We start from the raw sequence: 288,358 nt of genomic DNA, 5'->3' as shown, positions 1-288,358 counted from the left end.
GGAACATTTTCCTAAGCATATTTCTTCTTCTGAAAAATTCTGAAATTTTTTAGTAACTTCAAAATAAAAGTAAACCAAACTCAATAATATTGATAGCAACTACTCCTACAAGTGCCTAGAGCCTATATCATGCATCAAAACTACTTTTGACCATATAAATTTGACATGCAAGCTCAAGAACAGGGTCACCTAAGCAACAAAAATTTGCAATGAATAAAGCACTAGAACAAAAACAAATTGGACCAATGGAGGAGTCACATACCAAGGAACAATCTCCCCAAGAAGTTTTGTGAGAGGTGCTTTGAGCAAGGAGATCGAAAATGGCAGCAATGTGAGCTAGAACTCGTGCTTGAGCTGGACATTCGTGTTTGGGGAGGAAGAAGGAGTGTATGAGTGAAAGGATAAGTGGAGGAGGGCCACCGTGGGCCCACGAGGCAGGGGGTGCGCCCAGGGGGTAGGGCGCGCCCTCCACCCTCATGGGCAGGTGGTTGACCCCCCTGCTGTGTTCTCGGTGCCAAATATTCTCAAATATTCTGGAAAAAATCATATTTAAATTTTAGGGCATTTGGAGAACTTTTATTTTTGAGGTATTTTTATATTGCATGGATAATCAGATAACAGACAGAAAAATATTTTTTTTTATTTTATTTAATATAAATAACAGAAAGTAAAAGTGGGGTACAGAAGGTTGTGCCTTCTAGTTTCTTCCATCTCATAGTCATCAAAAGGAATCCACTAACAAGGTTGATCAAGTCTTGTTAACGAACTCATTCCGAATAACATGGAACCGGAGAAATTTTGAATAACACTATGTTACCTCAATGGGGATATGCACATCCCCAATAATAAGAATATCATATTTCTTCTTGACAGTAGGAAGAGGAAATTCAAAACCTCCAAATATAACCGATGGAATTTTTCCAATAGAGTTGATACTATGAACTTGAGGTTGTTTCCTCGGAAAGTGTACCGTATGCTCGTTACCATTAACATGAAAAGTGACATTGCCTTTAGTGCAATCAATAATATCCCCTGCAGTATTCAAAAAGGGTCTTCCAATAATAATAGACATACTATCATCCTCGGGAAATATCAAGAATAACAAAGTCCGTTAAAATAGGAACGTTTGCAACTACAATAGGCACATCCTCACAAATACCGATAGGTATAGCAGTTGATTTATCAGCCATTTGCAAAGATATTTCAGTAGGTGTCAACTTATTCAAATCAAGTCTATGATATAAAGAGAGAGGCATAACACAAACACCGGCTCCAAGATCACATAAAGCAGTTTTAACATAGTTTCTTTTAATGGAGCATGGTATAGTTGGTACACCGGGATCTCCAAGTTTCTTTGGTATTCCACCCTTAAAAGTATAATTAGCAAGCATGGTGGAAATTTCAGCTTCTGTTATCTTTCTTTTATTTGTAATAATATCTTTCATGTACTTAGCATAAGGATTGGTTTTGAGCATATCAGTTAATCGCATACGCAAAAAGATAGGTCTAATCATTTCAGCAAAACACTCAAAATCCTCATCATCTTTTTTCTTGGATGGTTTGGGAGGAAAAGGCATGGGTTTCTGAACCCAAGGCTCTCTTTCTTTACCATGTTTCCTAGCAAGAAAGTCTTTTTTAACATAACGTTGATTCTTTGATTGTGGGTTATCAAGATCAACAGCAGGTTCAATTTCTATGTCATTATCATTACTAGGTTGAGCATCATTATGAACATTATCATTAACATTATCACTAGTTTCAGGTTCATTACCAGATTGAGTTTCAGCATCAGAAATAGAAATATCATTTGGATTCTCAGGTGTTTCAGCAATAGGTTCACTAGAAGCATGCAAAGTCCTATCATTTTTCTTTTTCTTCTTTTTAGACGAACTAGGTGCATCTATATTATTTCTCTGAGAATCTTGCTCAATTATCTTAGGATGGCCTTCAGGATACAAAGGTTCTTGAGTCATTTTACCACCTCTAGTCATAACTCTTACATCATTATCATTATCCTTACTGTTCAATTCATTGAGCAAATCCTTTTGAGCTTTATGTACTTGTTCTACATGAGTGGTAACCATAGAAGCATGTTTACTAATAAGTTTAAGTTCACCTTTAACATAAGCCATATAATCACCCAAGTTTTCAAGCATATTTGAATTGTATTTCAATTGTCTACCAAAATAAGCATTAAAATCTTCTTGCTTAGCCATATATTTATCAAACTCATCTAAGCATGGGCTAGCAAACTTAGTAAATGGGATTTCAGCTTTATCATATATATATCGAGAGAGAGAATTTACCTTTACTACCTGTGTCGGGTTATCAAGACCATGATTTTCTTCATTAGGTAAGGGATTAAGATCATATGTTTCTTCAACAGGCGGTACATTAAGACCATGTATTTCTTCAATGGGGGGTAAATTCTTAACATCTTCAGCTTTAATACCTTTTTATTTCATAGATTTCTTTGCCTCTTGCATATCTTCAGGACTGAGAAATAGAATACCCCTCTTCTTCGGATATGGTTTAGGAATAGGTTCAGGAATTGGCTCCGGAGGTGTCCAATTATTTTCATTTGTCAACATATTATTTAATAGAATTTCAGCTTCATCCAGTGTTCTGTCCCTGAAAACGGAACCAACACAACTATCCAGGTAATCTCTGGAGGCATCAGTTAGTCCATTATAAATGATATCAAGTATTTCATTTTTCTTAAGAGGATGATCAGGAAAAGCATTAAGTAATTGGAGAAGCCTCCCCCAAGCTTGTGGGAGACTCTCTTCTTCAATTTGCAAAAAATTATATATATCCCTTAAAGCACTTGTTTCTTATGACCAAGGAAATATTTAGCAGAGAAATAATAAATCATATCTTGGGGACTACGCACAAAACCAGGATCAAGAGAATTAAACCATATCTTAGCATCACCCTTTAATGAGAACGGAAATATTTTAAGGATGTAAAAGTAATGAGTTCTCTCATCTTTAGTGAACAGGGTGGCTATATCATTCAATTTAGTAAGATGTGCCACAACAGTTTCAGATTCATAACCATGAAAAGGATCAGATTCAACTAAAGTAATTATATCAGGATCAATAGAGAATTCATAATCCTTATCAGTAACAAAGATAGGTGAAGTAGCAAAAGCAGGGTCAGGTTTCATTCTAGCATTTAGAGATTGCTTACTCCATTTAGCTAATAACCTTTTGAGTTCATTTCTATTTTTGCAAGCTAAAATAGCTAAAGAAGCTTCTTGATCAAAAACATAACCCTTAGGAATAACAAGTGATTCTTCATCATAACTTTCATCAGTATCATCAGATTCAATATTTTCAATTTCTCTAGCTCTAGCAAGTTGTTCATCAAGAAATTTACTAAGTGGCACAGTAGTATCAAGCATAGAAGTAGTTTCATCATAAGTATCATGCATAGGAAAAGTGGCATCATCAATAACATGCGACATATCAGAACGAATAGTAGAAGCAGGTGTAGGTGTCGCAAGATTACTCAAAACAGAAGGCGAATCAAGTGCAGAGCTAGATGGCAGTTCCTTACCTCCCCTCGTAGTTGAGGGATAGATCTTGGTTTTTGGATCTCTCAAGTTCTTCATAATGATAAGCAGGTATATATCCCAAGTGACTCAAAGAATAGAGCTATGCTCCCCGGCAACGGCGCCAGAAAATAGTCTTGATAACCCACAAGTATAGGGGACCGCAACAGTTCTTGAGGGTTGAGTATTCAACCCAAATTTGTTGATTCGACACAAGGGGAGCCAAAGAATATTCTCAAGTATTAGTAGTTGAGTTGTCAATTCAACCACACATGGAAACTTAATATCTGCAGCAAAGTGTTTAGTAGCAAAGTAATATGATAGTAGTGATAACGGTAACAAAAGGTAACACTAGTAAAAGTAATGTTTTTGGTATTTTGTAGTGATGATAGCAATAGCAACGGAAGAGTAAATAAGTGGAGAACAATATATGGAAAGCTCGTAGGCAATGGATCGGCGATGGAGAATTATGCCGGATGCGGTTCATCATGTAACAGTCATAACCTAGGGTGACACAGAACTAGCTCCAGTTCATTGATATAATGTAGGCATGTATTCTGAATATAGTCATACATGCTTATGAAAAAGAACTTGCATGACATCTTTTGTCCTACCCTCCCGTGGCAGCGGGGTCCTTACGGAAACTAAGGGATATTAAGGCCTCCTTTTAATAGAGAATGGGAACAAAGCATTAACACATAGTGAATACATGAACTCCTCAAACTACGGTCATCACCGCTAAGTATCCCAATTATTGTCACTTCAGGGTTAACGGATCATAACACATAATAGGTGACTATAGACTTGCAAGATAGGATCAAGAACACTCATATATTGATGAAAACATAGTAGGTTCAGATCTGAAATCATGGCACTCGGGCCCTAGTGACAAGCATTAAGCATAGCAAAGTCATAGCAACATCAATCTCAGAACATAGTGGACACTAGGGATCAAACCCTAACAAAACTAGCTAACTCGGTTACATGATAGATCGCATCCAACCCATCACCGTCCTGCAAGCCTACGATGGAATTACTCACGCACGGCAGTGAGCATCATGAAATTGGTGATGGAGGATGGTTGAATATGACGATGGCGACAGGTTCCCCTCTATGGAGCCCCGAACGGACTCCAGATCAGCCCTCCTGAGAGGTTTTAGGGCTTGGCAGTGGCTCCGTATCATAAAACGCGATGATTTCTTCTCTCTGATTTTTTTCTCCCCGAAACACAATATATGGAGTTGGAGTCGGAGAGTCAACAGGGGGCCCACGAGGTAGGGGGTGCGCCCTAGGGGGGCAGGCGCGCCACCACCCTCGTGGAGAGGTGGTGGGACCCTGGCGTTCATCTTTTGCAGGTATTTTTCATATTTTCTGAAAAGTTGCTCCGTGAAGTTTCAGGTCATTCCGAGAACATTTGTTTCTGCACATAAATAACATCATGGTAATTCTGCTGAAAACAACGTCAGTCCGGGTTAGTTCCATTCAAATCATGCAAGTTAGAGTCCAAAACAAGGGCAAAAGTGTTTGGAAAAGTAGATACGACGGAGATCTATTAGTGGCCGGCTGGTCGGTCTCCGCTTGACCGCCTTCAGCAGCAGTCGGCTTGCTCGGGTGTGGCTCGTTGCTGGAGGCGTGGTCAAGTTGAGGCTGGCCGTCCGCCCCGACCTCTGGCGCCTCCTCTTCACCTTCCTCCTCTTCATCTTCTCCTTCGTCGCTGGAGTCGATCACCTTGGCCGAGTCCTCGCCATCCTTCGGGTTCAGCCCAAACCACTCTGGTGGCACCTCGGCACCGTTCTCGGCCAGCTCCGGGATGAAGTTGCTGGTGTTGGTCTACTCGGTGATTGCCGGCCGCTCGCTTAACAAGATCACCCTCCACCGCCCGCCAACTCCTCCTGGGCTTCCTGTAGAAACGTGATCAACTGGGCTAGATTTAGCCCAGGGTACCACACCTTGACGAACTCCAAGGCCCGGCGTCCTCCGGCCCGGGCCGAGGAGCCCTTCCAGGCATCAAGGCAGCCGGCCGCCACCTCCAGCCAGTCGGTAGTCCGGCTGGGTGTGCGTGGAGCCGGCATGTCTGGCCACAGGGCGGCGATCGCTTGGGCGCCGACATGCTAAAGGCGGCACAACATCCAATGAGTCGGCCGAAGACGAGCCTGGATGCTGAGAAGATGCTCGCTAAGAGTGCGGGGGGGCGTCGGCAGCGATCTGCTTGCCTTTTGCCCTCCGTTCTTCGCGATCGGCCTAAATAGCCTGGTTGGCAGCACCAGAGTGACCTGGGAAGAAGTCTGCTCAGACCAAAAAGCAAAGAGTCAGATCAGAAACAAGAAGTCAGCTTGATCAGAAGCCGGCGGCTTGAACAAAGAGTAAACAAGGCAGCTTACCGTCGACCATGTCTTCAATATCGCCGAAGCCGACAGTCAGCATTGCCTCCTTGTCGGTCCAGGAAGAGCGCTCGGTCTCGAACTCAGCAAGGAGACCTACCTCCTTGTCCTCTGCCTCCCTCTGGGCCTTCTTGAGAAGCTCCGCCAGTTGTGTGACCAGCCGGTCACGCTCCTTGGCCAGAGTGTTGCAGTCCGCCTCCTTGGCATGCAGCGCGGTGTTGGCTTCGCCCAGCTGCAGCTGCAGGGTGGCGTTGGCCTCTGCAAAGTAGAAGAATAAAAGGACATCAACAATCAACAAAGAGGAATGTAGTTTTCGGGAAGATCCGGCTCGACTGCTTAGCAGTCGGCCCGAATCTCGGGGACTACAGCCGGCGGGTGCGCCAGCATGCCCCCGCGGAGAAAGAAGTTATCAAATATCAACAGAGAAGAAGAGGAGTTTCCAGGAAGATCCGGCCCGACTGCTCAACAGTCGGCCCGAATCTCGGGGACTACAGCCCCCATGTGCGCCAGCGCACCCCCGCAGAGAAAGTAAAAGACTTAGTCTGGCTCTCCGACAAGTCGACAGCCCATTGATCCAACTCCTGGACTTTGGAGTTGAAGGCGGCTGCACGGAGGTTATGATAATCTTGCAGCAAAGATATCAGACAGTATTAGTACTCGGAGCTTTCCAAAGTTCCAAACCGCCTGCTCAGCAGCCGGCCCGAAACTCGGTGACTATACCCAGTGGGTGCGCTGGCGCGCCCCCATGAAGCAATACAAGAATTAAAAACAAAGAAGAAAGAAGCATACCCGGATGGCTGCTCACGACTCCAGGAATGCATTGTTGCAGCGCTTGAGTGCGTCGGCTTCAGCACGGAGCTTGTCCTAGACGTCCAGGATTGCCTTGTTCAAAGGGCCCATCCCGCCTCCCCACACCCACTTAATGGGCGCGGTGCTGGTCGCCTCGGCGTCCGGGATTGAAGAGCTCGCGGCACCGGTCTCCAGTGGGCGTGGTGCCGAGGCCGCTTTTCCTAAATAGCCTGGTGGCGTCGGTGGGTCGGCCGGCTGTTTGTCTCGCGCCTCCTCAGAGGGTGGTGGCGGGGGCACGATTACGTCCGGCATGACGATGTCGCCGCCGTCCCTCTCCACGATCGGGTGCTCGTTGCCAGCTCCCCCACTCAGCGCCACGAACTCTGGTGGTGGCGGCATGGAGTTCAGGGGGGTGACGAATATCACCGACTGACGGTGCACGGCTTCCTCGGCCTGCTTTCTCGCTACGGCGGTAGCCTCGGCCACCGCCAGCTTCTTCAAAGCGGCGGCCTCCGCCTTGTCCGCCTCCGCCTTCTCCAGGCGGGCGTCTTCCTGCTCCTCGCGCGTCTCCCGCGCGTTTTGCTCCGTCGCCTCCCGGAGGTCAGCGGCCGGATCGATTCGCCGGGTGGTGGTGGAAGTCTCTGCCGACCCCACGATGGAGGCGTCAGCCGACTTCTCGAAAGAGAGCTGAGCCCTAAAGTCAAGAAAATAAAACAAAGGAAGTTCAAAAAGAATCAACGAGAAAGAAGAACACAAGGGAAAGATACCTACGCCGACACCATAGGAGGCGCCTTTGGGAGCTTCTGGTACTTGGTCGCCTTCGCTGCGGCCTCTTTCCGCCTGGTCGCGGCAGTTGGATTCTTGGCCTTCTTCGGCCCACTGCCGAACAAGAGGGTGCCTTGCTTACGCTTACGCGTGCCGCCTCGAGCAGTCGGCTTGACAGGGGGGTCCACGTCCGCCCTGCCGGTGCCCCGCGCAGGGCGCGACTCTTCTCCCTCTTCATCATCATCTGGCTAGGTCTCGATGCCGCATTCTTTGGAACCGCCTGCTTCGTAGACGCCGCCTCTCGTGGTGTCCTCCAAGGTGGCCGCCCCCAAGTCGGGGTCGTCCACGTCGCTCACTGCCCGGTCCGGTTGGTAGTCGCCACCCGCCCCTACGATGGCGGCCGTCATGTCCGACATATAGATCTGTTTCGGATGATGAGAGGCCGGCTGATCAAGACCAAGATCAAGACAAAGACGAGTATCAAAAAGAAAGAATTGGAAAAATGACCGCAGGAAGCGGGTCGGCGCGAGAATATGGCCGCTTGCTGAAGCTCCAAGACTCCTCTAGCTTGAGGCCAGAGATCTTGTTCACAAAGTTTGTGACCTAGGCAGCCGGCATATCCTTGGTGCTCAGCCGGCACGGGTCGCGATGCCCGCTCATCCAGCTGATCAGGTGCGGCCGGCCTTGGAGCGGGAGAACCCGACGCTAGACGAAGGCGACTAGCAAGTCGGACGCCTTGAGGCCTTCGGTCTCGGTCAGCTCCTAGAGCCGTTGGATGGCGGCGGCGCCGTCTACTGATAGCGGCTTCGGCTTGTAGCCCCAGCTGGCCCGAGGCTCAGCAGGCGGGCCGGCTACATAAGCCGGCAGATTGATGAAGTCGACGGCCGGGTCCACGTTCTCCACATAGAAGTAGGATTGCTGCAACATCTTGACCGACTGTGGTAGCTTGATGGTGGGGAAGGTGTTCTTCGGTGACGGTCGGCGAACCGTGACAAAGGGGCCGCACTGGGCAGGCACCTCCCGGACGGAGGTGCCCATCTTGGTGTAGAAGAAAGCTCCCCACAGCTTGATGGTTGGGAGGATGCCAAGGTAGCCTTCGCACACCGTGACGAAGGCGGCTGGGAGCATCACGGTGTTGGTCATGATGTGATGGGGCTGAAGGTGATAGAATTCGAGAAACAAACGGAGGAAGCCGCTTGCCGGCAGGCCGAAGTCGTGGATGAAGTGCGAGCGGAAGACGACCCGCTCACCCTCCCCCGACGCCGGCGAGATCTCCCCCTCCGGCGGCACGCGTTCCTTCACGTAGCTCGCGCCGGGAAGACGCCGCATCTCGCGGGGGAAAGTGATGTGGTCCTCATTGACGTTGGACCCGTCCCAGTCTCCTCCTCGCTCGCACGCCATAAAGAGCTCGACGAAGAAAGGGCGCAGTGGGGGAGATGAGGATGGAGCGGAGCAAAGAGGGCTCGAGCGGACAAGCCCGACGGAGATGAACTATGGTAGCGCTCCGGCGTGGCTTGGCGGAGCTGCGGCAAGAGGAAGAAGATGGAGGCAAGAACGGGGTGGAGGGGCACGCGTACTCCGCCGCTCCCCCTCCTCCCCCTACTTATAGCCTACGGGCTATGAACCTGAGGAGGCGGGCGTGGGATCATGGAATTAACTGTGCCCATGACCCCACGTCCCCACCTTTATCGCGTGAGTTACTGCGTGCAGTAACTCCGCGGGGAAACGCAATTGCCCGCCTCAGCCACAGCGGATCTGCTCGCGCGTCGAGGCCCGGTGGTGGCGAGCCCATCCTGCAGGCGCATACCATCGCGCACGTGGGCGTGCAGGCTGACCCGGCTGGCTGGCGCCACATGGCGCACCCACAACGGGCGGCGGGCCGAGAAGCTTAGCTAGCACGCCACCTGGTTCCCCCTGTTGCACTCGAAATTCTAGAAAGATCCGACTGGACGTATCCGACTCCTGCCAACCGGCTTCCCGGGAGTCGGATGAAGCTTCCTTCATAGCACCCGAAGGAGGAAACTGTTGAGGCTCCTCGGCTCCTCAGCGGCAGCACCTCACCAGCTTCGGGGACTACTGTCGAAGTGATGGGCCATGGGTAGCCTAACCCGAGCCCCATAATCTTTCAAGACATCGGGGCCGGCTGTGCCCCTCAAGGCATCAAGATAGAGCTCCGCCTTCTGGCGGCCGGCTGGCTGAACGGCCGACTGCCAGAAGGCGGCCATGCTCAGGAAGGCGGCTCCAAGACAGGCCGACTCCTAGCAGGCGGCCTCCAGAGAGGCCGGCCCCTAGCAGTCGGCCCATGGTGCCCTCAAAGTCTGCGCCCCCATTAAGAAGACAAGACAAGGTTTGGCTGCAATATAGCCCATCCCCCCGTATCTAGGGTCGGGCGTGGCCACAGTGCTCCGTACAGGCGGAGATCTCCTCCCGGCGTGGCACTATTGCCACTCCGCCCCTAACGTTACTCCTGTCAGGCGAAGCCCTGTTTCCACGACGGCTTGTCGGTACGGCCCGAAGACGGCGGGCCCTACCGATCAGCGAGAGCCCGGAAGACGGCGGGGGCCTCACCAGTCGGACCCGAGGGAGGCTGGCTGTCAGCAGTCGGCCCGTTCCTTCCTCGGGGCCCCATGCACCATTAACCATATAAGACACGGAGTGGCTATAGTGATCTCCCACCAGGCGGCGGGACTGTAGCCACACTCCCCTGACCAAGCAAGCATCATTAGCATCACGGCTACAGTAATCCACAGCCGGCAAGACCCGTGAGTGGCAGAGGCGGCCTGTCGGCTCCGTACCAGACCAGCCGGCGGGGCCCACCAGGCGGCGGGCCCCAGCAGTCGGCAGAGAAGCTGGTGACCAGAGAGACTGACAGCCGGGTTCCTACACCCAGCCAGATTAGCATTGTGCCCCTAGGGGGTAGGCCTATATATATAAACCCCCAGGGCAACCATGCAAAGGGTTGGAACCTGTTAGAATTAGACTCACACCTAGGGGGAGAGGAGAGTAGGCCTTGCCTTCTTCTACCTCTAGCATACAGCTCGAGGAGCACCATTGTACTCACTGGTGCCTTAGAGATCATGCGGAGACCCCGCAGAGCAGGACTAGGGGTGTTATCTCCTAGGAGAGCCCCGAACCTGGGTAAAGTGCACCGGTGTTCGTGTCTACTTCTTATCCCGCTTCCAGGCACCGACGACGTTCTACTGGCTCCCACCATGATAAGCCATCCATTGGCATATGGCGCACCCAACCCCCGACAGGTCTAGATTGGTTTTTCATGGTTACAGAGGCTTGAGGCGGCAGAACTTCTGATCTAGGGTTATTTCTGATGGTTTCTCTATTTATAGGATTTTTGGGCGTTGGAATCATGTGAAGATGGGCCTCGAGGTGAGCACAACCCACCGGGGGCACGGGCAAGGGTCCAGGCGCGCGTCGGTGTCTTGTGCCTTAGTCATTCACCTTCTGATCCTTCCTTGAAGCTTTGGGGGTCTCTTTTGTTCCAAAAAAATCATCAAATAGTTTCAACTCATTTGGAGAACTTCCATTTCTGCACAAAAACAACACCACGGTAGTTCTGCTGAAAACATCGTCAGTCCAGGTTAACTCCATGCAAATCATACCAAAACCATATAAAATTGTTATAAACATGGCATGAATACTTGATAAATTATAGATACGTTGGAGATATATCAACCGTTATGTAACAAAGTTGGAGCATGAGATATTAATTGATTGTCTTCCTTATGAGCGATGGTCTTTTACTATCAATATATCCCCCTGGGAGCATGCACGTAGTACTTTGTTTCGATGACTAATAGGTTTTTGGAAATAAGTATGTGAGTCCTTTATGACTAATAATGTTGAGTCCATGGATTATAAACACGTCCACCATTGCTAGCCTCACTTGCACCGCGCAACTTTCGCCGGTGCCATAAACCCACCATATACCTTCCTCAAAACAGCCACCATACCTACCTATTATGGCATTTCCATGGCCATTCCGAGATATATTGCCATGCAACTTTCCATCGTTCCGTTTATTATGACATGCATCATCATTGTCATATTGGTTTGCATGATCATGTAGTTGACATCGTATTTGTGGCAAAGCCATCGTTCAACATTTTTTATACATGTCACTCTGGATTTGATCGCACATCCCGATACACCGCCGGAGGCATTCATATAGAGTCATATCTTGTTCTAAGAATCGAGTTGTAATTTTTGAGTTCTAAGTAAATAGAAGTATGATGATTTGCCTTTTTAGAGCATTATCCCATGTGAGGAAATAAAAGAAAGAAAAAGGAAAAGGAAAGAAAGAAAAAAGAGAGAAAAAAGAAAGAAAGAAAAAATGAGAGAAAAAGAGAGAAGGGGCAGTGTTACTATCCTTTTTCCATACTTGTGCTTCAAAGTAGCACCATGATCTTCATGATAGAGAGTCTCCTATGTTGTCATTTTCATATACTAGTGGGAATTTTTCATTATAGAATTTGTCTTGTATATTCCAGCGATCGGCTTCCTCAAATTTCCCTAGGTCTTCATGAGCAAGCAAGTTGGATGCACACCCACTTAGTTTTCTTTTTTGAGCTTTCATAAACTTATAGTTCCAATGCATCCGTTGCATGGCAATCCCTACTCACTCAAATTGATACCTATTGATGGGCATCTCCATAGCCTGTTAATACGCCTAGTTGATGTGAGACTATCTCCCTCTTTTTGTCTTCTCCACAACCATCTTCTATTCCACGCATAGTGCTATGTCCATGGCTCACGCTCATGTATTGCGTGAAAGTTGAAAAGGTTTGAGAACATCAAAAGTATGAAACAATTGCTTGGCTTGTCATCGGGGTTGTGCATGATTTGAATATTTTGTGTGATGAACATGGAGCATAGCCAGACTATGTGATTTTGTAGGGATAAGCTTTCTTTGGCCATATTATTTTGAGAAGACATAACTGTCTTGTTATTATGCTTGAAGTATTATTGTTTTTATGTCAATATTAAAATTTTGTTTTGAATCCTATAGATCTAAACATTCATGCCACAATAGAGAAAATTACATGGATAAATATGTTAGGTAGCATTCCACATCAAAAATTCTGTTTTTATCATTTACCTACTCGAGGACGAGCAGGAATTAAGCTTAGGGATGGTTGATACATCTCCAACGTATCTATAATTTTTTATTCTTCCATGCTATTATATTATCTGTTTTGGATGTTCTATATGCATTATTATGCTATTTTATATTATTTTTGGGACTAATCTATTAACCTAGAGCCCAGTGCCAGTTCCTGTTTTTTTCCTTGTTTTAGAGTTTCATGGAAAAGGAATACCAAACGGAGTCCAAACGGTATGAAACTTTTGCGATGATTTTTCTTGTACCAGAAGACATCCAGAGGACTTGGAGTAGACGTTAGGAAAGCCACGAGGCGGCCACAATGTCAGAGGGCTCGCTGGCCACCCTTGTGGACCCCTCGTGACTCCACCGACCTATTTCTTCCGCCTATATATTCTCAAATATCCCAAAACATTCCAGGAGAGCCAAAAACACTTTTCCACCACCGCAACCTTCTGTACCCGTGAGATCCCATCTAGGGGCCTTTTTCGGCATCCTGCCGGAGGGGGATTCGATCACGGAGGGCTTCTACATCAACACCATTGCCTCTCAGATGAAGAGTGAGTAGTTTACCATAGGCCTACGGGTCCATAGCTAGTAGCTAGATGGCTTCTTCTCTCTCTTTGATTCTCAATACCATGTTCTCCTTGTTGTTCTTGGAGACCTATTTGATGTAATACTCTTTTTGCGGTGTGTTTGCCGAGATCCATTGAATTGTGGATTTATGATCGGCTTATCTATGAATATTATTTGAATCTCCTCTGAATTCTTATATGCATGATTTGATATCTTTGCAAGTCTCTTCGAACTATCGATTTGGTTTGGGCAACTAGATTGGTTTTTCTTGCATTAGGAGAAGTTCTTAGCTTTGGGTTCAATCTTGTGGTGCTCGATCCCAATGACACAAGGGGAACCGTCACGTATTGTATTGTTGCCATCGAGGATAACAAGATGGGATTTTCATCATATTTCTTGAGTTTATCCTGCTACATCATGTCATCTTACTTAATGTGTTACTCTATTCTATGACCTTAATACTCTAGATGCAAGCAGGAGTTGGTCGATGTGTGGAGTAATAGTAGCAGATGCTGGTAGGAGTCGGTCTACTTGATACGGATGTGATGCCTATATTCATGATCGTTGCCTTAGATATCTTCATAACTTTGCGCTTTTCTATCAATTGCTCGGCAGTAATTTGTTCACCCACCGTAATAATTTCTATCTTGAGAGGAGCCTCTAGTGAAACCTATGGCCCCTGGGTCTACTTTCCATCATATAAGTTTCCGACCTACAATTTTAGTTTCCTATTTACTTCATTTGGAATCTTTTACTTTCCGTTCCATAAACCAAAAATACCAAAAATATTACTTTACCGTTTATCCATCTCTATCAGATCTCACTTTGAAAATAACCGTGAAGGGATTGACAACCCCTTTATCGTGTTGGGTGCAAGTTGGTGTTTGTTTGTGCAGGTATTCGGTGACTTGTGCGTTGTCTCCTACTGTATTGTTACCTTGGTTCTCAAAACTAAGGGAAATACTTACTCTACTTTGCTACATCACCCTTTCCTCTTCAAGGGAAAAACCAACGCAAGCTCAAGAGGTAGCAAGGAGGAGGTTAGCCTTGATGGGTAGGTGGTACCTTAGAAGGACACCTTTCGATATTTGGGTTCAATGCTGCAGGAGGATGGCGGTATTGATGAAGATGTGAACCATCAAATCAAAGCCGGATGGATGAAGTGGCACCAAGCTTCTAGTATTCTCCGTGACAAGAGAGTGCCACAAAAGCTAAAATGCAAGTTCTACAGGATGACTGTTCGACCCACAATGTTGTATGGCACCGAGTGTTGTCCGACTAAAAGGCGACATGTTCAATAGTTAGGTGTGGTGGAGATGCGTATGTGAAGATGGATGTGTTGCCACACGAGGAAGGATAGAGTCCGGAGTGATGATATATGAGATAGAGTTGGGGTAGCACCAATTGAAGAGAAGCTTTTCCAACATCATCTGAGATGGTCTGGGCATATTTAGCGTAGGCCTCCAAAAGCTCCAGTGCATAGAGGATGGCTAAAGCCTGCGAAGAGTGTCAAGAGAGACCTGAAGGATTGGAGTATCACCAAAGAACTAGCTATGGACAGGGGTGCATGGAATCTTGCTATCCATGTGCTAGAGCCATGAGTTGGTCACGAGATCTTCTGGGTTTCACCTCTAGCTTACCCCAACTTGTTTGGGACTAAAGGCTTTATGTGAAGTCATTACTATAAATGGGATTAGCATATGATCTTTTCATTATTTTCAATACTAAGATTGAAAGATAAAAGTATAGAAGCAAAAGTCAAACTACTCTTCATTATATAACTCTCAACTCAATTACTTAGATAGATCACGAAACTAGCACCCGAAAATAGATCATACTAAACATTTTTCTACTAAATCACGAAATATCTAAGGATCGAGCTAAAATAGGTAAAGGTAATAAAAGTGATGGTGATACGATACCGGTGCATCTCCCCGAACCTTGGCACAAGCCAAGGGGAGTGCCCATTCCCGTGTACTCAAGTCTCTTTCTTCGGTGATGATGGTGATGGTGAGGTAGTGGGCTTATCCTCCATCTTCCATGACATATCACTACAAAAAAAGACACATCCGTGACATTTTGGGCCGAACAAATTTTTTTTCTGTCATACATATGACACTTCTATGATGATAATTGTGACAAACCCCGGTATCATCATACATGTGGTGGGCTCCTACTTCTATGACAAAAAATCATGACAGAAAATGGGCTTTTCGTCCTAGGCGGGCCGGAGACGCAGCTGCATGACATTCTTTGGGCCGTCCATGACGGAAAAAACCATGGTAGAAGCGAGGCGAGGAAAATTTCGGGGAGTTCCTGGTTACGGTGTGAGGTCGGGGGCCGAGCGATGCGCGTTTCTCTCGTACACGTACACGCGTGTGTGCGAGGCATTGGCTCTAACTGAACCCGAGCGAGACGTTGGGCTCTAACTGAACCTGAGCGATTGCACTGCAGGCTACGCGTTACTGAACCCGAGCGATCGATTGATGGCTGTTAACCGAACCCGATCGATCAATTCCTTCGCTACTGCTGCTAACTGAAGCCGATCGATGCTGCCTCTGGATGAACAGTGAGTGTTGCGGGGGGGGGGGGGGGGTGGATGAACAGGACCCCATGGTGTTGCCTCTGGATGAACAGGACCCCGATCGATCGAGCCGGTTGGGGCTGGATGAACAGGACCCCGTGGAGGGCTGGATGAACATGACCACCCTGTGGAGGGCAGGATGAACAGTAGACGGTGGAGGGCAGGATGAATAGTAGCCCGTGGAGGGGTAGTTGAACAGGAGCCCGTGGAGAGGGCTGGTTGAACAGTAGCCGGTGGAGTAGCGCACGGTGGAGGTTGGATGAACAGGAGCTCATGGATGAACAGTCGTAGGTGGAGGCTGGAGGAGGTCGACGGTGGATGAACAGTAGCTCGTGGAGGCTGGAGGGGGTCGACGGTGGAGATGAACAGTATCCCGTGGAGTCCCGTTTTGCGGTACGCCACACCCCTCCCGATGAACAGGACCCCCGTTTCGACCGTAGCGCTCCAACACAAGTCCGTTTCCTCCATTTTGCGGTACGCCACACCCCTCCCGATCAACAAGACCCCTGTTTCGACCGTAGGAGGTCCGTTTCCTCCGTTTTGCGGTACGCCACACCCCTCCCGATGAACAGGATCCCGTTTCGAACGTGGCCAGTCGAACACAAGGCCATTTCCTCCGTTCTGCGGTACGCCATACCTTGTTTCCATCGCCTGTTCTGTCCAAGCCCTCCCGATGAACACGACACATTCTGTTGCCTCCCCATGAACACGACGCATTCCGTTGCCTCCCCATGAACACGACGACGATGATGTTTCTCCGTTCCGACCCAGCCATGTACACGAGCCCTGGCCGTACGTATGTGCGAGTAGGCGTTCGAGACCCTGCCCGTATGTACACATACATGGTCGTATTTTCTTTCTTGTACCCTGGCCGCCTCTACTACGACACGTGCACGCCTCTACATCGACCACTATATATGTACGTACACGTTCGCAACCAGAATGACAATGCTACGTACGCTTCGACCAGGTGGGTCCCGACTGTCAAGCACTTCCTTGTGTGCGAAGATGTAGCTGGTGGGTCCCAGTAGTCAGGGGCGAAATACGGTGGCCCGTCTGGTGGGTCCCGCTGTCAGGTGGAGGAATAATTATTTTGCACGTAATATGGAGGCACTTCCTTGCTGCGGCCGTGGACCCAGCTGTCAGCCTCTCCAGGTACAGTCCACGTCCGATGGAAGCTGTTCCTTGACCACGTTGACCACGCCGCACCGAGAGCACCAGGGCGGTGGACGATGGCGAGGCCTAGGAAGGGGACGACGCAGATCCAGGGAAGACGTGGCAGTGGATGCCCACGCGTAGAGGGGTACGATGGTTCACTGGTTTGCTGCGGTGTGAGGCTGCCATCGCCGCAGAATAACAGGGGTGTGGGTGAGTAGAGGGATGGGCTGGCCAGCGGTGGGAGTAGTAGGGGGCGGTGAGGCCTCCGCCGCATCGTAGCTGGCCCTTTTGGTGGGTCCCTGATGTCAGGTGGAGGAATCATTATTTTGCGCGTAATAAGGAGGCATTTCCTTGTGTGCGGTCGGCCTCTCCACGTAAAGTCCACTTCAGATGCATGTCGGTCGTTCACCATGTTGACCAGGCCGCGTCGAGAGCACCAGGGCTGTGCACGACGTATAGGCCTAGGAAGGGAACGACACGGAGGCAGGGAAGACTCGATAGTTGTTTCCCACGCGAAGGGGTGTATGACTATACGAGGGTTTACTGGTTCGTCTGCCACCGCCAGAAAATAACAACAGGTGTGGGTGAGTAGAGGGATGGCTAGGCCAGTGATGGGAGTACGGTGGGGCGGTGAGGCCTGCGCGGTAGCAGAGCCGGCCGCGGGGAGGAGGGAGCAGGCAGTCCCGCCGGCGCCTGTTTGAGCGGCTGGAGCAGGAAGAGCAGAGATTGAAGAAGCACGACGGCCGTTGGATGGCCAGCCAATAGTCACTACTTGTGCGCCAACCTTTTTTTAGGAAAGCCTCAAATCTATGGAAAAAACATACAACCCATCTGCCATTATTTCTTATAATTTACAGCCCATTTGCTAATTATTAAGGTTTTTTTTGGAGCCCATATTCTTTTTGTTAGCATTACAGCCCATATTGTGGCCACGGTTAATAAATTATACGAAATTTTGCATATTTCGGTGCGGTCCGAACTGTTTTTAATCCTGAAATTTTGACTCACATTCAAACTGATTTTAAAAATAAATGTTTATCAATATAAAATCCAACAAATTCTCCACACATAAAAATTAATGTAATTTCAAATCTCGAAATGAAAAAAAGATATTTGAAACTAATTGCCGGTTTGATGTGTTTTAAAAATGTACAACCCATTTCTCATTACTGATGGGCCATTTTCTCGGCCAGACGAATGAAGGCTCTCCTCGTCTTGAAAGAATTGCAGCCCAACAGGCCTGACAAAGCGACTTACTTGGCAAATCACAAAAAAAACTGGGTTGTGGCCGTGGACCCAGCCGTCAGCCTCTCCATGTACATTACTCTTCCGATGGAATGTCGTTGACCACGTTGACCACGCCGCGCCGAGAGCACCAAGGCGGTGGACGACGGCGAGGCCTATGAAGGGGACGACGCAGAGCGAGGGAAGACGCGGCAGTGGATGCCCACGCGGAGAGGAGTACGAGGGTTCACTGGTTCGGCTGCGGTCTGAGGCTGCCGTCGCCGCAGGGCCTGGCTAGCAGTGGGAGTAGTAGGGGGTGATGAGGCCTCATCGGCAGCACAGCCGGCCACTGGAGGCAGGAGCAGGCGGTCTCCCCGGCGCTGGTTCGGGCGGCTGGTGCAAGAAGAGCAGCGATTGAAGAAGTAGCAGGACCGTTTGATTCAAATCCAACGGTTACTGCTGCTAGAATCGTTTGTTGACTAAGTTGACAAGCCCTACGCGTCAACTTAGTAGGCCCACAGGTTAGCCTCCCAACCGGTGCGCCCCAGATGTCAGTTGGAGGAATCATTTTTTTCGCGTAATAAGGAAGCAGTTGATTGCGTGCGACCAGGCCAGCGGAGGGAGTAGGGTGGGCCGGGGAAGCCTGCGCGGCATCACAGCGGGCCACAAGAGGAGGGAGCAGGCAGTCCCGCCGGCGCTATTTTAGGCAGCTGGAGCAGGAAGATCAGATATTGAAGAAGCACGTCGGCCGTTGGATGGACATCCAACACTAACTGCTGCTAGAATCGTGTGTTCACTGACAAAGCCTTGCGTAAACAAGTCAGCCTCGAAATCTGTGGCATGTACAATCCATTTGCTATTATTTTTATAATTTCTACTCATTTTCCAATTCATATGGGTATTGCAGCCCGTTTTCTATTTTTAGAATTGCTGGCCATTTTCTGGTCTGTACCAGGGTCAAAAAATTAACTAAATATGTGGGAAATTTTGAAAATTCGCAAATTTTTGCTGGGGAACGAAATATTCTTAATCCAAAAATTAATAGCCATACTAAAACAAATTTAAAAATAAATTATTACTATGTCATGTTAAATCCAATGAAATATGTATAAGATATCAGTGAAGAACAAAAACAAAAAAAAGAAACTTATATCCCATTTACTATAATTTTTTTGGAATTTTCAACCCCTTTTCATATTACTTTTAACAGACATTGACCATACTCTTAAGCCAGGCCGGAATGCATCCCTCCTCGTCTTGAAAGATTTGCAGCCCAGTAATTCGGAGAAAACAAATAGGCCTAGCTTGGGTATTCTTCAAAAAGAAATACTGTGCTACCTATTTTCCCAAAGAACTGGTGCATGAGCATTTAGCTTGATTTATTTATTTATTTATTTACTTACTTATGTTTAGGGGACCATGAGCATGTACCTGGGCCGGATTCATGTGAGAGCCTCCCTTCCAGTTAATTATGGGCTTCTCTATTGGGCCTTCATCAGTGGGCTGCATGTTATCAACAAGTGGAAAATGTGTTCCGAGTTTCAAAAAAAATGTGTTCCGTACGATAAATAGTATGCGCTACGTACGGTACGGGGCACTAAAGGATTGAACCATGCAACGACTTCCAAAACATTGTGTTTGTCATTCTAACAACACATTTATTCAACCAACAGACGAAATATACTACTGATTGTACATTGAAAACAGCAGCAGCACCAACCAGGGCTGGGGGTGCAACAGAAGCAGTAAGCAGGCCAGAAGAGTGAAGACGCAGCTCTCTCTTCCAAACCAAACATCATCCATCATTACAAAAGGGCTACCAAAAAAGAACAAGTGTATGCATCAAACTAAATAAAGATCCTACTACACCAAGTGTACGCATCTAACTAACTGGCTCAGTTAGACGTTACTATTTATCAAGCTGTGGAGATTGGCTGACGGCTTGAACCAGATGGGTGCCTGACGGGGGAAACTCCAGCCAGCAGGTCGAAGTCTGATACTTGCGACCCTCTCTCCTACTTTGGGCTGCAGAACGTGGCGGCACATATCAGGGTATGGTGCATGCAGAGACGCATGGTACGCTATGTACACACAGTTTTGCCTGATGAACGAAACTGCGCTGCCATCATGATCCTTGCCGTCGGTTATCTCCTGGTTAATCAGATAATTTAGTCCGACAAAAAGAGAGCGTGTACCAAGGCTACTTACCAGCCTCCAGTCAAAAATTCCTGAAGGCCCAGAGAAGCTGGGATCCTGCTCAAAGACCTTGCAGTGACTGTGATCGTATTCCACGAAACAACACGTCCGGTACGTGCGAATGATCATCAATCTTTCGCCGTTGTCTGATCGAGCCAGGAACCACCTACAACTGCCATGCCGCTTTTCTTTGAAAGGTTCTGGGATTAGGAAGGGTAGGGACACCAAGCGGCCTACAACATCATATCAAGATGGAGTCAAATAAAAAAGGGCTCTTGGTTTAGTCAATCATAAGAACAGCATGTTATGAGCATGACTATTTTTTAGCAAATGTTGACAGTAATATAAGAAAGCCATCATGATATCATAGGAAAGTAACATACTGTTGTAACAGCCATTTGTAGCGATGACTGGAGTAGGCCAGTAATACGTCCAACCATAGAAGGAGTCGACAATGTAAATGAAGCCCTTGTGTTCAATGGCATCAGAGAACCATGGAGGATGTATGATCCTGCGATGGATGTGCCGATTTATCCACTTACTGCATTGACCTGTCAGATAGGTGAGACCGTGGTTGAAGAACGCAATTAGCCTGAAGTCTTTATAATTCGCAGATCTTGTGGGCACTTGGCAGATTACAACCTTGAGCAAATCAAACTTGGTATCATGTTGGCTACTGTAAGATTCTGAGTATTCTGGGCCGCGGTGCCAAAGCAGTGCAGTGTTAATCGAAGGAAGGGGGATCAATCGCCGGGTGTAGACCTCCACGAGCATCCAGTTGCCGCGACCGTCGACGAGAACCATCCAAGACATGTTCATGCCGACCCAGTACATACCGTTAATGTAGTTGAGGCTGACGGGGATCGGATCGCAGTCAAGGGGGTTGATGCTCGCCACCCTACGATCGTTATGCTGCGTGACACACCGTTTCTGAAGATCAGGCGCCATCAGCAAGCAAGGAGCTGGCTTAAAAAGCTTCGGCCTGAGGGCTTTGAGTAAACGGTACAGCCCCGACGAGCACGCGGCGAGTGGCATGGTACTGAGGTTGTCCACACGCGAAACAATGAGCTTGATTACCTCTGTGGGGAGCGAATTCGAGCCACTCTTTCGGCAGACGCTGCTCGGGTTCTGCCATTGTTAGTGCTTGGGTTTCGGACGAGGGGGGAGGTGCCTTAGCGAGGATGGAAGATTGGACGAGATTATGTGCGGACAAAGATGGAGAAGCGAATATGTGCTGCAGGAAGTGGACACGTGATGATGACTACAGCACGCCGCTTGACTTACGAGACACATACCAGTAGTGTAGGGTCATGTCGATGCCAGACAACTTGCTTGAGTGATCACAGTGCTGGTACTCCCTACAATGCTATGCCGTAACTTGCTTAAGTAGAGTAGTAGAGTAGGACTCTGCGCTACTACTAGCACCGGAGGAGTAGTATATTCTAATCTAAAATAGTTACAAACTTCAATGCCCGAGCATGGAACGACTACGAACCGTGCTCAAAGACCGTGTCTACGTGGTGTTTGGACATGGGCGACAACCTCAACGCCAATGGTGCTGCTCCCGTTGCAACATATGTGTTTTTGTCCTTCCTGTTCGAAATCGTGGTAGAATTCATGTTTCTATTCTGTATCCTACTACTATGCTAGTCCACATGATTAGTTTCATCTCTGTTATAGACATCATGATTTATTTTGTGCTTATTCGGATTAAATCTCGTAGTAACTTGCTCATATATTCAACTGGCGCAACATCCCCTACAGCCACTCCCGTTTCATGGACGGCCTGGTCGATGTTGGAGTTTTGCTAGTAGGCCTTTATAAGGTGAGCTCTTCTACCACTTGTATGAGCATGAGAAGAGGAGACCTACACGCGCGCTCCTCCTCCTCGCTCGCCTCGCCACGCCATGCCTCGTCATGACGTGCCGCGGGTTGCGGGATTGAGCCAAGCCGAGGACAGAGCTATACTCCCACGACCTACCCGGCCCGCACTATATAGTTTCTCACCACCGTTCCAGATCATTGCGCCGCCAAGCAAGTCTTCTCCATCCCTCCTTTCGGTGTGCACCGGGAGAAGGGACAGCAGGCCTCCGGAACCCCGCCTCTCGTGATCCTGTATGGGAGAGGGGCGATCAGGTTTTTGGGGAGCACACTCGCGTGACTGCTGGCAGCGATGACTTTGCGAACGACGACTTCTTCCCCGACCTCGGCAACCTCATCCTCGACATGCGCGACAACGTTAACACCGGCAACCAGCGAGATACTGGGTGTAGGAAGCGGTTTGGGAATTTGCATGCCTTTCCAACCAGTGAGATACTCCGTACAAAGTACGACAGAGAAATAACCACAGAGAAGGAAGCTAAAAGTAAACAATCAAACGAGCATTTTTGCATTTCTTTTGCATTGAATCGTTTCACAAGCTTGACTAGTGCTGTTTTTCTACTTTTACAAAAACTGCATCGTAATGTTAAAACGTGCATTTGCACCTACATAAGTAATAGCAGTACTCCCTCCGTCTAGGTGTATAAGTCTTCCCTCCTTCTTGGTCACGGTGCACAATCGAAGATGACTTATTGACCTGGACGGAGGGAGTAGCACAGTCTGCAAGCATATATCGAGAGAGACGTGTAGTGCGATAGTATATAGTAAAGTTTGTGCTATATGCACGTACTCGCAAAATGCGTACGAATACACAAGGTTTCCAAACTTTCCCTTTTACATACTTAATTAAGGACGCTAAAAATTCCTGAACGTTCGGGATTTATCATTTGCAGCGCCTTACGAAAAATGAGATCGCCTTACGAAACAAAAATTATACTCGTCCTAAAAGGCAAGGCGCTCGCAGGAGCGTTTGCGGCGCGCCACGAGTGCCCTGGTGCGTGCCCGTTTCCCAGCGCGCCAACACAACGCCTCTTCCTCAGCCTCGCAACTCGCGAGGTGTTGATTGGCGGCTTCCCGGCGGGCGAGCGCAATCTCACCGGTGTGGTGATCCGGCGCCAAAAGGTACTCCTCCTCGCTGGAAGCGTGCACCCGGTCCACATAGTGCCAAGCGTAGATGAGGCGCTTGGGCCCGACTGCACTCAGGACGTCGGCACGGGCGTCCTCCGCCGCTCTCACGGCCCTCGCACGAGCCTTCTGCCAAAGAGCCAATTGCTTGACTCTCTCGTACGCGACATAGGCCTCCCAGGCAGCTTGTTCCGCGGTGCGCTTCTCTTCCTCGGCCTTCTTCTCTGCCTCTATTTTGGCGCGCTCTGCTGGAGGCAAAGCCTCCCATAAGGCAACATCCATTTCTTTCCAAAGCTCCTCAAGGCTGGGGGGCACGGCGGGTGGCGCGGCGTTCTCGTCGTAGCGGGGAGCCGACGCGTCCTCGGACGCGCGTGCTGGCGAGATTGGGAACGCCGATGTGTCGCGGCAAGGAGCGGAACACCGACGCGTCCTCCTCGACTAGTGGCGGCGAGGAACGGAACGGCGACGCGTCGCATTGTGGAGAGGAGCGGAATGCCGACGCGTCCTCCTCGACTAGTGGCGGCGAGGAACGGAACGGCGACGTGTCGCGTTGCGGCGAGGAGCGGAACACCGACGCATCCTCCTCGACTAGTGGCGGCGAGGAACGGAACGGCGACGCGTGACCGTCCGCGCGGTGCAGCGAGGGGCTCCTAGGTCTTGGGAGGGGCGATGCCATGGTGGTAGACGTGAGAGGAAGGGGGAGGAGATAGCGATGAACGTGAACTTGAGGGGGAGGAGATAGCGATGTCATGGGAGGCACAGTATTTATAGCGAGCAATGGCACGCCTACGTAAGATATGGACTGAGATGCACTGACTTAACTGCCCGTTTAGTTGCGTCACTGACATGTGGGCCACACCCCTGTTGGGCCCAAATGTCAGTGACCGAATGCACCTGTAGTTAAGTAACAGCTACGTGGGCATATTTGTTGGAGTAAATTACGGGGGAGCAAAGGGGTGGAAATATTGCTGGTCACAACGGATTGGACGAGCGTGGGGGGAGGAGAGTCATGCATGCAGATTTTTTTCACACGGGGTGGAGTGGTGGGACCGTCGGAGGGAGAAGGAGAGTTTGGCAGACAAATTGTTTCCACACATGGAGAGGAAAAGATTTGGAGATGAACGGGCTTCCTACAGGTATGGGGAACGGTGCATAATAAGTCATCTTGCATGCCGGGCTAGGTATAGTCTCAAGTCATTAAAAACAAACACGCCCCACACATGTTCATATTTCAAGGTGCACTAAATTATTGCATGCGATGATTAAGGCTGGCCATAATGGTGGTATCTTAGCTGGTATCATGCACACGGGAATAGCAAACATGCTGATGTGGCAAAGAATTAAAGAAGAGAGGGGGGTTAGAGTAACTAGTGTTCATGCATGCATTGGTAAACACATTTTTTTGTGGAGAACGACAACATTAGTTGAGTACTTTTGCAGACTTCAAAAACTATTCCACAATGTGTCAACATTCACAATGTCAACTCAATATTTTTACACTCATTATAAAACGTAGTTCTTATACTCATTATAATCAGTACTCCCTCCGTCTAGGTGAGCAAGTCATCTTAGATTGTGCACTGTGACCAAGGAGGAGGGGAAAACGAGAGATCTTAATGTTTATTTGCTAATTAATAGCATTGCATGCAATGAAGTAACCACTACATGTCGTGTTTGGTAGTCTCAAGTCATTAAAAGCATGCACACCCACATCTCCTATTGGTTGATATGTCAAGAAACAAGAAACGAGGTAGAAGTTAATGCACCGTGCCTAAGTGTTTTGGGAGTATTGTAGATATTGATATTTTTAGTATAAATTTGGTCGTGGGATTTCATTGATGCCTGTCAAAGCATTGACAGGTCTGCTATGAGTGACCTGAAGATGAAAGCGTTGAGCATCTCGAAGTTGATCTACAATCTTCAATTGTCAAAGATTAGCCGTTCGGCCAATAAGGTGGCACACTTAATCGCTAAGTATAGCTTTGACAATAGATGAGATGGTATTCTTGTAAATAACATACCACCCTGTGTGGTGAATATTGTATCGAATGAGTGTACTGGTGTGGCTGGTTAATTAATATAAGGTTGTGTTCAAAAAATGTATAAATTTGGTCAAACACTTTGCAAACGGTTGACGGGAGGCAAAAGGACCAGAGGGAATACCATGCATGCGGAGTAGGCAAAAAATTGCTTCTCTAAAAAAAGGCAAAAAAATTGCTCATTTATAGCCGGTCGAAGTCTCAAAGGGCGTGACTGCGCGAGGGAGGCGAAGGTCGTGGGAGGCGCGACGTTTGACGGAATTAAGTGAAGTTACATCCACGCGCCGGCATGGCATGCGAACCGGCAGAAGCTATACCGTCAGGCCTACGATATGGGTCTAGTAGACATGACATCTGGTGGGTCCCGCATAGTTCTCGAGAACTCTTTGCGAGCTTGCAGCCGTTTATCCACCGGGCAAGCCAGCAACCCCACGCCGTTCGCACGCCCTACTCGTCTCCGTCTTCTACTTTACAACAGTTCGCTCCCAGTCGTCCCGTCCTTTCACATTAGTTCGCTCCCAGTTTTTTTGCGGGGTACAACAGTTCAACTTCTCCTAACCCTCCTCCAAAATCCATGGCCTCCCAAATCTCCATGGTCGCCGCTGAGTACCAGGTTAGAGCCATCACCGGCGATCAGTTCATCGTCATCTACACACGTGGATCAGAGACGGTGAAAGCATGGCTTGCTCGCTTCCTACGCATGTTCAACAGTTCAACGAATGAGTGGGTCGCTGGGCTAGATGTTGAGTACACCAGAGTCCTGGGACGAGACAAGGATCTAAAGGACGAAGAGAGGAAGAAGCCCGCCGTGATCCAGGTTTGCGTACATAATGTTTGCTTGGTCTACCACATATGCCATGCCGACATTGAGTGCCAGGATTTTAAGAACTTCCTCAAGGACAAAAGAGTGAAATTCGTTACTGTAGGCTTTAAGAACGACAGTGATGTCCTGCGTCGGATAGGTCTCATTGTAGGCCAGCCCTTCGATCTCCAGAAGGCAAGCCTGGTGTCCTCCTCTCAACCTTCAATGCTGACCCTGGCAGCAGCCATGATTGATCCTTCGTACACTAAACTGAAGAAACCTCATCACGAGTTTCATCATGCATGGGAGTTGAAGACATTAGATGAAGATCACATCCTGTACGCAACAATGGATGCCTACCTTTGTTTAAATATCTACAAGGGTTGGAAGAAGAAGCAGAGCCCAGTGTCCGGTTCAAGCAAAGAAGCGTCAGCAAAGAGGAAGAGGAAGAGGGAAGAGGACGAAGTCGAGGACGTGGACTTGGACTCCAAGTAGGTGGCAGTGTCGTCGGTCATGCTGGTTCTACTGCAGTGTCAAGTGGACTAGTTGCTTATTAGTTTATTTTCAAGGGTCTGTTGTGCTGAGGCCCCAGCAGAACTATGTTTATGTTCTTTCTCATTATTTGAACTCTTTAGTACATACAGTAGTACTAGTACTATGTCTTACTACTGTTCTTCTTGCAGTTGGTACTACTGCTCGTATCTTCGTGTTCCTACTGTACTTAATATGTTCGTACTAGTAGAATAATTTGCGTCAGTCGATTTGTGAAAGAAGTTCGACGGAGCGAAGGAAGAAGACGGCAGAAGAGGTGGAAGAAGCCCTTCTAGCCATCCATGTTGCATCAAATGGCTCACATGAGTCGACAGACCCAAATTGCTCCTTCAGATTGCAGGATCCACGTGGTATTCAAGGTCTTGAAGGTAGATTGCACGTCCGCACCTGGTTTGCAGGCTCGACGCACGCGCGACCGGCTTCCGCCGCGACAGCCACCATGCGCACCTCTTCCGCGCGGGCGGAGATGACAATGACACGCTAGTTCCTCCTCGCCGGTGTGCTGGAGCACGCGCTCGTCCTCCTCTTCATACGCTGCGTGCATAGACGCGGCTCCACCAGCTGCTCGCGTGCTTAGCAGCACGGTGGCATCGCGAGGAGGGACTGTAGACGACGTGAGAGGGCGAGCCTTCGGCTTCATGGCACAGGGATGGCGGCGACACTGCGGTGATGGGCGAGAAATTGTTGGCCGGAGCAGGCGGGCGCTGACATGCGCAACGGCGACAGCGGCATATTGATGAGTGCACGTGTGGGAGCTTACTTTAGTTTTATATGTAAGGTTGGTCAAACTTAAAAGAAAACCGTACTAGTACATGTAAACATTAGACTTAGGCAGCGCTTTTATTAGTTACTAGCTTATGTTCTTGCCCATTGTGACCAGCCTTAGTACCATGGCCATGATACGGAATCCTGTGCAAGCGCGTGAACCGCGGCCGCGCGGTCGACCGAACGGTGCGTCACTGTGTCGCGCTCGAAGGACATCCACCGAACCTTTTTGTGTGTATGAAAACAATCCTCGAATATTACTCAACTTTTTTTTCCTGTGAAAGTTCTTGACGCTGCAATATTTCCATATATTTGAATTTAGCTCCAGTTCGTGTTTATTTGGATTTGGACGTTTTAGGTGCACCCTAGTTTTTTTAATACTGATTTTGTGTGTGTGACTGAGAGAGAACGTGTGTATCTGTCCATATGTGTGTTGTGGAGGAAGGGCAATGTGGAGACGGTGTGCGTGTGATACAGACATAGAGAGGTGTGAATGTGCAAATGATCGTGCATGAGTGAGACATAGACAGATGCCGATAAGTTGTGTATACATGAGAGAACGGTCTTCTAGTTTACTTGTGTGTGTGTGAGAGAGAGAGAGGGAGAGAGAGAGATAGAGAGAGGAGCATCCGTAACACAACAACCATCTCTCTCAATTCGTCCGTCCCTCGCACGGTCGCATGCAACACATGCATCAGCGCGCACATTTTGACACCCTCACCTGGCCCCTGCCCACCTCAAGGCCCGCACAATATCTTCGTGAATACCCATTTCTCTCCTTAGATTTGCTTTCTCTCAATATCTGACACACACACACAGACACACGCAACACAACACACACACACACACACTCCCCCGAGCACACAATTCATCCCCATCCAAGGTTATACGGCGACCACTCTCGCTTGTGCTTCTTTGCACCCCAACATGCACAACACCTCAATCTTCAAAGAGGGCAATGAGAAGATCGAAGACGGCGACCACACCGTATTAGAGAATGCGGGGTCATTTGGAAGCAGGGTGATGTGACGATGGCTGACTCACTCCTCCCCCCACCCTCTCTCTCTCTTGCACAAAATTACCGATCCCTCTCTCCCCTGCACAAAATTGTCAATCCCTCAACCCACGAGATCCTTCCCCTCTCGTCCATGTTTTTCCTGCTCTCTCATCAAACATGTTGTCTCTTCTCCTTCCACGTATACAGAATCCAGATGCACACACATCTCATGTATATTACATGTATGCATCTTTCTCACAGACCTAACTTCTTCCTCTCTCTTTCTCTCTCTATGTCTCTCTCTCTGTCTCATTAGGTTTGTCTCCTACTCTCTCGTCCACATACATACAATCTTTCCCGCCCTATCTGCTCCATCTTCAAACGCTCTCTCTGCACGTTTCATTCACACATTGGGATATGTCAAAATTTTGCTTATATAATGGCTGATGTAGAGTTATGGTTGTTCTTGTTGTATCCTACAAAGTAATAACTATGAAATGCATTTAGATTCTCATTTGACTGGGATTATGTGAGTTTGAGCATGTTGTGAAGTACTATAGACCTTGTATACATCTTGGGATTCGACAATGATTGTAACTATTGAATTGTATAGACCATTACATTCGAAGTCAATAGCCTAATATATTTATTTCATAATTTCAACAAATGATTAGTTCACTACAAACTAAGAAAACAAATGTGTACTCCCTCCATTTTTATTTAAGTCTGCGTATTAGCATTGGTCAAAGTCAAGTTTTGTAAACTCTCGGAAAGCTTATAACAAAAATATTAACATATACAATAACAAATAAATACCATTAGATTCATTATTCAATGTACTTTCACATCATACATATTTGTTATGGTAAATGTTTATATTTTCTATAAACTTGGTCAAACTTAAGGAAGTTTGACTTCGGTCAAACCTAATATGCAGAGTTTACTACTACTACTCGCTAGTTGCTTAGCCGAATCACTCAACACGCCACATGGGGAGTCCAGTGTCACAAAATTTTGAAGTCGGCGGGAAAATCTCCCGCGACCCTGATTCGAGCAATGGGAAGTTACCATCATAGCCTTCGAAACAGGCCTACGGATGACGCTTGGTAGGGGGCTGTTTTTGTAACTTCAGGTTCACCCTACCCAGCCAACCCCACCCCGGCACCCAGAGTAGTACACCTGAATACTCCACAATTTCTATCCGCACCGCAAAATAGACTTCTCCACAGCACCGCAGCCTTCGTGCTCCTCCCCTTTACATCGGTGCACTCGTCCATCGCAGCGCATCTGCCTCATCGACGACCTCGTATGCCGCACTGGAGCCGGTCCACCGTCATCATCGTCGTACACGGAGCCTCTTCCCCGACATCGTCTTCCACGGTCTCGGATCTGCTTCTCGGAAGCCGACGCCAAGCGCAGAAGTACCACCGTCGTGGATAATGAACTGACTCCCGTTGCTGACCATGACTCACAGAGGCTGCCGCAACCATCGTTCTCCTCCTCGATTGGTAATATGTGTATTGAATCACTAAGCAGTACATGTGCAGTTCCAATTTTGTTCATACCTACCCTTCAAATTTCCTAGGTGCTATTGTTCCCATAAAAGTAATTGGTTATAGCCTCCATTGTCAAAAAAAATATCAGCTTGTAATTTTGCGTCGCTCCTGTATCACGCTGTGCTTGGGTAGGTTTTTCATCTGCAACCAGTAGTGTGGCAAATGATGGAAAGGTTTTTAGAACTAGAAAAATGCCCAGGTGTTGCACGCATCAAGATGCATTTGTATGAGTAGTTTATCTTGTTGGAGATGCTCTAACATGGCAGACGAGTGCTTTAATGTTGCCCACAAGATGCGCGAGTATTACTAGTAGTATATTTTTCTTGCCATGTTGAGATTTTAAAACCACGAGTGCGAACATGCAGAGGAGCAATGAATACCAAACACGGGATATTCGGGACATCTTCAAGGAGCGTGGCAAGTTAAAGAGGAGCTGCACCGAACCTGTAAAACGAGCTTTGGTAAGTAACACCCTTTCAATTACTTTCGTGTAGCTAGCCTCGTGTTCTTCGATGTGTATATGTTGTAGTTTCTGTTTCTCTTAAGCGTGGTGTTCTTTGATGTGTAATAAGAAGAGTCTTAATCGTCCTAATGCTTTGATTTTTAGCTTGATGTAGGAAGTGGGTGTTCTCACCTTGTAGTCTGTTTTTATTTATTTTTTCCTTTTGAATTCACTTCTCCGAGTTTTGTTTATCTGGCTTCTACTAAATGAATCTAGGTTGCTCTGAGTATTGATCTAAAAAAGAAGTAACTTCATGTCAGGATGCAGTTCCTGCGATGAGGGAAGTATGGTCAACCTCGAGATCATGTTTCCAAAATGAGGCTGGATTACACACAAGGTGCCAGTTCCCTAATGATGATGGATTAGACACAAGGTGCAAATTCCCAGATGATGCTGGATTACACACAAGACAGGTGGAGTCGTCAGCTGTTCGTGTCCTCGTGGCATTAGTAAAGGATGAAAGAAAGCGTGCAGCAGCCCTTGAGAATGTAGCTGAGTCCCTGAAGAAGCGAAAAGAGCAATCAGATGCTCTCTTCACCCAACCTAAAGAAGAGATGGAAGAAGCCAGAAATAAGCTAGCAGAGGCAGAGCAGGCTAGGCGTCTCCTGCTATCTAAAACTGTTGTCAATACAAAATTTCCTTCATAATAGCTAGGTTCAAATGTTTATCCAGTCAGCATGCCTGTTGTGATGTCCGTGCATCTACTGATGTGGCACAAAATGTTTTTTTCGGGTCATGTAATAACAGCAATTACTTTCCAAACAATAACAGACGAACCATTGGACATGGTATAGTTCACGCGCAAGCCCGACATTCCAAGTTCAACTTCCACATCAAACTCATGTTCAGAGAAATCTGCACATTCATACATAATGTCCACAACCATGATTCACTTCAAAGCCAAAAAAATGTGAGGAGAGTTATAAATAAAGAAAATCCTCTACTAGTTCCTGCTACCAGTGCAAGCACAACAAGTCAAGACCATGCGTAAATTAATTATATTTTAGTCATTTTTTGTGTTCTAAAATGCCTACCGGCTCGTGGAAGGACGTGTTGCTGGCACACGTGCAGATTCAATGAAGGCAGGCGGGGGAGTCTTAAGCTGGTTGCACGCGGCGAGGAGGCGTGCTCAGCCGGGCCTGCAGCGAGTGCGGCCCTCTTGGCCGGCGCACCGGTTCAATGCCTTCGCTATGAGAGGTCGCGTCCGTGTCAGAGCAATCACTCCCTCCAGTCCTTTTTTTTGGGTATAACAAAATCTTGTTTCCCATTCATATTTTAGTGGTAGGAGTTGTGCATGTGTGTCTGTGTGAGAGAGAGAGGAGACGGTAGTCGGGGTTGTCTGATCGGTAAACAAAAGAATAATGTCAGTCTAGGATGGAGACGAAAAGGAGACCGCAACAAATGTTGTGTCTACAGGAGAGATAGAGAGAGTAATTTTCGTGGTATGAGTCATATGTAGAGACATATAGGGTGTGTGAGAGAATCCCATAGAGAGAAAGACAAAGTGAAAGACGAGTGGAGACTGTGTGTTTGGCGGTGAAAAAGAAAGCTTAGGTACCGAGTGATACCAGAGAACAGTAGAGACGTGCGAGATAATGACAACCGTGTAATTTATAGTGATAGGAAGAGTGTGACACTTCTCAAGGGAGACGTCGAGAGACCATGTTTGCGAGGATAGGAGCAACATGAAGTGAGCGTGCGGGTGAGCTGGAGAAAAGAGAGTGATAGCTACCTGAAGGAGCATGCATGTGAGAGAGATGGGCATGAAAGGAGTGAACAAAAAAGGGATTCAAATATTTGAATTCAAGATGATGATACATGTAATCCATACTCGAACCAAAATTGATCTATCAAATATGCATACTCATATGAATTCACGCACATCTATGTTATTTAATATGTAGATATTACTGATCCATACATTTTAGTAGAACATAATTTGGTTAAATTTTTTCGAATTCAACCTTGAGATTTCGAGATCATTGTATTTGTAAATCATATTATACATATAAAGGAGCAGAATTCTTTGTTGTTCTTTTGAAAGTATATATAAAAAAATGATGTATATAGAATGTAATTCCAATTGAAAATGGATCCGGCCCGAAAAAATAGAATACAAACGTGATTCGAATTGAGTTGGCACGGTAAACGCGCACTCTGCAAAATTTGAACGAAGCGGGGAAAGTTGCAGTAACCGCCCGAAACCAAAATCTGTGAGATGGAAATCACTACTGCTGGATTTCTATAGGTTTCGATAGGGGTAGGTTTGTAATTTCACCCAAACGTGACGTAACCGCATCTCACCCTGATTCATACACGGTGGGCGCCAAAACACAGTGTGTCCTCGGCCGAAATTGACTCCCTCCCCGATTCATATTCATACACGGTGGGCGCCAAAAACAAACTCAAGTCGGCAAATAATAGGTGTATGCGAGATTACCGTCCTATCCTCAACCGACTAGTGTTGCTGTGATGTAGTAGAAATTTGAAACGGGGGCTAAGTTTGTAAATTTCCTCGCATTTGAGACAAGCGCACCCTGAATACATGGTTCCCCCCTTCCTCTCTACCTCCCTTTTCCCCATTCATACTCCGTGGGCGCCAAAACACCCTCTCCACCCTACCCTCCTCCGTCCACCGCCGTCCGCCACCCCATCCACCGCCGTCCTCCTCCACCATGCCGGAGCTGATACCCCGACGCCGCCGTCCATTACAAGAGATCGACCTCTCTCATCCACGGCTTCGAACCGGGATCCTTGCATCCCGTCCTCCCGCTTCGTCCCCGCCGTCGTCCACCTTGCCGGCACCGCTCCTACGACCGTCTCGTCCACCGTGCTTCGCAGCCACCGTCTACCCTCCTAGATCTGCTTCCACGCCGCTGACAGCCATCGCTACCACAGCACCGTCAAATTCTCAGCAGATGCGTACACGGCGCCGCACCAGAGGCGGTACTCTTTCGTATCTGCTCAACTTATTTATCGCAGCAAGAAAATAGATCGCCACTGCTTTACTCTGATTTCTTGTCTTTGTTGCGAAGTTGCCTTTGTCCGGTTTGCACGTTCAACACCATACTCACAATGCTCATGCTTTTCCCCTTTTATATTCCACATTAGTTAAATCACAGTAGACTAAATTTCAAAATTGGGTCAGTCAATTTTTCAGAGCTCGCCGGAGTTCGCCGGTGCGATCGGAGGGGCTCGGGTGGGGACGGTGGTTGCGGGGGCGGTGGCGGGGCCTCGTCGAACGAAGAAAACTCGACACGGGTGGGGCGGGGGTGGGGGTGGTGGAGGAACATAGGCGGTGGGCCGGTGGTACGGCCGGTGGCCCGTGCGGTGTTCTGTATGGGAAGCACAGTATGTTCCTTGTCAGGAAGGGGATCAGGGACATCTGCAGTCAACAGCTGATAGAGCTGGCCTGTACGTGATCGATAGGCTTTCAATTACTAGCGGCAATACAACACCGTAATTTCCAGCCAGTTCCACTTTCCCGATTTATATATCCTGGTTATGGTGCACCCCTGTTATGTACACTATGATCTGCCTAGTTGCTGTGTGCTCTTGTTATCATGGTTTGGCAATAAACTCTCCGTACAGTATATTATGAACCTATCATCTGCCAGCTATCCTTACTTCTGGAGCCTATTTTTTGTGTACTTGTGCCAGATTATATAAATGCACGCACCATATTACAGCACACATGAGCTCTCTCATCAGAATCCAGTGATAGCACACAAGTGTTTACAGAGGCGCCCCTATATTAGAATATCATCTGCATTACAAAGATAATCTCACAACTATTTATGTTTTCATGGTTCTTAGATATTATACGCAATTACAGTGAATATCAGAATCCGCGCATCAGAAGAATATTGTGGAACACTGCAATGACTTGCAAAATTGGCAGGAAGGCATTGAGTGCCATTCTGGAAGCAATGAAACTCGTATGCTCCCCACCTGTTGATTCTTGTTCAGAATATCATCCTAATGACTATTCTAACCTCGAGTAGTCAAAGGCAGATGGTCTGTCCTGTTCACCCATCAAGGTGCCTGTTATAATTTGGCAAGGTTTTATTGATTGCGCGTATCTTGCATATGTTGTCTTGCATTTCTTCTACTTTGTTGCACCGCCATCTTCTTAGTTTACTCATCATATATGTCGAGATGCCATGCCCATCCATTATCAATACATATTCCATCTGTCATCATACCATGTTTTTCCACTCAAATGTTGTTCTTGTGCATCAGACATCAAAAAGGAAGAGGGTGATTGCCGAACCTGAAGGAGCACCAGCAAAGTCCTTGAAAAACGTGGTGGTGCCAGAGAAATCAGACAGCACCCCACTTATATTGGTTGTACAACCAGTGACACAAAACGTAGGACCGACTCCAGCAGACTGTACCCATACTTCACTGGCCACACCACTAGCCCCACCACACAAGACCTGCACTCCAGCAAAAGGTATATCGATTTCATTTGCCATAGCACCAGCTGTACCACAGAAAAATCCCACTCCAGCAAAAAGTACAGCAAGTCCACCGGCCAAAGACCTATCCCAACTACAGAGATGGCCAATTCCTGTAGATTGGAACCCCATTCCATTTATTCCCAATTTAAAAGACAATGCTTTCAATGTTGTTAGGGACTACGTGCATATATTCCCATCATGGGAAGATTATTGTGAAGACAAACACCATTTTCACATCTTCCTGTCGAACTTACGTGTAAGTGCTATTATTCATGGTTATTATTTTCCTGTTTTCTACTGATTGAACACATCAATGATTTACATTACATTGTTGTAACTAGGCGAGGGTCAATCTGGATAGTCATGACGAGCAAAGCTTGCTTGTGCTTTTCAAGGAAGCATTGCAGCAGTATCGGTGTTACCTGAGGAAATCACACTTTGATGGCAAGTCTATAAATGAATTTCTGGTGAAGTCTCCTATGCTAAATTTAGAAGACATTGAATGGAAAAACCATGTTATGCACTGGTCTCGTTCCCAGGATGAGGTACTATCTATGAAATCACATGACAATTTGAACTTCTACTTTTCGCATGTGCCTTACGGATCTTTTTTGCAAGAAATCTGCTCGAAGAATAATTCCGGTTTGACAAGAACGACAGGATATCGCAAATATGCTGCCTGCTGCTTTGCTCTTGTTAGTACCTGTTGTCCTTTATCACTGTACTTGCATACATATCTGGTTCATTATGTGACAGCAGTATGCATGATAGCTTGCTTATCAATTGCTCGCTCCAAATTATCTGATCTGTATGAATGGTTACATTAGTGTAGAATATATCCAATGCCAATGTTTTTTAGCTCTGCATTGTTCTTGTAAGTACATGTTGTCCTTTATCAGTGTACTTATAATGACAGGTAGTTGTTCATGTACCATCACTCTGCAGCTTATTTTCCTTTGCCCTCCATTTTCTACACATCAGATCAATGTTTACTCTTACCATAAGGTTGGTACTGAAGAAGTTTAGCTGTGCATTGCTCTTGGCTATACCTTTTGCCCGTATCGCTGCACTTACATTTATAGCTACTTGGTTATGTAGCATCACTCTTCATCTTATCTTAAATATTCTCCATTTTTTCGTATATTATCACATCTATATTTACTCCTAACGAAATGTAGAATAAAGGCAATGCTTTTGAAGAAGATTCTGTGGTAAACTTCTTGAATTGCCCCCCATCAGCATGGACAAGGCCTTTATAGAGCCTGTCTTCACCAATAATGTAAGTTTGTCCATCTCAAGCCTTCAAACTTTGTTGTATATATTTGGTTAGGCATGACTGCAACAGCTGCTTATTTTTGGTGTTTGCATCAAATTGCTTGTTTAAAGTTTATTATATGTAGTTCATAAACAAAAGTTCGTCCTTTCTCAATTTAAGTTTTCAGTTGTACAACCAAGTTCCTTCTTCATACCATGTAAATTAAACTATACAGAGCAAGTGATCCTCTTTTGCACTTCATGTATGCTTCTGTTCTTCATCTGTAATCCAGTGGTGTGGTGAACCTACCCACTACAGCACAATGTCATATTCTACAATGTCTTAACTATGAAAAATGTCATATCATTGTACTATTATTTAAACCGTCTCTTTATTTGCCAATCTGAAATGGTATAAATTGACAGCACACTTACCATTGATACTTATGAGTTCTTGATCTGTAATCTAGTGGTGTCGTGAAGCTGCCAACTCCTTCACAATGTCATTTCCTGCCATGTCTTGACATGAACAATACCATATTGTGTTAATGCAAATTTAAACTGTTTCACTTTATTCGTCAGTAAGAAATGTGATGAATTGTCAGCACTGATACTTTTATGTGCAAAACCTGTCATCTGTCTGCTTGTTTATCTTTCAGAGTGAGGAAGATATAAGTTTTGAACAAGTGCAGTCTCATCATCTTGCTCAGCTGCTTGAGCTGCAGCTCCCCAGCAAGGCTAACCTTTCTTGAACTCTATTGAAGTGCTACTGGTTTTGTATATTATTTTGTCGGTGTGTTTATTTGCACTGGTGGCGACCTTTGATGCCCAGTGTATGTAATCTGTTGTCTGCTTGTGCTTTATTATCATAGTAGCGAACTTTGATGCCCAGTGGATGTAATATGCCATAATTTCTTTATTGTATAGTATAGGTTTTTTCTTATTCACGATGCTGCAGTTATTTTACTGTATATATATCCCGTCTTCGCAGTAAACCGGCCAAACCGTAAAATTACGGTACATAATCGGGCCGTCATGCAATCACGATGTAGGTTGGGCCTGAAACGTGCCGATCAGCTCACGGGCCGGCAGTAGCCCGAAATGAACCCCGGCCCATGATTGCGCGAATGAAATCACGGGCTTTTAGCAGGCCGAAAAATTATCTCAGTCCTTGTTTGGCCCAATCAGATATCGACTGCGAGCAGGCCGGATGCAAACCGAGCCGTAGTTAGGCCCAACTATATGACGTGCTTTTAACAGGCTGAAATTAATATAGGGCCGAAATGTTAAACGGGCCCTTAACAGGCCAAAACTAATATCATGCCGAATTACTAGGTGGGCCTTTAGCAAGTGGGCCCAAAAGCATAGTGTCCAGTTGACGAGATGAATCTGATATGGGCCATAATTAGGCCCAAAACCTCTTAAAGGGCCGGACGTGATATGGGCCGTAATTTGGCCCAGTACGTGGTAGGCTTTCAACGGGCCGGATCTCATATGGGCCACTATTAGGCCTAGAGCGTGGCAGGCCATTAATAGACCATATGAAATATGGGCCGGCATTTGGCCCAAAACATGGCAGCCAGTTAACAGGCCGGCCTACTAGGGTCCTCAAAATCTTGTGGGCCTACAGCTGGGCCGACCCATTAATGTCGGCGAAATCTCATGGGCCTTTAGCTGGGCCGGCCCATTATGATCCGCAAGAATTTTGTGGGCCTTTACCTGGGCCGGCCTATTATGGCACACAAAAATCTTACGGGCCTTTACCTGGGCCAGCCCATTATGGCCCGTGAAATCTTGTGGGCCTTTAGCTGGGCCAGCCCATTATGGTCCGCAAAATCTCGTGGGCCTTTAGTTGGGCCGGCCCATTATGGTCCGCAAAATCTTCTGGGCCTTTAGTTGGGCCGGCCCATTTAAACTTGTTGGGCTGTGCCATGTGTCGATGTATCATAGACACCTTCTGTCCAGTGAGTGGATGACATCTGTCCCGACGATGAGCCGACACGTGTTTCCTCTAGCCAATGATGATTTTACATGTGGAAAATCCCCATTGGTCGGGGTGTTAACGGGTTATCAGATCCAAAACCCGACCCGATAGCTTAACGGCGTTCCGTTACGGTGGATGCCATGTGTCGGTCACCCTTGACAAAAGCACTTATGTGACGCGTGATTTATCGTCATGGAAGTGGACACTTATGTGATGATAATTTTGGTAATGTCATGGAACACTTCTACGACAGCACAAGTATGACTATCTTGATTCTGTCATAAATTTGTCATGGATGTACATGCATGACAAAAAAAGCGACCTACTGTGACAAACACGTATCATCATGGAAGTGTATTTTTTTGCAGTGTATGTTCCCCATCATAAAAGGATGAGTGAGTCTCCAAGGTCCTGAAACTTGCAGCTAAACTCATACCTTTAAATCTTGCCTCATTTTCAAAATTTTGACTTTGGAGATCATAGATTTGAGATTGGAGGTAGTCAATTCGATTGTGGAGCTTGAATATGGTGTCTCTAATCTCCTTGCCATCCACCTTTTGCTCATGGGTGGATTCTGTGATCATGGAGTGGTTGACGCATAGTCTGCGTTCCACCATCCCTTGGCACTTGAAGATTTCCTGCTCCATTGCTTCGAGCCTGGCCTGCATGCTTCCGGTCTTCTTGGGCCCTTGAACGTCTCAGATGTGAAGCACATTCCACTACAAAAAAAGACACTTCCATGATGATACATGTTTGTCACAGTAGGTCACATTTTCTGTCATGCATGTACATCCATGACAAATTTATGACAGAATCAAGATAGTCATACCTGTGCTATCGTAGAAGTGTTCCATGACATTACCAAAATTATCATCACGGAAGTGTCCACTTCCATGACGATCAATCGCGCGTCATAGAAGTTATTTCGTCAAGGGTGACCGACACGTGGCATCCACCGTAACGGAACACCGTTAAGCTATCAGGTCCGGTTTTGGATCCGATAACCCGTTAACAGCCCCGATAAATGGGGATTTTCCACGTGTAGAATCATCATTGGCTGGAGGAAACATGTGTCGGCTCACCATTGGGACAGATGTCATCCACTCATTGGACCCAAAGTGCCTATGATACGTCGACACGTGGCACGGCCCAACAGAGGCCAATTCCTGTGAAAAGGCCGACCTGTTTGACTTGGTCAAAAGGTGTTGGGCCGGCCCACGGCAAGCATGTTAACGGCCTATTCGCATATAGCCCATTTACAGCCCGCTAACCCAGGGCCTGTTTACGGCCTATCCGAATTAGGCCCAGTAGTGTCATCTGGGCCATCCAATATAATTCCAGCCCATTTTAACTTTCGACCCATGTATGGCCCATGACGTCTTTCGGCCCATATGAGGCCCTTATTACTCTCGGCCCATTAACGGCCCGTGGTAAAACTGGCCCGTAATGAACAGTGTATCACTCTATACCCATTAACGGCACGTGGTGAAACTGGCCTGTAATGAACAGTGTATCACTTTATGCCCATTAACGGCCCACTATTCCGTTGGGCCGTTTCCAGCCCATGTTATCTTTCGGCCTTCTTGGGGCCCATTTATTCTTGGGCTCATTCCCACATTCGTTTACTTATAGCCCATTACTGTCATTTTCTACTTGTGGGCCAAATTCAGCCCGTGGTTATAGTCGGCCCGTTTGTGGTCGTTAATACGTTGGGCCATTTTCACAGCGTCATCAAAATACGGCCGATTAACGATGGCCCGTTATGGTCGGCCCATGGACGATTTCAACTCTAGCCCATTTACGGCCATAATGTGGTCTGTTATTGGCCCATGTTTGGCCAACCGATCATACGGCCCGTAGAAGGCCCATTGATGATACGACCCATAGAAGGCCCATTGTGTCTATGGCCCGTATACGACCCATTTTTTCTACGCCACGTAGAAGGCCCATTGTTTCTACGGCCCGTAGGAGTCCCATGTTAACTACAGCCGGTGGGCATCAAAGTTCGCCACCGGTGCAAATATAGGGAACACCCTATACTATACAAAAATGGCTTGCTATTTTCTTCAGCCGGTGGCTGCATGTTAAGAACAAATTTTGTATCGCACCAAAACAAATTACAACTATAAAACAAAAGGAAGGTTGGCATAAAAGTTAACAGTCTAGCAGATAAATGCACCACCAGAAGTTCAGAAGCTCAGTTCATTTGACCTGACTGTTACGTTTTCATGTTGTATTGTCCGATGGAGCACCATAACCTTCGCCTTCAGTTCTCCAAGGCTCCTGATCAACATAGAAAATGTCTAATAGTCTGTTTTCAAAACCATGCATATCTTGACAACATCGAACAATGTCTCTCCTTGTTTCACAAAGGGTCTCTGTTAGGGAATGGACTTGTGTCTGGAGCGCAGATACAACATTGTTTTGAGCTTGCATATCTTGATCATGAGGAAGTTTGGACGAGATTGCCTTAACAGCCAAGCTAGTATTACGCAGGAACATGCTTTTGGCACTATTAGTGGACATGTGCTGACCCACTGCAGCAAGAGCTGACATTGCGGTTATAGTTGCCTCGCCACCTTTAGAAGGTGCGGCTCCACCACTTTTTCCATAGCTCGCTGAAAAGTTGTGGTTTTACATTAGTAGTACTAGAATAGAAGATATTAAGGAGGTAGCAAAACCAAACAAAATAGCTTTGGTCTATATACAGAACTTATACTGGTGAACCCATGTAAAATAATAGCTGTATTTTTTATTGTAAAGTACATAATAAAACCAGGTTCCAAACATATGACCATGTACCATCGCTAATGTATTGTTTATTTCTTCACATTGTATTGAGGGCTAAGGATAAAGAGACAAAGTTTATAATACGGTAAGCATAGTATGACATCATTCATATCACAAAACAACTGAGAATAAACAAACAGGCAATTGTAACGTTGTCTGGGCAAGTCCACATGGAACTAGATTACAGGTCAAGATCAAAGGAACATCACTCCTCTCTTTTAAACCTTGGAAGGTGCAATGATACACTAAGACAATTGTGTATAAAATTGAAAAGAGTAATAGACATTGGCTACAAACCATGCAGTTCAAGGCACAAGTCAGTGTAAGTAGTAGTTAAAAGGCATGATGATTAAGGACTTACAACAGCGGCTTTGACTGGTGTAGTCATGCCCTTCTTCTTGCTGGTGTGACAGTCCTTGAAGATTTCCACAGCATTTGGTCCAGGTACTTTTTGGTTGCGGGCTTTCCTCTGCATTTGGAACAAGTCAATATAGATCTGATAATATGGTACAGCGAAAAGAGTGAAACAGCAACTAATTACAAGAGCCTCGCAGTGTGCAATATAGCTACGAGATCCTACCATCTGTTGGAATTTCACTTTCGTATGGTTGGCCTTGTTCTTTGAATAGTTCACCTACAAGAAGATAGATTTGTGTGGCACATGCGTAAATAGGACTTCAACATGTGATCTGATCACATATATATAATATACCTAATACTTCGGATCGGACCAGTGTTTAACGAGGCCTCTCCAGTCTTCATCAGATATATTTTCCACTGGAGATGTTTGGGTAAGTTCAATGTTAGCCTTGCCTTCAAAGTGAGTTTTGCTCAAGTTATGCCAATACTGTCGCAGAGAATACTTGAAAACATGGGTGAAAGCTTGTCTGGTTGCATCATCTTGGCTATCCAACTTGAACCTCATCTGTTGAAATTATGGGAGTCTCATTATCAGCAACCTAGAAAGTATGGGACAGAGCAAGACGATATTACTAATTTCCATACATAACCATACTTACAGATAAATGGTCGAGGAAGGTGTTGAACTAGGTTTCGTCTTTGTTATTCCTGTACTAAATCCACATTGGGAGGATACGTACATGACACCTAACAGCAACCGCTGCCTCTGATACTAACTTGGCTGACTCTGTAGCATCACGTGGACTTTTTAAACCTGCCTCAAAATGGATCTCCATTCTTCCTCCTCTAGATTTAGTTAACCTATCAAGCATTATCCCTGATGTTTGTTTCCTCTTGCGCCTAGGTGCTAGTCCAACAACAAACATAGGAAGCGTTAGTGTACATCAAACTGTGAGACTACATATAAAGAAGCATGCAATTGTAACTTGACTCCAGCAACTACCTTCTTGCTGTTGAAGCTCAAAAGTTCATCTGATCTTGCCAACTCATCTTGTGTCAAGAGTGCTTCGGAAGTAGTGTCTTCAGGTGGAAAGGGAGGTTGGGAACGTGCTGCTAGCTGTGTTGACCAACGAGTAAATCGTGCAGCTGGTGGTACTATGGAAGGTGTTGCAACAACTAGGGTTGTCTCTGCTTGTTTTGTGGCAGCTATTTGTTTCTGTTTGGCTTGTTCTGCAGCTCGTGCAGCACAGGATACCCTATCGGTACAATTTTCCACTGGACTTTGACCTTCTATTGCACCATCAGTACCAGCAGAATCTACAGGATTGTTCCGCTTTCCTTTCCCTGTCGTTCTGTCTTGCTTCCTCTTTCTCTGTGCTATGTTAAGTCAAGCCGACAAGAAAAGCGAATAACAATTTAGTTCTTCAGAACAAATGTACTTTGATGTAAGAACATGGTGTGATAGACAGATATTGTATGTTCTAGAAACAGGAACACGTGTCTTAGTCACAAGTATAATGTGTAAAGTAAGCAAATGAAATTCAACAAAATTAGAAGCAATGCAAGCTAGACATCATACATAACATGCAACCACATATAACGGTGCCAAGTTAGAGGGAGCACTTGTGATGGTGCAGTAGGGCAGACGTGCTCATCACCAACACCACTACGTTGAGTGTCTATGCATGTGTTGTCTTGGAAATCATCTTAGGGGATGGAGGAGTAGAATCTATAGAGGCCCTCCATTTGGAAGGAGCACCTTCATCCATTACCTTGCTAACTTCCTTCTGCTTTATTGATTTTGAATTGTTAAGTAAAACCGACAAGAAAAAGCAATAAAATTCACTCTTCAGAACTCATTCGTGCATGATACTGACAATCACTACTTTGATGTAAGGCAAACACATGATTCCAGGATGGAATAATACGAAAAACAGGACGGCATGGCATATTCACAACTATTTGTGTAAACTAAGCAGAAACCGTTTCACCAAATAAGAGGCAATGCAAGCTAGACACCACGTGAAAGATGCAACCAATATGACTCTGCCAACTTAAAAGTGTCCCATCATAAATGTCATTTCAACAAATTAGAAGCAGCGCATGCTATAAATCATATCATAGATGCAACTAATATCACACTGCATGTACTGAAGGTGTCTCGTCATATTGATTTATGTGGGATACAAAAATAAAAAGTTTTATGTGAGGACATGCTTAATAGATAGATGTACTATGTACTAAATACAGGAAGGCATGTCACATTAACAGGTATAATGTATAAGCTAAGAAGAATAGCACATGCAGTTTAACCAGATTGGAAGAATTACAATCTAGACACCATATGCAACATGCAACCACATATCACGCTTCCAAGTTAGAGCAAGCACCTGCGATGCTAGTGTAGGGGAAATGCGGTAATCAACTACAGAGCTACATTCACTATCTTCATCTAGCCTTGCTGTTTCTTGATAATCATGTCGGGAGGCTGACGCTGCATTCTTTAAATGAGGAGTAATCCACTTGCCTGACTGCCTCATCATAAGTGATTGATGAGGGATACACAAGAACATTAGTTTGATGTAAGAACATGGTTAATACACAGATGTACTAGTATGTACCAAAAATAGAAAGGTGTGTCATATTCAAAGGTATAATGTGTAAGCTAAGGAGATGGAATTTAACCAAATTGGAAGCAATACAAGCTAGACATCCGCCTGGAGTGGTGAGCATGATCATCTAGGACCTGAGAGCCTGGTGGGAGGCGGGCTGCTTCACCACCATCGCGGCTTCTTAGTTGGCTTCCAGGTGATGCCTCTCTTTGCTGGGTTTGTCACTGGCTCGGCCAGTGCCTTGACTAGCTATTTGTCTTCTGGTCCTCACGGGATGGTGGTTCATGTAAAAAATATCTTTCCTTATCTTAATAAAGACCGACTTCGGCCTTCCGAATACAAGCTAGACACCATATGGAACATGCAACCACATATGACACCGCGAAGTTAAAGCAAGCACCTGGGATGGTGGTTCATTGTGAGCGAGGTCATCAACTCTAGAGCTATGTTTACCGTCCCCATCTGCTAACACTCCACCTATTATAAGGCTGAAACGTGTCTGGCCTATCCGCGTACGATGCTGGAGTGACTTCTCTCTTTTCTTTTTTTCTTCTCTCATAGCACTAGAGCCTGAAATACCCTTGCATAAAAACACAATAGTGACAGTATGGGTGAAGTGTGTGCAGAACTAGTGCACTGTAAAAGTAGCACATAGCAGGTGGCTGAAAAATAAATGACAGGAGACATATGATATCTCTACAACATTGCATGGCAAACAAAATTAGATTCTACTCCATATGATTTTGTAATATAAGAGCACGGGAAATGCAGGTACTCCTCCAGCACACCACCACATGTGGTCATATCAAGATAACAGACGACTCAAAAAAATAGGTCAGTCGATTTTTTTAATGAACCGTCCGATCTATAAGGAACGGGCAGATGGCCTTCGTCTACCTCCCACCAGTCACTGTTGACGATCTTTCTCGAACCGCCCGTGACCACCAGTCCAAACCCCTGCCTCCACCGCCCCACCCTCCCCTCGACCTCACACCACCGCCGTGCTTGGCAGCGCCCCCAGGCCATCCTTTTAATCCTGGCCGACCTCCAGATCGGGCGCCAATAGCTCTAGGCCCCACATGCCCCTAAGATAAACACTGAGGCGCTGCTTCCCCGGCGTAATAGGCGGACTAGCACCTGTTACACCGGGAATGCTTCCGTTAATTGGGAATCAACTGACCAGGAATTGAAATTCAAGGGGGAGACGAACCTCTAGCTAAGGTGAAATAGTATATGAGGAGAAACCTTGTGCATCACAAGTTACTAGGAATATCTAGTATCAAGAAGAAGCGGTCAACTAGTGTCTTCTATGGGATGAATACCGTGCAAGCAGACACGTAAGATTTGCACGAATAAGGGAAGAGGAGTACCATTTTTGGTTGCCGGTGTGGTCGCCTCCACATGTTGCGCCGATCTTCTTATTTTTGTCGGGGAAACCGATGTTCGGGAGGAGGGTGCAGGCTTGTACGAACCCATGGCCAAATTGTTGACTGTGTTGCTATGGCCGTATGTCGGTGGAGGGGAAGCAGATCCGAGGCGGTGAAGGATGGCGTAGCAGGAATAGCTCCGGTGCGGTGGAGGGTGGCGAAGTTGGAGCGGCAGTGGTGAGGCGCAGGACGGCATGGTTGAACTGGCTCGGGTACGGACGGCTCGGCCTCGGCTTCAACTACTAGCCGTGGAGAACGTTGCGGTTGAGGTTGCGCTGGACAACGACGTCAGGGTATCAGCTCCGGCATGATGGAGTAGGGCGGCGGTTGATGGGTGGAATGGGGTGATGGGCGGAGGACGCCGGGGTTTCGCCGCTGGTGGAGAGGTAGTTTTTGCACCCATGGAGTACGAATGGGGAATCAGACGGGTGGGCAGGGGGAGGGGGAGAACCATGTTTCGGTCTGGGACGCGCTTGTTTTTTTGCTTTTTTGAATAGAAGATGGGACGTGCTTGTTTGAAATTTGGGGAAAGCACAAACTTTGCCTCCCTCTTAAATTTCGGACCTACTGCGGGTCGGGGGTAGGATGGTAATCCAAGGTGTCACAAATAGTGGGCGGGAGCGATTTCGGCCGCGTGCATGTGTGCTTAGGCGGCCATTGTGTATGAATGTTTTTCGGAGGCGGTTGCGTGGCGTCTAGATGAAGCTACAAACCTACCCCGACATAGACATTTGGACGTCGGGCCGGTAGGTTTCATGGGTCGGAGTTATTAGAAAAGTAATTTCCTTGTACTACCAAACATTGGTCTCAAGCGGTTTCGGGCGAGTAGAGGCTATTTTAGCGCTTCGTTCGAAATTTTGACACACAAGCATTCACGTTTAGAGTAATCTTGAACTTTGAGGATTGTCCTAAATAGACAACGTTAAATTTGACCTTGTATGTCTAAAAACCTCATTAAATTATCCGCTTCTTTTTGAAATTTTGACACTTGAAAATCCTATAACTACGATTATTTTGGAATGGAAGAGCTAAATTAGAATCTATTTTGTACACGACTATATATGCTATTATATACAAAATCAGAGCAAAGATTGGTGCCCCCTTAATTTAGGTATGATTAACAAATGCCATGATATCAAATTCAATTAATTGAATGGACTTCATGTTGAATTCGATTTTTTTAAACCACCTTAAGTTGAATTCAAATGTATAATGTGCTTTACACACACAACATGAACTATACTCACGTTTATATTCGATTGCTAAAGCGATGCATTGTCTGGAGTTCAAAATACTAACTATGAGGATCAATTGTGTCGAATAATAACATAGACATGCTCAAATTCAATAGAATCTAGATGTCTGATGGATCAATGCCATTACTTACACGAATTGAAAATATCATGATCCCATCCTAATATTTGATACAATTTATATCTTTAATCAATGTGTACAACAGTCTTGTACGTGTAGTTTCACTCTCCATCAGTGGTCTCTCACACATGCTCACACACTCTCTCCCGATGTGTCTTTCTCGCACACATGCTCTCGATATAACCCTCCCTCCCTCTCATAACAATTTACGACAGTTTTCACTAACCTTTATCAAAAGCACTCTTCCTCTCGCAAGCATACACACGCACAATCCCCATCGACCCTTTCTATATACATAGACCTGCCTACGTGTCTCCTGTACGCACATTATCTTTAGGCCTGTCTCTCACGCATTGTCTCACACCTCTCTTCCTAATCGACAAGTATGATTCTAGCAGAGCATTCTGTAGGATGCCCCTTAAAGATAGGTTGGATGAATAGTAATATCAGAGATAAAGGGGTTACCTTAGTCCGAGAACCTAGGGTTACAAATCCTAGCCGGCTTTGTCAATGGACATAGTGTCCTTGACAATTATGCTATCTTTGTCTTGTACGACTAGTCATCCATGGGTCTTCCTAAATGCGTCACGGGCCAACCAATGTGGCGCAGGATGGAACCGAATGAAGGGCCTCACCTCGACCCACCGGACCTCACGCGGTGACACACCCTCTGCCCCCACGTCTCGTTATCTTCTCACACCCACACATACCAACATAGACACCACACACTAAAAAAATATATTCTCCTTGTGCCTCTATCCACTCCCCCCTTGCATATACACACTCAAGGGAATCTCTCACCGTGACGTCATATTTGTCTCTCTCTCTCTAGACCACTCTCATTTCTCGTGCTATCTCTCCCACGCCCCTCCCTCCTGTCGGCCCCTCTATCCATGCCTCTCTGGAATACGTAATACACACACATGCCCTGCCAAATGCACCAACTAAACATTCACACATGTTACATCACGTACCCCATTGATCTAAAAAGCCCTCTCTTCATGTTTATTTCGCATACAACATTCCTTTTGAATAAAGTGTGGCCAAAAAATATTTTAGAATTTCTACATATATACAACATTACAAAGTTATATGGAGGAGTATGAACGCTTGCATTGCATGGTGCCCACAATGATATTTATTCCGCACTGGGAATTTGTATATTTTTATACTATATATAAAGTTAGTCATAATAAAGAGAAACGAAGAGCATCTCTCTCTCCATCGCATACCCCCCTCTACGCCCCTTTCACGTACGCACACAAACTATCTCCAGGTCCTCTAAAAGTAAGCCCCCAACACATTCACGCATGTTTCATCTTTCTCTCACGATATATACAGTGACGATCATTGTATTTGAAGCGAAAGCATGATACGTACAATGGACTTCAGAATCCAATCATTACAGTCACCATTTACATTTTGTGGTTATTATACAGTCACGGGGTCACTCTGTATTTGCTCAAGACATGGCTAGTTGACCACTTAAACGCTCCACGTGGCACCTCTAGTGTTGCATCACATTATCTCACTACCATCGGGCCCACCTGTCGGCTTGTATCTACTCTACATCTACACTCCTATAAAATACTAGCAAGATGCCCATGCATTGCACGGAATGTCAAGATGCATTTGTATGAGTAGTTTATCTTATGGGAGAAAAGTATGAACAAGGGAAGGCCTTATTTGCAAGCTAGTGTGGAGAGGGGTGTGGGTATCTTTTTGCAAAATTGCCATAGTTTCCTTCCTATCCGTCAGATATAGATCGGACGACCTATATTGCAGGATGGCAGGCACACGATCATCACCAACTATGCTTTTTATAAGAGTAGGGATAAAATACACTCTTATAAAAAATAGAGTTGGTGATGATGGTGTGCCTGCCATCCTGCAATATAGGACGTCCGATTTATATCTGACGGATACGAAAGAAACTATGACAATTTTGCAAAAAGGTACCCACACACCTCTCCACATTTGCAAATAAGGCCTTCCCCCGTTCATCCTTTTCTCTCACAAGATAAACTAGTCATACAAATGCATCTCTATGTTATGTGCAACGCACGGGCATCTTGCTAGTAAGAATGAAAACAAACGATAACAAAATATTGGATGGTGCTTCGAAGTCATGACCACGGGCGCAACGGACAAGGTGGCCTTGTATTGGTATGTTGAGCCGTCTATTTTAACACACAGGAGCTGGCGTGGTGATTATACACACACGCACACAAACTGCCTGCACGCAACACTCACACGAACACATGCACCCACGCACGCACGCAACACTCACACGTACACACACAGCCACGCATGCACGCAACACTCACATGCACACACGCACGCATGCATGCACACACCAGTACATCACACGACCAACACACACTCTCACGCTCAAGTTCTCAACCTACACATGCATGCGCACACATCAGGCCCTGACAGACACATACACAACCAGGTGATTCCGCACACGGGGTGGAGTCTTGTCGCGCCTGCGTAAATTTGTGTTTATCTGACCTTTTCCCTATATGATCTGACAGGTGGGACCCACAAGGAACATGGTCAATTTAACTAGTCAACATGGTGCCACACAGACTATTTAGGCAGTCAACAGAGTGCAATCCGATGCTGAACCATGAGCAAGTGGCTGTATAATCACCGCAAAACGTATATAGTGACCGTAATCAGCTTATTCTGAAGTTCGGTGAATGTATTACGCTTTTCTCTCTGTAGGCCCTCCAAAACTACATATCTACACATTCTCGCATGTTACATCTAACAACTATGCAATACAGCACTACTACTACACTCTAACACAATAAATCATATGTGTTTTTAGTTTTACTAGATATCATATTGTTACTTAATTATTCAGTTTGCATACATTAAAATTTTCTTTGAAATGTATGGCCAGTATCATATATCGCACGGGAAAAATCCTGCCCTTTCCTGTTTAATCGGATTTGCATCGATGGATCATGTGAAACAGCAAAACTATAGTACTATATACAGTACAAGTGGCAGTTCACTGGGCCGTCGTGTCGTGTACTCCCCCGTTGTAAGAGGGGAGCACTCGGTTTCATAAATCTTCTAGTCCCTTTCGCTGACATGTGGGGCATCAAGATACCGGGTCCACGTGCCATACCGGAATACAGTGCAGAGCAGCCAGGGTGAAGCACCCAGTCATGGCGCCGGCGTAGTAATGAGCAATGTGGTGTCAAATCACAAAGCTGCACCATTCCCACAGTTAAGTTGGAGGGACGAAGTAATAATGCTAAAAAAAGAAGTTGGATGGACGAAGCAACCATCATTTCACTCGTTGCTGAATCCGCTTCTCCCTCATCTTCTTCAAGTTAACCACGTGTTGCTTCTGCCGTTGTTCTGCCTCATGTGGGAAGCGGATCGGCTTGGTAAAGCACTGACACGTGGGACCGCATGTTAGCAAACCGCCAGGAAAACATCCTCTAAAAATTAGAAACCTCACCCGCCATCCGCCCTGCAAAATCACCTCCTTTTTAATAATCTTGATTCTATAATTTTTTAGATCAATATAATTGAGATTTGTATATATAGCACACAGGAGCAAAACCAAGTGGTACGGTTAAGGGCATCCACAGTGTGTAGCCAAATGTGAAAATAGCTTTTGGTATCGGGAACCATTGTGGGCAGTGTTGCCAAAGCCAAAAGAATGGAACCGAAGCTCCCTGATTGATTGATTGAAGGAATAGAAAAATGCAATGTCTCTCCTCTTTCTCCCGTACTTGGACGCATGCACAGTATAGAGGACAGAGTCTACTCCCCTGTCCCTTCTATCACAAATCACAAAGTAGTGATCCGTCAAATCACAAAGCACGGACGAAGCAACCATCATTTCACTCTTCGCTGACTCCGCTTCTCCATCGTCTTCTTCGAGAAACCATCTCACCGCACTAAGCTGGACGGATGACGCTATTGAGTACGAGTAGTACTAGTACATTTACGCGTCCTTTGGTTCAACGGACTTCCTAGATGCAAATAAGGCGGTTGTCTTGGCTTGCAGGCGGCACTTGCGGATGACTTATCGTGGTCTCCCTCAATGGTGTTCTCCGTCGAACTCACTTCGCCAAACCAAAACGTTCGAGATATCGTCGACGTCACCGCAATGGGGAAGGAAGTCAAATATAGTTACTACCTCCATTTTTTGTACACAAGGCCAGTATATCAAAATTACAATTTTCAAAAGTCCACTAACACTAATCGAGGCAAAATTGATGGGGTTTGCCTCATAGTAGCAACCAAGGACATTAATATCCCCTGCATGCATGCGGAAGTGAGAAGGTTGGTTTGCATGGCGCTGCATTAATCAAGCGATGAGGAGTGAGATGGTTAGAGCAAGTACAACAGGTCCCAGTCAGTAGGCTATAAGCCATTCCATGTCATCAGAATCCTACTTGGAAGAGAGAGAAGAGAGGAAAGAGAAGGAAGCAGGCGTTTCACTTGCAGCCGGCTGAAGCGCTAGAAACAAGAAAAAGTAGCTCGCATGCAGCCATGTGAAAGCTAAAACGAAGACTTTTCATCCTCTCCCCCAATCACGTGGCCTTCCTTGCATCCCTTTGCATGCAAGTATTAAATGGTATAGTTATTTAATAGCTAGTCTACAGCCAAGCTATTGTATTAGTGGGCTTTAATGAAGGCTTTATGTGACATGGCCTTGCTATATAGCCCGCAGCGGGCTCTCTTATTAACCATGTTCTTAGCTCTTTGGGCTTTGGAGAAAAAATACACATTAATTGACACATGAAATGAGGATTTGTATCGATTAATCCCGCGAAGGAAAACCCCGCCTTTCTTTTTTAACACTAGTACTCCTAGTACGTAGTACAACGTACTTATCTTGTTTGGGTCTTGGACTTGCATTGCCATACTTCGCCACACATTTTTGCCAAGCTTGCCTAAAGTTTTCAAAATGAAAAGGAGGTACACTTGCGCAAAGCTGTCGTGGTCGCACCGCACCCCCACACGGTCGCTCCTGCACACCGCGGTCGCACCGCACCCTCACACGGTTGCTCCTGCACACCGCGGTCGCACCGCACCCTCAAATGCATAGTCGATATTGCACGCTGCAAACCCAACCAAGGGAACGCACCCTCACTGACACGTGATGTCGCATGTGAACAAACCAAACTCAGCCATCCTACCACTGACCCATAATTTTCGTTCATAGAGTATGTTTATCCAATCGCATGTTGGGGAGTATCCGTACGGCCCGTGCGGTGGTCTGTTGGGGAAGAAGAAGAGGTGAGGAAGAAGGGTTAGGAGACGTAGGATATTCATCCAACCCCTGAAATGGTAGACTGACCCAAGTCAGGCAACTTGCATAGCAATATATGTTTTTACACAGCAAAAGATCCATAAAAACAACAACATAAAAAAACTATCATTGCTCGCGGAACAAGATGGCCTCGTCGTCTTTGGCTGCCAGCGCGAACCAGCCGTAGCTGCCGACGTGTGTCTCCGCACCATGGTTGTCCTCGGCCTCCAGCTACTCGTTCACGCAAAGCGTGCGGGCGCTCTGCACGGATGAGAGCACCGCCCGGTTCAAGTCGAGGACGTCCAGTTTCGCCTGTAGGAGGGCCTCGATGGCAGCAGCATCCGCGCGCTCCGCGTCTAGTCGAGCCTCTGCCGCCCGGTACAAGTCCATGACATCCGGTTCCTCCTGCAGGAGGGCCTCGATGAGAGCGGCATCCGCGTGCTCCACGTTGATTTGAGTCTCTGCCGCCCGGTTCAAGTCCAGGATGTCCGGTTTCACATCCCGAACTCCGAACTACCTTCGGCATCGATGGCAGCGGCATCCGCGTGCTCCACCTCAAGTTGAGCCTCCGCCGCCCGGTTCACATCCAAGACATCCGGTTCCGCCCGCAGGAGAGCCTCGATGGCAGTGGCATGCGCGTGCTCCACGTCGAGTTGAGCCTCTGCCTTCCGGTCCTCCTTTAGTATCGCCAGGTTGAACCACTGGTCCGCCTGCACCATGGGGGACTCAGACGCGAGCATGAAGTAGACGTCCATCGTCTCATACCCATCGGGGGCCTTCTACGCCGCAACCTCCACCATGAACATTAGATTGGCTTCCTCCTCCTCGTAGCTTGGCTCTAGAGAACTCGGGGATTGGGCCACCGCAAAGCGAGCTTGGGAATGGAGGTCTCTGGCGCAGACCACCGCCGCGACTTCTGCGCGGCGCTCCGGCGTCGGCATCTTGTAGTACGTGATCTTGTGGCGCACCATGGCTTTCTGGAGAACTAGGGGACGCTTGATGCGGGCTAGGGGATCGAAAGGTGGGGGAAGGGGCTGGAGATTAGGTGTGATTTTAGGGCAGTGGCTGGCATAAGCCGAGCAGAGAAGGTTCTAGTGTGAACAGTGGTTCCGGTGATGACCGGTCAATCGGTTTTGACTGTACATCGCTCTTGTCGCGTTCGCGTTGCAACCCTGCACGCTGGACCCTCCACGTCGCTCACCGAATGGAACACGCTTCGTCTTGGGTTTTCGCTCGCTTGTGGGACCGTAGTTGAGAGCAAAGCGACGTCCCTCCCCCGCCCGCGTCATTTTATGCGGAGTAAATAAAAACAGATGGAGTATACTATGGATGAGGATCCCCTGACGTGGCCGAACCACTACTAGGAAAAGGTTTACTAATGGCGCACCAGTTTTGCCTACTAATGGCGCATCACTGGTGCGCCATTAGTATCACGCCACTAGTATTTTTTACTAATGGCGCACCACTGGTGCGCCATTAGTATCTGGTATACTAATGGCGCACCACCCAGTGCGCCATTAGTATATAACACCATGCGCCATTAGTATGCCTCCCAGGGCCATATTTAACCATGTGCTTTGGCACACTAATGGCGCACTGTGGATGGATGCGCCATTAGTATACTTGGCATACTAATGGCGCACTCTTTAGTGATGCGCCATTAGTATGAATATTAGGTTTTTTTTACTTTTCTGATTTTTGCACAGGTTACATAATATATTATTTGACAGGATATAGACAGTAGCACACAGCAACAGCAGATTCATCGAATACAATAGAAGATTAGTCTCCGAATACAATTCATCATATTAGTCTCCGAATTCAAAAGACCGAACAAAGATAAAACATTACAAGTCTCGAGACCGCGAGTATCGAGTTTGTCGGAAGTAATACTAATCCTAACAAGTCCTACTAATCATCATCATACAACTTCTACTCGTTATTCATAACAAGTCATACGATCATCATCTTGATAGTCATCGAACCAACCCTACTTAATTGTTCTTAGCACATGATCATCGGTATTAGGCAGGACCTAAATACCCTATTTAAGCTAAAATAGCATAAAACAATATAGACCCTAACTCTCCATTATGGAGAATGGAGAACATCCTGTCTCCAATTCTTGCGCTTCGCTTCCTTTTGCTTCCAAGAAGCTCCTTACGACTGTCCATACATTTTTTCCATCCTTTGATTTTCATGTCTCCACTTCTTTCAGAAATCTCGTATGGACAGTTGAGATTTGCAGGACGACCTGGCTGTATGTTCAAAACATTAACACTACCTTTCTGATACATCATATGAGGCACACAATTCTCTGGGATTATCTGTTGAAAAACATAGTAATAACTTCATAGTTAGCAATGATGTACTAGTTTTAGAAGTATGCAAAAGATGCACGGATGTCGTAATAGTAAAAATCTTACCAGGGTATCTCCATGGTAGTTATTGTAGTTGAACACATGCACTAGTGGCACGTATTTACCATAATGTTGAGGAGTTTGATTATGGATAATGTAATTCTCAATGTCAGTACAAAATCCGACCAGATGATTTTTCTCCTTGTAAGTTGTTAATTCGGAGCCATCGGTGTAGTGGGTTTTGTCTACCATCTCCCGCACATTCTTTGAATAATAAAAATAAGCTGTCAACTATTTTGAAATAAACAATATAAATTAGCTAATAACTATGTTTGAGAAACTCACATATTGGTAGAACTGGAGGCGTATCAACAAGGACCCAAATGTCCATATTGTCTTGGTTGATGTTAGGATTACCAAGATCCATGGTGATAAGCATACCCTCATCAAAACCATACATCTTGCAAAATGCTTCCAATTTTTGCAACCAAAATGGGTTACGCTCTCAGAATTATATAGATTTACTTCAAAGTCCACATCGTGATGAGTCCTTAGGTGAATTTTCTTTGTTTCAGAAATTTCATGGTCATCAAAATCCATCCTATCCAAGACATAGCGTCTTGCATGTCATGGGATAAGCTATACTCGAATTGTAAAAGATGAAAATTACACGTTGAAATAGTTGAAGTCATGCTTAATTATGAAAATAACACTTGTCGTCGTTGTGTACCATTTCAACTTCGAAGGTCTCCTCGAACTTAATGCTGAAGCGCCGATCATCGTCCAGGTGAGGCATGTCGCACAGACCTCGATTGTCGTGGCACCAGTCGCACTCCGCCGGGAGACTTTCATCGTCCCTTTCGTCATCCGATGATGATGATGACATATCCTACGTTCATAATCCAAAACTACATCATTTAGGGTTTGTCAACGCCGAGGCATCCTAAAAGCTAAACTTTTATCATTTAGGGTTTGTCGACGCTGAGGTACCCTAAAAGCATAAGCTTTCATCATTTAGGTTCTTATCGTCACCGAGGCACCCTAAAAGCCAATGTTTTATCATTTAGGGTTTGTCGACGTCGAGGCACCCTAAAAGCCTAAGCTTTCATCATTTAGGTTTTGTCGACGCCGAGGCACCCTAAAAGCCTAAGCGTACATCATTTAGGTTCTCATCGACACCGAGGCACCCTATAGAAGCCAAGTTAAGTTTTCATCATTTAGGGTTTATCGATGCCGAGGCACCCTAGGTTGGGCCTAATCACTTGGCACTAATCACTTGGCTCTATTGCCACCTATGTTGGGTTTATCATCTAGGGTTTAGGGCCTAATCACTTGGCTCTATTGCCACCTATGGTTTAATGCAGCAAGAATGGCGGGGTAGTTGATCCTACTTAACTAAGTACTAAGATACCCCGGCCCATATGCATTAGTCGCAAGTACCCCATATGTCCTATTTTTAGCAAAGTCATGCTAAAATTCACGGAAAATTTCAGCATGACCTTTGCTGAAAATAGGACATATGGAGTACCCGAATTTGCCGGAACGGAAATTAATCGACATTCCGGCAAACTCAAGGGCCTCTCGGGGTACCTGCAAATTCATCACGACACAATGGTCGGAGACAAAACCCAGCAACTTTACAAGTCTTTCACAGATTTGTTTGCAAGTTCTGATATGTAATAAAGATGAGCCTCAAAGATGAGCCTCCAATGCTGATTTGTTTGCCTCAAGACAAGATGAGCCTCCAATGCAACAAGTAATAAAATGTTTGCAAGTTCTGATATGTTTGCAAGATGAACCTCCAATGCAACAGTCTTAGACATTAGGACACTACAATGATCTACAACCTTATGTAAAGTGCCAACTCCATAGATTTCTTTTTCACAGCTTTTATATTATTTCTAGAAGCAACACAACAGGGTTAAACACCAGAATCTTGAGTCTAATTAAACCCTAAAATAAACATTTCTCTTTCCCCTCCCCCCTCCTATCCCTCTGTCTCTCTTTCCCAGCTCCAACCCCAAACACAAATTAAGTTAGCCATGGTTTAAACACCAGCTCATTCATTCTCACCTCTGGTCCAGGTTCTCTTCTCCTCCTCATGCCTCTATCCTCTCCCTCAGCCTAGGAACACCTGCACATTCACAACAAAAAGCAACAGCTTGTTCAGACACTTCTTTTTTACTCTGTTATTCCAGCTAGTAAAAAAACTTTGCTTCAAAAGCAAATAAGAGCAGGAGTGCAAGCATCTAATGCTTGCTGCTCTTCTTCTTGCCACTTGCAGCACTGCAACTTGCCTCCTGATCCTCCTAATGCACCATCACAAAATTATGTTCGGGTTACCTGAGAGGAGAGGAGGAAGAGAGGAGGAAGAGAGGAGAAGAGAGGCAGAGGAGGAAGAGAGGAGAAGAGAGGCAGAGGGAGGAGGAAGAGAGGACAAGAGAGGAGGAAGAGCGGAGAAGAGAGGCAGAGGGAGGAGGGTTACCTAACCACGATGAGGAGGCGCGGGGCGGCGACGGAGACGGAGGCGCGGGGGCGGCGCCGGTGTGGGGGCGGCGACGGAGATGGAGGCGCGGGGGCAGCGGCGGCGTGGGGGCGGCGACGGAGACGGAGGCGCGGGGGCGGCGGCGGCGTGGGTCAGGGGCAGCGGGGGAATTAGCTAGGGGCGGGGCGAGAAGGAGGGAATTAGCTAGGGGGAATCTTACTAATGGCGCACCTGCGGCCGGTGCGCCATTAGTAATCTTTTTTTTACATAGCAATGGCGCACCAGGTAGAGGTGCGCCATTAGTAATCTTTTTTTACATAGCAATGGCGCACCAGGCAGAGGTGCGCCATTAGTTATCTTTTTTATATATAGCAATGGCGCACCAGCCAGATGTGTGCCATAAATAATTTTTTTTGTTGCATGTAATAATTTTTTAGAAAATGAATATGAATATGAAACAGTAATATATTTTTATAAAAACAGTAATAATTGTTGTTTAACAACAATTGTAGTCTACACTTTTTTATTATTATTTTTTTAAAAATGAAGAGGGGAGAGGAGGCGTGGGTGGGATCGAGATCGAGATGGAGGGGGAATCGAGATCAAGATGGAGGGGGATCGAGATCGAGTGTCCTCATGAATATTCAATATTTTATCATATTGAATATGAAAAAATATCATCAAATTTGAAAAAATATTCATGAATTCAAAAAGTGCCCATGAAATTTAAAATATTCATGATATCAAAAAGTGCCCATGAAATACAACCGAGAAATGAAGACTACGATTTAAATACAGTCGATCTTAGCTAGCTCTCTGTTCATAATCTTCTTGCCCTTCTTTTTCACAAATGGAGTTCTTCTATGGAACGGACTTCCTTTAGGTAGGGTGGTCCTGCTTCTTCTTGTGGTGTATGCTGCTACTTCATCGTCGTCGTCATGTTCGATCTTCGGGTCACCGTACTTGTCGAAGTCTTGCTCATTGGCTACTCCATCCATTCCGATGATCTTCCTTTTGCCTCTCCTCACGACAACACGACTAGGCTTTGACGGGTCAGTAATCAAGAAGCATTGGTCCACTTGGGAAGCCAGTACCCATGGCTCATTTTCCGCGGTGACGTTTGCGCCCGTGGTCTTGGATTTGGCTTCGGGTATAACCATGGTGGTGAAATACTGGTCTTCTTTTAGGACGCTCTTGGCCCATCTGACACGGAACATTGGGACCTTCTCTATAGCGTAGCTCAGCTCCCAAATCTCCTCGATCCTTCCGTAGTATATATCCTTGTCGTTACCGGTGTAGGATTCCATCGTTACCCCGGAGTTCTGATAACCATCGCTCTTCATGTCCTTGTCCTCGGTGTAGAATGTGTAGCCGTTGATATCGTACGCCTCATAGGTCATCAGGTTGTGCTCGGCACCCTGTGACAAGGTGAATATGAGTTGTTCTTCCGCGGAAGAATCCTCATGTAAAGGGTACGACAGAAGCTTCTACTTGAACGAACGCGTGAAACATGAGTTGTGCTCTTTGATTATATCTCCGTCCGTCCTCTGTTGGCCTCGGTCATTGTACGTCTTCTAAATAAAGGTTTTATGCTCTACCACCCAAGGATCGACCACGTCTATGTGTTGTAGCGCGACTAGGTTTGCTCTTTCAAAGTCGGCGAGTCGACCCTCGAAGTCGACATGCATTTCGCGGCGACCCTCACGGTGACCCCATCCAGCAAGCCTGCCGAGGTGCCTGTTGACGGGAAGACCAACGGGGTTCTCGGTGCCTAGATAATTCGTGCAGTAGGAGATGCACTCTTCGGTCAGAAAGCCCCTGGCTATACTTCCCTCTGGATGTGACATGTTGCAAACGTATCCTTTGATGACACCATTCATCCTTTCAAATGGCATCATGCTGTGCAGGAACGTCGGCCCGATTTGGATGATATCCTCCACGATATGGACCAGCAGATGCACCATAATGTCGAAGAATGCGGGCGAGAAGTACATCTCAAGCTCGCATAGTATCACCACGATCTCTTCCTGTAGTCTTCTGGGTTGCCTCATGCCAACCAACTTCCGAGAGATGACGTCAAAAAAGTTGCATAGGCTAAATAGCGTTTCACGGACGTGCGCGTCCATGATCCCACGGATTGAAATTGGAAGTATCTGCGTCATCAGCATGTGACAGTCGTGAGACTTCATCCCGCTGAACTTCTGCTTCGCTGGGTCTAGGTATCTGCTTATCTTCCCCGCGTAACCGTAAGGAAGTTTTACTCCTACGAGGCAGGTGAAAAACCGCTCGATCTCCTCCTGACTTAGAGTGAAGCACGCGGGAGGGTAGTCATTTCCGGTCTTCTTGGCATTTTTGCCTTTGCGATGACTTTCTGTGTCCTGCTTCGCCTCATCATCATCATCATTAGCATGAAGCTCCTGCCTGATGCCCATTGATTTCAAGTCTGCCCTTGCTTTCGGCCCATCTTTGGTCCTCTCTGGCATGTTGAGCAGGGTACCAAGCAGACTCTCGCACACGTTCTTCGTGATATGCATGGCATCAAGGCTGTGAGGCACACGGTGGATCTTCCAGTACGGCAAGTCCCAGAAAACAGACCTCGTTTTCCATACCTTCAGCAGCGGCTCTGGTGCCTTTCGCTTCTTTCCCGGCTCTGGCGCCTTTTTCTTCTTTCCCGGCAGTGGGCAATCTTTCCAATTTTTCAACAGCCCGTCCATTTCCTCGCCGCTCCTCGTACGCGGGCGTCTTCGGAGTTCGGTTTCACCATCGAACAGATCCTTGCGTTTCCTCCACGGGTCATCGTCGCGAAGCCACCTTCGATGTCCCATGAACACGGCTTTGGAAGACTCGGGATCTCTATCTAGCTGGCGATACGTTGTGTCATCCATGCACCTGACGCATCCAGAAAATCCGAGGACCACTTGCCCCGCGAGATATCCGTAACCGAGATAGTCATGCACCGTCGTGAGCAGTGCGGCTCTCATAGGGAAATATTCTTTCTCTGCGGCGTCCCACGTATTGGCTGGTGTTTTCCACAGCGTGTCTAGCTCCTCTTTCGGCAGCCCCAGATACAGATTGATGTCGTTCCCTGGTTGTTTCCGCCCTTCAATTAGCATACTCATGTGAATGTACTTCCTCTTCATGCACAACCAGGGGGGAGGTTGTACATCCACACAAACACAGGCCAGGTGCTATGTGTGCTTCTCTGGCTGCCAAACGGATTGACTCCATCGGTGCTCGCGCCCAGCATGATGTTCCTTGGATCCTTCCCAAATTCTGGGTGTTCGAAGTTCAACACTTGCCACTAGCTCCCATCCTTAGGGTGACTCAGCATCTTGTCTTTTTTATTTATCTCCGGATCATTTGCGTCATCTTCTCGCTTCTTCTCCTCCCTATCCGCGTGCCAACGCAGGAGCTTTGCTACCTTAGGGTCCACGAAATACTGCTGCAGATGAGGAGTGATCGGAAAGTACCACACCACTTTTCGAGGAGCTTTCTCCCTCTTCTTGTATCGAGTGACGCCGCACACCGGACATATGGTAGACTCCGCGTGCTCGCCCCGATAAATGATGCAATTGTTCATGCACTCATGGTATTTCACGTGCGGTAAATCCAGAGGACACACGACTTTCTTCGCCTCCTCAAAACTGGTCGGGCACTTGTTCCCCTTGGGAAGACGATCGTGCCAGAATGACATGTTCTCGTCGAAGCATGCGTCGGTCATTTTGTGTTTTACCTTCATCTCCAAAGCCATGAGTGTTACTTTCAGGCGGGTATCCTCGGGTCTACATCCTTCATACAATGCAGTAACCGCGTCTATCTCCAGTTGATCCAGCTTGGCTTTCTCTCGGGCGGCAGCTCTTGCGTTATCCATCTGCTTGAGAAGCAGCTCTTGAATATGAAGGTCCTGCACCCAGCCCATCGATGTTCCATCGTTGTCTGCTCCTCCGGCATCTAGATCTTCATGATCATGCCCTTCGTCTGCTCCGGCATCTTCCTCATCATCATGTCCAGCATCTTCTACATGATGATTGTGTACAGCATCACCGTCGTGATCATGTCCTGGAGATTCTTCGTCTTCTCGCCCGCCCGAGCCGCGGTGGTTGTCTTGTTGCCCTTCCTCATTTCTTGCCCGGCCCCCATGGACGACTTCATAGTCATCTTCATCACCTTGCCACCGATAGCCATCCATGAAACCACGCAAGAGTAGGTGGTCCCGCACCTGCCTGGAATCCGGGTCCGCAGTAAGGCTCTTCACCTTGCATCTTCGACACGGACATCTTATCTCCGTCTCATTCTTTTGAAGCGTCTCGGCCTTCGCGGAGCTCAAAAACCTATTCACGATGCCTTCGGTCATTGTGCAGACCATGGTCGCCTGCGGGGTAGAGCAAAACGATATTTTAGAACCAAGAAAAAATTTGGCATGACTTTCCCTAAAAATAGGACCAAAAAGAATGCATAGTGCCAAAAATCTCGCCGAAACGGAAATGAATCAACATTCCAGCAAAATATTGGCAACTATCGCATTTCAAATACCGGTACCTGCAAACACAAACATATATGCAACACCACAAACATATGAAACACCACAAACATACATAGATCTAGCTAGGCCACAAAAAGTGCATGTGCACGTTGTTGGAGCGAGCTAGGGAGAAAAAAAGTAGATCTACAACATGAAGATAGCTTTCCCCTTACTTACCTATCAAAAAAGGTAATTTCAACACTTAATTTTGATGAATCTATGGTGCAAATGAGGTGAGGAGGAGGAGGCAGCCGACAAGCTTAGAGAAGGAGGTGGGGGAATGAAGTGGGGAAAGTGAGTGTGTAGGTGTGGCTGTCCAAAAATATCTAGCTGGTCCCACGTTACTAATGGCGCACCACAGAGACATGCGCCATTAGTAACCCAACATACTAATGGCGCACCACAGAGACATGCGCCATTAGTAGTTTTCCAAAAAGTTAAAAAAATTATACTAATGGCGCACCGTGGCACAGTGCGCTATTACTAGTTTAAACTAGTAATGGCGCACTATGCAATGGTGCGCCATTAGTAATTTTGCAAAATGGTAAAAAAATACAGTAGTGGCGCACTCTATGGCTGGTGCGCCATTAGTAGTTTTAACTACTAATGTCGCACTCTGCCCGGATGCGCCATTAGTATGTTTGAAAAAATGAAAAAAAAACATTTTGGTACTAGTGGCGCACCATGTGCCTGGTGCGCCATTAGTGTCTTCCACACTAATGGCGCACCAATAGATGGTGCGCCATAAGTATATAGTAATGGCACACCACATGTCTGGTGCGCCATTAGTGTCATTTCCATCTATAGCCCTTTTCCTAGTACTGAACCCATTGAGAAACTGACATGTGGGGCCTAGCAAGCATGGGGTCCGCCAGTAAGTGACCGAAAGGGAGGGTAAGGCAGGGATATGTATGTGAAAGGAGCTTCCAATGATATAATTTTCACATTATACATCTCATGTACTATTAATCTTGTCAATAGTCAAATGCGGTTTTGAAAAATGCATTAGAGCATGGTTAATAATATAGCCAGTCGATGGCTATAAGGAACTGACATGTCATCTATAGCCATCATCTATTATATGCACTCATACAGTAGTGTGGGCTATAAGGTTGGCTATTTCCCGCAAAAAATATAAGGTTGGCTATTGTATTAGTATTTTTTCCATATCTTTCTTCATATTTATTGTATGTATTTAACTAGGAATGCGTATATAGCTAGGCTCTTGCATGAGAGCTCACTCCCCTTACTTTTTCACATCTCTCTCCTCCACATAGGCCCTATATAAATGGAAGGAGGGAGTACAACTATGAGCACTGCATACTCTAGTGCAGATGTTGTCAGTACTCCACTAGTACTATTGGACAAGGAGCTTTAAAAAGTTACTATTGGACTGGCTATATGTGGCGAAATCCTAGTAGGAAGAGCATGCGCGAGAACAAGCACATTCACGTGGTTGAAAACAAATTGGAAACCATCTCGAGTACAAATCTAGGAGTATGTACGAATCTAACAATATTGATTGGGCGTTGTTGAATGTTGATATTTTTTATCAAAGTAGAGATACTTTGACTACACATGAAACTTATATGTTTACTAGAAAGGATAGGAGGGAGTATATTGTACATTCAAAAACGAAATGAACATTGAATACCCTTTACATATGATTTGTGGATGCTATGATCACCAGTTCAAAATTTTCAATACGCCTTAGGTATCAAACATGCCCCCACTCGTTCTCTCTCGATTTCATCTCGGGGTCCGAAGATCGATTGAAAGAGGACTAGGGTGGGTACAATACGTTCGTTTCGCTTATGAACATACAATATACTCCCTCTGATCCCCACATACCCCCCCCCCCCCCCGCGGGTCATTTCTATCATAGAAACAGACCAAACCTTTATCTCCTTGCACGACACGTAATTGATCTCTGAACATCAATCGATCTCGTCAACATGTGTCGGGGCATGAATCGAATGGGATGTCAAAACTAAGACGCGAAGCGACACGTAGTGGAGGCAAAGTGAAACTTCCAATGAACCGTTTGTTTGTATGCATGTCGGACAAATTACAAATAAACATTGGAAATACAAGCATGGTCTAGGCCCACATGCAAATGATACTCGGCGGAATGTTCAAATGAGGCATGCGGGAGGTTGGACTCGACCGGAGGGCGACATGATCAATGGAGAAGAGGGGTGGAGTGGAATGAGAAATAAGCAAACGCCACATGATTATACTTGAACGGCTCAAATAAATAATAAGTTGTCTCACTTGGCCTACATAGTGAAAGGTCTAATGCGCAACGCGGAGCACTGACGCTCGAATATGGCCGGGAAAACAGGGAAACCGACATGTGGGGCACACCTGTCGGGACGACGTAGCGCAAACTAGTCCAATGGAGGAGCTGGCCCACGACCTCCTCGCCACCGGCTACCGTTCATGTGGGTCGTGGGGGCCAACAACGTGGCGCAGCTCCAGCACCACCTCTAGACACGGTGACCATGGTGAGCGACACGCTCATCGTCGCTAGACACGGTCGGTTTTAGTGTGTCGAGGGTGGCATTAGTGTCGTGGCACGACCAACAGTATGTTTAGTTTGTGCCCAAGGTTGCCCCATCAAAGCATTGGGTAGCCAAAATTTTGGTTGAGGTTTTGGTTACCCATGATTTGGCCGACATCGGCAAGAAAAATGGACTAGAGTTGGCTAGAGTTCATTGGCATGCCAAAAAAATGGCAACCATCCAAACAAAGACCAATCTTTAGCTCATGACCAAAATTTTGGTAAGGTGCACTTTGGCCACAATCCAAACACACCCCAACACCCGGCTCGTCGAGGATGCACGGGGCGCCGGGATGTGTCCGCGGAGTGGTGTAGCGCGGCCAACTGCATCGTCAGGACCTAAGAGACCATGCCGGGTCGTCTTGCTTTTTCAATGACATGCGTCGATCGCATGTGAGCAAAGGGCATCTCCAACGTTGCCACGACCGCAGCGGACTACCCTGGCACACCAAAAACCCTCGTCCCTCGCGCCGTCACGCGGTGCATTCCTAGCCGGCGCCAGCTGCCCGCATTCATGTCGTCTGTCCGTATGTCCTCATTAAGAGGTTCGGTGCCCGAGGAACCAACTCCTGTGACTTAATGACGCACCAGGACGCTTGGACTCATCGGAATGCACTACTTAAAGCGGCAACGCCCAGCTAACCTCCACACCGTAGCACATCGTCCTCCTACCTGGCACCGCATCCGCCATGACCACAACTGCGAACGCTCTACGGGAGAGTTTGTCTTCAGGGATGGAGCTCGAGGTCGCCGCCCTCGCTCAAGTCGCCGCACAAGCGGTGGCCATGCTGGCGCCCGACGACGGGAGCACCGTCAGCCACACGTCCTACTGGCCACCCTCCAACGTCCGGCACCGCCAAGGTCGGGGACTCCTCCGAGGATGAGTAGGGCATGGGAGGCGGCAGGGCATGGTGTGCCAACTGGTCGGTCCATCTCCCGTGTTCTACTTTTCCTCGCCGGAGACCACACCTTCACTTCACGGGTCTTGAACCCCGCCCCCGTACATGGATATCGCAGATGGAGGATGTCGGTCGCCGCCGTAGAATAGGTTTAGGATCGGGTTTCTTTTATTTTTCTGTCCTATAAAAGTTTAAAATGTAATGAAAATCTGTCGTGTTTGCATTAATCTCGGCCGGTGTATATGAACTTTCACAATAATATAGTATATTGTAGGAGTACTAGCAAGATGCATGTGCGTTGCACGGAAGATCAAGATCTTGTGCGAGAAAAGGATGAATGAGGGAAGGCCTTATCTGCAAATGCACATTCACGCATTTCACATCTTTCTACATCTACGGGAACCTACGAAAGGGTTAACGTAAATTGCCTCTCTCTCTCCTTCCCTGATTTTCATGGTGGTGGGCCCCTCCCTCCCCCAATCTACAATCAAAAGCTCACACGTTTCACATTATGTTAATTATGTAACTGGGACTACATAGGTGTAGCATTACTTGTCCTAAAAACCCAACTAAGCCAACCTCCCAGCATATCGCGCGGGAAAAGACCCGGCCACGCCATTTTAGTCGGAATTACCGGATTACTAGTAGTAGTATCGATGGATCGCACAGAGAAACAAGCTATTTTTGAGGGGGGCGAAGCACCTAGTTTAAAAGGAAAAAAGGCGGTACACTCACAGCACCCCTGTCGCGGTCGCATTGCACCCCACACACGTTCGGTCCTGCACACGGCTCACGCAAATGAAAAGCGCTTCGGCTTGCCTCTTCACTGACACGTGGGATTGCACTTGGAGAAACCGACCATGCACCAAACTCCCCCTGCCCACCACGCAAAAATCCTTCCCACCCCACCCAAAAATTCCCCCCAAATCCTAGATTCAACCGCCCTTCGGCCAACTAGCCAATAACATTCCCCAAACCCCCTACCCCCATCCCCCTCCACTCCATTCGCTCCGCCAAAGCCGCCCTCCTCGCCACGCCGATACGTCGGTGCCGCGGTTCGTCGAGGGGACGCACGGCGATCCTCTCGCACCCATAGTACACTCTCGTAGACTGCCGTCCTCTAGCCGCGCCGCCACCGCTGACGACATTCTTGTGGAGGTGCACGGCCGTCAGCGCCGCCACCGCTGGCGACATTCGTGTGGAGATGCACGGCGGTCAGCTTCTCCCACGGTACGCGCATTCTAGACCGAGGCCCCGTGCATGTCGGTGTAGCGCTGAATGTTAGCTGATAGACGTTGTTAATCTCACTGTTTGCCGAAGTAGTTTACAGTCAATATGCTCTGCTTAAGAAGCTTCCTTGCCCTATTCTGCACTCAATCTGCTTAGCTGAGATGGCATGCCAAGGCCGATTTGTTGCTAAAATATCCTGCCATATATTTATTGTGATGTAGATTGCCATGGTCTAGTAGCCAATCTGTTAGGTTAAATAGCTCTACACCATTTTATACTCGATCTTTGTTGCTGCGATGGCCTTCGATAGTTCGATCGATGGCTGTGTGCTAGGCCTCATTGATTGCTGAAACAACCTGCCATAATTTAGGACTCAAATTTGTTTGCTGAATTAGCTTACATATATTTTGTTACTTAGATCTGCTTGTCCAAATATCTTTCCATAGCTTTAGACATCGACCTAGGTATTTTCTTCTGGACTTCATAAAAAAGCATATATGGTTTTCCTATAATATCTAGTAGAAGAACTAATTTGTATGTCTAACAGATGGACAGGACTCGGATAACTTCTGCTCGAAGATTCTCTGCTTCATATGTCGAGGGGGTTTAAAACTTCATGAACTTTATCAGAGCTCAGTATGGTGGTCCGAAATCAGATGTGCTCTGCCCATGTGGAAGTTATATGAATTCAGTTACAAGACCCAGTCAACTGTGAAAAATCATCTACACTTGTATGGGATGTCGGTCACATATACTAGGTGGGTTCATCATGGTGAAGTTGTGAACGTCAATGTTATTGACTATGTGGAAGCAGCAGATCACCATCTTGATCTGCCTGATGCTTAGGTGGAAGAGGAGGAGGAGGTGGTGGCGGAGCCAGTGAGTTTGACCAACATTGAAACAATGCTATGAAATGCTCGTGCATTCCTTGAACTTTCACCTGCAGAAGAAAAACGGTGGACCTGCATGTTGGAATAATGCAACGTGGCTGTCACCCCAGGAAATAAGCTGTCAGTATTCTCAGCTATGGTCACCTTTCTTCAGGTGAAGACATCTGAGCGGATGACCAACAAATCATTTGATGCGACGTTGGCTGCTTTCCGCAAAGCTTACCCAAATGCGTCCGAGCTGCCACACACCTATAGTAAAATGCAGAATTTCCTTTGTGGAGTTGGAATTGGATATGATATGATCCATCTTTGTAAGAATAGTTGTGTTCTGTTCCAGAAGGATTATGCCAACTTAAGTGAACACCCGAAATGCAATCATCAAGATGGAAAGATGGCGATGATGTGAATAGGATTCCTCATAATGTTCTAAGACATTTTCCAATTACTCCAAGATTGCAGATGTTGTTTCATGATGCTGAAACACGAGAGGATGTATTGTGGCATTCTAGGAACCAGGAGTACAGAGATCAGAATGTAATGAGCCATCCATCACATGCTAGTGAGTGGAAAAGCTTCAATCAGAAGCACGAAAAGTTTGCTGCTGACCAGAGAAACATTAGACTTGGCTTAGCTTCAGATGGATTTAACCCATTTGGCCACTAGAGTGCCACATATAGCATGTGGCCAGTGCTTGTTATCCCTTACAACATGCCTCCAAATGTATGCACCAAAGAATCAAACTACATGATGGCCTTGCTCATTCCAGGTCCAAAAAGTCCTGGAAAGGATTTTGATTTGTTCATGGAGCCTCTTGTGGAGGAACTTCAACAGTTGTGGAGGGGTGTTCTCACTCAAGACCTATATAGCAGCCCACCAGCTGATTTCTTTCTGCGTGCTATTATAATTTGGTGCATCCATGATTATCCGGCTTTGGGCACTATGTCAGGGCGAACGACGCATGTTTACAATGCATGTGTTCGTTGTGACAGGAATCCGCTGTCATACGTAATACTTAGGAAGATCTGTTACATTGGACACTGTCGTTTCCTTGCCAAGGACAAGCCGCATCCTAGAAAATACCAAAGACATGTGTTCAATGCAAAGCATGAAAACCGTGATGCGCCAAAGAGGCTCACCGCCGATGAGTTGCAAGTGGAATTAGAGAAGGTCAGGCATATTACACCAGGAAATCATCCTGATAATGGTAGCGGGAAAAGGAAGCGTGACAGGGCAGAAGAGAGATTATTGTTTACCCGCAGGTCCACTTTGTGGGACTTGGAGTATTGGAAAGATTTGGATCTGTGGCATAATATTGATGTGATGCACATTGAGAAAAATATATGTGACAACATTATTGGCACACTTCTCAATATTGAAGGCAAGACGAAAGATACCTTAAAATCTAGGATTGATTTGACACACCTGGGTATCAGACACAATTTACAGGTGCAAGATGAAGGTAAACCACGGGATATGGCACCAGCTGTGTATGTCTTGGACAAGGTAAAAAGAAAAGAATTCTGCGAGGTCCTGTCACGTGTGAGATTCCTACATGGATTTGCTTCCAACCCTGAAAGGAGAGTCAGTGAAGATGGAAACAAGGTACAAGGGTTGAAAACTCATGACTGCCACGTCCTACTTCAAAGGGTTTTACCTGTTATCCTTAGAGGATTGGGCCACCCTGACTTATATAGAGCAGTTGCAGAGTTGGGACAATTCTTCAGGGTACTCTGCAGTAGAAATATCAGGATAGATGCTTTGGAGCGTCTTAGAGACAAGATACCAACTATCCTATGCGACCTTGAGAAGATATATCCTCCAGCCTTCTTTGATGTGATGGTGCATTTGGCTGTTCATCTATGAGATGAGGCACTACTTAGAGGTCCAATACAGTATGGCTGGGTGTACCCTATTGAAAGGCGGCTAGGCACTTTCAAGGGCTATGTTAGGAACAGAGCTAGACCCGAGGGTTCCATTGCAGAGGCCTACATTGCTATAGAAGCGTTGACATTCTGCTCAAAATACATTGAAACAGCTGATCAACTTAGCAAAGAGGTGTATGAAGACAATCCCGGGCTCAATGTGTTCGATTATTCTGTTCGAGTTATAGGGAAGAGTCGATAAGAGGACAAACCTAAAGATTTGGACAAAATGGTTTGGTATGTGTTGAATAACTGTCTTGAGATACTACCTTATATCAAGTAAGTGCTAAGTACTGCAGCTTATACATCGTAATCTACTAAACTTGCAGCACATTCTTATATATTTACATGTTTGACGCAGTCACTATGTTGTGCAACATCTACAAAAAGGAGTTACTGCCGCAAAATCCAAGAAACATTGACAAACTAGTTATGGCAGGATTTGCGAAATGGTTCAAGAGCCATGTAAGCTTTTGAATTGCATTGTCAGTTTTTTTAATATGTTGAGTACATAAGATGATCAGCTTGTCTATTTTCTAACCATAGGTTAATGAGATGCGGGAGGATGGGCAGGCAGTTGATGATGCCCTTTACTCACTAGCAATGGGTCCTGATACTCGGGTAAGACATTACGAATCTTGCATTGTTGGAGATGTGCGCTACAACACCCTTGCACGAGACGAAGGCAGGAAGACACAAAATAGTGCCATCATGAGCATGGATACATATGACAAAGAGACAACTGAAATGTATGCTAACATAACACACATTGTTTAGTTGCAGTACATTTCCAGTTTCGAGGATCATCGTTGTGTGGTTCTGTTGTGATGTTGTTGGTATAACCTATTTTCCAGGATCGCAAAACCCAGAGCTGATGATTATTTCAAATCCGTCAATGTCAAGGTGGCGTAACAGACGAACGAGCCTTTTATTTTGGCAAATCAAGCAACACAGATATTTTTCTTGGAAGACACATTTGCATGTAGCGATGACTGGAGAGTATTGCATAGGTTTGACTAGAGGAATTCGTTTAATGAAGTTGCACAACAAGATGATGCTTACACTGCTCCAGATGTACAAGATAACACAGATGTTCCTAATATCTTTGAGAACCATCACGTCAATGACGCCGGCGAAAGGATTGCCTATCGTGCTGTGGACACTGTTCAAGAATTCACCCAATTAATCAGTTAACAGGCCAGTTAATCGCTTCTCATAGCATGGCCGAATCAAATAACACATATTCGTCGCGTTAACTTGTCAGGCCAATTAATTCGCTAGTTAGACCGATTAATCAGTTGTTATGTCGATTAATCCGTGTTGGCTCATTAACGGGTGGGCAAACAAAGCCCAAAATTTTGGCACATAATCCTTTCCGGCCCCATGCCGCTCCTTAATAGATAGAATTAATAATTTTACCTTCTCTCTATGCTTTTCATATGTGTATGGCAGCATATTTTGGTATACTACATAGCTGGGAGCATGGGAGTATGGTATAATACATTAAAAAATCTAGATATATGTTGGCAAGTTTCTATTCAATCTATCGATTAATGGTCGACCGATTAATCCAGTTAATAGGCCGATTCACCGACTAATCGCTACTCCTAAACAGACCGAGCAGCTACCAATTAACGATTTCTTGAACATTGGCTGTGGACATACAAGAGTTGATCAAGAAGAAGCCAACGTTCGAGGACGTTGAGGACGAAGAAGAAGATGACACCATGGGGAATTACGATTCAGACTGATAAACATGGCGAAGATGTTGACACTGCTGCTGCGGATGATGATTACATTGCTTTTGTCATATTTTCTTGTCACAAGACATTTTTTATCTACTATGTGAAATTGTGTTTGCTATGACAACTGAAACCTGATGAACGTGTTTCTTAGTATTTTGCTGTGAGAACATCACTTGTTATGTATGTTCATTTGCGTTTGGTGATTGGATGACGACTAAAACATGATGACATTGTTGTTTAGTTGTACTCATATTTGGCTGTGAAACTTGAATTTGATGACATAGTTTGCTGTTGGACTGCAATTTTCTCGACGTCTTCGAATGAGAATAAAGCTAACCCGACGGGGCCTCTGCTAATTTATTTATTTATTTATTACCAAAAGGGTATCTGCTATTTATTTATTTATGAGCAAAAGGGGATACCCCTTGATTTCCGTTAATAGAAATCATTAGATGTTCACAACACTACGCCCAGCCTGCTACATAGGTTTCATTCATTACTAGTTTCAGCAAAGTGCTCATGTCATAGCCACACTAGTAGAAAAAGGGTCAAACGTGAAGCACATTAGTGCTGGTTTGAATTAGAGCTGGCACTAATGTGTACATTAGTGCCGGTTCGTGGCGGCGATCAATAGTACCGGTTCGTGGCGAACCTTTAGTACCGGTTCATGCCACGAACCGGTACTAAAGAGGCTGCATCAGCCTGCGGTCAGGCTATGGCCCCACCATCACCATTTAGTGCCGGTTCTTAGCACGAACCGGTACTAATGAGGTTATGGCAAGCTGTTTTTAGTCCCACCTCGCCAAGAGAGAGGCAGTATGAGCGGTTTATAAGCCGTGAGTGCACAGACAATGACGAAGAGTTGCAATGCTCACCTACATGTTGATTAGCTTCAAGCCTTGCGGAATAGCATAGATTGCACTGAGCTATGTGCAGTGCAGTCTACACTATCCCGAATGGCTTGAAGCAAATTAACCAGCATTGCACCTATTTTTTATTTTTAATAACTTATTTAAACTCCGGACTTCTTTTGTTTTCAGTATGCAGCATTTAAAGCGACGTCATCAATTTCCAACATGTTCTGACATCATTTGTTGTTTTTCGGTCATTTACCTAATTGTTTAGAGAGCTAAATGACCGTGAAATTGAAAATCACTACAAAATGAATCCTGAAAATGTTGAAACTTGGCATGGTATCATCATATCACCCGCATAGCATGCGCGAAAGAGTAGAGAGGGTCACGGCAAAAACTGGATGCACTTCATGTACAAACTGGACAAACTCTTTCCGAGTATCAGGGTTTCGGAGTCCGGAGTGGGTACTAATGTGCATCCCACCAATCAGGAAGAATCACACGGATCGTGTGTTTCTTTCTAGCTCTTGTGAGTCGTTGGATCAAGGATGTGTTTCTTCCTAGCTCATGTGAGTCGTTGGATCGAAACTACCACAATCACTTTGTGAGCCAGACGACCCTATATATAGCTAGCCCACCTCTCGCCTTCCCTGCATAAGTCTTTCAGTTCATCGACTACATACATCTACCAGTTCATCGACTGCATACATCTACCAGTTCATCGACTGAATACAAATCATTCGGATTCGCCATCATACGTCCAACCGTGCATTTGATATGCATATATATGCATCACGAGCCACGGTTGGGCTGTATGATGGCGATACCGATTGGTTTGTTCTAGATCCGACATAAAAGGTTTGATACAACTTCTTTTTTGTGACATAAGAGCTATCTCTCCTCCTACCTATTTTAGTTACACAACTACCTATTTGTGCCAAATTTTCACTTTTGCTGTTGCTCTTGCATCATAAGCATCCATGTTAACTGGACTTACAAGTAATGCAATTTAACCAAACTATCTTGTGATCTTCGCCAAGAGAGAGGCAGTATGAGCGGTTTATAAGCCGTGAGTGCACAGACAATGACGAAGAGTTGCAATGCTCACCTACATGTTGATTAGCTTCAAGCCTTGCGGAATAGCATAGATTGCACTAAGCTATGTGCAGTGCAGTCTACACTATTCCGAATGGCTTGAAGCAAATTAACCAGCATTGCACCTCTTTTTTATTTTTAATAACTTATTTAAACTCCGGACTTCTTTTGTGTCCAGTATGCAGCATTTAAAGCGGCGTCCTCAATTTCCAACATGTTCTGACATCATTTGTTGTTTTTCGGTCATTTACCTAATTGTTTAGAGAGCTAAATGACCGTGAAATTGAAAATCACTACAAAATGAATCCTGAAAATGTTGAAACTTGGCATGGTATCATCATATCACCCGCATAGCATGCGCGAAAGAGTAGAGAGGGTCACGGCAAAAACTGGACGCACTTCGTGTACAAATTGGACAAACTGTTTCCGAGTATCAGGGTTTCGGACTATACAAAAATAAATAATGTAGAAAATAAAAAACTATACAAAAAAATTACTCAAAAATAAATAGAAGAAAATAAATAATGCAGAAAAGAAAAAACTATATAAAAACTACTCAAAAATAAATAAAAGAAAATAAGTAATGCAGAAAAGAAAAAACTATATAACAAATTTGTTGGCACACTGCCCTGTGGGTCTACTAGACCTAGGGTGTGGAAATGCAGGCCCAGGAGGGCCAGCAGACTCACAGGGCAGCGCGCCCTAATTAATTAGGCCTAGAAGCCTGCTATATAGAGGAGTTCGAAGAGGTAGCCGCGGTTGGGTTTATAAACCAGTGCGGCTGCCCTTCGCCGGGCGAGGTGGGACTAAACTTTGGGGTGGCAGCGCAAGGCCTTTAGTACCGGTTGGTGGCTCCAACCGGTACTAAAGGCCCCCCTTTAGTACCGGTTGGTGGCTCCAACCGGTACTAAAAGCCTTCGTTTCCCGCTGCTTGGCCTGGCGAAAATAGGCCTTTAGTACTGGTTGGAGCCACCAACCGGTACTAAAGGCCTATCCTATATATATAGCTCTTACGAAAATTTCAGTTTTATCCCCACTTCGTCTCCAACCTCCGCCGCACGCGCCGCTCGATCCCGTCGTCGCCGCCCGTCGTCCGTCGTCATCATCGCTGTCCCCGCCGCCGCCCGTCGTCGTCGTCGTCTCGCGCTGCCGCCCCGAACGCCGCCGCCGTCCGTCGCCATCGCCGCGGCCGTACGTCGCTCTATCGCTCCCGCACACACATACACACACATACATACACACACATACACACACACACCGGCGGCCCCGCCCCGTACGCCGGCGCCCCCGCTCGTACGTACGGGGCGGCGGCGTACGGGGCCGCACACACACACACACATATACCACACACACACACACGCATACACACACATACACACATACGTACACACATATACGTATATATACACACACATGCATACACACACACATACACACACACACTTTTTTTTACTTATTTTCTGTTTTTTAGAAAAGTTAATTAGATGATCGAATGTTAGATTAATGTCGAATGTTAGATGAATTAGCTAGCTAGATAGAAAAATTGTCGAACTAGAGATTAGAACTAGTTGAATAATTAATATAACTAGTTTATTTTTAGTAAGAAAATTTAGGTATATGAGATTAGAACTAGTGGAATAATTAATATAACTAGTTTATTTTTAGTAAGAAAATTTAGGTATATGAGATTAGAACTAGTTGAATAATTAATATAACTAGTTTATTTTAGTAAGAAAATTTAGGTATATGAGATTTGATGATCTAATTAAAATATTATTTGTTAATGAGTTTTTCTGTTTATTTAATTTTTTATATATTTTGAGTTTATATAAATGTTAGATTAATGTCGAATGTTAGATGAATTAGATAGAAAAGTTAAATATATAGTAATGTCAATTGAATATATAGTTAGATATATTAATGTCAAATGTTACATGAATATATATTTGGCTAGATATAGGTGTTTAATGTTTCACCTATATGAACATAGGAAATGTCATCTGACGACGAAAAAGATTTTATTTTGTGCGAACACTGTGAAGACCAGCGCGCCCTGTGCGACCAAAATTTCCTTGTTGATGGTAGGTGCTTCAGCATCAAGCTGGATGAGACATTCGAAGTTGATACAGTAAGTCACTTTGTCAATTATTATTTGAATGCAAAACTTATGCTTCATTTGCTTCAACTTATAATTTTAAATTTTCACTATTCTACTAGCGCATCCCCTGCCATGCAAGAATTTTTGTCTTGGACAAGATAGGTTTTAGTGCTATAGATGATATGGAGGTAAAGAGAGTTTACTTGAAGACGGAGCATTGGTATACTTTCAACGTCAAATTATATAATGGAGACACATACACCCATTTTGAATGCAAAACTTGGCAAGCACTATGCAAGGCTTATGCATTTGAGCCTGATATGGTTATCACCTTTGATACTCATCCGGAAGATGATATTGAAGGTAATATAGACATCTGGGTCGATGTGCAAACGCCTCTAGTTCTACCATTTGGTGAGTTTTTCTCAACCATGCATGCATATGTTTATGTCTTTCATACAGTTTATTCAAAAATAGTTGACAACTAATTTGTATTGTCAGCTTATTTCGGTTCAAGCAAACATGTCCGACGCTTGGTAGACAGGACCTACTACTGCCCCGGGGCTCAACTAAACTGCGAGGAGATAAGTCATTATGTTTCATGGCTTGAGGATCTTAATACTGTCAAGACAAATTTTTTTCCTAAACTTAGAAATGTTAGTACTCAAAACGTGCGACCAATGGTGATCGTATTGAACTACGGTCACATCTATAATCAAAAGATGGTAAGATTTTAAATATTTGTCCTTAATTAGTGCATCTTTTGCATACATTATTTTTGAAGCTAAACTTTCATTGCTTAGTATATTAATTACTATACGATGTTGTTCAACAGGGACTTCCGATGACAGTTGTGCCTCAGTGGATCGAGACAAAAGGTCGCATGTCAATGGTTAGCTTACGACCAAGATTTCCTACATTGCACATGAGTGCATTCAGGATTTCTGAAAGCGAAGAATGCTTAATAGTGAAAGATTGGAGCAAAATTGTTAATGATCGCAGAGAAGTACTAGGGGGCAGTAAGGTGAAGCGCAACCCAAGATTAGGAGACAGATTCATCTGCAAGCTCCAGTATGATGAATCAGGAGAGCTATACATGTTCTATGCTATTCTACCTGGGAGGGAGTAGCACGATCAGTAGCTACTAGTTCATGCTCTTAATTAGTACTTGTCTCATGTCTGTGTCCTGAACTTCGATCTTGGTGATGATTATGTTGAACTTGATGATATCTTTGCTTCTGTTACAAAGTGAATGTTTCCTCTTTAAGCTAGCCAGCGTTGATGATGATTAGATAGCTAGCACGGTAATGACTATGATGATTAAATAGTGGTAATTAGACGACTACGATGATTTTTAGCTAGCTAGAGTTTATTTATTTATTAATATGCGATGATGATGATGATGACGACGACTACAACTCATTATAACGTAAAACAATCCTAAATTAAATTGATAACACAAATTTAATTGAAAAATACAAAATAAAACAAAAACCCACAACCATTTAGTACCGGTTGGTGTTACCAACCGGTACTAAAGGGCTCCCGGCCCCCGGAGCTGGCTCGTGCCACGTGGTTCCCCTTTAGCACCGGTTCGTGCTGAACCGGTACTAAAGGGGGGGGCCTTTAGTGCCGAAACGTTAGTGCCGGTTCCATAACCGGCACTAAAGGCCCTTACAAACCGGTACTAATGGCCCGTTTTCTACTAGTGCCACTGAATAAATCACGAGTGCTACATACACTACAAATAAAGAGACAATCATCCTACAGAGCACATCGATTTTGCCCATTATCTTCACAAGCTCTTTCATCTCCTCATTGCTGTCAAGGCCCTTCAGCAGCTGCTGCTTGGCCATGATCAGAGGAATTGCATCTTTAACCTTCTGTGCATCTTCCTCTTCTGCCGTTCCTTCAGTTACTTGTCCAACACCCCAACCTGCTGGTATTGGGATTCCTCGGCTAACCAAATAATCAGCATAGTTGCACTCCCCCACATCAGCAACTTCGCAGAAATACAAATTACACGAATCTTTACTTTTCTGCACGAATCAAATTGGAAGATCATCAACCAGACTATTAAAAAAGTCAGAAACTAAATGCAGCAGAACAACACTTAAACATATTATTACCCCATGATTCGGGCATTTGTAGAAGACTCGGACAGGGTTGAGGATTGTGGTTGAGACGCGACGGATGACTCTGCATGATTTGCAGCAGTGGCACCACATTAACGGCAGCGGGTTGCGATGAGCAACCGGCTACGGTGTGCGTGCCAGCGGGGGTGTGATGAGACCCACATGCGATGGTACGGGTGGCGACTTGGCGCATATTTGGTTGTTGCCTGCTAAAGAGCAGGTGGACGAGCAGCCAGTGGACATGGTTTCTGCAGCCAGAGCTTCTGATGCTAGGTAGAGTAAGTAGAGAGGAGGAGAAGCCAATGTTGGATATGTCAGTTTCATTACTTGCAGAGTAGAATAGCACCATATATAGTCATAGACTAGGTTTGGATTCGAACCAGCTATAGGAGCACGTATCTCTTTTTTCTAAAACTCAGCAACGTCTCTTTACTGGTACACTAGCTTGTTATGTACGCCTTCTCAAGTCTTTGATTCCTCCACTTGACATCTGGGACCCACCGGAAGGGCCTCTGTATTTCGCGAAAAAAAACGTGCCCCCGCTAACAGGTCGGACCCACCAGCTATCTTCGCACGCAAGGAAGTGCCTCCTTATTACGCACAAGAAAAAAGAATACTCCCCCTGCCAGCTGGAACCAGCATCGTGGGACGCTGACTTGTGGGCCTACCAAGTTGACGGGGATGGAGGGCTTTGTGAACTTAGTTAATATGAATGATTCTAGCTCCAGTTACCATACGATGTTCATCCAATGGCAGTAGTGCTTCTTCAACCTCCTATCATCTTGCTCCAGCCGCCCAAACCAGCGCCGGTCGTGTCGCGTGCTCCTGCCTCCGTGGCCGGCTGTGATGCCGCGGAGGCCTCACCGCCTCCTACTACTCCCACCGCTGGCCAGGGCATCCCTCTACTCACCCACACCCGCTGTTATTCTACGGCGACGACAGCCTCACACCGCAGCCAAACCAGTGAACCCTCGTACTCCTCTCTGCGTGGGCATCCACTGCCGCATCTTCCCCGGCTCCGCGACGTCCCCTTCCTAGGGCTCGCTGTCATCCACGGCCTTGGTGCTCTCGGCGCGGCGTGGTCAATGTGGTCAACGACCGACTTCCATTGGAAGAGTACTGTACGTGGAGAGGCTGACAGCTGGGTCCACGGCCACAGCCCAGTTTTTTTGTGATTTGCCAAGTAAGTTCCTTTGTCAGGCCTGTTGGGCTGCAAATCTTTCAAGACGAGGAGAGCTTCATTCCGCTGGCCGAGAAAATGGCCTATCAGTAATGAGAAATGGGTTGTACATTTTTAAAACACATCAAACCGGCAATTAGTTTCAAATTTCTTTTTTTCATTTTGAGATTTTTAAATTGCATTGATTTTTATGCGTGGACAATTTGTTGGATCTTATATTGATATATATTTATTTTTAAAATCAGTTTGAATGTGACTTGAAATTTCAGGATTAAAAAAACAGTTCGAACCGCAACGAAATATGCAAAATTTCGTATAATTTTTTAACTGTGGCCACAATATGGGCTGTAATGCTAACAAAAAGAATATGGGCTCCAAAAAACATTAAGAATTAGCAAATGGGCTGTAAATTATTAGAAATAATGGCAGATGGGATGTATGATGTTTTCCAAAGATTTGAGGCTTTCCTAAAAAAAGGTTGACGCACAAGCAGTGACTGTTGGATGTCCATCCAACGGCAGTCGTGCTTCTTCAATCTCTGCTCTTCCTGCTCCAGCCGCTCAAACAAGCACCGGCGGGACTACCTGCTCTCTCCTCCCCGAGGCCGGCTGTGCTGTCGCGTAGGCCTCACCGCCCCACCGTACTCCCATCGCTGGCCTAGCCATCCCTCTACTCACCCACACCTGTTGTTATTCTTCGGCGACGGCAGACGAACCTTTAAACCCTCGTACAGTCATACTCCCCTCCGCGTGGGAAACAACTGCCAAGTCTTCCCTGCCTCCATGTCATTCCCTTCCTAGGCCTCGCCGTCGTCCATCGCCCAGGTGCTCTCGGTGCAGCCTGGTCAACATGGTCAACGGCCGACATGCATCTGAAGTGGACTGTATGTGGAGAGGCTGACAGATGGGTCCACGGCCGCACGCAAGGAAATGCCTCCTTATTACGTGCAAAATAATGATTCCTCCACCTGACATCTGGGACCCATCGAAAGGGCCTCTGTATTTGCAAAAAAACGTTACCGCCGCTGACAGCTTGGACCCACCAGCTATATCTTCGCACGCAAGGAAGTACCTCCTTATTATGCACAAAAAAATGAATACTCCCCCTGCTAGCTAGGACCCTGTATAGTGGCAGGCTGACTTGTGGGCCTACTAAGTTGACGGGGACGGAGGGCTTTGTCAACTTAGTCAATATGCACAATTCTAGCTCCAATGACTGTACGATGTCCATCCAACGGCCTTAGTGCTTCTTCAACCTCTGGTCTTCTTGCTCCGGCCGCACAAACCAGCGCCGGTCGTGCCTCGTGCTCCTGCCTCCCGTGGCCGGCTGCGATGCGGCGGAGGCCTCACCGCCCCCTACTACTCCCACCGCTGACCAGGCCATCCCTCTACTCACCCACACCCCCTGTTATTCTGCGGCGACGACAGCTTCACACCGCAGCGAACTAGTGAACCCTCATACTCCTCTACGCGTGGGCATCCACTGCCGCGTCTTCCCTGGCTCCATCTCGTCGCCTTCCTAGGCCTTACCATCGTCCACCGCCCTGGTGCTCTCGGCACAGCGTGGTCAACGTGGTCAAGGAACGACTTCCATTGGAAGAGTACTGTACGTGGAGAGGCTGACAGTTGGGTCCACGGCAGCCGCAAGGAAGTGCCTCCTTATTACGCGGAAAATAATTATTCCTCCACCTGACAGCAGGGACCCACCGGTCGGGCCACCGTATTTGGTGAAAAAACGTTTCCCCCTTGACTGCTGGGACCCACCGAACAGGCCACCGTATTTTGTGAAAATAATGTTCCCCCCGCTATTAGCTCGGACCCACCGGAAGTGCCTCCTTATTATGCACAAAAAAATGAATACTCTCCCTACTAGTTGGGACCCACCTTGGTGGGTGGCTGACTTGTGGGCCTACTAAGTTGACGGGGATGGAGTGCTTTGTCAACTTAGTCAATATGAACGATTCTATCTCCAGTGACCGTACGATGTCCATCCAACGACCGTAGAACTTCTTCAACCTCTGGTCTTCTTGCTCCAGCTGCCCAAAGCAGCACCGGTCGTGTCGCGTGCTCCTGCCTCCCGTGGCCGGCTGTGCTGCCGCGGAGGCCTCACCGCCCCTACTATTCCCACCACTAGTGAGGCCCTACGGCGACGGCAGCCTCACACCGCAGCCGAACTAGTGAACCCTCGTACTCCTCTCCGCATGGGCTTCCACTGCCGCGTCTTCCTCGGCTCCGTGTCGTCCCCTTCCTAGGCCTCACCGTCGTCCACCGCCCTGGTGCTCTCAGCGCGGCGTGGTCAACGTGGTCAAGGAACTGCTTCCATCGAACATGGACTGTACGTGGAGAGGCTGACTACTGGGTCCACGGCCGCAGCAAGGAAGTGCCTCCTTATTACACGCAACATAATTATTCCTCCACCTGACAGCAGGGACCCACCAGACGGGCAACTGTGTTTCGTGAAAAAAATGTTTCCCCCTGACTGATGGCACCTACTAGCTACATATTCGCACAGAAGGAAGTGCGTCCGGGCAAAAAAAATTCGCCTCCCTGACTGCTGGGACCCACCAGCTACATCTTCACACGCAAGGAAGTGCCTGACAGTTGGGACCCACCTGGTCGAAGCGTACGTAGCATTGTCATTCTGGTCACGAACGTGTACGTACATACTAGTCAATGTAGAGGCGCGCACGTGTCGTAGTAGAGGCACGCACGTAGCATGTACACGCACATACAACGGCCAGTGTGCAAGAAAGAAAATACGGCCACGTACGTACATACGGGCAGGGTCTTGAACGCATACTCCCGCATACGTACGACCAGGGCTCGTGTACATGGCTGGGTCGGAACGTAGAAACTGCATCGTCATCGTGTTCATGGGGAGCCAACCGGCTAGGTCAGAACGGAATGCGTCGTCGTGTTCATCGGGAAGGCTTGGACCGAACAACAGATGGAAACGAGGCCTGGCGTACCGCAGAACGGAGGAAACGGCCTTGTGTTCGACCGGCCACGGTCGAAACGGAATCCTGTTCATCGGGAGGGGTCTGGCGTACCACAAAACGGAGGTAACGGACCTCCTATGGTTGAAATGGAGGTCCTCTTGATTGGGAGGGGTGTGGTGTACCACAAAACGGAGGAAACAGACTTGTGTTGGAGCGCTATGGTCGAAACGGGGGTCCTGTTCATCGGGAGGGGTGTGGCGTACCGCAAAACGGGACTCCATGGGATACTGTTCATCTCCACCGTCGACCCCCTCTAGCCTCCACGGTCTACTGTTCATTCACCGTCAACCTCCTCCAGCCTCCACCTACGACTATTCATCCACGGGCTCCTGTTCATCCAGCCTCCACCGCTTGCTACTCCACCGGCTACTGTTGTACCAGCCCTCTCCACAGGCTCCTGTTCAACCACCCCTCCACGGGCTACTGTTCATCCAGCCCTCCACCGTCTACTGTTCATCCAGCCCTCCATGGGGTGGTCCTGTTCATCCTGCCCTCCACGGGGTCCTGTTCATCCAGCCCCAACCGGCTCGATCGATCGAGGTCCTGTTCATCCAGAGGCAACACCATGGAGTCCTGTTCATCCACCCCCACCGGGAACTATTCATCCAAACCCCCCAGCAACGCTCACTGTTCATCCAGAGGCAGCATCGATCGGCTTCAGTTAGCAGCAGTAGCAAAGGAATCGCTCGATCAGGTTCAGTTAATAGCCATCGATCGATCACTCGGGTTCAGTAACGTGTAGCCTGCAGTGCAATCACTCGGGTTCAGTTAGAGCCCAACGCCTCGCACCCACGTGCCTGCGTGTACGAGAGAAATGTGCATCGCTCGGCCCCGACCACCCACCGTAACCGGGAACACCCCGATATTTTCCTCGCCCTCGCTTCTACCATGGTTTTTTCCGTCATGGACGGCCCAAAGAATGTCATGCAGCTGCATCTCCGGCCCGCCCAGGACGAAAAGCCCATTTTCTGTCATCATTTTTTGTCATAGAAATAGGAGCCCACCACATCTATGATGATACCAGGTTTTGTCACAATTATCGTCATAGAAGTGTCATAAGTATGACAGAAAAAAATTGTTCAGCCCAAAATGTCACGGATGTATCTTTTTTTTGTAGTGTTCTCATGCATCTCAATGGCTTGATGGTGTTTCATCACCTCCGGTAGGTAGGGATTGATGACCTTCTCGTAGAACTTGTCCTTGGACGAGCTTGGTGGAGCCATGGTGATCTAGGTCTGTCAGAGAAATAGCACGAAACAAAGACAGAGGAGATTTCTGTGATACGGTGGACAAAAAATCCAGGAGTATATATAAAGAATTTATATCTTGCAAAACAAGTATTCTAGAAGAAAATAGTCGGAAGGCACATATGGGGGGGGGGCACGAGCCACCAGGGCACCTAGGGGGGTGGGCGCGCATAGGTGCGGCAACTGGTGGGTCCCCTTGGATGTTTCTTATATTTGTATTTTTTTCTAATATTCTAAAATGGATAGAAAATATTTTTATGGAATTTTTGGACTCAGTTTACTTACTGTATAACATACCTATTCCATTTCAGGGTTCTGGAGTGTTCTGGAAGGTCTCTCTTATGTGTCCCTGCAGTGTCATAGTTTGAACAATGTTAGTTTCAACATTAATAGGTGTACCTGAGATATAATGCTTAATTATTTGTCCATTGACCACCCTCGAATTAGTGCCTTCAGAGATGTTGATCTTGATAGCTCCGGAACGATAAACGTGTTCGATGATACACGGTGATACACGGTCCTTCCCATTTGGAGAAAAGTTTTCGTGCAAAGAATCTGAAACGAGAGTTGTACAATGGAACATACTCACCCACTTTGAATTCCTGTTTTTGAATTCTTTTATCATGTCATCTTTTAACTTTTTCTTCAAACAACCTGGCATTTTCATATGCTTGGGTCCTGCACTCATCTAACGAGCTAATATCGAATAACCTATTTTCACGAGCAAGTTTGAAGTCATAGTTAAATTCTTTAATTTCCCAATATGCTTTATGTTCTATCTCAATAGGTAAATGACATGCTTTTCCATAAACCATTTTATAAGGAGACATACCCATAGGATTTTTTATAAGCGGTTCTATAAGCCCATAATGCATCATCAAGTTTCTTAGACCAATTCTTTCTAGATCTATTAACGGTCTTTTGCAAAATTAACTTGATTTCTATATTGCTCAATTCAACTTGACCACTAGATTGAGGGTGATAAGGAGATGCGACTCTATGGTTAACATCATATTTAGCTAGAAGTTTATGGAAAGCACCAAGAATAAAATGTCAACCACCATCAGTCATTAAATATCTAGGGACTCCAAACCTCGGGAAAATAACATCTTTAAGCATTTTAATAGAAGTGTTATGATCAACACTACTAGTTGGAATAACTTTTACCTACTTAGTAACGTAATCAAAAACAACTAGAATATGAGTATACCCATTAGAGGAAGGAAAAGGTCCCATATAATCAAATCCCCAAACATCAAATGGTTCAGTAACAAGTAAATAATTCATAGGCATTTCCTGACGTCTACCAATACTACCTATTCTTTGACATTCATCACAAGATAAGACAAACTTACGTTCATCCTTGAAGAGAGTACACCAATAAAAACCAGATTGTAATACCTTACGTGGAATTCTATCTCCAGCATGGTGTCCTCCGTATGCCTCAGAGTGACACTTCCATAGGATTTGTTCCTGTTCATGCTCAGGTACACATCATCTAATAATACCATCTACTCCTTCTTTATAAAGATTTGGGTCATCCCAAAAGTAATGTGTTTAATCAAAGAAGAACTTTTGTTTTGTTGGTATGTGAAACTAGGTGGTATATATTTAGCAACACTGTAATTAGCATAGTCTGCATACCAATGAGTATTACGAGAAGCATTTATCATAGCTAAATGTTCATTAGGAAAACTATCATAAATAGGTTGTGGGTCATCAAGAACATTTTCCAATCTAGAAATATTATCAGCTACAAGATAGTTAGCTCCCTTTCTATGAATAATATGTAAGTCAAATTCTTGTAGCAACAAAACCCACTTACTCAACCTAGGTTTAGCATCTTTCTTTCCCATAAGATATTTAATAGAAGCATGATCAGTGTGCACAGTTACATTAGAATCAACAACATAGGATCTGAATTTATCACATGCAAATACAACTGCTAGAAATTCTTTCTCAGTAGTAGCATAATTTCTTTGAGCATAGTCTAGAGTTTTAATATCATAATGGATAACATTTAATTTCTTATCAACTCTTTATCCTAGGACAAAACCAACATCATAATCACTAGCATCACACATAATTTCAAATGCTAAATTCCAATTAGGTGGTTGAACAATGGGTGCAGAGATTAAGGCTTTTTAAGTATTTCGAAGGCTTCTACACAATCATCATAAAAAACAAATGGAATATCTTTTTGCAAGAGATTAGTAAGAGGCCTAGAAATTTTAGAGAAGTCATTAATGAATCTCCTATAGAAACCAGCATGACCAAAGAAACTTCTTATACCTTTAATATCTTTACGACGTGGCATTTTCTCAATTGCATCAACTTTAGCTTTGTCTACCTCAATACCTCGTTCAGAAATTTTATGCCCAAGGACAATACCTTCATTTACCATAAAGTAGCACTTCTCCCAATTCAAGACAAGATTAGTTTCTTCACATGTTTGCAAAATTCGATCAAGGTTGCTTAAGGAATCATCAAAAGAAGTCCCGTAAATGAAAAAAATCATCCATGAAAACCTCAACAATCTTTTTACAAAGGTCAAAGAATATAGGAGTCATACATCTTTGAAAGATAGCACATGCATTGGATAAAACAAATGGCATACATCTATAAGCATAAGTTCCAAAGGGACTGCTACCTCTTCAGCATGTGTTGGTTTTCCCTTGAAGAGGAAAGGGTGATGCAACAAAGTAGCGTAAGTATTTCCCTCAGTTTTTGAGAACCAAGGTATCAATCTAGTAGGAGACTACACGCAAGTCACCTAGTACCTGCACAAACAATCAAGAACCTCGCAACCAACGTGATAAAGGGGTTGCCAATCCCTTCACGGTCACTTACAGAAGTGAGATCTGATAAAGATAATAAGATAAATATTTTTGGTATATATATATATTAAAAAGTAAAGATTGCAAAATAAAATAAGCAGTAAACTAGAATAGTAGATCGGAAACTTATATGATATAAAATAGACCCGGGAGGCATAGGTTTCACTAGTGGCTTCTCTGATGATAACATATATTATGGTGGGTGAACAAATTACTGCCGAGAAATTGATAGAAAAGCGCATAGTTATGAGAATATCTAGGCATGATTATGAAATATAGGCATCACGTCCATGTTAAGTAGACCGAAACGATTCTGCATCTACTACTATTACTGCACACATCGACCACTATCCAGCCTGCATCTAGAGTATTAAGTTCATACGAATAGAGTAGTGCTTTAGGCAAGATGACATGATGTAGAGGGATAAACTCAAGATATGATATAAACCCCATCTTTTTAGCCTCGATGGAAACAATACAATACATGCCTTGCTGCCCGTACTGTCACTGGGAAAGGACACCGCAAGATTGAACCCAAAGATAAGCACTTCTCCCATTGCAAGAAAGATCAATATAGTAGGCCAAACTAAACCGATAATTCGAAGAGACTTGCAAAGATATCAAATCATGCATATAAGAATTCAGAGAAGAACCAAATATTGTTCATAAATAAACTTGATCATAAATCCACAATTCATCAAATCTTGGTAAACACACCGCGAAAGAATATTACACCGAATAGATCTCCAAGAACATCGAGGAGAACTTTGTATTGAGAACCAAAGAGAGAGAAGGAGCCATCTAGCTAATAACTGTGGACCCGAAGGTCTGTGGTAAACTACTCAAACATTATCGGAGAGGCTATGGTGTTGATGTAGAAGCCCTCTGTGATCGATTCCCCCTCCGGCAGATCGCCGAAAAAGGTCCCCATATGGGATCTCATGGGTACACACTACAAAAAAATACACTTCCGTGATGATACATGTTTGTCACAGTAGGTCACGTCTTCTGTCATGCATGTACATCCATGAAGATTTTATGATAGAATCAAGATAGTCATACCTGTGCTATCGTAGAAGTGTTCCATGACATTACCAAAATTATCATCACGGAAGTGTCCACTTCCATGTCGATAAATCGTGCGTCACAGAAGTGCTTTCGTCAAAGGTGACCGACACGTGGCATCCACCGTAACGGAACTCCGTTAAGCTATCGGGTCAGGTTTTGGATCCGATAACCCGTTAACAGCCCCGACCAATGGGGATTTTCCATGTGTAAAATCATCATTGGCTGGAGGAAACACGTGTCGGCTCATCGGTGGGACAGATGTCATCCACTCATTAGACAGAAGGCGCCTATGATACGTCGACACATGGCACGGCCCAATAGACACCCATTCTTGTGAAAAGGCCGGCCCGTTTGACTTGGTCAAAAGGTGGCGGGCCGGCCCATGGAAAGCCTGTTAACGGCCTGCTCGCATATATCCCATTTACAGCCCGCTAACCCAAGGCCCGTTATGCCTGATTCGAATTAGGCCCAGTAGCATCATCTGGGCCATCCAATATGATTCCAGCCCATTTTCCCTTCTGGCCCATGTATGGCCCATGACGTCTTTCGGCCCATATGAGGCCCTATGTAACTCTTGGCCTTGTAAGTGCATCTAGTGCCACCCCTAGTTGGTTTTGGAGTATTGACGACAAACCTATGTAGCGACCTGACCCGAATGGATCACGTCTACTGTGTTACGGTGTCATCCCTGGATCAGTAATGCTGACACCACACAGTACATCGAGGTTTTATAGCAGAGTTGCAATCACACACTTATTACATCGATGGCTCAAAAAGAACTTATTACAATAAATATGGCTGAAGGCCATCTAATATCGATAACAGCGGAAGACTCGGAAGATAAATGGGTCCATCAACTCCAGCGGCATCACTGAGTATAGGGCCACGACCTAAAAGCTCTTTACTCGTCGTCTGAAAAGTCTGCAACATGAGAAGTTGCAGCCCGAAAACGGGACAGCACATGGAATATGCTGGCAAAGTAACACATAGAGAGTAATGGAATGAAACAGCTATACTATATGCATATATGGCTGGTGGAAAGCTCTATGGTTACAATTTTGCGTAAAGCCAGTTTTTCCCTACTGCAAAGGAATAAGTTTATTTAACTATCATGGTGGTTGTGAAACATTGAGAATGGTTGACAGCATTCTCAATCCCAATTAAAAGTACAATTAAAACCCAACAACATTAATTAGAAGTAACATGTTGAGATTCACATGATATTCAAGTACTAGATACTCAAGTTGTCCATAACCGGGGACACGGCTAATCATGATTAGTTTGTACACTCTGCAGAGGTTTGCGCACTTTTCCCCACAAGACTCGATCGCCTCCGTTTGGTTTCTCGCACTACAGGGTGTTTGAGAAGACGGATGACCGAGACATAGTCTTTCAGAAGCACTAGCACCTTACTTATGGGGTAGACCGGTACACCTACATCCCCTACATCTGCTAGTCCACCCCGTAAGAGTTCGCACGACTTAGTCAACTATGCCAGAGCCCATAATGGCTTGTGGCTGCACACGTAAGTATTTAGCATGAAAGATCTTATGATCCCTTTGAGCCTGGGTGGCGGTCCGAAAAAAAAAACAGGCAAGTCCTGATAGACATCAGGTGCCTCAATCCACCCAGATGTGTGTTTAAGTTTCCACCTTAGATAAACCATTAAAATTATCAATCTCACATCTGTCATGGATATCACTCACCCAATCCACGTCTACTAGCATAGCATGGCAATATAAGCAAACGTAGAGTAACTCCCAAAGGTTTCATAATAATACAGGTAATAGGTACTACCTCATCTACTTCCCATCCCACAATTTAATTAGATCCTAATCATGTATTGTGTGAGGATTGATCTAATGCAATAAAACATGGGTTGTAGAAAAGGTATGATCAAAGTGTTACTTGCCTTGCTGATGATCTGCGAGTCCTAGGGTTTCGAAGTAACAGGCGGCGCAATCCGGGTAATCTATCGCAGACAAACAACAAGCATACAATAAGTACTCATCTAATGCACAGGTAAAACTCGAACAAGAGAACGAACCAGAAAGTTCAACTTAAGAACTCCGGTTACAAAGAAAGAACGAACCGAACAAACGACGGAAAAACAAGCGGCAGAGGAAAACAACTCGGTTCTAGCAAGTTGAATCTAGGTCAAAATTTTACCGTAGCAAAAGCTTGTTCAAGTTGATTAGACGGAACGGCGGTTTCGAGACGAAACTCCAGGCGCTTGAATCACCTGATTCCGATAAACGAGCGAAAAGAAAGACTAGGAAGAAGATCGGATCTGAGATCGCGATCGCGAAATAAATCCGACGAAAAGAAAAAGAAGAACAGTTAAACGAATGGACGTCGTTTACCTAGAAGAATCCGGTGATCACATTCGTTAGGACGAACGGTCCGGCGAACGGTCCAAAGGCAACTAAATCGGAGAAGAAAACGAATCCGATCTAGGGTTTCGGAGAAGAAAACCGAACGAAAAACCGATCTAGAAAACCGGAACGGTTTAGAGAAGAAAAGAATCGGAACGATTAGAAAAAAACGATCCGAGAAAAAGAATAGATGTAGCGCGGGGCTACCTCCAGCGAGGTCTTCGGCGAGGGGCTCCGGCGGTGTGGGCGTGGGCGGCGGCGGCAAGGTGCGGCGGCGGCGCGGGTGTGGGGTGGCGGCGCGGCGCGGGTGAGGCGGCGGCGCGGCGGTGACGCAGTGCGCGGGCGGCAGCTTAGGGCAGCGCGCGGGTGAGGGGTGGCGCGGCGCGGGGTGTGGTGGAGCTCTAGGCTTTGGGTTTGATGATTTAGAGGGGGGGGGTGCTTGGGTATTTATATTGGGGAGGGGGGGAGTTTACTTGGGGTAGGGGACAAGAATTAGACTAGGAATAGGAATAGAAAAAAGGAAAGGAAAAGATCTAGAAATAGAAAAGGAATATACGGAAGTAGGACAAAAGTCCTACTAGGATTCGGTAGAAACAAGAGGCGGCGGCGGCCTCCTGCGCCTGCGCCTGGCGCGCGGCTAGCGATGGCCTTGGCCGTGGCCTTGGCCGGCTGGGCCTTTGGCCCAAGGCGCTGGACTTTGATTTTTTTTAAACGGTTCCGCGCTCGGAAAACACAGAAAAACAAAATCTACCGGACTCCAAAACTAATAAAGTAAATTTTCCTCGACTCCTAATAATGAGCCGAACAAAATGAACTTTTCTCCGGACCTAAAATGCAATTTTTGAAAACGCGCATTTTCCCTATCCAAATAAAATGCAAATAAACTCCGGCAAACAAAATGTGATCTATTTATTAAATCTTCATTTTTCCTATATTTTGGGAAAGTCATATTATTCCCTCTCTCATATATTTTGACAACGGAAATTATTGAAGATAAAATAAATAAATCAAATGATCCTATTTTCAAAATTCGAGAAAACTCTCAAATATGAAAATAACGAAATGTCCAACTCTCTCCGAGGATCCTTGAGTTGCAGGAAATTTCTAGGATCAACCAAAATGCAAGAAAAATATGATATGCATATGATCTAGTGTATAACATTCCAAATTGAAAATTTGGGATGTTACAAACCTACCCCCCTTAAGATGAATCTCGCCCTCGAGATTCGGGTTGGCTAGAAAATAGGTGAGGGTGGTCCTTGAGCAAATCTTCTTCTCTCTCCCAGGTGGCTTCATCCTCTGAGTGGTGGTTCCACTGAACTTTGCAAAACTTGATAACCTTGCTGCGAGTAACTCTGCTGGCAAACTCGAGAATCTTGACTGGCTTCTCCTCATATGTTAGGTCATCCTTTAACTGAATCGCTTCGAGTGGCATGGTATCTCTTAGCGGTACATCCGCCATCTCGGCGTGACATCTCTTCAGCTGAGAAACATGGAATACATCATGAACTCCTGACAGTCCTTCTGGTAATTCCAACTTATAAGCGACTTCTCCCATACGTTTCAAGATCTTAAATGGTCCAACGAAATGCGGTGCTAACTTTCCCTTAACTCCAAAGCGCTTAACTCCTCGAAGTGGGGATACTCGGAGATAAACTCTGTCTCCAGTTTCATAAACTATCTCCTTGCGTTTTGAATCTGCGTAGCTCTTCTGCCTGGACTGGGCTACCTTGAGCCTATCGCGAATCAACTTAACTTTCCGTTCAGACTCCTTACTCAAATCTGGTCCAAAGAATTGACGGTCTCCAACTTCGTTCCATGACAACGGTGTCCTGCACCTCCTTCCGTATAAAGCTTCAAAAGGGGCCATCTTCAAACTGGTTTGGTAACTGTTGTTATAAGAAAACTCCGCATACGGCAAGTTTTCGTCCCAACTTGATCCATAATCTAGTGCACAAGCTCTCAGCATATCTTCCAAAATCTGATTGACTCTCTTGGTCTGTCCATCTGTCTGCGGGTGAAAAGCTGTGCTGAACTCTAGTCTGGTTCCTAAAGTTTCATGCAACTGATTCCAAAACTTTGAGGTAAATTGGGTTCCTCTATCTGATACGATACTCCTGGGAACTCCATGCAAACAAACGATTCTAGTCATGTATATCTTTGCCAACTTAGCACTGGTGTAAGTGGTCTTAACTGGAATGAAATGTGCTACCTTCGTCAAACGATCAACTACTACCCATATCGAGTCATATCCGGCCTTTGTCCTGGGTAGTCTTGTGATAAAATCCATGCCTATCTTATCCCACTTCCATTCGGGTATCGGCAATGGTTGTAACAATCCGGCTGGCTTTTGATGCTCTGCCTTTACTCTCTGACATACGTCACAAACTTCTACATACGCTGCAATATCCTTCTTCATTCCGGTCGACCAGAATGTTTCCTTTAAATCCAAATACATCTTGGTATTCCCTGGGTGAATCGAATATGGTGAATCATGTGCCTCTTGCAAAATCAACTTCCTGATCTCCGGGTCATTGGGCACATAAACACGGTCCTCAAACCATAAGGTATCGTGCTCATCCTCATGAAATCCCTTTGCTTTTCCTTCGCTCAATTTCTCTTTTATAGCAGCAATTTTCTTGTCAGATTTCTGAGCTTCTATGATCTTATCCATCAATGTTGACTGAATCTCCAATGCTGCTACATAGCCTCTCGGAACTATTTCCAAACATAGCTCACGAAGGTTTTCTGCTAACTCCTTTGGTATTTCTCCCGTCACTAGGGTATTGACATGGCTCTTACGGCTCAATGCGTCTGCTACTACATTAGCTTTTCCGGGATGGTAATGCAATCTCATGTCATAATCCTTGATGAGCTCCAACCATCTCCTCTGTCGGAGGTTCAACTCCTTCTGAGTGAAAATGTACTTCAAACTCTTATGATCCGTGTACACCTCACAATGATTTCCAATGAGGAAATGTCTCCACGTTTTCAATGCATGCACTACGGCTGCTAACTCCAAATCATGCGTGGCATAATTCAACTCATGAGGCTTCAGTTGCCGTGAAGCATACGAAACAACTCTTCCTTCCTGCATAAGCACTGCTCCAAGTCCTCGACGTGAAGCGTCGCAATACACCTCATAATCCTTGGCCTGATCTGGCAAAATCAATACTGGTGAGGTAACCAAACGTTTCTTCAACTCCTGGAAACTAGACTCACACTCCTCAGTCCATTTGAACTTAGTATCCTTCTTCAACAACTCCGTCATAGGCTTCGCAATCTTTGAGAAATTCTCAATGAATCTCCGGTAGTATCCTGCGAGTCCAAGAAAACTCCGGAACTCTCCAATTGTTGTTGGTGCTTCCCATTCGGTTACGGTCTCAACCTTTGTGGGGTCAACTGCTATACCTTCTCCGGATATAACGTGTCCGAGGAATCCAACTTCCTTCAACCAAAACTCACATTTGCTGAATTTGGCATATAACTGATGTTCTCTTAGTTTCTCCAAAACCAAATGCAAATGTTCCTTATGCTCCTCTTCATTCTTTGAATAAACCAAAATATCATCGATGAACACTACGACGAACTTATCCAAAAACTCCATAAACACTTTGTTCATCAGGTTCATAAAATAGGCAGGTGCGTTAGTCAATCCAAATGACATAACGGTATACTCATACAGTCCATATCTTGTGGTGAATGATGTCTTAGGTATGTCCTGCTCTCGAATCTTCAACTGATGGTACCCTGATCGCAAATCGATCTTGGAAAACACTTTAGCTCCTTGCAATCGATCAAACAGATCGTTGATCATTGGAAGTGGGTACTTATTCTTGATGGTTACTTCATTCAATTCCCGATAATCTACAACCATCCTTAATGATCCATCCTTCTTTTCCACTAGAAGTACGGGTGATCCCCAATGCGAAGAACTTGGGCGAATGTAACCTTTATCCAATAACTCCTTAATCTGATTCTTAATTTCCACCAAATCCTTTGCTGGCATCCGGTACGGTCGCTTCGATATTGGGCCTATACCTGGCAATAACTCAATCAAAAACTCAATGTCTCTATCCGGTGGCATGCCTGGTAATTCCTCAGGAAATACATCAGGAAATCCTTTACCACTGGTACTTCCTCCTGCACAACTCCTGTTAGGCAATTCACTTGTGTCCTGTTTGGCACATGCCGGGATACATACTTGATCCTTCTTCCTTCTGGTGTGGTAAGCAAAATTGTCTTACTAGCGCAATCGATGTTTCCTCCATACATCGACAGCCAATCCATACCAAGAATCACATCCAACCCTTGGGGTTCCAGAATAATTAAATCCGTTGGGAATACATGCCTTCCTATACTCAATGGTACTTGGAAACATCCTTGTCTGGCCATGTATTCTGCTCCTGGCAAGCTTACTAGCATAGGTGTTTTAAGAATCCTAGTGGGCAGGCTATACTTTTCCACAAATCCCCTTGATATGTATGAATGTGATGCACCAGTATCAAAAAGAAGGAGTGCAATAAATGACTTAACCAAAACTTACCGATTACTGCATCGGGCTGATCTTCAATCTCCTCCACATTAACGTGGTTCACCTGTCCCCTATTGAAAGGGTTCGGCTTCTTCCCAGAGCTTCCATTGCCATTTCCATTCTAGCCTTCAGGACATTCATTGGCATAATGTCCGGTCTTCGAACACTTGAAACAGGTGACTTGACTCAGGTCTCTCTTGGTTGGGGTCGATGGGGTGGTCCGGTTCTGGCCGTTGCTTCCTCCATTCCCATTACCATTCTTGTGGCCATTATGGTTGTGCGAGCTACCTCCTCCATGGGTGTGCTGAAACTTAAATCCCGGTTTAGGGGTAAAACGGGGCTTCTGCTGGGCTCCAGAGTTATACTTCCCCTGTCCATACTTCCTCTTACGGTTCTCAATCTGCTGTTGCTTCCCTTCAATCATGATGGCACGATCTACCAACTCCTGGTAGTTGTTGAAACTCGCTACCATCAACTGCATGCTTAGTTCATCATTCAGTCCTTCCAGAAACTTCTCCTGCTTAGCTGCATCTGTAGCAACGTCATCTGGGGCATAACGGGCTAGCTTACTAAACTCCTCCACATACTGGCCAACAGTCCTTCCTCCTTGGCGTAAGTTGCGAAACTCACGCTTCTTTATGGCCATAGCTCCTGCTGAAACATGGGCAGTGCGGAAAGCTTGCTGAAACTGATCCCATGTGACAGTGTCAACTGGGTAAGTGGCTGTGAAATTCTCCCACCATGCTGCCGCGGGTCCGTCAAGCTGGTGTGCGGCAAACTTCACTTTCTCACCATCCGTGCATCCTGCAGTGGTCAACTCCCTTCCTATCTTACGGAGCCAATCGTCTGCTACTATTGGCTCGGTGCTACTGGAAAACACCAGCGGATTCAGCCTAAGGAAACGGGCTAAGTGGTCAACAGGTGGTGGTGGTGGTGGTGGGTTGTTGTTGTTGTTCTGCTGGTTCTGGACTAACATCTGCATCAATTGATTCTGCTGCTGGATCAACTGAGTGAGCTCCGGTGGAAATCCATTGTCACGTCTCGGAGGCATCTGAGGGTTTAGAAAAGACAAGAATTGAGAATAGAATGAGGTATAAAGGGAAAACACTACCCATATGCACATGAGGCAAATGCACACAAAATCACTTCAATCAATCAAACAAGGGCTTACAAACGGTCTAAAACTATCGCAAAAGTGCTCGACTATAATGTTTTACATGGGGGAAATACTACTACTATCTGGTGGTCATCTAGAAATTTGAACCGATGGAAGACTCCATGATATCTGCTCCAGCTTCGTCTTCGAAGTCGGGTTCACTTGGATCCGAATCGGTGTCGTCGATGATGATGTAGTTGTCCGGACATGTGACATACTCGTCGTCCTCCTGGGATGCTAACTTGCTCTTGAGTTCTTCAATCTCCTTCTTAAGATCGCAATTGTGCCTTGCTAGAGCTACGATCTCGTCCATGTAGTCCTTGCGTGTAGACTTCAGTTCTCCTTCTAGCTCGATGATCCTTGCCTTCGCATTCTTCAACTCTACCATATCATTGCACATCTGGTTCTCGTGGCGTCGAATGTGCTGGTTTAACTCCTGGATGAAAGATGCAATGGATCTATCCTTCTTGGTGCTGACTAACTCCCATTGTTCATCACGGCGTCCGCAAATCTGGTAGATACTGTCCTTGAGGTCTTCTTGATAAACTTCTCCAATGCGTCCTATGGTGATAGGAGCTGCCATGCTCCTTCCAAGACTCCAGGTTGGTGCATTGAAAACACTATCTATGGGCTTCGTGATTGGCGCGAATGTTCTTCCCGGAACGTGAGCTTGAATCTTCCAGCGCTCCTCTTCAGGCAGAGTGGCGTTGAAGGTTCCCGTGAAGCTTGGTAATCCAATGTTCAGGTACTTGGTGACTTCCTTCAGGTGAAATCCAAATGGTGTGCCTTCATCCGGTTGAGCGTACTTAATCTTCGCGTGCGTCATCCTAATAGAGTAGAAAAGATGAGGAGTTAGAAAATGAGAAGAGAAGGGGGATCTATGGCTTTAACTTAGTGGTCGTGTCCTACAGTCAGCCTGTGCTCTGATACAATCTCTGTAGTGACCTGACCCGAATGGATCACGTCTACTGTGCTACGGTGTTATCCTTGGATCAGTAATGCTGACACCACACAGTACATCAAGGTTTTATAGCAGAGTTGCAATCACACACTTATTACATCGATGGCTCAAAAAGAACTTATTACAATAAATATGGCTGAAGGCCATCTAATATCGATAACAGCGGAAGACTCAGAAGATAAATGGGTCCATCAACTCCAGCGGCATCACTGAGTATAGGGCCACGACCTAAAAGCTCTTTACTCGTCGTCTGAAAAGTCTGCAACATGAGAAGTTGCAGCCGGAAAACGGGTCAGCACATGGAATATGCTGGCAAAGTAACACATAGAGAGTAATGGAATGAAACAGCTATACTATATGCATATATGGCTGGTGGAAAGCTCTATGGTTACAGTTTTGCGTAAAGCCAGTTTTTCCCTACTGCAAAGGAATAAGTTTATTTAACTATCATGGTGGTTGTGAAACATTGAGAATGGTTGACAGCATTCTCAATCCCAATTAAAAGTACAATTAAAACCCAACAACATTAATTAGAAGTAACATGTTGAGATTCACATGATATTCAAGTACTAGATACTCAAGTTGTCCATAACCGGGGACACGGCTAATCATGATTAGTTTGTACACCCTGCAGAGGTTTGCGCACTTTTCCCCACAAGACTCGATCGCCTCCGTTTGGTTTCTCGCACTACAGGGTGTTTGAGAAGACGGATGACCGAGACATAGTCTTTCAGAAGCACTAGCACCTTACTTGTGGGGTAGACCGGTACACCTACATCCCCTACATCTGCTAGTCCACCCCGTAAGAGTTCGCACGACTTAGTCAACTATGCCAGAGCCCATAATGGCTTGTGGCTGCACACGTAAGTATTTAGCATGAAAGATCTTATGATCCCTTTGAGCCTGGGTGGCGGTCCGAAAAAAAAATAGGCAAGTCCTGATAGACATCAGGTGCCTCAATCCACCCAGATGTGTGTTTAAGTTGCCACCTTAGATAAACCATTAAAATTATCAATCTCACATCTGTCATGGATATCACTCACCCAATCCACGTCTACTAGCATAGCATGGCAGTATAAGCAAACGTAGAGTAACTCCCAAAGGTTTCATAATAATACAGGTAATAGGTACTACCTCATCTACTTCCCATCCCACAATTTAATTAGATCCTAATCATGCAATGTGTGAGGATTGATCTAATGCAATAAAACATGGGTTGTAGAAAAGGTATGATCAAAGTGTTACTTGCCTTGCTGATGATCTGCGAGTCCTAGGGTTTCGAAGTAACAGGCGGCACAATCCGGGTAATCTATCGCAGACAAACAACAAGCATACAATAAGTACTCATCTAATGCACAGGTAAAACTCGAACAAGAGAACGAACCAGAAAGTTCAACTTAAGAACTCCGGTTGCAAAGAAAGAACGAACTGAACAAACGACGGAAAAACAAGAGGCAGAAGAAAACAACTCGGTTCTAGCAAGTTGAATCTAGGTCAAAATTTTACCGTAGCAAAAGCTTGTTCAAGGTGATTAGACGGAACGGCGGTTTCGAGACAAAACTCCAGGCGCTTGAATCACCTGATTCCGATAAACGAGCGAAAAGAAAGACTAGGAAGAAGATCGGATCTGAGATCGCGATCGCGGAATAAATTCGACGAAAAGAAAAAGAAGAACGGTTAAACGAATGGACGTCGTTAACCTAGAAGAATCCGGTGATCACGTTCGTTAGGACGAACGGTCCGGCGAACGGTCCAAAGGCAACTAAATCGGAGAAGAAAACGAATCCGATCTAGGGTTTCGGAGAAGAAAACCGAACGAAAAACCGATCTAGAAAACCGAAACGGTTTAGAGAAGAAAAGAATCGGAACGATTAGAAGAAAACGATCCGAGAAAAAGAATAGATGTAGCGCGGGGCTACCTCCGGCGAGGGGCTCCGGCGGTGTGGGCGTGGGCGGCGGCGGCAAGGTGCGGTGGCGGCGCGGGTGTGGGGTGGCGGCGCGGCGCGGGTGAGGCGGTGGCGCGGCGGTGACGCAGGGCGCGGGTGGCAGCTTAGGGCAGCGCGCGGGTGAGGGGTGGCGCGGCGCGGGGTGTGGTGGAGCTCTAGGCTTTGGGTTTGATGATTTAGAGGGGGGGGTGCTTGGGTATTTATATTGGGGAGGGGGGGAGTTTACTTGGGGTAGGGGACAAGAATTAGACTAGGAATAGGAATAGAAAAAAGGAAAGGAAAAGATCTAGAAATAGAAAAGGAATATACGGAAGTAGGACAAAAGTCCTACTAGGATTCGGTAGAAACAAGAGGCGGCGGCGGCCTCCTGCGCCTGCGCCTGGCGCGCGGCTAGCGATGGCCTTGGCTGTGGCCTTGGCCGGCTGGGCCTTTGGCCCAAGGCGCTGGACTTTGATTTTTTTTAAAACAGTTCCGCGCTCGGAAAACACAGAAAAACAAAATCTACCGGACTCCAAAACTAATAAAGTAAATTTTCCTCGACTCCTAAAAATGAGCCGAACAAAATGAACTTTTCTCCGGACCTAAAATGCAATTTTTGAAAACGCGCATTTTTCCCTATCCAAATAAAATGCAAATAAACTCCGGCAAACAAAATGTGATATATTTATTAAATCTTCATTTTTCCTATATTTTGGGAAAGTCATATTATTCCCTCTCTCATATATTTTGACACCGGAAAAATTATTGAAGATAAAATAAATAAATCAAATGATCCTATTTTCAAAATTCGAGAAAACTCTCAAATATGAAAATAACGAAATCTCCAACTCTCTCCGAGGGTCCTTGAGTTGCGTGAAATTTCTAGGATCAACCAAAATGCAAGAAAAATATGATATGCATATGATCTAGTGTATAACATTCCAAATTGAAAATTTGGGATGTTACAACCTAGTTGAGGGACTAATGTGTTTGTGAGAATTGCAGGATAACACAGGTAGAAGTCCCTCATTGATTCGGTTTTACTACCAGAGATGACCCCTAAAAATGTATGAAGACATTGAAGTGAAAGGTGGTATATGAAGATATTCACATTGAAGACTATGACAAGAGAAGACACGATATGAAGCCTATGGAGCTCGAAGACTTAGATCTTTCGTAGTTATTTTTCTTTTGTGTTGAGTCATAGGAACCACTGTACTGTTAAGTGGGGTCCAGGAGAACCAGTCAGAATGACTGAAGTGATGCCTAAACCAAAAACCTATGTCTTCGAGTGAAGACAATGAGAGCGAATCTTGTCCAGAGCCGGACAAGTCAGCTTTGCTTGTAGCCCAAGTAAAGTTGCCATGAGAGTTTGAAATCTGACCGTTGAGACACGTGTCAGTTCCTTAGTGACCCTGGGTCATTTCGGACAAATCAGGTCGGGTTGCCAAGTGACTATAAATAGCCCACCCCCTACAACCATAAACGGTTGGCTGCTCAGATTGAGAGTACGGCTTTTGTTATTTGAGAGCAACCCACCTCGAAGCCTTTGAGAGAGAATTCCTTGTGAGGATAAAGCCCTAAACCCAGAGCCAGAGAACATTGGGCATCACTTAAGTCTTCTTGTCTGTGTGATCTGAATACTTATTACACTTGAGGACTGTGCATCCCTAGACGGTTAGGCGTCGCATTCAGAGCATCCAAGAGACATTGTGGATTGCCAGTGAACGAAGTCTATGAAGGTTTGGGAGTCTACCTTGAAGACTTACCAGAGTGATTGGGCGAGGACTATGTGACCTTAGCTCAAGGAGAATACGGTGAGGACTTGGTGTCCCGAGCTGCGTGTTCAGGACTGGGTGTCCGGGACTGTGTGTCCTAAGGTTTAAATACCTAGCCGCTCCAACCAGACGTACAGTTGTCACAGCAACTGGAACTGGTCCAACACATCATTGTCTTCAATGAGTCACTGGTTTCATCTTCACTTCCTTTTACTTACTGATCACTCATTGTGAAGTCATTGTGTGTATGTTCTATCTTTTATCTTCACAACGTGAGTGTATGATCTGTTTGGCTTCATAGTATCTTCCTACCTGATCCTTATTACACTACAGCTATTTGTCACTGTGCTTTCACTCTGTTGATACTTGACCATGGCTTGCCTAGTGTAGTCTAACTTCCGCTGCATAGTAATAGGCATATCTCTACTGTTTGTCTTCATAACTTCCACGTTTTGAAGACTTTCATAAAAATCGCCTATTCACCCCCCCTCTAGTCGATATAACGCACTTTCAATTGGTATCAGAGCAAGGTGCTCCTTTGTTCTGTGTGATTCGGTTTAACCACCTGGAGTTTTAGCTATGTCGACTGCAGGGATAATTAAAGTCTCCACTGCGTGCCCCATCTTCGATGGAACTGAATATCCCTACTAGAAGAATAAGATGCACATGCATCTTGAAGCCATCGACGTCGACCTATGGTATGTCGTCGAGAACGGCGTTCCCAAGGCTGGAGAAGGTGCCACTGCTGCTGATGTCAAGAAATTCGTTCAACTGGACTCTACTGCCATGAATATCATCTGTGGACATCTGACCAAAGGACAGTATGGCCGTGTGAGTGCTTTGAAGACATCCAAGCTGGTCTGGGACTGACTCTCCAAGGTCAATGAAGGCATCTCAACCCAGAGAGATCAGAGAATCAGTGTCCTTCGCAACCTCTTCAACCGCTTCAAGCGAAATGACAATGAGAATGTCCAGCACACATTTGATCGACTCACTGACATCACAAATGAGCTTCAAGCTCTCGGCGCTACTGAGATCACCAAACATGAAGTCGTCAAGACGCTGCTGAGATCACTTGATAGTTCGTTTGACATCCTAGCCCTGATGATTCAAGAACGTCCTGATTTCAAGACACTCGATCCATCTGACATACTTGAGAGGCTCAACACACATGAGTTTCAGCTTTCTGAGAAAAGAGATATCTACGGTCCAAACTATGGGCGAACTCGTGCCTTGAAGGCAAAAGCTGTTTCCTCATCTGAAGAAGAATCTGACAGCAGTTCTGATGATCCTGAAGACATTGGAAGGGAACTTGCAATGCTAGTGAAGAAGTTCCAAAAATTCACCAAGAAGAAAGGCTTCAGAAAGTCTTCACGATCAAGCTCAAGGAATGATGAAGCTTCTGCTCATGACTACAAGAAGAAAACATGCCACAAGTGCAAGAAAACTGGACACTTCATCTCTGAGTATCCACAGTGGGACAATGAGAACAGAAAGAAGAAGAAGAGCAAGGAATATGACTTAGACGACAAGAAGAAGAAGAAATACACAAAGTCTTCTTCCAAGTCTTCCTCAAAGTCTTCATCACACAAGAAGAGCTCATCTGGCAAGGCACGTGCGTTTGTTGGCAAGGAAATGGATTCAGAGGAGGAGTCCGCTTCTGAGGAGGCAGAGGTGGAGTCTGAGGAGGAGTCTGATTCTGGCATTGCAAGTCTGGCTATAGCATACATCGCCAAGCCCACCTTCAACACTGAAGACAATGATTTCATCACCGACACCGATGCAAATGACAAGGACTACTCCAGTCCTACCTACTGCTTCATGGCACGCGGTGCCAAGGTAAACAAACGCACTACTCACTATCAAACATCTAGTGACGATGACTCTGATTGTGATTCAAAACCCAGTTACAAAACACTTGCTAAAATTGCAACTGAACAACAGAAAGCCATGGAACATATTCAAAAACTGTTAGACAGAAGCAATGATCTGTTGGGTGCTGAAATGACTCGATCTGAATCCTTAATTGAAGACATAAAAAATCTTCATGTTAAGTATCAGGAACTTGAAGATCGTCATGATACTCTCTCAACAACTCATGAAAAGCTTTCCTATGATTATCTTCAAAGGAAGCAAGAACTTGAGAAATTGAGAGCGGCTCATGAATATCTTCAAAAGGAAAACGAGTCACTTCGCGCCGAACAGATCAGTTCTGCTCAGGAAGGATTTGAACCACCATGTCTTAAATGCATTGAGTGTGATAATGCTACTTCTGTTGCTGAATGTTCCACTGCTACTGCTGTTGCAATATCTTCAACTGTTGATGTGGTAACTAACCCCTCTGCTGAGGATACGATGAGAATGCTAGGTTGAAGACATTGCTTGAAACAGGGATGTACAAAAGTCTTAAAGGACATCAGACATTATGTGATGTCCTCAAGAAGCATATTCTGAACCGAAACCCTAGGAAAGAGGGTGTTGGGTTCGTAAGGAAAATAAATGCAGATGGCTCTTACTGGAAACCTGAGCAGTACCCCAAAACCAAGTGGGTTGCTGCAAAGGAACCTTCAGCAGATCCATCCAATTTATCTGGCTTCACCTGTGCTAACCCCATTATAATTGATGAATCCTTTGATGCAAACTATGTACTGTTTAAAAATCAGAATGGTGTAGTGTTTGCCAGGTACATTGGTACTAACTGCAGGAATGGACCGCCTATGAAGAAGATCTGGGTTCCGAAAAAGTGTCTGGAAAATCTTCCTGTGAATGTCTTCATGACACCTCACATGAAGAAGACAAACCTCAGACCAAAGACTTCATACGGTCTAAAGGCTTCATACAGACAGAGGACTCACCCGAGTCGCACTAACGCAAATGTTTTGTAGGGAAACCATACTCAGGCATATGAATATGAGAGCGGTTCATCAAACCGTCATGTTCATATGACCAAAAACTATTCTGCCTGTTCTTATGAGTACTATTATCCGCCTGCTAGACTGTTTGCTAGGGCTCCAAAACCAAAATTCTCAGATGCTGCACTTAGACTTATTGCTTCTAAGCCACCCTTGAAGATGTGGGTGGTTAAGAAAGCTTAACTCTCTTTTGCAGGGAAAGGTCTCCTGCAGAAAACCAAAATCTTCTGACGCTATTTTTGGGGACCTTAAAAATCTTGTAGGGTGCAAGATAAAATGCCCGAATGGCATCATTATGTACTTCGTTCCTGAATCGCATGCTACTCTCCCTATTAGTCCTAATCTGGATCTAAGTTTTCATAACCCACTGGTTCGTCAAATGATTTTGCTTCACAATTCTCTTCGTGAAGCCTATCCCCCTAACTGCACTGTAGGGTACGACACCAACGCCTTCAAAGTCTTCAGAATGGGTTATTGACAGTGGGTGTACAAATCACATGACTGGCAAAAGAAGCCTCCTTATGGACTCAACCTTACGTCCATCCGACAAGAGCCACATCACATTTGCTAACACTGGTAAAAGTAAGGTATTGGGTCTAGGTAGAGTTGCAATCTCAAAGGATCAACACATGGACAAAGTCATGCTTGTTGAATCCCTTGGTTTCAACTTAATGTCTGTCTCGATGCTTTGCGATTTGAACATGGTCGTAATATTTGGAAAATATCGTTGCCTGGTACTAATGGAATCTGACAAGTCTCTAGTGTTTGAAGGGTATCGGAAAGATGATTTGTATGTGGTAGATTTCTCAGCAGGGCCACAACTTGCAGTATGTCTTCTTGCAAAAGCTTCAGAATGCTGGCTTTGGCATCGGAGGCTTGGGCATGCTGGCATGAGGAACCACCACACCCTTGCGAAGAAGAAGCATGTCATAGGCATCGAGGGCATCAAGTTCAAGAAAGATCACTTATGCGGTGCCTGTGAAGCAGCGAATATGACGAGGGCAAAACATCCCTCGAAGACAATCATGACCACTACTCGACCCTTCGAACTGCTTCACATGGATCTTTTTGGTCCCACTCACTACTCAACTTTTACCACTACTGCTTGCCTCTATGGCTTTGTCATTGTTGATGATTACTCTAGATATACTTGGGTGCACATAATCCTTTACAAGACTGAAGTGCAGGATGTCTTCAGACGCTTCGCCAATCGAGCTATGAACAATTACGGCACCAAGATAAAGCACATCAGAAGTGACAATGGCACAGAATTCAAGAACACTGGCCTTGATACATATCTTGATACCTTGGGCATCACACATGAATTCTCAACTCCGTACACGCCACAGCAGAATGGCGTCGTCGAATGCAAGAACAGAACACTCATTGAGATGGCCAGAACGATGCTAGATGAATACAAGACTCCAAGAAAATTCTGGACTGAAGCCATTGACACTGCATGCCATACAATCAATCGTGTTTATCTTCACAAGCTTCTGAACAAGACATCTTATGAACTCCTAACTGGCAAGAAGCCAAATGTCAGTTACTTCAGAGTATTTGGTGCAAGGTGCTGGATCAAGGACCCACACCACACCTCAAAGTTTGAACCAAAAGCACATGAGGGTTTTATGCTTGGATATGGAAAGGATTCGCACTCCTACAGAGTCTTCAATCTCTTTCATTACAAAGTGGTTGAAACAGTGGATGTGCGGTTCGATGAGACAAATGGTTCACAAAGAGAGCAACTGCCAAATGTGCTAGATGAAATTCCAGCTAGTGAATCAATCAAGCTAATGGGAACTGGAGAGATTATACCTTCTGAAGCTCATCCTGAAGAAGAACTTATCATCTCAGCACCTGATCAACATGAAGACAATGCTCAGCCTGAAGACATTCCTCCCAACAACAACACAGATCAGCAAGAGCAAAGTCTTCGCCCTGTACATCCTCGTGTTGCCAATGAAGTGCAGATTGACAAAATAATTGACAGCATCAATGCACCTGGTCCACTCACTCGTTCAAGGGCAACTCAGCTGGAAAATTTCTGTGGGCACTTCGCATTCGTCTCAATTGCAGAACCTAAGAAAGTTGAAGAAGCCTTCGTGGAACCTGAATGGATTCAAGCTATGCAAGAAGAGCTTCAACAGTTTGAGCTAAATAATGTATGGGAACTGGTTAAGCGTCCTGATCCACGGAAGCACAATATAATAGGCACCAAATGGATATACCGCAACAAGCAAGATGAGCATGGTCAAGTTGTCAGAAACAAAGCTTGTCTCGTTGCTCAAGGATATACTCAAGTGGAAGGCATTGACTTCGATGAAACATTTGCTCCTGTGGCTAGGCTTGAAGCCATACGCATACTGATGGCCTATGCAAATCATCATAACATACTTCTATATCAAATGGATGTGAAGAGTGCCTTTCTCAATGGAAAGATTGAAGAAGAAGTGTATGTTGCACAACCGCCTGGCTTTGAAAGTCCAAAACATCCTGACATGGTATACAAGCTCAACAAGGCATTGTATGGCCTCAAACAAGCCCCTAGGGCCTGGTATGACACACTCAAATACTTCCTGAAGAGCAAAGGCTTCATACCTGGTTCCCTGGATCCCACTCTTTTCACGAAGACATATGATGGTGAACTATTTGTGTGCCAAATATATGTGGATGACATTATCTTCGGCTGCACCAATCAGAAGTACAGTGAAGAGTTTGGATATATGATGCAAGAGCAATATCAGATGTCCATGATGGGGGAGCTGAAGTTCTTCCTTGGTCTTCAAATACGACAACAACGCAATGGCATCTTCATATCTCAAGAGAAGTATCTCAAAGATTGCCTGAAGAAGTTCGGTATGCAAGACTGCAAAGGCTTCACAACACCAATGCCAGCCAAACATCATCTGGGTCCGGACGACAATGGTAAAGAGTTCGATCAAAAGGTATACCGCTCCATGATTGGTTCTTTACTTTATCTATGTGCATCTAGGCCAGATATTATGCTTAGTGTTTGCATGTGTGCTCGATTTCAAGAGGCACCAAAGGAGTCGCATCACTTAGCTGTGAAGCGAATTCTTCGATATTTGGCTCACACCCCAACTCTAGGATTATGGTATCCAAAGGGCTCAGAGTTTGATTTGGTTGGATTCTCGGATGCTCATTATGCTGGTGACAAAGTTGATCGCAAGTCTACATCAGGCACATGTCACTTTCTGGGACGATCACTTGTATGTTGGTCTTCAAAGAAGCAGAACTGTGTATCTCTCTCCACTGTTGAATCTGAATACATTGCTGCTAGATCTTGCTGCGCTCAGCTTCTGTGGATGAAGCAAACACTCAAGGACTATGGCATTCATCTGAAGCAAGTGCCACTTTACTGCGACAACGAAAGCGCCATCAAGATTGCCAACAACCCAGTTCAGCACTCGAAGACAAAGCACATTGAAATTCGTCATCACTTTCTCAGAGATCATGTTGTGAAGGAAGACATTGATATCATACACGTCAACACTGAAGAGCAATTGGCAGATATCTTCACCAAGCCCTTGGATGAGAAGAGGTTTTGCAAGTTACGGTGTGAGCTAAATATCCTGGAATCCTCAAATGTCCTGTGATCAGGCACACATCCTAACCCTTATGCATATTGATGACTTAGATGTGCAACACACGAAGTGAAGTATATCTTCAATCAGTGAAGACATACATTCTAAGTGTGAATACATTAATGTGGAATTTGACTTCGGAGCGCCACGATAATTGTGCACCGTGTCTGGGTCTAATACTTCCTATACGGTGGGTAACGCCACCACCAAACGTTCTATTTTGAAGTGTTTCACTCATGGCGTTACCTTGCAATGTCTTCACATTTGGTTTGGCTTCGAACTCAACATATTTTCATGATTATCTTCACTATGTTGACTATATATATATATATATATATATATATATATATATATATATATATATATGCTAGTGTTCTGTCCTCTACAGCATTCACTTATAGCTATATCTTCATGTTGAATCTTTTGAACTAAGTGAATGTGATCGGACCCCAACTTCTCTGTGCTTTCTATCTCAAACTCTATCTCTCCAAGTCATATGCATTCTATTGAAACGGTCGAATGTCTTCACTGCGTCCTTGTCAGCAGAAGATATAGAGACAACCATAAAGTCCGTTTTCAATGCTCATTCCTCCACATAAAATCCGTAGAAGCAGGAACGACCACCCGACAATCCAGGCGTGCGTGGGACGTGGAACAAACCCCAAACTTCCACAAACTGGCCACGCGTTCCTCAGATGCGAATCGCCAGGGGCACCTCTGTAATAGCACAGTGCCGCCCCTGTGCCTATAAATACACACTCACTGCGGTAACTATCTCTTCTTCCACACTCGCACGAACCCTAGCGCCACCGCTAGCTCTAGACGACGCCGGCGACGAAGCGCTTCGCTGCCGCAACCTCTCCGACGCCGTCTTCATGCCGACCGCGGACATCGTTCTCTCCGCCGTCGCCATAGGTTTCCTCCGTCGCCAAGTTAGGGCACGGACGAGTGAACTGCTCGGCCTCATCTCTTGCTCCGTCTAGCAGTTCTCACTGTGGTAAATAAAACTGCCTTTTACAGCACCGTTGATCCTATTGATCTGTCACTTTCTACCACAAGCAGTTTTCGTTCACACAAGCTAGATCTCTCTCAAACTGCATCTCATAACATGCCTAGTATATTCACTTGTGCTTCACAAAGTAGTTAGATTCCTCACTTGTACTGATCTGTGGATTCGTACAAATCTGGAACCAACTTCTTATCTATGAGTGAATGTCTTCGCACGATGAGGTCAATGTCTTCTAAACTAATTTATCTTCAAAATCTTCTGAGAATGCATATGACCTCTTCCCCTTCCCTCGCACCTTAATGCTGTCACAGGTACATGTCCGTGGGAGAATCCTCTGGTTCTCATAGTCTGCATTCATTTGCAGAACTCTTATAGCATCACATAAATTCTCCTGAAGCTAGTTCCTGTTGGTCCAGCAAAAGAAAGCCTTTGAAGCCTTTGAACGTCTTGAAGCCTTCCAAGTTAAGGTTTATGGCTTCAGAAACAGCAGCAAGGAAGGGGGCAGACAGCGACGTGGAGGAACATCCAAAGATCTGCCTGATGAATTGGCAGAAATGTATAAAACAGATCCTGAAGAGAATTATGGTCAGCGCAAGACCCGAATCCAACGGATTCGACGCTATTGGGCAGAACAATGGTTCAAATACCGCTTCACAACCCAAGAGTATGCTGAGAAAAGTGCCATAAAAAGACCGTGGGGAGACATCTTATACAAGAATCTTGTACCCAGGTCCAGAGATGAAGCCATTGCCGAAAGCTTCTATCCATGCATGGTCCGTGGGCCACAGCCTGATGATGCACATCCGTCGTCACTACTCTGGTGTCGTGATGACAATCTGTTTAAGTGCAACTTCCAGTTTGCCCAAAACTCAGCGAAGCAGAACAAGAAGAAATTTGGGTTAGACTTCAACCCTGGTCCCTCAGCACCAAGGGCAGATGGCACACGAGAAGCAGAACCCAATGTGATCGGTCCATATGCCAACCTTGAAGGCCTCATCACCTACATCTTGGTTCAAGGGACTGCAGTGAATGAGCCTGCAGCTGACACTAAGTCTGATGAAGCGCCAGCAGTGCCTGCAGTGCCGAAGCCTAAGCAGTTGAAGAAGCCAAAAGCTTCAAAGCCAGCCCCTTCACCAAAAATCTCAAAGGCGAAGCCATTGGCGACTGCACCTCCTGAAGACAGTGTGCAGTCTGAAGACTTATCACGCGTCTCAAGGCACCAAAAGGACAAGATGCCTCAGTCTCACACTGGCAAAGAGCTCACAGCTGCTGCCATCCTGCACAGTGAAGCCATTGATCTGTCAAGTGATGAAGATCTTGGAGATGACGCTCTTGAGCAACTCATCAAGAGCAAAGAAGAAGCAGAAATCTTCAACAATCTGCCTCTCTTTGATGTCGCCATCATCCACAACTTCATTGAAGAGTGGTTTGCCACACCAAACATCAGTCTTGAAGATCTACAGCTGCCCGTTGGCCTCAGCGTCGCCTTCCAAGGCGCTATTGCTTCAGAACTTGCCATTGCCCAGCGCATTGTTGAACTGAAGCAGAAAATTGATCATGAAAAGGCTCAGTTCAAGAAGAATATGGCCAAGCTCAGCGTGCAAGAAGTGAAGAGCTTCAAGATCATGTTGCATGAGCTAAAGGAAAACTTTCTGAAGAAGCGTGCAGAAGCTCAGGGTTCACGTGAGCGGATGAAGTCTCTGGCTGACAGATGTGTGCAAGCCTACAATGAGGCTGAGAAGCGCAAGGCACTTGGGCGTCCTGGCATCGACCCCAAGATGGCCGCAAAGAAAAAGAAGAAGACTGTTCCAGCTGAACCAGAGGCACCAAGGCAGGAAGCAGTTCCGCTTGTCTTCCCAACTGCAACGACTGACTCGAAGCCAAAGAGCCGGTCAACAGCTTCAGAGCTCAAGAAGACATGAACTGCTGAGGCTGAAGCCAGGAAGAGGAAAAGCTCTGAAGCTTCTCCTACTGCCCCCAGCAAGAAAAAGAGAAAGACCACGAAATCTCGGGCTGCTCCCACAGAGCCCTTGATAGTTGAACCTATTTCTATGGTTCACCCTGACGCAGAACGTCAACTGACGGTTCATGATCCTGCTTCCACAGAGGCTCCTGAAGCTGAAGACATTCCAGCAGCTGATCCCATCACTGCTGAAGACATTGGTCATCGTGACAATGTAGAAGATGATGCAGCCCTTCCTCAGTTAGAACACAGCGAACACATCAGCATTGGTCGTCCACTGACAAAGTTGATCGCAAATCTACATCAGGCACATGTCACTTTCTGGAACGATCACTTGTATGTTGTTCTTCAAAGAAGCAGAACTGTGTATCTCTCTCCACTGCTGAATCTGAATACATTGCTGCTAGATCTTGCTGCGCTCAGCTTCTGTGGATGAAGCAAACACTCAAGGACTATGGCATTCATCTGAAGCAAGTGCCACTTTACTGCGACAACGAAAGCGCCATCAAGATTGCCAACAACCCAGTTCAGCACTCGAAGACAAAGCACATTGAAATTCGTCATCACTTTCTCAGAGATCATGTTGTGAAGGAAGACATTGATATCATACACGTCAACACTGAAGACCAATTGGCAGATATCTTCACCAAGCCCTTGGATGAGAAGAGGTTTTGCAAGTTACGGTGTGAGCTAAATATCCTGGAATCCTCAAATGTCCTGTGATCAGGCACACATCCTAACCCTTATGCATATTGATGACTTAGATGTGCAACACACGAAGTGAAGTATATCTTCAATCAGTGAAGACATACATTCTAAGTGTGAATACATTAATGTGGAATTTGACTTCGGAGCGCCACAATAATTGTGCGTCGTGTCTGGGTCTAATACTTCCTATACGGTGGGTAACACCACCACCAAACGTTCTATTTTGAAGTGTTTCACTCATGGCGTTACCTTGCAATGTCTTCACATTTGGTTTGGCTTCGAACTCAACATATTTTCATGATTATCTTCACTATGTTGACTATAGATATATATATATATATGCTAGTGTTCTGTCCTCTACAGCATTCACTTATAGCTATATCTTCGTGTTGAATCTTTTGAACTAAGTGAATGTGATCGGACCCCAACTTCTCTGTGCTTTCTATCTCAAACTCTATCTCTCCAAGTCATATGCATTCTATTGAAACGGTCGAATGTCTTCACTGCGTCCTTGTCAGCAGAAGATATAGAGACAACCATAAAGTCCGTTTTCAATGCTCATTCCTCCACATAAAATCCGGAGAAGCAGGAACGACCACCCGACAATCCAGGATTGCGTGGGACGTGGAACAAACCCCAAACTTCCGCAAACTGGCCACGCGTTCCTCAGATGCGAATCGCCAGGGGCACCTGTGTAATAGTACAGTGCCGCCCCTGTGCCTATAAATACACACTCACTGCGGTAGCTATCTCTTCTTCCACCCTTGCACGAACCCTAGCGCCACCGCTAGCTCTCGACGACGCCGGCGACGAAGCGCTTCGCTGCCGCAACCTCTCCGACGCCGTCTTCACGCCGACCGCGGACATCGTTCTCTCCGCCGTCGTCGTAGGTCTCCTCCGTTGCCAAGTTAGGGCACGGACGAGTGAACTGCTCGGCCTCATCTCTCGCTCCGTCTAGCAGTTCTTAGTGTGGTAAATAAAACTGCCTTTTACAGCACCGTTGATCCTATTGATGTGTCACTTTCTACCACAAGCAGTTTCTGTTCACACAAGCTAGATCTCTCTCAAACTGCATCTCATAACATGCCTAGTATATTCACTTGTTCTTCACAAAGTAGTTAGATTCCTCACTTGTACTGATCTGTGGATTCGTACAAATCTAGAACCAACTTCTTATCTATGAGTGAATGTCTTCGCACGATGAGGTCAATGTCTTCTAAACTGATTTATCTTCAAAATCTTCTGAGAATGCATATGACCTCTTGCCCTTCCCTCGCACCTTAATGCTGTCACAGGTACATGTTTGTGGGAGAATCCTTTGGTTCTCATAGTCTGCATTCATTTGCAGAACTCTTACAGCATCACATAAATTCTCCTGAAGCCAGTTCCTGTTGGTCCAGCAAAAGAAAGCCTTTGAAGCCTTTGAACGTCTTGAAGCCTTCCAAGTTAAGGTTTATGGCTTCAGAAACAGCAGCAAGGAAGGGGGCAGACAGCGACGTGGAGGAACATCCAAAGATCTGCCTGATGAACTGGCAGAAATGTATAAAACAGATCCTGAAGAGAATTATGGTCAGCGCAAGACCCGAATCCAATGGATTCGACGCTATTGGGCAGAACAATGGTTCAAATACCGCTTCACAACCCAAGAGTATGCTGAGAAAAGTGCCATAAAAAGACCATGGGGAGACATCTTATACAAGAATCTTGTACCCAGGTCCAGAGATGAAGCCATTGCCGAAAGCTTCTATCCATGCATGGTCCGTGGGCCACAGCCTGATGATGCACATCCATTGTCACTACTCTGGTGTCGTGACGGCAATCTGTTCAAGCGCAACTTCCAGTTTGCCCAAAACTCAGCGAAGCAGAACAAGAAGAAATTTGGGTTAGACTTCAACCCTGGTCCCTCAGTACCAAGGGCAGATGGCACACGAGAAGCAGAACCCAATGTCATCGGTCCATATGCCAACCTTGAAGGCCTCATCACCTACATCTTGGTTCAAGGGACTGCAGTGAATGAGCCTGTAGCTGACACTGAGTCTGATGAAGCGCTAGCAGTGCCTGCAGTGCCAAAGCCTAAGCAGTTGAAGAAGCCAAAAGCTTCAAAGCCAGCCCCTTCACCAAAAATCTCAAAGGCGAAGCCATTGGCGACTGCACCTCCTGAAGACAGTGTGCAGTCTGAAGACTTATCACGCGTCTCAAGGCACCAGAAGGACAAGATGCCTCAGTCTCACACTGGCAAAGAGCTCATAGCTGCTGCCATCCTGCGTAGTGAAGCCATTGATCTGTCAAGTGATGAAGATCTTGGAGATGACACTCTTGAGCAACTCATCAAGAGCAAAGAAGAAGCAGAAATCTTCAACAATCTGCCTCTCTTTGATGTCGCCATCATCCACAACTTCATTGAAGAGTGGTTTGCCACACCAAACATCAGCCTTGAAGATCTACAGCTGCCCGTTGGCCTCAGCGTCGCCTTCCAAGGCGCTATTGCTTCAGAACTTGCCATTGCCCAGCGCATTGTTGAACTGAAGCAGAAAATTGATCATGAAAAGGCTCAGTTCAAGAAGAATATGGCCAAGCTCAGCGTGCAAGAAGTGAAGAGCTTCAAGATCATGTTGCATGAGCTAAAGGAAAACTTTCTGAAGAAGCGTGCAGAAGCTCAGGGTTCACGTGAGCGGATGAAGTCTCTGGCTGACAGATGTGTGCAAGCCTACAATGAGGCTGAGAAGCGCAAGGCACTTGGGCGTCCTGGCATCGACCCCAAGATGGCCGCAAAGAAAAAGAAGAAGAATGTTCCAGCTGAACCAGAGGCACCAAGGCAGCAAGCAGTTCTGCTTGCCTTCCCAACTGCAACGACTAGCTCGAAGCCAAAGAGCTGGTCAACAGCTTCAGAGCTCAAGAAGACAAGAACTGCTGAGGCTGAAGCCAGGAGAGGAAAAGCTCTGAAGCTTCTCCTACTGCCCCTAGCAAGAAAAAGAGAAAGACCAAGAAATCTCGGGCTGCTCCCACAGAGCCCTTGATAGTTGAACCTATTTCTATGGTTCACCCTGACGCAAACATCAACTGACGGTTCATGAGCCTGCTTCCACAGAGGCTCCTGAAGCTGAAGACATTCCAGCAGTTGATCCCATCACTGCTGAAGACATTGGTCATCGTGACAATGTATAAGATGATGCAGCCCTTCCTCAGTTAGAACACAGCGAACACATCAGCATTGGTCATCCACTGACAAAGTTGATCGCAAATCTACATCAGGCACATGTCACTTTCTGGAACGATCACTTGTATGTTGTTCTTCAAAGAAGCAGAACTGTGTATCTCTCTCCACTGCTGAATCTGAATACATTGCTGCTAGATCTTGCTGCGCTCAGCTTCTGTGGATGAAGCAAACACTCAAGGACTATGGCATTCATCTGAAGCAAGTGCCACTTTACTGCGACAACGAAAGCGCCATCAAGATTGCCAACAACCCAGTTCAGCACTCGAAGACAAAGCACATTGAAATTCGTCATCACTTTCTCAGAGATCATGTTGTGAAGGAAGACATTGATATCATACACGTCAACACTGAAGACCAATTGGCAGATATCTTCACCAAGCCCTTGGATGAGAAGAGGTTTTGCAAGTTACGGTGTGAGCTAAATATCCTGGAATCCTCAAATGTCCTGTGATCAAGCACACATCCTAACCCTTATGCATATTGATGACTTAGATGTGCAACACACGAAGTGAAGTATATCTTCAATCAGTGAAGACACACATTCTAAGTGTGAATACATTAATGTGGAATTTGACTTCGGAGCGCCACGATAATTGTGCGTTGTGTCTGGGTCTAATACTTCCTATACGGTGGGTAACACCACCACCAAACGTTCTATTTTGAAGTGTTTCACTCATGGCGTTACCTTGCAATGTCTTCACATTTGGTTTGGCTTCGAACTCAACATATTTTCATGATTATCTTCACTATGTTGACTATAGATATATATATATATATATATGCTAGTGTTCTGTCCTCTACAGCATTCACTTATAGCTATATCTTCGTGTTGAATCTTTTGAACTAAGTGAATGTGATCGGACCCCAACTTCTCTGTGCTTTCTATCTCAAACTCTATCTCTCCAAGTCATATGCATTCTATTGAAACGGTCGAATGTCTTCACTGCGTCCTTGTCAGCAGAAGATATAGAGACAACCATAAAGTTCGTTTTCAATGCTCATTCCTCCACATAAAATCCGGAGAAGCAGGAACGACTACCCGACAATCCAGGATTGCGTGGGACGTGGAACAAACCCCAAACTTCCGCAAACTGGCCACGCGTTCCTCAGATGCGAATCGCCAGGGGCACCTGTGTAATAGTACAGTGCCGCCCCTGTGCCTATAAATACACACTCACTGCGGTAGCTATCTCTTCTTCCACCCTTGCACGAACCCTAGCGCCACCGCTAGCTCTCGACGACGCCGGCGACGAAGCGCTTCGCTGCCGCAACCTCTCCGACGCCGTCTTCACGCCGACCGCGGACATCGTTCTCTCCGCCGTCGTCGTAGGTCTCCTCCGTTGCCAAGTTAGGGCACGGACGAGTGAACTGCTCGGCCTCATCTCTCGCTCCGTCTAGCAGTTCTTAGTGTGGTAAATAAAACTGCCTTTTACAGCACCGTTGATCCTATTGATGTGTCACTTTCTACCACAAGCAGTTTCTGTTCACACAAGCTAGATCTCTCTCAAACTGCATCTCATAACATGCCTAGTATATTCACTTGTTCTTCACAAAGTAGTTAGATTCCTCACTTGTACTGATCTGTGGATTCGTACAAATCTGGAACCAACTTCTTATCTATGAGTGAATGTCTTCGCACGATGAGGTCAATGTCTTCTAAACTGATTTATCTTCAAAATCTTCTGAGAATGCATATGACCTCTTCCCCTTCCCTCGCACCTTAATGCTGTCACAGGTACATGTTTGTGGGAGAATCCTTTGGTTCTCATAGTCTGCATTCATTTGCAGAACTCTTACAGCATCACATAAATTCTCCTGAAGCCAGTTCCTGTTGGTCCAGCAAAAGAAAGCCTTTGAAGCCTTTGAACGTCTTGAAGCCTTCCAAGTTAAGGTTTATGGCTTCAGAAACAGCAGCAAGGAAGGGGGTAGACAGCGACGTGGAGGAACATCCAAAGATCTGCCTGATGAACTGGCAGAAATGTATAAAACAGATCCTGAAGAGAATTATGGTCAGCGCAAGACCCGAATCCAATGGATTCGACGCTATTGGGCAGAACAATGGTTCAAATACCGCTTCACAACCCAAGAGTATGCTGAGAAAAGTGCCATAAAAAGACCATGGGGAGACATCTTATACAAGAATCTTGTACCCAGGTCCAGAGATGAAGCCATTGCCGAAAGCTTCTATCCATGCATGGTCCGTGGGCCACAGCCTGATGATGCACATCCATCGTCACTACTCTGGTGTCGTGACGGCAATCTGTTCAAGCGCAACTTCCAGTTTGCCCAAAACTCAGCGAAGCAGAACAAGAAGAAATTTGGGTTAGACTTCAACCCTGGTCCCTCAGCACCAAGGGCAGATGGCACACGAGAAGTAGAACCCAATGTCATCGGTCCATATGCCAACCTTGAAGGCCTCATCACCTACATCTTGGTTCAAGGGACTGCAGTGAATGAGCCTGTAGCTGACACTGAGTCTGATGAAGCGCCAGCAGTGCCTGCAGTGCCAAAGCCTAAGCAGTTGAAGAAGCCAAAAGCTTCAAAGCCAGCCCCTTCACCAAAAATCTCAAAGGCGAAGCCATTGGCGACTGCACCTCCTGAAGACAGTGTGCAGTCTGAAGACTTATCACGCGTCTCAAGGCACCAGAAGGACAAGATGCCTCAGTCTCACACTGGCAAAGAGCTCATAGCTGCTGCCATCCTGCGTAGTGAAGCCATTGATCTGTCAAGTGATGAAGATCTTGGAGATGACACTCTTGAGCAACTCTCAAGAGCAAAGAAGAAGCAGAAATCTTCAACAATCTGCCTCTCTTTGATGTCGCCATCATCCACAACTTCATTGAAGAGTGGTTTGCCACACCAAACATCAGCCTTGAAGATCTACAGCTGCCCGTTGGCCTCAGCTTCGCCTTCCAAGGCGCTATTGCTTCAGAACTTGCCATTGCCCAGCGCATTGTTGAACTGAAGCAGAAAATTGATCATGAAAAGACTCAGTTCAAGAAGAATATGGCCAAGCTCAGCGTGCAAGAAGTGAAGAGCTTCAAGATCATGTTGCATTAGCTAAAGGAAAACTTTCTGAAGAAGCGTGCAGAAGCTCAGGGTTCACGTGAGCGGATGAAGTCTCTGGCTGACAGATGTGTGCAAGCCTACAATGAGGCTGAGAAGCGCAAGGCACTTGGGCGTCCTGGCATCGACCCCAAAATGGCCGCAAAGAAAAAGAAGAAGACTGTTCCAGCTGAACCAGAGGCACCAAGGCAGCAAGCAGTTCTGCTTGCCTTCCCAACTGCAACGACTAGCTCGAAGCCAAAGAGCTGGTCAACAGCTTCAGAGCTCAAGAAGACAAGAACTGCTGAGGCTGAAGCCAGGAGAGGAAAAGCTCTGAAGCTTCTCCTACTGCCCCTAGCAAGAAAAAGAGAAAGACCACGAAATCTCGGGCTGCTCCCACAGAGCCCTTGATAGTTGAACCTATTTCTATGGTTCACCCTGACGCAGAACATCAACTGACGGTTCATGAGCCTGCTTCCATAGAGGCTCCTGAAGCTGAAGACATTCCAGCAGCTGATCCCATCACTGCTGAAGACATTGGTCATCGTGACAATGTATAAGATGATGCAGCCCTTCCTCAGTTAGAACACAGCGAACACATCAGCATTGGTCATCCACTGACAAAGTTGATCGCAAATCTACATCAGGCACATGTCACTTTCTGGAACGATCACTTGTATGTTGTTCTTCAAAGAAGCAGAACTGTGTATCTCTCTCCACTGCTGAATCTGAATACATTGCTGCTAGATCTTGCTGCGCTCAGCTTCTGTGGATGAAGCAAACACTCAAGGACTATGGCATTCATCTGAAGCAAGTGCCACTTTACTGCGACAACGAAAGCGCCATCAAGATTGCCAACAACCCAGTTCAGCACTCGAAGACAAAGCACATTGAAATTCGTCATCACTTTCTCAGAGATCATGTTGTGAAGGAAGACATTGATATCATACACGTCAACACTGAAGAGCAATTGGCAGATATCTTCACCAAGCCCTTGGATGAGAAGAGGTTTTGCAAGTTACGGTGTGAGCTAAATATCCTGGAATCCTCAAATGTCCTGTGATCAGGCACACATCCTAACCCTTATGCATATTGATGACTTAGATGTGCAACACACGAAGTGAAGTATATCTTCAATCAGTGAAGACATACATTCTAAGTGTGAATACATTAATGTGGAATTTGACTTCGGAGCGCCACGATAATTTTGCGTCGTGTCTGGGTCTAATACTTCCTATACGGTGGGTAACACCACCACCAAACGTTCTATTTTGAAGTGTTTCACTCATGGCGTTACCTTGCAATGTCTTCACATTTGGTTTGGCTTCGAACTCAACATATTTTCATGATTATCTTCACTATGTTGACTATATATATATATATATATATATATATATATATATGCTAGTGTTCTGTCCTCTACAACATTCACTTATAGCTATATCTTCGTGTTGAATCTTTTGAACTAAGTGAATGTGATCGGACCCCAACTTCTCTGTGCTTTCTATCTCAAACTCTATCTCTCCAAGTCATATGCATTCTATTGAAACGGTCGAATGTCTTCACTGCGTCCTTGTCAGCAGAAGATATAGAGACAACCATAAAGTCCGTTTTCAATGCTCATTCCTCCACATAAAATCCGGAGAAGCAGGAACGACCACCCGACAATCCAGGATTGCGTGGGACGTGGAACAAACCCCAAACTTCCACAAACTGGCCACGCGTTCCTCAGATGCGAATCGCCAGGGGCACCTGTGTAATAGTACAGTGCCGCCCCTGTGCCTATAAATACACACTCACTGCGGTAGCTATCTCTTCTTCCACCCTTGCACGAACCCTAGCGCCACCGCTAGCTCTCGACGACGCCGGCGACGAAGCGCTTCGCTGCCGCAACCTCTCCGACGCCATCTTCACGCCGACCGCGGACATCGTTCTCTCCGCCGTCGTCGTAGGTCTCCTCCGTTGCCAAGTTAGGGCACGGACGAGTGAACTGCTCGGCCTCATCTCTCGCTCCGTCTAGCAGTTCTTAGTGTGGTAAATAAAACTGCCTTTTACAGCACCGTTGATCCTATTGATGTGTCACTTTCTACCACAAGCAGTTTCTGTTCACACAAGCTAGATCTCTCTCAAACTGCATCTCATAACATGCCTAGTATATTCACTTGTTCTTCACAAAGTAGTAAGATTCCTCACTTGTACTGATCTGTGGATTCGTACAAATCTGGAACCAACTTCTTATCTATGAGTGAATGTCTTCGCACAATGAGGTCAATGTCTTCTAAACTGATTTATCTTCAAAATCTTCTGAGAATGCATATGACCTCTTCCCCTTCCCTCGCACCTTAATGCTGTCACAGGTACATGTCCGTGGGAGAATCCTTTGGTTCTCATAGTCTGCATTCATTTGCAGAACTCTTACAGCATCACATAAATTCTCCTGAAGCCAGTTCCTGTTGGTCCAGCAAAAGAAAGCCTTTGAAGCCTTTGAACGTCTTGAAGCCTTCCAAGTTAAGGTTTATGGCTTCAGAAACAGCAGCAAGGAAGGGGGCAGACAACGACGTGGAGGAACATCCAAAGATCTGCCTGATGAACTGGCAGAAATGTATAAAACAGATCCTGAAGAGAATTATGGTCAGCGCAAGACCCGAATCCAATGGATTCGATGCTATTGGGCAGAACAATGGTTCAAATACCGCTTCACAACCCAAGAGTATGCTGAGAAAAGTGCCATAAAAAGACCATGGGGAGACATCTTATACAAGAATCTTGTACCCAGGTCCAGAGATGAAGCCATTGCCGAAAGCTTCTATCCATGCATGGTCCGTGGGCCACAGCCTGATGATGCACATCCGTCGTCACTACTCTGGTGTCGTGATGACAATCTGTTCAAGCGCAACTTCTAGTTTTCCCAAAACTCAGCGAAGCAGAACAAGAAGAAATTTGGGTTAGACTTCAACCCTGGTCCCTCAGCACCAAGGGCAGATGGCACACGAGAAGCAGAACCCAATGTCATCGGTCCATATGCCAACCTTGAAGGCCTCATCACCTACATCTTGGTTCAAGGGACTGCAGTGAATGAGCCTGCAGCTGACACTGAGTCTGACGAAGCGCCAGCAGTGCCTGCAGTGCCAAAGCCTAAGCAGTTGAAGAAGCCAAAAGCTTCAAAGCCAGCCCCTTCACCAAAAATCTCAAAGGCGAAGCCATTGGCGACTGCACCTCTTGAAGACAGTGTCCAGTCTGAAGACTTATCACGCGTCTCAAGGCACCAGAAGGACAAGATGCCTCAGTCTCTCACTGGCAAAGAGCTCAGAGCTGCTGCCATCATGCGCAGTGAAGCCATTGATCTGTCAAGTGATGAGGATCTTGGAGATGACGCTCTTGAGCAACTCATCAAGAGCAAAGAAGAAGCAGAAATCTTCAACAATCTGCCTCTCTTTGATGTCTCCATCATCCACAACTTCATTGAAGAGTGGTTTGCCACACCAAACATCAGCCTTGAAGATCTACAGCTGCCCGTTGGCCTCAGCGTCGCCTTCCAAGGCGCTATTGCTTCAGAACTTGCCATTGCCCAGCGCATTGTTGAACTGAAGCAGAAAATTGATCATGAAAAGGCTCAGTTCAAGAAGAATATGGCCAAGCTCAGCGTGCAAGAAGTGAAGAGCTTCAAGATCATGTTGCATGAGCTAAAGGAAAACTTTCTGAAGAAGCGTGCAGAAGCTCAGGGTTCACGTGAGCGGATGAAGTCTCTGGCTGACAGATGTGTGCAAGCCTACAATGAGGCTGAGAAGTGCAAGGCACTTGGGCGTCCTGGCATCGACCCCAAGATGGCCGCAAAGAGAAACAAGAATAGTGTTCCAGCTGAACCAGACGCACCAAGGCAGGAAGCAGTTCCGCTTGTCTTCCTAACTGCAATGACTGACTCGAAGCCAAAGAGCCGGTCAACAGCTTCAGAGCTCAAGAAGACAAGAACTGCTGAGGCTGAAGCCAAGAAGAGGAAAAGCTCTGAAGCTTCTCCTACTGCCCCCAGCAAGAAAAAGAGAAAGACCAAGAAATCTTGGGCTGCTCCCACAGAGCCCTTGATAGTTGAACCTATTTCTATGGTTCACCCTAATGAAGAACGGCAACTGACGGTTCATGAGCCTGCTTCCACAGAGGCTCCTAAAGCTGAAGACATTTCAGCAGCTGATCCCATCACTGCTGAAGACATTGGTCATCGTGACAATGTAGAAGATGATGCAGCCCTTCCTCAGTTAGAACACAGCGAACACATCAGCATTGGTCGTCCACTGACAAAGTTGATCGCAAGTCTACATCAGGCACATGTCACTTTCTGGGACGATCACTTGTATGTTGGTCTTCAAAGAAGCAGAACTGTGTATCTCTCTCCACTTCTGAATCTGAATACATTGCTGCTAGATCTTGCTGCGCTCAGCTTCTGTGGATGAAGCAAACACTCAAGGACTATGGCATTCATCTGAGGCAAGTGCCACTTTACTGCGACAACGAAAGCGCCATCAAGATTGCCAACAACCCAGTTCAGCACTCAAAGACAAAGCACATTGAAATTCTTCATCACTTTCTCAGAGATCATGTTGTGAAGGAAGACATTGATATCATACACGTCAACACTGAAGAGCAATTGGCAGATGTCTTCACCAAGCCCTTGGATGAGAAGAGGTTTTGCAAGTTACAGTGTGAGCTAAATATCCTGGAATCCTCAAATGTCCTGTGATCAAGCACACATCCTAACCCTTATGCATATTGATGACTTAGATGTGCAACACATGAAGTGAAGTATATCTTCAATCAGTGAAGACATACATTCTAAGTGTGAATACATTAATGTGGAATTTGACTTCAGAGCGCCACAATAATTGTGCGCCGTGTCTGGGTCTAATACTTCCTATACGGTGGGTAACGCCACCACCAAACGTTCTATTTTGAAGTGTTTCACTCATGGCGTTACCTTGCAATGTCTTCACATTTGGTTTGGCTTCGAACTCAACATATTTTCATGATTATCTTCACTATGTTGACTATATATATATATATATATATATATATGCTAGTGTTCTGTCCTCTACAGCATTCACTTATAGCTATATCTTCGTGTTGAATCTTTTGAACTAAGTGAATGTGATCGGACCCCAACTTCTCTGTGCTTTCTATCTCAAACTCTATCTCTCCACGTCATATGCATTCTACTGAAACGGTCGAATGTCTTCTCTGCGTCCTTGTCAGCAGAAGATATAGAGACAACCATAAAGTCCGTTTTCAATACTCATTCCTCCACATAAAATCCGGAGAAGCAGGAACGACCACGCGACAATCCAGGCGTGCGTGGGACGTGGAACAAACCCCAAACTTCCGCAAACTGGCCACGCGTTCCTCAGATGCGAATCGCCAGGGGCACCTGTGTAATAGCATAGTGCCGCCCCTGTGCCTATAAATACACACTCACTTTAGTAACTATCTCTTCTTCCACCCTCGCATGAACCCTAGCGCCACCGCTAGCTCTCGACGACGCCGGCGACGAAGCGCTTCGCTGCCACAACCTCTCCGACGTCGTATTCACACCGACCGAGGACATCGTTCTCTCCACCGTCGCCGTAGGTCTCCTCCATCGCCAAGTTAGGGCACGGACGTGTGAACTGCTCGGCCCCATCTCTCGCTCCGTCTAGCAGTTCTCACTGCGGTAAATAAAACTGCCTTTTACAGCACCGTTGATCCTATTGATCTGTCACTTTCTACCACAAGCAGTTTCTGTTCACACAAGCTAGATCTCTCTCAAACTGCATCTCATAACATGCCTAGTATATTCACTTGTGCTTCACAAAGTAGTTAGATTCCTCACTTGTACTGATCTGTGGATTCGTACAAATCTGGAACCAACTTCTTATCTATGAGTGAATGTCTTCGCACGATGAGGTCAATGTCTTCTAAACTGATTTATCTTCAAAATCTTCTGAGAATGCATATGACCTCTTCCCCTTCCCTCGCACCTTAATGCTGTCACAGGTACATGTCTGTGGGAGAATCCTTTGGTTCTCATAGTCTGGATTCATTTGCAGAACTCTTACAGCATCACATAAATTCTCCTGAAGCCAGTTCCTGTTGGTCCAGCAAAAGAAAGCCTTTGAAGCCTTTGAACGTCTTGAAGCCTTCCAAGTTAAGGTTTATGGCTTCAGAAACAGCAGCAAGGAAGGGGGGCAGACAGCGACGTGGGGGAACATCCAAAGATCTGCCTGATGAACTGGAGAAATGTATAAAACAGATCCTGAAGAGAATTATGGTCAGCGCAAGACCCGAATCCAATGGATTCGACGCTATTGGGAAGAACAATGGTTCAAATACCGCTTCACAACCCAAGAGTATGCTGAGAAAAGTGCCATAAAAAGACCGTGGGGAGACATCTTATATAAGAATCTTGTACCCAGGTCCAGAGATGAAGCCATTGCCGAAAGCTTCTATCCATGCATGGTCCATGGGCCACAGCCTGATGATGCACATCCATCGTCACTACTCTGGTGTCGTGACGGCAATCTGTTCAAGCGCAACTTCCAGTTTGCCCAAAACTCAGCGAAGCAGAACAAGAAGAAATTTGGGTTACACTTCAACCCTGGTCCCTCAGCACCAAGGGCAGATGGCACACGAGAAGCAGAACCCAATGTCATCGGTCCATATGCCAACCTTGAAGGCCTCATCGCCTACATCTTGGTTCAAGGGACTGCAGTGAATGAGCCTGCAGCTGACACTGAGTCTGATGAAGCGCCAGCAGTGCCTGCAGTGCCAAAGCCTAAGCAGTTGAAGAAGCCAAAAGCTTCAAAGCCAGCCCCTTCACCAAAAATCTCAAAGGCGAAGCCATTGGCGACTGCACCTCCTGAAGACAGTGTGCAGTCTGAAGACTTATCACGCATCTCAAGGCACCAGAAGGACAAGATGCCTCAGTCTCACACTGGCAAAGAGCTCACAGCTGCTGCCATCCTGCGTAGTGAAGCCATTGATCTGTCAAGTGATGAAGATCTTGGAGATGACGCTCTTGAGCAACTCATCAAGAGCAAAGAAGAAGCAGAAATCTTCAACAATCTGCCTCTCTTTGATGTCGCCATCATCCACAACTTCATTGAAGAGTGGTTTGCCACACCAAACATCAGCCTTGAAGATCTACAACTGCCCGTTGGCCTCAGCGTCGCCTTCCAAGGCGCTATTGCTTCAGAACTTGCCATTGCCCAGCGCATTGTTGAACTGAAGCAGAAAATTGATCATGAAAAGGCTCACTTCAAGAAGAATATGGCCAAGCTCAGCGTGCAAGAAGTGAAGAGCTTCAAGATCATGTTGCATGAGCTAAAGGAAAACTTTCTGAAGAAGCGTGCAGAAGCTCAGGGTTCACGTGAGCGGATGAAGTCTCTGGCTGACAGATGTGTGCAAGCCTACAATGAGGCTGAGAAGCGCAAGGCACTTGGGCGTCCTGGCATCGACCCCAAGATGGCCGCAAAGAAAAAGAAGAAGAGTGTTCCAGCTGAACCAGAGGCACCAAGGCAGGAAGCAGTTCCGCTTGTCTTCCCAACTGCAATGACTGACTCGAAGCCAAAGAGCCGGTCAACAGCTTCAGAGCTCAAGAAGACAAGAACTACTGAGGCTGAAGCCAGGAAGAGGAAAAGCTCTGAAGCTTCTCCTACTGCCCCCAGCAAGAAAAAGAGAAAGACCAAGAAATCTTGGGCTGCTCCCACAGAGCCCTTGATAGTTGAACCTATTTCTATGGTTCACCCTGATGAAGAACGTCAACTGATGGTTCATGAGCCTGCTTCCATAGAGGCTCCTGAAGCTGAAGACATTCCAGCAGCTGATCCCATCACTGCTGAAGACATTGGTCATCGTGACAATGTAGAAGATGATGCAGCCCTTCCTCAGTTAGAACACTGCGAACACATCAGCATTGGTCGTCCACTGACAAAGTTGATCGCAAGTCTACATCAGGCACATGTCACTTTCTGGGATGATCACTTGTATGTTGGTCTTCAAAGAAGCAGAACTGTGTATCTCTCTCCACTTCTGAATCTGAATACATTGCTGCTGGATCTTGCTGCGCTCAGCTTCTTTGGATGAAGCAAACACTCAAGGACTATGGCATTCATCTGAAGCAAGTGCCACTTTACTGCGACAACGAAAGCGCCATCAAGATTGCCAACAACCCAGTTCAGCACTCAAAGACAAAGCACATTGAAATTCGTCATCACTTTCTCAGAGATCATGTTGTGAAGGAAGACATTGATATCATACACGTCAACACTGAAGAGCAATTGGCAGATATCTTCACCAAGCCCTTGGATGAGAAGAGGTTTTGCAAGTTACGGTGTGAGCTAAATATCCTGGAATCCTCAAATGTCCTGTGATCAGGCACACATCCTAACCCTTATGCATATTGATGACTTAGATGTGCAACACACGAAGTGAAGTATATCTTCAATTAGTGAAGACATACATTCTAAGTGTGAATACATTAATGTGGAATTTGACTTCGGAGCGCCACGATAATTGTGCGCCGTGTCTGGGTCTAATACTTCCTATACGGTGGGTAACGCCACCACCAAACGTTCTATTTTGAAGTGTTTCACTCATGGCGTTACCTTGCAATGTCTTCACATTTGGTTTGGGTTCAAACTCAACATATTTTCATGATTATCTTCACTATGTTGACTATATATATATATATATGCTAGTGTTCTGTCCTCTACAACATTCACTTATAGCTATATCTTTGTGTTGAATCTTTTGAACTAAGTGAATGTGATCGGACCACAACTTCTCTGTGCTTTCTATCTCAAACTCTATCTCTCCAAGTTATATGCATTCTATTGAAACGGTCGAATGTCTTCTCTGCGTCCTTGTCAGCAGAAGATATAGAGACAACCATAAAGTCCGTTTTCAATGCTCATTCCTCCACATAAAATCCGGAGAAGTAGGAACGACCACGCGACAATCCAGGCGTGCGTGGGACGTGGAACAAACCCCAAACTTCCGCAAACTGGCCACGCGTTCCTCAGATGCGAATCGCCAGGGGCACCTGTGTAATGGCATAGTGCCGCCCCTGTGCCTATAAATACACACTCACTGCAGTAACTATCTCTTCTTCCACCCTCGCATGAACCCTAGCGCCACCGCTAGCTCTCGACGACGCCGGCGACGAAGCGCTTCGCTGCCGCAACCTCTCCGACGCCGTCTTCACACCGACCGCGGACATCGTTCTCTCCGCCGTCGCCGTAGGTCTCCTCCGTCGCCAAGTTAGGGCACGGACGAGTGAACTGCTCGGCCTCATCTCTCGCTCCGTCTAGCAGTTCTTAGTGTGGTAAATAAAACTGCCGTTTACAGCACCGTTGATCCTATTGATCTGTCACTTTCTACCACAAGCAGTTTCTGTTCACACAAGCTAGATCTCTCTCAAACTGCATCTCATAACATGCCTAGTATATTCAGTTGTGCTTCACAAAGTAGTTAGATTCCTCACTTGTACTGATCTGTGGATTCGTACAAATCTGGAACCAACTTCTTATCTATGAGTGAATGTCTTCGCACGATGAGGTCAATGTCTTCTAAACTGATTTATCTTCAAAATCTTCTGAGAATGCATATGACCTCTTCCCCTTCCCTCGCACCTTAATGCTGTCACAGGTACATGTCCGTGGGAGAATCCTTTGGTTCTCATAGTCTGCATTCACTTGCAGAACTCTTACAGCATCACATAAATTCTCCTGAAGCCAGTTCCTGTTGGTCCAGCAAAAGAAAGCCTTTGAAGCCTTTGAACGTCTTGAAGCCTTCCAAGTTAAGGTTTATGGCTTCAGAAACAGCAGCAAGGAAGGGGGGCAGACAGCGACGTGCAGGAACATCCAAAGATCTGCCTGATGAACTGGCAGAAATGTATAAAACAGATCCTGAAGAGAATTATGGTCAGCGCAAGACCCGAATCCAACGGATTCGACGCTATTGGGCAGACCAATGGTTCAAATACCGCTTCACAACCCAAGACTATGCTGTGAAAAGTGCCATAAAAAGACCGTGGGGAGACATCTTATACAAGAATCTTGTACCCAGGTCCAGAGATGAAGCCATTGCCGAAAGCTTCTATCCATGCATGGTCCGTGGGCCACAGCCTGATGATGCACATCTGTCGTCACTACTCTGGTGTCGTGACGACAATCTGTTCAAGCGCAACTTCCAGTTTGCCCAAAACTCAGCGAAGCAGAACAAGAAGAAATTTGGGTTAGACTTCAACCCTGGTCCCTCAGCACCAAGGGAAGATGGCACACGAGAAGCAGAACCCAATGTCATCGGTCCATATGCCAACCTTGAAGGCCTCATCACCTACATCTTGGTTCAAGGGACTGAAGTGAATGAGCCTGCAGCTGACACTGAGTCTGATGAAGCGCCAGCAGTGCCTGCAGTGCCGAAGCCTAAACAGTTGAAGAAGCCAAAAGCTTCAAAGCCAGCCCCTTCACCAAAAATCTCAAAGGCGAAGCCATTGGCGAGTGCACCTCCTGAAGACAGTGTGCAGTCTGAAGACTTATCACGCGTCTCAAGGCACCAGAAGGATAAGATGCCTCAGTCTCACACTGGCAAAGAGCTCACAGCTGCTGCCATCATGCGCAGTGAAGCCATTGATCTGTCAAGTGATGAAGATTTTGGAGATGACGCTCTTGAGCAACTCATCAAGAGCAAAGAAGAAGCAGAAATCTTCAACAATATGCCTCTCTCTGATGTCGCCATCATCCACAACTTCATTGAAGAGTGGTTTGCCACACCAAACATCAGCCTTGAAGATCTACAGCTGCCCGTTGGCCTCAGCGTCGCCTTCCAAGGCGCTATTGCTTCAGAACTTGCCATTGCCCAGCGCATTGTTGAACTGAAGCAGAAAATTTATCATGAAAAGGCTTAGTTCAAGAAGAATATGGCCAAGCTCAGCGTGCAAGAAGTGAAGAGCTTCAAGATCATGTTGCATGAGCTAAAGGAAAACTTTCTGAAGAAGCGTGCAGAAGCTCGGGGTTCACGTGAGCGGATGAAGTCTCTGGCTGACAGATGTGTGCAAGCCTACAATGAGGCTGAGAAGCGCAAGGCACTTGGGCGTCCTGGCATCGACCCCAAGATGGCCGCAAAGAAAAAGAAGAAGACTGTTCTAGCTGAACTAGAGGCACCAAGGCAGGAAGCAGTTCCGCTTGTCTTCCCAACTGCAACGACTGGCTCGAAGCCAAAGAGCCGGTCAATAGCTTCAGAGCTCAAGAAGACAAGAACTGCTGAGGCTGAAGCCGGGAAGAGGAAAAGCTCTGAAGCTTCTCCTACCGCCCCTAGCAAGAAAAAGAGAAAGACCAAGAAATCTCGGGCTGCTCCCACAGAGCCCTTGATAGTTGAACCTATTTCTATGGTTCACCCTGACGCAGAACGTCAACTGACGGTTCATGAGCCTGCTTCCATAGAGGCTCCTGAAGCTGAAGACATTCCAGCAGCTGATCCCATCACCGCTGAAGACATTGGTCATCGTGACAATGTAGAAGATGATGCAGCCCTTCCTCAGTTAGAACACAGCGAACACATCAGCATTGGTCGTCCACTGACGCTAATTGCACAAGATGCTTCATGGGCGGATCGACCTCAAGAGGAAGAAGACTATGAGGCCCAGCCCACTCCAATCCCACAGGCGTCGTCTGTGTTCAGCAGGCTTCGCAAAGGTCCAAGGCCTCAAGTCTATGCTGAAGACATTCCGGCTGCATCAGCCGCAGAAGAAGCACCACAAGAGCCCACTCCTCTGCTCCACCAAGAAGCAGTTCTCCAGGAGAACGTGACCCTCTAGCTAGTCAAGCGGAGGATGACAATCTTGAGGCTGCCACAACCAACAATGAAGCTAATGTGGAGCCCTCCCTAGCAAAAGCTTCAGAAGACAGCGAAGCCACTGAACCCACAACTTCTGTTCCTGAGTCTGCTGCAGGTCCCCAATTCAACTATCATGTTGAGCACAAGCCTCAGGTTCAGAAGCCAATCCCAGACTGCCAAGGTTTCCAGGTCCTGCATCAGCACCTGGCTCCTTCAACATCAATGGCTTCAGGGCAGATAATACTTTCTTCAATAGCTCCAAGAACCCCTATTCAAGGGAAAGGATTTCATCAGATAGGTTCTGGAGCTATCCTCAGCGCAGCTACTACTCTTGCATACTGTACAACCAAGGTCGCATTTTCCCGCACAAGCGCCTTGATGTTGAAGCTATTGCTGGTCTGCCCTGTCTAGAGGAAGCGTTGGATTGCTTCAAACAAGTGGGTCTGCTACAGTTCATTACTGATGAAGAGCATTGGAACGAAGAGCTCCTGCTACAATTCTATCCCACACTGCACATCAAAGGATACAACAGAGATCCGAAGACTTGGGTCCTGGAGTGGATGACCGGCAACGTTCATCACGAAGCCAATGCATTTGATATCATTGAGCTCACTGGCCTGCCCACTCCAGGCGAATTCTTCGAGCAAGGCTGTCGGCTACACACTGAAGCTATTGAGAGCATATTTCAGAGGCCTGAACCGAATATGAGTCAGATGCTCTCCATGATGAAGCCGTTGCCCCACGATGCTCCTTATCCCACAGAGTTCTTCGTTGAAGACCTTGAGTACCTGCCCAGGACCATCTATCACATCATCCGGCGGACTCTCTGGCCCATTAAAGGACACTCTCCAAATGCCAAGATCGAGGGTGCAACGAAGACTCTGATATTCTGTATCCTTCATGGCAAATGCTTCAACGCACAGGATTTCTTCATACGCCAACTAGCTGCATCAGGCTCAGATCTGTTTGGTCTAAAGTTCTATGCTCCTTGGGTAATGAGGCTGATCAAACTTCACTCTGCCATCTCGTATCAGCCCTCAGCCCGCAAGCATCGGATCTTCTTGCCTGATGTGGATACCTCTGCTGAAGCCATCTATCCTGAACCTGCCAAGCAACCTCTGAGTCTTCAGAATGCAGAACACCAGAGCTTCACTCAAAATGTTGAAGGTGTTGAAGCCATCTCTAGGGTGTATCCTTTGGCTGGCACTACACGTGCACCACACCCTGCGACAACTGAAGCCACTGACAGTGCCACTGCTTCAAGACCCAAGAAGCGCACTCGTGTTCTCAACGACCGAGAGCTTCTTGTGGCCCTTCATCAAAAGCAGGATAGGCATCATGACTGGTTGAAGAGACAGATGAAAAGCCTCTTGGTGGATGTAAATCACATCCGAAATCTTGCCACCAAGAACGCTTTCGTTGCCCATGAAACCTGTCGTCGCACATGGAAAGGGCTAATGATGATGCTTTCTGAAGCTGATCTTCAAGAGGATGGCTTCACTGAGAGATTCAAATTTGACTCCACACCTCCTCGAAGAGCTGTGCTGCTGGGGACACCTTCTCTTGAAGACTCTGAGTTTTCTTCCTCTGCTGCCACAGTCACTGCCAGAATCATTGAGGAAGAAGACGATGCTACTTCACCACCACCTGCTTCAGCACCTCCAAGCTCTTCTGCACCGCCAAACAACGCCAACAACCCTGCTACTTCATCTACTCCTCATAGGAACGAGTAGGCTCTATGTCTTCAAACCTTTTTGGTCATTACTGACAAAAGGGGGAGAAGCATATGAGATTGATAGTCTTCAAGCGGGTTCAAATGGGTGGATGCCTTATATTTTGCTTCGTGCTTACAACTCTCATTTTTTTCCTACATTTGGTTCTTACGAGTTGTAACACTTAAACCAAATGGTCGTCTGCTACTTGTTTGCCACCCTGTCCTGCAAAGATAAATTCCGCATGTGCGACGATAAATTCCGCACTTATCTCATTCTGCAGACGTCCATTTTCCATTATGCATGTCATTATCTTCATATACTTTCACATGCATAGTGGATTGTCATCATAAGCTGAAGTGGATCTCCACAAGTACAACCTGCCATGTGCATTTGCATTCCAAAAGCAAATTAACTTATATGCACATCTTCAGGGGGAGCCCTTGCAACTTATGAAGACAATTCCTTATCCTTTACAATTTCACAGACTATATTCCCCGTTGAAAACTTCAACTAGTTTGTCATCAATCACCAAAAAGGGGGAGATTGTAAGTGCATCTAGTGCCACCCCTAGTTGGTTTTGGAGTATTGACGACAAACCTAGTTGAGGGACTAATGTGTTTGTGAGAATTGCAGGATAACACAGGTAGAAGTCCCTCATTGATTCGGTTTTACTACCAGAGATGACCCCTAAAAATGTATGAAGACATTGAAGTCAAAGGTGGTATATGAAGATATTCACATTGAAGACTATGACAAGAGAAGACACGATATGAAGCCTATGGAGCTCGAAGACTTAGATCTTTCGTAGTTCTTTTTCTTTTGTGTTGAGTCATAGGAACCACCGTACTGTTAAGTGGGGTCCAGGAGAACCAGTCAGAATGACTGAAGTGATGCCTAAACCAAAAACCTATGTCTTCGAGTGAAGACAATGAGAGCGAATCTTGTCCAGAGCCGGACAAGTCAGCTTTGCTTGTAGCCCAAGTAAAGTTGCCATGAGAGTTTGAAATCTGACCGTTGAGACACGTGTCAGTTCCTTAGTGACCCAGGGTCATTTCGGACAAATGAGGCCGGGTTGCCAAGTGGCTATAAATAGCCCACCCCCTACAACCATAAACGGTTGGCTACTCAGATTGAGAGTACGGCTTTTGTCGTTTGAGAGCAACCCACCTCGAAGCCTTTGAGAGAGAATTCCTTGCGAGGATAAAGCCCTAACCACCCAGAGCCAGAGAACATTGGGCATCACTTAAGTCTTCTTGTCTGTGTGATCTGAAGACTTATTACACTTGAGGACTGTGCATCCCCAGATGGTTAGGCGTCGCGTTCAGAGCATCCAAGAGACATTGTGGATTGCCAGTGAACAAAGTCTGTGAAGGTTTGGGAGTCTACCTTGAAGACTTACCAGAGTGATTGGGCGAGGACTATGTGACCTTAGCTCAAGGAGAATACGGTGAGGACTTGGTATCCTGAGCTGCGTGTTCAGGACTGGGTGCCCGGGACTGTGTGTCCTAAGGTTTAAACACTAGTAGAAAACGGTCCATTAGCACCGGTTCGTAAGGCCCTTTAGTGCCGGTTTCGGAACCGGCACTAACATTTCGGCACTAAAGGCCCCCCCCCTTTAGTACCGGTTCAGCACGAACCGGTGCTAAAGGGCAACCACGTGGCACGAGCCAGCTCCGGGGGCCGGGAGCCCTTTAGTACCGGTTGGTAACACCAACCGGTACTAAAATGTTTGGGGGATTTTTGGTTTTATGATTTCTTTTTCATTTAATTTTGTGTTTTCCATTTTAATTCTTTTTCGTTTGCTGGTATTTTACGGTACTACACATTGTACACGTTATGCATATATATATAAATAGAATTTCTAGTAGAACCAGTCATATATATATATCATCAATGTCTCACAAACCACCATATTAATTTACACATACACACATGTATAGCTATATACAATTTCTCCTACATATGCATGTTGCCTTTGGAGCCAGTGGCATTAGCCTAATTGGTGCCTTCGGAGCACGATGACAATTGGAAGTGGTTCATGACATGTTCGATGGGGGCGGTAGCGGGTAATAGTATTCTCCCTTCGGATTTATGACCTGGTCGAGCAAAAATCCCGCTATTTCCTCTTGAAGTGCTTCTACGCGCTCCGTTTCTAGGAGCTTGTCCCGCACCTCTTTGCACTCTTAAGAAGGAGATCAATATGCATGTGTATAAGTTGTGTGACTAGATATCGATAATGGTGTAAAAATTGTGAATAGTGTTCTGACAAGCGTACCCATTCCTGTCTTTGAGATCTGCTCCTTTCGGACGCCATCATGCGAATGTTCTCGCAAACGCAGTATGCACACAGATTAGTCCCCTGTGCCTGCTTCAGGGCCTTTATTACGAGAATGGAATTTAATTTGATCAGATAATAATTAATCAAGCATGATAATTAAAGAGATGGCAGCTAGCTAGCTAGCTAGTACTACTTAATTACTTACCTTGGATCGAAACCATTTCAGCTGTGGTTTCCATTCGCCTTCCGTGACGCTGATGAACCTTGCCCAAGCCCTGCCCGCCGACAAAGAAAATGAATAAAGGGGTTATTAAATAGTTCATATCATGAAATGACGAACTAAATAGGCCGAGATATATAGTTAATAATGATTGAAATTACCTGTTGACTATCCCATACAAGATGTTGTAGTGACTATTTGCTTTGAGTAGCGAGTCCAGTATTTCAACTGTTTCGGCGTCAACTTTAATGATACACAAGATCCAGTGAAATCTACATGCACACACGTTTGCATGTCTTAATTAAGCGGGCATATGTAAGCAAAAACATGTAGCTAGCTAGTAGGCAAAAACAGAGAATTTGTAGTACAAGAAAGTGTGACTCACTCGAAGTTGTAAGGAAGTAGTATATCTTCATTGTATTTGAGGCCCTTCAAGAACTCTAGCATGCTGTCCTCTACCTGCTTTTCATAATACTTGCTCATTTTCCATGTGTATTGATTAACGGTGTTTGGGTCAATGAACCCAATGCCATAGCGTCCACCTTTTCTCATTTCATACATCTTCATCCTGCATAATACCACAGAAAAGAATAGTGAGGATAATTACAGGTAATGATTGATCAAAAGGATCACTATAGCTAGCTTGAGACTTAAATTAATTACAGAAAGAAATCACTTACAGACAATAGCAACTGACGATAGATTTGTCGAGTTCGTCTTGATTGTATAACTGAAACAGTTCAGAATACTCAACGGCCACAGCTTTCTCATGGTAGTAATGATCCTTCTTGACATACACCATGAGGGACTCTCGATCGGATCTCTTGGTAATGTCCATGTACCATTGATGCAATTCATACATTCTCGTTGGGAGCTTCTTGACATCTTCTGGCTTGACCAAAGGTTGGCCCCGGACATATTTCCATTTTATTTCCTCCTCTGTAATCACAGGCATGTCCTCGACCTCGAGGAGTTGTCCAACAGTGATCTTGAGTTCTTCAGCCTGCATTATATGCTCCTGGGTTATTACCACATCGCCCACCTCGGGAACGTAAACTGTTTGGCCACAATAATATTGGGCGCGCATACTGTCACGTGTTGTCGGCACAACAAGCAGGGGGGGGTCGATTGCGCCGCCTGTTCTCCCAGCTGGGCAACGGTTTTCCCGCATTTTTCGACAGCTGCTTGTTGTTTGCTCGAGCTCGAGCTCGCCTCCTTCTGTAGACGTTGTTGATGTAACTTCCTGATGTGGCGCTCATAGTCTGTGTCAACCGGCTTAGGAGCTGGTGGTTGAGCCATACGAATGAAGTGGTCAACTACTTCCACAGGCACTTTCTCCCTTGGCGGCGGTGGCGGTTTCGGTCCAAAATAGGCGTCGACTTCTGCCCGCACTATGGCATTGGTTTGCTCATCGGTCCTGTCGTAAGCCCTCACAGGAAGAGGAGTAGTGAGGTTTGGACCATATTTATATCGCTTGCCTCCGCCTGTACTTCCTGTACTATGACCTCGACTGGTACCGCTACGCACCATAGCTGCGGGGTGTCTCTTCTGCGATTGCTGAGGCGGCGGAGACGGCTGACGGGGCTGAGTTGGATGAGGAGGAGTGGCCTGAAGCTGTGCCGGACTTGGAGGAGGACTGGCTTGACACTTTGCCGGACTTGGAGGAGGAGGAGTGGCCTCACGCGTTGGTGGACTTGGAGGAGCGGGAGTCTGCTGACTCGGTGGCGGACTTCGACGAGGACTATGCATCCCTAGACGGTTAGGCGTCGTGTTCAGAGCATCCAAGAGACATTGTGGATTTCCATTGAACGAAGTCTATGAAGGTTTGGGAGTCTACCTTGAAGACTTACCAGAGTGATTGGGCGAGGACTATGTGACCTTAGCTCAGGAGAATACGGTGAGGACTTTGTGTCCTGAGCTGCGTGTTCAGGACTGGGTGTCCGGGACTGTGTGTCCTAAGGTTTAAATACCTAGCCGCTCCAACCAGACGTACAGTTGTCACAGCAACTGGAACTGGTCCAACACATCATTGTCTTCAACGAGTCACTGGTTTCATCTTCACTTCCTTTTACTTACTGATCACTCATTGTGAAGTCATTGCGTGTCTGTTCTATCTTTTGTCTTCACAACGTGAGTGTATGATTTGTTTGGCTTCATAGTATCTTCCTACCCGATCCTTATTACACTACAACTATTTGTCACTGTGCTTTCACTCTGTTGATACTTGACCATGGCTTGCCTAGTGTAGTCTAACTTCCGCTGCATAGTAATAGGCATATCTCTACTGTTTGTCTTCATAACTTCCACGTTTTGAAGACTTTCATAAAAATCGCCTATTCACCCCCCCTCTAGTCGATATAACGCACTTTCAGGCCTATTAACAGCCTGTGGTGAAACTGGCCCGTAACGAACAGTGTATCACTTTACACCCATTAACGGCACGTGGTGAAACTGGCCCGTAAAGAATAGTGTATCACTTTATACCCACTAGGAAACATGCCCGTGCGTTGCAACGGGAGAAAAAAAATCCACATTATGAAAAGCACACTACGTATAGGCCATGAGAATCGAGATGTGCGGATGCGTAGAAATAAAAGAACTTTTGAGAATTTTCAAGCAAGAACATTTGCCGGCCTGTCTTCATTGGCTTTTGCGAAGTGACCGGTGTCATATCTATATACTGCTAAAATATCCGATGAAATAATATGAAACTAAAGTAGGGGAAATTTAGTAATAGGTATCAAAAAATAAACGGTGTGACCATTTAAAGTTTGTTTCCTTGATGCAGTGAAATCTTCCTTAGGCATATGTATAGCAACTTCTGACTTGTATATATATATATAAATCTCTATTTGTAGGTTTCTAGTTAAATGTCAATGCATTGCAATGGGAAACAATGTTGATAAATAAATTAAATAGATGATACAACTAAAACCTTCAGGACATAAATGTATGATTTGATAATCATGTTTAAGCAATTTCACTGTCCAGATTGTGAATAACTATTTGACATTATCATTTCGTCCATCAATCAGCGATTCCGGAATGAACATTACACACAAAGAAATATCATATATAACAATCACGTTTAAGCAATTTCATTGACCATGACCACTTAATATGTAACTATTTGATATCAGATTCAATTCCTCTCTGTAACACACGATTACCTAGCAATACGTTAAACAACACACATGACTCCCCACAGTGAAGGTGGTCTACACAAAATAAATCTGTGTTAATTTGAATCAAAGCACGTAATTTTTTTGGCCACCTCAAGACTATCTCTTTGCTGCGAGAACCTCAAGACTAAGTAATGTCAGTATAAATAAAGCAAGTGATTGCACCCCACCGGTTGAGCCATGCATGCATGCTCGTAATTTCCTTAGATACATAGGAGATATTATGCATGTCAGATTAATGGACGGTAGCATGCATTGATGCATGATGCTTGTCTTGTCTCTTCTTTCTTTGCTTAGCATGGCCATGGTGACGATGATGTGCATGCACAATCGGCCCTTTCCGATGGTATTCGACTGTGGCATCATTACTTAACGTGAAACACAAAGCACGGCAGGCTAACCTCCCCGTCGGCCATTTCACCTCCTCGCCGTCGTCCGTGGCCGACGTGCAGCGGCGACCAGTGAGGGGCTGCACCTTTTGAAAGTTCCTCTCGTTGTCGTCGTCTCAGCCGATTGAGAAGTTACTGGCCTTCGAGTCACTTAAGGTTTTCATGCATGATCGCTTACTATTTTCTGATAGCTCAAGGGAACCTTAATTTGCCATGCGTCCTCTTGATATGGGCTGGAAACTATAAATAAAACAGACATATGGGCCAGCAGCTTTGTTTCGTTTGGCAACTGAAAAATAGATACAGGCCGGCCGGCTGCTTCCCTTAGTTTCAAGTTTCCTTTACACGTACGTAGCTTTACATGTAGTATCTGTTTCCTTCGTTTGTCCCGGTTTCCTTTCTTTGCACATAGGATTCATCAAGTGGACAAAACTAAAAAATAATGTACACATGTGAAAATACTCAAGACGGGACCAAATAAAGTGGAACCAAACCAAGAATACCTAATCCTTTTAATAGTAGGTATAGATTAACGGCCCGTTATTCCATTGGGCCGTTTCCATCCCATGTTATCTTTCGGCCTTCTCAGAGCCCATTTATTCTTGGGGTATTTTCCAGCATTCTTTTTATTATGGCCCGTTACTGTCATTTTCTGCTTGTGGGCCAAATTCAGCCCGTGGTTACAGTCGGCCCGTTTGTGGTCCGTTAATATGTTGGGCCGTTTTCATAGCATCATCAAATACAGCCTATTAACGATGGCCCGTTATGGTCGGCCCATGAACGGACGATTCCATCTCTAGGTTATTGCAGCCACTAGCAAACCGCAGAAAAAGAACTGCACTGACTACAAGCAAACAAATAAACAAGACAACAAGGAAATAAATAAGCAAGCAACTTACACTAGGCTATCACGGCTATTACACATATTACATCCACTGGCCATCAAAGTTCGCCACCAGTGCAAATATAGGGAACACAGCAGCATATAAACGCCGCAGCAAAACAAGTCCAGAACTGAAACCACTTCAGAAGAGCTCAAGAAACAATATCCTGGGTACCCATAATGCTGGCAAGATGCTTAGCAAGCTTATTAACTTTATCTTGTTTGGCGCTTAAGTCCTCCAGCGCTTGCTGTTGCACCAGAAAGTATGCATCTCAATTCTGCAGGGACTTCCTCAGTCCTTCGGCTTCCTCTCGCATAACATCTGATCGATGTCTTTCAACTTGAAGTTGAGACTCAAGAAGCCGAACTGATTCAGGCAACGAGTTCGAAGAGCTGGTGTCAGCAGTGGTAGCCAGTAACTCGAACACTACATCAAGACAGGACTTTGGGGTTGTCTTAGTGTCTTCAATATAGTTTTTATCAGCTTTCTTGGAGACCAATAGGGATGTCTCACTATCTTGAACCTTATCTGCATTACTTCCTTTACCATTGCATAACAGGGTACTCTTCTCCAATATTTTATCCGTGTTCTAAAAGAGAAACAAACAAACACATCTCAGGTTTACAATGTAGTATACGAAACTCATTTTGGTAAACTAGTTCAGTAGTAAGGTGGACAGGATAACATCATGAAACAAACATATATCTATGTAGTATGGTCACTGTATGGTCTATATCATTCTAGTTTATGTTGCTAAATCAAGATAGATACAGTTGAATCATATCTATTTAAGACAAAGCAGCATGGACAGAATATAAGTGTGGGAAACTACACAGCAATAACAACACTTGTAATGTGCATGGCATGAGAACATAACTGTTTATTCAATTGAAACTAAAATCAGCATAGAGCAAGTTACAACAACAAACAGCCAAACACGTTGAAGAAACAGGTTTAAAACATACCTGTTGGGCCATTGGAGTTTCAATTGCATCCTTCAAATTTGAAATTAGTTGGCATCGGTAAATACAGTGATGCAAGAGCAACGTAGTATGAACCATAACTACGGAACCTGACCTGAGAACAATTCTTCTTCTGCTTTAAGCGTTGACTTCGGGTTCGGAGTGGTGGTCCTCGTGATTTGGGCACTGCAGTTGCCTTACTAACTGTTCGTGTTTGGGTGCTCTGTGGTGGAGACGGTGCTGTGTCAACGGGAACTGGGTGTCTATCTGCTGGGGTTGGGGTTAGAAGGGGTGTAGCTGGTTCTCTGTCCAACTGGGTAGGGGTACAATCTGCATGAGTGTGGGTTATGTGTGGTGGGGCTGGTTCTTGGGCAAGTACAACCGTGGTTCTATCTGCATCGACAGGTAGCACGATCTTTTCTGAAGACCGTGTTTTTACTCCCATAGATACTTCCATCACTCCCTCCAATTGAAATGGCTGTTAAAAAAGAAAAGTAATTGAATGTACAGACATTGTAAGATAGACAGGTGCAATGGATAGTAGGGAAGAAAACAGGGCATGAAATAATTCACATTTATGTTGTCTAAGCAAACAGAATAGCAGGACATAATTTCACATATATGATGGCTAATTAAACAGGGGATAGCATGACACAATTTCACATGTATGATGGCTAACTAAACAGGATAGAATGATATACTTCAAAATATGATGACTATGTAAACAGATGACATGATATAACTATACGATGTGTCTATTAAAGTGGTTGGCATGCCATAAATCACAAACATGCCGTCGATGGAAACATGATGGCATGATATAATTCACGGATAGAATGACATAATTTAAAATATGATGACTATGTAAACATGATGAGATGATATAACTATATTATGTCTTTAGAAAATGGGTTGGCATGCCATAATTCATATACATGATGTCTATGTAAACATCATGGCATGAAATATTTCAAATATATGGTTTATATACTAAGGAAGTGAGCAGAGGGAAATCGCATATATGATGTGTCAACTAAGGAGATGGCATTCAATATCGTGTATATGATGTAAAAACTAAGCATTGCAATACAACATATGCATTATATGAGTAATATAACCCTGCCAAGTTTGAGCATACACCTCAGGGGGATAATAGGACTGGTCATCTGCATCTGAATCCTCCTCTGAAGAGCTATCTGTAACCAGCAAGATATCAGCTTCAGCAGGTAGCATTGTCTGCTCTGAAGACCTTGTTTTCACTCTAGATTTCTCCATCACCAATTCAAATGGCTGATGCACAAGAAGAGTAGTTGAATATACAAACATTGTCGACAAAAGCAATGAGAAATACAAAAAAAGGACGACATGCTATAATTCACATATATGACGCTTTCCTAAACAACATGGCATTGCATAATTCACATACATAATGCCTTGCAACAAGATAACATTGCATAATTCACATATATAATGTCTTGCAACAAGATGGCATTGCATAATTCACATATATGGTAATTAGAAACTAAACAGGTGGCATTCACACAAAGCATGTCTAAACTAAGCAAATGACATAGCAATGCAAGATACCATACGCACGATATGAGCAACATAACCCAGCCAAGTTAGGGCATGCACCTCGGGGGGGGGGGGAATATATATGACTGGTCATCTGTCTCTGAATCCTCCTCTGAGGAGCTAGCGGTAACCAGCAAGACAAGCGCTTCATCAGATAGCATTGTCTGCTCTGAAGACCATGTTTCCACTCCAGATTTTTCCATGACCGTGCCGAATGGCTGATGCACGGGAAGAGTAATTGAATGTACTAAAATTGTTGACAAATTTAACACATAATAAAAAAATGATGGCATTATATAATTCACATATAAGATGACTGGCTAACCAAGGTGGCATTGCAAAATTCACATATATGATACCTGGCTAGACAAGATGGCATTGCATGATTCACATATACGATAAAGAAACTAAATAGATGACATTGACACAAAGCATGTCTAAACTAAGAAGATGACATCTTTAATGTATACAGTAAGCAATGCAAGGCACCATATGCATGATATTACCAACATCAGCATGCCAAGTTAGAGCGAAGACCTCATGGGGTAAATAGGAGTGGTCTTCTCCTTCTGAATCCCCCTCAGTATAGTTATCTTCCTCTTGATTATGATCTGAAATGGGTGGAGGGGGGCTGCCTTTGCGCCCACCATGGAATGACATCTGTATGAAATTTTATTGCCACGCAAGGCTCGTCTCTTTTGCTCTACATGATCAGTTCCATTGTGTACAATAACTGGCATGCATAGGAATAAAACATAGTGAGATTATGTAAGGAGTGCATGCACAAATCCAGAGTGATGGTAGCAAACTGTGGATAGACCCAAAACCAATGATAGCAGGCAGATAATAGCTTTAGTTAAAAAATACAGATGATGGCTCCTTTAATGTTTGTTTGCACCCAACATGAAACTCATAGTAGACACCGGAGATTAACCAGATAGTAGACAGATAGTACTGATTGCTGCCCCAATATGTACCCGACAACCATTTAAAAACTCAAGTTTTAGCATTAGTTTGGAATTGACTCGGAGTCTAATAGGTGAACACGGCGATAATGTAGCATGTCATCATATTAAGCGACGCATAACATAAGCAGACATGGAAGAGTGCGACCTCTCTTGCGGACCCGTGTAGTCCTCAAGGTCATCTGCTCAGTTGATGATGGTAATGCAATTGCCGTGGCTGCCGGTGGCGGGGAAGAAGATCTGAGGCAGCGAAAGACAGTCTGGAGAGCGGATCCCTACTGTGGTGAACCCTTCCGTCATTGGAGCAGCTGAGCTGGGGTGGAACACAGCGCCGCAGGAGCAGGACAAACCACACAAGGTTTTCTTTGACATATATCTGTAACAGAAGTAATTGAGTAAGGGCTTGTTTGAATTTGAGGATTCTAACAATGCAAGGATAGGAAATAGACAGGAATAGGATAGGAATGCACGTGCAAAACAGAGAATTTAAAAACACATGATTTCTGCCAATCTGGGTGTTTGATTCACAACAATTGGAAGAGCACGGGATGCAAAAAAGCATGGTGAGATTAAGTCAAACCACAAGAAAATGTACGGTTATAATGCTATTATGCTACTATCTCTTAGTCTTGTGCTTGATCAATAGGAATATGAAAAGGAGGAGAAGTGGAAATTAGAATTCGTACGGTTTTTCTTTCAAGCGGACACTAAAGGAACAAGTCCTACAGTTTTCCTTTGCTCCATTCATTTTCACAAAATTCATGAAAAGTAGTACCATAGGAAACTTTCCGATTCCGATGTTTTTCATTCACTTTTCCTTTCAAGCACTGGAGATTCTAGTAGGCAGGCTTGAGCAAGGAAAATCCTGCACTGAAAAAATGGTTTTGTGCTACTTCTATTACTTTGGACCCAAGCCACTGCCATACTAGCTCAACTCCCAGGCCCATCGACAAATGCACAGCTCAAATGCGCAGAGATAAATAATGATGGCGTTCAAGAGAGTCCATCACGGATAGCTAAGTTGCCTGGTACCTCACTGCTTGTCATATAGTAGGATAAAATAATCGTATTTTCCATTACTACGAGTGCTCAGTGGACAATATATATAACATGTAGAGTAAAAAAGAGATGCAACAAGTGTACAACCTCTTTGGTGAAGCCATGCCGATCTCAGCGTGATTGGGTTGGCCGGTGAGGATGCTCCGGCTGACTTGGCTGTCGGAGGAGGGGAAGAAGATCTTAGGCGTCTGGAGATGGAGCCCGAGGTACTACTCCGCTGTGATGGAGGGTTTTGTCATTGGAGCAGCTCCGGTGAGTTGTACGACGCCGAGGCTGAAGCAGGACAAGAGAGACAACGAACAAAGTTAACCTGAGTGGAATTCTAATAGCATCTCCAAAACATGACATAAAATACATAACCACAAAGTGCTAGATGTCGAAACTGAACTTAACTATCGAAACTGAACTTAACTATCGAAACTGAATTTTTCTATTGAAACTGAACGCACTAGCAAGGTGAGGCTACACGTCGGTCGACTGACTTTTTCATCTCTGGTCAGTCAATTTTGCAGCCGTTGGATATGAAATCAAGGGCCTGTGGTTCATCTTCAACCTCCACCCCCCTGAGCCGTCAGCCACCACCGGCCAAACAACAACCCCCCGCCGCCCGCGGTCGGCGGTGGGCCGCCCCTCCCGCCCCGAAAACACTCCCCACCTCCGGTCCGCTGCCGCCCCGGCCATCCCTCTAGCCCCCCCCCTCCGTGCAGAGCTTTTTCTCCGGCGATCCCCACGCCACCGCCCCGCCACCGTCGGCGACCACTGCCCCCATCCTGAACCCTAAGATAGATAGTGGGGTACCTCTCCGGCGAGCCCCCCTCCCCGCTGGGGCTGGTTCTTCCTTCACCCTGGCGAGCCCCCCCACCCCATGAAAATAGACTGATCCAAAAGTCGATTCAGTCGACTGAAGTGTAGCTAAATCGGAGCATCACCGCAAGCAAGAGCAAGAGCGAGAGCAGCAGCGTGAGCAAGAGCAATAGCAAGAGCAGACCAGGCAGGGGACCGAGAGCAAGAGCAGAGCAGCAACGCGAGCGAGAGCTAAAGCAGCAGCAGCTCCTACTGATGTGGACGTCGTGGCCGAGGGAGCGACGCCGTGGAGGAAGTGGCCGGTGACGCCGCCATGGATGGAGCTGCGCTGTGGCGGCTCGGGACCGAGCGCCGGCAGCACCATGAGATCGAATCAAGAAGAAAATGCGGCGATTAGTGTACAACCTCTTTGGTGGCGCCGATTAGGCTGCAGCTTCATCCGAGGAAACGGTGATGATGATGCTCTTCCGGTGGTGCAGGTGAAGACGGCGGTGTGGGAATGGAGGTGGCGCGAAAGATGAGGGGGGCGTTAGGGCAGCTCCTTGGAGGTGGAGGACGGGGTGGCTGAACCGGCTGGACAATGAGATCGACGATGGATCCTCATCCGGTACGGTGGATGAGGGACGTCGAGGTGTTGCTGTGGACGACGTCGTCGGGGAACAGGCTCTGGCTGGGTGGCGGATGGAGTAGGGTGTGGGGTTTCGTCGCGGGTTTTCACGGCCTCAGTGTATGAATGGGTGGGCGGATGATATGGTAGTGGGGAACCATGGGTTAGACACACGCTTGTCCGAAATGTGGGGTAAGTTACGAAAGTACCCCCACCGATTTGAGGCGGTTCTTTCGGTTCAGGGGTACCACGGGCATTTCGCGTGTCGTGATTTCACAGGAGGTGGGAGTTTTCGCGCGCGTTGTAATTTCGTAATAGCAAGGCCATTCCATGAGGTTGAGGAAAGGTTGAAACCATTTTAGAGCTAGGCGGGGTCTCTCAGGCATATTTCATTTTTTAATGAGAACATCGTCTCCTTGCTTACCCTCCTGGCCAATGGAAGGAATTAATTGCCTTGGTCAGTCAGCGAAAGAAATAATATGACCAGTTCATCATCCCAATCATTCCTCGGGTTGAGATGGAGGGAGTTGTGGAAGCACAACGAGACAAAGATATATCTTAAATATTTCAGGCTAACAAGGCGCGGGTTGAAGAGGCAGGAGTTTCGCAACATGATAGACAAAGACGCTAGCTTGAATTTTCGACATAACAAGGCGCGGCTTGAAATTTCGGAAGAACAAGCTTAACATGCACCAAAAAAGATAATTTGCACCTCAACACGCACAACACACACACAAACACCATATAGACTAGAGTAAGGTACACGTGCATTGCACGCATGAGATTTGGCAACCAAATTATGAATAAATACCACATTATAGCATGCAAGCTTTGAGTCATATATGCATGATGTAGATGTTCGTTTAATTCTTATATAGTTCATTTCATTCAAAATCATCTAGTTTTTATAAGAAATCTAATCTATTTTAAGATTCATGGAATTGTGCGTCGTAAGACATAAAGTAAAAACAAATAATGGCAAATCATGTAGAAAAACATTTGGGCAATTCTGATATGGAAGATCCTAGAACAAATAAGAAGTTCTTGTGTTTTGATGTTTGTGCATTATGCTTAAGTTCAACCATGGAGTCTTCTAGATTATACATGTGGCGAAATCTGGTGGAATCTAGATGATATCCAACAACCAGTAGTGCTCAAATTTGCAATCTTTGGACCATCGGATTCGCCTCATCCAATGACCATCTTTCAAAGTTAAAGTTACCCGCACACAATACAAAAATTATAAAATATAATATATATATAGGGGTATAGATATAGATATGTGATGCGAAAGCCGCCCATCATGTCCAATTAGAATAGTGTGTCCATGCACGGATGCGACGTGGCCAAATGATGTCTGCCATCGGTATCTCAAATTCAAATCAGTCTGACCTTGTTCAATGTGTATACATTACAACATGCTCGTTTCCAAACCACACCGCGCAGATCTCCGTTATATTCATGCATGCATGGGTTTCAAACATCATGATCTCTTATTCAAATATTTGAATTCAACTTTACATTGATTATGACCTCACCTATTCTTTTACACCCACACAGTAGTCTTCTCTTTATAATTGTACCACTAACTTTCTCTCGTGCATGCATGCAAACACACTACCAGTCGGCATTATCCATCGCACGCATGCAATCTTTTTCTTCAGGTCGGTCTCCCATGAAGGCACACACCCACACACATCCCCCTCTCCATCATATCGGGAATTCTTTATCTCTCGCGCGTGCATGCACAACGATCAATGTTCCTCTATGTATGTGTGTATATAGCTAGGTCTTTCATAGTTTTCCACACGAACCGATCAATCAATATATCTAGTGAGGTCTCACCCTCTTTCCCACGTCCACATCGATCAATCTATACTTCTCTATATAGGATTAACATATATAGTTAATACACCCACATTAATTATATATCCAACGTCCCCCTATCATCATCCATGCCTTCCGCTTCATCTCTCAGACGCGTGCACAATGGCGAAGATAGGGGGCAGTAAGGGCCCTACCCCCCTCCCCCCTAACATCACTACATATCGAGGCTAATATGAATGTGATCATTAGACAATTGCTGCTAAAAATGGTTTAAGTTCATTAATTGACAATCCTCGTAAAGTATTAGCAATGCTTGGCCCCCTAGCTCATTTATTTTTCAAGGCTCTACCACTGCGCGCAACAGCGCACGTGTTCGCCCCCTCTCTCTAAATATCGATCTCGCACTTGTGCATTCATTCATAGTCTCCCTCCACTCGTACCCTCACACCATCTTCTAGCCCCCATCGGATTTTGCCACATGTACAATCTAGCAGACTCCATAGTTGAACTTAAGCATAATGCACAAACCTCAAAACAACAGTGGTTCTCTTTTGTTCTAGAATCTTCCGTATCATAACTGTCCAAACTTTTTTTCTAGTTGAATTGCCATTATTTGTTTTTACTTTATGCTTTACAACGCACAATTCCATGAATCATAAAATAGATTAAGGGCTTCTTTGATTCAAAGGATTCTCAAAGGAATTTTGGAGGATTCTAGTCATTAGGAATTTTTCCTATCTTGGTTGTTTGATTCGTAGGATTGTAAACCATAGGAATTTTTCCATATGATTCATTTGCACTAGATTTCAAAGGAAACATCCCATCCACTCAAACCTCTTTGAAAGAATTCTGCGTTTTTTCTATGCACAATCAAACACTCGTACAATCCTGTAGGATTCAAGACGACATTTCACTATAATCCCATGTTTTTCCTATTCCCACATTCTTAGATTTTTTATAGAAACTAATTGATTTTGAATGAGATGAACTATAAGAATTAAACGAAGGGCTACATCAGGCATATATGACTCAGAGCTTACATGCTATACTGTGGTATTTATTCATAATTTGGTTGCAAAATCTGATGCGTACAATGCACGTGTACCTTACTAGTACTTCGAGTATGTGCAAAACACGTAAATTAGAATACCAATGGCACGCTACACAGTGTCTCTCTTACAGTTCATGAAGTCACGTGGCACATGTGGAGGCGTTGTCGCGACCTCCTTGCATGGATTGATCACAGTGACGTGCTGCTGGTTCCATAAGAATGTATTCGTCCTCCCTGAGCCATACTGGCGGTACATGCAAGAAGCGAAGATGTGCATGCACGCCACGCACGCACTCATTCCCTCGCACGCACACGCGGGTACACGGGCGGACGCAATTTTGTACCAAGATCCACCTCATGTGATAATTTGATGCGTGTAAAGTCGTTCACATCATTGATGGTCAATTAATACAGCGCATGCAAATTGAGTGGACGTGAGGGCGGAAGAAAGACATTATTAGTCCACTGCACACATGCGAGTAGTTAAATCGTGGGTTGCTAGTAGTACTTCCATTGGTCTCCTTCGTATTTTGTGCCAATTTTTTACAGTAACATAATATTTACGCATTTGAGCAGTGTAGTACTTGAAATTTATGTTCCGGTAAACTCATCGGGAGCCGTTTCGGGCCTCGAAACCAAAGCCATCAATTAATCTTTACCTTGTTCCCATCACATTCGAAAGCCTACTCACACCTACTAGTACGTACCAAACCTGAACGTGTTCCCACTATGCAGGTATTAGTACTAGTGCCAGTACTTAGGTTATAAAAGGGGAACTACCTAACCGAAAATTACTATACCTTTCCTCCTCATAAGTCCTCTTCTTCGTCTGTCGTTGCCATGGCCGGTGAGCAAAGCTCTAGGTCGAGAACTACTCGTAACAAGGGAGCGGCAACCAAGGCTGTGGAAAAAAAGAGAGGGCTCGCCGCCACACAGAGACCTCGAAAGATCTCTCATGGGCAGGCGATGGCTCCCAGGAGCGCCCTAGCCGCGGAGGCGAACATGCCAAGCCGGCGGAGCTGGAGTCGTTATCCCTCGACGGCATGCCCGATCAGCTCAGTAAGCACCTCAATAAGCAGAAGGAGTTCATCCAAGGCTTGATGGAGTTGCTGAAGGAGAGCCTCGACGACATGCCCACTGAGCTCAATCAGCAGGGGGAGTTGACCGCCGGCTTGGTGATGCTGCTGAAAAAGAGCATTGCCTCGGAGAAGAAGGCGACCAGCGAAATCCTGTGACTTCAGGAGGACAAGGCGAAGCTCTGCCACGAGATCGACCTATTGAAGGAGAAGAACCCCGGCTGGAAGAAGCTGCATGAGAATAGTAGTTCCTCGATGATGATGCTGCAGGCCCTCGTCATGGAACAGAAGGAGGAGTTGGCGAAGCTCCGCATCGAGCACCCGGCTGCTGTCAAGGTACGTAATGCGGAAGTGGAACAGATGATGAAGGCTCGCGTCGAGAAATCCCACGTCATGGACAGAATGAAGAAGATGGCGAAGGAGACGTGCAAGGAGATGGAGGTCGTGGAGGAGATGAAGAAGCAGTTACGCCTCCGCAGCGAATTAGATCATTTGGGGTGATCATCTTCCTTCTTCTTTTGCTCTTGTGTTTCATCTTTTGCTAAGGGTCTTTCGCCGCACGTGTCACGTTCTCTGCGAGGCATGAATAGATCAATGGTTTTTTTAGGGAATGAATAGAACAATGCTAACAATGAGATGACTAGCAAATTAGATCCTTTTTATTGCCATATGGCACTGGGCTGCCATGTTTCGTGCTCCTCCATTGTAGTACTACTCCAATGGAAAACTTGAGTATACCGCATGGTTCTTTGCTCCTCCTCGATCAGGTCGTCGGCGCATTTATACGAGCAGTCAAATCACAAGGCCCTGCCTTCCAGCAGTAATGAGCCATCAAATCACAAAGGCCCTCACCTCTCGTGAAACCGACCAAGCTAGACTGGCCCGCCCTCTAGCCTTTTAAAAAATGTATACTTTTGTACAACAGTAGTCTCGATGGATTGCGCCATGGAGCAAAACTTGAAATAAAAAAAGGTGGTACATATAGAGAGCGCTCGTCACCAAAGTATGCATATAGTACTACTAAAAAGGCTAGTCACAATAATGGTGTCCAGCACAACCCACCCCTCTAATAAATCTAAGAGGGTGCTTGGATACGTTTTAGTCCCATGACTAAAACTAGTGGGACTAAAACATGCTAGCCTCACCCATGCTTGGATCCAAATACTAAAAAGGCTAAAATCAAGTTAATGAGCATTTATTATCCTCCAAACCCTCTAATCTAGAACTCGCCTGTGATAAAGGAGAGGAGTTAAATGAGTAGAGAGAGGACTAATCAACATTTTAGTAGGGGTACCTGAGGGATTCCTGGATTAGGGGGTCTCCGGATAGCCGGACTATCTCCATTGGCCGGACTGTTAGACTATGAAGATACAAGATTGAAGACTTCGTCTCGTGTCCGGATGGGACTCTACTTGGTGTGGAAGGCAAGCTAGGCAATACGGATATGTGTATCTCCTCCTTTGTAACCGACCTTGTGTAACCCTAACCTCTCCGGTGTCTATATAAACCGGAGGGGTTTTAGTCCGTAGGACACAACAACCACAACATACAATCATACCATAGGCTAGCTTCTAGGGTTTAGCCTCTCCTATCTCATGGTAGATCTACTCTTGTACTACCCATATCATCAATATTAATCAAGCAGGACGTAGGGTTTTACCTCCATCAAGAGGGCCCGAACCTGGGTAAAACATTGTGTCCCCTGCCTCCTGTTACCATCCGCCTCAGACGCACAGTTCGGGACCCCCTACCCGAGATCCGCCGGTTTTGACACCGACATTGGTGCTTTCATTGAGAGTTCCTCTGTGTCGTCGCCATTAGGCTTGATGGCTCCTACTATCATCGATAGCTGTGCAGTCCAGGGTGAGACTTTTCTCCCCGGACAGATCTTCGTGTTCGGTGGCTTTGCACTGCGGGCCAATTTGCTTGGCCATCTGGAGCAGATTGAAAGTTATGCCCCTGGCCACCAGGTCAGGTTTGGAAGCTTAAACTACACGGCCGATATCCATGGAGACTTGATCTTCGACGGATTCGAGCCTCTGCCTTGTGCGTCACGCAGTCACGATGAGTTCGATTTAGCTCTACCATTAGACAGTGTTCAGCAGATCGCACAGGCAGCCACTCCGACCCTCAATTCGGAGCCAGCTGCGCCGTCCATGGACGGGTGGATGGACCCCGCCATGGAGGCCTTACCCTCAGCGGCGATCGAGCCAAACATCGACCTTACCTTGTACGAGAGCCGTGTTGTTAAACTGCCGGATCCTTCTCCGGCCACGGACTCCGAGCCGCCAGCGCCCGTTCCTATCGAATCCGATTGGGCGCCGATCATGGAGTTTACCTCCGCGGATATTTTTCAGCACTCTCCCTTTGGCGACATACTGAACTCATTAAGGTCTCTCTCCTTGTTAGGAGGATCCTGGCCAAACTATGTCCGGCAGGAATGGGATGCGGATGACAAAGAAATTCGCGGCCCACCCACCACCCACTTAGTAGCCACTGTCGATGACTTAACCGACATGCTCGACTTCGACTCCGAAGACATCGACGGTATGGACGACGATGCGGGAGACGAAGCGGAACCACTGCCCATAGGGCACTGGACAACCACCTCATCATACGATATATACATGGTGGATACACCCAAAGAAGGCAATGGCGACGAGATAGCGGAGGATGACCCCTCCAAGAAGCAACCCAAGCTCCGACGGTAGCGGCGCCGCTCTAAGTCCCACCAAAGCAAAAGTGGTGATACCGGCACGGGAGATAATAACACTCCGGATAGTGCTGAAGACAACAACAATCCCCTCCAGCAAGATTTAGAGCAGGAGGATGGAGGAGCCAGCCCTCCTGAGAGAGCGGCAGATGGAGAGGCGGAGGATGATAATTACATGCCCCCTCCAAAGACGAGGCAAGCCTCGGCGACGACGAATTCGCCGTGCCGAAGGATCCCGTCGAACAAGAGCGCTTCAAACACCGGCTTATAGCCACGGCAAATAGCCTTAAGAAAAAGCAGCAGCAGCTTCAAGCTGATCAAGATCTGCTAGCTGACAGATGGACTAAAGTCCTCACGGCCGAGGAATATAAACTCGAGCGCCCCTCCAAGAGTTACCCAATATGCAGGTTGCTACCTCGACCAGAGGAAGAAGCGTATGACACGGCTGATCGGCCACCTCGTGGCCGCGATAGAGAGGCATTCCAGCCAAAAACTCAGCCTGCACCCCGACGCCATTCAAATAAAAAGGCATGGGGAGATACGCCAGACCTGCGAGACATATTGGAGGACAAAGCAAAGCATGCAAGATCGATCTACGGATCATGAGGGCACGCCACTATGCGAGACGATAAACGTCACGCCGGATATAGTAAAAGTAAATCCGGCCAGGCCGAACACAGCGGGCAAGACCCATTCGAGTTGCGTCGTGATATAGCCCAGTATAGAGGCGCCGCACACCCCTTTTAATTCACAGACGAAGTAATGGATCATCAAATCCCAGAAGGTTTCAAACCTGTGAATATTGAATCGTACGATGGCACAACAGATCCCGTGGTATGGATCGAGGATTTCCTCCACATCCGCATGGCCCACTGTGATGACTTACACGCCATCAAATACCTCCCACTAAAGCTCAAGGGACCAGCGTGGCATTTGCTTAATAGCCTGCCAGCAGAGTCCATTAGCTGTTGGGAAGATCTGGAAGCCGCATTCCTCGACAACTTTCAGGGCACTTATGTGCGGCCACCAGATGCCGATGACTTGAGCCACATAATTCAGCAGCTAGAAGAATCGGCCAGGCAATTCTTGACTCGGTTCCTAACAAAGAAAAATCAAATCATCGACTGTTCGGATGCAGAGGCCCTAGCATCTTTCAAACACAACATCCGCGACGAATGGCTAGCCCGAAATCTATGGCAGCCCTCACGACACTCATGACCCGCTTTTGTGCGGGAGAAGACAGCTGGCTGGCTCGCAGTAATAACATATCAAAGAACCATGGTACTTCGGATACCAAGGACGGCAATAGCAGATCACGTCGCAACAAACATAAGCGCCGCATTAATAGCGATAATACCGAGGATACGTCAGTCAATGCCGGATTCAAAGGCTCTAAACCCGGTCAGCGGAAAAAGCCATTCAAACAAAGTACGCCGGGTCCGTCCAGCTTGGACCATATACTGGATCGCTCGTGTCAAATACACGGCACCCCAGAAAAGCCAGCCAATCACACCAACAGGGATTGTTGGGTGTTCAAGCAGGCCGGCAAGTTAATTGCTGAAAACAAGGATAAGGGCCACATAGCGATGACGAGGAGGAGCCCCGGCAGCCACACACCGGAGGACAGAAGAGGTTTCCCCCACAAGTGCGGACGGTGAACATGATATACGCAACCCACATCCCCAAGAGGGAGCGGAAGCGTGTGCTCAGGGACGTATATGCGTTGGAGCTAGTCGCCCCAAAGTTCAACCCATGGTCCTCCTATCCGATCACTTTCGATCACAGGGACCATCCCACTAGTATCCGTCATGGTGGATTCTCCGCACTAGTTCTGGACCCAATCATTGACGGATTTCACCTCACTCGAGTCCTTATGGATGGTGGCAGCAGCCTGAACCTGCTTTATCAGGACACAGTGTGCAAAATGGGTATAGATCCCTCAAGGATCAAACCCACAAAAACAACCTTTAAACGCGTCATTCCAGGCGTAGAGGCCCATTGCACAGGCTCAATTACACTGGAAGTGGTCTTCGGATCCCCGGATAACTTCCGAAGCGAAGAGTTAATCTTCGATATAGTCCCATTCCGCAGTGGTTATCATGCACTGCTCGGGTGAACTGCATTTGCGAGATTCAATGCGGTACCACATTATGCATACCTCAAGCTCAAAATGCCAGGACCTCGCGGGGTTATTACAGTCAATGGAAACACAGAGCGCTCTTTCCGAACGGAGGAGCACACCGCGGCCCTCGCAGCAGAAGCGCAAAGCAGCCTCTTAAGGCAATCCACCAGTTCAGCGTTTCAAGACCCGGACAACTTCAAGCGCGCTCGGAGCAATCTGCAACTAGACCGCTTGGCGCGATCTGAGCTCGTGTAGCAATGCGGCCCCCACCCCAGTCCCAGCCGAACGGCAAAATTCGTGCCACGTGTACATAATCACGCATTAAAAATACCATGGGCACAGGTGGGGAGGGGGGCATAACTGCGGCACGCCCCAAGATGCGGGCTTAAACCGCACTAGGGGCTTCCCGTTTGGTTATTTTTCTCTTTTTCAGGACCTTAATCACTGGAAACCCTGTCCGGTAGCACTATTGCCGAACACATGATGCAGCAACCAAGGAGGCAGAAAGCTACGTCACACCACGACATTCCTAGGTGGATTACAATAACGAGCGAAATATTTGATTTAATACTATTCCTCAGCTTGCCCTTGGAAGGGAGATAGCCCTACTCTTTGCTTATCGCACCATCTATATCATTCTGCTTTAACGCACCTTTTTGAATAAACAATGCATAACATTACGAATTTTGTTGCATTCTTGTTATATACATATATATATATGTGTGTGTGTGTGTGTGTGTTCATTAATGACGCCTTGCAATAGTACACTTTGCTACGGCCAATACACCAGGGGCTTACGTACCCCACAATATGGTGTGAAAAGTCCGAACACTTTCACAAGTGCGGCACCCCGAACTTATAGCATTATATGCATCAACTCCGAATCATGTCTTTGGTCAAATGTTGGGTTTGCCCGGCTCCTATGTTTTGGTACCTTACGTTCCGCTCTATCGGCTAAGGTAGCGCTAGGAGAACTACTGCGATTGTGCCCCGGTTCTGCTGGGTTGAGCACCTCAGTAGAGTAAGCTAAAACTGACTGTCATGATAAGGCGAGAGACTGGTCACTGTTCGGTGAGGTTTTCGAGTCCCTAAAGACTTATGCCGCTTAGAGCGAGGGGTCGGCCCTGTCCGTCTTAAAGGCATGTATCACGCCCCGAATTCGGCCTTCCGAATACCAGGGGCTTCGCCGAAATTTAAAATTATAGAATTCTATTGTCACAGCCCTAGCTTTACCCTGGCCTTGGACTAGTTTGGTTGCTGCATCATGTTTAAATTCAATTGAAATTTGAATTGAGGAATTTTCCAAGCCTCAGAAAACCTCTAAAAATAACCAACATTTAAATCTCATCAAATGAGTCCAAGAAAATGTTCCTGTTATTCTGTGAAAATATTGGCATGAGGTGAAATTCAAACCAATATTTTGGGAGTCACAGAAATAATTTATTTGGGCCTTTGATTTAAATCAATAATATATTTGGGTTGGAATTATTTCAGTTATATAAGAAATAATGTCCAAATAATCCCAAACCGAAATGTTTCATGTTGGGTTTATTCCATACAGTGAGCATGAGCAGTTTGGTGATTTTTGGAAGTATCTAAGTAATTTTAATAAAGCCACAAAGTTGCAGAATAATAGAAAACAGGAAATATAAAAAAAAGAGGAACCTTACCGTGCAGCCCACCACTGTAGTGGCCTACTGGCCAAAGCCAGCCTGGCCCACCAGGGGCAGCACTATCTTCTTCCTCCTGCCAGGAGGAGAAGCAGCTGCGTGCCCGATGGCCGGTGAGCCGCGCTGGCTCCTCCCTGCCTGCGTGCCCCCCCCTCGACTGCCTGGTCGCCGCCACGCACCCCCCCGACCCCCTCGTCCTCTCACTCTCTGCTCATGCCCTCCCCTTTCCTCTGTCTCTCTCCGTCGCTCTTCCCCTCACGCGCCTGAGCACGCCGCCGTGAGCTGTCGCGCCCACCGTCGTCGCCTTGCCTCCCCAAGCTATCCAGAGCCTTCGCCACATCTCGCTTCACCTCTGCACCGAAGGAAGGAAGCACGGAGGCCCCGAGCAGCCGCCATCATCATCTCTTCAAGCTTCGGCTCCGGCGCCCTTCTCCGACGATTCGGACACTCTTGCGCGCCCCCGATCCCGCTAACCATCCCTACTGCTCTGCGGTGAGCCATTGACCCGATTCCCCCTTGCCCCGTCGTCCCCCGCGTGAACTAACCCCGATCCCCAACCATGACCGAAGCCTCTCGCCGCCGGCCATGGCGTAGCCATGGCTACGGCCGCGCAAGCCCGCATCCGTGCTCACGGCTGCACTCACCGCACTCCAGCGAGTCTAATACGACCACCCATGGTTCCTTCCGTGCCCCGCATTGCCAAACCCGAGCTCGCCCGAGCTCCGGCCATCGCTAAAGCTCGTTGCCGGCCACTCTCTGGCCACTCCAGCACCATCCGCCACCACCACTAGAAGCGCCGCAACGCCAGGAACCCGTAGATCCCTCCCGCGCATCAAACCGTCGCCGGAGTAGCGATTCCGGCATGGCTCCGCCGTCTGTCGAGGTCGCCGGTGGCTAATCCCCGGCCGTGCCGATGTGGCGACATCATTAGTTGCTAATGAGCCCACTAATGACCCCTCTAGAGCCACTGACGTGTGGGACCCTGTGACTAATTAGGTTAGTCTAATTTTCTGTTAGGATTAGTACTAATACGTGTGGACCCCACATGTCAGCTTTGACTTTGGTTAAGTCAACGTTGACCAGGCCCACCTGTCAGTGACCCTGGCCAGCACCGTGTCACTGACCAGTGGGACCCACTGGTCAGTTTTGACCCAGAACAACTCAGTTTACCTGCTGATGTCACACAGACGTCATGCTGACGCAATAAGTCATTTCTAGATTAAAAATAATTCAGAAAATTCCAGAAAATAGTAAAACTTCTAAAATTCATAGAAATTCAACCGTAACTCCAAATGAAATAAATTATATATGAAAAATGATCAGAAAAATTCAAGGAATCCATCTGTACCATTTTCATGCATAGTTGAACAATGTTTGTCCTCTGTTTTGGAAAAAAAATGGCATTTAATAAAGCACATATGGAGTTTGAATTTGAACCTAGTGTTCAAAGCAACTCCATTTAACATGTTGCTAGTTGCATTAGGCCAATCAACAGCATAATGCCATGTCCCATTCATGCATCATATTGTTGCATGGCATTGATGGTGTCCTTCCCTGTTTGCCGGTAACCGTCCCCTCTCAGACGACGATGTTTCCGATGACGTGACCGATGACACTAATGAAGAGATATACTATCTTCGGAAGTGTCAGGCAAGCAAAACCGCCTAGTTCATTCCGATACAAACCACTCTCTCACTCCTGCTCTCTTTTACTGCACTAGGGCAACAACGATTCAACTGTTACATGTTGCGGTAGTTGAACCCCTTTCCTCTGCATGACCTTTCATTGCCACAGTAAATAGATGAAACCCACTAGCATGAGTAGGAGTTGTTTGAGCCCTGATGTGCCTACTGATTCATGCTTGTTTGTCATGCCTGCTATTGCATAGAGTCGTGTCAGGTCTGGTTCATCGGGGATGAATCAGAGGTGTGTAAACATGTCCTACGGTGTGTGAGCTAAGTGTGTGAACACGATTTGGTAAAGGTAGTGGTGAGAGGCCATGTAGGAGTACATGGTGGGTTCTCTCACTGAAACCGTCCTCAGGAACTGAGTTCTGTGTTTGTGATCCATGAAACAGTTACTACCACACATTGGGCCCTGAAATATGACCCTGCTCGACTTATTGACCCCTCTCGTCCTTTGTCCAGGAGTTGCAACTAGTTTCTGGTGTTTGTAGGTTATGTTTTGGCAGCCGTGCGTAGCGCTGACCCTAGGGGTGGGCTATGATGCGGTAGATACACTGTGGCCGGGTATGCCGGGCGCCCATTTGGCGTCTCGGGACCCTTTACACATCGTTTGGGGCCGTTGAGGACACACCGACCGGATTTCCTTGCGGATGGAACCCGAATAGGTGATTAACCTGGACTAGAGACTTGTGCGGTTAGTCAGGTCGTGGTCTACACCCACGTCGGCTTTCGCTTGAAGTCTGCCGAGCACATGTCGTGTGTAGACGCTAAGTGGTGGAAACATGTGTGACGAAGTACACCCCTGCAAGGTTATAAATGATCTATTCGAATAGCCGTGTCCGCGGTAAAGGACTTCTGGTTTGCCTATAACAGTTCATAGACAAGTGAAAGTGGATACTCTAAAACTCGCAAGATAAGTGTGAGTGCTATGGATGGCGTTCTCGTAGGGAGACGGGAGCGGATCCATAGTGGTGTATTGAATGGTGAATATGTGGACTCGTGTGCACCGCCTCAAAAGAGTTGCTTGCAATCGTAGTTCAGGTTAACCACTGAGTCAAAGCTGGCTTGCTGCAGTTAAACTCCACCACCCCGCCTTGTTGATACCGATGCATATGTACTTTAGTTCTGATGTGAGTCTTGCTGAGTACCTTTGTACTCACGTTTGTTTAATTTATGTTTTGCAGAGAGACTTCAGTCTCGCTAGTAGTTCCGCGTGGACTTTGATGTTTAGCTTGATACCTCAGCTACGATCTTATGCCCTTGGCAGGATCTGGTAGATAGTCAGGCTTCTTAGCCTTTTCATTTGTAGATGTTTGTTCTCAGACATGTTAAGCTTCCGCATGTGCTTTGACTTGTATGCTATGATTGTTGGGTCATGAGACCCTTGTTTGTAATATCTCGCTCCTCGAAGCCTAATGAATAAATACTTGAGTTGTAGAGTTATGCTGTGATGCCATGTTGTATTTACACATATCGAGCATATTGTGTGTATGATTGAAATGCTTGGTATGTGTGGGATCCGACAATCTAGTTGTTTATCCTTGGCAGTCTCTTATGGGGAAATGTAGTCTAGTGCTTCCATGAGCCATAGTAGTCCGCTACAGCCCGGTTCACCGGAGTCCTGTTAGCCCAGCACTACTGCTCAGGACGCTTGACTGGCCGGCATGTGTTTCACTTCGTTCCTGTGTCTGTCCCTTCGGGGAAATGTCACGCGGTGACATCCGAAGTCCTGCCTAGCCTGCTACAGCCCGGGTTCCCGGAGTCCTGTTAGCCCAGTGCTACAGCCCGGATTCACACACTGCTGACCGACACGCTCGATGTGATTCCTGTATGCCTGTTCCCATAGGTTAGTGCCGCTTTGGGTTCATAACTAGCCATGTCGGCCCGGGTTCTCTGTCATATGGATGCTAGCGACACTATCATATACGTGAGCCAAAAGGCGCAAACGGTCTCGGACCATGGTAAGGCGACACCCATGGGAATACCGTGTGTGAGGCCGCAAAGTGATACGAGGTGTTACCGGCTAGATCGATGTGACTTGGAATCGGGGTCCTGACAGCTTTGGTATCAGAGCCTGACTGCCTGTAGGATTACCAAGCCAAACTGGTCTAAGTCGAGTCTAGAAATGCTTTAGTTATGTAAGGGAATTGATTGTGGAAGGGAACGTAAGGCTCTTTTTACTCCTTTACCCTATGCCCTTCGGATCTGAGTCAACCTCTTCTTTTCTACGGGGATTAAGAATTAGGCCTTCTCATCTATCTATTAGGATGACGTGTTACTAATCCATAGACTTATAGAATTGATAGTCTCATGCTTCAGTTCCGTTCCTACTACTTTCGTATGTTGACAGTTGATCTCAGAACCTTGATATTGTGTTGTTGAGTGGTTATGCCACCATTTTGCAGGATGTCTCAAATCGTTTTGAGCATTTACAGCCGTTATGATGTCCGAGTCATCCCAGGTTTCTAAGTAGTCTGATGCATTTGCAAATCTTTCTTTCCATTTCCGATATCCTTTTGGGCCAGATTAATCACACTAATCGGTGAGTTGAGGTACTCTGTTGTCTCGACATATATGTTGGAGCTATCATTATGACCCTAGGTGTTTTAGGGAGTCACCTAGTAATATAGCCATGTTTTGTGTTCCGGTGTGATGATTCTGGCCACCATTCTCGAAAGCATCCCGTGATGCCATGTAGTGGTAGGTATTCTATTCATGGGTTCTTGAACCCGAGATTCACCCTACTTATGTCATGTTGATAGTGTTGCTAGTTCCTTTAGGATATTAGTAACCTTTGCGATAGTCCTCGAGATCCATGGTATTTCCTTCTTCCAAATACCATGAACCATTAAGGCAGAAGTTCTTTGAACCAAAAGATCACCATTAGAGTACTCCTGAGGAGTTCTCCATTCATAATTGTGTCTCTGCCAGTCCTACCTCTCAGCATGGGTCATCCGGAAGAAATATGTTGAACTTGTTCGACATACTAACCTATGCATCCACAACTCAGAAAGATATATGTTCCTTGAGTTGTCCCTCTGTAGTTGTATTCCGATCCTTGTCTATCAGTTGATAGCCAAGTTTATGTTGTGCATTCGTGTTATCGATGCCTAGTATTCTTGTGGTTCGTCAAGCCGTTCTATTTCAGAATGACTAGGAGAAACAAACTCCAGTACCTCATCCATATCCAGGATTGGGTCAAAGCAGTTGTATTCCGCATATCAAATGCAATCAAGCTTTGATTCTGTTCTACCCTGAAGTATTACCCACTTTTATGTCAGGAACGTCATGAGAATTGCACCTTATCTTATGAATTCTTGATGCAGTGATACTCTCGCCATCATCGTTCATTCCTTTGTCCCGTGTTGCCATAACCAGAATGCCGACAAGTGAACTGTGATTTGTGAAATCAATACTCCTAGCAACCTCGATGCTTGGTAGTTAATGGACAATATTCTCATTCTTAGCGTGTTGGTTATTGAATCATCATTCTAAGATTGATCATGCTACCTGATCCTTTTCCCTAGTGCACTCTTCGATCAAGAGTTGGGACTGTGTCTATCCTTGCTTATTTGATCATATTGTCTTGCCCTGAAAAGCAAGATTGTCTCGAGCTTAGTAACATATCGGTGGTTCGTTATTTCCGAAGATCTTCTCGGAAGTATTACCGGGCTGTCACCTGACCGGTATGTTGAGTTCGTGATTAATTGGGTTTTCTTATAAATCACCTCTTCTCCAAGAATCTGTGTTGGATATCCCTGAGCTACTTGGTTAAGCTGAACAACAACTTGGAGAATTGGAAGATAAAAGGCTTTGCTGAATTTGGTTCTTCCTGAAGGGATATTTTTGTGTTGTGTGTGTGTTGAAGAAAGATGATATCTTCACCAATTGGTCCTCGTGATCAGTTGTTGGATCTATTGTCTTGTCAAAACTTTGACTTGAGTATGGGTTATCATCAAGTCAAATCAGAACCAACGATGTTCGTAGTGTTGTCTTAATCGTGGTTGATCCCTCGAGAATACACCATTACATCTTTTGGTCTGACCAATGCTATCACCGTGTTCACATGATGGTGGAAGTCCAGTGATATGGAAATTCCGATGAGTTGTTGTTGAGCCCATTAGCAGCATCTTATTTTCTCCATGGCTCATGTCGAACATCAAGCTAGTGTTGGAAACTTGTGCAAGCATATCTTTATGCTCTCGTCATGAAGTATCTGTCTGGATGAAAGAAGTGACTTCCTCTGGTTCACGTGCAATCGATGCAAGTTGCCGCCGTGAATTCGAGAAAGATTGTTTTTGTTTCCTCTAGAATCTTCCCAAGTTAGTCACGCATATGTGCGAAGTACTCTATGGTTTGATAGGTTGGCCACCTCCATTCTATATGTGTTTCCTAGCACACCAAGCCACTGACTGATTTGTTCAAGGAGAAGAAGTTCCTTCTTAAGAATCATGACTTATGTCAGGACTTCATTATCCTCGATGACGGTTCCCCAACCTGAACTTGGTAGTATTTTATTATAAGACTACCACATGGTCACGCTTGTCTCGGATAGCGTGTTCACAGGTTTGTAGAAGAACCAGCTCATGTTTTGGAGCCTGCTATCGCAGTTCATTCCCCGAGAATCTCGCAACATCATCTCGTAAAATTGTGTTGCAAACCTTCATTTTCCTTTCTAGACTCGACGAGTCTGGAATATCCTGACACCAACCAGATCTGAATCTCAGGCAGATATGATGGTTGGAGCATTTTCCAAGAACTATAATATTGGTCTCTCGTAACCGGTAAAGTGGATGTCATGGGCAACACACCCTGTCGGAAGATCTATTATTGTAGTATCTTGATTGAAGAAGTTGGCCACCTCTCAATAAGGATTTCGTAGGATTTTCTCCAGAAGTTGTTCCTTATGGATCCTTTGTATTCCGAAGTACGACCACTACTTGATGGTTATATTGATGCTTTAAAGCATGACCATGGTAACCAGTACATCAAGGGGAACATTAGAAGCGGAGTGCTAAATGTCTCTCGGTCGATCATCCAGATTTTGATTCCTTGGCCTCGCTAAGGTGAAATCTGAGAACGTGTTATCTTTCTTTGCATCTGCATCTTCCACCATTAGTCATCATGGTAGCATGTTGTGTTGCCAGGATCCTTGAAACGGATATTGGTAAACCTTGATGAATATGGAGATGCTCAAGTTCTTGCGAGCACGCGCAAGCACTAGGTTTTATCGTTGGCGTTAACTGGGATTTGCTTCCTGTTTCCTCATTTATGTTATAACCTTTTCAAACAGTGGACTCACTCTAGACTGTTGAGCTCTTCCCCAGTTACCAGAATCATTCCCAACATTTGCATTTTGTTCCCAGCTTGCACCTCAGTAGTTGTTGTTCAGGATCATCTTCAAAAGTGGACTTACCATGGGTCCCATCCATTTCCGATGATAAGCAAAATCATCTATTGCGTTGTCTTTAACAAGGAAGTCCAAATCATCCATTCTAGTCTGAGTATGTCATTCTTTTGAACTCCTTCAAATGATCGATTGTGATTGCCTTAGGCTGGTATAAAGAGTTTCAATGATCTTTGTATCAAAAGTAATTCCTTTTGCCACTTAAGGGAATATTTCTGCGAGTCACCTTCGTTAAGATGTCACGTTATGGTATCATGGAAATTATGTCCTTGCTACTTTGAAACCATGCACCCTCCTACTTAAGCGTGGAATTGTTGCCTACCAAATTTGAACCTTTATCATCCGCTTCTTTCCATCACCCCTGATGTGTGTTTCGTGTCTCAGCTCAAGAAATGTTTTATATCTCACTCCATGAGTTGATCTTGAGTGCTCGATCTCCGAGGAGATCGATTCCTGCAGAATTTCTTTCTGCCGTCATCATGCTTGATGAAGATCCCAAAAGCAAAGACGTCAAGATCAAGATGACGCAATGAATCAATATCCTCAAGAAAGACATCTGGATCGTGAAGGTTGTGTTAGCTTATGTCCCTCTATCTTCTTACCTCATGTCTTGAATCTCGGGACGAGATTCTTGTTTAGTGGGGGTGAGTTGTCACATCCCTAGCTTTACCCTGGCCTTGGACTAGTTTGGTTGCTGCATCATGTTTAAATTCAATTGAAATTTGAATTGAGGAATTTTCCAAGCCTTAGAAAACCTCTAAAAATAACCAACATTTAAATCTCATCAAATGAGTCCAAGAAAATGTTCCTGTTATTCTGTGAAAATATTGGCATGAGGTGAAATTCAAACCAATATTTTGGGAGTCACAGAAATAATTTATTTGGGCCTTTGATTAAATCAATAATATATTTGGGTTGGAATTATTTCTGTTATATAAGAAATAATGTCCAAATAATCCCAAACTGAAATGTTTCATGTTGGGTTTATTCCATACAGTGAGCATGAGCAGTTTGGTGATTTTTGGAAGTATCTAAGTAATTTTAATAAAGCCACAAAGTTGCAGAATAATAGAAAACAGGAAATATAAAAAAAAGAGGAACCTTACCGTGCAGCCCACCACTGTAGTGGCCTACTGGCCAAAGCCAGCCCGGCCCACCAGGGGCAGCACTGTCTTCTTCCTCCTACCAGGAGGAGAAGCAGCTGCGTGCCCGATGGCCGGCGAGCCGCGCTGGCTCCTCCCTGCCTGCGTGCCCCCCCCCCTCGACTGCCTGGTCGCGGCCACGCACACCCCCCCGACCCCCTCGTCCTCTCACTCTCTGCTCATGCCCTGCCCTTTCCTCTGTCTCTCTCCGTCGCTCTTCCCCTCACGCGCCTGGGCACGCCACCGTGAGCCGCCGCGCCCACCGCCGTTGCCTTGCCTCCCCAAGCTATCCAGAGCCTTCGCCACATCTCGCTTCACCTCTGCACCGAAGGAAGGAAGCACGGAGGCCCCGAGCAGCCGCCATCATCATCGTCATCAAGCTTCGGCTCCGGCGCCCTTCTCCGTCGATTCGGCCACTCTGGCGCGCCCCCGAGCCCGCTAACCATCCCTGCAGCTCCGCGGTGAGCCGTTGACCCGATTCCCCCTTGCCCCGTCGTCCCCCGCGTGAACTAGCCCCGATCCCCAACCATGACCGAAGCCTCTCGCCGCCGGCCATGGCGTAGCCGTGGCTACGGCCGCACAAGCCCGCATCCGAGCTCACGGCTGCACTCACCGCACTCCAGCGAGTCTAATACGACCACCCATGGTTCCTTCCGTGCCCCGCATCGCCAAACCCGAGCTCGCCCGAGCTCCGGCCGCCACTAAAGCTCGTTGCCGGCCACTCTCCGGCCACTCCAGCACCATCCGCCACCACCACTAGAAGCGCCGCAACGCCAGGAACCCGTAGATCCCTCCCGCGCATCAAACCGTCGCCGGAGTAGCGATTCCGGCGTGCCTCCGCAGTCTGTCGAGGTCGCCGGTGGCTAATCCCCGGCCGTGCCGACGTGGCGACATCATTAGTTGCTAATGAGCCCACTAATGACCCCTCTAGAGCCACTGACGTGTGGGACCCTGTGACTAATTAGGTTAGTCTAATTTTCTGTTAGGATTAGTACTAATACGTGTGGACCCCACGTGTCAGCTTTGACTTTGGTCAAGTCAACGTTGACCGGGCCCACCTGTCAGTGACCCTGGCCAGCACCGTGTCACTGACCAGTGGGACCCACTGGTCAGTTTTGACCCAGAACAGCTCAGTTGACCTGCTGATGTCACACAGACGTCATGCTGACGCAATAAGTCATTTCTAGATTAAAAATAATTCAGAAAATTCCATAAAATAGTATAAACTTCTAAAATTCATAGAAATTCAGCTGTAACTCCAAATGAAATAAATTATATATGAAAAATGATCAGAAAAATTCAAGGAATCCATCTGTACCATTTTCATGCATGGTTGAACAATGTTTGTCCTCTGTTTTGGACAAAACAAATAAATGGCATTTAATAAAGCACATATGGAGTTTGAATTTGAACCTAGTGTTCAAACCAACTCCATTTAACTTGTTGCTAGTTGCATTAGGCCAATAAACAGCATATTGCCATGTCATATTCATGCATCATATTGTTGCATGGCATTGATTGTGTCCTTCCCTGTTTGCCAGTAACCGTCCCCTCTCAGACGATGATGTTTTCGACGACGTGATCGATGACACTGATGAAGAGATATACTATCTTCGGAAGTGCCAGGGAAGCAAAACCCCCTAGTTCATTCTGATACAAACCACTCTCTCGCTCCTGCTCTCTTTTACTGCATTAGGACAACAACGATTCAACTGTTACATGTTGCGGTCGTTGAACCCCTTTCCTCTGCATGACCTGTCATTGCCACAGTAAATAGATCAAACCCACTAACATGAGTAGGAGTTGTTTGAGCCCTGATGTGCCTACTCATTCATGCTTGTTTGTCATTCCTGCTATTGCATAGAGTCGTGTCAGGTCTGGTTTATCGGGGATGAATCGGAGGTGTGTAAACATGTCCTACGGTGTGTGAGCTAAGTGTGTGAACACGATTTGGTAAAGGGAGCGGTGAGAGGCCATGTAGGAGTACATGGTGGGTTGTCTCACTGAAACCGTCCTCAGGAACTGAGTTCTGTGTTTGTGATCCATGAAACAGCAACTACCACACATTGGGCCCTGAAATATGACCCCTCTCGTCCTCTGTCCAGGAGTTGCAACTAGTTTCTGGTGTTTGTAGGTTATGTGTTGGCGGCCGTGCGTAGCGCTGACCCTAGGGGTGGGCTATGATGCGGTAGATACACTGTGGCAGGGTATGCCGGGCGCCCGTTTGGCGTCTCGGGACCCTGTACACATCGTTTGTGGCCGTTGAGGACACCCCGGCCGGATTTCCTTGCAGATGGAACCCGAATAGGCGATAAACCTGGACTAGAGACTTGTGCGGTTAGTCAGGTCGTGGTCTACACCCACGTCGGCTTTCGCTTGAAGTCTGCCGAGCACATGTCGTGTGCAGACGCTAAGTGGTTGGAAAAATGTGTGACGAAGTACACCCCTGTAGGGTTATAAATGATCTATTCGAATAGCCGTTTCCGCGGTAAAGGACTTTTGGGTTACCTATAACAGTTCATAGACAAGTGAAAGTGGATACTCTAAAACTCGCAAGATAAGTGTGAGTGCTATGGATGGCGTTCTCGTAGGGAGACGGGAGCGGATCCATAGTGGTGTATTGAATGGTGAATATGTGGACTCGTGTGCGCCACCTCAAAAGAGTTGCTTGCAATCGTAGTTCAGGTTAACCACTGAGTCAAAGCTGGCTTGCTGCAGTTAAACTCCACCACCCCCCCCCCCTTGTTGATACCGATGCATATGTAGTTTAGTTCTGATGTAAGTCTTGTTGAGTACCTTTGTACTCACGTTTGTTTAATTTATGTTTTGCAGAGAGACTTCAGTCTCGCTAGTAGTTCCGCGTGGACTTTGACGTTTAGCTTGATACCTCAGCTACGATCTTGTGCCCTCGGCAGGATCTGCTAGATAGTCAGGCTTCTTAGCCTTTTCATTTGTAGATGTCTATTCTCATACATGTTAAGCTTCCGCATGTGCTTTGACTTGTATGCTACGATTGTTGGGTCATGAGACCCATGTTTGTAATATCTCGCTCCTCGGAGCCTAATGAATAAATACTTGAGTTGTAGAGTTATGTTGTGATGCCATGTTGTATTTACACATATCGAGCATATTGTGTGTATGATTGAAATGCTTGGTATGTGTGGGATCCGACAATCTAGTTGTTTGTCCTTGGCAGTCTCTCTTATGGGGAAATGTAGTCTAGTGCTTCCATGAGCCATAGTAGTCCGCTACAGCACGGTTCACCGGAGTCCTGTTAGCCCAGCACTACTGCTCAGGACGCTTGACTGGCCGGCATGTGTTTCACTTCGTTCCTGTGTCTGTCCCTTCGGGGAAATGTCATGCGGTGACATCCGAAGTCCTGCCTAGCCTGCTACAGCCCGGGTTCCCGGAGTCCTGTTAGCCCAGTGCTATAGCCCGGATTCACACGCTACTGACCGACACGCTCGATGTGATTCATGTATGCCTGTTCCCATAGGTTAGTGCTGTTAGGGAACGTAGCATAAATTCAAAATTTTCCTACGTGTCACCAAGATCAATCTATGGAGTCATCTAGCAACGAGGGAGGAGTGGATCTACATACCCTTGTAGATCGCACACGGAAGCGTTCAAGAGAACGGGGTTGATGGAGTCGTACTCGTCGTGATCCAAATCACCGATGATCCTAGCGCCGAACGGACGGCACCTCCGCGTTCAACACACGTACGGAGCAACGACGTCTCCTCCTTATTGATCCAGCAAGGGGGAAGGAGAGGTTGATGGAGATCCAACAGCATGACGGCGTGGTGGAAGTAGCGGGATTCCAACAGGGCTTCGCCAAGCGCTGCGGGAGGAGGAAGATGTGTCGTGGGAGGGAGAGGGAGGCTCCAGGCCTTAGGTATGGTTGCCCTCCCTTTCCCCCACTATATATAGGGCCAAGGGAGAGGGGGAGGGCGCAGCCTTTCCCCTTCCTCCAAGGAAGGGTGCGGCCAAGGGGGGGAGGAGTCCATCCTCCCCAAGGCACCTCGGAGGTGCCTTCCCCTTTTAGGACTCTCCCCTTTTTCTCTTCTCTTGGCGCATGGGCCTCTTGGGGCTGGTGCCCTTGGCCCATATAGGCCAAGGCACACCCCCTACAGCCCATGTGGCCCCCGGGGCAGGTGGCCCCACCCGGTGGACCCCCGGGACCCTTCCGGTGGTCCCGGTACAATACCGGTGACCCCGAAACTTGTCCCGATGGCCGAAATAGCACTTCCTATATATAATTATTTACCTCCGGACCATTCCGGAACTCCTCGTGACGTCCAGGATCTCATCCGGGACTCCGAACAACTTTCGGGTTACTGCATACTAATATCTCTATAACCCTAGTGTCACTGAACCTTAAGTGTGTAGACCCTACGTGTTCGGGAGACATGCAGACATGACCGAGATGACTCTCCGGTCAATAACCAACAGCGGGATCTGGATACCCATGTTGGCTCCCACATGTTCCACGATGATCTCATCGGATGAACCACGATGTCAAGGACTTAATCAATCCCGTATACAATTCCCTTTGTCTAGCGGTACGATACTTGCCCGAGATTCGATCGTCGGTATCCCGATACCTTGTTCAATCTCGTTACCGGCAAGTCTCTTTACTCGTTCCGTAACACATCATCCCGTGATCAACTCCTTGATCACATCGTGCACATTATGATGATGTCCTACCGAGTGGGCCCAGAGATACCTCTCCGTTTACACGAAGTGACAAATCCCAGTCTCGATTCGTGCCAACCCAACAGACACTTTCGGAGATACCTGTAATGTACCTTTATAGCCACCCAGTTACGTTGTGACGTTTGGCACACCCAAAGCACTCCTACGGTATCCGGGAGTTGCACAATCTCATGGTCTAAGGAAATGATACTTGACATTAGAAAAGCTTTAGCATACGAACTACACAATCTTGTGCTATGCTTAGGATTGGGTCTTGTCCATCACATCATTCTCCTAATGACGTGATCCCATTATCAATGACATCCAATGTCCATGGTCAGGATACCGTAACCATCTATTGATCAACGAGCTAGTCAACTAGAGGCTTACTAGGGACATGGTGTTGTCTATGTATCCACACATGTATCTGAGTTTCCTATCAATACAATTATAGCATGGATAATAAACGATTATCATGAACAAGGAAATATAATAATAACTAATTTATTGTTTCCTCTAGGGCATATTTCCAACAGTCTCCCACTTGCACTAGAGTTAATAATCTAGTTCACATCGATATGTGATTAACACTCAAGGTCACATCCCCATGTGACTAACACCCAAAGAGTTTACTAGAGTCAATAATCTAGTTCACATTTACCATGTGATTAACACTCGATGAGTTCTGGGTTTGATCATGTTATGCTTGTGAGAGAGGTTATAGTCAACGGGTCTGAACCTTTTCAGATCCGTGTGTGCTTTACAAATCTCCATGTCATCTCCTAGATGCAGCTACCATGTTCTATTTGGAGCTATTCCAAATAACTGTTCTACTTGGAGCTATTCTAAATTGTTGCTCCATTATACGTATCCTGTATCTCTACTCAGAGCTATCCGGATAGGTGTTAAGCTTGCATCGACGTAACCCTTTATGACGAACTCTTTTACCACCTCCATAATCGAGAAAATTCCTTAGTCCACTAGTTACTAAGGATAACTTTGACCGCTGTCCTATGATCCATTCTTGGATCACTCTTGTACCCCTTGACTGACTCATGGCAAGGCACACTTCAGGTGCGGTACACAGCATAGCATACTGTAGAGCCTATGTCTTAAGCATAGGGGACGACCTTCATCCTTTCTCTCTATTCTGCCGTGGTCGAGCTTTAAGTCTTAACTTCATACCTTACCACTCAGGCAAGAACTCCTTCTTTGACTGATCCATCTTGAACACCTTCAATATCATGTCAAGGTATGTGCTCATTTGAAAGTACTATTAAGCGTTTTGATCTATCCTCATAGATCTTGATGCTCAATGTTCAAGTAGCTTAATCCAGGCTTTCCATTGAAAAACACTTTCCAAATAACTCTATATGCTTTCTAGAAATCCTACGTCATTTCTGATCCATAATATGTCAACAACATATACTCATCAGAAATTCTATAGTGCTCCCACTCACTTCTTTGGAAATACAAGTTTCTCATAAACTTTGTATAAACCCAAAATCTTTGATCATCTCATCAAAGCGTACATTCCAACTCCGAGATGCTTACTCCAGTCCTTAGAAGGATTAATGGAGCTTTGCATACTTATTAGCATCTTTCAGGATTGATAAAACCTTCCGGTTGTATCACATACAACCTTTCCTCAAGAAAATCGTTGAGGAAACAATGTTTCGACATCCTATCTGCAAGATTTCATAAATAATGCAGTAATCGCTAATATAATTCCAACAAACTCTTAGCATCGCTACGAGTGAGAAAGTCTCATCGTAGTCAACTCCTTGAACTTGTCGGGAAACATCTTAACAACAAGTCGAGCTTTCTTAATGGTGACATTTACCATCATCGTCCGTCTTCCTTTTAAAATCCATCTGTACTCAACAGCCTTACGACCATCAAGTAGTTCTTCCAAAGTCTACACTTTGTTTTCATACATGGATCCTCTCTCGGATTTTATGGTCTTGAGCCATTTATCGGAATCCAGGCCCATCATCGCTTCTCCATGGCTCGTAGGTTCATTGTTTTCTAGCAACATGACTTCCAAGACAGGGTTACGTACCACTTTGAAGTAGTACGCATCCTTGTCGACCTACGAGGTTTGGTAGTGACTTGATCTGAAGTTTCATGATCACTATCATAAGCTTCCACTTCAATTGGTGTAGGTGCCACAGGAACAACTTCCTGTGCCCTGCCACACACTAGTTGAAGAGACGGTTCAATAACCTCATCAAGTCTCCACCATCCTCCCACTCAATTCTTTTGAGAGAAACTTTTCCTCGAGAAAGAACCCGATTCTAGAAACAATCCCTTATTGCTTTCGAATCTGAGACAGGAGGTATACCCAACTGTTTTGGGTGTCCTATGAAGATGCATTTATCCGCTTTGGGTTTGAGCTTATCAGCCTGAAACTTTTTCACATAAGCGTCGCAGCCCCAAACTTTTAAGAAATGACAGCTTAGGTTTCTCTAAACCATAGTTCATACGATGTCCTCTCATCGGCATTACGTGGTGCCCTATTTAAAGTGAATGTGGTTGTCTCTAATGCCTAACCCATAAACTATCATGGTAATTCGATAAGAGACATCATGGTATGCATCATATCCAATAGGGTGCAGTTATGATGTTCGGACACACCATCACACTATGGTGTTCCAGGCTGTATTAGTTGTGAAACAATTTCCACAATATCTTAATTCTGTGCCAAACTCGTAATTCAGATATTCATCTCTATGATCATATCATAGATATTTTATCCTCTTGTCACGATGATCTTTCAACCTCACTCTGAAATTACTTAAACCTTTCAATAATTCAGACTCATGATTCATCAAGTAAATATACTCAACATCTACTCAAATCATCTGTGAAGTAAAAACATAACGATATCCACTACATGCCTCAGCACTCATTGGACTGCACACATCAAAATGTATTACTTCCAACAAGTTGCTTTCTAGTTCCATTTTATTGAAAACGGGGCTTTCAGTCATCTTGCCCATGTGGTATGATTTGCATGTCTCAAGTGATTCAAAATCAAGTGAGTCCAAACGGTCCATTGGCATGGAGTTTCTTCATGCATATACACCAATAGACATGGTTCGCATGTCTCAAACCTTTCAAAAACGAGTGAGCCCAAAGATCCATCAACATGGAGCTTCTTCATGCGTTTTATACCGATATGACTTAAGTAGCAGTGCCACAAGTAGGTGGTACTATCATTACTATCTTTTGGCATTAACATGTGTATCACTATGATCGAGATTCAATAAACCATTCATTTCAGGTGTAAGACCATTTGAAGGTATTATTCAAATAAACAGAGTAACGATTATTCTCCTTAAATGAATAACCGTATTGCGATAGACATAATCCAATCATGTCTATGCTCAACGCAAAACACCAATCTCGATGGTAGAGGGAGCGTGCGATGCTTGATCATATCAACATTGGAAACACTTCCAACATATATCGTCAGCTCACCTTTAGCTAGTCTCAGTTTATTCCGTATCTTATATTTCGAGTTACTAACACTTAGCAACCGAACCGGTATCTAATACCCTGGTGCTACCAGGAGTACTAGTAAAGTACACATCAACACAATGTATATCCAATATACTTCTATCGACCTTGCCAGCCTTCTTATCTACCAAGTATCTAGGGTAATTCTGCTCCAGTGGCTGTTCCCCTTATTACAGAAGCACTTAGTCTCGTGTTTGGGTTCAACCTTGGGTTTCTTCACTAGAGCAGCAGCTGAATTGCCGTTTCATGAAGTATCCCTTTGTTCCCTTGCCCTTCTTGAAACTAGTGGTTCCACCAACCATCAACAATTGATGCTCCTTCTTGATTTCTACTTTCGCGGTGTCAAACATCGTGAATATCTCAAGGATCATCATATATGTCCCTGATATATCATAGTTCATCACGAAGCTCTAGCAGCTTGGTGGTAATGACTTTGGAGAACCATCACTATTTCATCTGGAAGATCAACTCCCACTTGATTCAAGAGATTGTTGTACTCAGACAATCTGAGCACAAGCACAACAATTGAGCTTTTCTCCTTAGTTTGCAGGCTAAGAAGATCGTCGGAGGTCTTATACCTCTTGACGTGGGCACGAGCCTGAAATCCCAATTTCAGCCCTCGAAACATCTCATATGTTTCGCGACGTTTCAAAACATCTTTGGTGCCTCAATTCTAAACCATTTAACTGAACTATCACGTAGTTATCAAAACGTGTATGTCAGATGTTCGCAACATTCACAGACAACGTTCGAGGTTCAGCACACTGAGCGGTGCATTAAGGACATAAGCCTTCTATGAAGTAATGAGGACAATCCTCAGTTTACGGACCTAGTCCGCATAATTGCTACTATAAACTTTCAACTAAATTTTCTCTAGGAACATATCTAAACAGTAGAACTAAAGCGCGAGCTACGACATAATTTGCGAAGACCTTTTGACTATGTTCAAGATAATTAAGTTCATCTTATGAACTCCCACTTAGATAGACATCCCTCTAGTCATCTAAGTGATTACATGATCCGAGTCAACTAGGCTGTGTCCGATCATCACGTGAGACGGACTAGTCAACATCGGTGAACATCTTCATGTTGATCGTATCTTCTATACGACTCATGCTTGACCTTTCGGTCTTCTGTGTTCCAAGGCCATGTCTATGCACATGCTAGGCTCGTCAAGTCAACCCTAAGTGTTTTGCATGTGTAAAACTGTCTTACACCCGTTGTATGTGAACGTAAGGATCTATCACACCCGATCATCACGTGGTGCTTCGAAACGACGAACTTTAGCAACAGTGCACAGTTACGGGAGAACACTTATTGAAATTTTAATGAGGTATCATCTTATTTACTACCGTCGTTCTAAGCAAATAAGATGTATAAACATGATAAACATCACATGCAATCAAATAATAGTGACATGATATGGACAATATCATATAGCTCCTTTGATCTCCATCTTGGGGCTCCATGATCATCTATTACAAGAACATGATCAATCTCATACATCACATATATCATTCATCACATCCTTTTGGCCATATCACATCACATAGCATACCCTGCAAAAACAAGTTAGACGTCCTCTAATTGTTATTTACCCTTCATAAGGACCCTTTTCATTGAATCCGATCCGACTAAAGTAGGAGAGACAGACACCCGCTAGCCACCTTATGCAACTAGTGCATGTCAGTCGGTGGAACCAGTCTCACGTAAGAATACGTGTAATGTCGGTCCGGGCCGCTTCATCCCAAGATGCCGCCGAATCAAGATAAGACTAGTAACGGCAAGCATATTGAACAAAATCAACGCCCACAACTACTTTGTGTTCTACTCGTGCATAGAAACTACGCATAAACCTAGCTCTGATACCACTGTTGGGGAACGTAGCATAAATTCAAAATTTTCCTACGTGTCACCAAGATCAATCTATGGAGTCATCTAGCAACGAGGGAGAAGTGGATCTACATACCCTTGTAGATCGCGCGCCTAAGCGTTCAAGAGAACGGGGTTGATGGAGTCGTACTCGTCGTGATCCAAATCACCGATGATCCTAGCGCCGAACGGACGGCACCTCCGCGTTCAACACACGTACGGAGCAGCGACGTCTCCTCCTTCTTGATCCAGCAAGGGGGAAGGAGAGGTTGATGGAGATCCAACAGCACGACGGCGTGGTGGAAGTAGCGGGATTCCAACAGGGCTTCGCCAAGCGCTGCGGGAGGAGGAAGATGTGTCGTGGGAGGGAGAGGGAGGCGCCAGGCCTTAGGTATGGTTGCCCTCCCTTCCCCCCACTATATATAGGGCCAAGGGAGAGGGGGAGGGCGCAGCCTTGCCCCTTCCTCCAAGGAAGGGTGCGGCCAAGGGGGGGAGGAGTCCATCCTCCCCAAGGCACCTCGGAGGTGCCTTCCCCTTTTAGGACTCTCCCCTTTTCCTCTTCTCTTGGCGCATGGGCCTCTTGGGGCTGGTGCCCTTGGGCCATATAGGCCAAGGCACACCCCCTACAGCCCATGTGGCCCCCGGGGCAGGTGGCCCCACCCGGTGGACCCCCGGGACCCTTCCGGTGGTCCCGGTACAATACCGGTGACCCCGAAACTTGTCCCGATGGCCGAAATAGCACTTCCTATATATAATTCTTTACCTTCGGACCATTCCGGAACTCCTCGTGACGTCCGGGACTCCGAACAACTTTCGGGTTACCGCATACTAATATCTCTATAACCCTAGCGTCACCGAACCTTAAGTGTGTAGACCCTACGGGTTCGGGAGACATGCAGACATGACCGAGATGACTCTCCGGTCAATAACCAACAGCGGGATCTGGATACCCATGTTGGTTCCCACATCTTCCACGATGATCTCATCGGATGAACCACGATGTCAAGGACTTAATCAATCCCGTATACAATTCCCTTTGTCTAGCGGTACGATACTTGCCCGAGATTCGATCGTCGGTATCCCGATACCTTGTTCAATCTCGTTATCGGCAAGTCTCTTTACTCGTTCCATAACACATCATCCCGTGATCAACTCCTTGATCACATTGTGCACATTATGATGATGTCCTACCGAGTGGGCCCAGAGATACCTCTCCGTTTACACGGAGTGACAAATCCCAGTCTCGATTCGTGCCAACCCAACAGACACTTTCGGAGATACCTGTAATGTACCTTTATAGCCACCCAGTTACGTTGTGACGTTTGGCACACCCAAAGCACTCCTACGGTATCCAGGAGTTGCACAATCTCATGGTCTAAGGAAATGATACTTGACATTAGAAAAGCTTTAGCATACGAACTACACGATCTTGTGCTATGCTTAGGATTGGGTCTTGTCCATCACATCATTCTCCTAATGACGTGATCCCGTTATCAATGACATCCAATGTCCATGGTCAGGATACCGTAACCATCTATTGATCAACGAGCTAGTCAACTAGAGGCTTACTAGGGACATGGTGTTGTCTATGTATCCACACATGTATGTGAGTTTCCTATCAATACAATTATAGCATGGATAATAAACGATTATAATGAACAAGGAAATATAATAATAACTAATTTATTGTTGCCTCTAGGGCATATTTCCAACAAGTGCCGCTTTGGGTTCATGACTAGCCATGTCGGCCCGGGTTCTCTGTCATATGGATGCTAGCGACACTATCATATACGTGAGCCAAAAGGCGCAAACGGTCCCAGACCATGGTAAGGAGACACCCGTGGGAATACCATGTGTGAGTCCACAAAGTGATACGAGGTGTTACCGGCTAGATCGATGTGACTTGGAATCGGGGTCCTGACATATATGGCTAAGTGAGAGTGATAAAGCATTATTAGTCCGGTTGCCTGGTTCGTTGTGCTGAGCACCTCCCTCGAAGGACCCAAACATGGGAACAAGAGTGCTCAGGTTTATCCCGAACACCCTAGCACTACTGGCATGGGGGCAGAAGCCGAGGACTAGCCATCTCTCAGATTCGATAAACAGCCAAACAGAAGGTAATATTTTAAATTCACACAAGCGTTGCATAGCGCATATGAAACAAGTTTTCATCATACAGGATCACACGAGCAAGTTTACTCAAATATTACATCCTTTGAACATTCGTCCGCTACAAGACGGGTACCCTTCAGGACACCCTCATAATAAATTTCGGGGGTGCGATGCTCCTTGCCCTGTGGCGGCCCTTCCTTGATCAGCTTCACATCGTCTAGCTTGGCCCACTGCACCTTCACACGGGCGAAAGCCCGGCGTGCACCTTCGAGGCAGACGGACCGCTTGATGACCTCCAGCCGTGGGAAGGCATCCACAAGCCGCCTCACCAGGCCGAAGTAGCTGTTCGGAAGGGCGTCGCCAGGCCACAGCCGGACTATAAGGCCCTTCATGGCCTGTTCGGCCGCCTTGTGCAGCTCGAACAGCTGCTTTAGCTGGTCGCTTAGAGGCATCGGGTGTTCGGTCTCAGTATACTGAGACCAGAACAGCTTCTCCGTTGAGCTTCCCTCCTCGGCCTGGTAAAATTGTGCGGCATCCGACATGCTGCGGGGCAAATCTGCGAATGCTCCTGGAGAGCTCCAAATTCGGGTAAGTAATCGTTAATTTACTTTCACATGCTTGCTTTGCATATAGAATGCCTTACCCGCCGCTATTTTCTTCATCGTGTCAATCTCCTGGAGGGCCTTTTGGGCCTCAGCCTTGGCACTCTTTGCACTCTTGAGGGCCGCGGCAAGATCAGACTCTCGCGTCTTCGAGTCAAGCTCCAACGCCTCGTGTTTGTCACGAGAGCCTGGAGCTCTTGCTACACCTCGCCCACACGAGCCTCTTGCTTTTCCTGCTCGGTGCGCTCCTTGGCCGCTTTATCTTCAGCCTTGGTGAGCGCTTGCTTTAGGGTCACCACTTCGGTCGTGGCCCCTGGCAAATATACAATGATCCTGTCTTTTTGCAATCGCATCTTCTTTTATATATACATATCTATAGACAGGGTATTACTTACCTTTGTTCTCCTCGAGCTGCCTCTTGGCAAGGCCGAGCTCTTTCTTGGACCCCTCGAGGTCCTGCTTCAGTACGGCGACCTCCGCAGTCAGTGCAGCGGACGCCAGCAGCGAAGCCTGCATACACATATTTGACATACTTATATTAGACTCCTGCGATATTGTTTGATCCTTTGTTCGGCTTTTCTTTGTGGACACCGAACAGAGCATCAGGGGCTACTGTCTATGGGGTAATATTTTCCTATATTTCAAACACTTAACTCAAAGCCTGTTAGAAGGCTGGCACAGGCTTCAGTCAATCTGCTCTTGGCGGACTGAACCTTCTGGATCACCGCACTCATGATAGTGCGGTGCTCCTCATCGATGTAAGCGCTGCGAAGCTTTTCCAGCAGATTGTCCGGCACCTCTGGATGGACAAAGGTCGCCGGTACAGGCGTCTCGCCCCTCTTAGAAGGAGGCCGCCTGCCCGAGCCCGGAACCACTGGAGGTTCCGGCACGGTGTTCGGCTGAGGGCCGAACTCGGGGCTCTCAGGGGCCTTGTCCCCTTGGCTCCCAGAGTCCGGGAGGCCGCCTTGAGGCGCCTCCGGGACTGTCTCCCCTCAACCTGGTGCCTCGTGAGACAGCACCTTGGCATCGTCCGCAGGATGAGGGGAGGTGGCAATCGGGACGGGATCGCTATCCATGTCCGACGAGCCCAGGGAGCCGTCCGATGATACATCAATACTGGCTCGTGGTGGCCTGCATAATCATGTTCGGCGTTAGGGAAAGAAGTGCGACAAAGGAATACTATGACTTACTCTGGTATCCGAATACAGTCTTTCAGAATCATTAACTCTTTACTCTGGGTAGACAGTTACACCTACTTTCCCCTACATCTGCTAGCCTACTACTGAAAGAGGTCGTGCAACATACTCAACTATGTCAGAGCCCATAATGGCTTGTGGCTGCACACAGTAGCATGAATAATCTTATGATCCCTTTGAGCCTGGGTGGCGAACCATATGATGATCACACGGGTACTCCGGGATATCCTAGGAAAACACTGGATTCTCCAGGTGCCCGCAACCAATCCACCCAGATGTGTATTTAACTAGCCACCTTAAGTTAACCCTTAATTAACAACTCTCACATCTGTCAAGGATACACTGAACCAATCCATGTCTACGAGCATAGCATAGCAGTATAAGCTTAACGTAGAAGTAACTCCCAGGGTTTGATAATAAAAGGCAATAGGTTCTACCTCATCATCTACTTCCCAATACCCACATGTTAAGAGATCCTACTCATTCAATGTTTGAGGATTGGAACTAATGCATAAAAACTGGGTAATGAAGAAGTATCACTACAAGAAATATGTCAACTTGTGACCATGACTATTGGTCACTAAAAGGTCATTGTTTTTCATTTGCGACCTTTTTGTGACCAAAAAAAGAAGATCAAAAGCAGGCGGTCGTAAACTGAAATTAACGGCCTTCTCTGTGAGAAGGTCGTAGACGTTTACGACCAAAATATGCCTATTGTTTTGTTTTGGTCACTAGCAGCCTCCCCAGGCAACGTAGGCATCCGACGTGGCAATCTGATGTGGCACAAGAATCAGCCCCGTCCAATTCAATTTTCTACATGGGCCTAGCCCAACAATTCAGCCCATTTATATTTTTTTGCTGCTAATTTTGGTGAACTACACGGGCCAAGCCCTATAATTTGGCCTTTTTATTTTTTTGGGTCATGGCCTTTTTGTACCAGCAATTTTAGTTTTCTTTTTTTATAAAATGGGTCCATTAGTCAAATAGGTCCCACTTGTCAGGTTCTGATAAATGGGTCCCAGCTATTAGGCTCAGATTCTTCATATTTCAATTTGACATCATATTTGGATTTCATATTAAGAAAATAACCAATATTTAAATAGGCAAGCAGAAAACACACATAATTATTCAAATAACAATAGCCAGATTCACTACAAGATCTACGAATGACATGTAATACAAGCTCTAACGTATACAATGCTTTACAAGCTTTAGAAATACAAAGCTCTAAAGTACTTTACAAGCTCTCCAAGTAATGTTACAAGCTCTACAAGTGTTTTCTTCTTCAGCATGGAGCTCCTTCAACAGCGATCAAATGTCGGACTCACGGACAGGCATAGTCAGGACTGGGCTGACAGAAATACAACATGCCTTCCACAGTCGCCCTGTTACATGAATCGGCTGAGAAGAATTAGAAAAACTAGAGCCAATATAATATGAACATTCCATTCAAAAAAGTAGTAAAGGAGCAAAGGACAATTCTTTATATAATGATAAATAGATTTCAGCTAGTACCAAGCTTTTTTAGCCGAGCTAGTTAAAATGAGATATTCATACAACACAATAGAGACTATATGAATAAGCATGGCACAAGTGCAGGTCCTGGTTACTGGCTACACATGTAACACCAATAAATGGATAGAACAATACCGGGAACAACTCTAGATTACACACAAAGCTCTATCCATAGTGCCAGCTATGGATAAAATCATGCACACTCCCAACAGAACTCAGTCACTTAGTATAATTCTGACTATAATATAACCAGAGAACTAAAGATTCTATGTACTTAGAACTCAACTAATAAGTCAGAATGATCTAATTGTATGCAAACAATCTTGTTTTATTTGTTTATATTACTAAAACAGACATATCTTCCTTTATGTGAAGAAGTCTGCTTCCGTCTTTAGTTAGTTGTAATTGTTCCATGCAAATCAACCATGTGTGTATGCTTGATCATGGTTTGGAGATTACACGCATAGAGGAACAGAATCCTAAACAAAATAGTATCAAACAGCGGTGGGTGCTCAACCTATTTACCATACACAAGCAACACTTAAATCATAGCATGTGCATATACTTGTGTCACATCAGGGGGTTCTGAATGTACTCAACATAATCTAATAAAAAGGATTGGGAGTAGAGGGACAGGGAGGTGGAGATGGATGTGCTACCTGTTGCTGTGGTGGTGCCTCTTTGTGGTTGTGCTTGAACTCCTCCTGAAGCTGCTCACTAACCTGCAAGACAAACAAGACCATGGGTGAGCTACAACACAGGCACATACATTAAGTGAAGATAAGGAGAAGAACCTGGAAGAAGAGAGGTGCTCTGTCCTCCGTCCGTGCCCGTCCTCCTCCTCCGTGCCGATGTCAAACAACCTCCGCTCGTCGCTTGTGAGCACCATGCGCCTTGGTTGGCCATGACGCCCTTGTCCTCTACTGCACGGATTAAAACCAAGGAATCAGTATAGCTACACTGGCACATAATACAGACATGGTTCAGTTGAGATCTACTAAACTACATCATCACAGGAACGATGAGCAGTTTTAGATCTTAAAAACTAATGTTCCATGCATAGTCTTAGTGCTCCATCAAAGAATCAACTAAATTTGCTCTCAAGCATACAAACAAAGTTTAGGGAAAACCAAACATGAACAAGCACTTATTGTGCAGGACACATAGCTATTTCATAAGCACTCAGTGTGGATATTTGCGCTAAATGTATTGTGCACAAAAAGGTGAGGCTCCCAACAGCCCAATATTATGACTACTACAGTTCAGATTTTGATAATAAAACTGACAGGTGTGGACGCTGCAGAGCAGCCATGGAGTCTGACGGATCAACAAGCGTGTAACAACATAAACAACAATAGTTTATGTTGGGCTTGCTCCCCTCTTCTCCTGCTTGTTTTTTTCTCCTGGGCTTGCTCCTTCTTCTCCTGGGCGTGCTCCTTCTTCTCCTACAATAGCAGCAACAACAGGTTAATGACAACAGTAGTTTGACAACAGCAGCAGGTCAATAACAAAAAAACAGTTACTAAATCTGACTAATACTACAAAAACAACAAAGCATTTAGTCCCAAACTAAATCAGATGTGTTCTTTCTTTGTCCTTTTTGAAGATTAGAAATGCTCAGGTTCTGAAGTGCCAACAGTTCTGGTTATCAATAAGGTAGATCGCACACCATTTGTTTCAGGAGAAGAGTTTGAGAAATTCAGTGGAATTTTCAGAAACCATCTGAGCACTACACCATGAACAAAGCCAGCTAATTTGATTCACTAGTACACATTTAGCACACCGTCAGGCTTTATGGATCAAAATAATTTGATGTGAACACGATAGCTAGCTGGTACCAGTAGCGATGCTCATGTTCTTGTCCTGACAGCGATGCATAACCAACAGTCAGATTCAGGGCGCGTGTGTGCCCAAACAGGAAACAGATCGTCGCCACTCCATTGGTGAGAAGATGAGACTGAACATGTCAGGTGGCACCGCGAACTCCATTGGTGATCTAGCGGGCGGCGCAAGAGCAGGGGAGGAACCCGATCGGTTGGATGGGTGGGTGGGTGGGCGGGATTGGTGGGTACCTATGACGACGACGGTGAGTCCGGCGGCGCAGATAGATGTCCTTGGTTCGAACCATAGCCACCTTAGTCTTCATCTTCAAGGGCGTCACCTGACCGCACACACACACACACGCATCGAACATGGAGGGTCACACATATGCATAACACCTCACAAAATCTCGAGCGAATTGAACGGGGGCAGAGAAGATCTAGCGACTCACCAGCCCGGGGGCTTGGTCGGGCAGCGCCATGCTCAGCTTACACCCCGCGTCGACGACCACCGCCTCCACGCTCGGCGGCGGGTGTAAGTGTTTAGACGCGCACATCGGCGAGCCATCCGGCCACAACGCCGTGGTTGCTGGGCGGCGGAGGAACTGCCGGGAGGAAGGACCTGTCGATCTGGATCTGGATCTGAGTCGAGTGGGAGAGAGAGGAGGGGACGAGGATCTGAGATGGGGAGGGGAGGTGTGGCAGAGGTGGGTGGCGGCGAGGGAGGTGTGACAGAGGTGGGTGGCGGCGAGGGAGGTGTGGAAGAGCTGGGTGGCGGTCAGATGAGGTGTGGGTGGCGGCTAGGGTGCGGGGCGGCGAAGCAAGAGGCGTGGTTGAGAGGTTGGAGAGGAAGGAGGAGGCAGCGGGGAGGGGGCTGCGGTGGATCTGGCCGGCGACAGTGTTCGGAGGGTAGGGGGAGGGGGTCGAGGCCGGCGGTGAGCGGCAGTGAATGGCGGCGAGGGGAGGGGTGGGATCTGGATCGGGGAACGCTAGGGTTCGCTACGCGGGGGAGAGAGAGGAGTGGTGTGCGGGGAGAGAGGAGCTAGCAGTGGATGGGTGTACGTGGGTCAGAGGGTTCGCTGCGTGGTTGAGAGGACGAGGATCTGACGGTCTCTAATGCTTGATCCGCGTGACATGCTCATCGACCAATCAAAACAAAGTATAAGTTTTGACGACGTTATGACCATCTAAATTGGTCGTAAGATTAACAATAGGCGGCTGCTACCAGTCAGCCAGATGATTTTGTCTACAAAACATCTACGGTGTGCCAAGAGCTCCAACGCAGCACCACGGTGCCCGACGAAGCTCCATTGCAGTGTCGGGGAGCTCCAACGCAGCACCACCACTTCTCTTTTTATAACTAGATGTAGTTTCATACTAGGTGGGATTTTTGTCGATTCACTAGTAAGACGGTCAAATTTTAACTACAACTACCTCATATTTTGTTCAAATGATCTCATATTGTGCACAAGGGTGCATCTTGGAATGGCAAACAATGTTGCCTAAGGAAGTTTTCATTTTCTTTGGACAAAAAATTCATTTTTCATTTTTCGAGAGTCCAAAATGAGGTTTTTTCTAAAGAACCTACCAAATAATTGTTGCAAAATTGGACCAAATAAATTTTATAAAATACTAGGTCATATTTAATGCACAATTGACCAAATTGTTGGATGTCAAAAGTTTTGAACCACCTCTCATGAAAAAGACAAATTTCCTTCGATTCAGTAGGAAGCGGGTCAAATTTGAACTGCAGCTGCCTCATAGTTTGCTCTTTAATTTTTCCAAAAATCATTTCTAGGTACATAAGTACCTATTTAATCATAGAAACACCAAAAAAATTACAAGATTCAACCACTAGCTAGGAATGGTCATTTCCCGCCGTTTTGACCACATTTTGAAACGGGCATAAAAAATTCAAAAAAATCAAAAAATTGGAAAACTTTGCATTGTTTCATCATATATGGCCAAGTTACCAGAAAAAATTATAAACTTGTAATACGGTAATTATTTTAAAAAAGTGTTCTCAAAAATGAGCTATCATGCGTGAAGATTCATGGCTTTCAAGCCAAATGATCACTCTTATGCCCACATTCATGGCATAGTTTGTTCAAATGATCTCATATTATGCACAAGGGTGCATCTTGGAATTCCAAACAATGTTGCCTAAGGGAGTTTTCATTTTCTTTGCACGGAAAATTCATGTTCTATTTTTCGAGTGCCCGAAATGAGGTTTTTTTGTGAAGGACCTACCATATATTTGTTGCAAAATTGTACCAAATCAATTTTCTAAAATACTAGGACATATTTAATGCACAATTGACCAAATGGTTGGGTGTCAAAAGTTTTGAACCACCTCTGGTGAAAAAGACAAATTTCCGTCGATTCAGTAGGAAGCGGGTCAAATTTGAACTGCAGCTGCCTCATAGTTTGCTCTTTAATTTTTCCAAAAATCATTTCTAGGTACATAAGTATCTATTTAATCATAGAAACACCAAAAAATTCCAAGATTCAACCACTAGCTAGGAATGGTCATTCCCGCCGTTTTGACCGCATTTTTAAACGGGCATAAAAAATTCAAAAAAAATCAAAAAATTGGAAAACCTTCGCATTGTTTCATCATATGTGGCCAAGTTACCAGCAAAAATTATAAACTTGTAATATGGTAATTATTTTTAAAAAGTGTTCTCAGAAATGAGCTATCATGCGCGAAGATTCATGGCTTTCAAGCCAAATGATCACTCTTATGGCCACATTCATGGCATAGTTTGTTCAAATGATCACATATTGTGCACAAGGGTGCATCTTGGAATTCCAAACAATGTTTCCTAAGGGAGTTTTCATTTTCTTTGCATGGAAAATACATTTTCCATTTTCCGAGTGCCCGAAATGAGTTTTTTTTGTGAAGGACCTACCATATATTTGTTGCAAAATTGGACCAAATCAATTTTCTAAAATACTAGTCCATATTTAATTCACAATTGACAAAATGGTTGGGTGTCAAAAGTTTTGATCCACCTCTGGTGAAAAAGACAAATTCCCACCAATTCAGTTGGAAGCGGGTCAAATTTGAACTGCAGCTGCCTCATAGTTTACTATTTATTTTTTCCAAAAATCATTTATAGTTATATAAGTACCTATTTAATCATAAATACATGGTTTGGTAGCGATACGTCGAGGTTTGGGCGGTGGCTGAGGCCCCCAACTCTAGAGCGCGTAAACTCGCATGCCCGTCACGTGGTCACCACGTGACCGTGGCGTTGCCACGTGTTTTGGGCAGCCTAGGCATGTCTACTGGGTTGGGAACTCCCCAGGTAGGTGCTAGGAAGAAAATTACATCATAAGATTCTCACAAGGAGACTGATCGATGCTCAAACATGAATTAGCAGCGAAGTGTTTGATTAGCGGTACGGGAAATGTAGATGGCTAACGGGCATGAGTTTTGGCTGAGGATGATCAGTTACTAAGAAGACCGTCTTCACAAATTTTCAGCTCAAAAGGAGGAGCCTAGGTGGTACTTGCTTTGCAAAGTACCACACTAGACATAAATACGAATGTTGAAGCTGGGCTCAAAATGATGAATGGATTGAGCTGGAATTTGGTGGAGGATGGTTATTTGGGCATAGGAAAGCACTGTAGAAAATGGATACTATTTGGACATGCCAAAGTGGTTCTTCCTTCACAAACTGTTGTTCTGAACAGAATAGGAAAATGAATATTGTTGAATTAGTTTTGAACTAGGAAAGGAAGGTTTTTTACATATTTGACAAATATATGACCCAAAGAATTTATGAGATTTTTTTGGGAATTTTGGGAATGACAGAAATATAGGTTGCTTCACAACCTAGGGCAAAAACTACCACATGGACATGACACATAGGCAAAACTGATGAGGTGGTGCCTAGTCATAGCAACCCACCACAATTTACAAGGTTATGACTATCTATATTGGTCATGATCAGCTAGAAATAAGGTAGCAGACCAGTGCTATCTGCTTTATGACCATTTCGTGTAAGGAAATTACGACATTTCTGACCAAAATGGTCGTTATAGTTTAGGGTTTGGAGCCCCCCGAACAGCTTTTGACCAATTGGTATGAAATGGTCATAGATCTATGACCAATTCTTCCAGGGTCACTAACAGAAGGTCACTAGTTGACATATTTCTTGTAGTGTATGATCAAAGTGTTACTTGCCTTGCTGACAATCTGCAAACCCTAGAGACTCATAGTAGCACGCTTCGCACTCGGAAATTCTATCGCAAACAAACAATAGCATACATAAGAACTCAAGCATTGATGCAAGGGTAAAACTCAGATAAGACAGTCCAAACTGAAAATTCAACTGAAAAGCTTCGATTTGCAAAAAGAATCAATCGAATCAGAGCTACAGAACTAAAACTACGATCAAAAGAACTTCGAATTCAAATCTACTGGAAACCAAATTTTTAATTTGTCAAAACCATGTTCAAGTTGTTTAACTGGAAGGAGAACTTCGAGACAAAGATTTTGGCATTGGTTTCACTGGATTTGGACAAACGGTTGAAAAGTTGCGATGGTTTGAAGATTAGGGGCTAATCTGTGATAAAAGTATTAGCGGATAGGTCCCTGGCCGAAAAATAAAATAAAAAGAGAAGACTAACGAATGAATGTTCATTAGCAGAGATGAAAAAACGAACATGTTCATGAACAAGGTCGTTCGGGCAAGCGTTCGCTAACTAACCAAACCGGAGAAAACCGAGAAAACCCTAATACTAAAAAAACAGAACTAGATCTAAAACCGAAAAAAATAGAAGAACCGGCGAGCCGGGCGCTTCCCTACCGGTCAACGGTGGCGGCGCAGGGAGCGGCGGCTCCGGCGAGGATGCGGGGCGGCGGGGGGCGGTGTCGAGCAGCGGCGGCTACAGCGGGTGGGTGGTGGCTGCTGCTAGCGGCGGTGGCGGCGAGCGCGACAAGCGGCGGTGAGCGGCGGCTGCAAGCGGTGGCAAGCGGCGGCTGCTGGTGGCGGGGCTGCGGACGGCGGGGTGAGAGGCGACGGGAGGGGGAGGGGCCGACTTTTAAAGGCCTTGGGAGGGGGGCGGCTTCGACTTGCTGCCGAAGTCGGGCGGCGGCGGCGGGACACCGGACTCCTCGGAGTCCGCCGACCACGGCGACGGAGTCGGCGCTGGGCTTCAGCCCGCTCGGCTCGGCCGTTGGCCCGGTCGGGCGAAATATTTTTTACAAATTCCGCCGAAGAAAATCCTAAATAAATATAAAAAATTCTAAAAATGCCAAAAACAATTTACACCGTCTAAATAAAATATTTGGAACAAAGTAACCATTTTTCTGGCCTAAAATGCAATTTTGAAAAATGCATATTTCTCTAATTCAAATAAAATAGCAATAAAATCCAAATAAAATGTTTATTTAATCTTAATATTTTTCCTCCAATATTTCCTTTATTTTGGAGAAGTCCTTTTATCTCCTCTCTTTTATTTTTATATTGGAAATATTTCGGACAGAAAATATTAAAACCAAAGTGGTCCTCTTTTCAAATTTGAGAAAAATTCAAATATGAAAATAGTGAAAATCCCCAACTCTCTCCGTGGGTCCTGGAGTTGCTTAGGATTCTAGGATCGCAAATGAGATGCAAAAAAAATATGATATGCATATGATGACCTATGTATAACATTCCAAATTGAAAATTTGGGATGTTACAAACCTACCCCCCTTAAGATGAATCTCGCCCTTGAGATTCGGGTTGGCTACAAAATAGGTGCTAATGGTCTTCCCGTAGATCATCCTCTCGTTCCCAGGTGGCTTCATCCTCGGTATGGTGGCTCCACTGAACTTTGCAAAACTTGATAACCTTGCTGCGCGTAACTTGACTGGCAAACTCAAGAATCTTGACAGCTTTCCCCTCGTAGGTCAAATAGCTATCCAACTGAATTGCTTCCAGGGGCACTGTATCTCTCAGAGGAATATCAGCCATCTCTGCATGGCACTTCTTCAACTAGGAAATGTGAAACACATCATGAACTCCTGACAGCCCTTCGGGTAACTCCAACTTGTAGGCAACTTCTCCCATATGTTCCAAAACTCGGTATGGTCCTACAAATCTCGGGGCTAACTTTCCCTTAACTCCAAAACGTTTAACTCCTCGGAGAGGTGACACACGAAGATATGCTCTGTCTCCGATTTCATAGACTATCTCCTTGCATTTTGAATCTGCGTAACTCTTCTGCCTGGACTTGGCTACCTTTAGTCTGTCGCAAATCAACTTAACCTTCTCTTCGGATTCTTTGATCAAATCCGGTCCAAACAATTGACGGTCTCCAACTTCATCCCACATCAACAGTGTCCTGCACCTCCTTCCATACAAGGCTTTGAAAGGGGCCATCTTTAGACTAGCCTGATAACTATTGTTGTATGAGAACTCGGCGTAAGGCAAATTATCATCCCAACTAGATCCATAATATAGCGCACAAGCTCTCAACATGTCCTCCAGAATCTGATTGACTGTCTCGGTCTGTCCGTCTGTCTGTGGGTGAAAGGTTGTACTGAACTCTAGCCTGTTTACCAAACTCTGGTGCAGCTGGTGCCAAAACTTCAAAGTAAACTGAGTCCCTCTATCCGATACGATGGTCCTCGAAACTCCATGCAGACATACAATCCTGGTCATATATATCTTGGCCAACTTCGCACTCGTATAGGTGGTCTTCACTGGGAAGAAGTGAGCCACTTTGGTCAAACGATCCACTACTACCCAGATAGAATCATATCCCGATCGGGTCCTGGGTAATCCGGTGATGAAATCCATGCCAAGCTTGTCCCACTTCCATTCGGGTATCGGCATAGGCTGCAGTAATCCTGCTCGCTTCTGATGTTCCGCCTTCACTCTCTGACATACATCACATACTACTACATACTCTGCAATATCCTTCTTCATACTAGTGCACTAGAAACGCTCCTTCAAATCCAAATACATTTTGGTGTTTCCTAGGTGAATCGAGTATGGCAAGTCATGAGCTTCCTGTAGTATTAACTTCCTGATTTCTGCATTATTGGGTACATATACACGGTCCTCAAACCATAAAGTATCGTGCTCATCCTCAAGAAAATCTTTGGCTTTTCCTTTGCTCATCTTCTCCTTTATCTTAGCAATCTCCTTATCATCCTTCTGAGCTTCTCAAATCTTTCCCAATAGTGCTGACTGAACCTCCATTACTGCGACAAAACCTCTAGGGACTATCTCCAAGCAAAGCTCCCTGAGATCTTCGACTAACTCCTGCGGAAATCCTCCGCTTATGAGGGTATTGGCATAACTCTTCCGGCTCAAAGCGTCTGCTATGACATTGGCCTTGCCTGGATGATAGTGTAGCTTCATACCATAATCCTTTATAAGCTCCAACCATATCCTTTGTCTGAGATTCAGATCCTTCTATGTGAAAATGTACTTCAAACTTTTGTGATCCGCGTATACATCACAACGGTTTCAAATAAGAAAATGTCTCCAAGTCCTGAGTGCATGAACTATAGCTGCTAACTCCAAATCATGTGTGGCATAATTCAATTCATGCGGTCTAAGCTGACGTGAGGCATAGGAAACAACTCTTCCGTCTTGCATAACTACACCTCCAAGTCCTAAGCGAGAAGCATCGAATACACCTGGAAATCCTTGTGTATATCTGGCAAAATCAGCACTGGGGTTGTAACCTAACGTTTCTTCAACTCCTGAAAACTTGCCTCACATTCATCTGTCCATTTGAACTTAGTGTCCTTCTTCAACAACTCTTTCATAGGTTTCGCAATCTTGGAGAAATTCTCAATGAATCTCTGGTAGTATCCCGCGAGTCCAAGAAAACTGCTGATCTCCCATACTGAGGTGGGTGCTAGGCAATCAGTGACTGACTGAACCTTGGTGGGGTCTACTGCTATACCCTCTCCTGATATAACATGTCCAATAAATCCAACTTCTTTCAACCAAAACTCACATTTGCTGAACTTGGCATATAACTGATGTTCCCTGAGCTTCTCGAGAACTAAACGCAAATGCTCCTTGTGTTCCTCTTCATTCTTTGAGTATACCAAAATGTCATCAATGAACAACACAAAAAACTTATCCAAGAACTCCATGAACACCTTATTCATCATACTCATGAAATAGGCAGGGGCATTTCTCAATCCAAATGACATGACTGTGTACTCATATAACCCGTACCTAGTGGTGAAAGCTGTCTTGGGTATATCATTTTCTCGGATCTTCAGCTGGTGGTATCCTTATCGCAGGTCGATCTTGGAGAATACTTTAACTCCTTGCAGCTAGTCAAACAGATCGTTGATCATTGGTAGCGGGTATTGGTTCTTAATCGTCACTTCATTCAACGCATGATAATCAACAACCATTCTTAAAGACCCATCCTTCTTCTCAACTAATAACACTGGGCTCCCCATGGTGACGAACTTCGTCGAATATAACCTTTCTCCAATAACTCCTTAGTCTACTTCTTAATCTCCTCTAGATCATTTGCGGGCATCCGGTACAGTCTCTTTGATATTGGCCCGGTGCCTGGAAACAACTCTATCAAAAATTCAATGTCTCGATCCGGCGACATTCCTGGTAGTTCTTCTGGAAATACATCTGGATAATCCTTCACTGCAGGCACTTCCTCCTGAACAACTCCTGAGAGGGGATTTACTTCGGTCCTCCTTGGCGCATGCCTGGATACATACTTAATCCTTTTTCCCTCTGGGGTGGTGAGCACAATTGATTTACTGGCGCAATCGATGTTTCCCCCATATATTGATAGCCAATCCATGCCTAGTAACACATCCAATCCTTGTGACTCCAGAATTATTAGGTCTGAGGGGAAAACATGCCTACCTATGGCTAATGGCACCTGAAAACATCCTTGGCTTGCCATATACTCCGCTCCTGGTGAGCTTACTAATATAGGTGTCCTAAGAACTTTGGTGGGCAACTTATACTTGTCCACAAATCCCCATGAAATGTATGAATGCGATGCACCAGTATCGAACAGAATGATTGCAGTAAATGACTTAACCAAAAACTTACCTATAACTACATCTGGCTGCTCTTCAACCTCCTCCACATTAACGTGGTTTACTTGTCCCCTGTTGAAAGGGTTGGGCTTCTTCCCAGAGCTTCCAATGCCATTTCCATTCTTTGCTTGAGAACACTCGGTGGCATAGTGTCTAGTCTTCCAGCACTTGAAACAAGTAATGTGACTTAGATCCTTCTTTGCGGGTGTTTCTGGGTTGGAACGGTTCTGGCTGCTGCTTCCTCCATTTCCATTCCCATTCTTGGGGCCATTGTGGTTATGTCAACTTCCTCCATTATGAGTATGGCCTCCATGGTTATGGGTATAACCTCCGGAGTTAGGGGTAAAGCGAGGCTTCTGTTGAGCTCCAGAATTGTACTTCCCCTGTCCATACTTCCGTTTGCGGCTCTCCATCTGCTTTTGTTTGTTTTAAATCATCAGGGCCAGGTCTACCAACTCCTGGTAGTTAGTGAATGTTGCCACCATCAACTGCATACTCATCTCATCATTCAGCCCTTCCACAAACTTCTCCTGCTTCGGCATCTGTGGCCACATCATCTGGGGCATAGCGGGCTAACTTGCTAAACTCATCCATGTACTGCCCCATAGTACGGTTTCCCTGGCGTAAGTTGCGAAACTCACGCTTCTTCATATTCATTGCTCCTGTAGAGACATGGGTTGTGCGGAATGCTTGCTGAAACTGATCCCATGTGACATTGGCTATAGGAAAAGTGGTTGTGTAATTCTCCCACCATGAGGCTGCGGGTCCATCCAGTTGGTGTGCGGCAAAGCTCACCTTCTCCGCATCTGTGCAACCTACGGTGGTCAACTCCCTTCCAATCCTACATAGCCAGTCATCAGCAACAATCGGCTCGGTGCTACTGGAAAACACCGGTGGATTCAACCTCAGAAAACAGGCTAGGTTGTCCACTTGAGGTGGTGGTGGTGGGTTGTTTTTATTGTTGTTTGTTGTTGCCTTGGTTCTGGACTAGTAGCTGCATCAAGGAATTCTGCTGTTGGGTCAACTATGTGAGCTCCGGTGGGAAGACAAATCCGGGGTGACGTCTCAGAGGCATCTGATGGGTTTAGAGGGAAGAGAATAGAATAGAATGAGGTCTAGTGAGGAAACACTACCCATATGCACATGAGACAAACACATTCATATCACACCACTCAATTCAAACAAGGGCATACAATCAATCTAGCTACCGTTACAAAATACTCGGGCTACTACTACTAATATGGTGGTCATCTAGAAATTTTGATCGGTGGAAGACTCCATGATATCCGCTCCAGCTTCGTCTTCATAATCATTATCACTACTGTCGGGGTCGGAGTCGGTGTCGTCGATGATGATGTAGTCTTTGGGATGGTCGTCATCTCCTCCTGGCGTGGGGTCTCCCATGAATACTCCTAGCTTCCTTGTCAAGTCGTCATTCTTTTCTACTAATATTGCGATTTCCTCCTCATATCCATGGCGTGTAGACTTGAGTTCCTCTTCAAGCTCCATGTTCCTAGTCATCAACTTTTTCAGATCTATCATGCTTGTGCACATTTGGTTCTCCTGGCGACGAATGGGCTGGTTTAATTCCTGGATGAAGGCTGCAATGGACCTGTCCCTCCTGGTGCTGATCATCTCCCATTGCTCATCTTGGCGCCCACATATCTGGTAGATAGTGTCTTTAAGATCCTTGTGGTAAACTTCGCCGATGCGTCCCATGGCGATCTGAGCTGCCATGCTCTTTCCTAGACTCCAGGTTGGTGCATCAAAGGAAAACTCTATGGGCTCAGTAACTGGCGTGAATGTCCTTCCTGGAACTTGAACTCGAATCATCTAATGCTCTTCTTCTGGTAAAGGGGCGGTGTAGGTCCCGGTGAAGCTTGGTATTCCGATGTTCAGGTACCTAGTGACTTCATTCAAGTGTCGTCCAAAGGGTGTATCTTCATCCGGTTGAGAAAAACTTATTCCTTGGGTCCGTCATCTATAGAGTGGAAAATGGAGAGGAGTCAAAAATAAGTAGAAAAGAGTGACCTATGGCTTATCTTAGTGGTCGCGTCCTACAATTAGTGTGTGCTGTGATACCATCTTGTAGCATTCCGACCTCAAATGGTCAAAACTCTGTGCATAAGTGTCATCCCTGGATCAGTAATGTTGAGACACATAGTACTTCGAAGGATTTATAACAGATTTGCAATCACACACTTATTACATTGAATAACTCATAAAAGAGTACTTATTACAATAATATGGCTTAAGGCCATCTAAATAGGCTAACAACGGAAGGCCTGGAAGATAAAGTGAGTCCATCAACTCCAACGGCATAGCTGAGTGCATGATAATGACCTAGTGCACCTTACTCTTCTTCTGAAAAGTCTGCAACATAATATGTTGCAGCCCGAAAACGGGTCAGCACATGGAATATGCTGGCAATATAACACTATAGAGCAATGAACTGGTAGAAGCTATAACTATATGCATATTTCGCTGCTGGAGGCTCTACGGTTATAATGTTTTTGCGAAAAGCCAATTTTCCTACAACAAAGGAATATATTTTGTTTAACTATCATGGTAGTTGATAAACATTGAGAAGGTTCCTCCAACTCAATCCCAATTAAACAATATTAATAACCCAACAAATTAATTTAGAGTGTTGAGATCAACATGACAATTCAAGAACCAGATACTCAAGATGTCCATAACCGGGGACACGGCTAACCATGATTAGTTTGTACACTCTATAGAGGTTTGCGCACATTTCCCCACAAGACTCGATCTCCTCTGTTGGATTTCTCGCACTAAATGGTGTTTGAGAAACGGATGACCGAGACACAGTCTTTCAGAAGCATTAACTCTTTACTCTGGGTAGATAGTTGCACCTACTTTCCCCTACATCTGCTAGCCTACCACTAAAAGAGGTCACGCAACATACTCAACTATGCCAGAGCCCATAATGGCTTGTGGCTGTACACGGAAGTTTCTAGCATGAATAATCTTATGATCCCTTTGAGCCTGGGTGGCGAACCATAGGATCATCACACGGGTACTCCGGGATATCCTAGGACAACACTTAATTCTCCAGGTGCCCGCAACCAATCCACCTAGATGTGTATTTAAGTAGCCACCTTAAGTTAACCCTTAATTAACAACTCTCACATCTGTCATGGATACACTGAACCAATCCACGTCTATGAGCATAGCATAGCAGTATAATCTTAACGTAGAGGTAACTCCCAAGGTTTGATAATAAAAGTCAATAGGTTCTACCTCATCATCTACTTCCCAATACCCACATGTTAAGAGATCCTACTCATGCAATGTTTGAGGATTGGAACTAATGCATACAAACTGGGTAATGAACAAGTGATATCAAAGTGTTACTTGCCTTGGTGATGATCTGCAAACCCTAGAGACTCGTAGTAGGATGCTTCGCACTGCGGAAATTCTATCACAAATGAACAATAGCATACATAAGCACTCAAGCATAGATGCAAGGGTAAAACACAGATAAGAAATTCCAAACTGAAAATTCAACTGAAAAGCTTCAATTTGCAAAAAGAATCAATCGAATCGGAGCTACGGAACTGAAACTATGATCAAAAGAACTTCGAATTCAAATCTGCTTGAAACCAAATTTTTAATTTGTCAAAACCATGTTCAAGTTCGTTAATTGGAAATAGAACTTCGAGACGAAGATTTTGGCGTTGGTTTCACTAGATTTGGACGAACAGTTGAAAAGTTGTGATGATTTGAAGATCAGGGGCTAATCTGCGATAAAAGTATTCACGGATAGGTCCCTGGCCGAAAAATAAAATAAAAAGAAAAGACTAACGAGCGAACGTTCGTTAGCAGAGACGAAAAAACAAACATGTTCATGAACAGGGTCGTTCGGGCGAGCGTCCGCTAACTAACAAAACCGGAGAAAACCGAGAAATCCCTAATACTAAAAAACCAAACTAGATCTAAAACCGAAAAAAACCGGAAGAGCCGACAAACCGGGCGGTTCCCTACCGGCCAACGGTCGCGGCGGCGGCGCGCGCGGGGCGGCTGCTCCGGCGAGGCTGCGGGGCATGGCGTCGAGCGGCAGCGGCAGCGAGCGCGGCATGCGGCGGCGAGCGGCGCTGCAGGCAGCGGCGAGCGGCTGCTGCTGGTGGCGTAGCTGCGGGCGGCGGGGTGAGAGGCGACAGGGGGGCAGGGTCGACTTTTAAAGGCCTTGGGGGCGGCTCCGACTTGCGGCCGAAGTCGGGCGGCGGCGGTGAGACGTGGGACTCCTCGGAGTCCGTGCCGACCATGGCGACGGAGGCGGTTGGCGGTGCTGGGCTTTAGCCCACTCGGCTGGGCTGTTGGCCCAATCGGGCGAAACGTTTTTTAACAAATTCTGCCAAAGAAAATCCTAAATAAATATTAAAATAATTCTAAAAATGACAAAAACAATTTTCGCCGTCTAAATAAAATATTTAAAACAAAGTGAACATTTTTATAGCCTAAAAATGAAATTTTGAAAAATGTGTATTTTTCTAATTCAAATAAAATAGCAATAAAATCCAAATAAAATATTTATTTAATTTTAACATTTCTCCTCCAATATTTCCTTTATTTTGGAGAAGTCCTTCTATGTCCTCTCTTTTATTTTTATATTGGAAATATTTCGGAGAGAAAATATTAAAACCAAAGTGATCCTCTTTTCAAATTTGAGACAAATTCAAATATGAAAATAGTTAAAATCCCCAACTCTCTCCGTGGGTCCTTGAGTTGCTTAGGATTTGTAGGATCGCAAACGAGATGCAAATAAAATATGATGTGCATATAATGACCTATGTATAACAATCCAAATTGAAAATTTGGGATGTTACAAAGTTTCACAGCAAAATATGAGTACACCTAAACAACAATGTCATCATGTTTTAGTCGTCATCCAATCACCAAACGCAAATGAACATACATAACAACTGATGTTCTCACAGCAAAATACTAAGAAACACGTTCATCAGGTTTCAGTTGTCATAGCAAACACGATTTCACATAGTAGATAAAAAATGTCTTCTGACAAGCAAATACTACAAAAGTAATCTAATCATAATCCGCAGCAGCAGCGTCAACATCTTCGCCATGTATATCAGTCTGAATCATAATTCCCCAAAGTGTCATCTTCTTCTTCATCCTCAATGTCCTCGAACGTTGGCTTCTTATTAATCAACTCTTGTATGTCCACAGTATGACAGGCAATCTTTTCGCCAGCGTCATTGACGTGATGGTTCTCAAAGATATTAAGAACATCTGTGGAATCTTGTACATCAGGAGCAGTGTAAGCATCATCTTGTTGTGCAACTTTATTAAATGAATTCCTCTCCTAAAACCTTTGCAATACTCTCCAGTCATCGCTACGTGCAAATGTGTCTTCCAAGAAAAATATCTGTGTTGCTTGATTTGCCAAAATAAAAGGCTTGTTGGTCTGCTACGTCGCCTTGACATTGATGGATTTGAAATAATCATCAGCTTTGGGTTTTGCGATCCTGGAAAACAGGTTATACCAACGACAGCACAATAGAACCACACATCGATGATCCCCAAAACTGGAGATATACGACAACTGAACAATGTCTGTTATGTTAGCATACATTTCAGTTGTCTCTCTGTCATACGTATCCGTGCTCATGATGGCACTGTTTTGTGTCTTCCTACCTTCGACGCGTGCAAGGGTGTTGTAGCGCACATCTCCAACAACGCAAGTCCTCTCGCATCTTCTTAACCTATGGTTAGAAAATAGACAAGCTAATCATCTTATGTACTCAATATATTAAAAAAATTGATAGTGCAATTCAAAAGCTTACATGGCTCTTGAACCATTTCACAAATCCTCCCATAACCAGTTTGTCAATGTTTCTTGGATTTTGTGGCAGTAACTCATTTTTGTAGATGTTGCACAACATAGTGATCGCGTCAAACATCTAAATATATAAGAATGTGCTGCAAGTTTAGTAGATTACGATGTATAAGCTACAATACTTAGCACTCACTTGGTATAAGGTAGTATCTCAGGACAGTTATCCAACACATACCAAACCATTCTGTCCAAATCTTTAGGTTTTTCCTCTTGTCGACTCTTCCCAGTAACTCGAACGGAATAATCGAAAACATTGAGCCCGGGATTGTCTTCACCCACCTCTTTGCTAAGCTGATCAGCTGTTTCAATGTATTTTGAGCAGAATCTCAACGCTTCTGTAGAAATGTAGGCCTCTGCAATGGAACCCTTGGGTCTAGCTCCGTTCCTAACATAGCCCTTGAAAGTGCCTAGCCTCCTTTTAATAGGGTACCACCAGCCATACTGTACTGGACCTCTAAGTAGTGCCTCATCAGGTAGATGAATAACCAAATGCACCATCACATCAAAGAAGGCCGGAGGATGTATCTTCTCAAGGTCGCATAGGATAGTTGGTACCTTGTCTCTAAGACGCTCCAAAGCATCTACCCTGACATTTCTACTGCAGAGTTCCCTGAAGAATTGTCCCAACTCTGCAACTACTTTGTATAAGTCAGGGCTGCCCAATCCGTTAAGGATAACATGTAAAACCCTTTGAAGTAGGACATGGCAGTCATGAGTTTTCAACCCTTGTACCTTGTTTCCATCTGCACTGACTCTCCTTTCAGGGTTGGAAGCAAATCCATGTGGGAATCTCACACGTCACAGGACCTCACAGAATTCTTTTCTTTTTACCTTGTGCAAGACGTACACAGCTGGTGCCATATCTCGTGGTTTACCTTCATCTTGCACCTGCAAATCCTGTCTGATACCCAGGTGTGTCAAATCAATCCTAGATTTTAAGGTATCTTTCATCTTGCCTTCTATATTAAGAAGTGTGCCAATAATGCTTTCACATATTTTTTTCCGATGTGCATCACATCAAGATTATGCTGCAGATCCAAATATTTCCAATACTCCAAGTCCCACAAAGTGGACCTGCGGGTAAAGAATAATCTCTCTTCTGCCCTGCCATGCTTCCTTTTCCCGCTACCATTACCAAGATGGTTTCCTGGTATAATATGCCTAACCTTCTCTAATTCCACTTGCAACTCATCGGCGGTGAGCCTCTTTGGCGCATCACGGTTTTCATGCTTTGCATTGAACACATGTCTTCGGTATTTTGTAGGACGCAGCTTGTCGTTGGCAAGGAAACGATAGTGTCCAATGTAACAGATCTTGCTAAGTATTTGTGTATGACAATGTATTCATGTCACAGCGAACACATGCATTGTAACCATGTGTCGTTCGCCCTGACATAGTGCCCAAAACCGGATAATCATGGATGCACCAAATTATAACAGCACACAGAAAGAAATCAGCTGGTGGGCTGCTACATAGGTCTTGAGTGAGAACACCCCTCCATAGCTGTTGAAGTTCCTCCATAAGAGGCTCCATGAATAAATCAAAATCCTTTCGAGGACATTTTGGACCTGGGATGAGCAAGGCCATCATGTAGTTTGATTCTTTGGTGCATACATTTGGATGCATGTTGTAAGGGATAACAAGCACTGGCCACATGCTATATGTGGCGCTCTGGTGGCCAAATGGGTTAAATCCATCCGAAGCTAAGCCAAGTCTAATGTTTCTCTGGTCAGCAACAAACTTTTTGTGTTTCTGATTGAAGCTTTTCCACTCACTACCATGAGATGGATGGCTCATTACATTCTGGTCTCTGTACTCCTGGTTCCTAGAATGCCACAATACATCCTCTCTTGTCTCAGCATCATGAAACAACCTCTGCAATCTTGGTGTAATTGGAAACTGTCTCAGAACATTATGAGGAATCCTCTTCATAGCATCGCCATGTTTCCATCTTCATGATTTGCATTTCGAGCATTCACTTAAGTTGGCATAATCCTTCTGGAACAGAACACAATTATTCTTACAAACATCGATCATATCATATCCAATTCCAACTGCATGAAGGAAATTCTTCATTTTACTGTAGGTGTGTGGTAGCTCAGACGCATCTGGGAAAGCTTTGCGGAAAGCAGCCAACATCGCATCGAATGATTTGTTGGGCATCTGCTCAGATGTCTTCACCTGAAGAAAGGTGACCATAGCTGAGAATACTGACAGCTTATTTCCTGGGGTAACAACCACATTGCATTGTTCCAACATGCGGGCCCACCGTTTTTATTCTATAGGTGAAAGTTCATGAAATGCATGAGCATTTTGTAGCATTGTTGCAATGTTGGTTAAACTCACTGGCTCCGCCACCACCTCCTCCTCCTCCTCTTCCACCTGAGCATCAGGCAGATCAAGATGGTGATCTGCTGCTTCCACGTAGTCAGTAACATTGACGTTCACAGCTTCACCATGATGAACCCACCTAGTATATGTGACCGACATCCCATACAAGTGTAGATGATTTTGCACAGTTGACTGGGGTCTTGTAACTGAATTCATAGAACTGCTACATGGGCAGAGCACATCTGATTTCGGACCACCGTACTCAGCTCTGACAAAGTTCATGAAGTTTCCAACCCCCTCGACATATGCATTGGAGAATCTTTGAGCAGAAGTTATCCAAGTCATGTCCATCTGTTAGACATACAAATTAGTTCTTCTACTAGATATTACAGAAAAACATAAATGCTTTTTTATGAAGTCCAAAAAAATACCTATATCGATGTCTAAAGCTATGGCAAGATATTTTGACGAGCAGATCAAAGTAACAAAATATATTTAAAACTAATTCACCAGACAGATTTGAGTGCTAAATTATGGCAGGCTGTTTCAGCAGTCAATGAGGCCGAGCACGCAGCCATCGAACTATCGAAGGCCATCGCAGCAACAAAGATCAAGTATAAAACGGTGTAGAGCTATTTCACCTAACAGATTGGCTATTAAACCATGGCAATCTACGTCACAATAAATATATGGTAGGATATTTTAGCAACTAATCGGGCTTGGCATGCCATCTCACCTAAGCAGATTGAGTGGAGAACAGGGCAAGGAAGCTTCTGAAGCAGATCATATTGACTGTAAACTACTTCGGCAAATAGTGAGATTAACAACGTCTATCAGCTAACATTCAGCGCTACACCGACATGCACGGGGCCTTAGTCTAGAATGCGTGTATCATGGGAGAAGCCGACCGCCGTGTGTTTCCACAAGAACGTCGCCAGTGCTGGTGGCGCCGACCGCCGTGCGCCTCCACAAGAACGTTGCTAGCGGTGGTGGCGCGGCTAGAGGATGGCAGTCTACGAGAGCGTACTGTGGGAGCGAGAGGACCGCTGTGCATCCCCTCAATGAACCGCTGCAATGACGTATCGGCGTGGCAGGGAGGGCAGCTTTGGCAGAGCGAATGGAGTGGATGGGGACGGGGGGAGGGGGTTTGGGGAATATTATTGGCTAGTTGGCCGAAAGGCGGTTGAATTCGGGATTTGGGGGGGTGGATTTTCATGTGGTGGGCGAGGGGAGTTTGGCGCATGGTCAGTTTCTCCTAGTGCAGTCTTGATACGTCTCAAACATATCTATAATTTTTGATTGTTCCATGCTATTATATTATCTGTTTTGGATGTTTAATGGGATTTAATATGCTCTTTTATATTATTTTTGGGACTAACCTATGGACCGGAGGCCCAGTGCTAGTTTCTGTTTTTTTGCCTATTTCAGTGTTTCGTAGAAAAGGAATATCAAACGGAATCCAAATGTAACAAAACCTTTGTGAGGATCTTTATTGGAACAAACGCAAACCAGGAGACTTGGAGTGGAAGTCTCGAACTCCGTGAGGCGTCCACGAGATAGGAGGGCGCGCCCCCACCCTCGTGGGACCCAGGGAGCTCCATCGATGTACTTCTTTCGCCTATATATATTCTTATACCCTAAAAACATCAGGGGGAGCCACGAAACCACTTTTCCACTGCCGCAAGCTTCTGTACCCCTGAGACCCCATCTAGCTCCTTTTCCGGTGATCTGTCGGAGGGGGATTTGATCACGGAGGGCTTCTACATCAACACCATAGCCTCTCCGATGATGTGTGTGTTGTTTACCACAGACCTTCGGGTCCATAGTTATTAGCTAGATGGCTTGTTCTCTCTCTTTGGTTCTCAATACAAATTTCTCCTCGATGTTCTTGGAGATCTATTCGATGTAATACTCTTTGCGATGTGTTTGCCGAGATCCGATGAATTATGGATTTATGATCAAGTTTATCTATGAATACTATTTGGTTCTTCTCTGAATTCTTATATGCATGATTTGATATCTTTGCAAGTCTCTTCGAATTATCAGTTTAGTTTGGCCTACTAGATTGATCTTTCTTGCAATGGGAGAAGTGCTTAGCTTTGGGTTCAATCTTGTGGTGTCCTTTCCCAGTGAAAGTAGGGGCAGCAAGGCACGTACTGTATTGTTTCCATCGAGGATAAAAGATGGGTTTTATATCATATTGCTTGAGTTTATCCCTCTACATCATGTCATCTTTATTAAAACGTTAGTCTATTCTTATGAACTTTATACTCTAGATGCATGCTGATAACGGTCGATGTGTGGAGTAATAGTAGTAGATGCAGAATTGTTTCGGTCTACTTAACACGGATGTGATGCCTATATTCATAATCATTGCCTAGATATTCTCATAATTATGCTCTCTTCTATCAATTGCTCGGCAGCAATTTCTTCACCCACCATAATACATGCTATCATGAGAGAAGCCACCAGTGAAACCTATGGCCCCCGGGTCTCTTTCTTATTATATTGCATCTCTTTTTATTTACATCGCATCTCGTTTACTATTTTGCAATCTTTACTTTCCAATATATACAACAAAATACCAAAAAGATTTATTTTACTCTCTTTATTAGATCTCACTTTCGCAAGTGACCGTGGAGGGATTGACAACCCCTTTTTATCACGTTGGTTGTGAGGTTCTTAATTGTTTGTGTAGGTACTAGGTGACTTGCATGTTATCTCCTACTAGATTGATACCTTGGTTCTCAAAAACTGAGGGAAATACTTACGCTACTTTGCAGCGTCACCCTTTCCTCTTCAAGGGAAAACCAACACATGCTCAAGAGGTAGCAAGAAGGATTTCTGGTGCCGTTGCCGGAGATATCTATGCTCAAGTCAAGACACACCAAGTACCCATCATAAACTCATCTCCGTCGCATTACATTATTTGCCATTCGCCTCTCGTTTTCCTCTCCCCCACTTCACCTTTGCCATTTTATTCGCCCCTTTTTCATTCGCCTTCTTTCGCTTGCTTCTCGTGTGATTGTGTGTTGGATTTATTGTTTGTCATGATGGCTTGAGATAATACTAAATTATGTGACTTTTCCAATACCAACAACAATGATTTTATTAGCACTCTGATTGCTCCTATTACCAACGCTAAATCTTGTGAAATTAATGCCGGTTTGTTGAATCTTGTCATGAAAGATCAATTTTCTGGCCTTCCTAGTGAAGATGCCGCTACCCATCTAAACAACTTTGTTGATTTGTGCGATATGCAAAAGAATAAAGATGTGGATAATGAGATTGTTAAATTGAAGATATTTCCGTTTTCCCTTAGAGATAGTGCTAAAACTTGGTTCTCTTCTTTGCCTAAAAATAGTATTGATTCATGGAATAAGTGGATAGATGCTTTTATCTCTAAGTATTTTCCTCCCGCTAAGATCATCTCTCTTAGAAATGATATTATGAATTTTAAGCAACTTGATCATGAGCATGTTGCACAAGCTTGGGAGAGGATGAAATTAATGATACGTAATTTCCCTACACATGGTTTGAATTTATGGATGATTATACAAAAAATTTATGCCGGATTGAATTTTGCTTCTAGAAATCTTTTAGATTCGGTCGTGGGAGGCACTTTTATGGAAATCACTTTAGGAGACACTAGTAGAAAAAGGGCCTATTGTCCCGGTTCGTAAGGGCCTTTTGTCCCGGTTCCTGAACCGGGACTAAAGGGTCGGTACTAATGCCATGTCCCTTTAGTCCTGGTTCAATCCAGAACCGGGACAGATGGGCCTCCACGTGGCCTGTGCGCGGAGCCCAGGCAGGAGGGCCTTTGGTCCCGGTTGGTGGCACCAACCGGGACCAATAGGCATCCACGCGTCAGCATTTCTGTGGCTGGGGTTTTTGTTTTTTTAAAGGGGGGGGGTTGGGGGTTTTGGTGGGTTAATTTAGGTGTTTCATATATTGTGTTAGCTAGCTATAATTAATAGAGAGAAGTGTCCTCTCTTATGTCTGTGCTTGGTCGATGCTATGTACTATACATACGTATAGAGAGGACTAGACACGCTAGCTAGCTAGTAAGCAAACGAAGGAAACAGAAGATCGTCATGAACATATATGCATACAGAGAGAAGTGGTATCGACCACCTCTCCTTCTCCGAGAGATTGGTCGAACAACAAGTTCTCGTATATCTATCCGACACTACCGGCTACATATATACAATAATTATCTCTTACAAATATAATCTCCTAACATACGGACGCATGGTCCACATAGTATTCTTCGTCTTCAGCGATCACGTGGTCAAGAAAGAATGACGCTAATTCCTCTTGAATTGCTCGCATGCGAGCTGGTGCTAGGAGTTCATCCCGCTTCCGAAACATCTAATTTGAAGAAGGGGGTCAATACATATATATATGAATGAATGAAACTCAACACAAATGATGGTAATAAAATAAAATTGTGAATGTTGTTATTTACGCACTTCATATTGTTCGTCAGAGTAGCCCCGCTCACAGGTCGTGTGGTGGATGGACTCGCAAACGTAGTATCCATAGAAATCACTCCCTTGTTCCTGCCTCAACCACTTTACAAGAAATAGAGGTCAATCAAACTGATAAGCAAGAATGCCAAATGGTATTGATGAAACTAGCGCTTGAATCAATAGGAGATGCGCGAAACATGCTACTATAGTACTTACTTTCGGGTGTCTAAATTGCAACTTCTTCGGGATTATTTAAGATTGCAGGTATACCCAATGATGTTGCTAAGAAGAAGGTCTTCCCTTTATCTTTGAAGGGAGACGCATTGATATGGTATAGGCTATGTGATGATATGAGATCATGGGACTATAAAAGATTGAAGTTGGAATTTCATCAAAAGTATTACCCTATGCATCTTGTTCATCGTGATCGCAATTATATATATAATTTTTGGCCTCGCAAAGGAGAAAGCATCGCTCAAGATTGGGGGAGGCTTAAATCAATGTTATATTCATGCCCCAATCATGAGCTCCTGAGAGAAATAATTATGCAAAGTTTTTATGCTTGGCTTTATGAAAACAATCGCACCATGCTCGATACTTCTTGTGCTGGCTCTTTTATGATGAAGACTATTGAATTCAGATGGAATTTATTAGATAGAATTAAACGCAACTCTGAAGATTGGGACCTCGACGAAGGTAAGGAGTCAGGTATGACACCTAAGTTTGATTGTGTTAAATCTTTTATGGATACCGATATTTTCCGTAAGTTTAGCACTAAATATGGACTTGACTCTGAGATAGTAGCTTCTTTCTGTGAATATTTTGCTACTTATGTTGATCTCCCTAAGGAGAAGTGGTTTAAATATCATCCTCCCATAGAAGTAAAAGTAGCTGCACCTATTAAAGTTGAAGAAAAGACTGTCACTTATAATGATCCTATTGTTCCTACTTCTTATGTTGAGAAACCACCTTTCCCTGTTAGAATAAAGGATCATGCTAAAGCTTCAACTGTTGTTCGTAAAAGCAATATTAGAACTTATACACCCCGTGAGCAAGTTAAAGTAGAACTTAATATTGCTATTGTTAAAGATCTCTTGTCTGATAATATTGATGGGCATGTTATTCAGTTCGAAGATGAAACTGCTAATATTGCTAAACCTTGTGATAAAGATAAACATAGACCTGTGGTAGGCGTGCCTGTCATTTCTGTTAAAATAAGAGATCATTGTTATCATGGCTTATGTGATATGGTTGCGAGTGCTAGTGTTATACCGCATACTTTATACGAAGAAATTAAGAATGAAATTGCACCTGCTGAGTTAGAAGGTATTGATGTCACAATTAAACTTGCCAATAGAGATACTATTTCACCAATTGGAATTGTTAGAGATGTTGAAGTCTTGTGTGGGAAAACTAAATATCCTACTAATTTTCTTGTTCTTGGTTCCCCACAAGATAGCTTTTGTCCCATTATATTTGGTAGACCCTTCTTAAATACTGTCAATGCTACCATAGATTGCACAAAGAATGTTGTTACTATTGGCTTGGATGATATGGTTCATGAGTTTAATTTCTCTAAATTTAGTAAACAACATCGTGAGGAATAATTGCCTAGTAAGGATGAAATTATTGGTCTTGCTTCTATTGTCGTACCTCCTAGTGATCCTTTAGTACACTATTTGCTAGACCATGAAAATGATATGTTCATGAATGAAAGAAGGGAAATAGATGAAGTATTCTTTAAATAGGAACCTATTCTGCAACACAATTTGCCTGTTAAAATTTTAGGGGATCCTCCTCCACCCAAGGGTGATCCCGTGTTTGAGCTTAAACCTTTGCCTGATAATCTTAAATATGCTTATCTTGATGAAAAGAAGATATATCCTGTTATTATTAGTGCTAACCTTTCAGAGCATGAAGAAGAAAGATTATTGAAAACTCTGAAGAAGCATCGTGCTGCTATTGGATATACTCTTGATGATCTTAAGGGCATTACTCCCACTCTATGCCAACATAAAATAAATTTGGAAGCAGATGCCAAACCAGTTCATGATCCTCAACGATGTCTGAATCCTAAAATGAAAGAAGTGGTAAGAAAAGAAATACTAAAGCTTCTGGAAGCAGGTATAATCTATCCCGTTGCTGATAGTGAGTGGGTAAGTCCTGTCCATTGTGTCCCTAAGAAGGGAGGTATTACTGTTGTTCCTGATGATAAAGATGAATTGATTCCACAACGAATTATCACAGGTTATAGGATGGTAATTGATTTCCGCAAATTAAATAAATCTACTAAGAAAGATCATTGCCACTTACCTTTTATTGATCAAATTCTAGAAAGATTATGCAAACATACACACTATTGCTTTCTAGATGGTTATTCTGGTTTCTCTCAAATACCTGTGTCGGCTAGAGATCAATCAAAGACTACTTTTACATGCCCTTTTGGTACTTTTGCTTATAGACGTATGCCTTTTGGTTTATGTAATGCACCTGCTACCTTTCAAAGATGCATGATGGCTATATTCTCTGACTTTTGTGAAAAGATTTGTGAGGTTTTCATGGACGACTTTTCCGTCTATGGTTCCTCTTTTGATGATTGCTTGAGCAATCTTGATCGAGTTTTGCAGAGATGTGAAGAAACTAATCTTGTCTTGAATTGGGAAAAGTGCCACTTTATGGTTAATGAAGGTATTGTATTGGGGCACAAAGTTTCTAAAAGAGGTATTGAAGTTGATAAAGCCAAGGTTGATGCTACTGAAAAGATGCCATGTCCCAAGGACATCAAAGGTATAAGAAGTTTCCTTGGTCACGCTGGATTTTATAGGAGGTTCATTAAGGACTTCTCAAAAATTTCTCGGCCTCTGACTAATTTATTGCAAAAAGATATACCATTTGTCTTTGATGATGATTGTGTAGAAGCATTTGAAATACCTAAGAAAGCATTAGTCTCTGCACCTATTGTTCAGCCACCTGATTGGTATTTAACCTTTGAAATTATGTGTGATGCTAGTGATTATGCTGTAGGTGCTGTTCTAGGGTAAAGAGTTGATAAGAAATTAAATGTTATTCATTATGCTAGTAAGACTCTAGACAATGCTCAAAGAAATTATGCTACTACTGAAAAAGAGCTTTTAGCAGTTGTATTTTCTTGTGATAAGTTCAGATCTTATATTTTTGATTCTAAAGTAACTATTCAAACAGATCATGCTGCTATTAAATACCTTATGGAAAAGAAAGATGCTAAACCTAGACTTATTAGATGGGTTCTCTTGCTACAAGAATTTGATTTGCATATTGTTGATAGAAAGGGAGCTGAGAACCCCGTTGCAGACAACTTGTCTAGCTTAGAAAATATTCTTGATGAACCACTACCTATTAATGATAGCTTTCCTGATGAACAATTAAATGTTGTAAGTACTTCTCATAGTACTCCATGGTATGCTGATTATGCTAATTATATTGTTGCTAAATTTATACCACCTAGCTTCACATACCAGGAAAAGAAAAAGTTTTTCTATGATTTAAGACATTACTTTTGGGATGACCCACATCTTTATAAAGAAGGAGTAGATTGTGTTATTAGACGTTGTGTACCTGAGCATGAGCAGGAACAGATCCTACGCAAGTGTCATTCCAAGGCTTATGGAGGACACCACGCTGGAGATAGAACTGCACATAAGGTATTGCAATCTAGTTTTTATTGGCCTACTCTCTTCAAAGATGCTCGTAAGTTTGTCTTGTCTTGTGATGAATGTCAAAGAGTTGGTAATATTAGTAGACGTCAAGAAATGCCTATGAATTATTCTCTTGTTATTGAACCGTTTGATGTTTGGGGCTTTGATTATATGGGACCTTTTCCTGCCTCTAAGGGATACACACATATTTTAGTTGCTGTTGATTACGTTACTAAGTGGGTAGAAGCTATTCCAACTAGTAGTGCTCATCATAACACTTCTATTAAAATGCTTAAAGAAGTTATTTTCCCGAGGTTTGGAGTCCCTAGATGTTTAATGACTGATGGTGGTTCACACTTTATTCATGGTGCTTTCCGTAAAATGCTTGCTAAATATGATGTTAATCATAGAATTGCATCTCCTTATCACCCTCAGTCTAGTGGTCAAGTAGAGTTGAGCAATAGAGCACTCAAATTAATTTTTCAAAAGACTGTTAATAGGTCTAGAAAGAATTGGTCCAAGAAACTTGATGATGCATTATGGGCTTATAGAACTGCATACAAAAATCCTATGGGTATGTCTCCGTATAAAATGGTTTATGGAAAAGCATGTCACTTACCTCTCGAACTAGAACATAAGGCATATTGGGCTATTAAAGAGCTCAACTATGATTTTAAACTTGCCGGTGAGAAGAGGTTATTTGATATTAGCTCACTTGATGAATGGAGAACCCAAGCTTATGAAAATGCCAAGTTGTTTAAAGAAAAAGTTAAAAGATGGCATGACAAAAGGATACAAAAGCGTGAGATTAATGTAGGTGATTATGTATTGCTATACAACTCTCGTTTAAGATTTTTTGCAGGAAAACTTCTCTCTAAATGGGAAGGCCCCTATGTTATCGAAGAGGTCTATCATTCCGGTGCCATAAAGATCAACAACTTCGAGGGCACAAATCCGAAGGTGGTAAACGGTCAAAGAATCAAACATTATATCTCAAGTAATCCCATAACTGCTGAAACCAATATTATTGAAACCGTAACCCCGGAGGAATACATAAGGGACACTTTCCGGAACGTTTCAGACCCCGAAAAGGAATAGGTATGTGGTACGGTAAGTAAACTGACTCCAAAACAATTTTTAAGGAAATATTTCTCCGTTTTGGAATATTTAGAAAAATGGAAAACTAAGTAGCAGTCTGGGAAGGACAGGAGGGCCCCACGAGGGTGGTGGGCGCGCCCTACACCTCGTGTGCCTTCCGGACTCCGTTTTCTTGCACGATACGTATTTTGGTCGGTAAAAATTCATTATATAACCTCCTGAAGGTTTTGACTCCCGTATCACGCAAACCTCCTCTGTTCTTGTTTCGAGCTGTTTTCTGTCAGGGTTTTCCAGGCTAGGCATCATGTAGTCTCCCTCCTCCAACAATGGTGACAACGATGCTTGGCTAATGAAGATAGATCTGAAGAGGGAAGAACCCATGAGGGTCAACAAGGATGAAAGGATCAAGAAGGCCACGGAGGATCAAGCTCCGGCAACAAAAGACATCCTTCAACTTGATCATAACCTTCTTACCCCAACTGAGATCGAAGCTTTCAAGATGATTGAGTTAGCTCGTATACAAAACATGTATCTCACACAAGAAAATATTTTGTTGAAGGAGCATATTGCCGCACTCAAGGGCATTATTCGCAAGCTGGAGGACCTCTTACGCTCGATGTGTGATTATCCGTCACCTCCACCTTCTTCACCAACCAAGGAGATATAATCACATGGGTATGGGCACTCCCCTTGGCAACTGCCAAGCTTGGGGGAGGTGCCCAGTATCGTATCACCATCACAACTCCTATCTTTACCGTTTTTCTTAGTTCGATCTTATTCGTAATATCTTGATCTAGTAGAATAAAGTTTATGGCATGATCTAGTTTTGAGTTTTGCTTTATGATCTCTCTATGTAATCGAATCCGTGAGCTATATATAATAAAGATTAGCGTTGAGTTAAGGGCTTGATTATTTTGCCATGATCTTGGGTGAATAAAAGAAAAGAGAAAAAGAATAAAAAGAAACAAAGAGTTCATATTGATCTTATTGAGAGTAATGACTTCACATAGAAAGAGTATGATGATTAAAAGTTGTTGGGAGTTGGCAAACATAGCTTTGGTCATTGTTGCAATTAATAGGAAGTAATAAGGAAAGAGAGGTTTCACATATAGATATATTATCATTGACATCTTTTATGATTGGGAGCACTCATTAAAATATGACGTGCTAAAGAGTTGATGTTGGACAAGGAAGACAACGTAATGAGTTATGTCTTTCTTATATCTGAGATAAAGTATGTTGTCATGGGTCCTCTAACTTATTGAGCTTGCCTTTCCCCCTCATCCTAGCCAAATTCTCAGCACCAAGTAGAAATACTACTTGTGCTTCCAAATACCCTTAAACCAGTTTTGCCATGAGAGTCCACCATATCTACCTATGAATTGAGTAAGATCCTTCAAGTAAGTTGTCATCGGTGCAAAGCAATAAAAATTGCTCTAAATATGTATGATTGATTGGTGTGGGAGAAATAAGCTTTATACGATCTTGTGATGTGGAAGTAATAAAAGCGACGGACTGCATAATAAAGGTTCATATCACAAGGGGCAATATAAAGTGACATTCTTTCGCATTGAGGTTTTATGCATCCAACCATAAAAGCGCATGACAACCTCTGCTTCCCTCTGCGAAGGGCCTATCCTTTATTATTATCTTCTACCTTATGCAAGAATCATGGTGATCTTCACCTTTCCCTTTTCATTCTATCCTTTGGCAAGCTCAGCATGTTGGAAAGAACATGATATATATATATATATATAATTGGATGTAGGGGAGCATGAACCATTATTGTTGTAACATCCCAAAATTTCAATTTGGAATGTTATACATTAGATCATCAATGCATATCATATTTTATTTTGCTTTTGGTTTTGATCCTAGAAATCCTAAGCAACTCAAGGACCCACGGAGAGAGTTGGGGATTTCGTTATTTTCATATTTGAGTTTTCTCAAAAATTGACAATAGGATCATTTGATTTTTATTTATTTTATCATCAATTATTTCTATTACAAAATTATGAGAGAGAGAATAAAATGACTTTCCCAAAATAAAGAAATATTGAGGATTTAATAAAGAAAACAAATAAGAATTTATTTCGGAGTTTTTCGATATTTTATTTGAATTTAGGAAAAATATGTGTTTTTCAAAATTGCATTTAGGCCCCAAATAAATGTTCACTTTGTCTAGCTTGATTTTAGAAGTCGGGGAAAATTTATTTCGGGATTTTTGGAGTCCTTTTAGTATTTCTTTTTATTTTTCTTCTGCGCGTAATTATTTAAAAAAACGCGCACCGACCTAACCGAGCTGTGTCCGCCTGGGACTCAGGCCCGGCAGGCTTTATAAGCTGGGGCAGCCCACCCGAGCCAAACCCTAGCCCCATCCCGCACCCGACGCCGCCGCTCGCGCCGCCACCGCCGCGCCTCGCCCGCCGCGCCGCCTCGCCGGACCCCGCCGCCACCGCCGCCGACGCCGCCGCCTCGCCGCACGCCGCCCGAGGTTCGCCTCGATTTTCCGCGCCCCGGTTTTTCTCGAAAAACCGATCGGTTTTCCGTCGGTTTTTTTAGGTTCCATTTTTTTATTAGATCGGTTTTATTTTCGGTTTAGTCTAAATTACGAGCGTTCGCCCGTTCGTTCGTTTTAACGAACGTATTCATCGTTTAGATCCGATTAACGAACGTTCGTTCGTTAATCCGTTCATTGTTTTCTTTTTCTCGGATTTTCCGCGATTATTTTCTGATCGTGATTTCTGATCCGATTTTCGTTTTAGTATAACTTTTCGCTCGTTTATCGGAATTGGCCGATTCCAGCTCCTGGAGTTTCGTCTTGAAACCTTCTAACCGTTTAATCAACTTAAACAAGTTTTTTCCACTATAAAAAATTTCCTTAGATCCAGATTAGTAGAACGAAGTTGTTTTCTTTTGCCGTTTGACTTTCGTTGCTTCGTTCGATTTGATTCTTTTTGCAAACCGGAGTTCTTAAGTTGAAATTTTTGGTTAGTTCTCTATTTGACTTTTACCTGTGCATTACATGAGTACTTATTGTATGTTTGTTTGTTTGCCTGCGATAGAATACCCGGAGTGCGCCGCCTGTTACTTCGAATCTCTAGGTTTTGCGGATCATCATCAAGGCAAGTAACACTTTGATCATACCTCCTACTACCCAGTTTTATTGCATTAGATCAATCCTTTCACATTGCATGATTAGGATCTAATTAAATTGTGGGATGGGAAGTAGTTGAGGTAGTACCTATTACCTATTTATTATCAAACCTTTGGGAGTTACTTCTACGTTTGCTTACCATTGCTATGCTATGCTAGTAGATGCGGATTGGGTGAGTGACATCCATGACAGATGTGAGTATTGTTAATTAATGGTTTATCTAAGGTGACAACTTAAACACACATCTGGGTGGATTGAGGTACCTGGGTATTCCAGGATTGAATGTTTTCTTTTGGACCGCCACCCAGGCTCAAAGGGATCATGAGATTATTCATGCTAGAAACTTCCGTGTGCAGCCACAAGCTATTATGGGCTCTAGCATAGTTGACTAAGTCGTGTGAACTCTTACAGTGGTAGACTAGCAGATGTAGGGGATGTAGGTGGTACGGTCTACCCGATCGTACGGTGCTAGCATTTGTGAAAGACTATGTCTCGGTCATCCGTTTCTCAAACGCCATGCAGTGCGAGATATCCAACGGAGGAGATCGAGTCTTGTGGGGAAAAGTGCGCAAACCTCTGCAGAGTGTATAAACTAATCATGGTTAGTCGTGTCCCCGGTTATGGACATCTTGAGTATCTAGTACCTGGATTATCATGTGAATCTCAGCATGTTACTATAAAATTAAGTTTGATGGGTTTGTTTAATGATGTTTAATTGGGATTGAGAATGCTGTCAACCATTCTCAATGTATAACAACCACCATGATAGTTAAATAAATTTATTCCTTTGCAGTAGGGAAAAATTGGCTTTTCGCAAAACTGTAACCATAGAGATTTCCACCAGCCAAATATGCATATAGAATAGCTATTTCATTCCATTACTCTCGATGTGTTACATTGCCAGCATATTCCATGTGCTGACCCGTTTTCGGGCTGCAACGTTAATGTTGCAGACTTTTCAGACGACGATTAAGGAGTTTTAGGTCGTGGTTCTATACTTAGTGATGCCGTTGGAGTTGATGGACTCACTTATCTTCCAAGCCTTCCGATGTTATCGTTATTAGATGGCCTTAAGCCATATTTATTGTAATAAGTTCTCTTTTGAGACACTTGATGTAATAAGTGTGTGATTGCTACTCTATTATAAATCCTTCAAAGTATTGTGTGGTGTCAGCATTACTGATCCAGGGATGACACCGGAGCACAGAGATTGGACCGTTTGAGGTCTGGTCGCTACAATTGTTGACATTACCCTTGAGGTAAAAGGTTGTGGGGCAAAACTATAAGCCCCTATCTTTCTCTGTGTCTGATTAAAACTCCATAACCACAAGTATTGCGTGAGTGTTAGCAATTATGAAGGACTAAATGATAGTTGAGTATGTGGACTTGCGTTTTAGCTCTGACATAGACTCTTTCCGATGTTATGATAAATTGCAATTGCTTCAATGACTGAGATTATAGTTTGTCGGAGCCCAATAAGGTTTATGATTTATACTCTTGCATTGTGAATAGATCATCACTTGAACATAAGTAATCATATGACAAAATCTATATATATATATATATGTTGTTGTTATGAGAATAATCATGATGCCTTCATGTCTGTATTTTATTTTTATCGACGCCTCTACCTCTAAACATGAGGACATATTTATTATTATCGGCTTTTCGCTTGAGGACAAGCGAGGTCTAAGCTTGGGGGAGTTGATACGTACATTTTGCATCATGCTTTTATATCGATATTTATTGCATTTTGGACTGTTATTTCACTTTATGTCACTATACTTATGGCTATTCTCTCTTATTTTACAAGGTTTACATAAGGAGGGAGAATGCCGGCAGCTGGAATTCTGGGCTGGAAAAGGAACAAATATTAGAGACCTATTCTACGCAACTCGAAAAGTCCTGAAACTCCACGGAACATCTTAAAATAAATAAAGAAAAATCCTCGCCAAAGATGAAGGCCAGGGGGCCCACACCCTGCTCATGAGGGTGGGGGGCGCCCCCCTAGGGTGCGCCCCCTACATCGTGGGCCCCCTGGTGGCTCTCCGACGTCCATCTTCTCCTATATGAAGTCTTTCGATGAGAAAAAAATCAGAAGGAACTTTTCGGGACAAAACTCCGCCACCACGAGGCGGAACCTTGGCGGATCCAATCTAGAGCTCCGGCAGAGCTGTTCTGCCGGGGATACTTCCCTTCGGAAGGGGGAAATCATCACCATGGTCATCACCAACGCTCCTCTCATCGGGAGAGGGCAATCTCCATCAACATCTTCAACAGCACCATCTCATCTCCAAACCCTAGTTTATCTCTTGTATCCAATTCTTGTCTCAAAGTCCGGGATTGGTGCTAGTAGGTTGCTAGTACTGTTGATTACTCCTTGTAGTTGATGCTAGTTGGTTTATTTGGTGGAAGATTATATGTTCAGATCCTATATGCATATTATTACCCCTCTGATTATGAACATGAATATGCTTTGTGAGTAATTACATTTGTTCCTGAGGACAAGGGAGAAGTCTTGCTATTAGTAGTCATGTGAATTTGGTATTTGTTTGATATTTTGATAAGATGTATGTTGTCTAGCCTCTAGTGGTGTTATGTGAACGTCGACTACATAACACTTCACCATTATTTGGGCCTAGAGGAAGGCATTTGAAAGTAATAAGTAGATGATGGGTTGCTAGAGTGACAGAAGCTTAAACCCTAGTTTATGCGTTGCTTCGTAAGGGGCTGATTTGGATCCACATGTTTCATGCTATGGTTAGGTTTACCTTAATAATTTTGTTGTAGTTATGGATGCTTGCAATAGAGGTTAATCATAAGTGGGACGCTTGTTCAAGTAAGAACAGCACCCAAGCACCGGTCCACCCACATATCAAATTATCAAAGTATCGAACGCGAATCATATGAACGTGATGAAAACTAGCTTGACGATATTCCCATGTGTCCTCGGGAGCTCTTTTCCTATTATAAGAGTTTGTTCCGGCTTGTCCTTCGCTACAAAAGGATTGGGCCACCTTGCTGCACTTTATTTACTTTTGTTACTTGTTGCTCGTTACAATCTATCTTATCACAAAACTATCTATTACCACTTATTTTAGTACTTCCAGAGAATACCTTGCTGAAAACCTCTTATCATTTCCTTCTGCTCCTCGTTGGGTTCGACACTCTTACTTATCGAAAGGACTATGATAGATCCCCTATACTTGTGGGTCATCATATATCAATACTTAAATTATTTAGGTCTTCCTAATTTCTCAGAATTTTTGGAGTTACATAAGTATTCGAAATGTCCAGATTGCTACAGACTGTTCTGTTTTGACAGATTCTGTTTTTCATGTGTTGTTTGCTTATTTTGATGAATCTATGGCTAGTATCGGGGGGTATAAACCATAGAGAAGTTGGAATAGAGTAGTTTTAACAACAATATAAATAAATAATGAGTTAATTATAGTACATTAAAGTGGTGGTTTGCTTTCTTATACAAACGGAGCTCATGAGATTTTCTGTTAAGTTTTGCGTTGTGAAGTTTTCATGTTTTTGGGTAAAGATTTGATGGATTTTGGAACAAGGAGTGGCAAGGGCCTAAGCTTGGGGATGCCCCGGAAGGCATCCCCTCTTTCGTCTTCGTCTACAGGTAACTTTACTTGAGGCTATATTTTTATTCACCACATGATATCTGTTTTGTTTGGAGTGTCTTGTATGATTTGAGTCTTTGCTATTCAGTTTACCACAATCATCCTTGCTGTACACACCTTTTGGGAGAGACACACATGATTGGAATTTATTAGAATACTCTATGTACTTCACTTATATCTTTTGAGCTAGATAATTTTGCTCTAGTGCTGCACTTATATCTTTTTAGAGCACGGTGGTAGTTTTATTTTATAGAAATTATTGATCTTTCATGCTTCACTTATATTATTCTGAGAGTCTTTTAGAATAGCATGGTAATTTTCTTTGGTTATAAAATTAGTCCTCATATGATGGGCATCCAAGATGGGTATAATAAAAACTTGCATATATAGTGCATTATGAGAAGTTGGCTACTTGATAATTGTTTTGAGATATAAAGATGGGGATATTAGAGTCGTGCTAGTTGAGTAATTGTGAAATTGAGAAATACTTGTGTTGAGGTTTGCAAGTCCCATAGCATGCACGTATGGTAATCGTTGTGTGCCAAATTTGAAGCATGAGGTGTTCTTTGATTGCCTTCCTTATGAGTGGCGGTCGGGGACGAGCGATGGTCTTTTCCTACCAATCTATCCCCCTTGGAGCATGCATGTAGTTCTTGGTTTTGATGACTTGTAGATTTTTGCAATAAGTATGTGAGTTCTTTATTACAAATGTTGAGTCCATGGATTATACGCACTCTCACCCTTCCATCATTGCTAGCCTCTTTGGTATCGTGCATTGCCCTTTCTCACCTTGAGAGTCGGTGCAAACTTCGCCGGTGCATCCAAACCCCGTGATATGATACGCTCTATCACACATAAGCCTCCTTATATCTTCCTCAAAATAGCCACCATACCTACCTATCATGGCATTTCCATAGCCATTCCAAGATATATTGCCATGCAACTTTCCATTGTTCCGTTTATTATGACATGCTTCATCATAGTCATATTGCTTTGCATGATCATGTAGTTGACATCGTATTTGTGGCATGGCCACCTTTCATAATTTTTTATACATGTCACTCTTGATTCATTGCACATCCCGGTACACCACCGGAGGCATTCACATAGAGTCATATTTTGTTCTAAGTATCGAGTTGTAATTCTTGAGTTGTAAGTAAATACAAGTGTGATGATCTTCATTATTAGAGCATTATCCCATGTGAGGAAAGGATGATGGAGACTATGATTCCCCCACAAGTCGGGATGAGACTCCGGACGAAAAAAAGAGGCCATAAAAAAAAGAAGGCCCAAACAAAAAATGAGAGAAAAAGAGAGAAGGGGCAATGTTACTATCCTTTTTCCACACTTGTGCTTCAAAGTAGCACCATGATCTTCATGATAGAGAGTCTCTTATGTTTTCACTTTCATATACTACTGGGAATTTTTCATTATAGAACTTGGCTTGTATATTACAATGATGGGCTTCCTCAAATTGCCCTAGGTCTTCGTGAGCAAGCAAGTTGGATGCACACCCACTTAGTTACTTTTTTGAGCTTTCATACACTTATAGCTCTAGTGCATCCGTTGCATGGCAATCCCTACTCACTCACATTGGTATCTATCGATGGCATCTCCATAGCCCATTGATACGCCTAGTTGATGTGAGACTATCTTCCTCCTTTTTGTCTTCTCCACAACCACCATTCTATTCCACCTATATTACTATGTCCATGGCTCGCGCTCATATATTGCATGAAAGTTCAAAAAGTTTGAGAATGCTAAAGTATGAAACAATTGATTAGCTTGTCATCGGGGTTGTGCATGACGGGAGCATTTTGTGTGACAAAAATGAAGCGTGGCCAAACTATATGATTTTGTAGGGATGAGCTTTCTTTGGCTATGTTATTTTGAGAAGACATAATTGCTTGGTTAGTATGCTTGAAGTATTATTATTTTTATGTCAATATTAAAATTTTGTCTTGAATCTTTTGGATCTGAAATTCATGCCGCAATAAACAAAAAAATACATTGAAAATTATGTTAGGTAGCATTCCACATCAAAAAAATCTGTTTTTATCATTTACCTACTCGAGGACGAGTAGGATTAAGCTTGGGGATGCTTGATACGTCTCCAACGTATCTATAATTTTTTATTGTTCCATGCTATTATATTATCTGTTTTGGATGTTTAATGGGCTTTAATATGCTCTTTTATATTATTTTTGGGACTAACCTATTAACCAGAGGCCCAGTGCCAGTTTCTGATTTTTTTTTGCCTATTTCAGTGTTTCATAGAAAAGGAATATCAAACGGAATCCAATCGGAGTGAAACCTTCGCGAGGATCTTTCTTGGAACAAACGCAAACTAGGAGACTTTGAGTGGAAGTCTGGAACTCCGTGAGGCGTCCACGAGATAGGAGGGCGCGCCTAGAGGGGTAGGCGCGCCCCCCACCTTCGTGGGCCCCATGGAGCTCCACCAACGTACTTATTTCGCCTATATATACTCTTATACCCTAAAACACCAGGGGGATCCACGAAACCACTTTTCCACTGCCTCAACCTTCTGTACCTGTGAAATCCCATCTGGGGCCTTTTTCGGCGATCTGCCGGAGGGAGATTCGATCATGAAGGGCTTCTACATCAACACCATAGCCTATCCGATGATGTGTGAGTAGTTTACCACAGACCTTCGGGTCCATAGTTATTAGCTAGATGGCTTCTTCTCTCTCTTTGGTTCTCAATACAAAGTTCTCCTCGATGTGCTTGGAGATCAATTCGATGTAATACTTGTTGTGGTGTGTTTGCCGAGATCCAATGAATTGTGGATTTATGATCAAGTTTATCTATGAATAATATTTGGTTCTTCTCTAAATTCTTATATGCATGATTTCATATCTTTGCAAGTCTCTTCGAATTATCGGTTTAGTTTGGCCTACTAGATTGATCTTTCTTGCAATGGGAGAAGTGCTTAGCTTTGGGTTCAATCTTGCGGTGTCCTTTCCCAGTGATAGTAGGGGCAGCAAGGCATGTTTTCTATTGTTGCCCTAGAGGATAGAAAATGGGGTTCATATCATATTGCTTGAGTTTATCCCTCTACATCATGTCATATTGCTTAAAGTGTTACTCTATTCTTATGAACTTTATAATCTAGATGCATGCTGGATAGCGGTCGATGTGTGGAGTAATAGTAGTAGATGCAAAATCGTTTCGGTCTACTTAACACGGACTTGATGCCTATATTGATAATCATTGCCTAGATATTCTCATAATTATGTGCTCTTCTATCAATTGCTCGGCAATAATTTGTTCACCCACCGTAATACATGCTATGACGAGAGAAGCCACTAGTGAAACATATGGCTCCCGGGTCTCTTTCTTATTATATTGCATCTCTTTTTATTTACATCGCATCTCGTTTACTATTTTGCAATCTTTACTTCCAATCTATACAACAAAATACCAAAAATATTTATCTTACTATCTTTATTAGATATCACTTTCGCAAGTGACCTTGAAGGGATTGACAACCCCTTTATCACGTTGGGTTCGAGGTTCTTCATTGTTTGTGCAGGTACTAGGTGACTTGCGTGTTATCTCCTACTGGATTGATACCTTGGTTCTCAAAAACTGAGGGAAATACTTACGCTACTTTGCTGCATCACCCTTTCCTCTTCAAGGAAAAACCAACGCATGCTCAAGATGTAGCAAGTCCCACATGTCAGTGAAGAGGCAAGCCGAAGCGTGTTCTGTTTGCGTGAGCCGTGTGCAGGACCGAATGTGTGTGGGGTGTATTGCGCCCGTGACAGGGGTGTTGTGAGTGTACTGCCTTTTTTCCTTTTAAAGTAGGTGCTTCGCCCCCTCAAAAAAACTTGGTGCTTCGCGCAATCCATCGATACTACTACTAATAATAGATAACCCACAAGTATACGGGATCAATTGTAGCCTCTTTTGTTAAGTAAGAGTGTCAAACCAATGAGGATCTAAAGGTAGAACAAATATTCCCTCAAGTTCTATCGACCACCGATACAACTCTACGCACGTTTAACGTTCGCTTTACCTAGAACAAGTATGAAACTAGAAGTACATTGTAGGTGTTGTTCGAAAGTTTTGCAAGATAATAAAGATCGCGTAAATAAAAACTAGGGGCTGTTTAGGTAAATAAGTAATAAAGTTAGTATAGCGAGTGTGGAAAAGTGGTGGTAGGAGTTGCGAAATTGTCCCTAAGCAATTGACTACGTTACTAGACCGATAGCAAGTTTTATGTGGGAGAGGCCACTGCTAGCATGTCATCCTTGACTTAGAATTCTATGCACATGTGATTGGAACTATTAACAAGCATCTGAAACTACTAACATTCATTAAGGTAAAACCCAACCATGGCACTAAGATATATTGGTCCCCCTTCAATCCCGTATGCATCAATTTCTATGCTAGGTTGAAGCTTCTGTCACTCTTGCCCCCCAATACATAGTACTATCAACATAGAACTAACCCTATGGTGTGATCCACGCACGCGCTCATATGATGGGCACCAAAGGACAGCAACATAACCACAAGCAAATTAAACCAATCATAGCAATTCACCAATTACCGGCAGGACAACGAAAATCTACTCACACATCATAGGATGGCAACACATCATTGGATAATAATATGAAGCATAAAGGACCATGTTCAAGTAGAGGATACAGCGGGTTGCAGGAGAGTGGACCGCTGTAGATAGATGGGGGAAGGTGATGAAGATGTTGGTGAAGATGACGAAGGTGTTGGTGTAGATCGCCATCACACGATGATGGCCCCGGCAGCGTTCCGGCGCCACCGGGAGAGAGGGGGAGAGAGCCCCCCTTCTTATTCTTCTTCTTCTTCTTCTTCTTCTTCTTCCTTGACCTTATCCCTAGATGGGAGAAGGGTTTCCCCTTTGGTCCATGGCCTCCATGGCGGCGGAGGAGCGAGAGCCCCTCCGAGATTGGATCTGTCTCCCTTTCTCTTTCTGTTTCCGCGTTCCAGATTCTGGCCTTTCACCATTTCTTAAATTTTCGGAGATACGTAACTCCGATTGGGCTAAAATTTGGACACGATTTTATCTAGATATTAGCTTTCTTGCGGCGAAAGAAGGGCACAAACCGCCTTACGAGGTGGCCACATGGGCCCAGGGCGTGCCTGACCCCCTGGGACGCGCCCCCTGCCCCGTGGCCCCCTCGGGCAACGTCTCGTGTTGATTCTTCTTTCCCAAAATCACATATATTCCAAAAACAATCCCCGTCAGTTTTTATCCCGTTTGGACTCTGTTTGATATGGATTTTCTGCGAAACAAAAAACATGCAACAAACAGGAACTGGCACTGGGCACTGGCTCAATATGTTAGTCCCAAAAATAGTATAAAAAGTTGCCAAAACTATATAAAAGTTGTAGAATATTGGCATGGAACAATCAAAAATTATAGATACGACGGAGACGTATTAGCATCCCCAAGCTTAATTCCTTCTCGTCTTCGAGTAGGTAAATGATAAAAAGATAATTTTTGATGTGGAATGCTACCTAGCATAATCTTGATCATACAATCTAATCATGGCATGAATATTAAGACACGAGTGATTCAAAGCAATAGTCTATCTTTTGGCATTAAGACAACAATACTTCAAGCATACTAATAAAGCAATCATGTCTTTTCAAAATAACATGGACAAAGAAAGTTATCCCTACAAAATCATATGGTCTGGCTATGCTCCATCTTCACCACACAAAATATTCAAATCATGTACAACCCCGATGACAAGCCAAGCAATTGTTTCATACTTTTGACATCCTCAAACCTTTTCAACTTTCACGGAATACATGAGCGTGATCCATGGACATAGCACTATAGGTGGAATAGAATATGATGGTGGAGGTTGTGTGGAGAAGACAAAAAGGGAGAAAGTCTCACATCAACGCGGCTAATCAACGGGCTATGGATATGCCCATCAATTAATGTCAATGCGAGGAATAGGGATTGACATTCAATAGATGCACTAGAGCTATAAGTGTATGAAAGCTCAAACTGAAACTAAGTGGGTGTGCATCCAACTTGCTTGCTCATGAAGACCTAGGGCACTTGAGGAAGCCCATCGTTGGAATATACAAGCCAAGTTCTATAATGAAAATTCCCACTAGTATATGAAAGTGATAGCTCAAGAGACTCTCTATATGAAGAACATGGTGCTGCTCTAGAGCACAAGTGTGGTAAAAGGATAGTAACATTGTCCCTTCTCTCTTTTCTCTCTTTTTTTATTTTTTCTCATTTTTTTCTTTTTTTGTAGGCTTCTTTGGCCTCTCTCCTTTTGGGGGGGGGGCTTCTTTGGCCACTTTTGTTTTGATAACCTCACATGGGACAATGTTCTAATAATGATGATCACCACACTTTTACTTATTTACAACTGAGTATTACAACTCGATACTAGAACAAAGATATGACTCTATATGAATGCCTCCGGCGGTGTACCGAGATGTGCAATGATATAGCGTAGCAATTACATCAAAAAACGGACAAGCCATGAAAACATCATGCTAGCTATCTTACGATCATGCAAATCAATATGGCAATAAATTCTCAAGTCATGTATATGATGATGATGGAAGTTGCATGGAAATATATCTCGGAATGGCTATGGAAATGCCATGATAGGTAGGTATGGTGGCTGTTTTGAGGAAGATATAAGGAAACTTATCTATGATATAGCTTATCGTATCACAGGGTTAGGATGCACCGGCAAAGTTTGCACCAACTCTCAAGGTGAGAAAGGGCAATGCACGGTACAGAAGAGGCTAGCAATGATGGAAGGGTGAGAGTGCGTATAATCCATGGACTCAACATTAGTCATAAAGAACTCGCATACTTATTGCAAAAATATATTAGTCATCAAAACAAAGTACTACGCGCATGCTCCTAGGGGGATAGATTGGTAGAAAAAGACCATCTCTCGTCCCCGACTGCCACTCATAAGGAAGACAATCAACAAATACCTCATGCTCCAACTTCGTTACATTACGGTTCACCATACGTGCATGCTATGGGAATCACAAACTTCAACACAAGTATTTCTACAATCCACAACTACCCACTAGCATGACTCTAATATAACCATATTTATATCACAAAACTATTGAAAGGAATCAAACATATCATATTCAGTGATCTACAAGTTTTATGTAGGATTTAATGACTAACCATGTGAATGACCAATTCCTGTCATCTCTCTAAATAGATATAAGTGAAGCAAGATAGTTTAATTCTTTATACAAAAGATATGCCCATGCTCTAACAAATATAAGTGAAGCAAAAGAGCATTCTACAAATGGCGGTTTTCTATGTGAAGAGAAATAGGCAATCCAAACTTCAAATGATATAAGTGAAGCACATGAAGCATTCTATAAAGCCATACTCAAAAAATATAAGTGAAGTGCAATGAGAATTCTATAAATCAACCAAGGACTATCTCATACCAGCATGGTGCATAAAATAAAAGTGAAAACTAAATACAAAAGACGCTCCAAGATTTACGTATATCATGTGACGAATAAAAATATAGCTCCAAGTAAAATTACCGATGATTGTTAGAAGAAAGAGGGGTGCCTTCCAGGGCCTCCCCAAGCTTGGCTTCTTGGGAGTACTTCAATATTTCCTTGGGGTGCCTCAGGAATCCCCAAGCTTAGGCTCTTGCCACTCCTTATTCCTTCATCCATCGTGATCTCTCCGAAAACTTGAAAACTTCAATCACACAAAACTTAACAGAAAGTTTGATAAGATCCGTTAGTATAATAAAGCAAATCACTACTCTAAGTACTGTTGAAAGCCAATTCATATTTTGTTTTTGCATTGTAGCTACTGTAATATAACTTTTCCATGGCTTAATCCACTGATAGAAATTGATAGTTTCATCAAAACAAGAAAACTATGCATCAAAAAAAAAGAATTTGTCTTAAACAGGACAGTCTGTAGTAATCTGAACATTCACCATACTTATGTTACTCCAAAAATTCTGAAACAATTAGGAAAAATAAAACATTTGTATAGAAAGACAGTGCAAAAAGTTTCAGAACCGTTTGACGTTCCAGTAAGAAATGTAAAATCGCGCACTACAGCCAAAGTTTCTGTTCTGCACCGCACAAACCAACAAGCAATGCAAACATCCTAAAGGCAAATCTTGGCACATTATTTTTATAATACAATGGAATTGGACAAGGGGATAATTGTTTTTGTTGAAAATTTTCTGTAATCAATATTCACAAAGTTTCCGTGAGCATGAACAAAGTTCAAGGAGCTCCCCCACTTCAACAATGCTTGTCTCTCTCACTTTCACTTTCCTCTTTGAAAAGTTTTGGGTTCCCCTCTTTATTTTTTTGGTTTTTAAACTATATAAAAGCACTAAACAGAAATAAATGACTCTCTAAAACTTATGGGTTGTCTCCCTGGCAGTGCTTTCTTTGAAGCCATTAAGCTAGGCATAAGGTGCTCAAGTAATGAATCCACCCGGATCCCAAGGTATATCAAAGCCAATTTTAATTAACAATGATTTGTGATTTAGTAGTGAGCACAAAGCAACATATATCATGTAATGAAGAATTATAACTCTCTTCCTATGCATTGGCATGTCATAAAAGAACAATTCATGCACACAAAGTAAAGGCCAGTGCATAGCATAAGAAGTTTCTTGCAATTTTATCATATTGGAAACATAGAGAGGCGAAGATGTAGTTCCTCTCTCATAATAATTGCAAGTAGGAGCAGCAAGCACATGCATATTATATCTATCAAAATCATCACGTGTAGTAGTGAAATGCAACCCATCATTATAATCCTTAATAAGGGCAAACTTCTCCGATATAGTGTAGTCGGGAGAATTCAAATAGATAATAGGACTATCATGTGTGGGTGCAATAGCAACAATTTCATGTTTAACATAAGGAACTATAGCAAGTTCATCTCCATAAGCATAATTCATATTGTCATCTTGGCCACAAGCATAGCAAGCATCATCAAGAAGGGATATTTCAAAAGAATCAACGAGATCATAACAATCATCATAGCAATCATCCTTCGGTAAGCACGAAGGGAAATTAAACAATGTATGAGTTGAAGAGTTACTATCATTAGAAGGTGGGCACGGGTAGCTAATCCGCTCTTCCTCCTTTTATTCTTCGCTCTCCTCATCATCTTTTTCATCCAATGAGCTCACAATTTCATCAATTCCTTCTTCCATAGACTCCTGTAAAATATTATTCTCTTCTCGGACAGCGGAGACTTTATCAATAAATTCATCAATACCATAATTGTATTTATAATTCTCATAGCAATATTCAAGGATAGCTAAATTTTTCAGGTATATAAACTAAATCATAAAATCTTCAAACTCTTTAAACAAAGATTCAATTTCACAAGCACCCTTAAAAGCAACAAATTCTTCTATTCGTTCCACATCATAGTAATCATATATACCATTAGCATAAGAAGCTAAGGTTTCATTATCATTAAAATTGCATGAAAAGGGAAGGTGTGGAGCCTTCATCCTAGAGCAACAAGTATAATCATATCTCAAGCATAGTTGTCGAGCATACCAATGCAACATATAATTTTGATCCCATAATAATTTCCCTTTTTGAGTCAAGCGATAATCCCTAAAGTATTCACGTTGATCCAACGTGTCTCCCATTATATAATTGAATGGGGTTTTCTCAGGATTATCAAAGTAGTACATAATATCTTTCACATAATGAGCATCGAGGGTTTTAGGAGGTTCCCCATCTCCATGAGTAGCAAGTAAACCTAATTTTTTGGTATTTCGTGTTCCATATACATAACTAAAGATAGAGAACAACTTACAGCAGATAAAAATTACTCAGTGATAAACCAAACAAGCACACACGAGAATATTCACCCCACGCTATAACTCCCCGGCAACGGCGCCAGAAAAAGGTCTTAATAACCCACAAGTATATGGTATGAATTGTAGCCTCTTTCGATAAGTAAGAGTGTCAAACCCAACAAGGAGCTAAAGGTAGAACAAATATTCCCTCAAGTTCTATCGACCACCGATACAACTCTACGCACGCTTAACATTCGCTTTACCTAGAACAAGTATGAAACTAGAAGTACTTTGTAGGTATTGTTGGATAGGTTTGCAAGATAATAAAGAGCGCATAAATAAAAACTAGGGGATGTTTAGGTAAATAAGTAATAAATTTAGTATAGCGAGTGTGGAAAAGTGGTGGTAGGAGTTGCAAAATTTTCCCTAAGCAATTGACTACGTTACTAGACCGATAGCAAGTTTTATGTGGGAGAGGCCACTTCTAGGATGCCATCCCTGACTTGGAATTCTATGCACTTATGATTGGAACTATTAGCAAGCATCCGCAACTACTAATGTTCATTAAGGTAAGACCCAACCATAGCATTAAGATATATTGGTCCCCCTTCAATCCCGTATGCATCAATTTCTATGCTAGGTTGAAGCTTCTGTCACTCTTGCCCCCCAATACATAGTCCTATCAACATACAACTAACCCTATGGTGTGATCCACGCGCACACTCATATGATGGGCACCAAAGGACAACAACATAACCACAAGCAAATTAAACCAATCATAGCAATTCACCAATTACCGGTAGGACAACGAAAATCTACTCAGACATCATAGGAGGGCGACACATCATTGGATAATAATATGAAGCATAAAGAACCATGTTCAAGTAGAGGGTACAACGAGTTGTGGGAGAGTGGACCACTGTAGATAGATGGGGGGAGGTGATGAAGATGTTGGTGAAAATGACGGAGGTGTTGGTGTAGATCGTCGTCACACGATGATGGCCCCGACGGCGTTCCGGTGCCACCGGGAGAGAGGGGGAGAGAGCCCCCCTTCTTCTTATTCGTACTTGCCCTTCTCCCTAGATGGGAGAAGGGTTTCCCCTCTGGTCCATGGCCTCCATGGCGGAGCCCCTCCGAGATTGGATCTGTCTCTCTGTCTCTCTCTATTTCTGCGTTCCAGATTCTGGCCTTTCACCGTTTCTTAAATTCCCGGAGATCCGTAACTCCGATTGGGCTGAAATTTGGACACGATTTTTATCTAGATATTAGCTTTCTTGCAACGAAAGAAGGGCACCAACCACCTTACGGGGTGGCCACAAGGGCCCAGGGCGCGCCTGACCCCCTGGGCGCGCCCCCTGCCTCATGGCCCCCACGGGCATCGTCTCGTATTGATTCTTCTTCCCAAAAATCACATATATTCCAAAAAAATCCCCATCAGTTTTTATCCCGTTTGGACTCCGTTTGATATGGATTTTCTATGAAACAAAAAACATGCAACAAACAGGAACTGTCACTGGGCACTGGATCAATATGTTAGTCCCAAAAATAGTATAAAAAGTTGCCAAAAGTATATAAAAGTTGTACAATATTGGCATGGAACAATCAAAATTATAGATACGACAGAGACGTATCAGTAATCCGTAATCCTGACTAAAACGGCGCGGCTGGGTCTTTTCCCACGCGATATGCTAGGAGGTTGGCTTAGTTGGGTTTTTTAGGACGAGTAATGCTACACCTATTTAATCCTAGTTACGTAATTAACGTAATGTGAAACGTGCGAGCTTTTGATTGTAGATTGGGGGAGGGAGGGGCCCACCACCATGAAAATCAGGGAGGAGAGAGAGAGGCAATTTATGTTAACCCTTTCATAGGTTCCCGTAGATGCAGAAAGATGTGAAATGTGTGCATGTGTAGTGGATGTAGTATTAGAGTGCCTAAGATAAATTGTGTATGTAGACCCTATGTGTTTATTTACTTTGCATGTTATCTTTTTCTTGGTTCAATAAAAAGCAGAGTTGGTGATGATGGTGTGCCTGCCATCCTGCAATATAGGCCGTCCGATCTATATCTAACGGATAGGAAGGAAACTATGACAATTTACCCGCACTCGTCTCCACATTTGCAGATAAGTCCTTCCCTCGTTCATCCTTTTCTCCCACAAGATCTTGATGTTCCGTGCAACGCACGGGCATCTTACTAGTACTCCTACAATATACTATATTATTGTGAAAGTTCATATACACCGGTCAAGATTAATGCAAACACGGTAGATTTTCATTACATTTTGAACTTTTGTAGGACAGAAAAATAAAAGAAATGTGACCCTAAACCTATTCTATGGCGGCGACCGACGTCCTCCATCTACAATCTCCATGTACAGGGACGGGGTTCAAGACGAAGGTGCGGTCTCCGGCGACGAAGAGTAGAACACGGGAGACGGACCGGCCAGTTGGCACACCATGCCCAGCCGCCTCCCATGCCCTACTCATCCTCGAAGGAGTCCCCGACCTCGGCAGTGCCAGAAATTGGACGGCGGCAAGTAGGACGCGTGGCTGACGGTGCTCCCGTCGTCGACCGCCATCGTGGCCACTGTTTGTGCGGTCGCGTCCGCGTCCGGCTACGCCGCTATTGCATCGCGAGCGGCGACTTGAGCGAGGGCGGCGTCCTCGAGCTTCATCCCCGAAGACAAAGCTCTCCTGCAGAGCGTTCACGCTCGCGGTCATGGCGGATGTGGTGCCAGGTAGCAGGACGATGCGCTATGGTGTAGAGGTTGGCTAGGCATTACCGCTTTAAGTAGTGCATTCCGGTGAGGCCAAAGCGTCCGGGCGCATCATTAAGTCGTCGGAGTTGGTTCCTTGGGTACCGAGCCTCTTAATGATGGCATACAAACGGACGGCTTGAATGCGGGCAGCTGGCGCCGGCTAGGAACGCACCGCGCGACGGCGCGAGGGACGAGGGTTTTTGGTGTGCTAGAGTAGTCAGCTGCAGTCGTGGCAACGTTGGAGATGCCCTTTGCTCACATGAGACCCCACATGTCATTGAAAAAGCAAGACGACCTAGCATGGTCTCAGGTCCTGGGGATGCAGTTATCCGCGCTACACCACTCCGTGGATGCGTCGCGGCGGGCGCACGCACTTCGGCGCCCCGTGCATCTTCCACAAGCGGGAGTTGATCTGTTGGTCGTGCCACAGCGCTAACGCCACCCTTGGCACACTGAAACCGACCATGTCCAGTGACGATGAGCGTGTCGCTCACTGCGGTCTCCCTGTCCAGAGGTGGTGCTGGAGCTGCGCCACATTGCTGGCCCCCACGACCCACATGAACGATTGCCGGTGGTGAGGAAGTCGTGGGCCAGGTCCTCCATTGGACTAGTCTGTGCCATGTCATCCCGATAGGTGTGCCCAACATGTTGGTTTCCTTGTTTTCCTGCCCATATTCGAGCATCAGTGCTCCGTGTTGCGCATTAGGCGCAGAACAGGTGGTTTTTGTGACCTGGTTCAAATGTGGTACAATACCAAGTTGTTACCCTAGCCCCAATTGTGGTGGTTTTGGGTATGGTACCACCCTTTTCCTTTTCAAGTAGTGAAGCGTAACACTTGATTAAGTAGCCAGATGGTGTGCTTGTCGGTGTCAAAACCGGCGGATCTCTGGTAGGGGGTCCCGAACTGTGCGTCTAAGGCGGATGGTAACAGGAGGCCGGGGACACGATGTTTACCCAGGTTCGGGCCCTCTTGATGGAGGTAATACCCTATGTACTGCTTGATTGTTCTTGATAATATGAGTAGTACAAGAGTTGATCTACCACGAGATCGAAGAGGCTAAACCCTAGAAGCTAGCCTATGGTATGATTGTTGTTCTTGGTCCTACGGACTAAACCCTCCGGTTTATATAGAGACCGGAGGGGGCTAGGGTTACACAGAGTCAGTTACAAGGAAGGAGATATACATATCCGTATTGACAAGCTTGCCTTCCACGCCAAGGAGAGTCCCATCCAGACACGGGACGAAGTCTTCAATCTTATATCTTCATAGTCCAACAGTCCGCCAAAGGATATAATCCGACTGTCCGGATAACCCCTAATCCAGGACTCCCTCAGTAGCCCCTGAACCAGGCTTCAATGACGACGAGTCCGGCGCGCAGATTGTCTTCGGCATTGCAAGGCGGGTTCCTCCTCTGAATACTTCATAGAAGATTTTGAACATGAGGATCGTGTCGGGCTCTGCAAAACAAGTTCCACATACAACTGTAGAGAGAATAATATTTCCACAAATCTAATCTGCCGATGCGTTTCGCAGTGTGACATCACACCATAGCCAGGTCACCATTCGAATCGTCTTTCACAACCAAACTCAGCGTGTTCCGTGAGGCGGTTTCCTTGGCACGTCTTGTCGAAGCAGAGATCGTGTCCCCTTATTACGAGATTCCCATCAATACGGACATGGGTAACCCAACCGCGCCATCAATTACGGCGCTTGGGGGATAAGCAAGTTTTACCAGGCTGGTGGGGGCGCATAGTTTTCGTCCGCCCTTATAAAGGGATAAGGGTTCCCCTTTTTCTTCCCACGCCTTCTTCCTCCTTGCTCATCCATTCTCGCGCACTCGAGCTCTAGCGCCCAAGTCCACATCCTTCTCCTCAACTCTCTCCAAACATGTCCGGAGCGGGAGGCAAGTGGATGGTCTCCTCCGTCATGGAGGGAGACATCAAAAAGCTACCCAGGGCCGGATACTTAGCCACGGATATTGCGCACCGGCTGCCAGCCGTGGGGCAGATTGTCCCTACCCCAGAACCTTATGAAAGGGTGGTTTTCCTCACCCACTTCGTCCGCGGACTGGGGTTTCCCCTCCACCCATTCATCTATGGCCTTATGTTCTATTATGGGCTGGACTTCCATGATCTGGCCCCGAATTTCGGCGTTCATCGTCGTGTGCGAGGCTTTCCTCCGCGTCCGGCCCCACTTCAGCCTGTGGCTGAAGACCTTCAATGTCAAACCGAAGGTAGTAGGCGACCAACAAGAGGAATGCGGCGGATCCATGGTGGGCAAAATGCCAACGTTACATGGCTCGAGGACTCCTACGGGGAGACCATAAAGGGGTGGCAATCGGGGTGGTTCTACATCACCGAGCCACGCGATACCAACTGGGTGGTGGCCCCCGAGTTTTGATCCAGAATCCCCACTCGGCTTACTTCCTGGAAGGAGAAGGGCCTATCCTGGGGCTCATCGGTGGAGCTGGACGGACTCCAGAAGTGTATCCAGAACATGATAGGCAAGAAACTCAAGCTTGTCAACATAGTCCCGGTCATTCTCTTCCGCCGGATCCTCCAGTGTCAACAACGGGCTTTCAACTTATGCGAGTTCGACCCGGCCCAGCACCAGACTCTAGGCGAGTTCTTTGACACGACATATAAGGACGTCTGGAAGGTGTTGTTCAAGGGTGCCGAGGTCCCCCCTCCCCTTACCGAGGACCGCGGGCTAAGCGTGACGCGCCCTATTCATCCGGTAAGTTCTGTACATCTCGTAGGGTATTTATTTTCCATAGTTTAACCATGTGCGGGATCTGAGCTCCCATGCCTTTGACAGGACTGGGTGGAGACATCGGAGCAGATTGACTGCCCGAACCCTCTGCCCGAAGACCCTGCAGACGCTCTCCTGACGGAGATGCGGACCCCGGCTCCTTATGAGGTGCCGGAGAAGAAGATCAAGAAGAAGGCCACGGGCACCCGAAAGAGTTCCCTGCACCAGGTGGTATCGAACTCATCGTCCGATAACTCCGAGACGCACTCCTCCCGTGAAAACAAGGAGGAGGAAGATGAAGATTCTCCCCCTCCTGCCGGGGGAGATAAGAAAAGGAAGGCCACCCCAACCGGGGAGGCTGAAGGGTCCAAGAAGGGAAGGACTCTCCTTCCGGACTGTTCCACTACTGCCGCTGACAGCAAAGACGAGTGGTTACTCAGGGCCAAGCCCCTGGTGAAGTCGTAAGTATTCGGATACCAGAGTAACTCATAGCATACTTTTATTGCACTGCTTTTCCTAACGCCGAATATGATCATGCAGTCCGCCCCGAGCCCGTATCGACGTATCCTCGTCGGGCGGTTCCTTGGACTCGTCGGATATGAATAGTGAGTCACTTCCAACCGCCTCCTCTCCTCGCCCTACGGACAATGTTGAGGTATTGTCTCAAGGGGCATCGAGCCGGGGGGAGATAGTCCTGTAGGCGCCTCAAGGCGACCTTGCGGACTCTAGGAGCAAAGGGAGCAAGACTCCTAAGGGCTCCAAGTTCGGCCCTCAGCCGAACACCGCGCCGGAACCTCCAGTGGTTCCGGACTCCGGCAGGCGGCCCCCTTCCAAGAGGGGCAAGTTGCCCGTGCCGGTGACCTCTGTCCATCCAGAGGCACTGGACAACCTTCTTGGAGCGCTTCACGTCGCTTCCATCAACGAAGAGCAACGCACTATTATGAGTGCACTGAAGCATGTGCCAGCCTTCTAATAGGCTTTGAGGTAAGTATTTAAAATATAGGAAAATATTACCGTATAGACAGTAGCCCCTGATGCTCTGTTTGGTGTTCACAAAGAAATGCTGAATAGAGGATCAAATAATATCTGCAGGAGTCTAATATAAGTATGTCTGTATGCGTATACAGGCTTCGCTGCTGACCTCTGCCGCACTGACTACGGAGGTCGCCGCACTGAAGCAGAACCTCGAGCGGTCCGAGAAAGAGCTAGGCCTTGCCAAGAGGCAGCTCGAGGAGAACAAAGGTAAGTAATACCTTGTCTATATATATATAAAAAAGATGTGGTTGCAAAATGATAGGATCATCATGGATGTGCCAGGGGCCACGACCGAAGTGGCGACCCTGAAGCAAGCGATGCCCAAGGCCGAAAAGAAAGCGGCCAAGGAGCGCACCGAGCGGGAGAAACAGGAGGCACGGGTGGGCGAGGTGCAGCAAGAGCTTCAGGCTCTCGTGAAGAAGCACGAGACTTTGGAGCTTGACTCGAAGACGCGAGAGTCCGAGCTTGCCATGGCCCTCGAGAGCACAAAGCGTGCCAAGGCTGAAGCCCAAAAGGCCCGCCAGGAAATTGAGGTGATGAGGAAGATAGCAGCGGGTAAGGCATTCATTATGCAAAGCAAGCATGTGAAAGTAAATTACTTGTTACTTACCCGAGTACGGAGCTCTCCAGGAGCATTCGCAGATTTGCCCGCAGCGTGTCAGATGCCGCAAAGTACTACCAGGCCGAGGAGGGAAGCTCGACGGAGAAGTTGTTCTGGTCTCAGTATACTGGGACCGAACACCCTATGCCTATGAGCGACCAGCTGAAGCAACTGGTCGAGCTGCACAAGGCGGCCGAACAGGCCATGACGGGCCTTATAGTCCGGATGTGGCCTGGCGAGTCCCTTCCCAACAGCTACTTCAGCCTGGTGAGGCGGCTTGTGGATGCCTTCCCATGGCTGGAAGTCATAAAGAGGTCTGTCTGCATCAAAGGTGCACGCCGGGCTTTTGCCCGTGCTAAGGTGCACTTGGCCAAGATGGACGCCGAGAAGCTGGTAAAGGAGGGGCCGCCGCAGGGTAAGGAGCATCGCCACCCTGAAATGTATTATGACGGTGTCCTGAAGGGTGCCCGTCTTGTGGCGAACGAGTGTGCGAAGGATGTAATTTTTGAATGAACTTGCTCGTGTGATCATGTATCATGAAAACTTGTTCATGTGCGCTATGCAACGCTTGTTTGAATTTAAAATATTACCTTCTGTGTAGCTGTTTATCTAATCTGAGAGATGGCCAGTCGTCGGCTTCTGCCCCCATGCCACGAGTGCTGGGGTGTTCGGGATAAATCTGAGCACTCTTTTTCCCATTGTTGGGTGCTTCGAGGGAGGTGCTCAGCGCAATGAACAAGGCAATCGGACTATAATGCTTTATCACTCTCACTTAGCCATAGAAGTCTACAATTTTAAATTTTGGCCAAGCCCCTAGTATTCGGAAGGCCGAATTTGGGGCGCTATACACGCCTAAGCCGGACAAAGCCGACTCCTTGCCCTAAGCGGCATAAGTCTTTAGGGACTCGAGACCTCTCGAACAGCGAGCAGCTCTCGCCTTATCATGACAGTCAGTTTTAGCTTTCTCTACTGAGGTGCTTGCCTAGATGAATCGGGGCACAATCGTAGTAGTTCTCCCAGTGCTACCTTAGCTGATATAGCGGAACGTATGGTACAAAAACATGGGAGCCGGGCAAACCCAACTATTGACCCAAGACATGATTCGGAGCTGATGCATATAATGCTATAAGTTCGGGGTGCCGCACTGTCGAAAGTGTTCGGACTTCTCACGCCGTATTATGGGGTCCGCTTAAGCCCCTGGCATATTGGTCGTACCAGAGTGTACGAGTGCTGAATGTCATGAATGAACATATATATAAAAAAGAATAGAGAATGCGGTAATAGTCTAGTGCTATGCATTGTTTATTCAAAAAGGTGCGTCAAAGCAGAATGATACAAGTAGTGCGATAAGCAAAAAGTAGGACTATTTGCCATGTCCCCTCCAAGGGCAAGCTGAGGAATGGTATTTAAAGTAGGTATTTCACTCGTTATCAGAGACCACCTGGGAATTCCATGGTGCGACGTAGCTTTCTGCCTCCTTGGTTGTTGTATCGTGTGTCCAGCAATTGTATTGCCAGACGGGGTTTCCAGAGAGTGAAGTCCTGAAAGAGAGAAAAAATAACAAAGCGGGAAGCCCCTAGTGCGGTTGAGCTGCGTTTTGGGGCGTGCCGTAGTCGTGCCCCCCTCCACCTATGCCCATGGTATTTTCAATGCGTAATTATGTATGCGTGGCACGGATTTTGCAGTTTGGCTGGGACTGGGGTGGGGGCCGCATTGCTATGCGAGCTCGCAACGTGCCAGGAGGTCTTGTTGCAGATTACTTCGGGCGCGCTTGACGGTGTCCGGGTGTTTAATCACCGAACTGGTGGATTGCCTGAAGAGGCTGCTTTGTGCTTCTGCTGCGAGGGCCGCAGTGTGCTCCTCCGTGCGGAGAGAGCGCTCTGTGTTTCCATTGACTGTGATGACCCCCCGAGGTCCTGGCATAATGCGGTACCGCATTGAATCTCACAAATGCGGTTCGCGCGAGCAGTGCGTGATAGCCACTGCGGAACGGGACTATATTGAAGATTAACTCCTCGCTTCGGAAGTTATCCGGGGATCCGAAGACCACTTCCAGTGTGACTGAGCCTGTGCAATGGGCCTCTACACCTGGTATGACGCCTTTGAAGGTCATTTTTGTGGGTTTGATCCTTGAGGGGTCTCTACCCATTTTGCGCATTGTGTCCTGATAAAGTAGGTTTAGGCTGCTGCCGCCGTCCATAAGGACTCGAGTGAGGTGAAATCCGTCGATGATTGAGTCTAGTACCAGTGCGGCAAATCGGACAGGAGGACCATGGGTTGAACTTTGGGCCGACTGGCTCCAACGCATATACGTCCCTTAGTGCATGCTTCCGCTCCCTCTTGGGGATGTGGGTTGCGTATATCATGTTCACCGTCCGCACTTGTGGGGGGAACCTCTTCTGTTCTCCGGTGTTCGGAGGCCGGGGATCCTCCTCTTCATCGCTATGTAACCCCTTATATTTGTTTTCGGCATTTAACTTGCCGGCCTGCTTGAACACCCAACATTCCCTGTTGGTGTGGTTGGCTGGCTTGTCGGGGGTGCCGTGTATTTGACACGAGCGATCGAGTATACGGTCCAAACTGGACGGGCCCGGAGTGCTTCTTTTGAATGGCTTTTTCCGCTGACCGGGTTTAGAGCCTCTGAATCCGGCATTGAATGCCCCGTATCCTCGGTATTTTCGCTGTTGATGCGGCGCTTGTGTTTGTTGCAACGTGACCTGCCATTGCTATCCTTGGTATCCGAAGTACCATGGTTCTTTGATATATTATTGCTGCGAGCCAGCCAGCTGTCCTCTCCCGTGCAAAAGTGGGTCATGAGTGTCATGAGAGCTGCCATAGATTTCGGCTTTTCCTAGCCAAGGTGCCGGGCGAGCCACTCGTCGTGGATGTTGTGCTTAAAAGCTGCTAGGGCCTCTGCATCCAGACAGTCAACGATTTGATTTTTCTTTGTCAGGAACCATGTCCAGAATTGCCTGGACGATTCCTCTGGCTGCTGAATTATGTGGCTCAAGTCATCGGCATCTGGTGGTCGCACATAAGTGCCCTAGAAGTTGTCGAGGAATGCGGCTTCCAGATCTTCCCAACAGCCAATGGATTCTGATGGCAGGCTGTTGAGCCAATGCCGAGCTGGTCCTTTGAGCTTGAGTAGGAGGTATTTGATGGCGTGTAGATCATCACCGCGGGCCATGTGGATGTGCAGGAGGAAGTCCTTGATCCATACCGCAGGATCTGTTGTACCGTCGTACGATTCGATATTTACGGGTTTGAAACCCTCTGGGATTTGGTGATCCATTACTTCGTCTGTGAAGCATAGGGGGTGTGCGGCGCCTCTGTACTGGGCTATGTCGCGACGCAGCTCAAATGAGTCTTGTCCGCTGTGTTCGGCCCGGCCGGATTTACTTTTACTGTATCCGGCGTGACAGTTATCGTCTCGTGTAGTGGCGTGCCCTCGTGATCCGTAGATCGATCTTGCATGTTTTGCTTTGTCCTCCAATACGTCTTGCAGGTCTAGCATGTTTCCCCGTGCCTTGACATTTTTATTTGAGTGGCGTCAGGGTGCGGGCTGAGCTTTTGGCTGAAATGCCTCTCTGTCGCGGCCACAAAGTGGCCGATCAGCCGCGTCATACGCTGGAGATGTAGGTTTTAATGCTTCCTCCTCCAGTCGGGGTAGCAACCTGCGCTTTGGGTAACTCTTGGAGGGGCGTTCGAGTTCATATTCCTCGGCCGCAAGGACTTCAGTCCATCTGTCAGCTAGCAAATCTTGATCAGCTTGAAGCTGCTGTTGCTTTTTCTTAAGGCTATTTGCCGTGGCTATAAGCCGGCGCTTGAAGCGCTCTTGCTTGACGGGATCCTCGGGCACGACAAATTCGTCATCGTCGAGGCTTGCCTCGTCTTCGGAGGGAGGCATGTAATTATCATCCGCCGCCTCTCCATCTGCCGCTCTCTCGGGAGGGCTGGCTTCTCCATCCTCCTGCTCTAAATCTTGCTGCAGGGGATTGTCGTCATCTTCGGCACTGTCCGGAGTGCTATTATCTCCTGTGTTGGTATCACTGCTTTTGCCATGGCGAGACCTAGAGCGGCGCCGCTGTCGTCGGCACTTGGGTTGCTTCTTGGAGGGGTCATCCTCCGCTGTCCCGTCGCCATTGCCTTCTTTGGGTGTCTCCACCATGTATATATCATATGATGAGGTGGCTGTCCAGTGCCCTGTGGGCAGTGGTTCCTGTTCATCTCCTACATCGTCGTCCATACCGTCGATGTCTTCGGAGTCTAAGTCGAGCATGTCGGTCAAATCGTCGACAGTGGCTACTAAGTGGGTGGTGGGTGGGAGGCGAATTTCTTCGTCATCCGCATCCCAATCCTGCCGTACATAGTTCGGCCAGGACTCTCCTGACAAGGAGAGAGACCTTAATGAGTTCAGTATGTTGCCGAAGGGCGAGTTCTGAAAGATATCCGCGGAGGTGAACTCCATGATCGGCGCCTAGTCGGATTCGATAGGCACGGGCGCAGGCGGTTCGGAGTCCGTGGCCGAGGAAGAATCCGGTAGTTTGGCATCACGGTTCTCGTGAAGGGTAAGGTCGATACTTGGCTCGATCGTCGCTGAGAATGCGGCCTCCGTGGAGGGGTCTATCCACTCGTCCATGGATGGCGCAATTGGCTCTGAATTGAGGGTTGGAGCGGTTGCCGGTGCGGTCTCCTGAACACTGTCCTACGCTAGAGCTAAATCATACTCATCGTGACCGTGCGGCGCACTCGGCAGGGGTTCGAATCCGTCGAAGATCAAGTCTCCGCGGATGTCGGCCATGTAGTTTAAGCTTCCAAACCTGACCTGGTGGCCAGGAGCGTAACTCTCGATCTGCTCCAGATGGCCAAGCGAGTTGGCCCATAGTGCGAAGCCGCCGAATACAAAGATCTGTCCGGGGAGAAAAGTCTCACCCTGGACTGCATCGCTATCGATGATCGAAGGAGCCATCAAGCCTAACGATGATGACATAGAGGAACTCTCAATGAAAGCACCAATGTCGGTGTCAAATGTAACACCCCGGATGTAATTTACCTTATCTGTACTCTAACTCTTGTTGTTTCCGGCACTAAGTTATTTTATTTCCTCGTTGTCGGGTTTTTGTCTCCGTCTGTTTTGTCTTTGTCATGCATCTCATATCATGTCATCATGTGCATTGTATTTGCATACGTGTTCATCTCATGCATCCGAGCATTTTCCCCGTTGTCCATTTTGCATTCCGGCGCCCTATGTCCTCCGGTGGGCCTTTCTACCTCTTTTCGTGTGTGGGGCTTAAACATTTCCGGATTGGACCGAGACTTGCCATGCGGCCTTGGTTTACTACCGGTAGACCGCCTGTCAAGTTTCGTGCGATTTGGACTTCGTTTGATACTCCAACGGTTAACCGAGGGACCGAGAAGGCCTCGTGTGTGTTGCAGCCCAACACCCTTCCAATTTGGCCCAAAACCCATCAAATACCCCTCCATTGTCTAGAGCGTTCGATCACGATCCCGTGGACGAAAACCGCACCTCAGTTGGAGCTTCCTAGCTCCTCCTACCTATAAAACTAGACCTTCCCCAAAATTTTCGGGTCATTCTACCCCTAACCTAGCTCCCCACCTCTTCAGCGCGCCGGACATTGTCCGCCGGCGCCGAACACATCGCTGCGCCCTACCGCAGCACGCCACATGGCGGGCGCGCCCACATCACCGTCGCCGGCCCGCCTGGGCCCGAGAGAAGCCCTCCCAGCCCGGCTCCTCCCTCGCGCCGCTCGCGCCTCCACTCTGCCCGCGCGCTGCCCGGGAGCCTCGCAGCCTTCGCCGTCCCATCCCGCCACCGGCGAGCTCCGCCGTGGCGAGCCTCCTCGTCGACCGCGCCGCCTGAGCCGGCCTCCTCGCCTACGAACGCCGCCGACGCTGCCCCGTCCTACTCCGGCGAGGATCCGGTGCCCCCGGCCTCTCTTGCCTCGGATACGCTCAACTCCGGTGGTACTCCGACAGCTATCAGTGCACACCGGATCCAGATCTGGACTCTTTTGGGTTGACTTTTTCCTCCCTGAACCCTAGTTATTTTGCAATCTTTGACATGCCATAACTCTGCATCCGTAGCTCCAATTCGTGCGTGTAGCATATCAAAATGTTCGTCTCGACGAGTACAACATTTCATCTGATTGCATCATTTTCATTTGAGCTCATCTTGATGCCTGAAATTCTGTTGGAAGAGGGCTATGTGATGAATTTGTCAGATCTGTTTCAGCAAATGTCTTTTGTCATTTTTGCCATGATTAATGTGTGCATGCTATGATCATGAGCTCTACATGTGTTTTGTTATATGCCATACCATCTTTATAGGGGTGTATGCCATGTATTTTTGTGATATTTGTGGTGACTAGCACAAGCTTGCAAAGTAGCGTAATCGTGGATGCTGATTTCAGGGACTTAGAATTTCACTAAGTCCTTGTCCTGATTTTGCTTTTATGCTATATGTTCATGTTGTTTCCTAGTGATCCGTGCCTCTTTTGAGGATGATCAGTAAGGATGTTTTGTTAACATTGTTGTACTCTATCCATCCATGTCTTTTTTTTGCAATTTTGCTATAGATTGAGTCAATCGAACTCTATTTTTGCTATAAAGTGATTCCTGGCAGATTGTTGACATGTTTAGCGATTTTCCCGAGGATGTTGCTATTGATCCATGCATACTATGTTGTTGTTCTTGCCATTTCTAGCTTCTATACCATGTCTTCTTGATGGTTGTATGCTTAGTTTGTCATGTCATGCTCTGTAGTGCGTGCATCGAGCTCGTAAACATGCCTACTTGCTAATCTGCTTTGCATGCTCCAGTTTTTCACTAAGTCTGAATCTGTTTGTGTTTTTGCTATGTTCACATGCTTGCAATTGTATTTTCTGATCCCTTTTGGCTCAAGGTCACTAAGGGACTTTTGTTAAGTGCTTTGAGTATCTTCATGCCATGTCTTTCTTTGCCATGTTAAGTTCCTGTAGCATGTAGTTTTTATGCTCTAAAGTTTGCTTCCTGATGATAAATTCCAGACTTGTGTTAATTTCACTAAGTCTGAAACCTGTTATCATATGCACTTTTGCCATGCTTGTTTGAACCTGTTAATGGATGAATTAGTCGTAGCTCAGTGTTCATCTTTTGTCAAGAATCATGTGTGGATCCCTACCATGTATTTTGTTGTCATGTTTGAGTGTTGTAGCATATTTATCTTGATGCATTTAGTTGGTTACTTGCTGATTATCGCAGACCGGTGCGATATTTGTTTTGCTTGCCATTTCCAAACCGTGCATCCGATTCCGGTGATCTTTATATCGATTTCAACCGAAATCACCTCACCTTTCCAGTGGCACTCTTGGATTTCCATGTTCAGGCCAGGTTCAATCATTCCTTGTCAAATCTTGCATATGCATCACATATCGCATCCCGCATATCATACCATGTTTGCATCATGTTGCTTGAGCTTTGCGCGTGGTTGATTGTGCTCCTTTTGCTTGTTATTCTTGTTTGGATAGAGCCGGGAGACGAGTTCGTGAACAAGGAGCCCGTTGAGTTTTCTTATGAGGATCAAGGCAACTCTGAATATTTTGCAGGCAAGATGGCCATACCCTCGAAATCACTTCTATCTTTGCTTGCTAGATGCTCGCTCTTTTGCTATGCCTATGCTACGATGCCTACCACTTTCTTATCATGCCTCCCAATTGCCATGTCAAACCTCTAACCCACAATGTCCTAGCAAACCGTTGTTTGGCTATGTTACCGCTTTGCTCAGCCCCTCTTATAGCGTTGCTAGTTGCAGGTGAAGATTGGAGATCGTTCCTTGTTGGCACATGTTTATTGTTGGGATATCACAATATTATCTTGTTTATCTTAATGCACCTATATACTTGGTAAAGGGTGGAAGGCTCGGCCTTTTGCCTAGTGTTTTTTCCAATCTTTCCGCCCTAGTTTCCGTCATATCGGTGTTATGTTCCCGGATTTTGTGTTCCGTACATGGTTGGGTTATAATGGGAACCCCCTGATAGTTCGCCTTGAATAAAACTCCTCCAGCAATGCCCAACCTTGGTTTTACCATTTGTCACCTAGGCCCTTTTCCCTTGGGTTTTCGGAGCCCAAGGGTCATCTTTATTAAACCCCCCGGGCCAGTGCTCCTCTGAGTGTTGGTCCAAACAGAGCCACCTCGGGGAATCTTGAGGGCTGGTTTTAGTTGTACGTAGTGTTCATCTGAGTGTGCCTTGAGAACGAGATATGTGTAGCTCCTATCAGGATTTGTCGGCACATTCGGGTGGTGTTGCTGGACTTGTTTTACCATTGTCGAGGATGTCTTGTAATCGGGATGCCAAGTCTGATCGGATTGTCTTGGGAGAAGAAATATCCTTCGTTGACCGTGAGAGCTTGTGATGGGCTAAGTTGGGACTCCCCTGCAGGGATTTGAACTTTCAAAAGCCGTGCCCGCGGTTATGGGCAGATGGGAATTTGTTAATGTCCGGTTGTAGATAACATGTTATTTAACTTAATTAAAATTCATCAACCGCGTGTGTAACCGTGATGGTCTCTTCTCAGCGGAGTCCAGGAAGTGAACACGGTGTTGGAGTTATGCTTGACGTAGGTTGTTCTAGGATCACTTCTTGATCATAGTTGTTTGACCGTGCTTTTGCCTTCTGTTCTCGCTCTCTTTTGCGAATATGTTAGCCACCATATATGCTAGTCGCTTGCTGCAGCTCCACCTCATACCTTTGTCTTACCTATAAGCTTAAATTGTCTTGATTGCGAGGGTGTGAGATTGTTGAGTCCCCGTGACTCACATTTTACTTCCAAACCAGATGCAGGGACCGATGATACCGCTCCAGACGATGCGCTTGAGCTCAAGTGGGAGTTCGATGAAGACTCTCGTCACTACTATGTGTCTTTCCCAGATGATCAGTAGTGGTGCCCAGTTGGGGCGATCGGGGACTTTGTCGCATTTGGGGGTTGATCTTTATTTTGGTACCATAGTCGGACCATGAGTGTATTGGATGAATGTAATGTTATTCATTTATTTGTGTGACGTGGCGAGTGGAAGCCAACTATGTTTCCTTTCCCCTTTTATTTATATTACATGGGTTGTTTTGCGAAGATTACCTCACTTGCGACATTGCTTTCAATGCGGTTATCCCTCTAAGTCATGCTTCGACACGTAGGAGATATAGCCGCATCGAGGGCGTTACATCAAAACCGGCGGATCTCGGGTAGGGGTCCCGAACTGTGCGTCTAAGGAGGATGGTAACAGGAGGCCGGGGACACGATGTTTACCCAGGTTCGGGCCCTCTTGATGGAGGTAATACCCTACGTCCTGCTTGATTATTCTTGATAATATGAGTAGTACAAGAGTTGATCTACCATGAGATCGAAGAGGCTAAACCCTATAAGCTAGCCTATGGTATGATTGTTGTTCTTGGTCCTACGGACTAAACCCTTCGGTTTATATAGACACCGAAGGGGGATAGGGTTACAAAGAGTCGGTTACAAAGAAGGAGATCTACATATCCGTATTGCCAAGCTTGCCTTCCACGCCAAGGAGAGTCCCATCCAGACATGGGATGAAGCCTTCAATCTTGTATCTTCATAGTCCAACAGTCCGGCCAAAGGATATAATCCGGCTGTCCGGATACCCCCTAATCCAGGTGTGACGCCCCCGATTCAATCATACACTAATCATACACACAAACATGTAAGATCAAGATCATGGACTCACGGGAAGATATCACAACACAACTCTACAAATAAAATAAGTCATACAAGCATCATATTACAAGCCAGGGGCCTCGAGGGCTCGAATACAAGAGCTCGATCATAGACGAGTCAGCGGAAGCAACAATATCCAAGTACAGACATAAGTTAAACAAGTTTGCCTTAAGAAGGCTAGCACAAACTGGGATATAGATCGAAAGAGGCGCAGGCCTCCTGCCTGGGATCCTCCTAAACTACTCCTGGTCGTCGTCAGCGGGCTGCACGTAGTAGTAGGCACCTCCCGAGTAGTAGTAGTCGTCATCGACAGTGGCGTCTGGCTCCTGGGCTCCATCGTCCGGTCGCAGCAATCGAGTATAGAAAAGGGGAAAGAGGGAGCAAAGCAACCGTGAGTACTCATCCAAAGTACTCGCAAGCAAGGAGCTACACTACATATGTATGCATTGGTATCAAATGGATTAATGATATCATATGTGGACTGAACTGCAGAAAGCCAGAATAAGAGGGGGATAGCTAGTCCTTTCGAAGACTACGCTTCTGGTAACCTCCATCTTGCAGCAGAAGAAGAGAGTAGATGGTAAGTTCACCCAGTATCATCGCATAGCATAATCCTAACTGATGATCCTCCCTTCGTCGCCCTGTGAGAGAGCGATCACCGGTTGTATCTGGCACTTGGAAGGGTGTGTTTTATTAAGTATCTGGTTCTAGTTGTCATAAGGTCAAGGTACAACTCCGGGTCGTCCTTTTACCGAGGGACACGGCTATTCGAATAGATCAACTTCCCTACAGGGGTGCACCACATTTCCCAACACGCTCGATCCCCTTTGTCCGGACACACTTTTCTGGGTCATGCCCGGCCTCGGAAGATCAACACGTCGCAGCCCTACCTAGGCACAACAGAGAGGTCAGCACGCCGGTCTAAATCCTATGGCACAGGGGTCTGGGCCCATCGCCCATTGCACACCTGCATGTTGCGAACGCGGCCAGAGAGAAGACCTAGCAACCTCCATTACAAAGAAAGTTGTGTTACGTGGTCCAATCCGGCGCGCGCCGCTCAGTCGCTGACGTCACGAAGGCTTTGGCTGATACCACGACGTCGAGTGCCCATAACTGTTCCCGCGTAGTTGGTTAGTGCGTATAGGCCAGTAGCCAGACTCAGATCAAATACCAAGATCTCGTTAAGCGTGTTATTTTGAAATAACCACGGACGTCGACCAGGGCCAGGCCCACCTCTCTCCTAGGTGGTCTCAACCTGCCCTGTCGCTTCGTCACAAAGTAACAGTCGGGGGCCTTCGGGAACTCAGGCCCACCTCTACCGGGATGGAGCCACCTACCCCTTCAGCCCCCAACATCGGAATCACTCGCGGGTACTCCTACGAGCCGACCCGACTTTAGTCACCACCCGTATAGCATGTAAATATGTATAAGTATATACCCATGATCACTTCCCGAGTGATCACGGCCCGATAGTATAGCAAGACGGACAAGAATGTAGGGCCACTGATGATAAACTAGCATCCTATACTAAGCATTAGGATTGCAGGTAAAGGTAACAACAGTAGTAGCAAGGACAGGCTATGCATCAGGATAGGATGAACGGAAGGAGTAACATGCTACACTACTCTAATGCAAGCAGTATAGAGAAGAGTAGGCGATATCTGGTGATCAAGGGGGGGGGGCTTGCCTGGTTGCACTGGCAAGAGAGAGGGGTCGTCAACACCGTAGTCGTACTGGGTAGCAGCGGCGTCGATCTCGGTGTCTAGCGAGAGAAGAGGGGGAAGAAATAATAAATATAATGCAAACAAATTCATAGCGATGCATGACATGACAAGTAGCGATGCTAGGGGTGCCCTAACGCGGTAAGAAGTGGTACCGGTGAAGGGGGAAACATCCGGGAAAATATCCTCGGTGTTTCGCGTTTTTGGACAAATGAACCGGAGGGGAAAATTTGCGTGTTCACTATGCTAGGGATGTATGGCGGACGAACGGGATGCGTATCCGGATTCGTGTCGTCGTTCTGAGCAACTTTCATGTCTAAAACTTTTTCATCGGAGTTATGGATTATTTTCTATGATTTTTTCAAAGTTTTAACAATATTTCGAAATTATTCTTAATTCGAAATAAAAGGGGAAATTGCTATGTGCACCCAGCAGAGTGCACACCGCAGGGCCACCGGAGGCTGACAGTGGGGTCAACAGTGCAGTCAACAGTCAACTGTTGACTATTGACTGGTCAAAACTGTAGATGGGGCCCAGGTGTCATTCACATATCTTGCATTTTCTTTTTAAGTGGATATTTAGAGGGGGGTCCACCTGTCATTTGCACTATACCTAACCATTGATTAGACTAACAACTAGTTGTACTAGTTAGCTAACGGAGAGCCGGCCGGCCACCACACACAGAACACACACGCACACACAATGCTAGGGTTAAGAAAAGATAGCATTTTGTGATTTTTGTAGGGTTTAAACTATGCATCAAATGAATTTGGTCCAGTGGAGTAATATGAAGTTTGTCAAGTGTACATTCTACCCATATTTATTTTTGGCCTGTTAGTAGTTGTTTAACCGAAGTTTAGGGGCAGCCGACGGGGTTACTCGATGTAATATTCGCAAAGCTAGCTAGCATAGCTACAACACTAGCAGTAGTAAAGCAGAGCATTGGCAGTGGCGTGGCGCGAGCGATGCAGTGCACGAACGCCGCGACGCGAGCGAGCAGCCCACGTATGCAGCAAGCGCGCGACGCCGGGGCCGGCCAAGGCACGAACGCGGGCGGGCGCAAGGGAAGGCGTCGGGCCGCCGACGCAAGGGAAGGCGTCGGGCCGCCGACGCAAGGGAGCGGCGTCGGGCGGCGCGAGCAGAGGCAGGCGCTGCTGCGGTGCGCGCGTGGCAGGCGAGCGGGGCAGCAGGTACAGGACCACGGCGGCGCGTCATAAGGAGCAGCTACAGCGCTTCAAGAGCAGTAGTAGGGGACGCGTGCGTGCAGGTTACAGGGGGGGGCTACGGCTGCGGTGAGCCCGAGCTCGGGCAGCGGAGCAGCCGGGCGGAGCTCGCGCGGCTGGGCGCGCGTGAGGCGTAGTCAGGGCAGCGAGCGCGCGTAGGCGGGCGGCACAGCGGGCAGCAGCAAGCAGCAGGAAGAACGGCGAGGCGACGGGCGGGCGCGTGGCCATGGGCGGTAGTAGCCGCGGCAACTTCAACTGAAGAAACATCAAGTAGTGGCACGGGGCAGGGAGCAAGGCAGGCGAGCTTCGGAATCCGCCGTCCGACAACTAACTGGCGTGCTGCGCCTACTAACCGAAAGAGCGCGAAGAGGAGCGCCCAATCGTGGCCGTAGTTCATTCATCGACGGCCGAAAACGGCACCGGCAACGACGTCGAGCGGCGACGGGAGCAATAGCAAAGACGACGGTTGATGGGGATGGCGGCTTGGAATTTATGTGAGGAGAGTGGATTCATGTGGATGCTCACTGTGAGGCACAAGGAAGGCCGGTGGAAGCTTAGGAGCTGCAGGGGTGGCCGGCGTCGAAGAAGGCGGCGACGATCCGGGGCGGACGGAGGTTGTGGATGGGGAGGAAGCGGGCACACGGGTGGCTTTCGGCTCGAGCTCGCCCACGTAGTCGAAGTAGGCGAAGAAGGCGGTGCCCCTGGCACGGTCTCCGGCGGTGGGGAGGGCAACGGCGATGGCTACGCCGGCGACGCGTCCATGGCGGAGCTCGGGAAGGAGGGGATCTGAGGAGGGGAGGTAGAGAGGGAGGAGCGCACTAGGCAGGGCGACGCCGATGGATGGCTGCCACGGCGATGGCCGTGGCCGTGGCAACCATCGGTTGTGGCCACGGGGGAAGTAGGAACAGGGAAATGGGGAGGGGCACCTGGGCCAGCCGTTAGGCTAGTTGGGCCAAAGTGCCTAGTAGAATAGGCCCTCCTCTTTTTATTTTATTTCTTGTTTTCCATTTGCTTCTTTTCTTTTGCATTTCCTTTTTGTACCAAATGATTTTTTTAACAAAGCTTGGCACATAAATCTAACACAATATATTGAGATGGAACAAAAAGTATGGGGTCAAAAGGAGTTGCCTAACCATTTTTTTGAAACTGAAAAGGCCAATTTAGTTGCTCCTGGACCAAACATTAATTCCCAGGGTCATTTTGGGAATTCAAAAGAGGTGGGTTCCAACATGAAAAATATCCAAGGATTATTTTCCACCCTATGAACATTTTAGTTTGCATGTTTAAGAAATTTGAATTTGGACTTTAATTTGAATTTAAATTTGAGTAGTGTTTGAATGCAAGTGAGGATTAGCAACAGTAAGGGTGACGACCTGGCATCATTATCCAGGGATTACTATAGCTTAATTATCCGGGCGTCACACCAGGACTCCCTCAGTGCTAAATGTAGGTGTCCGACTATTTGAAAGAATAATTTAGGTGTGCCCGGTCCGTGCCCGCATTTAGGGGTCCAACTTAACATGTTCCGGCAGTTGTAAGTATTCTAGTCCCTGCGTACTCCCTCTATTTTTATTTACTCCGCAATTTAGCTTTGCTCAAAGTAAAACTTTTTAAACTTTGACAAAGTTTATAGACAGAAATAATGACATATACAATAACAAATCAATACCATTAGATTCATTATTGAATATACTTTCACATCATATATATTTGCTATTGTAAATGTTCATAGTTCTACTCTTATTAGCAAGCACCCCGTGCGTTGCACGTAACATCAAGATGCATCTGTATGACTAGTTTATCTTGTGAGAGAAAAGGATGAACGAGGGAAGGCCTTATTTGCAAATGTGGAGAGGTGTATGGGTACCTTTTTGCAAAATTGCCATAGTTTCCTTCTTATCCGTTAGATATGAATCGGACGGCCTATATTGCAGTATGGCAGGCACACCATCATCACCAACTCTGTTTTTTATAAGAGTCCGTCCGATTTATATCTGACGGATAGGAAGGAAACTATGGCAATTTTGCAAAAAGATACCCACACCCCTCTCCACATTTGCAAATAAGGCATTCCCTCATTCATCATTTTCTCCCACAACATAAACTACTCATACAAATGCATCTTGATGTTCTGTGCAATGCATGGGCATGTTGCTATTGTACATAAAGAGTAGAGTTGGTGATGATGGTGTGTCTTCCATCCTGCAATATAGGCCGTCGAATCTATATCTAACGGATAGGAAGGAAACTATGACAATTTACCCACACTCCTCTCCACATTTGCAGATAAGGCCTTCCCTCGTTCATCCTTTTCTCCCACAAGATCTTGATGTTCCATGCAACGCACGGGCATCTTGCTAGTTTTCTATAAATTTGGTCAAATTTAATGAAGTTTGATTTCAGTCAAACCTAATATGCAGAGTAAATAAAAACAAAGGGAGTATCTTACTCCGTGACCAAGACGGAAGGGAAAACGAGACAACTTATTGTTTATTTGAGTCGTTCAAGTATAATCATGCGACGTTGCTTATTTCTCATTCCTCTCCAACCCTCTTCTCCATCGATCATGCCACCCTCCAGTCGAGTCCATCCTCCCGCATGCCTCATTTGAACATTCTGCCGAGTATCATTCGCATGTGGGCCTAGACCATGCTTGTATTTCCAATGTTGTAATTTTTCCGACATGCATACAAACAAACGGTTGGTTTAAAGTTTCACTTTGCCCCCACTATGTGTCGCTTCCCATCTTAGTTAATACATCCCATTCGGTTCCTGCCCCGACACATCTTGACGAGATCGATTGATGTTGAGAGATCAATTGCGTGTCGTGCAAGGAGATAAAGGTTTGGTCTGTTTCTATGATAGAAATGACCCGCGGGGGGGGGGCTATGGGGATCAGAGGGATTATAATGTATGCTCATAAGCGAAATGAACGTATTGTACCCACCCTAGTCCTCTTTCAATCGATCTCCGGGCCCCGAGATGAAATCGAGAGAAAACATGTGGGTGCATGTGTGAAACCTATGGCGGATTCAAAATTTTGTACCGGTGATCATAGCATCCGCAAATCATATATAAAGGGTATTCAATGTTCGTTTCTCTTTTGACAAACAATATACTCCCTTCGATCCTTTCTAGTTTACATATAAGTTTTATGTGTAGTCAAAGTATCTCTACTTTGATCAAACTTACAGAAAAAATTATCAACATTCAAAAATGCTCAATCAATATTGTTAGGTTCGTACGTACTCCCCAAGTTCTCTGGAGCCAAGCTACGATGATGAGGAAGTCGATCCAATGTTCATGGCGGAGGTCGCGGCGCAGAAGGCCCCCGATGGGTATGAGACGATGGACGTTGACTTCGTGCCTGTGTCCGGGTCCCCCGTGGTGCAGGCGGACCAGCGTTTCATCCTGGCGATACTAAAGGAGGACTGGGAGGCAGAGGCTCAACTCGACGCGGAGCGGTCGCATGCCACTGCCAACAAGGATCTCCTGTAGGTGGAATCGGATGTCGTGGATGTGAACTGGGCGACGGAGGCTCAACTCGACACGGAGCATGCGGATGCCGTTGCCATCGAGGCCCTCCTGCAGGCGGAACCGGGCGGCGGAGGCTCAGCTCGACGTGCACCGCGCGGATGCTGCTGCCATCGAGGTCCTCCTGTAGGCGGAACCGGACGCCCTAGACTTGAACCGGGCGGTGGAGGCTCAACTCGACGCGGAGGGCGCGGATGCCGCTGCCATCGAGGCCCTCTTGCAGGTGGAACCGAATGTCCTGGACTTGAACCGGGGGTGCTCTCGTCCAGGCAGAGCGCCTGCACGCTCCGTGTGAACGAGTAGCTGGAGGCCGGGGACAACCACGGTGCAGAGACACACGTCGGCAGCTACGGCTGGTCCGCACCGGCAGCCAAAGACGACGAGGCCCTCTCGTTCCACGGGCAGTGATAGTTTTTCTTTATGTTGTTGTTTTTAGGGATCTTTTGTTGTGTAAAAACATATATTGTTATGCAAGTCACCCGACTTTCATCATTTGGGTCAGTCTACCATTTCAGGTAGTTGGATGAATATCCTACGTCTCCTAACACTTCTTCCTCACCTCTTCTTCTTCTCCAACAGACCACCGCACGGGCTGTACGGATCCTCCCAAACATGCGGTTGGATAAACATACGGTATGAACGAAAATTATGTGTAAGCGATAGGATGGCTGAGTTTGGTTTGTTCACATGCGGTAGCACATGTCAGTGAGGGTGCGTTCCCTTGGTTGGGTTTGCGGCATGAAGGATCGACCATGTGAGGGTGCGGTGCGACCGCGACAACCGTGCGCAAGTGTGCCTCCTTTTCATTTTGAAAACTTTAGTCAAGCTTGGCAAAAATGTGTGGTAAAGTATGGCAATGCAAGGCCTAGACCCAAACAGGATACAAGTACGTACGTACTGGGAGTACTAGTATTAAAAAGAAAGGCAGGGTTTTCCTTCGTGGGGTTAATCGATACAAATCATCGTTTGACGTGTCAATTAATGTGTATTTTTTTATTCAAATCCCAAAGAGCTAACCATCTCACTCCTCATCGCTTGATTAATGCAGCGCCATGCAATCCAACCTTCTCACTTCCGCATGCATGCAAGGGTATATTAATATCCTTGGTTGCTAGTACGAGGCAAACCGCATCAATTTTGCCTTTATTAGTGTTAGTGGCCTTTTGCAAATAGTAATTTTGATATACTGGCCTTGTGTACAAAAAATGGCCGTAGTAACTATTTGACCTCCTTCCCCATTGCGATGACGTTGACGATATCTCGAACGTTGTGGTTTGGCGAAGTGTGTTTGACGGAGAACACCATTGAGGGAGACCACTGTAAGTCGTTCGCAAGTGCCGCCTGCAAGCCGAGACAACCGCCTTATTTGCACCCAGGAAGTCTGTTGAACCAAAGGACCCATAAATGTACTAGTACTACTACACAATAGCGTCGTTCGTCCAGCTTAGTGTGGTGAGGTGGTTTCTCGAAGAAGACGATGGAGAAGAGGAGTCAGCGAAGAATGAAATGATGGTTGCTTCATTCGTGCTTTGTGATTTGACGCCTCACTGCTTTTTGATTTGTGATAGGAGGGACAGGGGAGTATACTATGTGCTCTATACTGTACATGCGTCCAAGCACGGGGGAAAGTGGAGAGACGTTGCATTTCTATTCCTTCAATAAATCAATCAGGGAGCTTTGGTTCCACCTTTTTGGCTTTGGCAGCACCGTCCACAATGGTTCCCATCGATGCCAAAAGCTATTTTCACATTTGGCTACACATTGTGGATGCCCTTAACCGTACCACTTGGTTTTTCTCCTATGTGCTATCTATACAAATCTCAATTATATTGATCTAAAAATTATAGAATCAAGATTAGTAAAAAGGAGGCGATTTTGCCGCGCGGATGGTGGGGGAGGTTTCTTGTTTTTAGAGGACGTTGGCCTGGCGGTTTGCTAACATGCGGTCCCACGTCTCAGTTCTTTACCTAGCTGATCTGCGTCCCACATGAGGCAGAACAACGGCAGAAGCAACACATGGTTAACTTGAAGAAGATGAGGGAGAAGCGGATTCAGCAACGAGTGAAATGACGGTTGCTTCGTCCCTCCAACTTATTTTTTTAGCACTATTACTTTGTCCCTCCAACTTAACTGCGGGAAAGGTGCAGCTTTGTGATTTGTTGCCTCATTGCTCATTACTACGTTGGCGTCATGACTGGGGTGCTTCACCCCTGCTGCTCTATAGTCTATTTCGGTATGGCACGTGGACCTAGTAGCTTGATGTCCCACATGTCGGCAAGGGGGACTGGAACATTCATGAAAGCGAGTGCTTCACTCTTACGACGGAGGAGGACACGACACGGCGGCCCAGTGAACTATTACTTGTGTCAGTGTTCTGGGAACGGGGGTCCCCAGACTTGCCTGCCTGCAACCCATGGCGTGGCTGAGCTAGCAGGTCTGTACGGCCCATCTTCATCGGCGAGGTATTAAAGACCCTCGCGAGGGGCCAAGCCTCGCGAGACGGACGACGCAAGACATCCTCAAGAGCAGCCTCGCCTGGCAGGCTCACGAGGGGCGGAGAGATCAAGGCAAGGCAAACCTCGCGAGGTCCTCATGACGTGAGCCATGACGATCGAGACCAAGCGGGCGCCAGCATGCAGTGTCCTTGCTTCCTCTTTGGTGCCAAGGGGGCAAGCGCAGGCGCGAAGTACCGAGGCATCAAGCAAAGGTTTCCATATCGTTGCAACGAGACCAAGGCCAGCAGGACGGCAAGACGGAGGTCACCATGGAGCCCAAGACGGCATCACCACCAGAGCCTTTTGCAGGCGAAGTCTACTTTTTTCAGGATAAGCTGTACTAGCTGTCCCCTTTCAAATTGGCCGTTGTTGGCTCTCTTCCCGCTCAATATTTGGGGAGAGGACCAGGGCCTATATAAGCAGAACTAGCCACCATAGTAAAAGGGGAGGAGAAGAGACAGAAAAGGAGAGGGAAAACTCATTCAGAGACATCTCACCAACACAAGTTCACCAAGCACAAGAACACCTCAACCTCAGGAGGCTGTTCTTCCCCTTGTACTGTTCATCATCAGCCCAAGAGGGAATCCACCACCCCCACACTGGAGTAGGGTATTACACCACAACGGTGGCCCGAACCAGTATAAATCTTGTGTCTTTGTCTTGTGAGTTTGTCAAGTTTGTTCGCGAGATCTTACCGAGCTAGGGCGTGGATCGATAGGGAGAAAACCTTCGCACACACCCCAGTGTTCGAACCTCGCGGATTTCACCGGATCCCGTGATCCGACATTTGGCACGCCAGGTAGGGGTGCGCCGTAGCCTCTCTTCCGTCGATCTGTGCTCCGTCGCCACCGCGCTTCGCCAACATGGCAGGTGCCCTGCCACCGACTCCGACGGCCAGTGTCGACGATGGGGCCAGAGGGCTCCGAGCCCTAGCCCCCGTCCTGCAGCGTGTGCGGTGGCTGAGGGAGTCCTGGATTAAGGGGTCCTCGGACAGCCGGACTATATACTTTGGCCGGACTATTGGACTATGAAGATACAAGATTGAAGGCTTCGTCCCGTGTTCGGGTGGAACTCTCCTTTGCGTGGAAGGCAATCTTGGCGATTTGGATATGTAGATCTCCTTCTCTGTAACCAACTCTGTGTAACCCTAGCCCCCTTAAGTGTCTATATAAACTGAAGGGTTTAGTCTGTAGGACAACAATAATCATATCATAGGCTAGCTTCTAGGGTTTAGCCTCTATGATCTCGTGGTACATCAACTCTTGTAATACTCATATCATCAAGATCAATCAAGAAGGAAGTAGGGTATTAACTCCATCGAGAGGGCCCGAACCTGGGTAAACATTGTGTCCCCCGCCTCTTGTTACCATCAGCCTTACACGCATAGTTCGGGACCCCTACCCGAGATCTGCCGATTTTGACACCGACATTGGTGCTTTCATTGTGAGTTCCACTGTGCCATCACGATAAAGGCTCGATGGCTCCTCCGATCATCGGCAACGATGCGATCCAGGGTGAGGTTTTCTCCCCGGACAGATCTTCGTACTCGGCAGCTTCATACTGCGGGCCAACTCACTTGGCCATCTAGAGCAGATCGATAGCTATGCCCCTGGCCATCAGGTCAGATTTGGAAGCTTGAACTACACTGTCGATATCCGCGGAGACTTGATCTTTGATGGATTCGAGCTCATGTCAGGTGCGCCGCACAGTCACAAAAAGCATGACTTAGCTCTGCCATCGGATGGTGTTCAGGAGATCGCACCTGCGGTTACTCCGGCCCTCAATCCGGAGCAGATCGTGCCATCCGAGGACGGGTGGATGGACCCCGCCATGGAGGCCGCACACTCAGTGGCGATATAGCCAAATACTGACTTCACCTCCTATGAGACCTGTGTTGCCGGACCCTTGGGTTCGTCCCCGGCCACAGGCTCTGAACCTCCTGCGTCCATACCTATCCAATCTGATTGGGCACCGATCATGGAGTTTACCTCCGTGGAGATTTTTCAGCACTCGCCCTTGGGCGATGTGCTAGATTCGTTGAGGTCTCTCTCCTTGTCAGGAGACCCTCGGACGAACTATGTCCGGCTCGAGTAGGAAGCGAACGACGAAGGAATTCGTTCCCCACTCACCACCCACTTAATAACCCCTGTCGACGACTTAACCGACATGCTTGATTTCGACTCTGAAGACATCGATGGTATGGACAACGATGCAGGAGAGAAACAGAAACCACCGCCCACAGGGCGCTGGACAGCCACTTCATCACACGATATATACATGGTGGATACACCCAAAGAAAACAACGACGAGGAATGGGAGGATGCAGCGAAGGATAGTCCCCTCGAGAAGCAACCAAAGCAACGACGTAGGCGCCGCTCCAAATCCCGCCTCAGCAAAAACAGCGATAACTGCGCAAGAAAGAATAATACCCCGGTCGACTCCAAAGGAAACGACGACCACATGGACCCAGCAATGGAGCAGGATGAGACAGCGGACGGCGAACATAGTATAGAGCCGCTGTCCGATCACGGCGACACCGAGGGTAAAGCTCATCAACCTGTCTCCGGAGTCGAGAACAGTCCGGACGACGATGCACACATCATCCCGGAAAGGCACTTGGAACAAGAGAACCTCCATAGAAGGCTTATCGCCACCGTGAGGAGCCTGACGAAGCAGAAGCAAAGGCTTAAGGCCGCGTAGAATACGCTCAACAACAGATGGAATAAAGTGCTTGACACTAAAGAAACGTACGGCGGCAGTCGCCACACAAAGAGCTATCCAAAGCGCAAGCTACTGCCTGAATTCAACGACGAGGCTTTAGAGCCCATTCAGCCAAAAAATAAAATGGCCGATCAGCCGGATCGACCACCCCGTGGCCATGATAGGGCGGCTAATGACGTCGCACACAAGTTAACGCACGATTTACGTGAAGACCTGCACAAAAAAGCCGGTATGGCCAGGTCCATATACGGATCTAGGAAGCGCGCTCCAGCACAGAATCTTGGCCGCCCAAACGACTATACTGACCAAATAACAGCTCGGAATCAAAACCAAATGCTACAACCGTCCGAAGAATGACATGACGCATCCAAATACAGGGGTGCCGGGTACCCCCTATGCTTCACCGATGAGGTGTTGGACCATGAATTTCCAGAAGGATTCAAACCCGTGAACATAGAGACATACGACGGAATGACAGACCATGGGGTTTGGATTGAGGACTTTATCCTTCACATCCACATGGCTCGTGGAGATGATCTCCATGCCATCAAATACATGCCCCTCAAGTTGAAAGGACCAGCTCGACACTGGCTGAAAAGCCTCCCCGAAAACTCAATTGGAAGTTGGGAAGAGCTTTAGGATGCTTTTAGGGCCAATTTTCAAGGGAGCTATGTCCGACCTCCGGACGTAGACGATTTAAGTCACATAATTCAACAGCCCGGAGAGTCAGCCCGAAAGCTTTGGAACAGATTTCTCATGAAGAAGAATCAAATCGTCGACTATCCGGATGCCGAAGCCTTAGCAGCTTTCAAGCACAGTGTCCGGGATGAATGGCAGCCCTAACAAGCCTTATGACCCACTTTTGCGTGGGCGAAGACAGTTGGCTGGCCCGTAGAGGCACCAGCAACCCAGGCACATCCGAAGTCAGGGATGGCAACGGGAAACCGTGACACAATAAAAGGAAGCGTCGAAACAACAAAGACAACCCAGACAACACGGCGGTAAACGCCGGATTCAGGGGCTCTCAACCCGGTCAACGGAAAAAGCCATTTAAAGGCAGCGGAGATGGACCGTCCAGCCTAAACAAGATTCTAGACAGATTATGTCAGATTCATGGCACCTCCGACAAACCTGCAGATCACACCAACAGAGAATGCTGGGTCTTCAAGCTGGCCGGCAAGCTAAACGCCGAACACAAGGGGAGGGAGACACCAAGCGAAGACGAGGATGAGCCTCGCGAGCTGAACACTGGGGGACAGAAAATATTCCCACCAGAGGTGAAAATAGTGAACATGATTTACGCAACTCACATACCGAAGAGGAGGCGCCAGCGTGCACCCCGAGACGTATACGCCATGGAGCCCGTCACCCCCAAGTTCAACCCTTGGTCGGCTTGCCCGATCACTTTTGATCGCAGGGATCACCCGACTAGTATCCGGCATGGAGGATCAGCTGCCTTGGTGCTAGACCCAATAATTGACGGATACCATCTCACCCGAGTCCTTATGGACGGCGGTAGTAGTCTTAATCTGATATATCAGGACACCGTCCACAAAATGGGGATAGACCCGACAAGAATCAGCCAAAGCAATACTACCTTTAAAGAAGTAATACCAGGCCCAGAGGCCCGCTGCACGGCCTCTCTAGTTCTAGAGGTTGTATTTGGTTCTCCCAATAACTTCCGAAGAGAAGAATTAACCTTCGATATCACTCCATTTCGAAGCGGCTATCATGCACTACTCGGAAGAACGGCCTTCACTCTTTTTAATGCAGTACCGCATTACGCTTATCTTAAGCTTAAGATGCCCGGTCCACGTGGCATCATCATAGTTAGCGGAAACACAGAGCGTTCCTCATGTACGGAGGAATATGTGGCGGCTCTAGCAGCCAATCACTGAACGGCCTCTCCAACCAGAAGAAATGATCGGTCGTCAAGACCGCGGACACGGTTAGACGAGTCCGGTGCACCACTAGCTGTAACAGCTCAGATAAACCTAAGATTGGTTCGATAGATATACCCCCATAGGTGGTGCTAGGGGCTCCCTACATGTAAAAAGGGCTACAGTTCGGCTGGACCCTATTTAAAATTGCATTTTAATGGTTCATTAAGAATAACCTATTTTTCGCACGAAGACTTTCACCTGGGTTTTTCTCTTTTACATATGATCATCGTGCTACACGCTTCCAGGATACGGCACAACGGAGACACAGGCACATACGTGCAGCAGGGCCCCGCTCAAAGGCTTCTTTTTAGATTAAGACCCTGTGTAAACCTTTTTTACTATCTCTTGTCGCTTCACTCCCTCCGGATACTCAATACAACTGAAAGGGATGCTGGCGTTATGGGCATTTTGTCACGTCATACTAATGCCAGTACCTGGAAATTCAGGGCTCATTATCGAGGGCGTTACTCAGCCCAGTATATGTTGTAAAGTCCGAATACCTTAGGGAGTGTTCGGCGTCGCGAGTTTGGCCTTATATGCATTAGCTCTGAATCATGTCTTTGGTCAATAGTTGGGTTTGCCCGGCTCCCGTGTTTTGCTACCTTACGTTCTACTCTATCGGCTAAGGTGGCACCAAGAGAACTACTGCGATTGTGCCATGTTTCATCTGGATGAGCACCTTAGTAGAGAAAGCCAAAAATTGACTGTCATGATAAAGCGTGAGACTGGTCAACCACTCGATGACTCAGCGGAATCTTCGCGATTCCTCCGCATTAACGAAGGACTGGTTTCCCGGTCATGTATGTACGCGCACTGTGTTTGGATGAGGGCGGAAGTACCAGAGGCTATATAGTAACCCCACCGTCAAACTCCTATGGCTAAGTGAAAGTGTTAAAGCTATATAGTCCGATTTCCTTGTTCGCCGCTCTGTCACCTCCTTAATGGACCAAGACGTTGGGTCAAGTGTGAATACATGCTTTTCCGAACACCCCCGCATTATGTGTGCGGGGGCTGAAGCCAACGACTGCAAACTTTCAGGTTATATACATACATAAACGGCCGCACAGGAGGCATCATAATACTTTCAGGAAAAAGTATAAACACAGCCATTATAATCCAAATAGCATTGTCTTTACAATTGGGGTACATGTCACTCGAACATGATACTCTTCGAGCACTAAGCCTCTATTAAACGAGCGCCTTCTAGGACTTCTTCAAAATAGTGCTCAGTCGGGACCTGGCCTACGGCCAGATCCTAGGTTGCAATAGCGGTGGCCTCCATCTCTGCCCAGTATGTCTTAACACGGGCAAGGACCATCCACGCACCCTCTATGCACGCCGACCTCTTTACAGCGTCGATATGCGGCACATCACCAAGAAATCGTTGCACTAAACCAAAATAACTATTTGGCCTTGGTCCCTTTGGCCAAAGATGATCCACGACAGACCTCATGGCAATTCCGGACAACCTATGGAGCTCGGCCCACTCGGCCATTTGTTCATTTAATAGCAGCGGACGCGTTGGAGCACTGAACTGCGACCAGAACAATCTTTCCACTTCATGATCTTTCTGATCTTTGAAAAACTCAGTCGCATCAGCAGCACTCATTGCCAAGTGAGAATACGCATCTGCAGCACTCCATAATTGATCCAGAGGGGCATACTTCGGATCTCCGAACTTCGTCCGCAACAAAAAGGGCTTCCCAGCCGTGATATCTCCGGCCTGACGGAGTTCCTCCTTCGCCGCTCTGATTTCAGAGCGGGTTTCCTAGGCTGCTTCCATGGCTTTCTTCATGTCAGCCGCTTTCTCTTGGCTTTCCTTTTCAAGAAGCTCATATCGGACGGCGGCATCTCTCAGCTCAACAGGCATATTGGCTATCTTATCTTCGCTCTGGCGATGAGCAGCATGTTCGGCTCTTAAGTCTTCGGCCGCCTTTAGGGCGGCCACATCACTTCTCCTGCCTTGCTCCTTGGCTCGGGCAAGTTCCGCTCGAAGGGTCTCCACGGCGGCAGCTCCATCTACAGTCACAGCATATTATAAATACTAGCATCATGCTCCTCTTAATATTTGTTGACCACCCGAAAATACATACCCCGTGCCTCATCAAGCCGCTTGTTCACAAGCGCAATGTCGGCATCTGCCGTGTCAAGTTGTCGCCTCAGTCCGGCAAACTCAGCAGTCCGGCCAGCCACCGGACCCTCAGCCGCCTGCACATGAAAGCAGCGCGATCATTACCTGGGACTATGATCCTCTGTTTGCCGCCTCTGGACAGCAACCAGAGTCTCAGGGGCTACTATCTGTATAGAGCACACCTAGCGTGTGCGGTATCGTCAAAAAAATTTTACTTTGCGTACCTCAAAACATCTTAGCAGGCTCGTAAAAGCCTCATGCAACCCACTTTTGGCGGATGAAATCCTCTCAACCACCGTACCCATTAAAGTACGATGCGCCTCTGAGATAGCTGCTTGCTCCAAAAGACCCATCAGTGCGTCCGGTTGTGCACCGGACAATCCCAGACTCTTTTTGTTGCTCTCCTTAGGAGCCGAATACTCTGGACTTTGGGTGGCCGAAGGGTTACCTTCTGGCCTTGGCGGATCAGGAGAATTCCTCCGTGATGACACCTCAAGGTTGTTCGCCCCAGGAGGTGGGGAGACAGGGGGAGGCGTTTCGCTCTCCATCATCTCCGGGAGAAGATCCCCCGAAGACGAACTCCGTCGAGAAGGGCTACGAGCTGGACTGCAAGATCTATGTCTCGGTTATTGTCCTCGGAGATAAAACATGATATATTTACCAAAGTACTCTTGTTCACTTACAGCTCAGTGGAGGGCGGGCCCCCTTGCGGGAATTGTGCGGTAAGGACGCCCTCCAGGGCAGGGCCCCCTGGTGAAGGTTTCTTCCCTCGTTTGGAAACCTTCGTTTCCAAGTCTCTAGAGGCGGTCCTTTTCCTTCCTTGGGGAGAGGGGGTTCTAGATTCTTCTCCTCGATTATCCTCCTTCGCGGAGACACTAATTCCCCTGGTTTGGATGAGTAATGCGTGAAGCCCGCTTTCGGCTTCTTTATTCCTCCCTTTATCTTCCCCTGATAGCACTTGATAAGGTGCATGCTCAAGCATCCTGGCTAGTACAGGATCTGGTGAGCCTTCGGGAAGTGGTCCAAACACCTGATCATCTCCACCTTTCTTATCCAGTCCTGGCCGAGAGCGATTTTTTCAGAATGATGTTGTGCCAAATAAAAAGACAGCATGTTCGGTCGCAGAATTACTTACGTGGGTATCTAGACGGTTGCAGTTGAGACCCGCATCCTCGGTGGTGTCCGGACACTTTATTCATGATCCAAAGAACAATCCATACATCTCTTTGAGCGTCACGCCGAAGAATTGCTGAATAGTTTGCGGTCCTTCCGGGTTGAACTCCCACATATGGAGAGATCGACATTGGCATGGCAGGACCCGACGAACTAGCATAACTTGCATTACCTTGACAAGACTGACATCCCTCTTGAGGAGATCTCGGATGCGACTTTGCAATGTCAGCACGTCATTAACTGGCCCCTAGTCCAGCCCCTTGTTGACCCATGACGCCAGTTGCGGCGGGGGCCCGAGCGGAAGGCGGGGGCAGCTGCCCACTTCGTACTTCGGGGAGCTGTGATGTAAAACCACTCCCGCTGCTATAAGTTGGACACCTCCGGGAAGGAACCCTTTGGCCATAGAGCATCGTCGCCTTTTCTTATTATGGCACCTCCGCATTTTGCGTGTCGCCCATTGATCGTCTTCGGCTTCACATTGAAGGTCTTGAGCCATAAGACGAAGTGTGGGGTGATGCGGAGGAAGGCCTCACACACGACGATAAACGACGAGATGCGAAGGATGGAATCTGGAGCTAGATCGTGGAAATCGAGCCCGTAATAGAACATAAACCCTCTTACAAAGGGATCAAGACTAAAGCCTAGCCCTCGGAGGAAGTGGGAAACAAATACGGCACTCCCGTTGGGTTCGGGAGTGGGGATGACCTGCCCTTGAGCAGGCAGCCTGTGCGAGATTTCGGCGGTCAGATACCTGGCTTCCCTTAGCTTCTTGATGTCCTCCTCTGTGACAGAGGAGGCCATCCACCGACCTTGAAGGTTGGATCCGGACATAGTTGGAGGTCCGAAGCGCTTAGCCTGAGCCTTGGCTGTTGGAACTAGAGGTGGGGGAGGGGAAGGATCGAGCACGAGAAGAAAAGGACAAGCCTTGGCCCCTTTATAAAGAGGGTGAATGTCAAGCGTCATCCGCGTGGCCGTTTGGAACTTGCCTAAAATCGAGGAGTCATACTAACAAGCACGATTGGTTTACCCACACCCGTATTAATGAGAATCCCGTGATACTGGGAACACGATCTCTGCTTTGACAAGACGTGCCTAAAACCGCCTCGCAACACGTGCAGTGGCAGGCTGGGAAAAACGGTTCATAACGACCAAACCGCTGTAGGATGTCACGTTATGAAATGTTGTTAGCAGATTAGATTTGTGGAATATTATACTCTCTACGGTGGTATGTGGAATTTGTTTTCAGAGCCAGACACAATCCTTGTCTTCAAAATCTTCTATGGAGTATTCGGAGAAGGAACCCGCCTTGCAATGCCGAAGACAATCTGCGCGCCGGACTCATCGTCATTGAAGCCTGGTTCAGGGGCTACTAAGGTAGTCCTGGATTAAGGGGTCCTCGGACAGCTGGACTATATACTTTGGCCAGACTGTTGGACTATGAAGATACAAGATTGAAGGCTTCGTCCCGTGTCCGGGTGGGACTCTCCTTTGTGTGGAAGGCAAGCTTGGCGATTCGTATATGTAGATCTCCTTCTCTGTAACCGACTCTGTGTAACCCTAGCCCCCTTCGATGTCTATATAAACTGGAGGGTTTAGTCCATAGGACAACAACAATCATAATCATAGGCTAGCTTCTAGGGTTTAGCCTCTATAATCTCGTGGTAGATCAATTCTTGTAATACCTATATCATCAAGATCAATCAAGCAGGAAGTAGGGTATTACCTCCATCGAGAGGGCCCGAACCTGGGTAAACATTGCGTCCCCTGCCTCCTGTTACCATCAGCCTTAGATGCACAGTACGGGACCCCCTACCCGAGATCCGCCGGTTTTGACACCAACAGTGGCCACACAAGTTCAAGCCGGAGATGCCACCGCGCTACGACGGCACGGCGGGCCCGTCAGCTTTCCTGCTGGCATACGAGGAGGCCGTCCTTGAGTCCGGGGTGGTGACAAGGTCATGGCCAGCTGGCTTCCCATGGCCCTCGCCGACGAGCCGCGCGCCTGGCTGCTCAACCTTCCCGAATCCACAATGGCGTCTTGGGAGCAGCTGCGCGACATCTTCACTTCGCGCTACACGGCACCGGTGCACCACGCGGTCGCGGCCCTGTTAGGCGGCTCGCAGGCGCCGCCTTCAGACCGCCACATCAAGTCGTTCCTCCGCCAGATTGGTGCCGCTTCCAAGCGCCCGAGGGCTCCGCCGGGCTGGGCTATGCCTGAGGCCGACCTCACCTTCAGCTCAGAAGACCACCCCGTCACCACCACCGGCTCGAGCATGCTTTCGATGCTCTGCACGCCCACCATCTTCAAAGTGGCTGTCACCAAGACCCTCATCAACTGTGGCGCTGGCCTCAACTTTCTCTCCGTGGAAGCCTTCAGCCTTCGTCACGTGCCGCTCGAGCGGCTTAGCCTCAGCAAGCCTTTCTCAGGAGTTGGTGGCGGTGCTGCCCACTCCCTGGGGCAGATCTTCCTTCCCGTCACCTTCGGCACGTGCGACAACTACCGCACCGAGCTGGTCGACTTCGACATCGCTCGCATCAGCCTCCCGTACAATGCCATCCTCGGGTACCCAGCTCTGGCCCAGTTCATGGCGGCGACTCATCCAGCCTACAACCTCATGAAGATGCCTGGAAGGAAAGGTGTCCTCACCATTAGGGGGGACACCAAGGAGGCCGTGACAGCGCTCAAACTTGCCTTCAGGACCACTGCGATGGCACAGCCCATCGGGGCCGGTGCCCCCAAGAACAAGGAGGCCACGCCAACCAAGAAGAAGCAGTTGTTCACCCAAGACAAGGCAGAAACCAAGCAGGTGCCGGTCGAGAGGACGAGGAGCCACCTTCACCATAGGTGCCGGCCTCAACCTCAGCCAAGAGGAAGCATTGGTGAAGTTCTTGCACGCGAACAAGGATATATTCGCATGGTAGCCCAATCAGCTGGTGGGGGTCCCGAGAGAGGTGATTCAGCACCACTTAAGGGTATGGCCCAATGTGCGCCCTGTGAAGCAGCAAGCAAGGTGGAAGTCCACGGAGAAGCAGGCCTTCATTGTCCAAGAGACCCACAAGTTGGAGGCGGCAGGTGCCATTCGTGAGGTTAGGTACCCTAAATGGCTGGTGAACCCCGTCGTGGTGCCGAAGAAAGGCGGGAAGGAGCGAATGTGCGTCGACTTCACCAACCTCAACAAGGCATGCCCTCAAGATCCGTTCCCTCTCCCACGCATCGACCAGATCATCGACTCCACCGCCGAGTGCAACCTACTGTGCTTCCTCGATGCGTTCTCAGGGTATCACCATATCAAGATGGCAGTGGAAGATGTAGAGAAGACAACCTTCCTGACCCCGTGTGGGGTGTACTGCTACACCTGTATACCCTATGGACTGCGCAACGCGGGTGTGACCTTTCAGCGGCTGATGCACATCGCTTTAGGGCGGTAGCTCGGGAGGAACACGGAGGCCTATGTCGACGGCATTGTGGTGAATTCTCGGGAGGCGAGAAACTTGATCCAAGACCTGGAGGAGACCTTTGAAAGCCTGCGACAGGTTGATACGTCTCCAACGTATCTATAATTTTTGATTGCTCCATGTTATATTATCTACTGTTTTGGGCAATATTGGGCTTTATTATCCACTTTATATTATTTTTGGGACTAACCTATTAACCGGAGGCCCAGCCCAGATTTGCTTTTTTATGCCTATTTCAGTGTTTTGAAGAAAAGGAATATCAGACGGAGTCGAAACGGAACGAAATCAACTGGAGAAGTTATTTTTGGAAGGAAACACACCTAATGGACTTGGACCCCATGTGAAGGAAGGAACGAGGTGCTCACGAGGGTGGGGGCGCCCCCCTAGGGCGCGCCCCCTGCCTCATGGGGCCCTCGTAGCTCCCCTAACATGCTTCTTCTACCTATATAACTCCATATACCCTAAAACTTCTAGAACAGAGATTAGATCGAGAGTTCCGCCACCAGAAGCCTCCGTAGCAACCGAAAACCAATCTAGACCCGTTCCGGCACCCTGCCGGAGGGGGCAATCCTTCTACGGCGGCCATCTACATCATCCCGGTGCTCTCCATGACGAGGAGGGAGTAGTTCTCCCTCGGGGCTGAGGGTATGTACCAGTAGCTATGTGTTTGATCTCTCTCTCTCTCGTGTTCTTGAGATGATACGATCTTGATGTATCGCGAGCTTTGCTACTATATTTGGATCCTATGATGTTTCTTCCCCCCTCTTCTCTCTTGTAATGGATCAAGTTTCCCCTTTGAAGTAATCTTATCGGATTGAGTCTTTAAAGGTTTGAGTACACTTGATGTATGTCTTGCCGTGGATATCTGTGGTGACAATGGGATACCGCGTGCCACTTGATGTATGTTAAGGCGACCAACTTGCGGGTTCATGAACCTATGCATAGGGATTGGCACACGTTTTCGTCGTGATTCTCCGGTAGATCCTTGGGGCACTCTATGAGGTCCTTTGTGTTGGTTGAATAGATGAATTGAGATTGTGTGATGCATATCGTATAATCATGCCCACGGATACTTGAGGTGAAATTGGAGTATCTAGGTGACATTAGGGTATTGGTTGATTTGCATCTTAAGGTGTTATTCTAGTACGAACTCTAGGGTTGTTTGTGACACTTATAGGAATAACCCAACGGATTGATTGGAAAGAATAACTTTGAGGTGGTTTCGTACCCTACCATAATCTCTTCGTTTGTTCTCCGCTATTAGTGACTTTGGAGTGACTCTTTGTTGCATGTTGAGGGATAGTTTTATGATCCAATTATGTTAGTATTGTTGAGAGGACTTACACTAGCGAAAGTATGAACCCTAGGCCTTGTTTTAACACATTGCAATACCATTTATGCTCACTTTTATCACTTGCTACCTTGCTGTTTTTATTATTTCAGATTACAAATACCTTTGTCTACTATCCATATACCACTTGTTTCACTAGCTCTTCGTCGAACTAGTGCACCTATACAATTTACCATTGTATTGGGTGTGTTGGGGACACAAGAGACTCTTTGTTATTTGGTTGCAGGGTTGCTTGAGAGAGACCATCTTCATCCTATGCCTCCTATGGATTGATAAACCTTAGGTCATCCACTTGAGGGAAATTTGCTACTGTCCTACAAACCTCTGCACTTGGAGGCCCAACAACGTCTACAAGAAGAAGGTTGTGTAGTAGACATCAAGCTCTTTTCTGGCGCCGTTGCCGGGGAGGTTAGCGCTTGAAGGTATATCTTTAGATCTTACAATCGAGTCTTTTAGTTTCTTGTTTTATCACTAGTTTAGTTTATAAAAGAAAACTATAAAAATGGAATTAAGTTTGTCGCATACGCTTCACCTTTTTAATATCTTTCGTAAGTATGATGGAAAGGATAATTGTGCTCAAGTGCTAGAAGAAGAAATCTATAAAATGTTTGGCACTAAATATTTGAATGATGAGCATGATTGCAATGTTGTTAGTACGAATTCTTTGAATATCCATAATACTAATGATGATTGCACTAGTTATGATGAAAATGCCTCCTATAAACATGTCAATTTTTGTGGAGTAGACTGGGTTTGCAGGTACACACCAAATAGGGAAGATAGATATTGAAAGAGGCATAAGTACTTAGAAACCAAATTGTTGCAAGAAAGCCTAGATGCGTGTGCTAAAAGATTCAATATTTTTCGTGCCCCTTGTGAACTTTGCAATGAACATGGTCATTTAAAGCTCCAATGCTATTTGTTTCATGATCAAGTCGTGTCCAAACATTGTGATAATTTGATTACCCTTGAGCATCATAAAGAGCTTAGCCTTATTTTGGGTTATGAAGAAATGAAATGTATAACTGAGGCTATTCCAAAGTTTAATCTTGATAGAGTTCTTGATTTTGATCTAGAGAAAATTTATATGTATTGTGCGGTCAATTGCATTGATAATCCTTATATTGCCAACTACATAAAGAAAAGAAAACAATTAGAAGATGAAGAGAATACTAATGAAAGGGAAGAGACTTCCCAATATCCTCCTATTATTTCTTATGATGAATCAGGCAACGAGGAGGGGCCTCCTATTCAACCAATCTCATTAATAAGGAGCTCCAAAAAGAGGATTGAACCCACACATGATGTGGTGAAGAAGAAGAAAAGAAAAAGGAAGAGAGGTAAAAAGGTATCTCTCCCAAATAAAGTTGCTCCTATTACTATTGTGCCTCATGAAAATATAATTGTGGAAGATAATGATACTTCTTATGATCTTGAAAATCTTTTTGGCACTTGCTTGGAAGAATATAATAATTGCTATACTATTGGTGCTATCCATGCTATTAATTATGAGAGTGATTATGCTTATGATATGAAAAGGCCCAAGCTTGGGGAAGATATGTTTGATGATGATGACATATTTGAGAATATATTTTCTGCAATTAATGTTTGTCCCAAGCTTGGGTAAGCTATGATTAATGAAGATGATATTTTTAGTCTCCCAAGTTTTGATATGCAAGTTTATAATGATGATAGCATGCCTCCTACTTATGATAATTATTGTGATGAAAATTATGCTATAAAAAGTAGTGATGATTATATTTATAAAACTTGTCATGATTATGATTACCCCTTCTCTGAACATTACTCTTTTAATATGGAAACAATTTATAGTATTCGAGTTTCCTATGATACTCCCACTATTCCGAATGAGAAGAATTTTTCTTATGTGGAGAGTAGTAAATTTTCTATGCTTGTAGATCATGAAAATAATGTTTTAGGTGCTGGTTATATTGTTGAATTCATTCATGATGCTACTGAAAATTATTATGAGGGAGGAACATATGCTTGTAGGAATTGCAATAATATCAAGTTTCCTCTCTATGTGCTTAAAATTTTAAGTTATGCTTGTTTTACCTTCCTATGCAAGTTGATTATTGCTCTCATAAGTTGGTTGCTCACAAAATCCCTATGCATAGGAAGCATTTTAGACTTAAATGTGCTAGTCATATTCTTCATGATGCTCTCTTTATGTTTCAATTCTTACCCTTTATGTGAGCATCATTGAAATCATCATGCCTAGCTAGAGGCGTTAAACGATAGCGCTTGTTGGGAGGCAACCCAATTTTATTTTAGTTCCTTGCTTTTTGTTCCTGTTTAGTAATAAATAATTAATCTATCCTCTGTTTATATGTGGTTGTATGCTTTTAAATTAGTGTTTGTGCCAAGTAGAACCTTTGGGAAGACTTGGGAGAAGTCTTGTTGATCATGCTGTAAAAAACAGAAACTTTAGCGCTCATGAGAATTGATGCCATTTTTATTTGGAGAGTGATATTTAGTTAATTATTTTTGAAGATGATTAATATATAAATTACTCAGGTCCATAAATTTATTTGAGAATTTTATGAGTTCCATAAGTATACGTTTGATCCAGATTACTACAGACTGTTCTGTTTTTGACAGATTCTGCTTTTCGTGTGTTGTTTGCTTATTTTGATGAATCTATGGCTAGTAAAATAGTTTATAAACCATAGAGAAGTTGGAATACAGTAGGTTTATCACCAATATAAATAAATAATGAGTTCATTACAGTACCTTGAAGTGGTGATTTATTTTCTTATACTAACGGAGCTTACGAGTTTTCTGTTAAGTTTTGTGTTGTGAAGTTTTCAAGTTTTGGGTAAGGATTCAATGGACTATGGAATAAGGAGTTGCAAGAGCCTAAGCTTGGGGATGACTAAGGCACCCCAAGGTAATATTCAAGGCCAACCAAGAGCCTAAGCTTGGGGATGCCCCGGAAGGCATCCCCTCTTTCGTCTTCGTTCATCGGTAACTTTACTTGGAGCTATATTTTTATTCGCCACATGATATGTGTTTTGCTTGGAGCGTCAATTTATTTTGTTAGGATTTGCTTCCTGTTATTTAGAACAATGTTTTTCATCTTTTATTTCAATAAAATTGGCATTGATAGCCTTTACTATGCCTATGCTACAAGTATACATGTTGCCTTTTGAAAACAGAAAGTTTACCGCTGTTGCAATAATTCCCTAGAAAAGTCAGAATCTGATAAAATGTTGAAACCTTTTGCATATTAAGCTCTGATAAATTTACTACAGTGCAAATTTTATTTCATAATTTTTCGAGCTAGGGAAGTATCGATGTTGCAGCATTCTTTACAGACTATCCTGTTTAGGCAGATTGCTGTTATGTTTGCATTGCTTGCATATGTTTGCTTCTTTAATGATTCTATTTGAGGATAGGACTATTAAATATGAAGAGGCATTTAGTATGCAATGGTGAATAATAATTTTAGGGATTTGCTACAGCAGAGTATGATAAGGTTTTGGCAATGGTTTATACTAACTTATCTCACGAGTCCTTGTTGATTTTGCGTGGATGAAGCTTTTGAGATTTAGGGAGACCGTGATATGAGAGGAATTAAGGAGACACAAAAGCTCAAGCTTGGGGATGCCTAAGGAACCCCAAGATAATATTTCAAGAAGTCTCAAGCATCTAAGCTTGGGGATGCCCCGGTTGGCATCCCACCTTTCTTCTTCAACAACTATCGGTTAGTATCGGTTGATCCTAAGTTTTTGCTTCTTCACATGATGTTTCCTATTCTCAGAATGTCATTTTATTTTGATTTTCTTGCTGTTTGAATAAAATACCAAGATCCGAAATTATTAAATGTTAGAGAGTCTTCACATAGTTGCATAATTATTTGACTACTCATTGATCTTCACTTATATCTTTCGGAGTAGTTTGTCATTTCCTCTAGTGCTTCACTTATATCTTTTAGAGCATGGTCGTAGTTTTATTTTGAAGAAATAGATGAACTCTCATGCTTCACTTAGATTATTTTGAGAGTCTTAAATAGCATGGTAATTTGCTTAAAATTTTAATATGCTAGGTATTCAAGAATAATAAAATTCTCTTATGAGTGTGTTGAATACTAGGAGAAGTTTGATACTTGATAATTGTTTTGAGATATGGAGATGGTGATATTAGAGTCATGCTAGTTGAGTAGTTGTGAATTTGAGAAATACTTGTGTTGAAGTTTGTGATTCCCGTAGCATGCACGTATGGTGAACCATTATGTAACGAAGTCGGAGCATGAGGTGTTTATTGATTGTCTTCCTTATGAGTGGCGGTCGGGGACGAGCGATGGTCTTTTCCTACCAATCTATCCCCCTAGGAGCATGCGCGTAATACTTTGTTTCGATAACTAATAGATTTTTGCAATAAGTATGTGAGTTCTTTATGACTAATGTTGAGTCCATGGATTATACGCACTCTCACCCTTCCACCATTGCTAGCCTCTCTAGTACCGCGCAACTTTCGCCGGTACCATAAATATACCTTCCTCAAAACAGCCACCATACCTACCTATTATGGCATTTCCATAGCCATTCCGAGATATATTGCCATGCAACTTTCCACCGTTCCGTTTATGACACACTCCATCATTGTCATATTGCTTAGCATGATCATATAGTTGACATCGTATTTGTGGCAAAGACACCATTCATAATTCTTTCATACATGTCACTCATGGGTCATTGCACATCCCAGTACACTGCCGGAGGCATTCATATAGAGTCATATCTTGTTCTAAGTATCGAGTTGTAATTCTTGAGTTGTAAGAAAAATAAAAAGTGTGATGATCATCATTATTAGAGCATTGTCCCAGTGAGGAAAGGATGATGGAGACTATGATTCCCCCACAAGTCGGATGAGACTCCGGACAAAAATAAATAAATAAAAGAGGCCAAAGAAGCCCAAATAAAAAAAGAGAAAAGAGGCCATAAAAAAGAGAAGGCCCAAAAAAATATATAAAATGAGAGAAAAAGAGAGAAGGGGCAATGCTACTATCCTTTTACCACACTTGTGCTTCAAAGTAGCACCATGATCTTCATGATAGAGAGTCTCCTATGTTGTCACTTTCACATACTAGTGGCAATCTTTCATTATAGAACTTGGCTTGTATGTTCCAACGATGGGCTTCCTCAAAATGCCCTAGGTCTTCGTGAGCAAGCGAGTTGGATGCACACCCACAAGTTTCTTTTGTTGAGATTTCATACATTTATAGCTCTAGTGCATCCGTTGCATGGCAATCCCTACTCACTCACATTGATATATATTGATGGGCCTCTCCATAGCCCGTTGATACGCCTAGTCGATGTGAGACTATCTTATCCCTTTTTTTCCTCTCCACAACCACCATTCTATTCCACCTATAGTGCTATGTCCATGGCTCACGCTCATGTATGACGTGAAGATTGAAAAAGTTTGAGAACATTAAAAGTATGAAACAATTGCTTGGCTTGTCATCAGGGTTGTGCATGATTTAAATATTTTGTGTGGTGAAGATGGAGCATAGCCATACTATATGATTTTGTAGGGATAGCTCTGTTTGGCCATGTTATTTTGAGAAGACATAATTGCTTAGTTAGTATGCTTGAAGTATTATTGTTTCTATGTCAATATTAAACTTTTGTCTTGAATCTTATGGATCTGAATATTCGTGCCACAATTAAGAAGAATTACATTGAAATTATGCCAACTAGCATTCCACATCAAAAATTATCTTTTTTATTATTTACCTACTCGAGGACGAGCAAGAATTAAGCTTGGGGATGCTTGATACGTATCCAACGTATCTCTAATTTTTGATTGCTCCATGCTATATTATCTACTGTTTTGAGCAATATTGGGCTTTATTATCCACTTTTATATTATTTTTGGGACTAACCTATTAACCGGAGGCCCAGGCCAGATTTGCTGTTTTATGCCTATTTCAGTGTTTTGAAGAAAAGGAATATCAGACGGAGTCGAAACGGAACGAAATCAACTGGAGAAGTTATTTTTGGAAGGAAACACACCTGATGGACTTGGACCCCACGTCAAGGAAGGAACGAGGTGCTCACGAGGGTGGGGGCACCCCCCCTAGGGCGAGCCCCCTGCCTCGTGGGGCCCTCGTGGCTCCCCTGACGTGCTTCTTCTGCCTATATAACTCCATATACCCTAAAACTTCCAGAACAGAGATTAGATCGAGAGTTCTGGCGCCAGAAGCCTCCGTAGCCACTGAAAACCAATCTAGACCCGTTCCGGCACCCTGCCGGAGGGGGCAATCCTTCTCCGGCAGCCATCTTCATCATCCCGGTGCTCTCCATGACGAGGAGGGATAGTTCTCCCTCGGGGCTAAGGGTATGTACCAGTAGCTATGTGTTTGATCTCTCTCTCTCTCGTGTTCTTGAGATGATACGATCTTGACGTATCGTAGCTTTGCTATTATATTTGGATCCTATGATGTTTCTTCCCCCCTCTTCTCTCATGTAATGGATCGAGTTTCCCCTTTGAAGTAATCTTATTGGATTGAGTCTTTAAAGATTTGAGAACACTTGATGTATGTCTTGCCGTGGATATCTGTGGTGACAATGGGATACTGCGTGCCACTTGATGTATGTTAAGGCGACCAACTTGTGGGTTCATGAACCTATGCATAGGGATTGGCACATGTTTTCGTCGTGATTCTCTGGTAGATCTTTGGGGCACTCTTGGAGGTCCTTTGTGTTGGTTGAATAGATGAATTGAGATTGTGTGATGCATATCATATAATCATGCCCACGGATACTTGAGGTGACATTGGAGTATCTAGGTGACATTAGGGTTTTGGTTGATTTGTATCTTAAGGTGTTATTCTAGTACGAACTCTAGGGCTGTTTGTGACACTTATAGGAATAGCCCAACGGATTGATTGGAAAGAATAACTTTGAGGTGGTTTCGTACCCTACCATAATCTCTTCGTTCGTTCTCCGCTATTAGTGACTTTGGAGTGACTCTTTGTTGCATGTTGAGGGATAGTTTTATGATCCAATTATGTTAGTATTGTTGAGAGGACTTCCACTAGCAAAAGTATGAACCCTAGGCCTTGTTTCAACACATTGCAATACCGTTTACGCTCACTTTTATCACTTGCTACCTTGCTGTTTTTATTATTTCAGATTACAAATACTTTTTTCTACTATCCATATACCACTTGTTTCACTATCTCTTCGCTGAACTAGTGCACCTATACAATTTACCATTGTATTGGGTGTGTTGGGGACACAAGAGACTCTTTGTTATTTGGTTGCAGGGTTGCTTGAGAGAGACCATCTTCATGCTACGCCTCCTACGGATTGATAAACCTTAGGTCATCCACTTGAGGGAAATTTGCTACTGTCCTACAAACCTCTGCACTTGGAGGCCCAACAACGTCTACAAGAAGAAGGTTGTGTAGTAGACATCACAGGTGAACTTGCGGCTTAACCCAGAAAAGTGTGTATTCGGTGTCCCTTCCGGCAAGCTGCTGGGATTCCTCGTGTCACACAGAGGGATCGAGGTGATCCCGAAGAAGAATAGGCCATTGAGGACAAGAGCCCACCACAGACCCTCAAGGAAATGCAGAAGCTGGCTGGTCGGGTGACTGCGTTGGGGCGCTTCATCTCCAAGTTGGGAGAGCGCACCTTACCCTTCTTCAAGCTGATGAAGAAGAAGCACTACTAGAAAAAGGGCTATAGATGGGATTGACACTAATGGCGCACCAGACAAGCGGTGCGCCATTAGTATATACTAATGGCGCACCACCTTCTGATACGCCATTAGAGCTGAAACTACTACTGGCGCACCTGGCCCAGGGTGCGCCATTAGTATCAAAAAAAAATTAACTAGTGCGCCTGTCCAAACATACTAATGGCTCATCCAGACACAGTGCACCATTACTAGTTGTAACTAGTAATGGCGCACCTGTCGGAAAGTGCGCCACTAATGTTTTTTTTAATTATATTTTTTATTCCTTTTTTTGCAAAACTACTAATGGTGCACTGTTCGACATTTAGAGTTGGTGCGCCATTAGTAAGTGGGCAGCAACAAGATATTTTGGACAACCTCTCCTACCCACACTCACTTTCTCCCCACTTCATTCTCTCCACCTCCTCCTTGTCTCGGGTGCCTCCTCTTTTTCACCTCATTTCCACCATGGATTCATTCAATTTAAGTGGTTAAATTACCTTGTTTTGATAGGTAAGTAAGGGGGGAAGCTATATTTATGTTGTTCTCCCTACAACAATGTGCACATGCACTTTTTATGGCCTAGCTAGATCTATGTATGTTCGTGGTGTTGCATATGTTTGTGGTGTTGCATATGTGTTTGTGTTTGGAGGTGTACCGGTATTTGAAATGCGATAGTTGCCAATATTTTGCCGGAATGTTGATTCATTTCCGTTTCGGCGAGAATTTTGGCATTAAGCATTCTTTTTGGTCCTATTTTTAGGGAAAGTCATGCCAAATTTTTTCTTGGTTCTAAAATATCGTTTTGCTCTACCCCGCAGGCGACCATGGTCCGCACGATGACCGAAGGCATCGTGAATAGGTTTTTGAGGTCCGCGAAGGCCGAGATGCTTCAAAAGAACGAGACGGAGATAAGATGTCCGTGTCAAAGATGCAAGCTGAAGAGCCTTATTGCGGACCCGGAATCCGGGCAGGTGCGGGACCACCTGCTCTTGCGTGGTTTCATGGATGGCTATCGGTGGCAAGGTGATGAAGATGACTACGAAGTCGTCCATGGGGGCCGGGCAAGAAATGAGGAAGGGCAGCAAGACAACCACCGCGGCTCGGGCGGGCGAGAAGACGAAGAATCCCCAGGAGATGATCACGACGGTGATGCTGTACACAGTCATCATGTAGAAGATGCAGGACATGATGATGAGGAAGATGCCAGAGCAGACGACGGGCATGATCATGAAGATGATGATGCCGGCGGAGCAGACGACGCTGGACCATCGATGGGTTGGGTGCAGGACCCTCATATTCAAGAGCTGCTTCTCAAGCAGACGGATAACGCAAGAGCTGCCGCCCGAGAGAAAGCCAAGATGGATCAACTTGAGTTAGACGCGGTTACTCCATTGTATGAAGGATGCAGGCCCGAGGATACCCGCCTGAAAGTAACGCTCATGGCTCTGGAGATGAAGGTAAAACACAAAATGACCGACGCATGCTTCGACGAGAACATGTCATTCTGGCACAAACGTCTTCCCAAGGGGAACAAGTGCCCGACCAGTTTGGAGGAGGCGAAGAAAATCGTGTGTCCTCTGGATTTACCGCACGTGAAATACCATGTGTGCATGAACAATTGCATCATTTATCGGGACGAGCACGCGGAGTCTACCATATGTCCGGTGTGCGGCGTCACTCGATACAAGAAGAGGAAGAAAGCTCCTCGAAAAGTGGTGTGGTACTTTCCGATCACTCCTCGTCTGCAACGGTATTTCGCGGAGCCTAAGGTAGCAAAGCTCCCACGTTGGCACGCGGATAGGGAGGAGAAGAAGCGAGAAGATGACGCAAATGATCCGGAGATAGATAAAAAAGACAAGATGCTGAGTCACCCTAAGGATGCGAGCCAGTGGCAAGCGTTGAACTTCGAAGACCCAGAATTTGGGAACGATCCAAGGAACATCGTGCTAGGCGCGAGCACTGATGGAGTCAATCCGTTTGGCAGCCAAAGAAGCACACATAGCACCTGGCCTGTGTTTGTGTGGATGTACAACCTTCCCCCCTGGTTGTGCATGAAGAGGAAGTACATTCACATGAGTATGCTAATTGAAGGATCGAAACAACCTGGGAACGTCATCAATCTGTATTTGGGGCTGCTGAAAGAGGAGCTTGACACGCTGTGGAAAACGCCAGCCAATACGTGGGACGCCGCAGAGAAAGAATATTTCCCTATGAGAGCCGCGCTGCTCACGACGGTGCACGACTATCTCGGTTATGGATATGTCACGGGGCAGGTGGTCCACGGATTTTCTGGATGCGTCAGGTGCATGGATGACACAACGTATCGCCAGCTAGATAGAGATCCCGGGTCTTTGAAAACCGTGTTCATGGGACATCGAAGGTGGCTTCATGACGATGACCCGTGGAGAAAACGCAAGGATCTGTTCGATGGTGAAACCGAACCCCGAGGACGCCCGCGTATGAGGAGCAGCAAGGAAATAGACGAGCTATTGAAAAATTGGAAAGACTGCCCACTGCCGGGAAAGAAGCAAAAGGCGCCAGAGCCGGGAAAGAAGCGAAAGGCGCCAGAGCCGCTGCTGAAGGTATGGAAAACGAGGTCTGTTTTCTGGGACTTGCCGTACTGGAAGATCCACCGTGTGCCTCACAGCCTTGATGTCATGCATATCACGAAGAACGTGTGCGAGAGTCTGCTTGGTACCCTGCTCAACATGCCAGAGAGGACCAAAGATGGGCCGAAAGCAAGGGCAGACTTGAAATCAATGGGCATCAGGCAGGAGCTTCACGCTATATATGATGATGATGAGGTGAAGCAGGACACGGAAAGTCGCCGCAAAGGCAAAAAGGCCAAGAAGACCGGAAATGACTACCCTCCCGCGTGCTTCACTCTAAGTCAGGAGGAGATCGAGCAGTTTTTCACCTGCCTTGTAGGAGTAAAACTTCCTTACGGTTACACGGGGAAGATAAGCAGATACCTAGACCCAGCGAAGCTGAAGTTCAGCGGGATGAAGTCTCACGACTGTCACGTGCTGATGACGCAGATACTTCCAGTTGCAATCCGTGGGATCATGGACGCGCACGTCCGTGAAACCCTATTTGGCCTATGCAACTTTTTCGACGTCATCTCTCGAAAGTCTGTTGGCGTGAGGCAACTCAGAACGCTACAGGAAGAGATCGTGGTGATACTATGCGAGCTTGAGATGTACTTCCCGCCCGCATTCTTTGATGTTATGGTGCATCTGCTGGTCCATATCATGGACGATATCATCTAACTCGGGCCGACGTTCCTGCACAGCATGATGCCGTTCGAAAGGATGAATGGTGTCATCAAAGGATACGTTCGCAACATGTCACGTCCAGAGGGAAGCATAGCCTGGGGCTTTCTGACCGAAGAGTGCATCTCCTACTGCACGAATTATTTAGGCATCGAGAACCCCGTTGGTCTGCCCGTCAACAGGCACCTCGGCAGGCTCGCTGGATGGGGTCACCATGAGGGTCGCCGCGAAATGCATGTCGACTTCGAGGGTCAACTCGCCGACTTTGAAAGAGCAAACCTAGTCGTGCTACAACACATAGACGTGGTCGATCCTTGGGTGGTAGAGCACAAAACCTTTATTAAGAAGACGTACAATGACCGAGGCCAACAGAGGACGGACGGAGATATACTCAAAGGGCACAACTCATGTTTCACGCGTTGGTTCAAGAAGAAGCTTCTGTCGTACCCTTTACATGAGGATTCTTCCATGGAAGAACAACTCATATTCGCCTTGTCACAGGGCGCCGAGCACAACCTGATGACCTATGAAGCGTACGATATCAACGGCTACACATTCTACACCGAGGCCAAGGACATGAAGAGCGATGGTTATCTGAACTCCGGGGTAATGATGGAATCCTACACCGGTAACGACAAGGACAGATACTACGGAAGGATCGAGGAGATCTGGGAGCTGAGCTACGCTGGAGAAAAGGTCCCGATGTTCCGTGTCAGATGGGCCAAGAGCGTCCTAAAATAAGACCGGTATTTCACCACCATGGTTATACCCGAAGCCAAATCCAAGACCGCGGGCGCAAACGTCACCGCGAAAAATGAGCCATGGGTACTGGCTTCCCAAGTGGACCAATGCTTCTTCATTACCGACCCGTCAAAGCCCAGTCGTGTTGTCGTGAGGAGAGGCAAAAGGAAGATCATCGGAATGGATGGAGTAGCCAATGAGCAAGACTTCGACAAGTACGGCGACCCGAGGATCGAACATGACGACGATGATGAAGTAGTAGCATACACCACAAGAAGAAGCAGGACCACCCTACCTAAAGGACGTCCGTTCCACAGAAGAACTCCATTTGCGAAAAAGAAGGGCAAGAAGATTGTGAACAGATAGCTAGCTAAGATCGATTGTATTTAAATCGTAGCCTTCATTTCTCGATTGTATTTCATGGGCACTTTTTGAACTATCATGAATATTTTTAAATTTCATGGACACTCGGTCTCGATCCCCCTCCATCTCGATCGCTATCCCACCTCGCCAGATCCGGTCCCCCTCGCCGCCGAGCACCCCCCGGTCCACCGGCCGCCGCCGCCGACCCCCCGCACCCTCGATTCCCCTACTCAACCGCCGCCGCCGACCCCCCGCACCCCTCCCCTACTCAACCACCGCCGCCGACCCTCCGCACACCATGCACCCTCCCCCGCTCCAGCGGCATTACTGTTTGATGATATTTTTAAAAAAATTATTACTGTCTTATAAAAAAAATATTACTGTTATGATTTAAACAAGTTTGAACATATTTAAACACAAATAAGTATCAAACAGATAGCTAGCTAAGATCGATTGTATTTAAATCATAGCCTTCATTTCTCGATTGTATTTCATGGGCACTTTTTGAACTATCATGAATATTTTTAAATTTCATGGACACTCGATCTCGATCCCCCTCCATCTCGATCGCTATCCCACCTCGCCAGATCCGGTCCCCCTCGCCGTCGAGCACCCCCCGGTCCACCGGCCGCCGCCGCCGACCCCCCGCACCCTCGATTCCCCTACTCAACCGCCGCCGCCGACCCCCCGCACCCCTCCCCTACTCAACCACCGCCGCCGACCCTCCGCACCCCGTGCACCCTCCCCCGCTCCACCGGCATTACTGTTTGATGATATTTTTTAAAAAATTATTACTGTCTTATAAAAAAATATTACTGTTATGATTTAAACAAGTTTGAACATATTTAAACACAAATAAGTATCAAACAGCATTTTAAATGCATAAAAAAATTGTGGAGCCTGGGAATCAAACCCAGGACCTCCTAGTGTGAGAACTGGCTACTGACCAGTCGAGCTAGTAGAGGGAACTTGGTGTGGATCAGGTCAGGTGGAAGATAACCTGTTGGCTCGAGCAGAAATCAAAAAAAAATACTAATGGCGCACCACGGTGGGGTGCGCCATTAGTATGGATGTAATTATGGCGCACCGAGGGGTGGTGCGCCATTAGTATTGTGCCATTAGTATTGACAAAGAGATTTCACCTAACAAAAAAGGTCAGCGCCCACGCCATCCTCTTTCTCTCCCCTCTGTCTCTCTCCCCTCACTACGCCGTCCCCGTGCCCGAGCCGCCCCCGTCGCCGCCGACCCCCACCGCCCTCGTCGCCGCTCCCGACCCCCACCACCCTCGCCGCCCCTGACCCCCTGCCGCCCCGCCGCGCCGGTCCACCACCCCCCACCCCGCCCGAGCCGCCGCCGCCCCGACACCCTCGCCGCCCCTGACCCCCTGCCGCCCCGCCGCGCCGGTCCACCACCCCCCACCCCGCCCGAGCCGCCGCTGCCCCGACACCCTCGGCGCCCCGCCGGCCCGGCGCCCCGCCGCCTCGACAACCAGGCGCCCCGCCATCCCGACGCCCTAGCCGCCCCGACACCCCGCTGCCCTGGCGCCCTGGTGAGCTTCCCCCTGTTTAGGATGTTAGTTTACTCGTAGATTTTGTCTCGGTGGTCCCTTAATTGCCGGCCTCACTTCAGGCATCGAGCAACATCAACTTCCCCCCAACACAGTTACCATTTTTTAACTGTACATGGTTGTTCTCTCTGAAAACCACTAGTAGGCCTTGGAAGCGGTTGTGTATAATTCAGCAGTTACATAGTTTATAGTTTCTGAATTTCTCAAATCTGGTTCTTTCTGTTTGTGTTTTGACTGTTACGTATAGTTTCAGCAGTTAGCCATTGCGATTAAGGAATATACTTTGAGAAGAACAAACACCAGTTATAAAAATTGTTTCATTGCGTCGTCAATGACGGGTGAGATGGCAGCACCCATGGAGTTCATTTGGTTCAGTTTCTATAGTGCAGTTAAGAGTATTAGTGCTTACCGTTATTGAGTAAAAAAAGGAAAAGACAAGCAATGTGAAAGAATCAGATTACGTGTGGTAGAGAGAAGTTCCTTCATAATTTTATATATAGGTGATGCCACCCAACTTGTTTAGGGTTCAACTTGTTTAGGGTTATATATAGGTCGAACCGGGAAACCCCTTGTTCCACGGTACCCAGATGCCACCCAACTTGTTTAGGGTTCAACTGGTTCGGGTGCTGCCAGGCTGCGACGAGTTGTTACCTCCGATTCGACCCATCGGGGCCGACGATAATGACGTGATGACCCTCAGCGCCTGCCTGAGCTGGCCCCTGCTTTGGCCGAAGAGCCAGATTCGTTTGGGGGCGGGGGACACCACCCCAAAGACAACACCGCCAGTCGTGCCGGCGCCAAGTCGGCCCCATGGCAAGACCGCCGCAACGGTGCCGGACATCCCTATGCCACTGGATCCAAACATGCATATGGCACAGGATCAGAACGACGACGACGACGATATGTTTGGCAACGTCGATTAGTACTTTGCCGATCATGGGTACGGTGGCGACTTCATGGGGCCTCCTTCTGAAGAACCCAACCCAACAAAAGACGTGCGTGATCTAGCTGGTACCGTGGAGAAGCCAAGTTGCAATAGGCGTCGTCTGCAGTTCAGCTCTCAGGAGACGCCTCCAGCTGCCGACTTCACCGAGCCTTAGATAGGCGAGGTGCGAAATATTATCACCCCCAACACACTCAAGAAGGCGGTCTGTGAGCAGAACTCGGTCCCATTACAGGAGAAGAAGAAGGCACGCAAAAGAAAGACTAACAAGGGTGCGGGCCAGCCGGCACCGAGTACGATCCGTGCTCAGGACGGGCCACCTTCACCTGAGGATTTAATGAGGAGGCTACATGTGGCCGATGCTACCGAGAAATATGCTCGATGCTGCAACCAGTGCTATGCGGAGTCTGCATGACAGTGTTCTTTCTTTGGAGAAGCGGCGTCTCAGAGAGAAGGATGTGGCATACCCGGTTTTCGCGTCCAAGGTGCCAGAGGGCAAGGGCTTTGTGGATAACTCCAGGGGGGTACGATCGTCCTGCGGTTTGATGACATCCACGCTATGTTGAACCTTCATCCGCTGCACTACACCTTCGTTCGGCTATTTTCGCTGAGTATGGAGATGCGGATCATTCGCGACAAGACCCCGGACATCGTGATAGTCGACCCCTTCTACATGCGTGCCAAGATCTTGGGCAGCGCTGGGGACCGGCAAGTCGCGACTTCTTACCTCAAAGGCGTCATTCTGGCAAACCAAGATAAGGATAACTTCCTCGTGCCTTACTTTCCCGAGTAAGTCCTCCCCTCAACCGCCCCGTAACATATGAATTCTTAGATTTCGATCGTTTTTCTTTTAACATTCCGTGTTCTCTGCAGTGACACACATTGCACGCTCATCCTCCTAAGCCCCAAATATTCCATGGCCACGTATTTCGACCCGGACCGTCATTCGAACGTAGACTACACAAAAGTCAAGAAGGTTCTTGATGATGTTCTCCCCGGCTACGTCAAATCTGGAGGCACCTTCACCAGGCCTATTTGTAAGTACGGCAAGAACGTGTTCTCCCACAATACGACGTTCTGCTGCGTCAAGCAGCCGCCTGGCGGTCAGAAGGGTGCCTACTACGCCATCCATCACATGCGGGCGATCGTACAGGACCATCATCAACTTCTGCTACCGAGTAAACTCAAAGATTGGGCCGCGAGCATGTCGGCAATCCAGGACGCGGACATCAGACAAGAATTCTTTCGCATCCAGTCGGAGTTTGCGGAAATCATCTATCAAGATGTCCTTCGTACCTCGGGGCAGTTCTACCTCAGAAATCAACCGTCCAACAGTGACATCGACACAATGCTACAAATGCAGGCTGACAACGACCGTTATTTCATGACTCCCACGATAGATGGCGGCTTCATCCATGCTTCGGTCCCTTGAGTCGAGTCGAAAGCAGTGATGCTGTGTCTAGTTCTGAAACATCGATTGGCTCATGTTGTAATTAAACTTTAATGAACTTGTAGTATTTTTCTTTGGTTTCCAGAGTCGTTCAACTTAGATGTAATCGATGCTATTAATGTCTTGCTTTTCTCTTCCGATCGTTCTATTGCATACTTATATATTGCTTATGTATTGTCTGTGAATTGGTACTAACGTTTCGTTTGGCTACTGCATAGCGATGCCGCCGTATGTCGTGTACAAGGGTAAGGTTCCCGGAGTCTACGACGACTGGGAGGAGTGTCGGAGACAGGTTCACCAATTCAGCGGTAACAGTTACAAAGGGTACACCACTAGGGCCGAGGCCGAATCTAGATACGCCCGCTATCTAGCGGGAGAGGGGAGGGAGCGCTGGAGGAACCGGATGAAGACGAGTTTCATCGTGATGATGCTCATCGTGATGACCGCAGCTCTCTTCTATGTGATGGTAGTTTAGATGATCGATATCGACTTGTAATGTGAAGACAAACTCGCTACTCGCGGTCTCGAGACTTGTAATATAATGTTCTATCTTTGTTCGGTCTTTTCAATTCGGAGACTAATATGATGAATTGTATTCGGAGACTAATATGATGAATTGTATTCAGAGACTAATCTTCTATTGTATTCGATGAATCTGTTGTTGATGTGTGCTGTCTATATTTTGTCCAATTATACATTTTGTAACCTGTGCAAAAAACAGAAAATAAAAAAATAAAAAAACCTAATATTCATACTAATGGCGTATCACATCACAGTGCGCCATTAGTATTCCAAAGGATACTAATGGCGCATCATTAAACAGTGCGCCATTAGTATGCCGAAGTTACTAATGGCGCATCTTGTTGTTGTGCGCCATTTGTATGCCAAAGCACCTGGGTATACATGCCCCCTGGGAGGCATACTAATGGCGCACTGTTGTATATACTAATGGTGCATCTGAGGTGCGCCATTAGTATACCAGATACTAATGGCGCACCTGTGGTGCGCCATTAGTAAAATATACTAATGGCGTGGCACTAATGGCGCACCACTAATGCGCCATTAATGGCCAAATTAGGTGCGCCATTAGTAGGCCTTTTCCTAGTAGTGAAGGGCCCATTCGAGTGGACTCCGGAGGCCGACCGACCCTTCTAAGACCTCAAGAGATACCTGACCAGCCCTCCGGTGATGGTGGCGCCACGGCCTCTCGAGCCTCTAGTACTTTATCTTGCCGCCACCCATACTCTGCCAGCGTTGCACTAGTGGCGGTTCGGGAGGAGCACCAGGCCAAGAGCGCGCCGCGCCAAGCTACGCCGCCAGCCGAGATGACGCAAGAAGGCACAACAAGAGCCATAGCGGCAGCAACAGAAGACCAAGCTCGGCAGGACGACGCCGTAGAGATTCCCGCAAGCGATCATGCGCCAGGGGTCCCGCCACCTCAGGAGGCACCCCAGCTTTCACAAGACACGGGCCTCACCAACACGCCAGCCCTCATCGAGCACCCGGTGTATTTCGTCAGCACGGTGTTGAGGGACGCGAGGGCACGATATCCCATGCCTCAGAAGCTCCTGCTCATGCTCCTGGTGGCCTCGGGCAAGTTGCGGCACTACTTCCAGGGCCACCCTATCAAGGTCGTCTCGGCCTACCCATTGGAGAGGGTGCTCAGGAACCCCAACTCCGCTGGAAGGGTCGCTGAGTGGAACATCAAGCTGCAGGCGTTCCAGTTGGAGTTCAGCACTACCAGGGCCATCAAGGGAGCCGCGCTCGCTAATTTTGTGGCGGAATGGACGGATGCCCTGGCACTTGAAGTGGGCGAGGACCGGTCCACCTCGCCAGGAAGTGAGGCGTCCGACGGATGGGTCATGTATTTTTATGGTGCCTTCGCGCACTAGGGCGTGGGGGCTGGAGCAGTACTCATCTCGCCCACGCAGGACAAGCTCTACTACGCTGTGCAGCTCTCTTTTCAGCAGGGCGAGATGGTCTCCAACAACATCGCAGAATACGAAGGCCTCATAGCTGGCTTGAAGGCTGCGGCAGCTCTAGGGGTAAAGCACCTCACTGTTAGGGGTGACTCACAGCTCCTAGTCAACTTCTCCAACAAAGTATATGAGCCAAAGGACGAGCACACGGAGGCGTACCTCACAGAGGTACGTAATATGGAAAAGCAGTTCCAAGGCCTGGAGGTGCAGCATGTGCCCCGTGGCACCAACAAGGAAGTCGATGACATTGCCAGGAGGGCATCCAAGCGGTAGCCCCAAGAGCCTGGCGTCTTCGAGGAGCGGCTCTTCAAGCCGTCAGCGACGCCACCTCTTTCAAGCACGGCACGGCCTTGGGAGGAGCTCCCACAAACGCCTGCCATGGGAGCCCCAGCTTGTGGCCCGACCTTAGGAGCTCGCTTCCTCTTGGTGCTCGAGCCCCAAGAGGGATGTTGGACCAAGGAATTCAAGGAATATCTGAGGCAAGGGGCGCTACCGTAGAAGGAAGAGGACGCAGAGCGCGTGGCCCGGCAAGCCACGGCATAATGCATCCAGGACGGTGAGTTGTACAGGAAGCGACCAAATGATGCTTCGCTGCGTTGCATTTCCAAGGACCAGGTGAAGGAGTTGCTGATTGACATACACGGCAGGGACTGCAGACACCACTCGTCGTCACGGACTCTTGTCGTCAAGGTGTTCCGCAGTGGATTCTATTGGCCCACGACACTCAATGACGCAGCTGAGCTGGTGAAGTCCTGCGAAGCTTGCCAGTTCCATGCCAAGCAGATCCATCAGCCAGCTCAGGGCCTCCAGACAATATATACTGCTCACATGGTCATTCGCGGTCTGGGGGCTGGATATCTTGGGCCCATTCCCTCGAGCGCCATGGGGCTACCGCTACCTCTACGTCACCATCGACAAGTTCACCAAGTGGGCCAGAGTGGAAGCCGTCCGCACCATCCCAGTTGGTTCCACGGTTAAGTTCATCAAGGGCCTCGTGAGCCGTTTCGGGGTCCCCAACCGCATCATCACCGACAACGGCTCGCAGTTCACCAGTCACCTCTTCAAAACATACTGTGCTAACCTTGGAACGCAGATCTGCTACGCTTCGGTGGCGCACCCCAGTAGCAATGGCCAGGCTGAACGCGCCAACGCGGAGGTCCTGAGAGGCCTTAAGACCAGGACCTTCAAGAAAAAGCTCGAGGCCTATGGCAGGGGCTAGCACGACGAGCTCCAGTCCGTGATGTGGTCCATCCGCACCACCGCCACTAAGCCGACGGGCGAGACCCCGTTCTTCCTTGTCTATGGAGCCAAAGCGGTCCTCCCTCATGAGGTCAAGCATCGCTCCGCACGGGTCCTGACGTTTGATGAAACGCAGCAGGACGCCACACGGGGGATGGACCTCGTACTGGGGGAGGAACGTCGCCGTGAAGCTGCACTAAGGGCGGCAAGGTACTAGCAGGCACTACGGCAATACCACTGTCGCAACATCTGCCCCAGGACACTCAAGGCAGGAGACCTCGTCCTGAGGTGGGTCCTCTCCAGGGAAGGGTTGCACAAGCTCTCACCCATGTGGGAGCGCCCGTTCAGGGTCGTCCATATCTCCAGGCCTGGCGTCGCACGCCTGGAGACACAGGACGGGGTGCCCATCCACAACGCCAGGAACATCCAGCACCTCCGGAAGTTCTACCCATGAAGCAAGGCCTAGTGCCTGTGAAGCAAGGCCCAGTGCCTGTGAAGCAAGGCCCAGTGCCTGTGAAGCAAGGCCTAGTGCCTGTGAAGAAAGGCCCAGTGCCTGTGAAGAAGGCCCGGTGCCTGTGAAGAATCGCCGCCCGTGACACTCTCAGATAATAATGAGTGGGGCCGTACACGCCCCGGAGTCTCAGGAGTGCCGCCCTCAGGCCTCGGGGGCTCCCTCCAACGCCTAGTGGTAGCACTTAGCTCCGCACTGGTGAGAAGACATGAAGACTAGACTAGGTGCCGGACGCAGCTTTTCATTTGCTTTCCGTAGTTGGCTCGCCTTCTCTTAATCGAAGTTTGCTTCTAGTGTTCCTTGCTGATTTGGTTCCGTCGCCTTTTGCCACCTTTTCCGAATCTAGTTCGCTTATGTTCTCTCTCTCTCGCATACCTCGCGAGGGTTTCTTCCTCCTGTGTTGTTCCTTCTCTCTGCCTTTGGTCTGCTTTCTCGCGAGGCACCCTCATTCGAGCCCACAAGCCGGCACATCTCTCCTAATCTGTGCCCCTCGGGTACCGCGATATGAAGCGCTGGGTCAAGGCTCGGGTGAATGATAAGTCTCCTAGCGAGCTTCCTAACGAATTTTTTGCAGTTCCTGAGCAACCACTAAGCCAAGATAGGCACGAGGAAACAAGTGCCTCATGAAGAAGAGGCTACCCCGAACGCGCCAGGCTAAGTTATCTCCGCACAAAATAACGACACAACATGGAAATAACAAGCATAGCGTAATGATTGAGGAATCACAGTTTGATACACGCCCCTCCGGGCCCATACTGGTTTCATTTTGATGCAGGAAAGAAAAGAGGAACAAAACAAAAGCAGCGTTGCAGCGAACCACGGAGGCAGGCCTCCAACGACGTCCCGAGCTTAGCCGGATCCCTCCTCGCGCTTCACAGAGCCGCGGCGACGAGACGACCTGCTACCACCTTTGAAGCGAGTGCGGCGATGTGGCGGTTGGTTGTAGCCACCGCTGCTGGACCTTTCGCCAAGAGAAGAGCCACCGTAGCTGGACGAGGCGCAGCCGGTGGGCTCGCCCTCGTCGCAGCCATCGCCGAGACCGAGCACCTCCTCGCCATCGTTCGTCTCGGGCAGCACCCGGCACGACGACCATCTTCCGCAAACACCCTCACGTAGAGGGTCGCATCACCATCATACTTGAAATGGAGGCTGCACTACCTGCCCAGGCCACGCGCGTGGGCGAACGTCTGCCAACCGCGGGCCAGAGCTATGTTGCCTGCAGTTAAGACTTCAACCGCAACACAGGAGGCCCTGCTGCAGAAGTCGTCCGCCTGCAGCCAGAGCCCGCCTAGACTAGAGGTCGGCAGCTCGTCAATGAAGAAGCGTGGAAGCTGAAGCCAGTTGCCGGCCGGATCCTCTGACCAGACAACGAACTCCGGCAGCACCTCTGTCGAGTGGAAGCATGGGTGGGGAGGCTGCGCAACCACGACACGTCTCACCTCATCGACGAGGCTGCCGCGACCGGAGCGACCCCCACCTCGTGCAACGGCGCCACCCCGGGAGCGGGGGGCCACGGCAGGAGTCGTGGTGTGCTTGCGGGGACCTTTCCTTTATATGTAGTCTCACAGTTTGATGTACACTAACACTTCCTATGTTCGTTGTTGGACTAGCACCTAAGCGCAAGAGGAAACAAACATCAGGGATAATGCTCGATAGGTTAACTAAATCTAGAGGAGGAAGAATGGAGATCCGTTTTGAGGCAGGTTTAAAAAGGCCACGTGATGCTACAGAGTCAGCCAAGGTAGTATCAGAGGCAGCGGTTGCCGTTAGGTGTCATGTACGTATCCTCCCAACATGGATTCAGTACAGGAATGACAAAGACGAAACCTAGTTCAACACCTTCCTCGACCATTTATCTGTAAGTATGGTTATGTATGGAAACTAGTAATATCGTCTTGCTCTGTCTCATACTTTCTAGGTTGCTGATAATGAGACTCCCATAATTTTCAACGGATGAGGTTCAAGTTTGATAGCCAAGATGATGCAACCAGACAAGCTTGCACCCATGTTTTTAAATCTGCTCTGCAACAGTATCGATATAACTTGAGGAAAACTCACTTTGAAGGCAAGGCAAATAGTGAACTTGCCCAAACATCTCCAGTGGAAAATATATCGGATAAAGACTGGAGAGGCCTCGTTAAACACTGGTCTAATCCAAAGTATCATGTGCATTATATATATGTGATCAGATCACATGTTGAAGTCCTATTTATGCATGTGCCACACAAATCCATCTTCTTGTAGGTGAAATGTTGAAAGAACAAGGCCAACCGTATGAAAGTGAAATTCCAACAGACGACAGGATCTCATAGCTATATCGCACACTGCGAGGCTCTTGTAATTAGTTGTTGTTTCACTCTTTTCGTTGTACCATATTATCAGATCTATATTACTTGTTCCAAATGCAAAGGAAAGCCCGCAGGGACCAAAAAGTACCTGAACTAAATGATGTGGAAATCTTCAAGGACAGTCACACCAGCAGGACGAAGGGCATGACTACACCAGTCAAAGTCGCTGTTGTAACTACTTAATCCTCATGCCTTTTAACTACTACTTACTCTGACTTGTGCCTTGAACTGCATGGTTTGCAGCCAATGTCTATTACTCTTTTCAATTTTATACACAATTGTCTTAGCGTATCATTGCACCTTACAAGGTTTAAAAGAGAGGAGTGATGTTCCTTTGATCTAGACCTGTAATCTAGTTCCATGCTGGACTTGCCCACACAACGTTACAATTGCTTGTTTGTCTGTTCTCAGTTGTTTTATGATATGAATTATGTCATACTATGCTTCCCGTATTATAAAATTTGTCTCTTTATCCTTAGCTGTCAATACAATGTGAAGAAATAGACAATACATTATCCATGGTACATGATCATATGTTTGGAACCTGGTTTTATTATGTACTATGCAGTAAAATACAACTAATATTTTACATGGGTTCACAAGAATAAGATCTGTATATAGACCAAAGTTATTTTGTTTGGTTTTTCTTCCTACTTAATATCGTCTGTTCTGGTACTACTAATGTAAAAAACTCAAATTTTTAGCAAGCTATGGAAAACTGGTGGAACCGCCACCTTCTAAAGGTCGCGAGGCAACTATAACCGCAATGTCAGCTCTTGCTGCAGTGGGTCAGTACCAATCCACTAACAGTGCCAAAAGCACGTTCCTACGTAATACTAGGTTGGTTGTTAAGGAAATCTCATCCAAACTGCTTGATGATCAAGATATGCAAGCTCAAAACAATGTTATATCTGCGCTCTAGACACAAGTCCATTCCCTAATAGAGACCCTTTGTGAAACAAGGATAGACATTGTTCGATGTTGTCAAGATATGCATGGTTTTGAAACCAGACTATCAGACATTTGCTATGTTGTTCAGGAGCCTAGGAGAAATGAAGGCGAAGGTTATGGTGCTCCATCGGACAATACAGCATGAAAACGTAACAGTCAAGTCAAATGAACTGAGCTTCTGAACTTCTGGTGGCGTATTTATCTGCCAGACTGTTAACTTTTATGCCAACCTTCCCTTTTTTATAGTTGTAATTTGTTTTGTTGTGATACAAAAATTGTTCTTAACGTGCAGCCACCGACTGAAGAAAATAGCAAGCCATTTTTGTATAGTGTAGGGTGTTCGCTATATTTGCACTGGTGGTGATCTTTGATGCCCAGTGGATGTAATCTGTGCAATTGCCTTAATAGCCTAGCGTTAGTTTCGGGCTTATTTATTTCCTAGTCTTCTTTTTCCCTGGTTTGCTATTGGCCACAACAACCATGGGCCATATACGGACCATGGTAACCTTGACCCTGCTACGGGCCATAGGATCCATGGGCCTCCTACGGGCCGTCGATAAATGGGCCTCCAACAGGGCTGTAGAATCGGCGGTCCTCGAGCCATTGGATAAATGGGTCTACATGGGTCATAAACGGGTGTAATTGGTATCGGCCCAGCACGGTAATGGGCCATTAACAGGCCGAAGGACAGCAAAGGCTTAATTCTGTCACAGGCATAACGGGTCGTTAATGGGCCAGAATATAGGACAGGCTAGAAACGGCGCAACGGGTTAACAGGCCAGAAACGGGCCGACTCTTGCCATGGGCCGAATTTGGCCCATTAGGGGAACAGGACAGTAATGGACCGGAAGTAATCGAGGGCCGGAAAGGAGCCCAAGAACGTATGGGCCGTCAGTAGGCCGAAAGCTAACACGGGCTAGAAACTGCTCATGTGAATCATGGGCCGTCAAAGGGTACAAAGAAATTTACTGTTCATTATGGGCTAGAGTCCCCGTGGGCCTCTAAAGGGCCTAAAGATACGAAGGCCTCATATGGGCCGAAAGACGTCGTGGGCCATACATGGGCCGAAAGTGAAACGGGCTGGTGTTATATCCGATGGCCCACATGACATTGTTGGGCCGATTTTGCATAGGCCCTAACGGGTCGTGAGTTACCAGGCTATAAAATGGGCTATTTGCGAAGAGACCGTTAACAGACTTTTCATGGACGACCCCGCTAACTTTTGACCAAGTCAAATGGGCGGCCTTTGTAAGCTAAATGGGCCAGTGGTGGGCCGTCGCACGTGTCGACATATCATAGGCGCCTATCTGACCCACTGACGAGCTGACACGTGTTTCCTCTGGCCAGTCGGAATTTTACACGTGGAAATTTCCCATTGGTCTAGGCTGTTAATGGGTTATCAGATCCAAAACCAGACCTGATAGCTTAACGGTGACCCGTTACAGTGGATGCCATGTGTCGGTCACCCTTGACGAAAGCACTTTTGTGATGCGCGATTTATCATCATGGAAGTGGACACTTCATGATGATAATTTTGGTAATGTCACGGAACACTTCTACGACAGCACAAGTATGACTATCTTGATTTTGTCATAAAATCGTCATGGATGTACATGCATGAAAAAAAACGTGACCTACTGTGACAAACACGTATCATCACGAAAGTGTATTTTTTTGTAGTGGGGTTCCTCAATCTTTTATTTAATATGGGAATTATATTTAAACCACTTCTCCTTAGGGAGATCAATATGAGTAGCAAATGATTCACAAAAAAGAGGCTACTATCTTAGAGTCAAGTCCATATCTAGTGCTAAACTTATGAAAAGCATTGGTGTCCATAAAAGATTTAACACAATCAAACTCAAGTTTTATACCTGACTCTTTACCTTTGTCGAGTTACCAATATTCAGAGTTGCGTTTAATTCTTTCCAGAAGATCCCATCTGAATTCAATAGTTTTCTTCAAAAAGGAACTAGTAGAAGAAGAATCGAGCATGGTCTGGTTATTATGAGAAAGTCGAGCATAATTTTTTTGTAAGATATTTATCTTGAGAGCTCATGCCTGGGCATGTGTACTTCATGTAATTAAGTATTCCCAAGCCTGAGCGATACTGTCTCCTTCACGAGGCCAAAAATTATATATATAATTCTGATCACAATGAAACAGATGCATAGGATTAAACTTCTGATGAATTCCAATTTCAATCAGTTCCAATCCCATGTTCCAATATCATCACATAGCCTATACCATGTCAATGGCTTCCTCCCGTCCCCCCCCCCCAAAGATAAATGGAAAACCTTATTCCTAACTCTGTCTTCGGATAAACCTGCAAGCTTAAATAATCCACAAACTTCATCCAAATAGATTAGGTGCATATCGGGATGTATTGTTCCATCTCCTGCATAAGGATTAGCTAGCAGTTTTTCTATCATATCCGAAGGAATCTCATAATCAACATTTGCAGTAGGTGCAGTAGGTTGAGGGGCAACTCTTTGTGGCTTCGGTCGAGGTGAAGATACCCCGAACAAACCCCTCAAAGGATTATTTTCCATAGTAACAAGTGACAGTAAATTTCGGCACATAATATAAATGTTTCCTTACCAATCCACTTACCAAAGGCGCTTCACTCCCCGTAAACGGTGCCAGAAAAGAGTATTGATGACCCACAAGTATAGGGGATCAATCATAGTCCTTTCAAAAAGTCAGACTATTGAACCCAACGAGGAGCAGAAGGAAATGACAGGCAGTTTTCAGCAAGGTATTTTCTGCAAGCACTTGAATTATTGGTAACAAGTAGTAATTGTAACAAAGGTGCAATGAGGTAGCCCAATCCTTTTTATAGCAAAGGACATGCCGAAACTTTCTCTTATAATAAGTAAAGCATTCTTGAGGACACATGGGAATTTCATCTAGTCACTTTCATCATGTTTGCTTGATTCGCGCTCGTTACTTTGATAATTTGATATGTGGGTGGACCAATGCTTGGGTGATTTTCTTAATTCAACAAGCCTCTCACTTAATATTAACACCTGTCGGAAGCATCCATGACTACAAAAGAAGAATTAAGATAAATCTAACCATAACATGAAACATACGGATCCAAATCAGCCCCTTACGGAATAGCGCATAAACTAGGGTTTAAGATTCTGTCACTCTAGCAACCCATCATCTAATTAGTAATCCACAATTCCTTCCCTTAGGGCCAAAGATGGTGAAGTTTCACGTACTCAACATTCACATGACACCACTAAAGGAAGCAACAACATACATATCATCAAAATATCAAATGAATACCAAATTCACATGATTACTTATGACAAGACTTCTCCCATGTCCTCAACAAAAAAAGAAACTACTCACAAATCAGATTCATGTTCAAGATCAGAGGGGTATCGAATAGCATCTTGGATCTGAACATATAATCTTCCACCAAAAATCCAACTAGCATCAACTACTAGATGTAACCAACACTACTAGCAACCCACGGGTACCAAACAGGGGTTTTGAGGGGACGATTGAATACAAGAGATGAACTAGGGTTTGAGATGAGATAGTGTTGGTGAATATGTTGATGAAGATTGGTCCTCCCATGATGAGAGGGTTGAGGGTGATGTCGATGGCTTCAATTTCCCCCTCCCGGGGGAAAGTATCCCTCGCATGATCGCTCTGCCGGAGGGCAAAAGTTCTCCTGCCTAGGTTCCGCCTTGAGAAGGTGGTGCTTTGTCCCGAAAGTTGTCTCCTTATTTTGTTTTCTAGGGAGAATGGCTTCATATAGGAGAAGATGGGCCACAGAGGCTGGCCAGGGGCCCCACAAGCCACCATGGCGTGCCCTGGGGGGGTGGGCGCGCCCTGGTGCCTTGTGGGAACCTGGGTGGCCCCCTTCGATGTTTCTTATATTTGTATTTTTTTCAAATATTCCAAAACTGACAGAAAATATTTTTATTGAATTTTTGGAGGCAGTTTATTTACCATATCACGTACCTATTCTTTCTTATGGTTCTGGAGTGTTCTATAAGGTCTCTCTTATGTATTCCTCTTGTGTCATAGTTTGAATAAATGTTAGTCTCAACATTAATAGGTGCAAGTGAGATATAATGCTTAATTCCTCGCCCATTGACCACCTTAGGATTAGTTCCTTCGGCGTTATTGATCTTAATGTCTCTAGAATGATAAAATTCCTCAATGATATATGGTCCTTCCCATTTAGAGAGAAGTTTTCCTGCAAAAAAAATCTAAAACAAGAATTGTACAATAGAACATACTCACCCACTTTGAATTATCACTTTTGGATTCTTTTTCATGCCATCTTTTAAGTTGTTCTTTAAGCAATTTCGCATTTGCATAAGCTTGGGTTCTCCATTCATCTAACGAGCTAATATCAAATAACCTCTTTTCTCCGGCAAGTTAAAATCATAATTGAGTTCTTTAATTTACCAGTATGCTTTATCTTCTAACTCGAGGGGTAAATGACATGCTTTTCCATAAACAATTTTATATGGAGACATACCCATAGGATTTTCATAAGCAGTTCTATAGGCCCATACACTAATGGAATCAGAAGAATTGCCGTCAGCCACTTCTTTACCGTCCGCTTTCAAAAAACAGATGACAAAGAGCTAGCTGATGGCAAAGGATGGCTTTGCCATTAGCCCCCTCTTTGTTGTCTGCTAGCAGACGACAAAGAGGGGGGTTGGCCCACTGGCTGGTAAACCCTAACAGCCCCCCTCTTTGCCATCTACTAGCAGACGGCAAAGAGCAAGACGGTAGATGGCAAAAGGGCGGCAGGTGACAAAGCTTTAATTTAACTAATGGGTCGCGCCCCCGCCGTCGCACTCTCTCTCTCTCTTTCTCTCCCTCGATTTCCTCCCCGATGAGCACTGCTGCCCCAACCACCCATCGCCGCCTCATCGCCCCACCCCCCGGGCCCCACCCGCTCCCTACCACTCTGCCCAGTCGTCGCCTCCTCACTGCACCCTCCCCGCCCCATCGCCGCCTCCTCGCTGCCAGGTCGCCCCTGCCACCTCCCTGCCATGCCGCCCCTTCGCCACCCCTGCCAGCCCCCGAGGAGTGCCGCCCCCCATGGTGAGCCCCACTGCCACCTGCTACCGCTTGAGCACTGCATTGGTTTTCCCCGAAGAGGAAGGGATGAGCCAGCAAAGTAGCGTAAGTATTTCCCTTAGTTTTTGAGAACCAAGGTATCAATCCAGTAGGACGCTACATGCAAGTCCCTCCCACCTGCACAAAACAAATAAATCCTCGCAACCAATGCAAATAGGGGTTGTCAATCCCTATAAGGCCACTTACGAGAGTGAGATCTGATAGATATGATAAGATAATATTTTTGGTATTTTTATGATAAAGATGCAAAGTAAAATAAAGGCAAAGTAAATAGCAAAGGAAATAACTAAGTAGTAGGAGATTAATATGATGAAGATAGACCGGGGCCATAGGTTTCACTAGTGGCTTCTCTTGAGAGCATAAGTATTCTACGGTGGGTAAACAAATTACTGTTGAGCAATTGACAAAATTGAGCATAGTTATGAGAATATCTAGGTATGATCATGTATATAGGCATCA

This window comes from Triticum urartu, chromosome 6A (genome assembly GCF_056163025.1).
Source record: "Triticum urartu cultivar PI428250 chromosome 6A, HENAU_Tu73, whole genome shotgun sequence".
In the NCBI taxonomy this organism is placed as follows: domain Eukaryota; kingdom Viridiplantae; phylum Streptophyta; class Magnoliopsida; order Poales; family Poaceae; genus Triticum; species Triticum urartu.
The sequence above is the reverse complement of the archived record's forward strand: the minus strand, read 5'-3'. Positions refer to the sequence as shown.